Source organism: Stegostoma tigrinum, chromosome 1 (genome assembly GCF_030684315.1).
Source record: "Stegostoma tigrinum isolate sSteTig4 chromosome 1, sSteTig4.hap1, whole genome shotgun sequence".
NCBI lineage: Eukaryota > Metazoa > Chordata > Chondrichthyes > Orectolobiformes > Stegostomatidae > Stegostoma > Stegostoma tigrinum.
Genome location: NC_081354.1, coordinates 62,041,400 through 62,329,757, shown reverse-complemented (window position 1 = coordinate 62,329,757; position 288,358 = coordinate 62,041,400). Strand labels below are relative to the sequence as shown.

Sequence of the window (288,358 nt, the reverse complement as noted above, 5' to 3'; positions counted from 1 at the left end):
ATAATTTTTGCAGGTGACTTTTCTTTCAAGATTTTAACCAATGGGAGATGTTGATTTTATCCAGTGATTGAAAGGTGAGGAACTGTACAGCAACTGTGAATGAGAATGAAATCTCAGGGGAACTGGAGTCTAGATATTTGTTTATGGACATCCTATCCATAGTAAAGAGGTCTCCAAATGATCCCACCCTTTCTCCTCTTAATCCTCTTCTGAAAACATCATGACAGTCACTAAATCTTTATGAAATCCAGGGTGTGCACAAGACAGAAGGCCACCACAAATGTAAGGACATATACCAATGAGTACTGGAGGATTTCCAGGTAGGTATTTAGGCTGTTGTTCAGGACTCCAATGGTTTGCTGTATGATGTTCCTGGTTCTCATTGCTGGGTGCACTGTCACAAGAGTGTAACACTGAGGAGTAAATTCATGAACCAGGTGTCGAGCCAATATCCCTCATTTTCCATAAGCAAGCCTTAGTTCTTCATGCTAGGACAAAGACGACACATAAAACTGACTAGCATAATTTGATTGCTCCAGAATTGCAGTACATCTCATTGTTAACGGGTTTTCTGCAGAACCATGTGATGTACCATTGATTGCACTTTAGTCCATTCAAAATTCCATTCATAGTATACTTGCACATCCTGCTGTTCTTTGATGAGTCAGTTTACAATAAACTCCACTCTTCTGTACAATATCTGTTACCTCCCTATTGCAGTGATGGAGGGTGAACTATAAAGATGTTGCTGATGTCAGCTGCTTCCCCAGAGTGAGAAATTTAGATCTATGATAATGTGGACAACCACAGAAAGTGCTATTCCCACTCTGCCTTGTGATTGCACCTCGAGTTCAACAAGTGGGAGAGTTCAATCTACATCTCAGTGGCTAAATACAGATGCCTCATGCACTGTGCCTGACTGTTGTGGAGATAGGAGAAGCTGGTCCAATTACTGTTGGTGAATACAGCATTCAACTGAGATCCCTTATCCTATCTCTGCATAAATATTCCTCTCTTTGCTGCCTCTGCTCCATTTCCAAGTCATACTGTGACCCAATGGCAACAACTATTGTCTCTTTTGCTGAAGCAAGCTTTATCTTCACACGCTTTCTAACTCTTTTGCTGTCCTTCTTGAAATCTTAATGCCGGACCCAGGTGACTGGTTTTATTTTCTTTAAATAAAATACGTCATTTCAATTCAGAAAATTTAATTTATTCTCCTTTAGTTTCAAGAACTTGCTTCAATCTGTTGCAGCCACTTTTAGTCATGTTTCTTCATTTTAAAGAAACATTTAACTAAAGCATTTTAGTCCATGAAGGTCTCAGGTGTTAAAATTGGAAAGCACACCTTTGTAAATGTGAAATGTCTGAAAAACTCCTCCAAAAACTCTAAACACAGTCCTCCATTAATTTTAAACAAACCAAAGTTAGTCAGATGCATCTGAAGATTGTATGGTCATGCTTGAAAATTATTTGTAAATTGCATGGTTAACCCGTTAAAAAGTGTAAGTGAAGGAGTTCATTGTGTTAATGATCAAAAAATGGCAGACCAAAATACATAATCATGCACTAAATCAATATTAGATGCTGACTGGCATTGTGATTCGCACAGTCATAGCATGACCACAATACGACTGTTTGGTCAAGGCATGCTGAGTGAGCAACACCAGAAGAGGCCAGGCTAATGTGTTGAGTTTCCAGATTCCAGCACTTCTGCACAGCCGAATGTTAGGATCTTGGTTGTGCTGAACATCTGAATAATTAAGTATTTTATTGAATATTTTTGCAGAAAACATGTTGCCCATAATGTTTATAATCTGTGTCTTCTTACAATCAAATGCAGAGAAGTAAATTGGCTCCCCTCTTTTTAACCGAATCCGCTAAAACCAAGATTTTTAGTTTTTTTTTGGAAAACAAGTATATCGCACTTCAATTAAATGTAGAACTAGTCATAATTAAGGAAACAAATACAAGATTTCTTTGAGTGAAATGTAGAGGATTCCTATCACATACTAACCCCAAGAAAATTAATAAAATGCAACATCCAATGTACAAACACAGCAGAATGATTAAAACAGGAAAAGTATAATAGGAAGATAAGAATATATACTTTAACAAGTTCTTTGTCTCCTTCAGTTATAGTTGATGCTGAGACTGAGTCTTTTGTTGATGTTTTGTGTCCTGAGCAGTACTGAAATTTGTAGAATTCTTAATTCTTGATGAATGGATATTTCTCTGATTGTTTCATTTCTGGTTCTGACTTTCAAAATGATAAGAAGGAAAAGAGTGAGAGAAAATCTTATAGTTTTTGTCATTAACAATCCATTTTCTCTGTCTCTCTGTCTCAATTTCTGTCAAGCAGCTATTGACAGAGGACTCATTTGTGTATTTCTGAGTTTAGCTCCATTGTCTTTCCAAGTGGATAGTTGCAGGCAACCTTTCCTTGTCTGTTATCCAGATCTTACCACACAAGTAAACTAAAGCAAGAGATGTGAGTTTCTTGATGCCTGACTCAGTTGACTGATTTCATTTTCTGTAGATAAAGTGAGTTATTTCAGTTCAGAAAATTACATTTCTTCAACATGGTTTCACAAACTTGCCATAGTCTGAGGTCTAATGATTGTTGCAGGTATTTCAGGTCCATGTTTCTTCCTTACAAAATAAAAAGTCCATGAAGGTCTCAGGTGTTAAAACCATATGATGGGTGAAAATTGATGGCCCATATTTTACCACTGTCATGACAATTTATATTTATTCTCACTTTCTTTCACCAGGCAATGATCCTGTTTTAAGTTGTTAGGTTTGCGAATTATTTATGTTGCCAGCTGCGCAAAAAAAATCAATGTTTATTTCGGTGAAAATTTATGGCTTCATTTTTATTGCCATTGCACTGCATATATTCTAGAATATTCTTTTTTCCATTTTGTAAATGTCATTTTCCCTGCATTTTACAATCTCTCACTATCAGTCATCCCAAATGAAAAATAGACAAAGGAAGCATACAAAATTGTGTAACTTTCCAAATGATCCAGTGATACACCATTCCAAGGATTTGCAGGTGGGGAGTACATATGTCTTGGAAGCATAACAAAAATTCCTTCAGAGTATCATTCTACTATTTCACATATATTTGTATCACAGTTCAGACTGTATTTTAGACAATATATATTAATCTGCATTGGAGATGCAAACTATTAGAATTTGATCTGTACAATGAAAGGTCCAGTTTAGTCATTTTATCATGCAAGTAGTATAGTATGGTATTACTTAGTTATACTTGCATTTGATTGGTTTTATTTACCCACAAAAGCTCTCACGACATTTTGTTTGTGAATAACATGTCACTAAGGCATATTGAAAGCCAACACTTCTTCAGTCCGTCCAATAAACATGAGATTCACAGGGTTCGTGAATAAACTCATTCATTTGGATGCAGCACATTCTCAAGAAGAAGGAAATGTAAGGAAGTGCAGATAACAAAGATACACTAAAGCCAGGCGCACTTGTTGTCATATATTCGACTCAAAGGATACAGCAGTCACAAACAAAATCAAATTTCAGGACTCTCCAATCTGAGGGGAATAATGTTATAAGACCCTTGATTGCAGTATTTTTCTAGTTCCCATTATTGCAAGCAGTTTATGAAGTTGCATATGGGAGTTTGTGGGGAGCTGAACATGGGGTGCAGTAACGATTGACTGACTGCCGAGTTTGGGGTAAAGATCAGCTGATTGAGGGCTGTTTGAAAGGTGAGCTTAGTAGGTTTGGGAGAAATATTCTCACTCCTGCTGGCCCATTCTGCCTTCTGGCTGAGCAATCAATGTACTTCACTCAGCTGTTAGGAAGATTTTCTTTAGCTTCCTCCACAGATCCTTATACCTACTATTTAAAAAATTAACAAATAAAACTGCAATTTACCTACAAGAAGTTTTATTGGTAACAGGTCAGCAAACTACATGAGCAATTAATTTTCGGGTTAGCAACTAAAACGTTTTAAAGGGGATCCATATTTGCATTCTTACTCAGATTTTGTTTTTAGTTTCGACAGCCTGGTTTTCCCAGATCTTGGGAATCCCAATAGAGGAAAGGAGAGTTGGAGAGTCAGATTGCTGAGGTAAGTATACTGATTGTTCAGTCAGAAGTCGGAATGGGCCAGCAGGAGTGAGAGTATTTTATCCTGTCTCACCTTTCAAACAGTTCTCAACCAGCTGAACCTCTCCCCAGCCCCTTCAATCAGTCAACAATTTCACTGTCCCATGTCCATTTCCCCACAAATCTCCGCATGCAGGTTAACAAACTGCTTGCAATAATCGGATATTAAAAAATACTGCAACCAACTTCTTGGCTGCTTCTGCATAAATGATTGGGTTTCTGTTCAAAGTATTGAGTGTTGGAACAGCATTTAAAAAAAACGTTGTCTTACTCTTGGAAAATACAAGGACTTAAACACGCCTTAGAATGGCCGGTGCAGAAAATAGAATGCTCCACAGATAATTCTGGAACATAAACAACATTAAATTTGAATTCCTGGTTGAACTTAAACAGATTAGGGCTCATAGTTTAGCTGTTTGATTGCAGCATTTAAAATATACATCCACAGGCCCAGATTGTACTTGCCCAATATTTCCACATAATTTGGGGTTGAAGTTTACCAGGACATGCAGGATAGAGGGAGGCAGTGTTTGGAGGATGGGGCTAAGAATGTTGACCAATAACCTCATGACTTTCCATCTGTATCTAGTTTCTCCAGATGAAGATTGTTACTGGAGTTACTCCCACGGGTGAAATGCACAGCCAACTAGAACAATGAGAAAACATATAGAAAGCAACAGAACAATTACTTCATTATTCAATCTGTTCATCTACTTGATCCTTGAACAGTTATTGAAATTTAGCCACTAATTAATTTTAACTACAGATATGTATCAAGACCTCTGATCACTCACCTATCAAGTGGGTCAGAATGCCATTATACAGAATAAACTTTGTACCAAAAACATGGAGCATTAGTCTTTTGATTTGAGATCAATTTCAGCATCTTTGGTTAACACAGAGGTTGACCGTCTCTGTGACTTGCTTAAGAAGGTTTGTTTTGGGGAATTATATTTACAGCAGTCTTGTAAGTTATAGCTTTCAAGATAAATTTATGCTAATCAAATTTTAAAGCAACATGCATATTGAAATGATTAAAAATATATACAGAATTATATTTCAGTCTTTTAAGCAAGAGGAACAGTATGTCAGTTTCCACATGTGTTAGTTTAATCAGTGTACACAAAATGCACTGCTTTATGGCTTTCATCCGGTGTTCCCATAAATTTGAATCATTATATATTCTGGAGAATGAGTTAAATACATATATGAAAAAGCTTCATATCAATTCATTAAAAGAATGTTCTGTTTTTGCAACCAAATTTCATGACAACCACAGGTAAATTAGGCAATTTTCTAAAATATTTGCAAGTATATATTACAGAAAGAAATCAGATACAATTTTCTTTGGGTGGTTGGGGAAGCGGGGATCAGTGAAGTTGTTTGTTTCCAGCATGGTAGAATCTTTGAAGCAAGGTCAACTCCCAACAATCTCCAATGCAGACAAAATTATTAACAATCAATTCCTGAATGAAGAAGGAAACTTGCAAATCTCAGCTCCTGTCTAATGAATAATATGAAATGAACAATAGTCAAATGTTCTGAATGTACAGCTATGTGTAAACTAATGAATTGCTTTTCAAACATAAAAACCATAAGAGAGGGGATTTCAGCATCCAAATTTAATCCCTTTTCAATTAATAATATGAACTGCAATCTGTACATCTAGTAAAGATTTCTTACCCTCTTTCATGGTTAGAAACAACAACCAATGAAACAATGCTCAACTTGGGAGTTCTACAGCTCGTGGGTATTTAGTTCTCAATTTCAAGCAGACTCTTAGGGAAACTTCCTTCTTGGAAATTAACTTCCTGGTTGGTATTTTGCAATTACAGTATGTGTTACCTGCCATTCAAGAAATTGAGAGATTAAGTTAAAGAGTATTGTTGCTGGACTGAAAAAAACTTGAAAAGCTCAATTTCAGCAACTGCCAGAAGTCTGCATCAAAAATGTTATTGAACTGCTATTACTGTACCAGTTGATGGGGACAGGGGGATTTTCTACCCCACAGTCTTGAAGGGGGCTGCAGTGTGATATAGTGTAAGTTTTTTACAATTGGTTGACCATGCACAAGCATTGCAATTTCTGACTAATACTACCTCAAAGTATGGTTATCAGTGAGCTGAGGCAACAAGAAATACAATGCTTCCCTCACACTTGTTTAAGATCTGCTACATCTCTAACCTGTATTTTGCATTATTTCATTTTCATTGCTTGCAGGTTCCCTTCTTGTCATATCCAAAGGTTCAAACTCAGTGCCAAGCATCACTATATGAATGCCCCTGGCCAATCTCTCTCCAATAATTCTATTGCATTGTTTGTCACATCCAGCATTTTAACAAAATACTTTATTCTTCCTTACAGCTTTGGAGGATCTCAATCGCGAATCCCAATATCCTTACTTCTCCTTCTTTTCCTTTGCTTTATGCTGATTCTATCTCTCCTTCAAATCACACCACTTCTGCATATTTCCATTACTCCCTCTTACCTTCTCCTCTCCCACTTTAAATGATTTGTCTGCTCGTTAATGTCTCAGCTTCACCCCAACATCTCCACCTCAGTAAAATACAAACGTGGCACTTTGCTATGGTCCATCCCCTGGACAGTGAACCCTTTTTCGCACCTTCATAACTTCCATTCCACCTGGTCCTTTCCCTTTGATTACTTATCCTTTTCTCATACTTCCAATGAGAACAACCAGAACAGTATTTACTATCCAAATTTTCCCATTTTTTTCACTCGCTCAAACCAATGTCCATGTGAGCTCGCAGCTTTCAGATCTAACTTTTGAATTGTCATTAAAACTGCTGATGAACTTATTTCTATGTAGGGAAGACATAACACCAACTCTCTGATGCTTCCTCCTACTTAGAATTAGAATTAGAATTAGCTTTATTATCATACAAGTCCAGCGAAAAGTTTACAAGTTGCCACTTTTGCCATTGTAGGTATTAAGGTACAGAATCTTAAGTGCAAATGCTTAGGAAAAAGAAATTAGAAAGATAATTAAATAAGAAGCCCAGCAATAAATTAGAAAAATGGAGAAATAAAAGTTCACAACAGAAGTCCTTCCAACCGAGATCACGCTGAGCTTCACTTAGAGACCAGGAGTCCAAGCCCACTCTGAGGACAGGGGACTGCATTGGCTTTCATCCTGGTCATCGCCAATGCTGCCCAAGGACAGAAGGTAAAAAGAAAATGAAAAGAAAAATGCAAAAAGAGAGAGAAAGGAAAGAAACAGACAGAGTGGACGTGTTCTGGCTCCACCACCATCTTGGAAATACTTCTCCCTGGTGCTGACCAACGACCCACGAAGGAACATTAGCCATTGTTTTCAACAAGTCACGATCCTCAACTCCTCTAGGAAGTCTTAGATAACAAAGTGTGAAGCTGGATGAACACAGCAGGCCCAGCAGCATCTCAGGAGCGCAAAAGCTGACGTTTCGGGCCTAGACCCTTCATCAGAGAGGGGGATGGGGAGAGGGTTCTGGAATAAATAGGGAGAGAGGGGGAGGCGGACCAAAGATGGAGAGAAAAGAAGATAGGTGGAGAGGAGAGTATAGGTGGGGAGGTAGGGAGGGGATAGGTCAGTCCAGGGAAAACGGACAGGTCAAGGAGGCAGGATGAGGTTAGTAGGTAGGAAATAGAGGTGCGACTTGAGGTGGGAGGAAGGGATGGGTAAGAGGAAGAACAGGTTAGGGAGGCGGGGACAGGCTGGGCTGGTTTTGGGACGCAGTGGGGGGAAGAGGACGAGCTGGGCTGGTTTTGGGATGCAGTGGGGGAAGGGGAGATTTTGAAGCTTGTGAAGTCCACATTGATACCATTGGGATGTAGGGTTCCCAAGCGGAATATGAGTTGCTGTTCCTGCAACCTTCGGGTGGCATCATTGTGGCACTAAAGGAGGCCCATGATGGACATGTCGTCTGAGGAATGCGAGGGGGAGTTAAAATGGTTCGCGACTGGGAGGTGCGAACCAAGCGGAGATGTTCTGCAAAGCGGTCCAAAAGCCTCCGCTTGGTTTCCTCAATGTAGAGGAAGCCACACCGGGTGCAGTGGTTACAGTATACCTCATTAGCAGATGTGCAGGTGAACATCTGCTTAATATGGAAAGTCATCTTGGGGCCTGGGATGGGGGTGAGGGAGGAGGTGTGGGGGCAAGTGTAGCACTTCCTGCGGTTGCAGGGGAAGGTGCCGGGTGTGGTGGGGTTGGAGGGCAGTGTGGAGCGAACAAGGGAGTCACGGAGAGAGTGGTCTCTCCGGAAAGCAGACAGGGGTAGGGATGGAAAAATGTCTTGGGTGGTGGGGTCAGATTGTAGATGGCGGAAGTGTCGGAGGATGATGCGTTGTATCCGGAGGTTGGTGGGGTGGTATGTAAGAACGAGGGGGATCCGCTTGGGGCGGTTTTGGCAGGGGCAGGGTGTGAGGGATGTTCCTCTTTGACCTCCAATCACTTGCTTCTTTTCTAAGATCCACAGACAGATCTAGAAAACACATAATTTATTGCTCCAGAAATTATTTCTTCTTATCTGGTCTCTTTTTCAAATCCATTGTTGCATATATGGGTTATATAGAACAAATTTCTGTGTAACAGTCCTCTTCCTCACTTAAACTGCCAGCAGACTGATGATTAGATAGGTAATGTTCCTGCTCTTACCCAACATTAAAATGTTTCATCAACTTTGCCTCCAGTTTTCATCCCTGCCTTGTTGTCATATTATTCACCACTGAATACTTCCTTCTCTGTCTCAATTTCTGGAGATTGACTAACACTGATAGTTACTCTCACCAAACCTCCTCCCACCCTGCTTCCTGTGTAGACTCTAGTCTATGTTACTTCCTCCCTCTCCATCACAACTGATGATGCAAACTACTAAACAACTCTTTCTAGAATGTCTTCATTTGTCCCAATTTTGCCTTTCCACCACTGTCGGTGGGTCCCTCAACTTTGTCTGTGCACATTTCTCATACTTCACCTTTCCCTTTCCTTCCATGGTCACAATAGAAATCCCTTTGCTCTCACCCTGAGAGCCTGAGAGCCATCAGCTACCATCTTTTCAGAGATCTCCAGCATCATCCAGTACTAATCATGTATATTCCTCTCCTTTCAGCATTCCACAATGACCATTCCCTCTGCAATACTCTTTACACCTTTCATTCAGCCTCAACATTTCTTATCCTTCTAAAGACACATTCTCATGCAAACACGGGATTTGTAAAACTATCCATTCTCCTGGGCCTCTTCCCATCATATAGGGCCAGGAACACGTAATGCAGGTGAAAGTGATTTACTTGTCCTATGGACGTCTGGTCCCTATATACCTGCATTTCCCATGCAGATGGCCTAAAGGCCCTCCGCTTCTTCCTGTCCTGCAGGCCTGACCAGTCCCCCTCCACTGACACCCTCATCCACTTAGCCGATCCCGTCCTCACCCTCAACAACTTCTCTTTCAATTCCCCCACTTCCTACAGATAAAGAGGGTGGCCATGGGTACCTGCATGGGCCCAAGCAATGCCTGCCTCTTTGTAGGACAAGTGGAACAATCCCTCTTCTGTACCTATGCTGGCCCTATCCCCCACCTCTTCCTCTGTTACACTGATGACTGTATTGGCGCCGCCTCATGCTCCCATGAGGAGTTCAAACAGTTCATCCACTTTGCTAACACCTTCCATCCCAACCTTAAGTTCACCTGGACCATCTCTGATACCTCTCTCTCCTTCCTGGACCTCTCTGTCTCCATCTCTGGCATCCACCTGGAAACCAATATCTATTTCAAACCTACGGACTCCCACAACTGCCTAGAATACACCTCCTCTTACATACCTTCTTGCAAAAAGGCCATCCCTATTCCCAATTCCTTCGCCTCCGCCGCATCTGCTCCCAAGATGAGATATTCCATTCCCAAACATCCCAGATGTCCACTTTTTTCAAGGATTGCAACTTCCCCTCCACAGTGGTCAAAATTGCCCTCAATTGTGTCTGCCGCATTTCCCACAACTCATCCCTCACACCCCTCCCCGCAGTAACAACCAAAACAGAGGCCCCCTCATCCTCACATATCATCCCACCAACCTCTGAATCAAACGCATCATCCTCCGACATTTCCGCCACGTACAATCCGACCCCACCACCAAAGACATTTTTCCCTCCCTACCCTTATCTGTTTCCCGGAGGTACCACTCTCTACGTGACTCCCACTCTCCACACTCCCCTCCAGCCCCACAAAACCCCTGGCACTTTTCCCTGCAATCGAAGAAAGTGCTACACCTGTCCCTCCACCTCCCCCTTCACCCCTATCGCAGGCCCTAAGAAGACCTACCACATCAAACAGACGTTCACCTGCACATCTGCTAATGTGGTTTCCTGTATCTGCTGTTCTCGTTGTGGCCTCCTCTACAGCTACAAGCACATTTTTGCTGCAGGTGATGGCTCATACTTCCTTATGGATGCACAGTCTTGAATTGTTAGATGAGTTCAAAGTATGTCTCATTTAGTGTAGAGATGGTACCACACAACATGATGGAGAGTATCCTCAACATGATGACAGAACATCATCTCCACAAGGACTCTGCGGTGGTCACTCTTACAATAGTGTCATCAGCAAATGCAGCTGTTACAGACAGTTTGGTGATGATGAGGTTAAGAATTTTTTTTTTGTCTTGTTGTTTTCCTCACCACCTGCTGCAGACCCAGTCTAGCAGCCATTTCTTTCAGTACTCAACCAGCTGGGTCAGTTGAGGTAATGCTGAGCCAATCTTCATAGTGGACATTGAAATCCACAACCCAATGTACATTCAATGTACAGCCTTAGTGCTTCTCCAAGTGGTTTTTAACATGGAGGAAGACTGATTGATCAGCTCATTTGTGTGTGTATGGTGGGGGGGAGGCGGAGCGGTGCAGAACATGTTAAACAGCAGGAACATGTACAGATATTGCTGGAAAATCATGGGAGGTCTGGCAGCATTTGTGGAGAGAAAGCAGAGTTAATGTTTAAGGTCCAGTGACCCTGATTTCCACCATACACAGCTTCTTGGTTTTTTCTGTAAACAGCAGGATGCTTCATTGCGAATGTTTATCTACTAGCCCCCTAATGATGGTAAAGCCAATTTTACAGGGGCAACAGGACTATTTTGCCATTGTTTCCAATGCCTCGGTTAATGCCAGGTAGCCCCTCTGGTTTCATCCCTTTTTTGAGGCAGTTTATTGGTTGGTAAATCTAAATGCCTGTCAGAGTTTGTAGTTTTACAAGGGTATTTGCATGGGTATTTCAGAGCAAGAAAATATCATGTTGTATGGTACCATCACTGTGCTAAATGAGATAGACTTTAAACCAATTTGGAAACTTAAGAGTGGGCATACATGACGAAGTGAAAATCATAAACAGCAGCAAAATTGTTTTCAAAAACAATGTAGAACTTCATGACCCAACATATCCCCCACTTGACCATTATCATCAAGCCAGGAGATTGACCTGAAGGGTGCAAGATCACACGCTAGGAGCAGCACTTAGCATACTAAACATGAGATGTCAGCTTGATGAAGTTACAGCACAAACACCATAACGGTAGAGACATGGCTGACTAATCTCATTACCAAGGGGTCATATATTAGATTTCTGTTGAGTGCTTACTCAGGGTAAACCTAATTTTAAAATTCTATTCCCCCTTTTTGTTAAATGTAACACAAGAGCTGAAACTCAACAACGTGGGTTCATGTGAAGACGGCTTTGTAATGAAAGCTTGGGGGTAGATGCACATTGCCCAATTGGTTTAGAATTTGTGTGCCAGATTGCTCCACCGCTTCAGATTATGTTATTTTAATTAATGTGTTCAGACATGTTATGGCAGACATCCAAAGCAGATGAATTTTGAACCCAGACTTTCCGACCCAGAAGTAAGCACACCACCACTGCACCTGAAGACCCTCAGTACTTTGGATTAACTAAGTACAGCTGAAATAATCAACCTGGCCCTTGCTGTGTCAGCTAAATAAGCAGTTACACGTGCTTTCAGCATATCACGCTTCCTCTCCTTCACAGATGGAGAGTGATCATCATCTTCTAGCTCCCGTAGTTCCAATGCTTTCTGCTCTACTGCTAAAATTTGGAAACTCTAGCTGATTCAATCTTAAGAGTGTTCACAGATATGTTCAGGAACCGGAATTGCATCTTCTGCATGTTTAATGATCACTTACACAGTGATTTTGTTTGTAAATTTCCTGGCATTATTGATGGGGCTCCTAAAAGAGTCAAAGACATAGCCTTAGAGAATAGCCCTTCTCTACAAGGAACACTCCAGTGACTGGTTGGTGGTGCAAAATCCAAAAGATACTTGGCAGGTGCAGGAGGAAAACATCATGGCAGATGGTCTTTTTGTGGTAATGTACAAATTTATCATTAATGGAGCATAAAATATTTTGATTGACGAACACTCCTAAGTGATCTGAAGGTACAGTGGTTGCCCTGCGTAATCTAATACACTCTGTGCCCTAGCTAAACAACAAAACCAGGGGCCCTTTCACTCTGATTGGCTTTATCAGCAGTGAAGTGGATTCAAGTTGTGGCCCTGGCAGACAACAGCAGAAGTCAACTCAGAGATGAGCTTCGATGCAGCAAATTGTGAGACTGTATAAATGTGAATAATAAAATCCCTGGAAAGAGCTGGGCAAAAAATGGCATAACAGTCATTGGGAATGTGTACTCAACCGTTCTACTTGGCAGGAGGTCAGTAACTAACAAACACTGTGCCTCCTGAGGTGTTGTTGTGCAGTCATGTGCAGAAGGCTGATCCTCTATCTGAATACTGTGTTGGGGGCATTGCCTCCTGCAGGATAAAAGTTTCACCCCCCTGTCCTGTGGAGGCAACGGAGAAGGCTGCCCCTATTCCTACTATAGCTGCTGCTCTTAGTCCTCACCAGAGCTCCAAAGTAGAGATTTATAATTGGTTCCCATTGCAGCAACAAAGTTGATAGCAGGAATGCAGTAAAAGGCAAAAACGTTGTAAGGTGGCAGAAATAACTGCCATAGTACAACAGCAAAGCATTGAAATACACACAGCAAAAGCACTTTGAGCAAACATATTTCACCCAGGAAAAGCAGCAAGTCATGCTTTAATATTTAATAAATAATTTTCAGTCATATTAACCCCTGCAGTCCTTTCATTTTGTTTAAACTAGTGGGTTCCAGGAAGCCTGAGAAAGCCATTCATTGAGTTAAAAACAAAGTTCAGGCTTAAAACAGCACTTAATTGCTTTTTTAACATATTCACATGTCAGACTGGTCTATTCCACAGCAGTTCCAGTACACGAATGAACGTGCTCAAGTTAAATGTGGAAGCTGGCAGCTTCCTACTAGTTTTCCATCTCACTGATATTTTGTGTTCTTTTAATCTGTGCCTACTCACAGATACCAGCCAACTCTGTAAGGTTAAACATCCCTTCTCATTCACTGCCCCTAGGTAGACCAGATTTCCCTGACACAACAGAAATTGCTGTCTCCTGGGTTCCAGTTCCTCCAGAGAATTTGTAGCCTTAGGACACCCATGGATCCTAGTTCCCTAGTGTAACTAGAACACTTCCTTTGGCACCAGACTGAAAATGCTGTAAATACTCAGCAGGTCAGGCAGCATCTGTGGAAAGATAAACAAGCGTTAATGTTTCAGGTCAATGACCTTTCATCAGAATGGTGAAAATTTAGAGATGTGATAGATTTTAACAAATGGAAAGGGGGCTGGTGTGTTGGAGGGTGAGAAAAAGAACAACTGTTACATGTTCTTTGCTAGTTAAGAGTAAGCCTGCCTAACTCACAATAAAAATATAATTTATCTTAATGAAGACCCTTTCCAGATTTCTTAAACTCTGGATGTAGCTCAGCAAAAATAAGCCTCTCATCCATATAAAGTGGACGTTTCTGCTCAAAATAGGATTATGCTTGATTGAAGCTTGGCTTCCTATGGTTTCCTGTGTGATTGAACTTTTTTCATCTAAGTGGTTTGTTATGCAGCATTGGACATTTTTCACACCATGTTGACACTCTACCTGTGGGAGATCTGTTGAAATGTCTATTTCTGCTAGATACATTTGCCTGCAATCTTGGGGTTGACTGTTTTTGTTCTTTAAGTAATTAGAAAAAGAACGGTGAATCTGCTAGGGGCACTAAAGTTTCATCCACTTCAAGTTGTGTTCAAGACCCTCAGGACCAGTTATCAAAGCCCCATTATGTAGATCATATTAGTCTTTCGTACCAGTGTCCACAGAAATCTGTTTTCAGCATCTCCTCTTCAGCAAAGTAATTTAGTAAGCTCGTGATCATTAGCCACCTCCAGAAAAGATATGGGAAAGTGGAAATGAGTTTAAATGTTTAATAAAGAATGCTTCCAGATCCTGCAAGGTCATAAATCAATGTGTAGGATACAGTTTGATGCATAAAGCAAATGACATGTCATATTTATCAGGGCATGCACCTTCACAAAGTTTTGATGGAAGATGAAAAAAGGGGGAGTTTCTACTTTCTTGCTGGCCTAGAGTTTATATTTGAAAAAGATTTCACAGCTGCCTCCCAAAAGGACTGATGTTATTTAGTTTTCTGATAAAAAAAATCCCTAGCAGGCAAGAAGTATAGAAATAAAAACGCCATAGGAACTCTTTATGATCTGACTTTTACCGCAAAACTGGCTTTGAATTCTGCTCTTATCCAAACTCCAATAGTCCCACAAGTCTTCCAGCTCCTTACACTTTAAATAAAAACTCATGATCAAGGCTTTGAGGTTTTGGTTATGCATCCCTGAAAAAATGTTGGTTTGTCATAAAGTTTTAATCTCTAGTTCTCAAGTACTGCCCAAACTTAATTTCATCTTAAAGTTTACCACACTAAATTCTTGTCTATCTATATTAGCTATTTGCTCTTCTGATCCCTCCCAAAACAACATCTTCACTGCCAGCGTTGATATCAGGCTGTTACTCATCAACTGGCTTCTGCCTTCAATACCATAATTCCTACCAGCCTAATCTCAAAACTCCGAGATTTATGTCTCAGCTCCACCCTCTGCAACTGAATCCTCGGTTTTCTGACCCACAGACCGCTGTCAGTGACGACAGACAATACTACCAGGTCCATGATAATCCTCAATACTGGTGCCCCGCAAAGATGCATTCTCAGCACACTACTGTACTCCCTGTACACTCAAGATCGTGTAGCCAAATTCCGCACAAACTCCAACAACAAGTTTGTTCACGACACCACCAAGACAGATTTCAAACAAAGATGAGGCAGAGTACAAGAAGAAGATAGAGTGCGTGATGACATGCTGCAATGATAACAGCCTCTCTCTCAATCTCGGCAAAATGAAAGGATTGATCATTGACTTTAGAAAGAAAGGAAAACATGTCCCCGCCAACATCAATGGAGCAGAGGTAAGGAGGATCAAGAGTATCAATTTTTCTAGGAGTGACAATAACTGACAATCTGTCCCGGCCCTCTCACATTCATAGACGTGACAGTCAAGAAGGCACAACGATGCCTCTTCTTTCTCAAGTAGCTTAGGAAATTCGGCATGTTGATATGGATCCTCACCAACTTTTACACATGCACCAGAGAAAGTGTCCTATCTGAGTGCATAATGGTCTGGTATGGCAACCATAAGAAATTACAGAAAGTTCTGTGCCGAGCCTAGACCATCATGGAATCCAACTTCCCATCCATGGACTCCATTTACTCTTCCCATTGCCACGGAAAAGCTGCCAACATCATTAAAGACCCCACCATTCTGGGTAATGCTCTCTTCCAATCTCTTCCATCTGATAGAAGATATGGAAACTTAAACACACTCACCAACAAGTTCAAGAACAACTTCCTGCCTGCTGTTATTTGACTGCTGAACCTCTCTAACTTCAAATAATGTTGATCTTGCTAATGCTGATCTTGCTATGCATACTTCCTGTACAGTTGTAACCTGTATGCCTCTCTCTGTCTAAGCATCCTTTGATCTGTATGTCCTTGTTTGCGATGATCTGCCTGTACTGCTCGCAGACCAATGCTTTTCACTTAGGTACACGTGACTACAATAAATCAAATCAAATAAAGTCTCAATGTCAGATTTTGACATAGGGCAAACCCAGATCTGGTAGCAGGGAAAAGAGGTGTCAGAGAGCAGGGTTCCAAAATTACAACTTGATTCCTACTGGTCACAATTTTGAGCAAATTGATGTGTACAAAAACTGACATCAGGACATTTGGATTTTGTGAAGTGTGAAACTTTCAGCGAAGTAAGTGGGTTAAGAAGCCTGTATGAACTAAAACAGAGCTGATTATCACATACCTCCAATAGTATATTTTCAGCAGGGGAGGCATGTAAACCTGGAGGTGTGCCCAGTCTGCCAGCTTCCCACCCCACATCCCATAATGCAGAGGGTGGACAGGCATCAAAATTGGCAGCCTTTGCACAAAACGTAAAAAAAAATCCACTTTAACAAACTCAATTGACTCTCACATAAGCTGCCAGTTGGATAGGAATGGACAGGTTAATTTTCAACTCCAAGATGAACAAAAACAAAAAGGAAGATGTCACAACATTTGGGATGTACCCTGCATACATTAGCAGTACACCGCCCCAAAATGCCAAACTACTCTTCTGTCTGTCCTATCTGTCTCCCCAACCGCCCCCCCTACCCCCGCCAAGCCCCTCTCTCCACTCCCTGGATTCTGGGACCCCTCCCGACCAGGAAATCTCTGGACATACCTTCACGGCAGCCATGTTTTTCTTTGATATCCTTTCTGCAGTACTGGCAGTGCCCACTATTGAGCTTTAACTTCTTGAATGATTGTGTCCTTATTTTTGCAGCTTTATGAGTACCTAAGGATGTTGCGGTCATTTTCAGCACCAATATTTTTAAAGAGAAATTAAAGTACCCAAAATAAACTGACAAAGCTGACTGACAACATTTCATTTTTAATGAAAATACACTTTGTTACATGTAAGAATTAAATGAAGCAGGTATTCTAAGCACTATAGTTTGTAATACTTACATCATGAACTCTTTTCTATTTTTTATTTCCTCCCAAACCCCAAAAATTCCCTTATACATTGCAACAAGCTTGGAGTTTGATTAACCACTTTAGGCATCAACCCACAAGGTATACCACTACCCTCCAGAATTCACTTTAATTACCCCCAGTTTTTCAGTTATTCGCTGAGATAAGATTTTTTGAAAATGTTTCCATTAGTTTTCTGGTTAAATGACCCTCCAACTTTCACTTAATACCCTACAGACTCTCACAGCTTCTAAACTAACTCAGCTGACTGCTTTCTGTCACAAGTGTCTTTTATTACTATTATAGAATGCATTAGTTGTCTATAAGTTCAGGAAATATTTCAGTTGCTTTTTCCCAAAGAAATCCACTCCGAGTTTGAATACCACCCATGATGTCCATGGTGAATGATAAAGTTAGTGTTTTCTCTGCTTGAAGTGCAGGTCTGAATAATAATCAATTCCTGTTGACATTCTCAATCCAAAAAGATACAGTCTGTGCCAAAGCAGATCTGCAACTGCCCTCTGTGAAACATCCGACTAAATTAAACAGAAGACTCTTCTACCCTGACAGCTAATCTTTATTTAGCATGACTGCACTGGGACAGTCTCAAACAGAAATATAAACTAATCATTTACCTTTTGACATAACCTTTTTGAGTTATGTCATTTTTTCTTTCATTTCTCAGTTCATTCATGGAATGTGGGCATCGTTGACTGGCCAGCATGTATTACCCATCTCTAGATGTCCTTGAGAAGGTGGCAGCAAGGAGTTCAAAGGGCTTAAATCAGTCAAGATTATGTTTTTAATTCTGATTACCCCCTCCAGAATGCCTGGGTTCATGCAGAAACTCCCACTTTTTTTTTCACCTGGGAACAAACATAAATAATTTCCAATTTTTCTTGAAGGATAAACCTTTTGGCTTCAAACCTTCAAGTGATAGGTCATTCATTGTTATAGTTTTTCATGATCAACCATGCAAGATAAACATAGGTTAACTAAACCCAGAATAAAACAAATAACTGCAGATGCTAGAAATCTGAAACAAAAACAGACAATGCCAGAGAAACTCAGCAGGTCTGACAGCATTTGAAGAAGGGTCACCGGACCGAAAGCATTAATTAACTGAGCAAACAGTAGCCTTTTATAAGGTTCAAGTCAATAAGGTGACTGAAGAAGCAAATGAATATAAAGAGTTATGTTCTAAAACAGATGGAAAAGTATAGAATTTGAGTGGAAAATGTGAGTTTCTGAAGACTAGAGCATTAATACTGTAGGCCCATGAATGAGTGGACCATAGACTGTGTCAGAGAACAATCTGACACAACAGTAAGCATTTGGTAAGCAATGATCAAAGTTATGGGAGAAGACCAGGGGGTCTCCAGAAAGAGTGATGGCTTAGAGTACAGATGTAGCAACGGAAGATGGTCTCATGTTGCTCCTTTGCATCAAACCAAATAGGGAACCCAGTCAGCAGGTTGGGGACAACCACCAATTGTCAATCAGTAAATACAGCTATATACCAGTAATCAGTTGAAGAAACATAGGTAGGGATATTAAATGTAGGGATATTGTAATCTCTCTCTAGCAGAGTAAGAATCCCCAAGATATACATCAAAAGGATGATGATGAGCAAAATACGGCAGCGCTAGTTTTCTCTCCAACGATGCTGCCAGACTTGCTGATTTTCTCCAGCAATTTCTGTTTTTGATTTTGACTTGATTTGTTTTGATTTATTATTGTCACAAGTACATACAGGCAGTGAAAAGTTTTGTTCTGCATGCAGTACAGGCAGATCATACCATACAAAGTGCATAAGGGTAATGGAATAGAGCGAGGAATACAACGTCACGGCTACAGAGGAGGTGCACAAAAGAAGATATTAACATTAGCTTAAAATTAGCGAGGTCCATTCAGAAGCCTAATAACAGTGGAGAAGATGCTGTTGATGAATCTGTTGTTACATGAGTTTAAGCTTTTGAATCTTCTGCCTGATGGAAAAGGTTGGAAGACATTACACCTGGAGTGGGACAGGTCTTTGATTATGGTGCTTGCCTTTCCGAGGAAGTGAGAAGTATAGATAGAGTCAATGAACGGAAGGTTGGCTTGCTTGATGGGCTGGGCTGTGATCACAACTTCTGCAGTTTCTAACAGTCCTGGATAGAGTAGCTGCCATACTAAACTGTGATTAATCCAGATAGAATGCCTTTTATGGTGCCACACTAAACTGTGATTAATCCAGATAGAATGCCTTTTATGGTGCATCTATAAAAATTGATAGGAGTCTTTAGTGACATGCCAAATTTTCTTAGCCTCCTGGGGAAGTAGTGGCACTGTTGTGCCTTCTTGGCCATTGCATAAGCATGGGTGGACCAGGACAGATTGTTGCTGATCATCACTCCCAGAAACTTGACACTCTTGATCATCTCCACTTCAGTACCATTGATGTAGATAGGGTTGTTAAGTAAACCTAGGCTTACTTTGTTTACTTTTGCATTAGTGTTATTTATCAGTTTATAAACCAGAAAACTCTACTTATTTAGTTAAAGCGTACCAAAACAATTTGAGGAATCTAGGAGAAGAAATAATCTCTAAGAGGCAATAGTCAATAAACTCTTGAAGGAATTGGAAAAGCTTAAGTCGGGAAAGGTTAAAATAGGAACAAACTGAGCAAACAGTAGCCTTTTACAAGGTTCAAGTAAATAACGCAACTGAAGAAGCAAATGAATATTAGATTAGTTTCCCTACAGTGTGGAGACAGGCCCTTCGGCCCAACACGTCCACACCACCCCTTGAAGCATCCCACCCAAACCCATCCCCCCATAACCCACACACCCCTGAACACTATGGGCAATTTAGCATGGCCGATCCACCTAGCCTGCACATCTTTGGACTGTGGGAGGAAACCGGAGCACCCAGAGGAATGCAAACACGGGGAGAATGTGCAAACTCTGCACAGTTACCTGAGGCTGGGATTGAACCTGGGTCCCTGGTGCTGTGAGGCTGCACTGCTAACCACTGAGCCACCGTTATGTTCAAAGAGTTATGTTCTAAAACAGATGGAAAAGTATAGAATTTGAGTGGAAAATGTGAGTTTCTGAAGACTGCAGCATTAATACTGCAGGCCCATGAATGGGTGGACCATAGACTGTGTCAGAGAACAATTTTGACACAACGGTAACCATTTGGCAAGCAGTTATCAAAGTTATGGGAGAAGACCAGGGAGACTCCAGAAAGAGTGATGGCTTAGGGTACGGTTGTAGCAATGGAAGATGGTCTTGTGTCGCTCCTTTGCATCAAACCAAACAGGGAACCCAGTCAGCAGGTTGAGGACAACCACCAATTGTCAATCAGTAAATACAGCTATATACCAGTAATCAGTTGAAGAACCATATGTGGGGATATTAAATGTAGGGATATTGTAACCTCTCTCATGCAGAGTAAGAATCTCCAAGATATACGTCGATAGAATGATGATGAGAAAAATATGGCAGCCCTAATCCTGTATGGAGGCCTGGCATTAACAGCCAAGATGGGTCAAGGAAGCTGGGATAATTATACTTTAAGGACAGCCCTTGGGTAAGGATATGCAAAAGCTATCTAAGATAACACAAGATACAAAGCAAGGCTTTCAGGAAGTGGTGGACAGTTATGCTGAAATAAAATGGGAGAACTTTTCCCATGCCATGGGGGGAGGTTGATTGAAAATAACAAACGGAAACAAGATCTAGTGCAGCTGAGGATCCTAAATTGATGAATGTGGCACAGAATATCAAATAAGAAAGAAAGTTAGTACAAGTTTGGTGATCCCCCACGACAGAAATTCAAGTAGTTAGGAAATCCACACCAGCGCACCAAAATCTCCCAACAGTTGTGGATCCCGTGCTTCCACCCATCAAAATGACTTTGACTTTGCCCAGTCTGGTGTTATCCTAGGCACTTTCCAGTTATAGTTAGTGTCTCGTGAACAGCAAGTGATGGCAGCGAAAGCAGCTCAACGTGGACTCCCACAGCATCAAGCTCCTCCTGGTCACCAGGACCTCACCTCAAGTCTCCAGTCTCCTCTCACCTTGCGCCACCAACAATCCGTTTCCACCCATTTCTCCATGTGGAAACACACCACATTGAACTTTGACTCCAACTTTCCTCTTTGCACCAAGCCCTGACACTAAAATTTATTCCTGCCCACTGTGGTCCAATACATTCCTCATGTAGAAGCCTCAGCAGTTCTCATTGCCATTAACAGCACCACACCACCCCCCCAACTACTATGCCATCTGATGCTGTACCACAAACTCACCTTATACTTTGACACTTTACACCCACATATTTATCCTTATCCAACTTCAACACATGCCTCTGCTTTAACACCCTAATCAGAATCGCCATATCATTTTTAGAATGAGTCCCTATTTTCTTCTATTGCCCATCTTGCACTGTAGAGAGAAAACTGGGAATGATAAACCAGTGAGTCTAACATCAGTAGTGGGAAAAATTCTTGAATCCATTGTCAAGAGTTTTACAGCAGAGCATTTAGAAAGCAGTGGCAGGATCAGACAGAGTCAGCATGGATTTATGAAGGGGAAATCATGCTTGACTGCTAAATTGGCAATGATTCCCTTCTCATTATACAGCACCCAGTCTAAGATGGCCTGCTGTCTAGTTGGTTCCTCCACATATTGGTCACAAAAACCATTCCCATTTCCACTCCAAGAATTCCTGTGGCTAATTTGATTTACCCAATCTATGTGCAGATTAAAATCACCCCTAATCACCAATGTTTCCTTGTCACTTGCATGCCTAATTTCATGTTTAATGTCATTCTCAACATCAGCACTGCAGTTTGGGTGGCTACATATGACACCTACCAATGTATTTTGCCCCTTGGTATTTCTCAACTCTACCCATACAGGCTCCACATTGTCAGAGCTAATATCCTTTCTCACTATTGTGTTAATTTCATCTTTAACCAGCAATGCTGCTCCACCACCTTTTCTTTTTTGCCTGTCCTTCTTAAGTGCTGAATAGCCTGGGGCTTTCAGTTCCCTTTCCTGGTCACCCTGCAGCCATGTCTCTGTAATCTCAATTATGTTGTACCCGTTTACATATATCTGCGTGATTAGTTCATCCACTTTATTGCAGATGTTCCGTGCATTAAGGCACACAGCTTTTAAGCTTGTCCTTTTAACAATGTTTGTCTCCTTCTTATTTTTCTCAATATCCCAGTTTGAATCCTGTCCTTGGTTTCTCAGCCTATCACTTTTCTTATTCCCTTTTCTAGCTTTTGTTTTTTTGTCCTTGCTGTCTTCCTCTCTGATTCTTTACATAGGTTCCCATTCCCCCTGGCATATTAGTTTAAACGCATCCCAATTGTTCTAGCAAACACTCCCCCTCGAACATCAGTCCTAGTCCAGCCCTGACATAAACCATCCAACTTGTACAGGTCACACATCCCCCCAGAACCAGTCCCATTGCCCTAGGAATCTGAAACCCTCCCCCGACACCATCTTTGCAGCCACGTATTCATCCAGTATATCCTGTCATTTCTCCTCTAACTAGCACATGGCACCAATAGTAACCCTGAGATCTCTACCTTTGAGGTCCGATCTCTTAACTTTCTTCCTGGCTCCCTGTATTCTGCCTTGAGGACCACATCCTTTTTTTTTCATCTATGTCATTTGCACCAAAGTGTACCACAACCTCTGGCTGTTCATCCTCCCGCTTCAGAATGCCCTGCACCCATTCCAAGACATCCTTGACTCTAGCACCAGGGAGGCAACATACCATCCTGGAGTCTCATTTGCAACCACAGAAACACCTGTCTATTCCCCTTACAATTGAGCCCCCTATGACTAATGCCCTGGCATATGCTTTACCCCATCCTTTCACAGCAAAACCAAGCTTGGTGCCACTGTCGCCACCACCTAAAAACTCATTCCCCTCAACAGTATAGCTGTTCCTGGACAATACTTTGTCCTCAAGCCCCTGTTTGGTATTGGTGACTGTGCTGAAGCAAATCTTTGCCCTAATTGCCAATCAGTGTCATCATCACCCTCTGCTAAGGACTCATCTTCACTTTAACTTGGACAGTCTTTTGCTGAGGCCCTCCTTCTGCTGGTGGTGACTGTGCCAATGCAAGTCTTCTCTTCAACCGCTAATTAGCGTCATCACCGCCCTAAGCAGCTGATGTCTCTGTTATCAAAGTACCATTGTTCAAATCTTCGATGACATTTCTCCAGTGATCATATATACTCGTCACTTGTCATTCTTTATAGCCAGACACTTGTGTACAAAATGACTCAGCTTCTTGCAGTGCGAACAGTACCTTCCACATGCTGGACATGCCTTCTTCCTTGTATAATGTCATCTGCAGTATCCGTATCCTGCCCTTTATTCATGATTGTTCTATGCTTTGGGGTTAGATTTTCTTTGCATGAAACAAAGTTTGGTCTTTTGTGCCACGAATATACTTCTTTTGCAACCTCTGCACTTCGGCACATATCAATTACAGAATGGAGGGTAAGTTGCTCCTCTCTCAGTAAACCTGTTTTCTCTCTGGGGTCTTGTATTTAATCTAGTTTTTAATTTAGTCAACTTTAAGTTGCAAAAATTCATTCAGTTCTGTGACATGAGGTAATGAAGCTACATTTTCATCAATGAGCTCTTTTTCACCTTGGACTCTAATAGTGAATGTATACCATTTAGAAGTTACAGTTACTTGGAGCTCAAAGTGTGCTCTCAAGACTTACAAAATCTCTAATATTTCTCTCTTCTTCAGAGAGATTCAGGGCGGAATTCAAACTCTTAAAACAGTCTCTTTCCAACAGTGATAAGAGTATAGCTAATTTTGATACTCTAATTTGTTAAACAGATCTCTTTGTTTCATAATGTTACCAGGCTGAATGGAACAACTGCCTGTTTGGTTCATACTATCTTTCATTTCAATCAGGGCTGAGAAAGGAAAAGTTGCTGCCTTTGAGTCTTGGCCAGAGTTTAAGCAGTGGCCTGTTTCCTTGTTTTTTTTTAAGTTTCTTCTTTCAGTTGCTTGCAGCAGCTTTTACATTTCTAAACATTCCAATTTCTCTCTGTCAATATCTGTGCTTTCTTAGAGATCTTCAACATTCATTTGCAGATTTCCTTTGAACACCATGTGCTATTTTTGTCAAGTTTCAAAGAACAGTTTCCTCTGCAAGACCAAAGAGATTTTCACTACCATCCCAAACTCATTTTATTAACTAGATGCCATGATCCAATAGCATCCTGTTCATCCAATGCAAGGCCAGTTCTTCCATTCACCGTTGGCAGTACTCACCATGACTGGAATAGCTCAGGATCCTTGAGGTCAGCATCACCTTTAAAAGGTTTTTGTGCACCGAGCCAAGGGCTGGCAGCTCACAGCAGGACTGCATGGCTTCAGACATGGTTTAAGAACCAAAAGAACTGCAAATGCTGTAAATCAGTAACAAAAACAAAGTTGCTGGAAAAGCTCAGCAGGTCTGGCAGCATCTGTGCAGGAGAAAACAGAGTTAATGTTTCCGCTCCAGCGAACCGAAGGGTCCGGTTCTGAGGGAAGGTCACCGGACCTGAAACGTTAACTCTGTTTTCTCCTCCACAGAGGAGACCTGCTGAGCTTTTTCAGCAACTTTGTTTTTGTTGTTGTTGAGTCATGGTTAGTTGACTCTAGAAAATTGGCCAAGTGTTTTGTGAACAGGGGCCTGAAGATCCTGGTGGGTAGGGTGGCACAGAGGATGGCCTTCTTTTCTCGCAGGACTAGCAGAAGAGGCTACGACACCAAACCCTGCTAACTGGGCAGAGGTCACATCCATGTCAGTGCAGTGTTGGAAAAATGCCCTACAATGTTGCAAGAGAATCAAGGACTTTCTCCAAACCACCAGGGTAAGTGCCACCACTTTGCCTCAGCAACTTCACACTCACTATACTTCTCCTGCCATACCTACCTCTCAAAACTCATGATCTATATTCCAGGCACCGTCATTCCTCACTCTCACCTACCGAAACGCCAGCAAGCTACAAACCCAGTATGGTCTCTGCACTGCCCACTCGCACACTCAGGATACCTCATCACTTTATCTCCTCCTGTACTAGTGCTAACATCACTGCCAACACAGAATAAAACACCCACCCCACTCACTCCATGCGTAGTCATAACCATTTTCATCTCCATTGTGCACACTTATTAATTAAAGCGTGATGGAAGAAAACAGAGGTTGTTCCTCAGTCAGCAAGTTTCAGGGTCAGCTTCCTGCTACTGGTGAGCCCACAAGGCAAACATTCCCTTAGCCCTTCCTGTCAACCCCATAGGCTTTGAACTTCCCCAATTGCCCACCCACCCATCTATCTAAATCTTCATTTGCCCACTTCATCCCTGCCCTAGGCATATCAGGCAAACAGTATAAAATATAAAGAAAAAATATCAGCGAAACTAAGTAGATCTGGGTTGTCATGTACCTCAGAGCACTCCAAAGGGCAGCTATTCCTTATCCACACTGCCAGTGCCTTCAGTGAATGGAGGCAAAGCAAGCAAAGCAGTTCAAAGAAATAATCTATCCATTGAATGTAATAAATTAAATATGATATGCAAGTTTGGCGAATGTACAGGAACCCCATATCATGCCATGCCAGGAGCAACCAGAGGATAGTTGCAAAGGTCATCACAGGCAATAAAGTATTGTGCCGAGCAGCCTGCCTCCAGTTCAACTGCTGATGTTAAGAGTCACAGCATTCTTAGTGATCATATGCATACATTAAGATCTTGCTTTGTCATAAAGGTGGTGCTGGTGTTTAATCAGTACAATCAATTTGATTATATGGTGAAGTGTCTTGTTCACTTTATTCACTAGTGCTGAATATTTCTTTTGATGGGACTTGGTTAGCTAAGCAAAGGCTTACATCACAAACGTAAATCAAATATGTGTGAAGGGGAATTTAATGGCATGGCAGGGATGGACAGCATGTCTGTGTTCATTGCTGGTTGAATGCTCTTAATTTATTTTTGATTTCTTCTTTCAGTCCCATTACAGTCTACCCTCAGAACCTGGGATCTGCAAAGTGGAGTTGCTATAGCACCACAACTGACAAGAAGGTGCAAATGCAGTGTGACAAGTTTACAAAGGCACATCCCATTACAAGTTTGAAAAACATAATACGGAAAAGTTAAGCTTATGACAAAAATACGACAATAGAAATTGAGGCATTGTAGTCAGGATGCTCACAGTAGTTAGACATGCATTAAAACACTTATGAATAGAAGATGTCAACTCTCCATATTTAGTGGCGAAGGCTGCATAATATTGAGCTAGACCCACCAGAATATCTCTGATTTGACTCCTGATTCTGCAGTGAAGTCACTGATCTCAACAGTGACATATTAAAAGGGGGGAAAATCACCCAGGATTCCCAATCCTAATTGCTATCTAGTGACCCCTGCTGGGAAAAAGAATGTTCCAATGTTGGGTAATGTATCAACTTTCTGTACTGCCCTTTACAAAGAAATAGCCTACTGCCATTCTGCTACAAGAATGACCATTTGGGCAGCATATCAGAAGGGCTGTAATCAATAAACCAAATATTGTACAAAGAGGAATTTTAACAAAGGGAAAATTTCTGCTGGGATGGAGGGGATGAAAACAAATTTTACAAGAAAACTACATTCAGCTACCTAGCCAATTGGTCATTTAGATCTGCTTTTTTGATATCCACAAACTATGTTCTATATAAACTAGTCTCTGAACCCTTTGTTTGTATTTCAACTTCAACCACAGGCATATTTCTGACTCTAGCTGTTATGACTGGAAAAAGATATAAAACGTAATTTTTGTCTTTGTGAATGGAGATGACCTATTACATCATCAGCTTAGCAACTATACAGACTTCGTTATAACTTAAGATGTGCCTTGTGTGTTGCTAACATAAGCCCACAGTATTTTCATAGTAAACAAAACAGTTCAAAGAAATAATCTATCCATTGAATGTAGTAAATTAGATATGAAATGCAAGTTTGGCGAATGTACTATCAATGTGGAGACTGGAGAAAAAGGCTGACAATAAATAGCTTCTAAAGGGTCCTGTCAAATCTAAATCGTTTGATCATTCTTAATTTGTAACAGATTTAGCTGTCAGTCATCTGCAAGCATCAGTTGATGAATGAAAAGACGCATTTGGACTTGTTCATCCTTGAAAAGGTTAAACATTTTAGAAAAGACTGAGGGGAGTACTGTATTACAATCTTGCTGTAACACTGATTTTACTTGATTAAAGTGAGATGTTACAGTTACAAGAAAATGTTAGAAATTCATTAAGTGGCCCATGTTGTATGCCCTCCAAAGGCTACAGTCATTTTATACTTCATGATGTGGCTAATGTCAGCCTCTTATAACAGATGGCATTTGAAGGCTATCCCTGGCACCTTTCTTCAATAAAATTGTAACAAGGAATTTGATCAAAGCTTCTTCTGAACTGAAATAGCAAAATGAAACAAAACATTAAGTTCATTTTATTTAACATTCTTCAGTAGTGAATGCATTTTCAACATTACTCATGTTGAGCAAAATTGCTTCATACATTGCAATTCATTCTTCCCAGTGGAAAATATCCATCTGGAGTAAAACTCCTTGCAGCAATCCACTGTTTGCATTCCAACTGTGAGGTTGTTGTTACCACACTAGAGCATCTTAATTGGTTTCGTTTGGTTTTACTACACTGCCACAGACATAAATAAATGTACTGCACTGTGTTTCTTACCGCCGGTGCTGACAGCAGTGACAACATTATTATTTGGAATTGGCTAACTGCACCCTTCAGAAGTAGCAATATAATTTCACTATTAGTTATGCTGTAATGTATTAATGTACATGTCAAGCTTCCCCAAGATAATGGGTAAGTGCATCATGAAGTGTAGTACTGAGCCATAAAATAAAATAAAATGGCCTGTGGCACAATTCAAAAGTCTTGTTCAGTTGGTTAATTTCAGTTGGGGCGAAATGGACTAAGATGGGGTAGTGGGTAATCAGCCAAGATTCCTGCTTCTGATTGCTGCTCAGTGGCTCGTCTTAGAAAATGTACTTGACTAAATGTTGATGAGGACAGGATCACAATGCACTGCAATGATCCATGTAGTCAAATAATTTACCAGGCCTACGTTGGGGAAATTGCTAAATAACTTTTATTATCTAGGGATTTGTACCTTAGAAGAAGTCAGCGCTCTTCAGGAGATGAAATAAATAGCACAGACATTCCATCAACACTGATCTTGACTTCTGAAGAAGGGTCACTAGACACAAAACGTTAACTCTGCTCTCTCTCTCCACAGATGCTGCCAGACCTGCTGAGATTTTCCAGCAATATCTATTTTTGTTTATGATGTTGACTGCCATTGGTGCAGCACAGTTATCTCCCAAAGCTTCTATTTATTTTTCTCTCATGTATAGAAATACACTTGTTGTTTGATGCAGTATGATATTTCAGTATAGATGCTACAGATGGGACAAGAAATTATGAATGTTAACAGTACACCACATTATCATTGGAATTCATATTTCAATAGTACATGTAAAATAACTTTCCAGAATAGTTATCAAAATGGTACTTGTATTTCAAATGCTTGATTATTCCTGAAGCTGTGATAATAAAATTTAAGCATTCTAAACTGTCAGATGAACACAGGCATGGCATTACCTTTGTCTAACCTGGCTGGAACACAAACCTTACAGGTGCTGGATAGACTGATGTGAATGTTCAGAAATGTTTTTACAATATGTATCCATATGTAAGTAAAAGTTCCAAGAATATATTCAGAGCTTTAGGAAAGTCACAATTTAGTTTATAAATGTATCGCACTGTTCAAAGTACATAGTTCTAATGTTGATATCTGTGAATGAATTAACCTCCTGCTAGCAATTAAAGGATGAAAAGCTTTCAAGTTATTTTTCCAGAAATACATATTCCGTATAATCTCTTAGTTAATATATTGCAGTCAGACTGTGAAGTAGGGTGCCAAATAGGTCATGATATCAAAATCCTGGTATGTTGCCAATAAAAATTAAGAATGTATAGAATAGAAACAAGATTCAAAAGGGAATAGCACCACTTGGGAGAAAGCATTTTAATGCAAGTTCTATTTACATGTTAATTGCTGAGAAAAACTGCCCTTCCGAGCTCAGGTTTTATCCTCTATAATTACATAGAATATTGACATTACAGAAATCAATTTCATTTCTGAACAAGAATGATAGTAGTGGACTAGACCATATCATTAGAACTTATTTTCAAAGTTGATGGCAAATGGATGGTTTTAGTGATTCCTTTCCGTTAAATTGTCTTTAAGTCACTGAATATAATTCTGTCAATGCAAATTATATTTTATAAATATACTGTACATTTTTCAGCACAGGGATGACAACATTCTAGCTTGTCATATTATCCGTCTGACAAACTGATGGATTAATTATCATAGAATATACCCTATAAAATTGTGCAGAATCAAATAATGTTTCCATGGTATCTCTCTGGAGTTTTTGAATTACAAAGCAAATAAAACTTCAAACCCCTAACTTTCCAAGTTCATTGTTGATTATATCACTGTAGTAAACCAGAATAGTGTGGTTTCCTTTTTTGTATGTCTCACGATGTTAACCTTGGTGTACATGTGTATATAGGTATAATCCTGTGCTTACTGCCTACAATAGTATGTCAGTCACTTTGTTCAGTTTGCAGCACCATGGCCTGAAAGGATTAAAAAAGGTACCGTCTGGCATTTAAAAAAGGTTCACAAACTGCTGCAATATTGTCAAAAATCCTGCCTTTATGTGTGAATTGAATCAGGGTGTTTATTATTTTTAATTGTACCAAAACCTGGGGTTTGCATGTGTTTTTTGTTTCCATTGTGTTAAAGCATATGGAAACAGAAGGAAATTAAACAGTACATAGGTATAGTTTCCGAAATTAGTGCTGGTTAATTTCCATAGGATTTCTCCAATCACTGGCAGTCATTTAAATGGAAGAACATCAAAAATGCCGGAGGAAGGACGCAGACAACATTTATGCCATCTTTATGACATTTTTGTGGCACACACACCAAGTTATGCCAAGCAGGTTGGAGAATCACAGCAGAAACGCACACCCAATCTTTCCGCTGTGGATGATTTGGATTGCACAAAGGAGAGTAGCTATGTACTTCACTCATGGAAAGAAAACAAAACTGACAAATGAAATCAAAAGACCCCACATGCAAAAGCACCCCTGTTAGCATTGCCTAAAAATAACTTGTGCAAACCATAGACATTTTTACTGTATTTCAGTTGCTTTTTTAATGCATATAACACAATAAAGACAAGAAAGCAGGGCTCCTGAGTCAGACCTTTTTTGAGGAGGGGTCTTCATCATGACCTGAACTAATGTAAAAGAACAAGTGGTAATGGCTAATAAAAAGATTTACTTGCTATAATGTATAAAGTACAGGTTTACTGGAAGTCTGGCAACGAATGTCTGCCGGTAATCCCTGAGGTCAACTTTTGAAAAACATTGACCTTTACAGCAACTAAACCCATTGGTGAGATTAGTTCTAAGTCCCCTTTATACCACAGGGTTGCCTCTAATGGCAAGAGCACTGCCAGTAACAACTTTGTATCATAAATGGACTGACACTCTTACTCTCGGAGGCAGTGAAACTTTCATGGAATGCAGTTTTCACTGCTGCCTGCAAATGAAACAAACTCCAACAGCAAATATAAACAGCATGTGCAGGCAGCATGTACCGTTTGCCTGTGGGTGGGCTTATCTGTTAGCTCACCTGTACAGACCAATTTGCAGGACAGAAGTTGCATTTGTGAATTTGCACAAGGACCAACCTGGTATACATACTGTTGCCTTGTCATTAACAAACTGATGCACAGTATAAACAAGTTAATTTTGACAGAACAGAAACTATTAAAGATTATGTGGCCATTATCTCATCACTATTTGTGGAACCCTGCTGGGTAAACTGACCATTTTTCCATTAAACTGTAAAAGTACTTCTGCCTATAAAATACTTGAGGATGTCCTGAGGTAATATTTGAAAGCAAGTCCTTTTTTTATAGATTCAGCAAAACTACTGAGCTACTTTTAATGCTAAAAATAACTAGCACCATTGATAAAGATGTTAAATGAAGTTCAGACAAGGGCAGGTTGTCTTGTGGCTGCCAACCTGTCCCATGGATGAATCCTCCACAGAGACAATAACGATGAACAGGATATGTGTACCAAAATGCACAAGTGGTGTAAGTAATTTCCAACAACATAGTCTTAGAGCATACTGAATGAATAATTTAGTTCACGTCAAAATTTGGGGATACTTAAACCTGACTTCAATCACGTCAGTAAGACTTAAGTGCAATGTGAAATATTGTGCATTATCACAGTTGATGGATGTCAAGCTAATATAATACAAATAATTATTCTAGATAACCTCACTACCATATATGCTGCGACAGAATTGTGTATATTGGAGTCACTGAGTTTGTGTACAATATCTTCTCAGGGAACTTTATAAAATCTTTGCATGGGTGGGAAGCTTCACTAGCTAAGAAAACAAGCTCATATATCATCTCTTTCAGTAGATTTACATGTTTGGGTGCCATTATTTCTTGTCAACCAAGCATATTCGAGCTTAACTGTTTCCAAATGAGTCTTCTGCCAAGCATCCCTTCAGAAATTTGTATAACACATGCTAAGCGTTTTTTGCATAATCATACTTCCACAGCACCAATTCTTTAGGTGTCTTTCTTAACACATTGTTTATAATTTAAAAAATCAGGCCAAGCCATCAGATTGGTAAACCTGACACTACAATCCTTCCAACATCTATCTATTTGTCTATAGCACAGAAATCAAACATTACTACTATTCAGTAAATCTACTGCCAGAGCTAAACTTCTCTTGGATGTATTCATTCCCAATGGTGGATCTAAAGGTTAACATGGTATCCACACTTGCTCATGCCAAAGGAACATATCAAGTTGTTTAACTAACTTATTGACTAGCACATCCCATGAATCAGGCCAGAAACAAACAAGAATGTATAAAATCCTTTCTCTACCCACCCACCAATGCGGTAACATAACCCTCTCCCTCATAAGCTATGCTGGCCTCCACTCTGGGGACCAGTACACACTACTGGTAAACAACACTGGTCTGGCAGGGTTCAGAGAAAACAGAGCCAAAGATACCAAGTGCAGTATTTAATATGGAAGCAGCTGGGAAAACAGTCAGAATTAAAACTGAACTCATTATGGGCAACAGAACATCTTGAAAGCCAAAGCATTTATGTGTTTGCTTAGAAAATCTGGGTTTGTAGAAACAACACACTATTGACAAAATATTTATCCCTTCCTGTCATATTAAGTTAACTTCACATACTTAAAAATACTGAGGTCTATTACGTCACCGGAAATGTTTCACTTTGGAAAACTCCAACAGTAAATGACCTAAAATAAGGAAGGATACCCCTTACCAATCAGCATGTAATAAATCTTCAAACAAAATCGAAAGTTTGTCGATTGCAATTCAAAACCAATTTTTCCAAATAGCCTATAAAGAGACATGGTACTGTTTTGCACTGGAATTAAATGATGTGCTGTGTATGCCAAATTATGACAATTAGCTTCATTTCCTGCAAACTACTTTTGGTAACAAGTTGCAGCTTGTGTCAGCCATGGGCACTGCTTTAAAAGACCAACAATGGTAAAGAAATATGCATTAAGTCGTGGCACAGAAATACATATTACATCTCTTAGATGACAAGTCCTTAGGGAGAGATTTAAGGAAAAGATCAAAGGCAGTCTTTCCATTTCAAATTATTCCAGTATTGCTGAATGTGACATAATTACAAAAGATATTAGACATGCATCTCATCAGGATTATCTAACACTCATCTTTGTTGAAAAAGTCTTCCCAGCTGTTGCTTTGCCAGAACAAATGCAACAAGACTGAATAACACAAAAGTACTTATAAGTGACCACAGCTAAGGGTCTTGTCTAAGATTAGTAGACCTGCAATCGATCGTTGTTATGGAAGGCAGCTACACACACAGACTTCAGACCTATCAAAGTACTCTCCAGCTGTTTCTAACTATATTGGTCAAAGTAAATTGTCAAGGCATAGACTAAGAAAAAAAGTATGACAGACATCTGCAATCGCTAAAATCTTGTTTCACAGCATATAACTAGTGTCAATAATCAATGAATTTCAGATGAAACTTTCAGTCATGTTTTTTTAAAATGGCACAATTTACACTTGTTTGTGAAAAACATTAGGCAGAAAAAAAAAGGGTCTGTTCTGGGCGACAAAGACCCAACTAGCAGAAATTCGGAAGTTCAAAAAAAAACCTTTTTTATTTCCTCCCTTTCATAGATTTCATTCTCTTCATCCATTATTAATGAAGTTAAACTTCTGCTAACATGCCAAATGTGCTGCACTGGAGATTTGTGCTTAATCCAGCACAAAACAGGCCCAGTCACATAATGATGAAAAAAAGAACAAATGTCAACAGTTTCACACTGAGACTGGATTAGGCATACCATACTTAGTTACTTCTTACACAGGGATTATCTCACTTTTAGTGTCATTGAGGCAGATCAAACTCTTTTTCTCATTTTTGAAAAATCTTTTTAAGACCTAAGTAGTAGCCAAGAAAGTCTAGGGCAATAAAATCAGGAGGTAACATCATGAACAGCAAGGTTCTTCCAGTTACCAGTATTTCAAGATTACCTCATTAGTCTGACCTATAACAAGTCAATGAAGACTGGAAATTCATCAATACAACAAGTAACATTGGTAAATTTGCAAATTTCGATCAGACTTATACATTTAGTTCAAAACAGAAGGTGGCAATGTAATTATTTAGTGATAGATTTACAGAATTTAATTAACATATCATTGAACAGATCAGTCATTTCATTCAATGGTCACGAGAAAAGCATTGTGAAATATGTATCAACATGAGTTTTAAGACAAAAGCTAAAAAGGATCAAGCACTTTAGGCACATATTTCAAGAGTAATGCAATTAGACAAAACTGCTTCTGTTTCAACAACAAAACAGGCATAGTTTTAATTGTGAGCTAGAATTACTCAATCAGGACAAAATTAGCTCCAAATAAGGTGAATGCATTCCATCAATTTATTTTCAACTTGGGAGACTACTTCTGGCTCAATAACCTAGCTGTAAATTCCCAAAGGGTTCTCCCAATCCTCCATGGTAACCAGTGGCTGATTGTAGAACCTCTGAAACAAAGCATACATGATACTCTTGCTATTTCTCCAGGGTTCCAGCAATTCCCAAGTTATGGCAGGAGATTGGAAGAATGCTGGTAGAAATCCAAGAATCTTGAAAGCAGAAAGAAATGACCGATAAATCATCCCACAGATAATCTAAATGTTATTTATTATGAAATGTGAAACTTATTGCATTATTTATTTTCATTGATCAAATCCAAACTAATATATACTTTTGGAGGATGTTGGAAAAATTGCTTCCTTAGCATCTTGACCCTCATTACAATATCGCTAGAACAGAGTGACACAATACTGAGCTTTATATGAAAATGAATACACCTAAGGTAGTTCTCAACAGCAGTTCTAAAATATTCAGTACAATATTAAAAAATCATTGATGGCATTAATAACAGTACAGCTCTAACATCTTTATAATGTTTAGGATAATTGTACATTTCAATAGAATTCACTCTTTAAATCTGCTTGATTTACATAAAAAAATCACAATTGCAAAATGATTAAAAAAAGAAACGTCTTAACATTTTGTGTGCTTTCTGTTTCTAATTTCTCAATTGAATTGGGCATGTTGAATTCAAAGACAAACAAATGAAACATGATGCATGACATAAATGGAAAGGAACATAGTGTGGGGAATATAATAGGAGATCAACCAATTACTGCTGGCAGAAATCTACAAGTCGGTGCTTAAAGCAGCCGAAACTATTCATTTTGAGCAAAGAGAACTCCTGCTCTTTACATTTGACAAAAAAAGTCTTGAAATGTTCTGCCTTTTTTTCCTGATTGTAATGCCATGTCACATGGCTGGATCATTTGCATGGCAAGCCCTGAATGGGTGACTCTTACAAACTAAATTAGGGTTGGAACAATGTCAAAAAGGCCGTGATTGCCTGAGAAAGATACCTATACTATTTTCCAGGTGCACAGTGACAGGCTCCCAAGAAAGTACAGGTAGGTTGATCATCAGTGTTAACTGGGTGGAAGGGCATATCTTATTGCAGTGATGCTAATGTTCCATAATGAAAATCTGCTCCAACTGAATCAACAATTTAGATTATTTTCAACTGCCATATTTTTTCTACAATTAAGTAATAGATACTGAAAATAATATCTCAAGAACCATGATTCCATCAATAATCCCATTTTATGGACCCCATTTTATTAAATGTACTTATATCACACTCAAAATACATGCAACAAGAAGTCTGCCTCCTGTAGAACTACCCTTTTGCTTGGCTCTTGGGGTTTGGTACTCAATTTTCTGGTGCACTGGTCAAATTCTGGCTGGATTTTATGGGCCACTGTCTTGCCTGACTGAAAGCTTGATCAAAATCTCACTCAGAAAGAACTGGGTGCCTTGTAAGTATTCTACATTTGATTGGTTCAGAGTAAGAACACTGCTCTTACATCAAGAGGAAATTCTCCCATCAAGAGCTGCTGGCCAATCAAAATCAGCATCAGATTCAAACAAAGATACAAGCTGGGAGCAAAACAAAACATTCAGGCTCCCAGCCTGCTTCCCGGCTCGGTAAACTTATGACATGGCTGATTTGCTTGTAACACAAATCCATGTTCCCATCTACCCCTGCTACAGGGCTAAGGCTAAATTTTGCCCCTCTGCTTAGCAAGAATTTACTTCTGCCTTCAAAATATTCAATGATTCTGTTTTGACCACTTTTTCAGGAAGAGAATTCCAAAGATTCATGACCTTCTGGGAGAAACAATTTTGCATTATCTCTGTTTTAAATGACCAATCCTGATATTGAGCAGTGACCTCTTGTTCAAACTGCTTCAATAAAAAGAAACGTCTTTTCCATATTTATCCTGTTAAGATCCCTCAGGAACTAATTTATGGAATCATATTGACCGTTACTTTTCTAAACTCCAGCAGATAAAAGAGTAGACTGAGCAAACATTCCCCCTAAGGCAATCCACCCATTTGAGGTAGCCAAGTTCAAGAAGTGGCCACTGCTAGGATTGCCACCAGTCCCCAAAAAAGAGCCGGGTAAAGAAGCTGAATTTCAGTGGGATTCAGGGTGTTGTGGGATTTGCCTGACAGATCCAACTCAGAGAATTTGGGAGAGGAATAGCTCTAATGGACACAAGGACCCAAAGGAGAACCTCATCCCTCACTCTCTTAACATCATTTTGCCCAGTTTAAACCTGTCAGGATATATATTTCATAGCCCAGATTCCAGCCCCATGCTGTGGACAAAAACAAAACAGGACCAGATAAGGCACTCAGTGGCTGTACCATTGTATGGTATGTGAAACAGACACGACCTCAGTATTTGCTTGGCTCTTATGACAAATTTCAAAAGCAAATTAATAAAATGCATCAAACATTTGTGACTACCCAATAAGAATGCTGGAATGGAACAAAGAGGAGGTCCTGAAGCAGTTCAATGCATCAGGAGTCAGGCGATCTTCAGCATCTTGATGAGCTGGTAGGGCACCGTTTTCAATTTCTTCTAGGATAGACTAACAACTGCTGCAACAGTTCACAAATATTTCCGGAAAATGGCTGTCCTAGCAGAAGTCAGTTTTTTTTCCATGTCCGGCCTTGGTCCAAGAATTCTCCCAGAATTTCACTAGTTCTAGTTCCTGGATTCATTCTATTTTCCTTATCCATTGAAAATAGATAAATAAACATCAGTTACAGAAAAGAAATTTCTGGCAAGTCAGTTATTCCCCGTTCATCTGTTTACAGTATGGCTTTGGTCAACAAAGGCCAAGAAATATACTAAAAGTTATCTTTCTTACTTTTGTGTTTCTTCCCCTGCCAATTCCTTCGCAACTGGACTCTGAATACTTAAAGACCAGCTTTTGTAAAATATTTTATTGAGTAAAATATGAAGATTCTACTCCACAGCTCTGCATTGTCTAAACTGTCACCAAAAAGATGATGTAAATAATCACTTGGATAAAATACGCATTTATTTTCTCCAAATTATTGAATAGTTAACACCTTATATGGCTTCTGGTGTTTCATACAAATAAAAAAAAACTCCCAATTACAATATCATCTTAATATAATTTCCAGACATATTCTGTGTCTCCATAACGTTCCAATTGAACGTGCTGGCACATTTTGTGAATTGTTGATCTTCTGCCAATCAGAAATTTCATCAATTATAAATACAAAAGCACATGGCTTCTGTAACAATTCAGAATAATAGCCTTAAAGTCATGGCAAAGGGTTTTAACAGTAGAGTCATATATTATAAAGCAGAAATATCACACAGTACTTTTTTGAACCAAATATCTCCCATAAATTTCTCTTCTGGGCACTCCAATAATGCTCACCCATTCATCTCCACCTCGCCTGTGATCCCCAAACCTGTAGAGGTTGCAGCCAAGAGGGGTTAGCCTGCATCTGAACTGAATACTCTCAGCACACCTATGCTCATGCCCCCTTGCCCCACCAGCCTCATAGTCACAATTCCGCTGGAGCTGTTCTCCCAAATCTGCCAGGTCGTCAACACCCACTACAGAATAGTTTCTCTCCACCATGGCTGCAGACCTAGAGCCTGCACCTAGGCATAATGGAAGGGAAAGGAAATAAAATGCACTGAGTGTATGCAGGAAGCGTGGCTTAGGCATCATTATAACTGTACTTTCAAATCTATAATTGTATATACTCTTTTCTTTGTCAGGTATCTGATTGGCTACCATTTTAACTGTTGGATCTAGTTACATGGCTGTCTCGTCTGAGCTGAGCAACCTCTTCATACATCCCAGACATGATACAATTTATACTGGTGAGGTGGAAGTAAAAACATCTCTGGAGTGACCTATAGGGAAACTTATGGGGGATCTCTGTTTACATAACTTCCTTCATCTGGTTGCCTACCGGCACCACCATGTCTCCTTGAGAAGAAGTGACACTTTTGGTGAGCTTGAGGTCTCTCATCTCTGTCTTGCCTTGCTACTGATGTTAAGCAGCAATGACAAAAGCATGCATTCTGATACTCATAGACTGTTTTGCTGGACCTGGCTTTCCATTACAGCTACCAACCAGTCCATGGAGAAAACCAGATGACCAAATGCTGGTACCACGGTGGAATTGCAAACATTGGTAGATTCCTCCAATCTTTGATCTTATTTACTGACCATCTCTGACAAACTCACCTGGCTCTTCCTCTGCCTGCCTGTTCACTATGACAATGTCACTAATGACCAAGAACACTGGGTTATCTTCTGCCTAGACATGTGCAAGTACCTGGTCCCCAGCAGTCTTCTGAGTGCCACCGAGCTGGAGCATTTCTTCCTTGGCCAGCTGTGCAGACATGCCAGTGATGTGCTCACCAGATTGTGCTCCTGAGTCGAAAACAAGAAAGGAACCAAACCAGGTGGAAGTCTGTGAACTCATGAATAGTGCTGTCGCAGCCACTGAAGAATCAGTGAATTATTTCTCACAGGTGGGGGAGGAGCGGATGGGTTGAGCAACTGGCCTTTTCAAAGAAGTAGATGTGCAGGTGCCACTGATCGCTACATAAGAGAGACCATCAGTTGTACAGCAGTGGTAGGCATTTGTTGCATCTTAAGAAAGACAGTGGTGGTAATGGAAAAGCAGCACAGCATAACAATTCCTTAACATGAACTTTTGACATTCCCACATGAGCGGTCTCTATCGTCAACAATCACCTTGAAAATCTTCTTATACACAGCAAGAAGTTGAATGTAAGCCACCTCACCACCCATCTTGGCCCTCTCTACCCTGTTATGAGACATTTTCACCTGAAGGAGTGAGTGTGATTAAAATGGATGGAAAACTATTAGTGGTACTACTGGATGAGCAGAGGTGGTAAGGTGTCCTAAGTGAGTATGAAGCACAGAGGGCAGAAAGGATTGTTTGTTCAGGAGGATGAGATGAGTTGAGTGCCTTTCAGCAGACATGCTACATGCAATGGTAGACAATCAGCCTCGACGATTTACGGTAGAACGCCAAAGTTAGAGATTGTGTGAAAGCAGAGTGAAGATGGTAGTACTTAACCTTGTGGAGCACGGAACATCATTAACCTTCTTTCAGATCTGCTGAGCACTTTGTTTGGCCCATGAAACAGCACCTCTGCAGGCCATTCTCTGGGTCCAGGGAGGCTGGGAATGATAGTGTGAATCCTTTGACAGGCCAGAGGAAAGAGGATGGTCCTCCACTTCAGGAATTAATAGTCTAATGATGATTATCAAACAGTTGTTGATTGTTGGAAAAACCCCATCTGGTTCACTAGAGTCCTTTAGAGAAGAAGATTGTTGTCCTTATCTGGTCTGGCCTACATGCGACTCCAGATCCGCAGCAATGTGGCTGACCATTGACTGCCTTCTGGGCAATAAAGGAATGGGACAATAAAAGCTGGCCTAGCCAGCAATACCCTCATTCCACGAATGAAAATTTTCTAAAAACCCAGTCGACAGCTTCTCCAGGTCACTTTTAGATTTTGCCCAAAATGGTAATGAAATTGAATGATGGGTAATTCCTGGGTTGCAGTGGCTGAAGTTGTGCACAACTAGAGCTTAAATATGGCATCAGTAATGTGAACAGCACAAAGTCCAGCAGCAGTGAACACTCCTCCCTGTGCTTCTACATGATAGTACAGGAAGGGTACTGTAGAGTCTGGTAGTTTTTTTAATGAAATGAACAGTGGAAGGCTGCATGAGAAAACTCATTATGGATCATCACTTGAAGCTGTTCATGAAGCTATACAAAAATAACAGCCGAAAACAGGGAAAATTCAGCCCAGGGAGTCTCAATTTAGAATTCATCCAAATTACAACACCTCTGACAGTAAGAAACTCCTTAATAATTATAATGAAGGTTAGAATTTGCATAACATTTACGACTGAAAAATATTTTCTTCATCTTTTGTTATGAGCTATATAAAAGCAACCAGAGAAGTAAATCTTCCAAGAAGATAAACTAATTATTACTCCCTGACTAATCAAAAGGTAATCAATTAAAATTCATTCTTAATTTAACATTATAATCTTCATTATTTATTATTCAATCTTAATCAGTTGGATTCCACAGATGATATTTTTAACAAGCCAGGCACTGTAGGGGACTAAAATATTCAGAGTGTTTAATAATGTGTATCTGCTTGGATTCAGAAAATTTTTTAGTCCTGTTCTTAACCAGATGTTCATCCCATTAAAACTGATTGGCATGACATTTGCTGCTTTTGATGACATCTGTTCCACATAACTATAACTCTGATAGAGAAAAGAAGAAATGTCTATAGTCTCACTTGAGGCTTGTCAATATTATTATACTCATAATTATAATCCATCTAGCTTAAGAGGTTGATCATTGTGAAGCCCCTTAGCTCCATTTTGTGTCCAATGCAATGTTTAATGCTATGCCAATACATGAAACTGCTGTTTATACCACTAATTCCAAAAGTTTATTCCTAATACATCCTGCATTAGTACAAAATTGAAGATTATCCTTTAACATCTTCTTATCCTATTTTTAACCTTTCATATTTACAGGTGAATCTCCAATGGCGTTGTATATGTCTACTGAAGCACTTGCTGGATTCATACTTATATTCACAGACATAACTGAAGACTATAGTGACATGGCTGCAGAGAAAGACAGACAAAGACAGCTAAATGAGGTATTACATAGTGGACAAAGGAAAGAAATAAATGTGATAACCTGTGTTTGCATTTTGCGATGCTGCACAACTGGGAGACTAGCTCTGAACTTTAGTGATACTGAACAGAATTCCAGCAATACATGAGAATGCACTATAGCAACAACAAAATTCTATTGTTGTTGGCTTGTCAGGTAGCCAGTTCAGGTGATACCACACACAGCAAGACAGCAAGGACCAAAGCTGCACAAGAGTATCCTCGAAGGCCAGCAGCTGTTTATTAAATTGAATATCAGCAACTTTCATCAGCTATATTGTTGTACAGAGTGGTGGCTGCATGCACTACTAACTACAACAGTTAATTAAGTTGATAACCGACAGCTTAATAGGAAAAGGAATGTGCTGGTTTCCTCCTCCTATTCCTCTTTTTTGGCTCCTTGTCAAGACCTGGTAGTAAGGTCTATGACCTTCACGATGACAAGTTTATGCAGGGTACACAGACCAATGATGAGAGCAGTACTACTCAGACAGTAGTAAGGGAATGGAGCACTTTGCCTGAAACGGTAGTAGATTCGCCAACTTTAGGTACATTTAAGTCGTCATTGGATAAGCATATGGATGTACATGGAATAGTGTAAGTTAGATGGGCTTCAGATCGGCATAACAGGTCGGTACAACATTGAGGGCCGAAGGGTCTGTACTGTGCTGTAATGTTCTATGTTCTATGTTCTATGACACACACAGTATAGCAGTCCTGTCAGCCAAAGTACAGATAAAGAGGGGGTATGAAATAGCATTGGGCAGTAAGGTTACGAATAATCCAAAGAGATTCTACAAATACATTAAGAGCAAGAGGTTAACTAGAGAGAGAGGGTTGGGCCTCTTAAAGATCAAGGAGGTCATTTTTGTTTTGAACCCCAGGAGATGGGAGAGATATTAAATGAATACTTCATGGTCAGTTTTTACTGTTGAGAAAGAAATGGAGTCTAGAGAATGCAGAGAAATTAACTTTGATGTTTTAAAAGCAGTTCATATGACAGAAGAGGAAATTCGAGAGGTCTTAGAAAATATAAATGTGGATAAATCCCTGGGACCTGACCAAATATATCCCAGAATGTTGTGGGAAATAAGGGAGGAAATTACGAGGCCCCTAATGCAGAAATATTTGTGTCATCTATAACTATGGGTGAATCACTGATGACTGGAGGATGGCTAATGTTGTACCTTTGTTTAAGAAAGGTTGTAAGGAGAAACCAGAGAACTATAGACCTGTAAGTCTGACTTTGGTTGTGGATAAATTGTTGGTGCTGATTGTAAAAGGTAGGATTTGTGGACATTTAGAGACACAAACATTGATTAAGGATAGTCAGCAGGGTTTTGGGCGAGGAAAATCGAGTGACAAACTTGATTGAGTTTTTTGATGAAGTTACTAAAAAGGTTTATGATGCCAGAGCAGTAGACATTGTTTATTTGGATTTTAGTGAAACCTTTGACAAGGTTCCGCAAGGACTAATTAGTAAAGTGGGTCACATGGGATTCAGGATGAGCTTGTCACTTGGATACGTAATTGTCTTCATGGCAGGAGACAGAGAGTAATGGTAGAGGATTAGTTTACAGGTCTGTGACTAGCAGAGTTCCACAGAGATCAGTTCTGGGTCTTCTTCTGTTTGTCATTTATATAAATGATTTGCTTGAGAATGTTGAAGGCATGGAAAGTAAGTTTGCGGATGATACCAAAATTGGTGGCATTGTAGACAGCGAAGAAGGTTTTCTAAGATTACAAAGGGATCTTTATCAAATGGCTCAGTGGGCTGAAAATATGGCAGATGGAGTTCAATCTGGATAAATGCAAGGTATTGCAGTAGTAGACTTGCCAACTTTAAGGGCATTTAAATGGTCATTAGATAAACATATGGATGATAATGGAATAGTGTAAGTTAGATGGGCTTCAGATTGGTTTCACAGGTCAGCGCAACATCGAGGGCCGAAGGGCCTGTACTGCACTGTAATGTTCTATGTTCTATGTTCTAAATACCCTGGCCATCTATTCAATTATTTTTCATGTGTTGCAGCATAATTCTAGCTGTATACATGCTCCCCATTAATGCACAGGTTGTGCACTAGAGTCACGAGCCAGCAGATAATCTTCGTCAGTCTCCTGTGGCAGTGCAAATTCCAACATTACAGTAGACAGATACAAGGAAAAGGCATCATGATAGCTACCAAGATACCGGACACTAGCCTTCAAGCTGGCTTCTATCAGCTTGAGGATAGAGCTGTGTGAGACTGGGGTGTTGATGGAGCTGAGAAAGCTGGTGGGTGAATCAGTGACAGCAAGATGGGAGAGAGGGCTGCGGGAAGCAAAAGACTATTACAGATGACAGATTGAGGAGTTGGGGGGATGCTGCACCTGTGGAAGCAGGGTTAGAACTATGACATAAAGCACAAGGTTTGCAGAACAAACACCAATATTTTCCCCACCTACGATTTCCTAGGCTCTGTTGAGGGCAGTGATTGGATCTCAGAGTTAATTTCACAAGGCCAAACTAAGGCAAGAAAAAAATTATGTATAAAGTGCCTCAGCACCAATCCTAAGACTGCCCCAAACAAGTCCTTATTCCAATCACTAGTGCTACCTTAGAGGAGAGGGAGCTTGTAACCCCATTTGTTCCTCTTGCAACATCAACAATTCACACCAATGTGGTTGACACTCAACTGCCCTCTGAAATGGCCTAGCAAGCCACTCAGTTGTACCAATTGCCACAAAGTCTCATGAAAGAAACAAAACCAGATGAACCTTTAATTGCCTGTGGCTATTCTCCTGCAAAATAGAGAAACTATCTTGGATACTGTTGAGGGGAATGGCCCTTCAGGGGATAACAGCAGCAGCCAAATACATAGCACCATGGTTGTCTCTGCCGCAGAGAGAGGGAGAAATAAACATGAAAATGCTCTTGTTATAGGGGATTCGATCATAAAGGGTATAGATAGGCATTTCTGTGGCCGCAAAGTAGAGTCCAGGATGATGTGTTGCCTCCCCAGTGCTAGGTTCCTGGATGTCTTGGAGCAGTCATAGGACATTCTGGAGGGGGAGGGTAAAGCCAGTGGTCCTGGCTCATGTCGGAAGTCCAACAAGCAGAATATAGAGATCTAGGAAGAAAGTTGAATTGCAGGATCTCAAAGGTAATTATCTCAGGACTACAACCAATGCCACAAGCTGGTCAGAGTAGAAACAGCAGAACATATAGGATGAACGCTTGGATGGAAAGATGGTGTGACGGAGAGGGCTTCAGATTTGTAGTGCATTGGGACCAGTTCTGGGGGAGGTGGGATCTGTACAAATTGGACAGGTTACACATGGGCAGGGCTGGGACTATGTCCTTGTGGAGTTACTTGTCAGAGTGGTTGGGAAAGGTTTAAACTAGTGTAATCGGGGATGGGAACCAGACAAGCAGGGCAGCAGCTGCAGATATTAAGGGAGAAGTAGAAATTAAGGCAAACAAGATTAAGAAAAAGAACAGGCATGGAATTGCTGCTGAAAAGAGAAGGGGAGGTGATCTGTTTCAGTTTGAGAAGTATAATAGGTAAGGTAGATGAACGTAGAGCTTTGGTTAGTACTTCCAACTATGACTTGATTAAGATTACAGAGACTTGGCTGAAAAAAGGACAGGCAGCTGAATGTTCCAGAGTTTAGATATTTCAGGTGTGATAGAAGGGGATGTAAAATGAGTGGATGAGTTGCATTACTTGTTAACGGAGTATCCCACAGCTGTCCTGATGGAGGATACATCACAGGACTCATGCAGTGAGGCAGTATGGGTAGAATTTAGGAATAGGAAAGGTGAAATCACAATGCTAGGGGGATACTACAGGCCTCCCAAAAGGCAGCGGTAGACAGAGGAGAGAATATGTAAACAGATTTTGGAAAAATGTAAAAACAGCAGAATTGTTGTGGGGGGTAATTTTAACTTATCTGAGATTGACTGGATTTCACTTTGTGCTAAAGGCTTGGATGGGGCAGAATTTATAACGACCATTCAAGAGGGTTTCTTGACACAGTATACAAACAATCCAACCAGGGAACGAGTTATACTGGGCCTGGTTTGTGAAATAAGCCCAGCCAGCTGAGTGAAATTTCAGTGGGGGAGCATTTTATGAATAGTGACCATAATACCATGAGTTTTCAGATACTCATCGATAGGGATAACAGCAGTCTTCAGACGAGGGTGTTAAATTGGGGGAAGGCAAGCTACAACAATATTAGGCAAGAAATGGACAAGTTTGATTGGAGGCTGTAGTTTGAGGGTAAATCTACGCTGGGCATGTCGGAGTATCTCAAACAGCAGTTGATAAGAGATCAGGAGCAGCACATTTGAGAATGAAAGACAGATATAGCAGGTTACATGAACCGTGGATGACCAGGGATGTTATGACCATGGTCAAAAAGAAATAGGAAGCATACATAAGGTCTAGGAGGATGGGAACTGACGAAGGCCTTGAAGTATTTAAGTAGAAAAGAACTTAAACAAGGAATTAGAAGGGCTAAAAGGGGTCATGAAAAGTTGTTAGCCAACAAGATTAAGGAGAATCCCAAGGCTTTTTATATGTATTTAAAAAGCAAGAGGATAGCCAGAGAAAGGGTTAGCCCACTCAAGGAAAAAGGAGGGAATCTATGTGTGGAGCCAGATGAGGTAGGTGAGGTTCTAAATGAATACTTTGCATCAGTGTTCACCAAAGAGAAGGAATGGTGGAAGATGATCTCAGAGAAGGAGTGTTGAATATCTAAACCAAGTTGCTATTAAAAAGGGAGAGGTTTTGTGCGTCTTAAAAAGCATTAAAATGGATAAGTCCCTGAATCCTGATGGGATCCACCCCAAAAAGTTGAGGCAGGTAAGTGAACAAAATGCTGGAGCATTGACAGACATCTTTGTATCCTCTTTGATCACAGGTGAGGTCCCAAAGGACTGGAAAATAGCCAATATTGTCCCATTGTTTAAGAAGGGTAGCGAGGATAATCCAGGTCAAAATCACATGACACCAGGATATAGTCCAACAGGTTTATTTCAATACACAAACTTTCAGAGCATTGCCCCTTCCTCAGGTGATTGGTGGCTGATTTTTGACCTTGTCCAACCCAGCCCAACACCCGCACCTCCACATCAGGGATAATCCAGGAAATTACAGGCTTGTGAGCCTCATATCAGCGGTAGAAAAATTATTAGAAAAGATTCTCAGGGATAAGATCCTTAAGCATTTAGAAGCAAATGGACTTATTTGTGATAGACAACATGGTTTTGTGTGGGGAAGGTCATGCCTCACTAACTTGATTGAGTTTATTAAGGAGGCGATGAAGATGACTGATCGGAGAAAAGCAGTTAATGTTATCTACATGGACTTCAATCCCTCATGGTAGACTGGTACAAAAGGTGAAGTCACATGGTATTAGGGGTGAGCTGGCAAGGGGGATACAAAACTGGCTTAGTCAAAGGAGACACATGATAGTGGAGGAAGGATGCTTTTCAGAATGGAGGGTTGTGACTAGTCGTGTTCCACAGCAATCAGTGCAGGCACCTCTGCTACTCATGGTATGCACAAATGATTTGGAAGAAAATGTGGCTGGTTTAATTATTAGTTTCCAGATGATACAAAGTTTGTTGGAGTTGCAGACAGTGAGGAGGATTGTCAGAGGATACAGCAGGATATCAATCAGCTGGAGGCATGGGCTGAAAAGTGGCAGGTGGAGTTTAATCTGGGCAAATATGATCTGATGCATTTGGAAGGTCAAAAGTACAGGTAGAATTAATTAGGAGAATTAATATGTAGAGCAATCTGGGTGTGCAGGTTCACAGATCACTGAAGGTGGTAGTGCAGGTAGATAAGGTAGTGAAAAAGGCCTATAGCTTACTTGCCTTCATCTGAAGAGGCACTGAGCATAAGGATAGACAAATTATGTTGCAGCTTTATAGAACTTTAGTTAGGCCATGCTTGGAATATTACATACAGTTCTGGTCACCGCACTACCAGATGGACGTGGATGCTTTGCAGAGGACGCAGAAAAGGTTTAACAGGATGTTGTCTGGTATGGGGGATTTTAGCTATGAAGAAAGGGTGGACAGGCTAGGTTTGTTTTCACTGAAACGCAGGAGGTTGAGGGGCAACCTGATAGAAGTTTATAAGATTGAGAATTGCATACATACAGTGGAAACTATGAGGCTTTTTTCCCCAGGGTGAAGGGAGCATTACGAGGGCACACAGATTCAAGCTGCAGGGGGTGAGGGGGGCGGCGGGGGGGGGGGGGGGGGGGGGGCGTTGAAAGAAATGCGCGAAGCATGTTTTTCACAGAAAGGGTGGTGAGTGACTGGAACACACTTCCAGAGGAGGTTGCGGAAGCAGACACAAGAGCAGCATTGAAGAAGTACCTGGACGAGTCCACGAATAGGAGGGGAATAGAGGGATACCGACCTTGTAAGTGACAACAGTTTTGGTATGGAAGGACAAAATGTGTCGGTGCAGGCTTGGAGGGCCAAAGACCCTGTTTCTGTGCTATATTATTCTTTGTTCTTTGGTTCACCTGGCATCAGTCTTGGCACCAGAAAAGACAATGGCAGAAAAAGCCCTGTTATTCCTGTTACACCCTCCTTACTAACATCTGAGGTTTAGTGTCAAAATTGGGAAAGCTATCTGACAGATTAGTCAAACAATAACAGTTTGAAAATGCCATACTCACAGAATCATACCTTATGTCCCAGGCATCACCATCACTGTCCCTGGATAAGTCCTGTCCCACCAGCAGCATGAACCCAACAGGTGGTGGCTCTGTGAAGGGAGGGAGTTACCCTGGGAGTCCTCAACATTCACTGTAGACCTCGTGAAGTCTCATGGCTTCAGGTTAAACATGGGCATGGAAGCCTCCAGCTAGTTACCATGTACCATCCTCCCTCAGTTGTTGAATTAGAACTCCTCCATGTGGATCAACACTTGGAGCAACACTGAGGGTGGCAAGGGCGCAAAACGTACTCTGGGTGAGCGATATAAGTGTCCATCACCAACAGCATCAGCACTACTGCTCGAGCTGGTCAGGTCCTAATGGAAACAGCTGCTAAACTGGGTCTGTGGCGGGTGGTGAGGGAACTAACAAGAGAGAGAAACATACTTGACCTCATCTTTACTAATATGCCAACTGCAGATGCACCTGTCCATGATGTTCAAAGGTAAAACCTTACAGTCCTTCTGGAGATGTTCAGCACAGTTCATGGCTCCTCAGACCCTGAAGCAGTCTATCTTCAAATGTAACCCGATATGGACAATATCCAGGCTTGGGGTGACCAATGGCAAGTAACATTCTTGTCACACAAATGCCAGGCAATGACCATCACCAATAAAAGACAATCTATCTACCGCCTCTTGTCATTCAATACAATCACTGAATTCTCCACTCTCAACGTCCTTGGGGTTACCATTGTCAAGAAACTCATCATACAAACATAGTGGCTTCAAGGCTGGGAATACCTTGGCAAATAACTCATCTTCTGGCCCCCCCAAAGCCTATCCATCATCTAAAAGGTACAATCAGCAGTGTGATGGAATACTCCCCACTTGCCGAGAAGAATGCAGCTCCAACAACACTCAAGAAGCTTGACAGCATCCAGGTCAAAGCAGCCTGTTTGACTGCTGCCACAGCCTCCATTACGGATGCTCTTTAGCAGCAGTGTGTACTATTTACAAGAACTACTGCAGAAATTCACCTAAGATCCTAAGATAGCATATTCCAAACCCATGATCAATTCCTTCAAGAAGGACAAGGGCAGCAGGAACACTACCACTTGCTAGTTCCCCTCCAAACCAATCACTGTGCTGATTTGAAAATATATCACTGTTCCTTCAGTGTCACTGGGTCGAAATCCTGGATATCCCTCCCAAAAGGCACTTTGGCTCAACCCACAGCATGTGGACTACAGTGGTTTAAGAAGGCAGCCCACTATCACCTTCTCAAAGGCAATTAGGAATGGGCAATAAATGCTCGTTGAGACAGTGACACCCACAAATGGATAAAAAAAGAGATCATGAACCATACTTTCAAAACAGGATGAGGAAGAAGAATCAAGGGTCCTGCTGCTTTTCCTGTTTCCACGTTCCTTAACACTGCCTCAAATTTTAATTTTTGACAACTTCTACAGTGTGCTTTCAAGGTGCGCTACAGAATAGAATAGTGCAGCATGGAAAGACGACATACAGCTCATTTAGTTTGCACCTGTTTTGTCCAGTCCATCCTCCCTCCATCAGATGATCTTACCATATTTTTTCTGTAATTTTTCTTGAAATATTAATTTGAATTTGTATGTCCCCAGCCCCCGCCCGACAGCATCATCACAAAGGGTGTGCATTATAAATTTTAATCACTTCATGTAAACATTTTTTCTCATGTTCTCTCTGGTTCTCTTGTCAACCAACTTATAGAATTAAATTTGAGCAATCTGATTATTGATGCTTCAACAATTGGAAACAGTTTCTATTTATTCTATCTAAAACCTACTTAATTTCGTAGACCTCTCATCAAATCGTCTCAGGCTTCTTGGCTCTAAGAACAACTCCAACTTCTCCATAATGCCTCATCCCTGGAGCCATTCTGATAATTTTCTTCTCAAAGTCTCTATAAAGCCTTCATTTTCCTCTGGTGTCCAAAATTTGAAACCATAGTCACAATGGGGTGAATTTTTTTTATGTAGGTTCAGCAAAAATTCAACACTTTTGTACTTTATGCCTCTATTCGTAAAGTCCATTGAAATCTCAGTTTTCAGTATAATACACTTTACAACATGTCTTTGTCATATAATAGCATATAACCTAACTGTTCATATTATGTACACAGCTCCATTTCTTTGAACCTGGCCTTGTATCAAAATAGCTTTGTTCAACGGTAGCCCTTAGTATTTTCTCAAGGGCTACCTTCTTAAAGATTTACAGGGGTTATCTTTCCTTCTCACTAACTCATTTATTTTGTGTTGCCCTCCTATATATCTTCTGTATTTCCATTCACAAAAGACAAACTTAGACTCACACAGAAGTAGAATTAGAAGAATTTATCAATTTCCTCAATTATCAACCCTCCATTAAACTTCAAGCCACAAGACACAAGAAAAGCATCAATTTATGAAACACCACAATATTTAAACTGGTACAAATCTACCGACATAAATAAGCAACAAAAAGGTGGGCTTTTTTTCAAAATAACTAAGAGGCAGTTTTACACAAAAATAATTGCCTAAAAGCACCTTCTGCAAACTCGTAAGGTCACAAGTGATTCAATGTTGTATGCATGAAGCTGGAACAGTTTAAACAGACAGTTGTGACCCTATTTACAGCACCTCAGATCTCTATCTGAAATTTAACAACTGACACATCATTCATTTTGATACTGTCCATTACACATTGTTTTCTTATAGTAGCTTTTAAATATTGCAGCCTAAAGCTAAATATTTTACACAACTTATATGAAGTCACTGCAGTAATGAATTACAAATTTTCCTGTCTTCCAGTTAGTTGAGTATATTTTTTTGACAGGTACAAAATGGTTTTCTCTCCTTTGCAGTCTCCCACTTTTTCCTTGTAGCCTGTTTCTCCTCCCCCAACTCCACCCTCTCCCCACAGTCTCATTCAATTGCCCGTGCGGCTTCCTCCTTCCCACTGCTCCAATTTGCAGCCTCATCCTTCTCCCTGCAACAGGATCCGTGTTTCCACAACCCCCTTTGTGGCCTCCGACTTTCCATTCCCACCTCAGTAGCCTTCTTTCAGTGCCCACCCTCACTGCTACCTCCTTTCTATCCCAATCATGTAGCCTTCACTCCCTTCTACCTCCACTCTGGACAGCAGGTGGCATGGCCCAGCTGCAACTGTAAGCAATTTGGTTCCTGGTAACCTCTGAGTTCTAGCCCTGGCAATTGTGAAGGCATGGGTCTGGAAATTCACAACCCCTCCCCCACCCCACCTGTCACATCCCCAGCCAGCTCTAGTAGCCAGAAATCTTCCAGTGGCAACCCCGAAGACCTGGGCCTGGCTCCTGGTAGCAATCATAAAAGCCTGGGTCCAGTCCCCAGCCAAAATGCCCGAGCCCAGCTGAGCCCAGTTCCCAACAAAAATCCCAAAGGCCCGCTGGATTCAGCTCCCAGTGGCAATCCCGAGTTCTGGGTTGGGGTGATAGCAACCCTGGGTTGGGGTGAATCGCTCACAACAGCCACCTGCCTTTCCAGCTGATCCTACAATCGGGAGGAGCAAGACAAATGCAATATTTTGTTTGGAATTTGTTTCATGATCCCTTTATACCTGGGGGAGACAGAATCATTTTCACTACTGAATGCATGTTCAGCAGTGTGAAGTTTAGAAAGTGCACTGGCTGAAACATCCAGGCCAAAAAACACTGTCATGAAATCTCTGTTAAACGCTAACTGACTTCATAATCTGCCTACTCTGCATATATCCTCTTCAGGATCCAAATGGTCAGCCTTGGGACGCCATGGTACCATACCAAATATGGTACGGTACTACCTGTACCAGATATGTGGGGGAAGAACACACATCATTTTATCATCAAAATACAATGACAGTGACAATGCAACTGATTTTTATGGCCTTAAACTCTCTTGCATAATCACAAAGTACCACTGCAGAAACTCAGCACAAACAAACAAAAATAAATGAAATGGATTGAAGGCAACTGCCCTTATAGCATGGTATTTTATTGAAACCAGATTACGGACTCACGATGACATTGATTAATTAATCTAAGTACTATCCTTTAATATATGCTGCTATCTGAACCAAATGACGAGTTACTGATTTAATGCAGTCTCTATTATCCCTATTCTAAAATTATTGTGAGTCCCTATTAGTACAATAGCATTGAGTAAACTTACATCTTTATCTTCACCTTCACTAATAAGGCAGCCACCAAAATCAAAACTACAATATATTTTCTATATTGTAAATAATTTTAAATTCAATTCTTAAAATTATTTTCATGTTCACACAGAGTTAAATCTTTAGAATTGGTTTATTAAAGACTCATTTTGGGACTCACAAAAATAAGATGAAGAAAATCATTGCATAATCAACAAAAATTGATTGACAGCATTTGTAGCCACTACCACAGTGCAGTATAATTGCACACAAAACTTCTCTGCTAAAATTTACAAAACATTCACTTCTAATCCTGTTAGTCTATCAAAAAAGCATTGTCTTGCGAACAGCAAGATAAATTGTTCTGAGAAAAGAACAATAAAAATGTAACAGGGATCCTATAGTTAGTTCACAAGTACAGCTTTGGGTAGTGGTAATAGCAGAAGCAATTAAGAAGCAAATCCTTAGCCTTGCAAACAGGGGAGTGGCAAATATGGTGCAGAGGGCTTTTAAGAGCTACTCAATTTATGACACTGCTTTGCTGGTTCTGGTTAAAAAAAAATCAATATCACACTGATTTATGATTCCTAATAAGAGATTAGAGTTACAAATATCAGTGTTTTGAGACATGTAACTGATCCATAACAAAACACTTTGTCACTTCGATGTTTGAATTTTTTTTACAGTTGTCTGGCTATATTTGCTTAAGCTAGAAGAGCAGGTTTGCGGTGAGAGCAAAGATTTCTACAGTTTGTATTCAAAGCAAAATGCACTCAGCAAAACAATTCCTATGTCATTTATTTTAATGACTTTCAGCAAATCTGGCACATTTTCTGCATAAAAAACTGATAAGTAACTCACCTGTATGTAAAGATTTTATAACACCGAATAAACATTTAAATAATTCTGAGTTACATTATTTCATAATATTAGATTTATCTTGCAAATCTAAAGTAAACTCTTCTGATTTTTAACTGCAATATAGCAAAGCCCATTTATCTTTAAGTTGTAGTTAATGTTTACATGTAAAAGTTAAAGTAATTTTCTGAAAATCAAATATGGCCTCCACTTAAATTTAAATTTGACATACGTAATGCAGAGATCTACTATTATCAAGTAGGCATTTTATCTGTCAATTTCACTAGAATTGAACATGCCATATTTCATAGTCTCCAACACAACAGAAGTACCTTTTGCCATAAGCTAACTATAAATATATTTTGATCCATTAGGATTAAATTAAACACAGGTTAGAGACAATAAAGTATCAAGTTTATATTATGACAATTCAAATGAAATACTCGTCTCATGATTAGTGAGAAGTGCAGAAATGATTACACAGAGTTCATGGATTTAAAACAGTGCAAAAGATTGTTTCTAAGACAAATGATGGATTCTGTGGTCAATAACTCCATGTTTGCATATGTGCACTGAATTCTTGTTATCTACCCGAACTGTTTTCCAAGCATTTGAACAGGATATGTCACACACATGTTATTACATCAGTTTCGTTCCTGGATGATTGCCCTTTGGCGTGTTAGTGACAGTTTTCCATTGATTGTTCATTCATTCTATTGATTAACACCTGCTGGACCTATTTATTAGTCCCTGTGAATCCATTTTAAAATTTAGGTTGTTAGTAATGGATAAAGACAGAAGCTATTGGCGAATATATTGGAAAAGCTGTACATTTATGCATGTGCATTAATCATTGTGATTTTCCCAGAGATTATTATTCAACAGAGCATTGAACTTCTATATAAATGTCAACACATAGTACTAAATAATCCCAGTAACACCCACATAGAAGCAGCTAGCTTTCTCTTGCCTCCTTTTCATGGCACAATGTGCCACTTTGAATGCTTACAAAACAGTTGTTGGGGGCCAATATCAAAATGGAAAACAGCATTTCCCAAGAAGAAACCCCAAACAACAAAACAGGTGATAATACAAAAGAACTGGCCATAATAAGAAACCTGAGGATAGTATTTTTGAGAATAAGCATTGTGCAGCCACACGACATAGACACCATTAGTTCAAAAAGTACGTGGCTCATGCCAACTTTCTCAAGGCTCATTAACAACGAGCAACAAATGCCACTGATGCTTTCATCCAGAAAACAAAGAAAGTACGTTGTTTCGTGATTTATAAAAATGATGCCAGAACTGAAGAAAGATTAGATCAGGTGGAGCCATTTCTCTCCAGAAATGAGAAGGCCAAGGATTGAGTTTACAGAGATCTTACAGATTACAAAATAATTTATAATGCAGAAGTATTGAGGAGACATTTCCACTTTTGCAGTTTCCAAAATTGTTGCCAAAAATACAAGATAGCAACTAATAAATTCAATAAGGAATTCAGGAGAAACTTTATTATACAGAGTCATGAGAATTGGACATACTACTACTTGTAATAGTTAATGTGAATAGCACAGGTGCATTTGAGGCGTAAGTTAAACGGGTAGAATCATATAGCGGAGAAGAGGCTCTTCAATCCATTATGTCTGCACCTACAGAACCTATTCTAAATCTACATTTGTCCTACTTACAGCACTTGGTGTATAGTCTTGAATGTAATGATATTTCCAGTGCCCATCCAAGTATGTTTTAAAGATTGCAAGATTTGCCAGCTTAACTATTCTCATTGACAGTGCATTCCAGATTCCTACCACGCTCTGGATGAAAACATATATCCTCAAAAGCTATCTAATCCTCCTGCTTTTCACTTTAAAATTATGCCTTGTATTGATTTTACAACTCAGGGGAATAGCTGCTTTCTGTCCAGTCTATCCACATTCCTCAATCTTACACACATCAATAAGGTCCCCCTCAGTCTTTTTTGTTCTTAAAAAAAACTAAGCTTGTCCAGCCTCTCATTATAGCTATACTGCTCCATCCTAGGCAGCATCTCCTCTGCACTCCTTCCAGTGTAATCACAGCCTTCCTATAGTGTGGTGAACAGAACTGCACACAGAATTCTAGCGGTGGCCTAAACTTTTACAGCTCCGTTATAACTTTCTCTTATAATCTATGCTATGACTGATGAAGGCAAGTTATACATATGCCTTTTTAACTACCTTTTTAACCTGCCTTTCCACTTTCAGGGGTCTGTGAACAAGCACCCCAAGATTTCTCTGTTCCTCTGAGCTTCTTAGTGCCCTGCCATTCAGTGAGTACTCCCTCACCTTATTCCCTCTTCCAAAGTACATCATCTCACACTTTCATAGTTAATCTCCATCCGCTGCTGATCTGCCCATCTGACCAATCCGTCAACATTCTCCCGTATCCTTAAACTATTTTTCTCACTTCTAAAATCTGACCAATCTTCATCTCATCCACAAGCTTGTTTGTAATCCCCCACATTTTATTCAATATCATTTATGTGCATCACAAACATTAACAGGTCCAGCACTGATCCCTACGGTATGCCACTGGACTCCAGCCTCCCATCAGACAATCAGCCTTCTACCATTGCCCTCCAGCTCCTACCACTAAGCCCATTTTGGATTCATCTTGTCTATTTACCAGGGACCTATGTGCTTTCATCTTCTATCTTCAGTTTCCCATGTGAGACCTCATCAAAGGCTTTGCTACAACCTGAACAAATTATATCAATTGCACTATCCTTATCTACAAACACAGTCACCTACTCAAAAAATCCATTCAAATTTGTTACACATGAACTCCCTCTTACAAACTATACCGACCATCCCTGATCAAACACTGCCTCTCCAAGGGAGATTACTTCTCTGCTTCAGAATTTTGTCAAATAGATTCCCTACCACTCAGCTCACCGGTCTGTAATTTCCTGGTTTATCTCTTCCACACTTCTTGAACAGTGGAACTACATTAACTGTCCTCCAGCTCCCTGGTACTTCCCTTGTGGCCAGGGAGGAATTCAAAATTTAGGTCAGAGCCCCTGTAATTTCCTCCCTCATCTCCCAGAGAAGTCTGGGATATAACTCATCTGGACCTGGGGATTTGCCCACTTTAAAGCTCACCAAAATCTCTGATACTTCTTCATTGTGTCAAACTACTCAAGAATCTCACAATCCCTCTTCCCCAATGTGAAGACAGATGTGAAGCACTTGTTTACCAATCTACCAATTTCCTTCAGCTCCACAGACAAATTGCCCACTTAGTCCCTTAATGGACTCCACCATTTCTCTGGTTATCCTATTCCCATTATAAACTTATTGAATATCTTAAGATTCTCCTTAATCTTACCAGCTAGTGTTTTTTCATGGCCTTCCATTTACTCTCTGAATTGCCTTAAGTCTCCCTTCCATACTCCACTAGGGCCTCCAATGATTTTCTCCCTTTGTACCTGTTAACCTCTTTTCCTTCTTATGCAGTTCTGAACATTCCAAGACATCCCACATTCTCTGCGCTAACTGCTTCTTTATTTTAGCCTACAAGGAACATGGTGGACCTGTATTATTGCCAATTCCAGTTTCAAAACCCTCCCACCTCACTGCCTGCTGTAGAATTACCCAAAGGTATCTTCTCCCAGTCTAATTTGGACAGAACCTGCCTTATTTTAATAAAATCTGCCTTTTTCTGCCAATCCAAAACATTTTCTTGCAGACCATCTTTATCCTTTTCCTTAACAAACTTGAACTGTACAGTGTAGTGGTCATTACATCCCCCAGACTGTACTGTCCCTTGCTGGACCTTCTAAATGTTGAAATTCTGAAAAAGCTCTTCTGAATATATTTCAAGAAATCCACTGGTGGCTATGCCAATTAACGGGTGAAGAAGTTGAAATTATCTAACAAGTTACACTAATATTGTTTTTATATACCTCAGTGATTTGTCTACATGTCTATGCTCCATTGCCTGCTGACTGTTTGAGGGTCTATAATACGCTCACAGCAGTGTGACTGCCCCTTCGTTCCTAAGCTCTTCTCACAATACCTCATCTGAAGACCCTTCCAAGACATTGTCCCTCCTTACTGCAGTAACTGACTCCTTAAGTGCGTGAGGATGGGATGTACGGAATAAGATAGGAGGTGACTTTTGTGCAGCATAATCATGTTGGGCAAAATGGCAAGAAATATTGGGCTACTAACTCTGAACCAAAAATTAATCTGCAGGTGCATGTAGGTAAGAAATGATAGAAATGTGGAAATGATAGTGTCTCAGAAGTTGGTTTCAATCACTGACTTCCCAATTTTCCTCAACAGCAGAATCCAGGCAATTTTGTATTCTCAAACAAAATAACCTAAACATTTACAACATGAGATAACAAGGTGTAGAGCTGGGTGAACACACAGGCCAAACAACATCAGAGGAGCAGGAAACCTGACATTTCAGGTCTGGGCCCTTCTTTTCTGAAGAAGAGTCCAGACCCGAAACATCAGCTTTCCTGTTCCTCTGATTCTGCTTGGCCTGCCGTGTTCACCCAGCTCCACACTTTGTTATCTCAGATTCTCCAGCATTGGCAGTTCCTACAATCTCTAAACATTTACAAGTTGTTCACCTTATGAATTACTATTTAAACACCCTCCCAGAATAATACTTATTTTACTTAATTCCAATGTCAATAGCAACATATAAGAAAAAACTAAGGCAAAGTGAAGACAGGTCATGTAATATAGACTTCAGTACTGGTCAGATGGACATGGCAACAAACCACTCAAGTGATAAGGAGAAAGATGTGTATGAAAATGTTGTAAAGAGAGTGGAGCAGTTTCAGGACTCAATAGCTAGCTCAATAATTTTAGGGCCTGAGCACATTTTCCATGCCCTTTCCCTAACCCCACACACTAGACTTTGTCATCAAAATGTGAGGCTGGATGAACACAGCAGGCCAAGCAGCATCTCAGGAGCAAAAAGCTGATGTTTCGGGCCTAGATGGGAACTGCATCCCTAAACCAGCCCAGTTCGTCCCCTCCCCCCACTGCACCACACAACCAGCCCAGCTCTTCCACTCCACCCACTGCATCCCAAAACCAGTCCAACCTGTCTCCGCCTCCCTAACCTGTTCTCCCTCTCACCCATCCCTTCCTCCCACCCCCAGCCGCACCCCCATCTACCTACTAACCTCATCCCACCTCCTTGACCTGTCCGTCTTCCCTGGACTGACCTATCCCCTCCCTATCTCCCCACCTATACTCTCTCCACCTATCTTCTTTTCTCTCCATCTTCGGTCCGCCTCCCCCTCTCTCCCTATTTATTCCAGATCCCTCACCCCATCCCCCTCTCTGATGAAGGGTCTAGGCCCGAAACATCAGCTTTTGCGCTCCTGAGATGCTGCTTGGCCTGCTGTGTTCATCCAGCCTCACATTTTGTTGTCTTGGATTCTCCAGCATCTGCAGTTCCCATTATCTCTGAGGCTTTGTCATCACATGGGCTACTTTTAGTACAACCAACTCATTTCCACCCAATAATGGTCCCCATGAGTAGCTTTTCTTTCTCCCTGGCTCACCATTATCCACTTCTTTGTGTATCCAACTGCTGCTTCCTTTGTCTTTGCTCCATCAAATATATTGTTGACTCCTTCCCCTCCTCCAAATCCCATCTTCAGCATACATACCAAACTTTACCAAGCTACAATCAGTTCTGAAGAATGGTCACTGGACCCAAAATGTCAAATGATTTCTCTCAACAAATGCTACCAGATCTGCTGAGTTTCTCTAGATATTTCTCTTTTTGTTTCAGGTTTCTAGAATTTGCAGTTCTTTGCTTTTTGCTTAGTGCATTCACCTACTTTGTGAAAATTGAGAGAATATCTCCAACAATGTTAGACAGAATATTTGCTTGAGACAGGAAATCAAACAAAAGGAGATCACGATAAACTCCCAATGAATCAAATTCTTTTGACAGTACAAAATGAAAATCAGAAATTAATTAAAAGTCATAACAAAACTGAAAGCTTGCCAGAAATACAGAAGTGGCCAGTAGAGAAAAGTGAAACAAGGTCTTTCATGAAGTCAAATCAATCTGTGGTCCAGCACCAATCAATAACTCGGCTGTTAATCAAACTTACCTGAACTTTAGGTTTGACAGTTGGAGATGTTCAAAGAAGAGAATGTAACAGAGGTGAATAGAAATGGTAACAGGAGATATCTGAACTCAAAAAGAAAAAAGCTAGATAGGATCATTCAAAGTATGTAGGAAGGCAAAAGGAAGAAATTGTTTCTTTCATCACTTTTGTTAAAAAATGATAGTTTTGTTAAATGCATATTGGTGTTAAGGGAAAACACATTTCACACATAAAATTACTCTGGAAAGCTTTGATCAGATTTTGTCTGGCTTCTCAGGCTCAACAGCGCATTGCTCTATCAAGCTTTCTTGGATGTCCCTCTCAGTCATGTCCTGATTCCCATCATCATCCTCAACAACAAGATTGTTGTTGTTGTTGTTCTCCCTTTTCCTCCATACCCAGGACTCCCCCACAACACCCTTTCTCAGTTCCAGTGTGAAGGATGCAGCATACCACAACAAAACACGGCATCTTTTCTGAGCTTTACTGGAATTCCCCACAGTGGTGGGGAATTGACACTACATCATAAGGAGGCCAATGATATGTTCCACTGAGACCGTAACATAAGTCCAGGCAGCATTGTATTTTATTCTGCATCAGTCTAAGTGTTTCACAGAAGTTTTATCAACCATATTTAGAGGAGGTACCCCTCATTTCTCGGCAGCTGACACTGTATGGCCCAAGGACCTTGGAAGGATGCAGGATGCAAGAAACTAATCATGGCAGCTCCCAGGATAACTACCAGACATCCAAAATCTGGCAAAATCTTTTCTACCTTACTTCAATTATTAATCTGTAACTGAATGTTAAAATCCCGACGGCCAGGCAGGTTCTTGGTGGGAGCAGGTGGAATGTAAGCTATGATGGATGGCTAGCTTATCACTTAGCTGTCCACTCAGAACCCATGACACATTGTGTATTCTCGCTCTATCAGTGGACATCCTTTATCCCACCTGCCATTAGTCTCTTATGGTCCTTAGTCGTCAATTAAGGGACAACTGAGAGTCTCACACTACTACCATAATATAGTTGGCAGTGGAACACAGATGAGTGGGGTGGGGGGGCACACTGTTTTGTCTCCAACACTGAAAAAGTGGAAAGGAAAAAGATACCTCTTTTTAGGGCATCCTTCTCCACATCAGAAGCACTCCACTAAGATTAAACCCTCTTTCTGCCTTCTGTAATTCCATCAAAACCTAAATCCTTCTATTTACATTCCTCCTCCTTCCTGCCCAAAATTCCTGGACTAACCTGAGGCTGGATATCTATGCTGTCTTCTTTGTGGGGCAGGTTGCATTCCCAACAGCATTCACTATTGAGCTTAAGTGCTGCTGGGACTCCAAAGCTGTTGGCAGTTCTCAAACAGGGGACTTCTTTCCAGTAAGATGTGAAAATCCTTACCAGATTGTTAAGGCCTCACAGAGGAATATCTGTGTTAGACACTCACACCTAAAATCCAACCTTGCTTCACGCACCAGCTCTAGGAGCACAATGCCATGCTCTTGATTCTAACCTCCTCTGCAACCTACAAATACATCCTCTTGGTCACAGCAGTGGTCTTTCTCATACCTCATTCAGGCAGAAAGCACCAGTAAAACAACACAGTCTTTACTAGTCTAGGTTCCAATCTGAAATAACTAGTTTCCAACAGCCAACTCAAAATGCTTCAACTTACACTTTAAATGCTGAAGTAGAGATAATGTCATGTACTCGTCACTGTCACCAATTGTTATTTTATTTCTAGATTTCCTGTGCAATGAAATAATAACAGTTAATAAAGACACCAATGGATGTGTTACACACACTTGCAGGTTTTTCTCGCCCAATTGGACCGACAACCTCCACACATGGTTGCTCATCTTATGTTAACAACGGAACCTTCTCAAGCCTGTATTTAGATTCTATGGGTGAAATTTTCCCATTTCTTGACCAAGTTTGAAGACAAGAGAGCGTATAGGAGACAAACAACTCTCCCACAAAAAAGGCAGAGGTTAGGATTGCTGCTGGGACAACACTTGCAAAGTGCAGATTGAACTTTCCAACCCAGAACTTAAATCAGGGAAGAATGGGAAAGTGGTAGGGTTCTGGTCTGCCACAATTCTGCCTAAGTACACTTTGCATTTCCAAGTACACTGTTTTTAGGGCCACAAGATTCCATGCTATTATTCTATGTAAAATGGCAACTAGGCACTCAAGTTATTTCATGGTTTCAGAGCCTGTTCATATCCTACAAGGATAGTTAGCCCAGACCCATATAACACTGAATTCATAAGGATTTTCATAATGGATAGTTTACACCAATGATGAAAGTGGGGAAGAATATCCAGACCCTATGATACTGCTTACATCAAGTAACAAATGTATGCATCTTAATACTATTCATATTGATTTCCTTCTTAAATGGAATGATTATACAAAGATATTTAATTCTGTAGACGTGTCTCAATATTTAACAGCATTCTTTTTCATTTTGATAAATTTATTAGTATATCAGTATGAATATGGGGCTCTATTTGAATCCTGACGAATTACAGACGTTCCAGGCAGGATGGGGATGGTGTTAAACCATCAGAATAAGGTAAATTGTCCATAACTCATGCCACTTCTACCACTTAAAATTCTAAATGTACGAGTCAGGCAAGAGGCAAAGCTTCCACAAAAGACAGACTAAGTGTAAGTTATGCACCAATGGCAGTTCCTAGTAGTGTACAAGAGGAAACCATGCTGATGCCATTGGGTAAGTGGCTATTTCAGTGCCACTTGTAGGATAGGAATAAGTGTGCTTACTCCAGGTCCATTAATAACAGGGCATGCAAGGCCCACCTCCCCACTACCATCACATCGCCCCTAGCCCTGACAGTTATCAGCTTTCCCCAGGCCTTTTATTTCTCTCCCCCTTGCTCAACCACCTAACTCACACATCTCCATTTTCCTGATTACTGACCAAAGTTCCTTCCCAGTGTTGGCTAGCACTTTCAGTGGTTGTTGACTATGGGCACCTGCGTCTTTCCCACCTGTCAGCCAGTTCTCAATGTCTGGGTAGCCATAAAGGGGGAGAGAATGTTCCAATTTGTTAATAAGCCCCTGCCTTTTGGAAGGGACTCCACATTCCCAACCATGTCCATGCGCTCAATATCAACTCCCATGCACAATCCATCCCTTTTCATTGATGTCTGAGCCTAAATATCATTGCAGACCAATGCTAACAACCCAATCAATAAATGAAACAACATATCCACTTTCCTGAGTTTCTATTTTTGAATGGGATAGCTTTTAAATAACTGCATTGATAGATTTCTATGATAGCTTATACAGATCAATGAGAAAACTGCCATTTAAAGTAAGATCCTGGATAAAATCCAGCTTGATGAATACTTGGCCCAGTTTATTTTAACTTACTCCAAATGATAAATAGCGGAAGAAATTACAGAGCTTCTATTAATTTTAAGATACATTTAGTTGTAGCAGAATAATTAAAGGTCAACCTTTTAGTTAAATGTCCACACATGACAATAACATTGTTCAAAGTCTATTATGCATTTTTAATTAGGAAATGTGTTGTGCATCTACGTACTGACTCAAATACACAATGTTTTTCATACTTATGTTTTAAAAATGTATGTATTCTAAATCATGTCAAAAATAAAGAAAATACTTCCAGAATGTTGGGGTAGAATTTCCTGTGCATTTAAACATAAAAACACACATAATTGGGTGTAAAAAGATCAAATAAACTCAGGTGCAGTTGTGGTATTCACACAATTATGTTGTGCTCCAAATCTCTTGATTATGTGTCTGGCACCCCACTTGACTTTTTTTTAAAGTTATTTTTGATTCTCAGAGTCTTGCATTGTAATTTATTTCTTCAAATGTGTTTTGCAGCATCTGTATGAGTCACATTAAAAATGGAAAGTTTCCACAACTGCACGCTCTTCAAGCATGCTGTGTCTAATATGCATCAAAGTAAACTTGCATCTTCAATTTTCATATTTAAATTCTGAATATATGGTGAGAGTTCCATGCTTTGCTCAGGAACAAATCGTTTACACTGATTTCTGTTTATTTACATCAAATTTTACTTCCCAGAATACACAAATGAGACTGGAATGAAATTTAAGCACAAGTTGACTTTGGCAAGTTTTGCTCATTATCAGACAAAAGTTAAACTCAACCAACAATTATGAGCCTAAAGGAAATTCCATCCTAATGTATATTTTTTAATTTAAAACTGTTTCATCTTCCACTTCACATTTTTTAAAGTAATGCGTTAATATAGAAACAATGCCACAATCAGAAACATACACTTTTTCACAACTCAGGAATTCTTTTTATTGCAAGTAATAGTGCAGCATTTTAAATGTCAAATATGCCATGTAATAGTCTAAACCAGCAATAATTTGCAAGAAAAATCAGCGTTTAAAACATCTCAAGCAGGACCTCATTGGGGTCTGAGCAGCATTGGGTATGGTGCACTTTCTGGCAGTATTCAACAAGGCCAATCTCAATTTCTGGAGCATCTTGCTGTATCTTTTTGGTGCACACAAATGCCGTGGTGAGTTTCTTGCAAGGCAGAGGTGCGCTGCAAATAATAGAGTATTAATGCTAATTAAATCCCTAATTGATGGCCCACCTAGTCTCATTAGTATTCAGTTTTCTAGCTTAACAAAAATCACCAAACAATCCAGAAACATGGAAACTAGGGCCAGTAGCTGACAGATTCAGCTCAATGTTTACTCCAAAGACCTCCATATTGGACATGGGGCACCAACATATCAGGGCATGTTGCTATAGACACTGACCACACATGCCCCACTTCCAGACATTGGTATCCGATATATTTAACTCCAAGAACTCCCACGGCCTTTCTCCAAATCAGGATGATTTCCCAGTTCAATGCTGTATCCTGTGTTGCATTGGCAACTACCATTGTAATGCTGCAGCAAGGACACTGTGTGATCAGGAACATAATCCCTATAAAGAACTATGTCAAGCTGCAATTCCAGGCTCTTCACTCACTGTCATTATTGATGTTCATGTATCGTGATGGCTAGCTTTCTACCTGTTTGTCCAATGTAGTGTTTGTCACAGTTCTTGCAAGGTATTTGGTAAATGACGTTTGTTTTGCTTGTTGTCTGTATAAGGTCTTTTAAGTTCATTAGCTGCTGTTTTAATGTGTTGGTGGGTTTGTGGGCTTCCATGATGCCAAGAGGTCTGAGTAGTCTGGCAGTCATTTCCGAGATGTAGCCCACAAACCCACCAACACACTAAAACAGCAGCTAACGAACCTAAAAGACCCAATACAGACAACAAGCAAAACAAACACTACATTAGACAAACAGGCAGAAAGCTAGCCACCAGGATACATGAACATCAACTAGCCACAAAAAGACATGATCCACTATCACTAGTATCCTTACATAAAGATGAGGAAGGACACCACTTTGGTTGGGACAACACATCCATCCATGGACAAGCCAAACAGAGACACGCACGAGAATTCCTAGAAGCATGGCATTCCAACCGGAACTCCATCAACAAACACATTGATTTGGAGCCCATCTATCGCCCTCTGAGAGAAAAAACAGGAAATGACATCAACACAGGAAATGACATCACCAACCCAAGGAAACCTAAACACATAAATAGAAGGCAGGACATAGCACCAGCGCTTTACCAGAGGCTCACTGATGATGTTACCTAGAATGGTGATGAAACATCTGGGAACAAACCTTCAAGCTCAGGGAACCAGCTTACATCTGGAACAAAATAAAGACACACTCTCTTGTGGACCGAGAGGAGAAGAGTGCTGTCTTGGAGGTGAAAGGAGGACGTCGGGTTGGCTGTGCACCCTTGCGATCAGTGGATCTTAATGCTGGCTTCGGCCTAATGCTGGTTCAGGGGAGCAGCCAACCTGCAACGATGGCTGCGGCAAGTGCTCGTGCCCCAGGTCAGGGGGTCCGGAACACCATCCGTGTTTCTGTAAAGAAGGTGGATGAAGGTGCACCTGTGGACCGCACCTTCTTCGTGAAGAGGGTCCTGTTGGACTGTTGTGGGTTCGCTGCTGCGGACATTTACTGCCTGCAGGATTTCCCAGGAGAAGGTTTTTACGACGTGACCTTCAGGAGTGCCAAGCGTTGCGAGCACTTCCTGGAGGTTTTCAAGGAGAAAGGAGGTGAGGGCCCCCTCTCTGTATTGACTGCTGTCCCGCTGTTTGTGATGCCAGCGCAGAGGAGCCGTATGGTGACTGTACACATGTACAACCCGCATGTGCCAGCAGTTGATGTCCTGACCTTCCTCGCAAGGTATGTGAAGGTGGAAGGGGACCTAACTGACATCGTGGACCCCTTTGGCATCTGGACGAGTAAGAGGCAGGTCAAGGTGACGCTGAGGATGGGCGCGGACGGGGATGTCGTACACCCACCGTCCAGCTTCGCGATCGGCGGGAGCAGGGGCTACCTGACCTATGCAGGGCAACCTAAAGTCTGCCATGCCTGTGGTAGGTCAGGTCACGTGGCGGCCGACTGCAAAGCCACCATCTGCAGGAACTGCAGGGAGGAGGGACACCTTGCAAAGGATTGCCCACGAGAGAAAAGCTGCAACCTTTGCGGGGAAGCCTCTATAGGGCATGCCCGCGGCGGGCGTCCACCTACGCCCAGGTCGCCGGCAGGGGCAGTGCGGGGCCAGCCCCCCCGGAGGAGAAGAAGGCACCAGGGCCCAGCAACGACCCCACTAATGTGCAGGAGGGCCAGGCCGTGCAGGAGGGCCCAGCCCCGCAGGATGGGCCCGAGGCCAGCAAAGCACCCCAGCAGGCTCCGATCCCCCCCGACAACCCGGAGTCGATGGATGCGGTGACAGGTGACCCAGGGGAGTGGACAACAGTCCGGAAAGCGAGGAGGAAGGTGCGTCGACGGGCCCAGGAACCGCAACCATCAGGCGGGAAGAGGCAGCTACAGAGGGGCTATAAGAGCTCCTCTGGCGAGGGGGATTCGGAGAGGGCCCACCCGAAGCAGAAGTTAAAGATCTCGAGGGGGAAGGAAAGCAGCACCCCGCTTCCAGGTGACGGGAGGCGTCCTGAGGCTCCCTCCGAGACCCAGTCAAGTGCCGCTGGAGCACTGGAGGGCCCCCCGGAACTTCCAGGTGGGAAGGAGGAAACAGCACGTCCACAGCCTGACCCGGAGCCAGACCCTCCTGCTTCCGCACCGCTGAGGAGGGGATGCCACCCGGAAGGCAGCACGGACGGTTTCCTGAGCCCAGAGAGCATCCAGCAGTTGGCCCGGGCAATGGGCATGAAGGGACAGGTGGAGGGGCTGGACCTTGGACTTGGGGAGGGTACTGCGGTCACTGCCCACAATGGGGGAACGAGTTGCAAGCATTAATGTGCGCAGCGTCAAGTCAACCGCAAGATGTGTGTCTACGTTGGCCTACCTGACCACCATCAAGGCGGACCTCCTGTTTCTGCAGGAGTGCGGGATACCGCACCTCGGCAGGTACGGGAAATGGTCCGGCAGCTGGACCTGTGGGCCTTCGATCTGATCGGGGGGTAACGACTGTCGCTCCTCGGGCCTGGCTATTCCGCTGCGGGGGCGCAACTTCACCATCTCTCAAGTTCAGGAGGTGGTGGGGGGGGCGCCTCCTAGTGGCTGACATCACCTATAGGAATGCTCCCCTGAGGCTGATCAACGTGTACGCCCCAGCGGTACGGAGTGAGCGGTTGGCCGTCCTGCAGCGGCTTCCACTCCTGCTGGCTACGTCCAGGTCGGTCATCCTAGGCGGAGACTTCAACTGCATCATTGATGCAGATGGAAGATCCGGTGTGGGGACAGCGGGTGGGGGGAGTCAACTGGATGTCACGTCCAGATTCCTGATGGGCACGGTGAAGGACGCCAAGCTGCTCGACGTCTTCAGCACCCCTGCAGATGGAGCACAGCAGAGGTACACCTGGTCATGGCCAGACGGGTCTATCCGCTCAAGGATAGACTTCCTGTTTGTGTCACGGATGTTCTCTGTCAGGTCCACCGGTGTCGAGCCGGTGTTCTTCTCTGACCACTGCCTCCTGCTGGCAGACTGTCACTTACAGGACGACCAGCCGGCCGGCAAGGGGACGTGGAAGCTCAAGACGACTCTGTTGACTCCAGAGAACGTCAAGGAGCTTAAGAGGGAGTACGCCGGTTGGAGAACCGTGAAACCCCTCTTTGAGTCTCCAGGCGATAGATGGGAGACGGTGAAGGAGAACATCAAGAGGTTCTTTGTCCACAAGGGTGTTCAGAAGGCAAGAGAGAGGCGGGGAAAGCTATTGCAACTCCAGAAAAGGGTGCAGAACCTGCTCCTTCTGCAGTTGATGGGGGTCGATGTCACGGAGGACCTCCGCGAGGTGAGGGGCCAGCAAGCCTCGCCTCCCGGATAATCTTCCAGTCCAGGGTCCACTCCGTGGAGCAGGATGAGACGTGCTCGCGTTTCTTCTTTCAGAAGGTGCACAAAGAGAGCTCTGTGCTTAGCCGGCTGAAGGAGGACGACGGCTCGGTGACGTCGTCTCAGCCCGACATTTTGAGGATCAGCAGATCCTTCTATGCCAGACTGTACGAGACGAAGCCCACGGACAGCACGGCCTCCGAGTCATTCCTGTCATCTATCACGGAGGTCTTAGACGACGGCACGAGGGAGTGGCTGGGCCGGCCGATATCCCTGGATGAGCTGACCAGAGCCCTCAAGTCCTTGGAGAGGAATAGGACTCCCGGAAGCGACGGCTTACCGGTCGAGCTGTATTCTGCTCTGTGGGGCCTGGTCGGCCAGGAACTGCTGGAGGTGTATGATAGTGCACTTCGGGCAGGGGAAATGTGCAAGTCCATGAGGAAGGGCATCATCACCCTCATTTACAAGAGGAAGGGGGAGAGGGGAGAAATTAAGAATTGGCGTCCCATTTCACTTTTGAATGTGGACTACAAAATCCTGGCCAAGGTCATAGCCAACCGGGTCAGGTCTGTCCTGGAGTCAGTGATTCACCCTGACCAAACCTGTGCTGTGCCGGGCAGGAAGATCGCTGACAGCCTCGCGCTCATCAGGGATACGATCGCCTACGTACAGGACAGGCGGGTGGACACCTGCCTCGTCAGCCTGGACCAGGAGAAGGCCTTTGACAGGGTTTCTCATGCTTACATGAGGGACGTCCTCTCCAAATTGGGGTTCAGGGAGGGCATCCGCAATTGGATCCGGCTGCTCTACGCCAACATCGTGAGCGCAGTCTCGATCAACGGGTGGGAATCAGAAAGTTTTCCTGTTAGATCTGGAGTCAGGCAGGGCTGCCCGCACTCTCCTGCCTTGTTCGTGTGCTGTGTGGAGCCCTTCGCCGCCTCCATCAGGAAGGACGTGAGCCTGAAGGGCGTGACTATCCCAGGCAGCGAAGGCCTTCAGGTCGAGACCTCCCTGTACATGGACGATGTCGCCGTCTTCTGCACCGATCATCAGTCGGTGAGTAGGCTGTTGGACATCTGCAGCCAGTTTGAACTGGCCTCGGGTGCCAAAGTCAATAGGGGTAGGAGCGAGGCCATGTTCTTTGGGAACTGGGACGACCACTCCTTCATCCCCTTCACCGTCAGGACAGAGTACCTGAAGGTGCTGTGTGTTTGGTTCGGTGGAGCTGGGGCGTGCACTAAGACTTGGGAGGAGCGTATCACCAAACTGAAGCTGAAGCTGGGCAGGTGGACGCTCCCGGTCCCTCTCCATCGCGGGTAAGAACCTGGTTGTCAGGTGCAAGGGGCTTTCGGTACTGTTGTATGTGGCGCAGGCCTGGCCTATTCCCTGGACCTGCGCTTCTGCGGTCACCCGGCCATCTTCCACTTCATTTGGGGCTCAAGGATGGACCAGGTCCGCAGGGACACCACGTACAAAGACCTGGAAAATGGGGGAAAGGGCGTACCGAATGCCACCCTCGCCCTGATGGCTACCTTTGTGTGCGGCTGCATCAAGCTGTGTGTAGATCCTCAGTACGCAAACACCAAGTGTCACTACTTACTGAGGTTCTACCTGTCCCCGGTGCTGCAAAGGATGGGCCTGGCCTCATTGCTGTGGAACGCTCCGAGTAGTTGGACCGTCCCGTACCACCTGTCCTTCGTGGCGAAATTTTTGAAGGGAAACACCTTTGACCACAAGGCCGTCAGGCAGTGGTCAGCACGTAGTATCCTTGAGACCCTTCGGGAAAAGGAGAGGGTGGATCCCGTCGTGTGGTTCCCCACGCAGACTGCCAAAGTTGTTTGGCAAAATGCCTCATCGCCAGAACTTTCAAACAAGCACAAGGACATTGCTTGGCTGGCGGTGAGAGGGGCTCTGCCAGTGAGATCCTTTATGCAGGCCTGGAATCTCTGCGCCACTGTACGCTGCCCTCGAGGTGGCTGCGGGGGGGACGAGACTGTCGATCACCTCCTTCTGGAGTGTGCCTATGCGCAGGAGGTCTGGAGGGGGATGCAGTGGTATTTGTCGAGGTTCGTCCCGAGCAGCTCCGTGACGCGGGACTCCGTGCTCTACGGGCTGTTTCCCGGGACACACATCGAGACCAACATCAACTGCGCCTGGAGGACCATCAATGCGCTGAAAGACGCTCTTTGGTCTGCCCGCAACTTGTTGGTCTGCCAGCTGAAAGAACTGACCCCGACCGAGTGTTGCAGACTGGCGCACTCCAAGGTCCAGGACTATGTGCTGAAGGACGCGCTGAAGCTTGGGGCAGCTGCCGCCAAGGCGCGGTGGGGAAAGACCACCGTATGAAACCCCTCGTCCAGAATAGGCAAAAAGGGCCCTATCTGGTAACTGGGCCCAGCTGGCGCCTTCCCCAACTGGGTAGGGCGCCAACGGGGACTGTGTGGGGAGACGACTGCCAGGGTATTTTCTTTGCTTTCTTTTTTCTTCTTTGTTTTTTTTTCCTTTAGTTGGTGTACGTTCCCCTGGGTAACCCGGAGTGGTTTGCATGACTGGGTAGGTGTATAAATATGTTTTATTTTTTGTACATCTTATGAATAAAGTATATTTTTTCAAATAAAAAAAAGGTGACGAAACGTCTGAAAACGAACCTTCAAGCTCAGCGAGCAAACTCACATCCAGAACCTCAACCTGAGCTACAAAACTCGCAAGGCTCTTGACTATCTCAACCACCACTGATTTCAGGACTGGGGTGTAATCTAAAAATGAAAGACAAATGCTTTGGGTGAAAGATTTTTAGTCAGAGTTTTGTCCAACCAACCACACACCATAAAACCCTCCAACATTCTTGCTGACTCCTCACTATGAAATATTAGTGCTATTTTGCTAAACAAAACAAATTATTCAAATTAAATAAAAATTAAACCACCTTGTAAAGGGCACTGCCGTTGAAAAGAGCACTAGGGAATCAAATTAAAATGTTATTGGTGGGGAAGATAATGCACCATGACCCCTCAGATGCCAAATGGTATACAGTTTAATACAATGAACTAAGTTGTTCGCTAAACATGTTCACCTTGATACCTTTAATTTCAAGGTACTTAGCATTCTGTAAACAGAATTAATAATTCTTCTCCTTTACTGAACCAAGACAATTCATAAGAAAGTAATAAAATGGTATGTTATATATTATATATTGTTTAAGAAATACTATATTCTTAATCACCTTGAAAAAAACTAAGATTATAACATGGATACATACTTGTTTTCATAATTCACTATATAACACAAGACCCCTTGTTGGAGGATATGCAATAATTTTTTCAATAAGCACTTAATTTTGTAAAGTAATACAATAGTTGATTATCTGTGTCAACTCATTTTATGTTTGAAATTTTCTTTACCAATATCATCTCTTTTATTCATGAGATCAATTCTCAATCTCTTTCCACAACAATCTTCATTGAATCCTGTCTTTTGACTTCTCAAAGGCTTTGCTTTTTCGTTGTTGCAGAATTGTCATTTTTGTGAGGGTCTGGCCCAATTTATAAAAACCATATCAACATCCTCTGAGTAAGACAGTGATTCAGAGATATCACCAACTTAGTCTGTCTAATATCCAATCCTATATATTTAAAAGCTCCTGAAACCTGACTTCCAATTTTAGAGATAATGGGAACTGCAGCTGCTGGAGAATTCCAAGATAATAAAATGTGAGGCTGGATGAACACAGCAGGCCAAGCAGCATCTCAGGAGCACAAAAGCTGACGTTTCGGGCCTAGACCCTTCATCAGAGAGGGGGATGGGGAGAGGGAACTGGAATAAATAGGGAGAGAGGGGGAGGCGGACCGAAGATGGAGAGTAAAGAAGGTAGGTGGAGAGAGTGTAGGTGGGGAGGTAGGGAGGGGATAGGTCAGTCCAGGGAAGACGGACAGGTCAAGGAGGTGGGATGAGGTTAGTAGGTAGCTGGGGGTGCGGCTTGGGGTGGGAGGAAGGGATGGGTGAGAGGAAGAACAGGTTAGGGAGGCAGAGACAGGTTGGACTGGTTTTGGGATGCAGTGGGTGGGGGGGGGGGGAAGAGCTGGGCTGGTTGTGTGGTGCAGTGGGGGGAGGGGACGAACTGGGCTGGTGGTCTCTGCCTCCGTAACCGGTTCTTCCTCTCACCCATCCCTTCCTCCCACCCCCAGCCGCACCCCCATCTACCTGCTAACCTCATCCCACCTCCTTGACCTGTCCGTCTTCCCTGGACTGACCTATCCCCTCCCTACCTCCCCACCTATACTCTCTCCACCTATCTTCTTTACTCTCCATCTTCGGTCCGCCTCCCCCTCTCTCCCTATTTATTCCAGTTCCCTCTCCCCATCTCCCTCTCTGATGAAGGGTCTAGGCCCGAAACGTCAGCTTCTGTGCTCCTGAGATGCTGCTTGGCCTGCTGTGTTCATCCAGCCTCACATCTTATTATCTTAGTTTGGGATTATGTTTGGCATGCACCGGTTGGACTGTAGAGTATTTTTACGCACTGTATAACTCTATGACTCTATCTAAGTGCATCAGAAAGATGCCTCAAAGTTTCCACCCATTGCACCATTTAAAAAAATGGTAGAGTCTGCTTTCAACTGGTAACAACCCAATTTCAATAGGATGGACCTTACTGAGCAGTACCAAACTCCAGATGGATATTTAGGCCATTTACAGATTAGGTTAACTACCCAGGGCAAAGAACAGTTCCCTTTTGAGCTGATCAGCCTGCAAATAATGCAGCTTTAATATCAATTGATATACATTCCCAAGTATTTGATGTTAACGTAGCCTGCTATGATTGAATCTACTGTCATAATCATCAGACAAACTGTCCAGTTTGAGCCTACTGGATGTGCAACATTTAGGTATGAGAGGTGCCTGCTTCCACTTCACTTTCTGTAACTCTGTTAGAATCCAAAAATTTGTAATCCATACTGAACAATGTCAAGCGTGTATATGAACAGCCTGGTTCCCATTTGCATGATTACTAATTTTCTGTCTCTGCCAGTATGCTTTCCCTGGTGTCTGCACACATTAAACACCACTCTCTTATAATAGACCACATTGCCACAATTAAAATTGGTTTCCAATAACCCTGTATTACATCTTAAGGCTCGGTGAATTCTTTGGAACCTTGGTTTTAATGAAAGCCTTTCTACCTAAATGCTCTGAAAACAAAGAACTAATTGCAGTGTCTTCCTAAGCTGACATGATCACTTGTGATTGAAAGAATTTTTCTGATTTCTACCAAAAGCCAACTGATATGACTACATCTTCCAACCATCTGCAGCAAATGTTTTGCAGACAGCCTAGCCTGGCTACAGTTAGTCAATTATCAAAATTTTGTGAACCATTTTGTCTATTACTGCATGATTACTTTCACACATCCATTGCACCACCCCTTGCATACATCATCTCTGAGGAAGTGAGTGCAGGTGCCTCAGATAAAGCTGCGACAAGGCTGCCTACTGCACCCTCCACCAACTCAGGTGCTGTCATCTCAGTGCAGGAATGCAGCAACTCTATGGAGAAAGATAATGGGAACTGCAGATGCTGGAGAATCTGTTGCCTCAGGCATACCATGGTCAGAGCACTAAGTAGAGGGGTTGGGATGTCATGTTCTGGCTGTACCAGACACTGGTAAGGCCACATTTGGAGTACTTCATACAATTCCGGTCACCTTGCTTTAGGAAGGATGTTATTAAATTGGAAAAGCGTGCAAAAAACACTTACAAGGATGTTACCGAAATTGAGGGGTGAGAGTTATAAGGTGAGGCTGGATAGTCTGGGACTTTTTTCCCCTTGAAGCATAACAAGCTGATGATGACCTTATAGGTGTTTGTAAAATCATGAAGGGCATAGATGAGGTGAAAAGCCAAGGTCTTTTCCCCAGGGCAGGTGTTTTCAAAACCAGAGGGCATGGGTTAAGGTGACATGGGAAAGATTTAAAAGAGACCTGGGGGGCAATGTTTTTCCACTGAGGGTGGTGCATATATGGAGTGAGCTGCCAGATGAGGTGGTTGAAGCATGTATAAGTACAACATGCAAAAACTATTTGAACAGATACATGGAAAAGAAAGGTTGAGAGGGATATGGGCCATATGTAGGCAAATGGGACCAGTTCAGATTAAGAATCCTGGTCAGCATGGACATGTTGGTCCAAAGAGTCTGTTTCCATGTTCTTTGACTCTATGACTCTATGAGATAGGTGGTACCAGTAGGCATGCAAACAGAACTGAAACCACATACAGACTCAGCTCCCCTGGCCTCCTGCCCCAACCAATGCCTCCTGCCAGGGCACATCTGAGGTGACCAGGTCTTCCATCTCCATCCTCAGTAATGTTTGTGCAGTCGACTTTTGATCCCAAATGGCAAGATTCCAACTTTGTGTTCTTCTGCATGTATTCCAGATTCCCTGTTGATCCCCTCATATCCTTCACATTCCCCCTTGTGTCATTATTCCTGTGGCCCCAATGATCTGTCAGCCTCCTGTTGTTTCTATTGAAAACCTTTACATAAATATCAATGTTCCCATATCATGCATGGTCCCCATGTATTTGAGAATTGCCATGGTTCTGCTGCACTATATTCCACCTACATGAAGGCCGACTTGTGACAACCTTGAACTGATGACTGTACAGTACCCCAAATGACCTACCTATATTCCCTGGAGTGGAATGGAACTGACCTTACTGTGGCCCAGTTTGCAAGGACACTAATCCCCAAATTCTGAAGGACCAAGCACCTGATCTGCAATCGGTGTATTCCTTGACTAAGTGAGAAAGACCCTTTGACTAACTGTAGTCCCCTTTGACCCCTTTAAGTACTGCTCCCTTTTCAGACAAGGGATTTGATTGAATCACTTGAAATGAGTTTGCCACACAAGCCTTTGGCACATGCTGTAGGTCTGAAGTTGATGTAACCTAATGCTGTACAGCGACATGTCCACCTCCTTAACTGTTTAGATCACTCCATAATGACAATTTGGCTGCCTCACCCCATGCACTGAAAAGAAATCTATGCCACAGAGGCAGGCATCTAGTAATTGAGCACTCAACAGCCTAGGTGCTACAAGGCTACAGACTCTAACAGATTCTGAATAAGTGAAAAGTGAACGAGCACTTTGCAAGCAAGACAAGATCCATAAGTTGCAGCCTGCAAAATGCATTAGGTGAGCATGTGCCCTTGCACATCAAATCATAGGGCAGAAGAATGCAAGTCATATACGTCCCTTAGCTAAAAAGTTAAAGGTTAAAATGGTGTGAGAGTTGGTCCAAAAGCAGTCATGGGATGTGGTGAGGCTGGTAGTTTGTCAAGGCAAAGTTGCATGGACCAAGGGGTGGGGAGGATTGTGGCCACCATGCAGCATGAAGGGACATTATCAATGATGGACAGGACAAGCATTCAGCTGCAGCCACCAGGCTCTGAATTTGATGTCAGGAATTTGCGCAGTCTAGCTGCTCAGGGGAAGGCAAAGAGAATTGGAAGTGGAAGTAAGTTAGTTGCCACTCAAAGGTGAAATTCTGAAGTCGCCATTTAAATTTAAAAGGAAAATCACAAATTTTTCTTGAGATTCAGGTTTTTAAAATTCTCCTCCCATTTCTCTTACATTCTTGCTACTTGGCTAATGCCCAAATAAAATAATGTGTCATATTAAAATACTTATTTCTAGCACAACAAATCGGCCTCCAACAAATTAAAATTAAATTTTAATGCAAAGGCTCCTAAAACTTAAAAAAAAACATTGATCATAAATTGCGTCGAATTCCAAACTGTAAAAAATACTGAAATATGGTATAAACAGACACAGATGAAAAAGTCAAATAAAGACAAAATAAACTTAATATCTGAAAAAGAATGAAACTAAATCTATTTTAGTTTAGCAAAATTAATAAATATGCAAAACAGAGGATGGAAAAGGTAAAATAGGAAAAATGAAAAGGGTTCAAAAAACATTTATCGACAATTTAATGTACAATTTCCGTGCCACACAAGTCACATTATCCCAGATACCAAAGTGTAGAGGTGGATGAACACAGCAGGCCAAGCAGCATCCTCTACATCGGCGAAACCAAACGGAGGCTTGGGGACCACTTTGCAGAACACCTACACTCGGTTCGCAACAAACAACTGCACGTCCCAGTCGCAAACCATTTCAACTCCTCCTCCCACTCCTCAGACATGTCTGTCCTGGACCTCCTGCAGTGCCACAACAATGCCACCCAAAGGTTGCAGGTACAGCACCTCATATTTCGCCTGAGAACCCTGCAGCCCAATGGTATCAATGTGGACTTCACAATCTTCAAAGTCTCCCCAACACCGATCACATCCCAAAACCAGCCCAGCTTGTCCCTGCCTCCCTAACCTGTCCTCCCTCCCAACTATCCATTCCTCCCACCTAAAGCCCCACCCCTATCTTCTACCTACCAGCCTCAACCCACCCCCTTGACTTGTCCATCCTCCCTGGACTGACCTAAACCCCCTAGCTCCACACCTGCACTCAACTTTACTGGTTCTACTCCCACCTCTTTGACCTGTCTGTCTCCTCTTCATCTACCTTCTCCTTTATCCATCTTCTATCCGCCTCCCCATCTCTCCCTATTTATTACAGAATCCCCTTACCCTCCTCCATTTCTGAAGAAGGGTCTAGACCCGAAAGGTCAGCTTTCCTACTCCTCTGCTGCTGCTTTTATCTCAGATTCTTCAGCATCTGCAGTTCCTGCTATCTCAGTCATATTATTCCTTTCAATACTAACTGGGTTACTAAACCTTGGTCAAACTCATTGACTCGGCTATTGCTTCACAAAATTGATCAATGATGTCCCTTTAATTGTTGCCAATGTTGTAGCTATTGGTAGGCTTTTATTACTTACTTTTGACTACAGGATTTTAGTATAGAATAAATTTGCCTATGAATCAGTTCTGTTTTGACGTGTTCTGAGTAACTAGTAGTACTAAAAGTGCATTAGCATAAATACAAAGAGTATAGTTGTGACACACAGGAGGCACATTTTGTTTTGATCAGGTACAATTACAAACTTTGTCTACGAGATGAATGGTTTCTTACATGTTAATATCTGTAAATGGCTTGTATTTGGTAGAGACAGCCGCACAGCTGAAATAAAAACTAACCCTTAAAAAAACTACTCCTTAACATTACCCTTCAATAAATCTTTGAAATAGGCTAGGTTTATTAAGAAACAGGGAGCAAAAATGTATATTGTTGAAATCTAAACTAAACGCAAAAAACACTCGAAGTGCAAGATGATCAAGATCTGAAAGCTAAGACTGGTTTAATACTTCAAGTGGCATGCAGTGAGACTGTTCAGAAGAAGGGTTACTTGCAGTCCTGCATATGAATAAATTTTTGATGTTGATAATTTCTGTGTGTTTTTCACTTGATATATGTGCACTTTATTATTATTGATATTTATTACTAATTATGCATTATAAACACAGAGAGGAAGACATACAAAAGTGACTGATTAAATACAAATTAAACTGAACACAATATTTCTTAAATCAAGCAGACACAAAAACACACTGCTTATTTTTATGGTCATATCATTTGCAAAAGAGCTCCAGTCTAAAGGCCGTAAAAGCCAGTCAACAAAACAAAAACTCTGCTTATTTTGAATGACACAGCCTAATGAAAAGTGTTTGATGCACAGTTTGTTGTACATTACGCCAGAGTGTATCATCACTGCGGCTGCACAGAATTTATGCAGTTGAATACAACCTATCAAATTCATCAATATCATGGAAAATTACTGTTAAATAGAATCCACAAAGGAAACTTTGCCACAAGAAGTGATTTAAGATTATAACCTAAGGCCGATATTATCTTCAATTTAAAAGCTTGTAATTGCTTTAGCTTCTCACTCGCGTGCATTTAATCACTGGCAATGCTGTTTGCTGTGGATCTTTTCAGACTCTATGACCAGGTTATTGAAAAAGTGCTTGTTGATCATACAGTGGGACTAGCTTACTAATCATTAAAAAAATCCTTTTGCTTTCAAGGCAAAATCCATTGTTTAATTATATTTACATTTTGCTGCCAATCTAGCTCATGAGACTTTATAAAACACTCAGTCAGAAAAGAATCAGAAAAGAAGAAGGAGAAAAGAAACATTTTTTTAAAAATAGGGTGTTTTGAGAAAAAAGCCTCAACAATTTATTCGTCACCTGGGGAGTGGCGCTTACAAGAAACATATGCTTTCGTCAAAACAGCTAGGAAGTAGGAATTCAACGGAAAAAATACTTTGAAATACCATTTTTAAGAAAGCACATAAGACTTGACTCTTGGCTTTTCTGTACTCGAGGATCGTGAGATTTGCACTGGATAGTCACTGGTTAAATAGAGTTTTCTGGCTCTTGTCTTCCTCCACATACGCCCCACACCCTGTATCTTCCATTGCCTTCCCTACCCCAAAGGGCATGCCAAATAACTTTTAATGAAGAAAAAACCTCTTAAAGTGACAGGCAGCATAGGTGAAAATAATGCTTAATAAAACTTCGATTATCCTAGTCTTTATTAATACAGGAATAAAGTAAAAGAGCAAGGAGGTTATGCTAAACTTGTATAAGAGACTAGTCGGACCTCAGCTAGAGTATTTTTAAAAGTCATGGCTGTCACATTTTTGGGGAGAACATGAATACATTTGGCAGAATGCAGAACACATTTACAGAAATATTCCAGGGATGAGAAACCTCAATTATAAAGACAGATGGGAGAGATTGAGGGCCATTTTTGATGGAGAGAACAGGCTTCAAAGAGACATGAAGGAAGTTTTCAAAATCATGAGATCTGGATGGAGTAGGCAGGCAGAAACTGTTTTTGCTCATACAAGGATCAAGAACAGAAAAGCACAAACGTGAAGTGATTTTCAAAAGACCTAAATGCAATTTCATGCATAGGCGATTTGGATTTGGAATGCACTGCCTGGACATATGGTGGGGACACTTTCAATTGAGGCATTCAAGATGGCTCCAAATATGACAGGTTACAGGGAAAATGTGGGAGAATAGCACTAGGCTGTGATGCTCACTGGAGATGCAGTGCGAACAAAATGGGACAAATGGTCTCCCTGTGACCCAAAGCAATTCTGTCATTCTGAAAGTTCCAGTCTCTGAACGCCAAGGTAAGGATAAGCTAGTCGGTGGTAGGAGTCAGCAACAGAAACAGTAATGCCGGTTAAGTATTAGCACAGGAGAATGCCTTTGTTGTATTACCATTTTGAGAATAACTGGTAATTACTGAAAATATGTGAAATGTACTATAACTGTTCATTTACCTTTTTCAGAATCAATAAGTTTGTCTGTTGGTTTGTAGTCTGAGCCACAAGCTGACAAAAGGACTTATATTTGTCTAGCTTCTTTCAAGATCTCTACTCAGTCAAAACACTCTACAGCCAATGAAGTATTTTATATGTTTAGTTACGGTATAGAAAAAATTGCACCCAATTTACACACACGAAATTCTAAAACAACAGTAATATGGTAACAAATAGTTAATCAGTTAATGTAGTGTTGGTCATGTGATAAATATTGACAAGAGCACAAAGGATACTTCTGCTCTTGTTCAAAATACATGATGCCATCACTTTTTTGTCTAGAGGACAGATGAACACTCAGTTTAACATCTCCTCAAAGTGAACGCATCTCCAACAGTGTACTAGCCACTCAGCAGTGTCAGTTTAAATTTTATACACAGATCCCAGAGAAAAATTAAATCCACAACATTATATCTAGGAGGTGAGAGTGCTACCAAATGAGCCACAATATGACTTCCATTCTATTTTGACAAATTAATACATAGAGACATGGTTTAGTTGTTAAAATCCCTAAGTCTTCCTGTGCTTAACTGAATGATTGGACCGAAGAAGGGCTCTGCCTCATAAGTTTTATGAGTTATGTTTATGATAGTCAATGACATTAAACTGAGGGAAAACATCTCGGACAGAAGTATTTTTTAAAATGTTTATGCAAACAACATAAGTGCTTATTTCAAGTCAGTTAAACAAACTGCCACTTTCTGGATATTTCCAGCTTACGTCACTTCCGGTTAGCTCAAAGGACAATAAATTCTTGCCCTTTTATGCATTACTAACCAATGCTTGTTTACAATACCTCCAGTATTCTTATTGAGGTTGCAGGATGATAATGTGAGGTAGAATACTCATTTGGGGAACATGCCCTTGTTCAATGTCCAGTGATCCCTGCAGATAAATACGACAATGTTGTCGAGGAGAATACTGAGATACAGGCTACTAGACTAGGTGGGATTGAGGTTCACAAGCAAGAGGTATTAGAAATCCTACAGAGAGTGAAGATAGATAAGTCCCCTGGGCCGGATGGGATTTATCCTAGGATCCTCTGGGAAGCCAGGGTGGAGATTGCCGAGCCTTTGGCATTGATCTTTAACTCATCATTGTCTACAGGAATAGTGCCAGACGACTGGAGGATAGCAAATGTGGTTCCCTTGGTCAAGAAGGGGAGTAGAGACAACCCTAGTAATTATAGACCAGTGAGCCTTACCTCAGTTGTTGGTAAAGTGTTGGAAAAGGTTATAAGGGATAGGATTTATAATCATCTAGAACAGAATAAATTGATGAGGGATAGTCAGCATGGTTTTGTGAAGGGTAGGTCATGCCTCACAAACCTCATTGAGTTCTTTGAGAAGGTGACCAAACAGGTAGATAAGAGTATCAGAAATAATGGGAACTGCAGATGCTGGAGAATTCCAAGATAATAAAATGTGAGGCTGGAGAAACACAGCAGGCCAAGCAGCATCTCAGGAGCACAAAAGCTGACGTTTCGGGCCTAGACCCTTCATCAGAGCTGAAGAAGGGTCTAGGCCCGAAACGTCAGCTTTTGTGCTCCTGAGATGCTGCTTGGCCTGCTGTGTTCATCCAGCCTCACATTTTATTATCTTAGGTAGATAAGAGTAAACCGGTTGATGTGGTGCATATGGATTTCAGCAATGCATTCGATAAGGTTCCCCACAGTAGGCTATTGTACAAAATGTGGAGGAATGGAATTGTGGGAGATATAGCAGTATGGATCGGAAATTGGATTGCTGAAAGAAGACGGAGAGTGATAGTTGATGGGAAATGTTCATCCTGGAGACCAGTTACTAGTGGTATACCGCAAGGGTCGGTGTTGGGTCCACTGCTGTTTGTCATTTTTATAAATGACCTGGATGAGGGCGTAGAAGGATGGGTTAGTAAATTTGCAGACGACATTAAGGTCGGTGGAGTTGTGGATAGTGACGAAGGATGCTGTAGGTTGCAGAGAGACATAGATAAGCTGCAGAGCTGGGCTGAGAGTTGGCAAATGGAGTTTAATGCAGACAAGTATGAGGTGATGCACTTTGGTAGGAGTAACCGGAAGGCAAAGTACTGGGCTAATGCTAAGATTCTTAGTAATGTAGATGAGCAGAGAGATCTCGGTGTCCATGTACACAGATCCTTGAAAGTTGCCACCCAGGTTGACAGGGCTGTTAAGAAGGCATACAGTGTTTTAGCTTTTATTAATAGAGGGATCGAGTTCCGGAACCAAGAGGTTATGCTGCAGCTGTACAAAACTCTGGTGCAGCCGCACTTGGAGTATTGTGTACAGTTCTGGTCACTGCATTATAAGAAGGATGTGGAAGCTTTGGAAAGGGTGCAGAGGAGATTTACTAGGATGTTGCCTGGTATGGAGGGAAGGTATTACGAGGAAAGGCTGAGGGACTTGAGGCTGTTTGCATTAGAGAGAAGGTGGTTGAGAGGTGACTTAATTGAAACATATAAAATAATCAGAGGGTTAGATCGGGTGGATAGGGAGAGCCTTTTTCCGAGGATGGTGATGGTGAGCATGAGGGGGCATAGCTTTAAATTGAGGGGTGAAAGATATAGGACAGATGTCAGAGGTAGTTTCTTTACTCAGAGTAGTAAGGGAAAGGAACGCTTTGCCTGCAATGGTTGTAGATTCGCCAACTTTAGGTACATTTAAGTCGTCATTGGATAAGCATATGGACGTACATGGAATAGTGTAGGTTAGATGGGCTTCACATCGGTATGACAGGTCAGCACAACAGCGAGGGCCGAAGGGCCTGTACTATGCTGTTATGTTCTATGTTCTATGTTCTATGTTCTATAGTTACACCATCTTACATGTGAAGACTGGCATTTGAATGAAGTGACAGAACATATTCGAGTACATATGCAACCATATTCCAGTATGAGCCAGCTGGTGCCTAAGGGAGAGTTGAGACAACGAAAATAGCAATAACTGTTAACTACACTAGTGACACTCTTGGGATTTAATGAATAAACACAGATGTGTGTTATTGTTAAAGAAGAAACATATATTCTTTACAAAAGGTCCATGATTATATTGCTCAATTCACACAAAAAAATCTTCCCCCACATAACTGAATGTTAGCATTTAACTATCTTCAAGGAATGTCATCCCTCTGTTGAATTCTACTATCGCAGTAGAATAACCATTAAATACATTTCTGAATGAATATAACAAAATCATTGCACTACTGTTTGCACTTTATAATCATTCCTTCAGGCAGTACCAATTGGTCACACGGAAATTAATCCTAGTTGTTTGCAAATGACTAGCCACTAGTCATGCCTGCAAGCTTCAACATATTTAGATTTAATATAAATCAGTTTAAACAATCATGAATTACTAAAGTAAAACTAATTTTAAAGCATACATTTGCATCACCTGAAAATAACTAACTACCTGCACTGAAATTTTCATTAACACTACAACTCAGTTGATCAAGGCCCTGTGGATACAAAATGGAGAGTCCTGTGAAATGTCATGCAAGCAAGTTAAATCATTTTACTTGCAATTAGTAAATATACAATGTTCTCACGTGTTATAAGCAAGCAACCATAAAAATCATTTTGAAAAAAACTCAACCTTGAAATTTAAAGCATTGTCATATAATGATGATTACCAAGGTTATTGTATCATGACAATGGGTCATAACTTTAATGTACCTACCGATATATTGAACTTTTATGTATAAAATGCGTTCTTTAAAAGGTCAGAAAAACCAAAAGATTGTTAGACTGAATATGCATCTGGAAAATTCCAATACAAACCATGGAACATCACACCTGAAGACGTCAAGGGTAATTCAGAAAGCCTCTACTTTGATCTCATAGACATACACCAATAATAATGGGTGATTGTCCCATCTTAGCTGAAAAGCATATCCTAGGAGAAGTATCCAATTACTGTAGACATGATATGAGTTAAAAGAGGGATAGTTCTGAGCAAAAGACATGTTTGCTTCATACCCTTCCAGGAATACACGAGAATGGGGGTTTACAAAACAAATGCAACCCTTGGTCTCTGTGTGTGGAATGCTGCTGTGCTCATTTACTAGTGTGCTTACTTGGGGATTTAGTTCCAATCCACTAATGCGTGCTGTGAAAGGGCCACTGAGAAATTTCATTAGACACCTTTGTGTGTGCAGGTAAGAAAAAGCAAAGTTTCTCAATCTCTCCCATTTCTGAAAACAAGTCAAGTTGGCAAAGTCTCTGTTGAAAGAAACGGGAAAAAAATCCTTTCAGCTAACTGCTGAATCTCAAAACAATTGCTCAATTGCCAAAGTCAGCATTACTGGAATCACCCACCTTAACAGCCACAACATTTCACAATCTATTTGTCACAAACAAGTCAAAGACGGATTTGCATTCTTTTTGGTTTTACTTTATTGACTCATCTCTCATTTCTAATCTATATTTCTATTACATTTTATTATTTTTTTCTTCCAGTCAATAGTTAATCAACTACACTCTTCCTTTAACTCAAGAAAGGTCTGGTTAAATTGGATCCTTTCAAAGCTACTTGAACAATGAAAAGATAGCCACATATAAAGAGATTCTTTTCAAATTAACTTTATTGCAACCAACAAAGGAAAGGGTCAAGTAAATAAAAGGGAGCTACTTCATCCTTTCATACCTGGGAACATGACTATTGAAGAACATCCCATTTTGAATTGTAACAAACTAAGGACTCTCACCTGGGAACCATTTGTAACAACAGAAGTACATGAACAAGACTACAGAAGCCAACAAATTGAAATAAAGTTAACATTAGCACTCTACCACTTATTAATCCAGTTTAAGTTAGCACAGTGAAATGTCTAGAAAATAAATGCAAACAGCAGGAATTAAGAGAAATAAATTGCCTGCAATATGTTTATGATTATCAATGCAGCACAGCATATATTGTGCACATGTAAATGTCTGCTTCCAGTGAAAAAAACCACATCCATTTAACATAATATAGTTGAATCAAACAAATTTCCTTTCACAATTAAATACATATTCACATGTCAAAGTCTGATGACTAATCCTTTATTGTTTGATCCACAAAGTACACAGAATCTTCTCAAAAATCAATGAAAGTGGTGCCACTGGTCATTAAGCATTTATTGGCTTAATATACAGCCTATACACCGGCTACATCTCTAACACATATGTAACATTTGTTCCTGTATAGGCATAGTACTCAATTTTAAGAATCAGAAATCTTCCATAAAAAGAGCAGCAATTCTTTGGTCAAATGCATAGGATCCAGAATATCATTTGGATTAGACAGAATATGACTCATTTTTTCCAATGGATGTCAAAATTATGACAGTTCCAAGTTGGACTGTTTATTCTGACCATACTTCAAATTGTTGCTTTCTCCATTTCATCAAACTATCAAGGACATAAAAAGAAAAATTTCTGCTTACTATGTGTAACATTGTGACTGTCTTCAAAAAACATGTTTACAATTTTATGACACAGAAGAACTGATACAACCTTTCTGCTCTAAGAGCTCAAATCAGCATTTCCAAATCACAAGGTATAATACTTCTACGTACATGTGAAAAAAAATCAAAGCGAAATAGCTTATTTATCAAATAAATTTAAATATTTGTACAAAATACAAACTGCCAAAATAAGGACTGAAACATAATATGCAAACACAAGAGCTGAACACTAACTGTTAATGCCTCCCTTGAATATCCACACTTGAGATATACTCCCAAATGTTAATGGCATTATTGTGCCTTGAAGTTCATTTTGTAACCTCAAGACCTACAGTTCAGTATTTACAGCCTCCAAATGTCAAGTGTAACAATATCAGAATCTTTTTCATTTCTTTTCTCAAAGAAATAGATGTCACTAGGAACTTGTTACCCATTCCTATTTGCCCTTGAACTGAATAACAGGCTAGGTCATTTGAGAAGATGGTTATTGGTCAACAGCATTTACTGTGGGTCTGCAGTCACACATGGGACAGCAGACATTAGTGAAACAGATGGGACACTTTAATGACAACTGATGGTCACCATTATTGATGCAATACATTTCAGGCACATTTTCCTTTCCACAGTTGCTCGTTGTTCCTTGTTCCTCGGCAATGTTGCCGCTCTGTGGCCCCCATTCAGCCACAGAAATGTGAAAGTGTCATGTCAGCATTTTTCACTTTCTGACACGCTGCCATTCTTTGCTTGCATGATTTCTATCCTCTTTCCTCTATTCCTGCTGCACAAATCCTATCCTACATTGCCTCCATCCTCACTGATATGCATTGACACATAACGTTCAACAAAATACTTTAAAAATCCTTGCATTTTCTTTCCATCTGTGCAAATTTATTTACACTCTATCTGTTGAAACTTCTCTCACCTTATACTGCCCTCCTCCACATCTAAACTTCCCTCTTCTAACTCCAGACTTTTCACAACTGCTTCTGCATTACTAATGACAAAGTGTAGTGATTGGAACCAGGTGAACTTCATTAACTATGAGGTTATTGATTGGGGCTATTAACCTGGGCCAATCAGGAAAGCCTTGACAGACCAATCTAACCACAAGATTTGAATCCTCTCAGTTGAGGACTGATTTTGAGCTGGCTGGCCACAGCTAGTGTGTTGTGTAATAATTTAAAAAAAACCAAAAAATTGATTTGGTGATCAGACACTGGTCCCTGAGCAGTTATCTCACAAAGACATCAACAATCATCACCTAAAATTCCTTTCTTAAACTTTCCCCATTTCTTTCCAAGTCACATTTTACCTTCCAAGACTATTGCCAAAATTGATCTTATTTTGCAAGTTTTTAGTTGCCAGATCCAATTCTTCCTATCATTGTTTTCCATATGTCCACCTATAGTGCAGGCTGAGGGGGTGAATGGCCTACTCTTACATCTATTTTCTATGAAGTATCTTAGAACAGCTTTTCTAAAACAATGTAAAAATAACAGGAAAAATTCAAGTTGGTGACCATAAATTTGATAAGCATTCATAGCAAACCAGAGATTCAACGTGGTGCCTTGCAGTCTGGGCAACATAGTGGCACACTTCAAATAGTTCCATTTTTCCTGAAAGTTGCATACCAAGTTAAAATAATAAGAAATATGGCAACCAGTAACATTCAGTGTTAACTATTTTGCGGCATCAATTGTACAGTGGTTCCAGTGATGTCACAGATACAATTTTCATCTTGTAAACCATCTGTTTTCAATTATGACATCATTTTCACGTAATATGAAACATACTTCATGGAGTTGAAATCATGTGTGGTACAAAGCAAAAAAAAAATTTGTTGACTTTTACTTATTATTATGCTATTCAATTCCAAATGTAAAAACAGAATAACAGAGTACAAAATGTTACCCAACACTCAATGTGGAAAAGTCTTGCATGCAACTTTCTTGAGCACTAAACACAAGAATATCATCCATACACATTCATCTGTTTCCTATTCGCACAATAATATGTCCAAACTGATCTTCAAATAGCAAGATATTTAGAACTCAACTGAAGTATTCAAAATTGGATGTACGAGACACAACATATCAAGGAAAGAATTCTAAATCACATGCCAATAAACGTGTTAATGTTTTGACAAACCAGGCAAAACAACTCATTTTAAGTTTACTTTGGCAAATGAATCATGCCTATTCTTTACTTATGGTTATCCTTCAATGCAGAACTTCTATGTAGAAGTCTGAGAATGTTAATGAAATTTAAGGTAACTGGTTTAATTTGCATCTAAAAATAGAGAACTGGAACTCATTTATTATTCTACCAAGATTCCAATTAAATTCTAGAATATTCAGCAAATATGGAAGCATTATAAAGCGAAATAGACTGTAGATATAAAATCATGTGCCAGTCCTTTGTAAAGTTTATCAATGTCTGCATCACTTAGACTCTTGTTGTAATTTATAAAATTGACAAAAAACTGATAGAAGAAATTCAAGTGAGCTTTGAGTACAGCACATATCTGTGCCACACTTTGACATTTCAACATTACTACTATTACACAACCCTTCCCTGAGGCGTTTCCTTCAACAGTTCGTAAGTACAAAGCTACAGAAAGAAACAGAGATAACAAAGTGTGAAGTTGGATGAACACAGCAGGCCAAGCAGCATCTGAGGAGCACAAAAGCTGATGTTTAGGGCCTAGTCCCTTCAGCAGTTCCCATTATCTCTCTCTACTGAAAGGAACAATTTTCTTAACAGTCTCACTGATGAGGCTTCAGATATATCCTCATCCAACAACCTGCTCAGAAGATTCTGCTTATATGTGACAGCGTTGCCAAATCCCACCAGAACAATGGAAAGAATCCACAGCATTCCAAATAAACAACAAATTGTCAGTCTCCCAATTTTAAGGGATCCTTTAAAAAAAATCAGCATTTGGATCTGGATCTGGATCTGCATTCTCACTTAAAAAACAAGTATTTTTCCTTGGCCCATATCCTATCCATGTATCAAGTTCAATTAAATGCTGAACAGAACTTCAAAAGAACCCTAAATATCAAAGAGGATAAATGCATATCAGAAAGTGGGGTGATGATAAGTAAATGCATGGATGACATAAAATAGGCCAATGGTTGGCAGTAAGGGAGAAGGTGTAAAGTTACAGGAGGATATAGACTGATTGGTCAGATGGGCAGATGGAATTTAACCGTGATCTCTGCTAGGTGATCCACTTTGGAAGAAGTACCAAGATAAAGGAGCACACAGTGCAGGACACTAGGAAAATCTGGGGAACAGAGGGATCTTGAGGTGCTTGAACATGCATCCCTGAAGGTGCATGGAAAATTGACAGCGTAGTTAAGAAGACATACAAGATTATTTGCCTTTATTAGTCATGGCATATGTTATAAGTTCAGGGAGTTGTTGGAGCTGTACAAAATTTTAGTTAGGCCACAGTTGGAGTACTGCATGTAATTCTGCTCTCTGTACTATAGGAAGGAAGTAGTTGTTCTGGAGGAGTATAGAGGAGATTACCATAAGGTTGTCTGGGATGGAGAGGTTTACCTATGATGAGCAGCTGGATAAGAGGGCTGAAGGGAGGACCTGATTAGGTGTATAAGATTATGTGGGGAACTGTCAAAGTAAACAGAATGTAGCTGTTCCCATAATTTAAAGGTGAAAGGCAGGAGGATAAGAGGGGATTTGGGGATAAACCTTTTCACTCAGAGGGCGGTGGGAATCTGGGATGCATTACCTGGAAGGCGAGTTGAAGAGGAAACCTCACAATCTTTAAAAAATACTTGGATCAGCACCTGAAATATCAAAACATTCAAGGTTATGGGGCAAGTGCTGAAGCGTGGGACTGGTATAGATTTAGAGTAGTTTTGTCAGTGTAGACCCAATGGGTCTGAGGACCTCGTCTGGGGTCTAACTCAGGTTTATAGTACACATATGTAAATTCATGAATTGTGATAAATAGTTTCAGTGAATTGCAGGTGCAGATGATCACATTACAACATGATGTTGTAATAATAACGGAAACTTAGCTCTAAAAAGGGCAGGGACTGGGTCTTAAATCATCTTGGTTGCCTTGGTACTGCAGCAAGAAAGAGACTAAACAACTCATGCAGTGACAAACCTAACTAAGAAGTGCTCTTGATTTTACATCTACAATTTAAATAATGTGAATATGAGCAGGAGATCTTGTGGTGCGTTGAGTAGCATTCCGAATTCTGAGCCAGAAGCTCTGGGTTACAGTTCCCCTTCAGCACTTAATGTCCACAATGTGGTCAAACAGGTTGATTATCTGCCTGTAAAACTTCCAGATACACCTATGGGAAGAAATAAGAGCATTAGAGTCCTCTGGTGAGCCATGCTAGTTGCAGAGTGGTACCTCTCAAGTATTAGCCTCTGGCAATTACGTGGTGATATGTTCCAAGGGTAAACTAGTTATTGAAACAAACTTAAGGAATGTAGACTGGAATAATAGGAGTGTAAATGAAAGGTGGAGGGAGCATTCCTGAGGTTTATCCAAAATTACAGCAGACTAGGGCTCCTGACCCCAGGGCTCGTCCACTCCATCGGCTTTTCTTTTCTATTTTTCTCCTTGCTCGTTTCTTTTCTTTTTTACTTATCTCTTGCGAAGAGCTTGGTTGTAGCGATGGCATTGATGGCAGTAAGGTGAGCCCAGCATGGTATAGCAGAGGCATCGAAGGAAAGCTTCAGTTCCGGTGGCCTCTGCATCGATGAGCTGGGCCCAGCACCGTATCATGGCTGCTGCGGGTAAGGTGATTTTGGGTTCTCAGTGGCATCTGCATCCAATGCAGCCTCATGGAGAGGGCAGTTCAGGCAGGTTTGGGCCCAGTATGAGACGGGATGTCATTGGCAAGGTAGGTCCAGAGCTAATTCTCTGTGGAGCAGAATCACGTTTGGGCTGGTGCAAGATGTTGCGGCACGAATGGAGGTGTTGGTGGAGGCGAGGAGGCGCCAAAGAGTGGCAACTCTTGTTCCAGCAGCACAGTGAGGGAGCTCACAGCAGGCTCCAGGCCCATGGCTGAGCAACCAACAAGAAGGACTGTAAAGTTGAATTAACTTTATTTTTCTGCCTTTATATTCTATGTTTTGGCATATTTTTCTGTGTTTTAAGATGGTGGTGGAAAATGGGCCATTGACAGTGTGATAAACTGAGCCAAGTGAACCTACAGCAAATAAATGGTTAAGCCCTAAGCTCTGCTGTCCTACAATATCCAGTCATGAAAGGTGGAGGACAAATAAACAACTCACTGGCTGAAAGGGCTCCATAACTATTCCCAATATCAGGATGAAGCAGCACATCAGTGAAAAGGACAAACTGAAGTATTTACAACAACCTTCAGTTAGAATTACAGAGTGGATGATTATCTCTATTCAAGAATTTTAGCATTGCAAATCCCAGTCTTGAGCAAATTTGATTCTTTCCATGTGATACCATGAAATAACTGAAGGGGCTGGATATTGCAAAAGGACCTGGGTTCGATTCCATCCTTGGGCAACTGTCTGTGTGGAGTTTGCACATTCTCCCCGTGTCTGCGTGGGTTTCCCCTGGGTGCTCTGGTTTCCTCCCACCATCCAAAGATGCGCAGGTTAGGTGGATTGGCCATGGTAAATTGCCTGTAGTGTTCAGAACAGATGTAGGTTAGGTGGGTTATGGGGGATGGGTCTGGGTGGGATGTTCTGAGGTTCAGTGTGGGCTTGTTGGGCTGAAAGGCCTGTTTCCACACTGTAGGGATTCTATGATTCTATGTGCCCTGACAATATTCCAGCAATAATACTGAAAACTTAACCTCAAGAACTAGTCATACTCCTAGCAAGCTGTCCTAGTACAGCTACTAAGCTGGCATCTAGCTAGCAATGTAGTAAATTGTTCCACTATTAATTGAAACCTAAGGGATACAAATGTTAGACTACTTCTGCAGCCAGTGGTGAGGTAGGGAAAAACCTATCTAAGCCTACCCTCACTAACCTACTGTCGCAGATGTATCTATCCATAACAGTGTTGCCAGGAGTGATCATTTCGCAGACAAAGTTCTGCTGTCACACTGAGGAAGCCTTCTATCAGAACATATGGCACAACCGCAGTGCTAAATGGGACCAATTTCAAAGAAACCTAGCAATTCAAAATTCAGGATCCATGAGACATTTTGGCCCATCAGAAGCAGCAGAATATTAAGCAACCACTATCTGTAACTCCATGGCCCTACACTTCCCTCACTCTACCATTACCAACAAGCTGGGAGATCAAGATAAAAACAGAATTTGCTGGTGAAACTCAGCATCTGTGGGAAGAAAGCAGAGGTAATGTTTCTAGTCCAGTGACTCTTAGATCATTGCTGGTTCAAAGAAGAACGTTGGCGATCATGCCAGGACCAACACCAGTCATTCCAAAAAGCGAAGTGTCAACTTGCTGAGGCTTGCATGCCAAACAGCAGAAGCAAAACGTGATTGACAGGTAATATCACAACCAACAGACATAAGAAAATTTGGCAAATCTGATCCACAACTGTCTAAGTGGCAGGAAGCAGAGGGTCATGTTTGAAGCTATTTTTTGAACTGGAAATTTGTGCACAGTGGGGTTCCGTAGAAAATCAATGTTATGGCTCTTGCTGTTTGTGATTTATATAAATAATTTAGACTTAAAAGTAGGAAGTTTGATCAGTAGTTTACAAACGATATAAAAATTGGTTGGGTGGTACCTAGTAAGGAGGGTAGTCTCAAGTGACTGAAGTTTATAGACAGGGTGGTCAGATAGCTGATGAATAGCAAATGGAATGCAATCCAGATAAATGTAGGTGATGTACTTGGGTATGACAAACAAGGCAAGGAATACATGATGAATGGTACGACCCTAGGAAGCAGCAAAGATCAGAGGGACCTTAATGTGTACATGCATTGTTCCCTTATGGTATCAGGTCAGATGTATAAAGTCTTAAGAAGGCACATGACATTCTGATCTTTATTATCTAAGACACAGTTTAAGAGCAAGGTGGTTATGCCAGAACTGTATAAAATGGTGGTTAGACCACAGCTAGAGTATTGTAAGCAATTCCGGAATCCACATTATAGGAGAGATATGACAGCACTGGAGAGGGTGCAAAGGACATTTACCAGGATGCTGCCCGGGAAGCAGATTTTCAGTTATGAGGAGAGATCACACATGCTAGAGGCTTTCCTTCCAGCACAGACTGAGAGAGGACATGATTGAGAAAATTATGAGGGACACAGTTTGGTTAGACAGTAAGACACTTTCACTCTTGACAAAGAGATCAATGACAAAGGAATAGGGATTTCAGATAAGGAGCAGAAGGTTTAAAGGAGATGTGAGGAAAAGTTTTTTCACTTCCTGTAGGGAGAGAAACCCTCATAAAATTAAAGAATAATTTACATGTGCTCTTGCAACCTCAAGGCATACAAGGCTATGGGTTGAGAGCTGGAAAATGGGATAAGAATAGTCAGATGTTTATTTTTGACCTACATGGACTTGATGGGACAAAGGGCTTTCTTCTGTGTTGAGAATCTCTATGACTAATGCCACTACCATTGCTGAATTCCCTCTATCATCACCTCGGGGATTATCATTGACCAGAAACTAAACTAGAGGAGCTACATAAATACTATGGCTACAAGAGAGGTGTGAGGCTGGGAATACTGTTGAAATTAACTCACCTCCTGAATCCCCAAAGCTTGTCCACCATCTAGAAGGCACAAATTAGGAGTGTGATGGAATACGCTTCACTTGTCTGAATCAGTACAGCTCCAACAATACTCAAGAGGGTTGACACTATCCAGGACAAAGGAGCCCACTTGGCTGGTACCTTATTCACTATCTTCTATATTGACTCCCTTCACCACCAACTGACAGCAATGTTTACTAACTACAAGGTGCAATGCTAAAACTTACCTAGGCTCCTCAAGCAGCACCTTCTACCTTACAATCTCTAGCATCTAAAGGATTAAGAGTAGCAGTTAATGGGAACACCATCACCTGCAAGATACCTTCCAAGCCACACACCTTCCTGAGAGTGAAATTACATGCAGTTTCTTCACTGTCACAGAGTCAAAGTCCTGAAATGCTCTACCTACTAAGATTGTAGGTGCACCTACACTCCAAGGACTATAGCAGTTCACAATGGCAGTAAACCACTATCTTCTCAAGAGCAATTAGGAATGGGTAATAAATGCTGGCTTAGCCAGTGATGCCCACATTCCCCTGAATGATTAAAAATGAGATCAACTTCTTAGGCTGACTGATGAAATCAGTACTGCTGGAGATGCCACATCCTCTATAGCTGGTGCCAGAATTAAATTAATGTTGTGACAGATGAAATCCATGCCACGGAGCTTCGTCGACAGCTTTCATTGAAATACCGCCACTTTATCGCTAACCGCAAAATTTAGGACAAATTACTCTCATTACAGTATTATATATCACTGCAATATATATTTTACATTTTTATTAATTTGTACAAAATGAATAATAGTAACAATTATATGATTACCAAATTAACATTCTAATATATCTACTGATTATTTCTATCATTAGGATCAAAAGTTGCGTATCAATCAATATTTTCTAATAAGTCTATGTGGCCTTGTTTAGAAAATAGTATGCATAAAAGGCATTAATTATTCCAAATGATAAGCTAAATATGTGCATCTGTTTTTCCTTTACCTGCCAGCCAGAAGAATAATTCAATCTAATCTGCAGAGAACTTGTCAAATGTTTTATCAGAAAATAGTAATATTGCATTGCTAACAATTCACACAGAAAATAAAGACATATGAGCACCCAAACAGATATACAAATACACATCATAATTTTTCCCCATCAGCTGGTGAAACAGTATAAATAGAAAGCAGATATTCACAATTCCTTTAGCCAAGAAGTTGAAAGGATTTTGTGCTATTAAATTGTTTCTATTGCTGTCGGCTAATTGGCATTGCATTGTATACTGTACCGATTGTACCCCAGCAAGCTTCATCAATAAGTAAAAAAAAGTTATTTTGTAATTTTAAAAAAATGAACTGTTTCGAATTTAAATGTTAACTGCTTTTAGATGGAAAGGAAAAGTTCACTCTCCCTTACTTCATGGGAGAAACTCTATTCTTTTTCTTCCCTGAGACAGTATTTCCATGTTAGGTGATAGTTGGCTGGAAAAGGGCTACTTTGTTGACACGTGCAGTGGCTCTGTCCTCAGCCAGCTTCGCCACACTAAACGCTATTGAGTGTCTTTCCAGAGGAGGATAGATACAGATGTAAAATTGCTGCTGTGATCACCTGACCACAAATTGAGGAAATCCAGGGAAACCATGTAGAATTCGCTACAGCACTGAAACTTCAATTTCATCTAAAGACAGTGCAACCAGACAACTGAGACAGTACCAAGAAACGTGCATCCATATTGTAAGATGGAAAGGTTGTCTGCGGAGTATTCAGCTTGGAAAGACAACAGAGCTAGGCTCAGGAAGACACAAATGAGTAAAATTTCAGCAGTTTACTCAACAGAGCAGGGAAAGAAGGAAATATGGATTTATAACAACAAGCCTGAAAATCGTGTTCCCTCTCTCTTCCAGTGTCTCTCAACCTCTTAAGACAGCACCCAATGGAAGAATAATTTGGGAAGCAACTCATTAAAAACCCCAAAATTCCACAAATTTCACCACTGCTGAAGAACAACAAAAAAAAAGAAATCAAGAAAAAAGATGCAAAAGATTCAGTTAAACAGTTGTGAACTTATCTTTCACTCTTGCAACTCCAGGACTACATAGAACACAGAACATTACAGCACAGTACAGGCCCTTTGGCCCTCGATGTTGTGCCAACCTGTCATACCGATCTCAAGCCCATCTAACCTACACTATTCCATGTACGTCCATATGCTTATCCAATGACGACTTAAATGTACCCAAAGTTGGCGAATCTACTACCGTTGCAGGCAAAGCGTTCCATTCCCTTACTACTCTCTGAGTAAAGAAACTACCTCTGAATCTGTCCTATATCTTTCACTCCTCAATTTAAAGCTATGACCCCTCGTGCTCGCTGTCACCATCCTAGGAAAAAGGCTCTCCCTATCCACCCGATCTAACCCTCTGATTATTTTATATGTTTCAATTAAGTCACCTCTCAACCACCTTCTCTCTAATGAAAACAGCCTCAAGTCCCTCAGCCTTTCCTCGTAAGACCTTCCCTCCATACCAGGCAACATCCTAGTAAATCTCCTCTGCACCCTTGCCAAAGCTTCCACATCCTTCTTATAATGCGCTGACCAGAACTGTACACAATACTCCAAGTGCGGCTGCACCAGAGTTTTGTACAGCTTCACCATAACCTCTTGGCTCCGGAACTCGATCCCTCTATTAATAAAAGCTAAAACACTGCATGCCTTCTTAACAGCCCTGTCAACCTGGGTGGCAACTTTCAAGGATCTGTGTACATCGACACCGATATCTCTCTGCTCATCTACACTGCTAAGAATCTTACCATTAGCCCTGTACTTTGCCTTCTGGTTACTCCTACCAAAGTGCATCACCTCACACTTGTCTGCATTAAACTCCATTTGCCACCTCTCAGCCCAGCTCTGCAGCTTATCTATGTAAGACTCTAAGAACTTTAAACTGCATTGCTTTATTTTGCTATTTCCACCAGACACCATGCCCACAGCTGTTCTCTATCATACACAAGATGCTGCTCCTCCTGGTCAATGTTCTCATCTTCCTTCTTGGAAGATTGCTCCCCTTTTCCCACTTCATCAGCAAACCTCATCATCTCTTTGTTGGTCAAAATGATCTCAGTTTGGAATATACTGCCAGACCCCACCAGCGGAATCACATCTTCAACATACTTATTGACTGGTCCACCATGGCCCTGCATGAAGAATGGACTGTATTGTACCTGTGCTCCATCTCAGATAAGGGTGCAAAAGGGAGTCATCAGCCATGTTGGTAATGGGTAGTCCTTGACTCCCAATAGCCATACTTGTGAGGCATCTGGACTCTCAAACGCAACAGGAACACAAGAAATTTCAAAGATATAGACATCATGGTAGCTCACAGGGTACCAGATGCAAAGGTCTAGAAAATGGAACCAATGATCACAGATCACTTGCACATTGGTGGAAAGTAATTCTCTTCGACTGACGAATTCAGCAGGGTTACGATATTGCTCTCACACTGTGATGTGTATTCAGTCTACTTAACCCTGTACCTGGCAAAAGCCAGCAATGACGCCAAATCGTACTGTACAGGCTGCAACACTGAACTACAATGGAGAAACAAGATAAAGCATTGTGATCTGGTACAAATGGCATCAGTTATAATCTTAATGCATTTGTGGGTAGACAATTGAGAGATCCTGATGTGGTGTTAATTGGGTCCTTTGAGGAAACCAATTGTAGAACTTTCAACACAGCTATCAGCTTGATGACAAAGGATAGGATGGTCACCCACGCCTTCAGGTCACCCCTCCAACAGTTGACATGGTTCAGCAAGCACTGTCTGGGACATCACTCATCCAGAGGAAATGGCTTTGAGAACAAAGGACTCTGGCCTCCATTGTCTTCTGTGCATCCTGAGGGGCCCTTCAGTTGCACCCTCTTCATTTGGAGGCTATCTGGCATCCACTAGAGGTTACTGCTGCTTCTGGGCTTGCAAGCCCATTTGTTCTTCATCCATTTCTCTGCAACTTTGTTGCATTACAGTAACAGTAATAGTAACTTTTGTTGTAGCTGGATCCATGAGTCATACTTGCTATGAATCTGATGGAGAACAAAAGAAACTGAAAATGTCTACCCCAGAAGAGGCAGACCCAAAAGAGGGAAGCAGAGTCATGATGCTGACTGGCTGATGTGGGGAAGATTTGCATCAGTGCAGTCAGTGCAGTGCAGAAGTTGGTTTGTGGAGGGGCTATTGTCAAGTGACACTTCAACGCCAAACACTTTCTCAGTGTTTCTCTCCCAACTTCCTCCACTAACCAATTAAAATGTATACAGGCACCACTCTGAGGACCAGAAGCAAGGGAAAGGGAGAGATCCAAACAGCATCCTGGGAAGGTGAGTGAGGGAAGATCTACCTCAGGTATCTGCAGCGTTAAATGAGGTTAAGTGTTTAATAAGTTTCTTTAAACAGCTTAATTGGGGATAGAAATGTTAGTCAGTGGGGTTACGTGCTTCACTTGTGAGATGTGGAAGATACACAATGCTTCTAGCATCTCAGATGACTACATCTGCAGGAAGTGCATCCAACTGCAGCTCCTTACAGACAGCATGGATAGGTTGGAGCGGCAGCCAGATGCACTTAGGAGCATGAGGGTGGTGGAAAGTGTCACAGACAGTAGTTTTAGAGATGTGGTAATACCCAAGGTGCATACTGATAGAGGGTGTCCGCTAGTAGGGGCAGACAGCCAGTGAAGGAATCCCCTGTGGTCAGTCCCCTCTCTAATAAGTATACCATTTTGGATACTGTTGGGGGGGAATGACCTATCGGGGGTAACAGCAACAGCAGCAGCCAAACTGATGGCATCTTGGCTGGCTTTGTTCTTAAGAAGGGAAGGAGAAAGAACACTACAACAGTAGTTATAGGAGGCTCTATAGTTAAGGGTACAGATAGGCACTTCTGTGGACATAAAAGAGACTCCAGGATGGTATGTTGCCACTCTGGTGCCAGGGTCCAGGATGTCTCTAAACAGGCAAAAAGCATTCTGAAGGGAAAGGTGAATAACCAGAGGTCGTGGTACATATTGGTACTAACTACATAAGTAGGATGAGTGGTGAGGTCCTGCAACAGCAGTTCAGGGAGTTAGGTAGAAAGTTAAAAATCAGGATCTCCGAGGACGTAATCTTGAGATTACTCTCTGTGCCATGTGCCAGTAAGGCTATAAATAGGAAGATGGTACAGCTCAACAAATGGCTAAACAGATGGCGTAGGAGAGAGGGTTTCAGATATCTGGACCATTGGGATCTCTTCAGAGGCAGATAGGACATGTACAAGAAGGACAGGTTGCACCTAAACTGGAGGGGCACAAATATTCTGGCTGCAAGGATTGCTGGTGTCACTTGGGAGGATTTAAACTAGCTTGTCGGGGGTTAGGGACCAAATCAAAGGTGAACTGACTGAAAGGAAACTAGAGAACAGGGTCAGTAAGACTAAGAGAAAGAGCAGGCAGGGTGTGGTTGCTGATCCAAGCAGGTCTAGTGGACTGAAGTGCATTTGTTTCACTGCAACATGTGTGACAGGTAAAGCAGATGAACTTACAGCTTGGATCAGTACTTGGAACTATGATGCTGTTGCATCTACAGAAACTTCATTAAGGGAAAGACAGGATTAGCAACTTAACGATCCAAGATATAGCTGTTTCAGGCGGGATATAGGGGGATGTCAAAGAGGTGGGGGAGTTGCTCTACTTGTTAAGGAGGTTTATATAACGGCTATACTATGGGAGGACACCTAGGATGGCTCATAAGGCAAAGCAATATTAGTAGAGCTCAGGAACAGGAAAGGTGCAATCACAGTGCTTGGGGTTTACTATAGGCCTCCCAACAACCAGATGGGAGATAAAGGAACAGATATGTAGGCAGATTTTGGCAAGATGTAAAAGTAGCAGGGTTGTTACAGTGGGTGATTTTAACTTGCCATATATTGACTGGAACTCACTTAGCACTTGGGGCACAGATGGGACACAGTCTTTAAGGAGCATCCAGGAGGGCTTCTTGAAACAGCGTGTAGATAGTCCAACTAGGAAAGGAGCAGTACTGGACCTAGTACTGGGAAATGAGCCTGGCCAGGTGATCAACATCTCAGTAGGGGAGCAGCTCAGGAACAGTGATCACAATTCAGTAAGCTTTAAGGTGCTGACGGATAACGGTGAGGGTAGTTGGAGGTGCTAAATTGGAGGAAGGCTAATTACCATAATATTAGGCAGGAACTGAAGAATGTAGATTGGGGGCAGATGTTTGAGAGTAAATCAACATCTGGTATGTGGGAGGCTTTCAAGTGTAAGTTGCTAGAGACTCAGGAATGCCATGTTCCTGTAAGGATGAAGGATAAGTATGGCAAGTTTAGAGAACCTTTGATAACAAGAGATATCGTGAGCCTAATCAAAAAGAAAAGGGAAGCATTTGGCAAGGCTTGGAAGCTAGGAACACACAAAGCAAGGGTAGGATACAAGGAAAGTTGAAAGAAACTTAATGAATGAGTCAGGAGGGCTAAAAGGAGTCAGGAGAAGTCATTGGCCAAGAGGATTAAAGAAAATCCCAATACTTTTTATACATCTATAAAGACCACGAGGGTAGACAGGGAGAGGGTTGGCCAACTCAAGGACAGGGAAGGGAATTTATGTGTGGATCCAGAAGAGCTGGGTGAGGTCTTAAATCTGTACTTTGTGTCAGTATTCATTGTAGAGAAGAACTTGGTGGATTTTGAGCCTGGGAAAGAGTGTGTAGATGGCATGGGTCATTTTGAGATCAGAAGGAAGGATGTATTGGGAGTCTTTAAAAACATTAAGGCAGACAAGTCCCCAGAGCCTGATGGAATATACCCCTGAATACTGAGAGAGGCAAGGGAGGAAATTGCTGGGACCTTTATAGAAATCCTTGTATCCTCACTCGCTATAGGGGACATCCCAGAGGATTGGAGAGTAACCAATGTTGTACCCTTGTTTAAGAGTGGTGGCAGGGATAATCCAACTAATTACAGGCCGGTGAGCCTTGCATCAGTGGTAGGGAAATTATTGGGAGAGGATTCTTCAAGACAGGATTTACTCCCATCTGGAATCAGTGGGCACATTAGCAAGAGACGATATGGTTTTGTGAAGGGGAGATCGTGATTGAGTTTTTTGAGAAAGTGTTGAAGATGATCAATGCGGGTAGAGCAGTGGGTGTTCTCTAAATGGACATTCACTAAGGCCTTTGAAAAGATCTCTCACGGTAGACTGATGCAGAAGATAAAGTCACACAGGATTAGAGGTGAGCTTGCAAGATGGATTAAAAAATTAGCTCGGTCATTGGAGACAGAGGGTAGCAGTGAAAGGCGCGTTTCTGATTTGATGACTGTGACAAGTGGAGTTTGTCAGGGATCAGGGTTGGGACCTTTGCTATTGTAACATATATAAATGATCTGTAGGAAAACGTAACTGGTTTGATTAGTAAGTTTGTGGATGACGCAGAGGTTGGTAAAATAGTAGATAGTGATGATTAGGTTAGATTACCTACAGTGTGGAAACAGGTCATTCAGCCCAACAAGTCCACACTGCCCCATGAAGCATCCCACCCAGACCCATTCACCTATAATCCACACACCCCTGAACACTACGGGCAATTTAGCATGGCCAAGCCACCTAGCCTGCACATCTTTGGACTGTGGGAGGAAACCAGAGCAAACCCACGCAGACATGAGGAGAACGTGCAAACTCCACACAGACAGTCGCCCAAGGCTGGAATTGAACCTGGGTCCCTGGAGCTGTGAGGCTGCAGTGCTAACCACTGAGCCACCGTGCCGCCCAAGGAACATCAGAGGATACAGCAGGATGTAGATCGGTTAGTGACTTGGGCATAGAGATGACAGATGGAGTTTAATCCAAAAAAATGTGAAGTAATGCATTTCAGAAGGTCTAATTCAGACAGAAAATATACAGTAAATGTCAGAACACTTGAGAGTACTGATGGGCAGAGGAATCTGGGTGTACAGGTACACATCACTGAAAGTGGCAATACAGGTGGAGAAGGTATTCAACAAGGCATATGGCATGCTTGCCTTCATCAGCTGGGGCACTGAGTTTAAAAATTGGCGGAAAATGTTGCAGCTTTATAGAACCTTAGTTTTATTGCATTCGGAATATTTTGTTCAATTCTGGTCACCACACCACCAGAAGGCTTTGGAGAGGGTACAGAAAACATTTAATAGGATGTTGCCTGGTGTGGAGGCAATAAATATGAGGAGAGGTTGGAGAAATTTGAGTTGTTCTCATTGGAACAACAGAGGTTGGCAGGTGACCAGACAGAGGTCTACAAGATTATGAAGGGCATGGATAGAGTGAACAGTCATAAACGTTTTCCCAGGGTGGAAGAGTCAGTTACTAAGAGTCATAGGTTTAAAGTGAAAGCGGCAAGGTTTAAAGGTAATGCACAGGACAGGATTTTTACACAGAGGGTGGTGGGTGCCTAGAACCTGCTGCTGGGGGAAGTAGTGGAAGCAGATATGATCATGACTTTTAAAGGGTGTCTTAAAAAGTACATGAATAGGATGAGAATAGAGGGATACAGACCCCGGAAGGGTAGGAGGTTTTAGTTGTGACAGGCAGCATGTTGGTGCAGGCTTGGAGGGTTGAAGGACCTGTACCTGTGCTGTAATTTTCTTTGTTCTTCGCTTTTCTTCATTCTTCGTCATTATCAATTTGAGCAGTCAGTATTCACTGCTCTTCACTACACTACACAATGACTTTACATATTCCTTTACCTAATGGGTCATGGGCCATTCTGACAAAGAGGATGTATAAACTCAATTTGGTACTTTGACATTGAATCTTATTCCACTAATCATGTAGAAAAAAGTTGTAGGACAGTCCCTGTGTTGCATGAGGACTGAACTTATTTCCAACCAGCTCCATATCACACACAGAAGGTATCATTGCATAGAAGGAAGGCTTATATTTACAGTTAGTTCTATGTCCTGTGCACACTTGAAAGACATGTTCTATAGGTGCCACTTTTAAGGTCACTTCTGAATACTTCTGCTTTACAGATTTTCCTGTCTTCAATTTACAAGAGCCAAATACATGGTTAGCATTGCTTGTGACCAGCATTTACATCCTTCATACATGTACATAGCATGTATTTCTCATGCACAATGATATGATTGCAAACGATTTAAACGGGCATTCTGCAAGTGCAAAATTACCCCTAGAAGAAAACACAGGTCATGCTGGACACAACAGAAAACAAGGCTCAATCTTATCATGAGATTTCCTCCCTCCACAACACATGCCACTTCCCAAACCTCCATGTTCCTTTCTAACCAGCACTCCATGGACAGCCCCCTCCTCTGAACACACAGCATGCTCCCACTCACCATCTCAAACTACAACACCAACTCTCGTCCTTACCTCCTGAGCCCCAAAACTACAATTTGGTCAGCCCTTCTATTGAGCTGCACAGTCACTTATAAAGGCCAACGGTGAGGTTGACCACCATTGTTCCCATCCAGTCCCAGCAGCATTCCACATTGCATCACCAGCTCCCCCCCGCTTGTTTGTCAAATCTCCCTTCATGGTTGTACCCACCACATCCCAAACCACTGCTTACGTTTCTTGTTTGAGTCTCGGCATCTCTCTATTGCAACAACGGCCCCAGATACCCTTCCCTGGCATTCACTCCGCTTAGCTGCAGGCTTGAACTTGCTCTACAGACTTGTACAGATAGCCCCAACTGATGAATAACCAGACCCCTGCCTGATTGCAGTGCATCTCTGAACTGATATGCTGAAGGTGGCCCATTCCCTGGAGTTTAGTGAGGCAGAGCCCTTACTTAGATCACCCTATGGATATCTGACCATGCCCTCCTCCTTGGATTGCTCAAGGATGCCGTCCTTGCACTGTGCCGCCCCTATCTGACAGCAACTCCCCATTGACTTGGCTGGGCTACTGCCTTAAGACATTGAGAAGTGGCCATTTGTTTGATGCAAATGCAGTATGTGCTAATGTATACACTGCCGGCACATGTTGCCTGTGTGAGACTGATACAGCACTGTGCCATTCAGCAACATGTCCACCCTCCTGACAGATGACTGCGGACCAGCGAGAATAAGTTGCCTGCCTTTGTCTCTGCACTAAACAGCAAGGCAAGACAGAAGTCCTGTGAGCTTTTAAACTATGCTGAGGGGACAGATGACAAAAAGACAAGGCAGAGAAGCGGTTAGCATGAGCACCAAGTAAGCAAGCAAGCAGCTCTGAGATGCAGCCTAATTCAATCTGAGATAGCTGCTTGTCCTGACAGACATAGCAACCTTACAGCAACATTCCAATGATAGCAGCAACTATGCTCCAAAGTGTAGCATTAATGTCCAGAAGTGTATTGTAAATGAGACGGAGGTCTGCCTTGATAGTGCAGAGACTGGCATACATTGGATGCCAGCAACCATTGACGTGAGATGCATGTGGTCACTGCCCATGAAGCATTGAGATAGTTGGTGCATTGGCGCCAGGTGTCCAAATGGGAATCTTGGCAAGCTGAAGTCGTCAGGTACCTGCACTGACATTCATGTGGAATTCTCAGCATTTAGTGTTTATCTGGCATGTGGGCAGATAGGTAATTGTGTATTAATTAGGAAAAATTAACGACTAGTGAGGTTGATAGTAAGCGACAATCCCCATGAATGAGTCTCTCACCAGTCCGTAGCGAGATTCTCAATTCAACAATGTTTCTCCCAATGTCAAGAAGGGCCTCAGCCATCTTCGCACCTAATTCTCCCAAATTTCTCATTATAGCCTATGTCATTCAGGATCTGGGAACATTTCATCTGGAGCATTTTGATAGAATTGACGTAGAAATGCTTCCCAGTGTCAAAAGGATCAATAACCAGAGGACATGGATTTAAGGTATTTAGCAAAAAAATCAGGACGACATGAGATAACAAAGTGTGGAGCTGGATGAACACAGCAGGCCAAGCAGCATCTTAGGAGCACAAAGCTGACACTTCGGGCCTAGACACTTCATCAGAAATGGGGGAGGGGGAGAGGGCTCTGAAATAAATAGGGAGAGAGGGGGAGGTGGATCGAGGATGGACAAAGGAGAAGATAGGTGGAGAGGAGACAGACAAGGTAAAGAGGCAGGGATGGAGCCAGTAGAGGTGAATGTAGGTGGGGAGGTAGGGAGGAGATAGGTCAATCCAGGGAGGATGGACAGGTCAAGGGGACGGAATGAGGTTAGTAGGTAGGAAATGGGGGTGCGGCTGAAGGTTGGAGGAGGGGATAGGTGAAAGGAAGAACAGGTTAGGGAGGCGGGGACGTGCTGGACTTGTTTTGGAATGCAGAAGGGGGAGGGGAAATTTTGAAGGTTGTGAAATCCACGTTGATACCATTGGGTTGCAGGGTTCCCAAGCAGAATATGAGTTGCTGTTCCTGCAACCTTCGGGTGGCATTGTTGTGGCACTGCAGGAGGCCCAGGATGGAAATGTCATCTAAGGAATAGGAGGGGGAGTTGAAATGGTTTGCAACTGGGAGGTGCAGTTGTTTATTGCGAACCGAGCAAAATGGTCCCCAAGCCTCCACTTGGTTTCCCCAATGTACAGTAGAGAAGGCCACAGCAGGTACAGCGGATGCAGTAAACCACATTGGCAGATGTGCAGGTGAACATGAGATTATTTTTTTACAGGCAGCAAATTGCTACAATTTGGAATGCAATGCAAAAACTAGACTCAATAACTTATAAAAGTGAAATTAATAAATCTTTGAAGGCAAAAATATTGCAGGGTTATGGGGAAACAGCATGCAAGTTGTATGATTTGAATATCTCTTTCAAAGAACCAACATAGTCACAATGGGTCAAACGGCCTCTATTGGTGATTTACTTTTAACAATTCTACATATTTGTGGAATATCTGAACATCAATTTTGACAGTGTTTATTTGAACATATTTGGAATTTATTTTCAAATAAAATTCTATTTGTGCCAAATTATAATTTATTAACACTTATCCTTTACATAATCAGATGTATTCCACCCATGTTGATGATTCATGTATTATGTATAATAGGAATGTATTTTATTTGTCCTCAATGACATCTGTAAATTACGAATTATTCACAAAATTCATTCTTTGCATTAAAATTCCATGTGGATAATTTGCTAATGAGGTTCACAAGCTTCCATAACCACCTGCCTACCAACACCATCCCCTGAAGCTGTGGACATGATAGGAAAGATGAAAAATAACTTTTATTTGTCTCAAGAAATCTACAAACAATTTAGGATATATACACTTTCACAAAAATAGGTTGGACCAGAGTCTGTGACAAATAGCAAGTGCCATATTGTCATTGAGCCATATGATCAGGTTATTTTAATTAGCATAATTAATGAATTTATTTCTTCACTGAGATAGCAATCATAATTTTAAAAGATTCATAATAATTTAAAGCAAAATGTGGCCATTATCTTTTTTCCATTTGGCTTAATTTGTCCATAAACTTTGATCTTCCCAGCATCCATGTCATCTTTTTACATATCTGTGGGGTACATCTTCAAAACACAATATTTTTACAGTCATTTCAGAAAAATCAAAGCTAAGTTAAAATACAATATGTGCAATTAATAGGTCAGCTCCTCCTCAGATCATTGCCTGTGAAAGTAACCACAAGTCTAACCTCGGTAAGAGGATCTGAGTTTCAACATATACATTGGACATTCTTGTATTACGAAGCATCACAGAGAATCATATGTCCATGCAAATATAAACTTGGATCTTATTTGTAAATGCATTCTTGAACAAATTTACAATAATCTATTTATCAGAACTGGACTACACTGAAGCATAAGTATCATTAACCTGTAGAGATAGTAAGAACTGCCGAGGCTGGATTCTGAGATAACAGTGTGGAGCTGGAGGAACACAGCAGGCTAGGCAGCACCAGAGGAGCAGGAAAGCTGATGTTTTGGGTCGGGACGCTTCTTGACAAAAGGGGGAAGGGAAGGAGGCTCTGAAATAAATAGGGGAGGGGGTGGCAGTAATAGCAGGTAGATAGTGGAGTGGGTAGGTAGGAAAGAAGATGGACAGGTAAAGGAGGCTGGGATGAAGCTAGTAAAGATGAGTGTGGCTGGACAAGTCAATTTTAGTCATAAAAACAGAAATTGCTGGAGAAACTCAGCAGATCTGCGAGCATCTGTGAACAGAAAACAGAGTTAACATTTCAAGTCCAGTTACCTTCCTTTAGTCAATTTTAGTTCTGCCTATAATCCAGTCAAGTAAAATGTTATATGTAAGGAAGACACACTTTACAGAATTTATTAAGGCATTTAGTTCCAACATTTTAACAGTGAGTACTTTTCAAAAACACTTAATTAGATGTTAAGTGTATTGGGATATCCATGGTTCATGAAGAGTATACTATAATTTTATTTAATGTCAAATATTGTGCTGGAAGCATTCTATAGTCAGGCCTATCACTGTGAGACTTGATTATATTTGTGTATTTTTTTTCTTTCCATACAGTAGCTATTCTCTACACACTCAAGATGTCGTACCTTGCATCTTACTCCTAATCTGTCATTGGTCAAAACAAAGTTATTTAGTCAGAGGTCATTAAACCTTTTTTTTAAAAGAGATTTAAGCTCAAATCTAACAGACAACTATTTTAAGAATTTTGTCAAAGTGATTATGAATTAAAAGATCAAAAAAATTCAGTGCCTGATATACATAAAAACTGTTGGCTCTTTCTACAACATTACATCAAAATCTATTTACTCCTTTTCCTGTCCATTTTGCATTTCTTGATTTCAACTGGCACAAGCCTTCCGTACGATAAAATTCTATCAGTTAATTAAATCAATTCATACATAGTTTGCAATTTTTTTATTTAGATTTTTCAGTTTCTTTTAATTTGTTTTACATGGGTTATACTTGACTACAAATTTATCCATTGCTTTATTCAGAATAGTCCTGTTTCTGTTCTTTGTTCCCCACTTATTTGTGTTTTCTATAGATTTTCTTCACAAAAGACCATTCTGCACATTTGCTTTATTCTCATACGTTGTATGTTTCTGCCCTGACGCTAATTTATGATGTTCTCCACCCTTCTGGTTTTATTATTTACTTCCTTCCGCTCTACCTCTGGAATTTAACAAGGGGTGGATGGGAGAAAAGATTAATGCCAAAGGAAGATAACTGAAGAGTTTAAAACTGTGGGACAACTTTGATAGAGGCAAATGCAATTTGAACAAAGAGTTTGGGTCAGGAGAAAAGCAACACAAGTAAAAAGAGCTCGAAATAGTCAAAACCATAGGGGGATACAGTAGCAACAACAACAAAAGAAACATCAAATTATTTGATGAAGCAACAAACCAGATTGGATTTAAATATCAAGGGAAAGCAAGAAAGAGATGGCAAACAAATGTGAACAAGACAAAATTGGAGACAGAAGAGACTTGAAATAGATCATATGTCAGATTTGCAAGAAATTAATACATAGGACTTGTACATGTCACAGAGGTGTAAAATCTGATGCTTCAATTACTTCAACTAATGTATTATTTTACATAAGAATTTTCCATTTCTGAAATACAAGGGAGAAAATGAGAAATTCAGAGCAAAATTAACCAGCACTTCTTTATATTACCTTATTGATGCTAAATTTTCCATACATATATTTAAAACATAAATCATTGACATTACTACACAATATATAACATACAATTACAGTCAGAGTAAACTCTTAAAGATCCTTCAAATAAAAGCAAAATACTGCAGATGCTAGAAATCTGAATTAAAAACAGGAAACGCTGGAGAAACTCACCAGGTACAGCAATGTCCCTGGAAAGAGGGACGGGAAGAAAGAGAGAAAGACAGAGAGAGAGAAGCATGCACAGTTAACATCTCTAGTCCACTACGATGATTCTTCAGAACTGGAACTGAAAACAATTTAACAATATTAATGGAAACTTTTCTTTTAAGCTTTTCTTCACTTGACCCCTCTGAACTTCAATTACTAATATAATTAAAAATCTGCTGCTTCAAACAAAACCTGTTTATGTATACAATCACTGAGGCTGGAGTTAGGTATTAAAAGCTAAATATCCTTAACAACAAATAAGATTGTGCAGGTACTGCAATCTCTAAATAAATAATGCATTTTGTCTGATTGGCACATAACATGTTCATAGAAATTATGGAGTATGTTGCATGTATAAGATTTGCAAAGGTTACTTTACAACATTATTAACTCATGACTGGCTCCACTGAACTAATTTTGCTATTAGATTTCCTGTCCTTATTACTATGGACAATAACTAGTATTCTATAATTTGTAAAACCTCAATAATAAACAGTAAATGCAATTGAATAAAATGTTCAGTTATATTACTATGGCAAAAGTAAGCTGTATAGCAAAGATATGCATACAATCTGTTAAAATGCAGTATTTGAACTCAACTCCACACATACACAAGTTCACTGGTATGTCAGAATGTATTTGGTTGCAGCAGGCCTCAATGTTTCACTGCAACACAGAAATGTCAGCTGTCCAAGGAATATATTACTCATTTGGGAACTGGAAGATTTATAATATTTCCATGTGAATTATACCTTGTAAGAGAAGTACTATTTAATAAAAATGTTAGGGAAAAATTACTAGCTACTGATCACTACTGTGAAACATTAAAATTAGGCAGTCATGAGCATATTCCAATTACAGCAACACACAAGCAACAAATCCATGGCAGGCTGGTTTACCTGAAGAAGTGTGAGACTGTTGCAAAAGAAAAGGGTACACTGACATCTGGATTTTGAAGTTGGTGGCAAAGTAACCAACATCCATTGCTGTGTTTACAGAAAGTGGTATATAAAGATCGAGGGAGCTCCATAGAAGAAATGTCACCTTTCCAAGGGTATGTTTCATTCTTGTGCCTACTATGACAATCTCTGACATCGAGCAATAAGGATATGATCCAGCAAGATAAGCAGCCAACCATACTAAAGAATTCACATAGATGGCAACTGGGAATTAACAAGTAGGCTTTGTCTTTCATGTTTTAAATGTTATTGAAAGCAGAATAAAGATTGAAATGAACATACGCAATTAAACTATAAACTGAAGGATTGTTTTATTAACTGGTGTAATTAATCATGCCTCACTGATGTTTCTTTTTACACAAAGTAAAATTAGGTTTTTAGGGCCAGAAAGGTTGTTCTATAATTATGACGTAGTAAATCAATAAAACACTTAGATACAGTGAGGATAAATATACAAAATGGAAGTTCATTTAAAGTCTGCTTTCTAATTGTCTTCAATCTGTGAGGCCATCACTATCACATAGTGCGAAGCTGCAGGGAATCACAGAAACAGGTGGATGTTGAGTGACAAAGAGAAAATGAGGTTAGAGTTGGGCGGAGTGTGAATATAGTAAAAGAAACTGATTTTGGTTTGACTTTTAAAGTTGAGAAGGCATCAAGTGGATTTGGTTTGAGACAACATTACAATGGTTCAAGAAAAGCGGGTCATAATGGATGAAGATAATAAAATGTGAGGCTGGATGAACACAGCAGGCCAAACAGCATCTCAGGAGCACAAAAGCTGACGTTTCGGGCCTAGACCCTTCATCAAAGAGGGGGATGGGGAGAGGGAACTGGAATAAATAGGGAGAGAGGGGGAGGCGGACCGAAGATGGAGAGTAAAGAAGATAGGTGGAGAGAGTATAGGTGGGGAGGTAGGGAGGGGATAGGTCAGTCCAGGGAAGACGGACAGGTCAAGGAGGTGGGATGAGGTTAGTAGGTAGATGGGGGTGCGGCTTGGGGTGGGAGGAAGGGATGGGTGAGAGGAAGAACCGGTTAGGGAGGCAGAGACAGGTTGGACTGGTTTTGGGATGCAGTGGGTGGGGGGGAAGAGCTGGGCTGGTTGTGTGGTGCAGTGGGGGGAGGGGACGAACTTGGCTGGTTTAGGGATGCAGTAGGGGAAGGGGAGATTTTGAAACTGGTGAAACTTCTCCAGCATCTGCAGTTCCCATTATCTCTCATAATGGATGAAGGTCACTTTATATTGGTGGAATGGAGATGCCAAAACAGATGAATATCTAATGCATTCTAAAGCTGGAGAAATATCTGAGGTTGTAGGGCATTAGACCACAAAGTAGTTAGAACAGATCTAAAAGATGATTAAAAGTATCCTTTATTCTATTTTAATTTACTCACTATCTTGATGGAGGTGGTTCAAGGTGATCAAATGCCAGAGCATTTCTTCACTGCTGGTATTGAAACAAGTTAAAGCTTAAGCACATATGCAGAAAACTCCTAGTTATTGGCACTGTTCTCTGAAGCTGATCACACACACCTGACATAGCACCAAAACCTCAATCTGATTTATGCCGACACTTCTACGTTGATACTCAGCTGAAACTTTTTCACTTCAACGTAAGTATCATAGCACAATAACAACCATAAACCTATTTTTAATGCTCTTCAATGGAAGCTTAAAGCATGCCATCAAGTATGCGGTGGCCGATGTTCTGCAAACTCTGAGAATTCGGTCAAACAATAAAGCAATAAATAAAAGGACCCGCAATAACCTTGTATTTTCCCCCTAAGTTGTCACGCATAGAATTTATGAGGATTTGCTTCCCACAGTCAAGGGTGACACTGGTTCTGTCATTTTCAGGTAGAGTTTGTCAAAAAAAAAAGCCCATTAGGAAAGAGCACACCTGGAAACCGTCGAGAGCAAATTGTTTATCTCGCAAAAAAAAGGAAACGTTGCGTCCCACATTACCTCAACACTCAGAGGAAACACGATCCTTCTTATGGAGACTGCGGGAGGTTGTTCATACAACATAACTTTCACGGGTAGATTTTTGCAGCGACTATGAAGATTTCCGCGACCCGCCTCAGCCAAGACCGACTCGGAAAATGGCGCCAAACTGGGCGCGTGGCTATGGGGATTCGATCTTTCACTTTACTGTAATTCAGAATAAAAACAGAACCAATGTGTGCGGGACTTCATCTCTATGGTCACTGCGTCGTATGATCTTTTGCGCGTATTATTCGACATGAGTTTGCGTTGGGCGAGTCTGAGATGCTGTCCCAGTTGTTTCTCAGCTGAATGCTGACTGATTACTCGCCAAGCTGCAGCCACCCTAAACAGACAGGGGATGCTGTGTTCCAGCGCAATTAAGCAGTGAATGGGAACTTAAACATAGTTTTACAGAGGTAACAAAAATGTTGCAACACTCTTCCATGCCATAACATATGTTATTTTGTTATTCTATAAATGAAACAAAAGTCAAGTATTTCTCAATCTATGGAATGCATGGCCCGTGAAGATATTTAATTCCCAGGTATTTATCAGGTCAATTTGATGTCGCCTTGCTCAAAGGTGGAAACTAACGCCAAAAATCCCCTTTACTGCAGCTATAACGTCGGCGCATATCTCCAAGTGATACTGAAATGTAATACCTGCTACGTTAATCTTAGACACAGTGAAGGAGGAATAAGGACGTGCATTTCTATGGTCCCTCTCACGACCCAGGACATTCCAGAGCTTTACAATCAAGGAACTGCTTACGAAAGTATAGTCACTATTGTGCTGTAGAAAAACACGGCAGACTTGTTTTTATGAGATGGTAGCATTTAATGTTAGCATCCCTGATTGCCCTTGTGAAGGTGGTGGTGAGCTACCCTCTTGAAGAGCTGCGGTCCTTCTGCAGCAAGTAGACGCTCAATGCCCTTAGGGAGGGAGTTCCAAGACTTTGTCCACAAAAAATGTGGTGCAAACATGATGGAATAATGGCCAGATAATCTGTTTTGTGGTAGCAAGAACTGCAGATGCTGGAGTCAGAGATAACACAGTATGAAGCTGAAGGAACAGACCAGGCCAGGCAGCATCAGAGGAGCAGGAAAGTTGACATTTCGGGTCGGGTCATTTCTGAAGAAGGGTCTCGAACCGCAACGTCAACTTTCCTAGTCCTCCGATATTGCATGGCCTGCAGTGTTCCTTCAGGTCCACAATCTGTTTTGTGGAGTTGGTTAATAGCTAAATATTGTCCAGAACACCAGAGTAACTCGCCTATTCTTTAAAATAGTGTTTCGAGATTTTGTTTTAATTAATCTAAGAAAGGAGATGGTTTACAGTCTCATCTGAATTAAAGCATTTCTGATAACACAACATTGCTTCGGCGCTGTACTAGAACTTCAACTTTGTAGTTCGCGTTCAAATCCTAAATGAAACATAACCTACATTGCTTGAGAAACTCAGTGGGTTTGCCAGCATCTATAGTGAGGAAGTAGACTTAACGTTTCGGGTCCAGTAACTTTGCCACTTCCATGAAGAATGGCCACTGGACCCATAACGTTAACTCTGCTGCCAAAGTTGTGATGTCAGATCAAGCAATTTCTGTGATAACAAGGTGTAGAGCTGAATGAACACAGCAGGCCAAGCAGCATCGAAGGAGCAGGAAAGCTGACATTTCAGGCCAAGATTCTTCTTCATTTTCTGAAGAAGGGTCTAGGCCCGAAAAGTCAGCCTTCCTGCTCCTCTGATGCTGCTTGGCCTGCTGTGTTCATCCAGCTCTACACCTTGTAATCTCAGATTCTCCAGCATCTGCAGTCCCTACTATCTCTCAAGCAATTTCTGGTTTTGTTTCAGATTTCCAGCATCTGCAGTTCTTTGTTTTATTTTAGGACTGGAATGACGCGTGAGTCTACACCCTACTGATCCAGAGACAAGAATGCTATCAAATAAGGCAAAGTTAATACTAACAATGTACAATAACATGGCAACTATGAACATACTGAATGAACATAGTGGACTTCCGATGTTTGCCACAAACAAGCTGAAAGGAGAACTTGTTGATACAAGCACTTCTGATATAAATTCTGAGATTAGTTGCATTGAAATGCCCTAAGTAGAACGTTCTCATCGCTGGTAACACGAAATAGACTGTTGTGTGTTTATGAATGATCAGATGAAGAAAGCAAAATATTTTTACAAGTATTCCTCTATGCTGCTAATTTGTTAATTATTTTCTTATTTTTCATCAGATTTGTATTTCTATTGCATCTCATTAATGTTCCAATTCCATAACTACCTAGCTAACGACGCAGAAAACGAATTTGACGTGAATTCTTTTTAGTTTTATGTCTATCATTGAAACCTGTTGATTGTTCCTTCAAAAGTTTAGCAAGATGTATTGCCATAAGGTTGAGAGCCGAGCTAATGTCAAAACTTTGAGATGCTTATGGAATGCGTTTCCGCAATAGTCAAATGGCCATTGTTGATGTCCAGTTCATCAGATGACCTCTTTTTATCTATATGGTAGAAAAGTACTAGAGAACTGAAGTGGACAACGATGCTATTCATCCGTACGCCTCGCAGATGGTGAAGTATAATGTACTTGAGAAGTGGAATGTAAATGCAAATTGTATAGTCTCGAAAATAACACACATGACACAGTGCAACCTATTTCAAAATAATCTTTTCAAATGTATCAATTTACCTGATATTTGCCCAAATATAGAAACCCTCATTCCCCCACCCTCTTCTTTTCGATGTTCGTGTGAATAAAATGACCGCGACGTGCGGGATGTTTGTCTTGCCTAATGAGAGATAAATATGTAAATTTTTTCAGCGACATAATGTATAAAATTTCTCATTCTAACAAGTTGGAGACGTGGTTTATCAGGTAGGATAGCTTTACGTGTTTTCAAATGTCTGGTGGCCAAGCTACAATGTAAACCTGTGTGTAGAGTTGTAAAGGAGGTAGTTATCATCCCATTTTGAGCTATCAGAATTAATATAAAATTATATTCTATTTACTTGGGTATTTTCCAAAATGGTTTTGTATTAAACATTGATCTGACTACGCCAGTCGAAACCACAAGCCTAAAACAATAGCCAATTCCAATGGTGAATCAGCATGGATATTATTCCGAATTAAATATTTAAAGATCAGCATACTATTCTATACGGGAACTGGAACAAATAAGAAATAAAATTTTAGAGTCTTAAATAATTTATTTTGTCAGAAATAAAAGTAAGTTATGGATATTTGCTAACTCCAGCTGATATGATTTATATAAGTATGTATCTTTGTGCTATAAATAAACTAATGCCCAGATCTGAGAAGGGCAAACTATTTCCCGTCATTTTCAGATTTTTTAAAGTTTATCCTTTGGAATACGTTGAAATGATGCTGCAAACGACTTACCCTACACTCCAGATCTATACATATGTTCATTAGGGCGAGTCCAAGGAATTAGACCAAAGTGTTCAATTCCAGGCACCAGGGATTGTTGCTTTGGAACCATTGTGAGAAGCCCCCGACAACGTCGACATCGTTTGGGTTAAATATCTTTCCAACCCGCAGACCAAGAATTCGAAATTACCGAACTGATAGCTGCCTCAGTTTTACTAAATTACATCTCCTCACACTTGCTGAAATAAACATGTCTACGCTCTGCTCAATGCACGCCATATAGTCCTCGCTGTTCCGTTTCTAGAATTATTAAATCAGATGGGTGCCTAACAACATTAGTATCAGTTGCTGAAAGTTTTATTTTCTTTCTACATTTACACTATTTTTTAAACCTTGAACACAATTCGGTGCTGTTTGATTGGAAATGCCCCTTGCTAAAAACAAAACAAAAAAATCAATCTACCTTGGCACGTTCCAAAAAATAATCAATCAAAGATGACAGTAATACTGCTGGAACGGGAACAATATTCTTACTAGTCTATAAAAGTTACTCTGTAGTATTTAAACCAGAGCAGCCTGCTTCATCTGAATTCTCAAGTCTGAAGCGTTTCGGATAGGTTAAGAAACGCACGCTTTGCATCGAAACCCGCAAAGAAAATACACCGATACCTAATATTCTAAACAAAGGACTGACTACAGTACATTGTGTGTCCGTATATGTTTTATTAACTTTTAAAAACTTACAATAAATTAAACGACTCGTGCGATTAAAATATCAGATCTTCGAAGTTCAGGTATAGGGCAATCAAGTGTTCAGCTGAAACTCATGTATTACCCTTTCCTTTGACTACTTCAACTCGGGTAACCTGTTTCAGGCCATTGCATCAATCCATTTATTGGCCTATTATCATTGTAACATGATAATGGGTGTGTCGTCTGCATTGAACAGAGGTACAATATTATATTCCAATGTCCCAATCCTGTTCATTGCAAGCAACGCTGTTTTTTTCATGAAGAAAATATAATTAGATATTCACATTATTTTAATTGCGGCCCAAGCTATGTGAGACAGCCCCACCTTATGTGTTTATCTGTAAAGTACAAAGAACGTTGCTTGTTATTTTACATGGAACAGAAGTAGCTTCAATCAATTCTGGAGGCACAGACTTTCTTAGTCTGTTAGGAAGAGGGTTTACATTCAAATAAAGTAAATCTCTGCTCCACGGCAGGCCGTTCATAACATTTACATGAATTTCCATGAGTTCATGGTCCATCCCGATTAACGTTCTCAGAGAGAACAACAATAGTGTAATTATAGACAGTGGACTGAGCGACAGTGCGCACCCTCTCAGAAGAGTTGCCAGCGTGGTAGCACATAATGTATGTATATCTGCTGAAACTTGTCAAATGCAAAAGAATATAAAGTTTCATTTGAATAAGGGAAAACGGAACATTAATAACTTCCAGCTCCATCCTTGTCAGAAGATACATGTTTTGAGTAGTTGATATGGTAATTAAGAATTTCGTGAGACGCCGGGTCACCTCGTCCCTCGGAGAGTCCTATCAGAAATTCTTTTCAAGTGTCCTTTGCGTCGCCAAAGATGACAACACAGCAAATCGATAACTCCTTCAAATGAAAGGGTTTGATCGCTACCCCTCGAGGCTGCATATCTCACATCCCCAGTCTTTTCTGAAGTTGGCGGATTCCTCTGCACTTTCTCCTTGAGAAAGAATCTCTTCTGAGGTCTCCTGATGAAGGTAAATCCTCAATTTAACAGAAAATGCGGAATATTTGCGGTTCTCCAGAGTTCCTCTTTTTTTTAAATTTTGCAATGCGGCGGCACGCCAATGATACTGAGCATCCTTGTTAGCTGTGGGGGGCAAAAAGATGTTGGGAACAATGTAGATCAATCGGGAGTATTTCGATTTTTAAACATTAATGAATTATGCTGTGTACCGATGGACTTGACAGGCTCAGGTTTCCGTTATGTAAACCGAGGGCGTTCCGGAAGAATAATTTTGAACCTGAGCTTTATTATCCAGTTTGAAATGATTTACTATAAGGCAATAGCAAATGTGTATTTGAAGACCCCTCTCTTGCTCGCTTTCTGTGTTCAGAAAATCAGTGATAAATCTAAAGCAGCATGTTTTTTAGGGCGCTGGAGTTTGATGCGCGGTGATTTATTCAGACAATATTTGCAGGGTTATAGTAGTGCGCCACCGTCTTGGCTACAATGATTATTCTGTTGGATTTTAATGGAATTTGCTTCAGAAGTTGAAATATCCATCAATGTAAAACCGTGAGATCCATGAAAATGCAGGCGGATTTAGCTTCAGAACGGAGCTTAATCCAAGAAAGTTACTATTTTCCGCAATTTGTGCTTAACAATTGGCGAAGCGTCTCTTGGTGAAAACATAACCGTAAATATACGCGTATTTAACTCGGGCGGGGTTTGTGAGGTGGGGAGGGGGGGCGATTGTAGGAGGGAGAACTATAAGGAGCTCAAATGAACAATGCTGCTGGTTTAGTACCATTTTCAGTACGTAGCATGAAGACCTTTTATTTCGGCGACTTCTGGTTTTGTACCTCTAGGAGAAAGGTAGTGGTCCATGTTTGAAAAGGGTGCATAAAGCGTCACAATTTTACTGGCCCTAATTATGTTGGGATGTCTAGCTTTACCAGAAATCCCCTTTCCTCCAGCGGCCTGTCTAATGTTTTATCCTCTGGTGATTAAAGGCATTAATTAGTTGTTTAATGGGGGTATGACTAAAAATGTAAAAGAAGGATTAAGGCAGCGAAACGTATGTATAGCTTCTTCGACACACTCGAGATCCGAATGAGAAGCATTCTGTATCTTATGTTTCTCTGTGGTACATTTGCATTTTACAACAGATGCTCACTTAAGCTGCACGGGCGAATCGAATGAAACCCGTATGGACAGAATGGCGGGATATCTGGTCAGTGAGAAAACAAGAGAAAACAAAAATCACCAAGATTATAAAACTCTGTGGCCGCTGTACATCCCGATCTAACTAAGCAATGGTAATTAAGTTGCTTCAATTAAAGAACTCATTTTTGTTCCTATTTCGGTTTTATCGAAGATGCTTCAACAATATCATTTATTCGCATTTTTTTTGTTGTGAAACATTCCAAACATCCTCGCTATCAATAAGACGCCCTTCATTACCTCTGTGCTGTTCCCGGAACGATGCTATAATTCGGTGTACAGTTCTTTTTTCCACTCTATAGTCCTGGTGGAGAATACTAATAAGAATTAAAACAGTCTGAAATGTTGCTAAAATTCGTTCTTTAGAGAAATCAGGAAAAGTACATTTTCATATGCCACCAACCCCCACCCTTACACACACACACACACACACACACCCATACACACACGTTCCTTTGTAATGTACAGGCGAGTTACAACATTCCACGCTTAGGTCTGGACATTTATAGGAAAGGATCATTCTCAAAGTAATTGTTCTGCCCATCTGCTCCCAGCTGTCGAAAGAAAATCGTACCTGGTCAATTGCATACTTCTTATCCCCAGAATCCTGATGTTGGGATTGTCAATCACTTGTATTTACTGACAGATTAAGTCAATACGCGCAGCATTGAGGTAAAACAAAATCTACGTGGCAGGCGAGGTAACGGCGAACTTTTTCCCGGAGTCTCTACTATTGGTCTTCCAAAAGAACATGCAATGTAATTTATTCCAAACGTTATATTTATTTTAGGTCGTTATCATTCCAACTGCGCACATCGCTACGGACATTGAGTTAAACTGCAATATATGAATTAGATTACACCACGCATTGAGATGTCTGTGTGGTGCTAAACAAATTGGGGGGAGGTGGGGTAGCTCATTTAGAAGCAACCAGAGGCGCCTTTTAAACAAAACCCCAATGTTGTGTTATTTTATGTTCAATTACTATTAAACAAAACGGCTGGATTCCTGTCTCCGCCACTTATGTTCTAAAAGAAACTTTGATGCTCAAACGAATGTCCAGGTACGCTTTGAATGGCCTGCGAATTGTGCGGTGAAAGGGTTTACTGCACCTTTCTTTAAAAAGTGGGATCTAACAAGAGCGAAGCGCTCTGCTGTTTTGAGGATTTAGGTCTAAACTCCCACAGGCTCAGTTTCCCACTCCCTCTCTCTCTCTCTTCCTGCGATATATTGGAATCTTTCCTGACGTCACGTCTTTCCAAAATAGACAGAGAAACAGATCCTAAAGAATCTCGAGAGAGAGAGAGAGAGAGGGAGAGAGAGAAACATAAGCGGATCAAGCGGAAGCGTTAGATGATTTTATTTTGTATAATCTTTCAAGCTTGCATCTGCCGTCTGTAGGGCTGCTACAAAGCAGAGAACCCCACGCACCAAAATCCGAAACTCTCAGCTTCTGTCTGGTAAGTCGAGTCACCCTTCTTCGGATGTGAGATAATGCAAGTCTGAGAATTCGTTCCACTTTGCCGGCGCCCCGTGTGTGTGTGATTTGTAGCTCTGATAACCATTTTACTGCTCTCTACATATCCTCGCACAGTCAAATAAGTAATTAGCTCTACGGGTTCACTTTGCGGCTGCCCCTGCCCTCTGTACAGCTACAGTATGGGACAGGAAGGGGGTGGCGGGGAAAGAAGAGCGTAGTTTTAAGAAAGATGCGTCTTTCTGTTCACAGCTATCCTGTCCCCCAGTGGCTGCTGTCGGTAAGATTCTGCGACTCTTGTTTCTTTTTGTTTCTTTCTCCTGGTCATGTTGTTTTAGTAAAGAAAGTGCGAACTTTGGGAAAATGTCACAGAGCTTCTGTGAACTCACAGACGAGCAACAGCGACAGGAGAGCAGTTGAAGTGGAGAGAAGGGGGGTGTGGTGTGGAATCATGGTAGACAGGCCTGCCTTGTCTTTTTGCAACCAAGTGTAAGGTGGGCCTGGTTATTTCAATACTGTAGTTACTGTACCTCTGAAATCAGGCCTTCTTCAAAGTTGCTTGTGGGTTATGCTTGCTGATCGAAAAACGGTGACTTTGCCAGGTGCATTTTACGCGCTTGTGCACCATTGCTGTGAAATGTACGTTCATAAAGTCAGATCATTTGTCCATTGCAATGATCAAGTCCTAATTTATATTAAAACAGTTTTAATCATTACCATTGATTATTTGTCATTTTGATCTTAAAATGACTTTTTTGGCGGCATGTAATAATTGGTATGACACCCTAACTTTCGCTCTCACCTGATTTCACTTATGCGTTTTAAACCTGACAAATCACTATCTAATAGTGCAACCAAACGCCGAAAAGCCCAATCGGCAGCAATTGGTTGACCTGTCATTTGCAATCACACTTTGCACATAATAGGACACGAGATCTGTATTTGCAACGCGACCAGTTCTCTAGTCTCAGGACCAACAGTGATGCGGATGTTGTTGAATTCAGAAATATGAAAACGCGAAGGAGCGTGAGGGTGATCACATTTTTACAGTTAATGCAAGGAGAAATGTTGGAAGTTAATATATGGCGGATACTGAGGCGACCCTAGCCTTTTCTTTTAAAAACAATGCACTTGACCCATGAGGTGCGCATTTCACCGTGATTAACGAGCGAGAGATAAATGCGGTTATATTAGCGGTTCAGAAGTGCCAGATTTTCAGTCTTAATGGCTGGACCTTACCAAAGTTGAAATAAAAGGAAAGAATACCGTGATGTATCATTTGTTTATAATGGTATTTGGCACAACGCTAGGCTTTTAAGTAATTGGAAAATATGCGGCCTCAGTTACATTTTGTTCCGCCACGTAAAATGTTAGTTTAATAATTATACCTCTTGCCATGACCGTATATCTCAACGTTGTTTACTATTTTATCAAACTGTGTTCGGTGTATAACACAGTTTGCATAGTCAAAGCTAATTTTTCGAGTCTTTCGGGCGCCAAGTGCGACAGTAATTACTAAGCTAGAAATTTAACTTGTTGAAAAGCAAAAGTAATTGCGTGGAAATGCATCGAATTTCACTGAAAATATATAAGACCATGTTACCTTTAATTTTGGTGCTCCTGTCATATTATTTGGCAAATTATTCCTACTCGGCAACGTAGCAAAGCCAGCACTGTTGCAAGGGAGATAGTTTAGATCCAGATAGATTTGAAAAGCAGCAAAAAAAACGATTACCATGATGATGACATGCAAATTTTTAAAGAAATTATCATAAGCAAACATTTGAAGCCATGGACTAATAAAATCCCATCTGTGTTACTTCATATCGAGTTAGTCCACCGCTCTGATAATGAATTTTGTAATATCCCACCGACAGACATCTCAATCAGACACTAATCCTGTGATTTTACTGCGGAATCACTAAATATCCAGCAGGCAAACTGTCGCACTTTGGCACTTGCGGCCGCCGTGCCTGCGCCTATAGTTTAGAAAACAAGAAACAGATTAAATCGTGTGAAATCGCTCGGATTTGGGATGAGATTGATCACGGGACGTCGGCTGCCAGGAATCCGCGTTTCTTGCGGAAAGTGTTATAAAATTGCTGTTCTCTGGTACATTTTAAGTACAGCTCAAGGTTAGAAAAAGATCAGCAAAGCAATTTCATCACGCACAAAGACAGAATTATAGATTCGACTTAAGACCATTTCTTCAATTCGTACACCCTATATATATGAACTAAAACTGTGTTGATTGTTGTCTATTTTTAATGAAATGCACGTTGGAAATATAGAAAACAAATCGAACAAAGGACCCTGTATGTTCACTGCTTGATAGTTTGCAAATTCAAATGACCGCGTTCTTTATGAATCAGTCGCTATTGAAATAGAGAAATAAAAGCACTGTTACCTATCTCGGTCTGGTTCTGAACCTAGGGTGATAATTTCCTTTTTTTTGCCCTGGTTGTCCCTTTCCGTATCCAGATCCTGAATTTTCATATTGCTGAAATTATAACTATTGTAGCAACGTTTGCCTTCGTATCTGACAGAATTACGTTGATTCTGATAGGAATCCTTGTTCAACTCTCTCCAGGTAAACTATTGACCGGCGGCATTATGGATTCCAACTGCCGTAAACACTGCGTCGAATTGTGTGAGTAAAAATATTCTCCTCCTCCTCAAAGATGTAGTCGATTAATATTTTCTTGTCGAAACTTTAAACTATGCATAACTGACACGCAGTGAAATTGAGTTTAGACATAATTCATTCCCGTGTAAGGCACTAGAGCTCATTTCTCCTTGATTCATCGTCTGACACTACCATCCGCAGAAAGTTTTTTTTTTCACTTTGGTTATTGTCGATAAAAATATATATTATGAAGCAAATATCAGCTGTAATCAAGGACGGTCGTGTCCCCGAATCAACATAAATAGTGATGCAATTCTTAATGGAAAGGACAAAAATAAAACCTTGATACAAATACAACATTATAGAAAGTAACAAATGCATACTTTTGCAGTAAATGCCGACAAGATGTTTTAAGGAACATTGATTTAAGAGTTGGGCTTGTGAAATTCTACAAAACGCCAAGATAAAAACTGTTTAGTGGGGACGCCTGCTGATGATGTCATGGCTGACATGAGTGAAGTGGGCAGCGAGGGACAGAGCAGGAGCTGCTTGTGGCAGAACGAAGAGGTTGAGAAGTGAATGAATAGACGTCTCATATTTTTATCCTTCTTATAAGCTTGAAGATTCACTCCTTCTGCGCCCAGCTGGAATTGCGCAATGACTTCAGAAGGAGCAAATGACACGCACACAGGCCAGAATATGTGACATCGCAATTTGTAGAAAAGTGAATGCTCTTTTAAAATCGAATATGTTCACACTTTTTTAACATCATCCCATAAGAATAATTCGACACAAACGTTTGCCTTTAAAAATGCAGTTTCAATAAGTCTATGCAGAAAACATAGCAAAATGAAAGGTTATTATTTAAACTTGCCATTTCTCTATCTCTAAACCTATCAGTGTACTTTCTTAATCTTACATCAGCGCCGCCTGCCCAAACTGTTAGCTATTATCTGAATTATGTAAGAACCTTGCAGCAAATATTAAAAATATGTTTTGCAAGGACTCATTGACGGTGCCCACGCTTTCTGATGGATTTTAAATTGTAAAACATGACGATCTGAGAGACGGCGTTGACGAGACTCAACGGATCTAGACTCGGTAATGTTTGAAATCGTCGAGAACCACAAGGCCTATCAGAACTTTCTTATTGCGTTTATGTACCTATCTGACAATTAACAGATGATGTGAGCTTCGCTTATCTGTTTCCCTCTCAGCCTCGCAGCCCTCTGCTGTGGAATATTTATTTGCGAAAGACACAGAAATGCGAAAGTCTGAATTAAGTTCGGTAACTGAAGCTGGAAACAGTAGAAAAGACAGCAAATTCCTGAGACATCGCCTGGATTCGCATGGTAGGCAAAACAAAACAGTCTACTGTATATTAAAATCTCCGATTCTAAAGTCTTGAAGTATTTTTGTCATCCATCGGATAATGATGTGGCTATTATTGTTCACTGCTTTAAACCTTGCAATAGAATTCCACTACATCCTCTAACCTAGACAGAAGTAATCCTTACAATACATCACTTACCCTAATCTTTGTGTTAGAGCGCCCTCTACTGTACAAAAGGCAAAGTGTATCATTATTGAATAGGTTCAGTTTGCTATGAGAACCCCTCGTTTCCATGTTCCTTACAAGCAACAAATTCAATGCAATTTAAATAAGTCAACTTGAAAATATATTTTTCCTGTTTTTGAATAATTTATATTTGACTCAGCAGTAAATCCGTTCATAAAATAGCAGAAAATCAAATATTGAATATTATTTCTGTTTGGCTCTTTGCTTTTTTAAAAGACAAATTCTTGTACATTTACCTACTTTAAAAGGTGGAAATAATCTACAAACATGCATTTTTATTAGTTAGAGCAGTACACATCCGCATGGGTACAAGCTGGGCTTTACGGAAAAAAATACTTAATTTTTGTATTCATGTTTTGAAACAAAACGCTAGGCTGAAGAAAATTCGTCGACTTTATAAAAGCTTTTTTTTATCACTTAAAATTGCTTTCTTCATCTCACGTTAATAGTTCTTTATGCGCTGCAGTTTACCGGGTGTGGATGTGGCAACAGGGCATTGTCCCATAATCTGCAAAAATACGTTTAACCCGATTTACCTTTTCGGTTTAAGACATAAAGCTGTGCGAGGAAATTCGTTTCTACGCTCTGACTCAAGGTTTTAAATTGAAAGTTTCTTTAGTGTTCAGAACAGTATTTATTTTATTGGCAACTGTTGGAGTATAATACACTATTAGTTACCGTTTGACCTAAGTTTATCAGATTTTATCCAGTTTTCTAATTGCAACCCAACCCTTCATGAGACCCGTGTGCCGATAGATGCCTTTTAAACGCACTCCGTTTCACAAAAATCTATGATGTAAGCGATCAGTCTTTAAGCAAAATGGATCAAATAATAAATGCGATAATAGTGCGCGGCATCCCTTTCAAATGCTGTTAGGGTTGCAAATGCTTTATTCTGTGATTTGCTTTTTTAAATGTGATCAGAAAAGACTTTGAGGGTTTGATTTATTCCACAGTATATTTCTTTGTGTGGTGTTGCCTAAAAGATTTCGACACCCTCCAGATTTCTACTCAGTGTTCTACTGCACAATTTTTAAAAAAGTACTTTAAGTTTTTTTAAAGTAATTTCTTAAAAGTAATAGGAAAATGTTAAACAGATTCATGGCCAAATTTACCATTCAGCTGATTCAACACCATTTAAATGTTCAGGTTACATTGAGGATGCCAAGTAATGTCTGGAAATCTATATGTTATATTCCGTAATACTTATTACATGCAGGCTCGGCGCACAATAATTCTAAATGCAAAATAAATTTCGAGGTGGTTTCTCTATCTAGCGTAGCCCTATGAATTGCGAACACTTTTTATATATTTCGGTTCTTCCTGAAAGCGCAATTTTTGTTGCAATTCCTGTTGGCAGTGTTAAAGATTATTATTTGTTCACTTCGGCAACCCAATGATCGGAATGGAACTAGCCGTATTTTAAGATACAAAATGTTCAATGGGGAAGTGTTTTAACTAGAATTTGGCAGTATGTTTCAGGTGAAGAGTAAAGCGGTTCTTACGCTAGAGAAACGCATTATTGTACTGCTAATCCTCCGTGTGTATGGGTGCCAGGGAGACGGGAAAGAAAAAGAAATTTGTCAAATATCAATGAAAGAAAGTTTATTTCCCTTTAAGATCTGTTTACTGTCTATCTGTTTTGTACAGTCTGTGTAATATATGCAGCAGTTGTTAGATTGACTCCAGGGAAAACTAAATGTATAATGAAAGCTTATTCGTGAGTAGGAATATACTAATGGAACAATTTGATATCTTCTTAATCCTTTGTAAAAAGCTTTGTCGTCTTCCTAATATTGACTGAATGGGTAATTAATGGCTCTTCATCTTGGAGAATACTCAGTAATCCAACATAGGAAAAAGACAACAAACCCAAGGTATAAGAAAACAAAACAAGCACAAATCTGCCCAAACAGCACCAATTTATCCACTTAACAGACTACAAGTTCTGGAAGTAATCTTCTAATGTATATGTGCAAATACAACCAAAACCAGCAACCGTATCACAATCCTTCAAACATCTTAATTCAATAGCTCAAAGCCCTAAAATGAATGTACAGTTGATGGATCAGATGTGCAGTTTAATTTCTTTTTTTTATTCCAGAATTTTGATTTGAGAAGAGTTTTGTGATCCCTTTTATGTATAGGCACAAAGAACAATGCATGTTTTGGATATGTTTTTTTTCAATCATATTTTGTTCATTAAACGCTCAATATTAAAAAAAATCAGCCTAAGACATGCCATTTCTCAACAAAATCCTAGAATGTGTTTTCAGCTCGTAAATACATGCTCAACTACCCCCAATCTCCAGCTTTGATTCCTCACAAACAGATTTCTACCCCTGCCACAGTATCAAAAGAAGTCTTACCAAAATCACAAATAGCTCAACTTTTTAAACTACTCCTTCCTCTCTTACCAAACCCGACTGCAGCCTTCAATATAGTTAATCTCACAATCCTTCTCCAAAGCTTCTGCATTATAATCTAACTGTATGTTACTGCACTTCATTGGTTTCATTCCCAACCATCAAGTCATAGCTAGAGAATCACCTACAATATCTTAGCCACTTTCTATTGCTCACTCACATGTTACTCTTAGCAGCACCCGAACACTTGTCACCCAAATATAGTTTCAGTATCTAAATATAAAACGATGACACCCAACACTGCCTCATTATCACTTATTTCAATCCCTCCAGTGTCTCTCAATTATCAAATTCCTTGTGCACAATGCGGTATTAGGTGAGACGTTTCCTTCAATGAAACATTGACAGAAAGGAAGCCATTGTCTTTGCTTGCCATCACATTATCTAGCTACTAACTCCATTCCTCTCTCCACTAACTGTCTGAGTGTAAACAAGACTGTTCACAACCTTGCTTCTATACCTGATTTGAACATGACATACGCACCAGATGTCAATACCATCACTAAAATTTTAAATGTCCTCCATTATGTCATCAACTGACTCCTGTCCGTTCAGCTGATCCGCTGTTGCTCCTTCACTCATGCTGCTGTTGCAGTGCATTCTTGACTAATACCGTCTTGTACGCTTTGTAACTCGAGGTTATCCTAAGCTCTGCTGCATGTGTTCTTACTTTCACCATCTTGTTAACCTCCCTCACACCTCCCAGCCTCCCCTTACCCACCCTCCATACCTCATGCCCCTTCACCCATCCCATGGTCACTAATCTGCATTGTCTGGTGGTCAAGAATGAATCAGTTCTAAAATGCTCCTTTTTTAAATACTCACCTCAATGGCCTTGCCCTTTCATATTTTCTGTAATATTCCCAAGCCCTAAAGCTGCTCTCATGTGTAATCCTTTATGTCCAGGCACTTATGCATGCATGATTGTATTCACCACCTCATGAGTGAACACGCCTTCAGCAGCCTATACACTAAACACTGTATTTGTCTCCCAAAACTTCCCCACCTCTCTCTTCTCCTTTAAGACACTCCTTGAAAGTTAGCTCTTTTATCGGACATTTGGTCATTGGCTCCATCAACTCCTCACGTGACTTTATGTCAAATTTTGTTTGAAAACCGAAATGTTCTATGTCTGGCTGTGCTTTATTTTGGTAGAGAAACTAAGTAAAATACAAATTATTGCGTTGATGCCTCCCGTCTTTCCTCGAGCTCCCAATTATTTTTTTAAAATTGGAACTACCAAATAATTCAACAGGAAAATGCATACTTTTTCATTTAGTGCCACTTTATAGTAGAGAGCATAAATATGTAAAACTGTCATATCGAGATTCTGGCAACAATAGACACACCATATATTGTTATTCCAGGTGCCAGGATACATTGTGAAAAGAAAACGTTACAACTGACATTTGATTTGGCATGCTTTCAGGTTAGACATCATGGAAAAGATGTGAACTGATTGTTTATATATAGAGAGGGAGTGAATGAAATAATGTGGTGCTTTTCTGAATTGTCACCTGCCAAGTACAATTTTCAAAAGTAATCAGTAGATGTCCTCAAATTGTGGGTTGAAAAAAGAGTCAGAAAATTTTACACATGCCAAAGCAGTCTGCGTTGAATATAGCCATCTTGTGCTGTCAAGGAAATGGACCAGCATAGAATCCAATCTTTGATGCTGGACTCTGTTGTATTCAAAATTTTACAGCTCTAATCCTCATACATGCAAACAGACACACAACAACAACAACAAAAACAATTTTTTTTTGTTTCTGACTATTTATGTGCATTCATGAATCCATTAAGAATTTGAATATTAGTTCCTAAATGTTGCTGTATATTAACAACATGATCGGTAGCGCACAGCGCTATTAATAATTCCGGAATGACAAATTTAAAGACATGGACCATTTTATCAATATTTTGCACGGTTGTTTGAAGACACATTTTTAAACGAAAAACTCTTTGCCTTTATCTTCTTAGCCGTCGAAAATTAATAAGGTTGTTTTGTCAGCTGACAGGCTTTTTAAATATTATTTCACCAGGGAAATCAAAGCTTCAGCTCAGATTATAGGCCGGTCTTTTTTTTGGTTTATGTGATTTACGGTAACCATAGCAACTAATGCTGAAGGTTGGCTCCCCAATTTTCAACCATAAAAAAAGACTCGCAGACCTTTAATCAAATGAACTGGGCGAGTTTTTGCCGTCCATTTTAATAGCATTTGTACAATCCGCGGGGTGTCTCCCTGCTTGTTGGTGAAGGGAGATTGCAAGTGAACAGGTAAACTGGGAAGCAGGTTGCAAAGGAAAATGTTTTCGCAGTTTTCACAAGAAAACCAACGGCCATCAGTCTCCCAAACGCGCCGTTTCCATTCCATCCTTCACCGGGCGAACCTTGCAACCAATCTGCCCAGTCTGGAGGAGAAACCCAATCTTAAAAGTTTGAAACATATACAAATCCTAACAGTCCTTGACAAACAAGCGAGACTCTAATCGGGGTTAAAAGTAGTTACTGTCCTTCAGGCAATAGGGCTTGACCCAGGAAATTATTGCACGAGTCGGAACGGGATTGAGGCGATGCCCTACTGCTGTAAACTTGTTGGGCTCATTCAGCTATGAGCTGGTATGTTCTTAAATTATACCCGAGTCTGAATCAGACTGGTGCTGGATAATGCACACACTTTATGATAGACGTTTCCAACAGCAAATATAAGAAACTCAAACGTTAATATGCGTCTGAAACGTATACTCCTGGAGGGGAAGTTGGGGCCTTGCAAGTGGTTTAAACTAGGCTTTTGAAATCTGTAAAGTTAAGTGGATTCCTATGGCAGTGTAAATGGCTTTCCTGCTTTTAATCCGCGGGTGCCATTGGAATGTCTTAAATTCATCTGTGGGGCTTGGCCGTTCAATGTTATGCTAGGAGTCAACATGACTTCATTCATGTGATGGGGAATAGATTTCATGTATTTCCAAATATGGCTGGGCATCCTCCGCTCAAAAAGTCAATGTCCACATCGCGAATTGTTTTGTTTTCGAGAACAAACCTTCCTTTAAATTTATGTATTAAACCAAACCCTGTTGAATACTCTTCATCCCTCCCTCTAAAGACGCGTTAAGTTTTACGCATAGGCTTTTTTTTTCTGGATCAATCTGTCCACATCGAAGTCCTTTCCCAATGTGTGACGGCATTTCCGCACAGCGGTAAATACTCGGTGAAGCTCCATGATTGAGAAAGAAATGTACTGGTTCCTGTCGTGCCCGTAAAATCATTGCTTAATGCGCCTGGGGGAAAAAAAAACTGGCCCTTTTCTTGGTCCAATGTCGTGATATGCATGAATGCGTGAAGGGAAAACAGGCAAAAACCAAGGCTAGAGCCCATCAAGGAAACGATGAAGGTCAGCCTATCGGAATTAATGTCATCGAAGTGAATTGAAAAGGGGGGTTACGGTGCGTCACTAAGAACGTTAACAAAGTTTCTCAATAATGAAACACAAAACAAAAAAATAAATTGTATCTACATCTTCCTTCTCTCTTACAATATGGAGTAAAGCTGAGAATTTCTCAACCTCCTAAATCAATAACAGCGACCAACTTCAGAAAATTGGCATTAAAGTCTGATCTCCATCATCTTCCGGTCTAGAACTCAGCTCTAATTTTATTATTAATTTTAACAGTCAAAGCCACTTGAATTCAAGGAGGTAATGATAATCCAATGTTAAGTCCCGAGCCAGGTTGTGCTGTTTATTCACAGGTTTTCGGCCTAAGGACTGGTTCATTTCGTTCTCGGTCACACTCAGCGCCCGAGAAAGGAAATATTTACTTTACGTCAGTACTTTATGATCATTTGGGAATTAGAAGAAATTCAATAAGAAAACTGTCAGAACCCGTTTAAAGCCTATTTAAAAGACTTAAGCAAATTAGAGTCTTATCAGATTAAAAACCACTACAAATTTAAGAGCATTCTCTCCATCATAACTCACGCGGTTCTGCGGGGCAGAATCTTTGCCAAATCTCAGGGATAGACATTCTTTAGAAGCAGTTAACGAACAGAATGATGATTAATGATAATCTTTCAGATAGAAAGAGCATCCAAACATTTTTCGCGGAGATTTTTTTTGTAGTTTGTTTTGCAGCTTTCGCGAGATATTGAGCGCGCGAAGTGTCATAGCCCTCGTGTCACTACAAATCCTTCGTTATTAGCCTCATCAGCAGTATTCGGGAGCCAGGTTAATCAAGGAAAGAGCTTTTAGGCTTTAGAGTTAGCAGTTATAAAGCGAATCTGTTTAGTTTATTGAGTCAAACGTGGCTAAGAGTCACCTCTGGACCAAATCTAACAGAACAAGACGCCTCCGAAATTGATGTGTCCTCAGCTCCTGTCATTTCAAATTTCAAATAATTTTAGCAACCAGCACTGTTGAGATCCAAACCTGTTTGATTTATTGACGGAGAACAGCAATCAAAAACCACCAGGCATTTGAAATGTCTCATATTCTAAAACAAAATAAACACATATTCGTCTTTTTCCTGGCTTTCTTTTTAAACAACTTAAAACTCTTACGTTTTAACGTATACAAAATAGTGTATAATTTATTTTAAGTGATTCGCGTGGATGAAAGATTTCACGACTATTTCAGTTTCATTTTCTTTAAGCCTGTTGTCGATGTTATTTGAACATTAGAATGGAAAATTAGAAAATAAATTGCGTACTAGAGATCTGCAATACAAGCAAAAAATGCTGCGAGTATATCACAGGCTGGTTAGCTCTGGATTGAAATAATCTATCAAGAGTTAGACCAGAAACGTTGACCTATCTTTGTCCTTCAGATGCGAACCAATCTGCTGCATGTTTTCAATATCCATCCTACTTATAAACAAAACCTAACAATTTAATCTTATTGTTTATGCGCTAAATTACGCTAGTTATGAAGAAGAGTAGCCCCGCTTGAAGTTCCTCCTTTGAATTGACATTGCCCTTGCATAACAACCCATGCGTGGAATCAACCTTAAAAATTCAATGCAAACTACAATTATTCAATTGTAGATTTGTATTTCGTTTCTTTCTGCCTTCCGGACGATTGCTAACACTGCATCGCAATGAAGATATACCGATGTGACACAGATCTGTAAGTTAGGAAAGGAGCGCAATTACAGCTATAGAAAATATTGTTGTCTTATTAATAAGCTGAATATTCTGGATGTGAGTTTGCTCGCTGAGCTGGAAGGTTAGTTTTCAGACGTTTCGTCACCATTCTAGGTAAATCATCAGTGAGCCTTCGATGAAGCGCTGGTGTTATGTCCCGCTTTCTATTTATCTGGTTAGGTTTCCTTGGGTAAACAGATAAATAGAAAGCGGGACATAACACCAGCGCTTCATCGGAGGCTCACTGATGATGTTAGCTAGAATGGTGACGAAACGTCAGAAAACTAACCTTCCAGCTCAACGAGCAAACTCACATCCAGAACCTCGACCTAAGCTACAAATCTTCTCAAAACTCGCTAGCTGAATATTAACAACGTATGAAGTATATAAATAATGCTGAATGTGTCTTCCAACGAAAAGGCAAATACTACACGTTCGAAAGAGATATGTATTTTCAGTATGGGTGACATGTCACGTTAAACTTTAGATCGTTATTAATGTTACCAATCTATCTTGAGGACGAATTGAAACATTGGAAACACGCTCAAAATGCTCAGCAATAACAGAGTCATAAACGATGCCACCTACCTCTCCCCCACCCTCAACGACTATTGTTATTCGATAAATTTGTCAAAAAGTATGGTGCCCATCAGGGAAAGGGAGTAAATTTAATGATTAAGGAATGGGGAGAATTGGCGCATTTGAATCGAACATCAACTTTCTAAGAAACGCAATAATCTAGCACCAGTTTGATCTGTTACACAGCAAACGAAAAAATTAAGTAATATTGGTGTTTGATCCGTGGAGCTGTCGGCAATTGCCGTAAACTGCTCTTGTTAACTGGTGTGATATTAATTTCCGTATTCTAAATATATTCCGTGCTATTATAAGGTGGTTGTTATTATTAATTAATTAAAAGAACGGGGCGGTACGGACTTTAAGTGACACTGATAACGTGCTATTAGGGCTGTAGGTCCCTGGTGCTACTCTCTCATCTCGCTGGGGCACAGCCGAAGCTCCAGGTGCATTCTGGGCTCCCCCGCCTACCGGACCCCCGCACTGGTGTCGTCACAGACAGGTGGGCGGAGTGCGCTTCGTGCCTCCTCTCTGATTGGTTCAGTGACGTCCAAAGCTTTCGGCGAGACCCCCGCCCACTCGCGCTGTTTACCGGCCGGACAGGGACGTCAATCATTTCGAGTGACATGCCGGAGGCGGAGGCTGGCGGGGAGGAGGAACGCTGGAGGTTATCAGAGGCGGCTCCGCTCTTAAAGCCGCTGGTGGAACAGGGAGCGCGTCTGCGGCAGGAGCAGCGACAGCCAGGGGATCCTTATCTGCAGTCACCCATCCCTATAAGTCGGACACACATACACACAGTGTCAGCCCGGAACCATTCATTCATTGCAACCTCATTCTTCTCCTCTGGTACATTTTGATTTAATGAAGACAGCAGCTCGAAAGCGCAATTTAAAGAAGTGCTGTACAACAATTTATTGAAGGTTTGTGCACAACAGTTCCTGGATCACCACACCCCTTGATCATTCCATTCCCCTTTGGACTTTTTTTTAGTGTGAGGTGGGCTGCAAGGAAATTTAATCCTCTTTGGAAACGTCGCCCGGCTGCTTATATTTGTTTATAGATGAACAGTGCAAAAGATCCGTTGACTTTGGAACACCTTAGAAACAGCAGCAGCGGCAATAAATTGGTGCGGGATCAGACTGCATTAACCATGGCTTCGGGTTTGCAACCGGTACGAACGAGCGAGCCGAAGCACCGGCTCGAGGTTCACACTTTATCGGACACCTCCAGCCCTGACACAGGAGGTAAGGCCTTTTTCACCCACATAACACCTCATCGATTTCATTCCCAGGCCGACATTGTGCCACTTTCTTTTTATGGCATTGCTTTTATTGCGCCTTAGAGAGAAAATAGTATGCAATGCCTTTTAGCATCAGCAATCATTCGCCATTCTGTATGAGATAATATATAAAATGTGCGCATTCTATACTTACAAGTTGGTCTGTTTCTGATTATGTGAATTATTGTTTATATATGTATCAGGCGTACTGAATATTAATTATTCCAATCTAAAGGTGTTCTATTAATATTTTAATGATTATGTACAAGGAAAGATGATTTTCATTTACAACGAAATGAACATTGTTGAAAAACACGACTGTAAATTTAGAAAAGAAAATAAATTGCACATGTAATTTATGTTTCTTCATCAGAGTCGGTGTTTTTAATACTACACATGCCCAAATTAAATGCATGATGCAATGAACACATTACGGTTGTCCTTTAGAAGTGAAGTAGATAGTTAATGTAGCTACCTCATTGTGAGTTGCTGCAATTTAAATTTGCAATGTTTTATGTATTCAAAGGTACTTTCGTAAAGTTGAATACTGTTTCTCCTTAGCGCCTACCTTTCTCAGGTGGGTAAAGTGCTATTTAACTCCCAATGAAACAAGTAGGGAAGTCACTGCCGTTTTGCTTTTGCCCACAGAAAAAGAAAAAAATCAGCAAAGTAAAAATGATGACACGAATACAGACGATCCATCAAAGAAAAAGAGACAAAGGCGCCAGAGGACACATTTTACCAGCCAGCAGCTACAAGAACTGGAGGCAACTTTCCAGAGAAATCGCTACCCAGACATGTCGACCAGGGAAGAGATTGCAGTTTGGACCAATTTAACTGAAGCTAGAGTACGGGTAGGTTAATTTACAGTACGTTCCCATTGTATTCCCTTAGTTATTAACAAACAAATGACTGTATTTTACATCCTCTGTAATTTTTGACGAGGAAATCTGAACCAAACTTGTTGTCACAGTACAATCCTTACTAAAATTGTGTGAACTGATCACTTTCCTTGAATTGTAGACTCCGCAAGAGTTTGTCACAATCAAATCCTTCCGGCGCCCCTTAATAGCATCCATTAAATAGGGAGATAGGCAAATATCTTGCAATATTGCTTAGTATAAAATATCCCATGTCATGTTCTTTCGAAATGAAAGCGCGATGTTTATTTTGCACTAAAATACAATGCCGCTTGCTAATTTGACATTAGTTTGTCGATGTAGAACACCAGTTGTGTAAACAAAGTCGGTTAACAGGCTATTGTGATATCTGTCTGAGTTCACATCCCAATACACAAATGTCTCTGCGGCTGCGGACACTCCATGTGCTGAATGTGGATTCCAAGGACTGTGGAAAAGAAGGAGTTTTCCTTATGTTTGACCTGGTTCATTAGGCTCCAATTAACTCCTTCACGGGGACGGATGCATGGCTAGGTAGATAGATAGACATAAAAAAGTTATTTGTGCAAAGTAGCTCACAATCATTTATGACACACACCTCTGTAGAAATCCGTGAATTTCGCGTGTCAGTGGGGGATCTTTATGAACTAAGTGACGTGGAATTCCTGTCTATGTGACAACGAAACATTGCGCAGTTGGTCATTTGGCTACAGCATATAAAACAAAAACAGACCCCATGTGTCATCTAAGTAGTGTATTGGACTAAGGTCAGTTCCGAATACATTCACAACGATTTTTCTAAGTTCTGTCTTGGAAAGAGCACAGCACTGAAGAGTAATGTGTTTTCCATTTGGCGTATGTTTCCGAGCGCATTAACGCATCATTCGACACAGAGCGAGTGGAATTTTAGCTGTTACTTTCGCACTGTACTTAATGTTCTTGCTACGCTTATGTCTAAATTATTAATCTGCAAGTCCTTTCAAATGACAAACAGTGTGAGAAACAGCAGGCCCTGTGATCACAGCATTCATAATCGATTGTATCGCAATCAAAGAGTTTAAACAGATTCAAACAATTATTTCAGCTCACTATGTTTTGGACTCGTGTATGTCACACTGCTTAGTTTACTCCCACAGCGTGTTCCTCACCAAGGATAAAACACACTAAAGGACCCATTTCACAATACAACGTCTGGTAGCTTTTTTCGCCCCATTTCCTGATCCTGTGTGCTTCCTGCAAGTGGATATTTTGGTAAACCTGACCATACTAACACCGTCTTCTTAATAATCTGCCTGAAATCTCTGATAAATGGTCAGGTGAAGGTGTTACTGAAGAACATCAGACTGAAATCGCTGGTTTATTCATTCGGCGATTAAATACCCCACCATCATTCATGGTGTAGTTTATATTTGCAGAAATTGTGTTTCCCATTAAAGTGCTCAATGGGTTGGTTGTGAGGCGTATTTGCATTAAGTGCCGATTACATTTTTAAATATCCGTTAGACCAAATGTTTGTGACTTCCCTCACTGATTGAGAAACCACAGATCTAGCTGACTGATTTATTAGCCCCCAAAAGGATAAACCATGTTCGCTGCCGAAGTGGAAAAAGTAATTGGACCCAGTTCATGTGCGTTTTACCTTAATATGTAAATGCACACGGCTTATTTAGATCAGTAGTTCCGAATCCTCACTTTCTTTGCAAGTTTCTGAAAGCTTTGCTTGTTGTTTTCTCCTCAGGTTTGGTTTAAAAACCGCAGGGCCAAGTGGAGGAAGAGGGAACGCAACCAACAAGCGGAACTTTGCAAGAGCGGCTTTGGTCCTCAGTTCAATGGCCTGATGCAACCCTACGATGACATGTACACGGGCTACTCCTACAACAACTGGGCCGCCAAAGGCTTGACATCGGCTTCGCTCTCCACCAAGAGCTTTCCTTTCTTCAACTCAATGAACGTGAATCCTCTCTCCTCTCAGGCCATGTTCTCCTCTCCCAATTCCATCTCCTCCATGAGCATGTCATCTAGCATGGTCCCTTCTGCAGTGACCGGGGTCCCAGGCTCCGGCCTCAACAGTCTCAATAACTTGAACAACCTAAGCAGCCCGTCCCTGAACTCCGCCGTCCCATCAGCAACCTGTCCCTATGCTCCGCCAACCCCGCCCTACGTCTATAGAGACACTTGCAATTCCAGCTTGGCCAGCCTTAGACTCAAAGCCAAGCAGCATTCAAGTTTCGGATACGCCAGTGTTCAGAACCCAGCGTCTAACTTGAGCGCCTGCCAGTATGCTGTAGACAGGCCCGTGTGAGGAATCAGATGCAACTTCTCAGACTGATGAACTCCAAGAAATAATTTAAAATAGAATGGGCACTACCGACGAAACCACTGAACCTGTGTAGCTAACCCCACAGAGCCGCCTTTCCCATTTAAGGGAATAGCGCAAGCATTATTTCCTCCCTTGACACCCTGTTTGCAAATATTTTTCATCAGATAAAGGGACGCTTGACCGTTAAAAGAAATATTCTCGACTATTTGACTGGATATCACCTTTATTAATACACTATATAAGCTTGTTATTTTTAAGTTCAGCATTGTGATAAAAAAAAGGAAACGTTTGGCGGAACGGATGTGTATATATCGAAATGTCAAATTAATTTTATAAAAGCAATTGTTAGTAATATCACGCCAGTGTTTTTGGAGTTACATAAAAAACAGCATGTCACGCGGAAGCTTGAAGGATTTTTCCGCTTAAAAGCGAGGGAATGTATATACTAACTGCAACCCTTGTATGTTTCTAACACTGTCTATTATTAATTAATATTATTATTAAAAGTCTGTGTGGATATCAGTTTTGGGACTAGTAACTCTGGTTGTAAGATTCAGTAATGTTCCTAAAAAAATCATGTACAACTTCTCCTGTGTATACAATGGGAAATGGCATTGTGTTTCTTTTGCAGCTAAAAAGAAATGAAGCATTGTGCTCACCCAGAATGAAAAATATACCGTAAAACCATTTTGTCTAATTGGATTGTTTTTATGTTGACGTGTTTAATCCAAATAAGTACAACTTTGGGGTGAGGGGTGTGGACACACAAAAAACGTTGTCTGTCACTACCCTCTATTCTTTGCAATGCTGACACAGAAATCAAATCTTGATTTAACATTTGTAACACACTCATCACTAACACCAGTCCATTGCCATCGCTGACGTGTTAACCGCCGGCTGCAAGCAATATGCTGATTCCAAGGAGCCCCCATACTGTTTATCAAGTCGGGTTATCTGGTCAATGCGCTGCCAGGGAATATTTTAGGAATGAATACATTACCGAACAAATGAAATAAACGAATACACCCCCAAAATATCGCTGACATAAAATTATAATGAAGACGATCAGCGCGATGAAGTTAGTTCGCTGAAAGATTGTGATGACATCACTGAAATTTGCAGAAGTGAACCAGAATAATTGCTGTCCAAAAATCTTATTTTAGAGAAGTACACAACGTTTGCAGGTCATAACCAACATCAGGTCGGGATTGTGTTTGTTTTTGTTTTTTTTTTGAAATACGTTATCAGCAGAATACATTTTCAAAATCACGGGTTCAAAGGTCAGATTGCATTTTCGATGACTTTATTAGGCTTATGTTACCTTATTAAAGGTCAGACAGTTTGTGTTTGGTTATTAATAATGTTGATCTAGCATTCTCATGTGCGAGGCCTGTTTGCACATTAAATCGTACAGGATTATGTCGTGTAGAGTCTATAATGAGAGTGCAAATGAAGATAAATTATACAGTAGTATACCCATCAGATGATTTGATTCGGATGGGGGTGCGCTACATGAAACATGAAAAGACAATGCGTGTTTTTGTTAAATAAAAGAACAGGCATAAAGATCGGTAAAGGAAGTGTTTTTTTATTGGACTTATGCAAGAAAATATGTTCTGCAAAATCAAATAAGTTTTTTAAAAACGAAAAACCTGCCTTTAAAGTTTGCATTAAAATAGCAACCTCCCCTGGTAGACGTGTGAACTTTATGACACCACTTAAAACTGAGATCAAAGATGATTTAACATTTTATGAGACACGGTATATGAAAACTCTCCAAAGCAGCATGACATTCATGGGAGCAAAGACAAAGAGACGAGTACACCTTCCAGCTCAGTTTTCATCAGCACTGACGCAGACAGTTTTGTGGATTGGGAGATCTTTGCCATTCAAAGCCCTGGGGATGATTAATGCAATGCCAATTTACTGAAGTGCTCCAAAAATATCAACATGCGCTTTTCATGAGGTGCCTTTGGACACATCACAAACTATTGAGACCGAGATGCGAACCAAAAGCCCGATTGCAGGTTTGTCTACCTCAGTTTGGGTCATTTCGTAAGTGTTTATATCTTACACACACACACACACACACACACACAGTGTGTACATATAAAATTGAAGTCAGTAACAGATTAAAATGGCAGTCAGACTGAAGCGTTAACTTCAATCTGGATGTTCAAAGTCTGTGAGCAGAATTAATTTCTTTTTAAAATGTGACAAAACCTAGCAGAAATTCCACAGGGAAAACAGGAATGAAAAAACAAATCAACGAGATGGATGAAATAGAAGTTTAAAGCGAAATCTGGGAAGTTTAGAAAATCGTTTCTATTTTTGGCGCCACGTCGCCCAGGCCACTTTACGTCGAAAACAGAAACGTGTGCATTCAAGTCGAACGGAGCTCGCTTTGGCGCTTTGAGTGTACATTCAACTACGTTTCTCAAATTATGTCTATCACGAGCGATTTGGACGTTTTCCTGAATAGCCTATGTGATTCAGACACGGTTTTCTTGCCAACGGCTTGTCCTTCCGTGGGTGAGAGAAATGTAAATTCCTGTGGAAATATGTCGGGTGAGATCGGCAGTCTTTTTTTTGAACGCGGTAACAATGCGGGCACCTTCCCCACTCATTCTGAAGCGAATAAAAATTAGCGATTATTTTCTGTGCGGATGATCAAAAATGTATTGATTATAACAATCGCAGAGCAATATAAACCGATTTTGCTAAACAACGATTTTGAACTGATCCCTTTTTTATCCAAATCATACACATGTTGCAAATAGCTGTGTCTTCATATAGCACTTTTCCATTTATCTCGTTTACCGCCCGCTTGCAATTCGTACCCGTTTGGTCAGGTTTCCAACTGCAAGAATGTAGACAACACTAATTTGGTCTTTCCCCCCCCCTTTCCCGCTGCTATCCAGTCCTATATGTACAGCTTGTTACTTCGCCATTCTCTCTTGTTCGGTTGTTCCTGTTTGGGATCACCAAGTGAATTCTTCCTTCTGTCGGTAACTGAGGGGGCGCGATTGAAACGCCAGTTGAAGGTCTCAGTGGGGAACGAACAATGGTGTCTGGCTTTTCGGGACACCCAATACACATCCCAATCCACATCGAGACGAGCCTGTGTCTGATTGAGCACGCTGCCGTCAATCTGCTTAGCAAACGAGACTCAGAGAGTTTACAGGCAGAAGTTAAGTGTCCTCGACCTGGATTCTTTTTGCTTTTGATCCGACTCCTGCCTATCGACGATTTTAAGGTAGTGTGAGCGAAGCTGTCGGTTTTGTGGTTTTGTTCACTCTCGTTTCCGCTGGGCGGGTGTGGGGGGGTGATGCTTTTGGTTTACGATTAGCTGCGGGAACATAGCAACTCGTCCACCTGTAAGAAAATATTCTAGAATGGGAGTGCTATCATTTGCGTTCTACATCAGCCTGGATAGGGGGTAGGTCAAATTTGCGTTGTGTCTGTATGTATGAGTGTGTCTGTGTTGTTATTACAACGGTTCATTTTGTTTAATGAAATTCATGGCTTCGCCGTGGCGTGTAAATCCAGTTTCTCCCAATCAATGTTACATCTTCCTGGAAAAGCCAAACGAGAACGAGGGCTCGCTTTTATGTGGAGCAGGCCCTTTATGTAATCTTGCAGAAATTACTATTTGTTTCCTGCTGTCACTGTGGCCACCGCATCAACTCCAGCATAGCCTTCTTTTAAAATGAACTGTAATAGTCTCCCGAGAAAACAGTCCAGAACAATTCTAGACCGCTGTTGATTTCTTTCTATTCTGCTAATCAAAAAACGTGTGAGCGCGGTCCGAAGCCCATTTCCCAGCTTTGTTCTGTTTAGATCTAATTAATAAGAATGAAGATTTGAAAGGTTTAGTTTTAGGTGGGTGGGGTGGGGTATAAATATATATCTTTAACAAAAGGTTAACTTTGTTCTTCACTTCAAGCTCAGTCAGTGAGCCGCCTCTTCCCCCACCAAACCGCAGGCCGCCGAGGAATTTGCCAAATGTGATTTGATTAGGAAAATGTGATTAAACGGGTTTAATTTCAGGGTGCTCTTCCTGCAATTCATGGAAACTGGACTGTTAGGCAGCGGCTCGCTCCAGGGTTAAAACCGTTTTCCTAATCTGGTCTACACCCGGACCCACTGTAAAAAAATCCAGAAAGGGCGAGTAAAATGAAAGCGGCGGAATACAATTGCCTGTCGATTGTAATCCTTTACGGAGGTGAGAGTGAGAACACGCACATAATAAGTCAGCAAAAGCACCCACTGGACATAGTCAGGAATCCTTTTATTAAGTGGCATATATGTTTTTTTGATCTACATCAGAAATATGTAGATATTGTTTGAGCGCGGCTTCTTCCATTTGGTTTTGAATTGATAGAAACACGTTGAGCGATTTGCGAGGTATGACGTTCTTCACGGCCTTTGGTTTAATTCGACTTTTAAGTGCTTCAGTTTCTGTGAGGGAGCCTAAAACCCTGCCTTTTGATTGCTGCAAAAGTGACCTTACAGTCGGCATGCTTCGGATTTGAGTGTATCGTCTTGAAGAACACGTGTCTGTCTGCTCGGGACTTCAGTGCAGGGTCTTTGCATGTTACATTACACTCCGATGCGGCAGTGTTCTAGAGTTGCCTTTTCGCCAGGACCACTTTCCCATCTCTCGCTTATTGATTGTGTGCCTCATAATTTAAAGCCGAGGTAGGTTAAGAGGCTACAGCTTGCTAATTACAGCGGGCCGAACCAGAGCAAGTTCCGGGCGGAGTAGGGGGGCGGGGGCTTGGGGAGGTCTCGCCAAACTGTACAAACCCAGGGACAAACTTTCGGCAAGCGGTTCTGTTCTGGGTACTTTAATGTCATAGCCCCTTATTTAGTATTCACAAGTATATGCTTACCCGCTGTTTGCAGAAATAAGCGAGCGATATTCATCCTGGTGTTCTTCCCTTTGTTAACACATCTATGTGTTTGTATTGCAGGGCCCCGTCAGTCATGGAGCGAATGTCGCGTTGATACAGTAATACCCTTGATGCTGTCAGCTCGCAAACAGTACTTGTGAAGTTTATATTAATGGCACAGTCAGATAAATATTGACAGCGTGCAGTGTGTGTTTTTTTAAATAAATAGACTTACAAGGACTTTAGCAGTTTGGAGGCTGAATACTTTCGCTTTGAAATGCACAATAGTATTGGAAATTTTGAAGAAGACTGAAAATTGGGCTCCATTTAAAAAAGAATAACACTGATTTGCCGTCGAGATCGTGGTCTGGTCAATTTTGAATGAATGCAGTTGTTTTCTGAACTGGTGATTTTTTATATGCACTGATGGTCCTTTATCAGATCGAAACAACTGTTTTTTCCATAGAAGTTCTTAAATAGCATTTTGGGAAACTTGGGACAGGCAGAGTGTCAGATAAGCCCAAAGAAGATAGTTTTTTTCGTTTTCTAAAATCAAGTGCTTGAGGATTTGCTAGGAGATAGGCGATTGAGCCCTTATTGAGTCCCATTCCCTTTAAGCCAGTGTACCGCCGTTATTCTTGGTTCTAACGTGGTTTTGGAAGGAATTCCATCCTTACTTTCTCCTTTCCTGTTGTGTGACCAACATTCGGACAGACGCTACCCGAGAGAGAGTTGACCTCTGTGTAAACGGGTCGGTGGTTCGCAACGCAAAGGGACCCTTGGCTGTTTATTAGTACTAGCGGAGGCTCCAGACCTCAACCGCAAAGTCGACGAGCGCCGTTGTTACTTGAGGTTACCATTGTAACCTTCAGTGAAAGAAAGAAGGAGTCGGGTTACACACTCCAGCCTCGGTGCTTGAAGTCGCTGAAGCTCTCGAACGTCTGTCCGCGTTGCTTTGATGAGCTGTGGCCCTCTCCCCCTTGCCTGCTGCCTTTTACCCTTTCTCAGGTTGGCTACCCTGAAATACAGGGCAACAAAATTCCTGATCGGAAAACGCACCATAATTCAAATTGGCGTGATAATGTCTTCCTAATAGATTGCCAGTTTGGCGAATCACCTTCACAGGAAATATGAAAGCCCGAAGAGGAAATAGGTGAGAGTTTAGAGTCGCTGTGTTCTGCTGGAACCCACTGGCGCAGGTTATATGAAATGACCGCAATATCAGATGGGTGGAGTCACATAACAGATAAGGGCGAACCTTCAATGTGGAAGGGTGAACAGTCCTCGCACACTCTCACAGGTAGGAAACCACTGAGCTCATGCCCACTGGGTGTTCTCATCTCAAACTATTCATTTGATGATCTGCACCTTCCACGCTTAATTGCTTTCAGGGAAACACAGTTCATCAGCAAGTTAATTTTGTTTAGGAAATTAATTTACCTTATTTTTATGGCAGAACGCCCCTGAGGCACGCAGTAGACATAAGTAAATAAACTTCAATCTTTCTGCATTCGTCTGATTCACCCATTCACGAAACATAGGAAAAGCAAAACAGTGGTTGGGTTTGTTGTTGGAAGCAAGCATTTTCTGCGCATAAAACATTTCAGAAGTGGCTTCTTTCCTCGCTCTATAGTCGAAGGAGGGATCACACGAAAATAAAGTTGCTGTATTATGATTTACGAAAGCGTAACCACTAATTGTGTTTTTTTTAATTGCTGAGTCACTGATATCAAAAATTTGAGCAAAACAATTCTCCAGCATCTGCAGTTCGTACTATCCCGGGTACACGCTCCTGATGACCATGTTTCTAACCATTGCTGATCCAAAACACTAATTGCACTTTGGTACAAGTTAAAGTGGGTTTTGCCGTAATGTTCGGGCAAATTTTTCGTGAGTGAGCGAGTTTAGAGAATAAAATAAACACGCGTATTGCTCCATTTTGTCTAACTCTTCAGTAGATACAAAATAGTCGACTGGCGGCGCCTTTATGTCGCTGCGTAAGCCAGCTTTGCGGAAACCGACCGATCTCAGAGTTCGCAAGGACCTACACAATAATAAACACTACTTCGAAGTGGGCGAACAATTATTTTAATTGCTAAGAACCGGTTGCGCTTACAGTACAAGTAACACCAAAAAGACGGTTATCATAACAGGGCTACTAATGATTCTTGAGCAATTTTGTCGTTTTCAGTAAGCTGTCTGTTTCTTTGCATTGTGCACACACATGAAATTCGAACGTTCTTATTGAAAGGTTCAATTATTACTGATACAAATCAGTTAGCAATGCTCATGGATGTCTTAAAAAGGATAAAGCTGGCACACAATTGAAAAATTCTCCCTAGCAAGAAATTGATCCCTTTAAAAGTTCCTGGAAAGTATGCCATTTTCATTTGGTGACTTCAGTTAAAACTGGAATCCCATGGTGGAGAATATTCAAATCTCCAGAATTTGTGAAATTGAAGATCTTCCTGTCTTACCTTTTCCATGCTTGCTGAAAATGTGAGTGAACAGGCGGTAACAGTCGGAATGAACATTGGCTGAAATCGAAACTCCCATCAGAACTTGTAGACTATCTTCTGAGTCTTTACACGTTAAAAATGATCTAGCGATTGCTGCCAATGTTTGCAATATTCGATCTACAGCAAAAACGTGGCAAGTTGATGCAAGATTGATGTAATTGTCCTTAACTGAGTCATAAAGGTACTGTATATATTTCATTAACTTTTCTTTTCATAAATACAGCACTTTATGACTCATCTTTCATAAAAATAGGTTTTTATTTGAAAAATAATGTGCTTGCATATGTTTATGGTACAGTACAGTGGTGTTAATTTATTGAAACACTTCAAGCTTGCCCACATATATTGTTTCCATTTGTAAATCTAAAGAAAAGGCAGGTCAAACAATCTAGGAGAAAGATATTACATATTGTACATCCTCAGTAATGGTAACTTAGAACATTGCCTTGATTTGTATCAATTATTGTCAACTTGTGGCCATATAAAGTTTATCCCAATGATGTGTCGTAAAACAAGAATGATTTTGAGGAAGGGTCACCGGACCTGAAATGTTAAACTGATTTTTCTTCACAGATGCTGCCAGACCTGTTGACCTTTTCCAACAACTTCTGGTTTTGTTCCTGAAAAATGGTACTTAAACCTTGTGCAATGTTCTTGCTAACTTCTGAGGATCAATAATTCTCAACACTTTATCCTATAAGTTTTTTGCAGTAGATCCTATATAAGTTTAAGTTCTGCACCTAACGTGCTGTAATTAATGAGGTACAAGTTTACACTGCTGTAGACCTATAAGATCATATACAGAGCCAGACATTCATAGAGATAAAGCATTAAATGCCTATATTGTTACTTACAGGGATAAGTGGTATTTAAGTTCTTTCTCTCAAGCATCCAAAGATTCTGCTGCAAGCACGTGTATCAAGTTCATAACCAATGGTAACTTCACATGTAGCAATGAGTTACATTGAATTGATATTCTAGCTTTTGTCATAGTCCTCACTGGAATCACATCTGTATACATTTGATAGTTTGCATAGTCTATTGGAAAGTAATTTGAACTCTGTAGAATCTGGCACAGTATTTCAATTCCCTCTTTAATGACTTTGATACTGTTATGAGTCCAGTCAGCCACAGTCCAGGAATATTGTAAGAAAACAAAACAGCTATGAAGAAGTGTCATGGAAGGCGCTCTGTATTTATCTTCATAGATGTTGCCAGACTTGTTGAGTGTTTCCAACAGTTTCTATATTTCATAGAATCCCTACAGTGTGGAAACAGGCCATTCAGCCCAACAAGTCCACACTGCTCCTCCAGAGCATCCCACCCAGACTCATTCCCCTACCCCTGCATTTCCCATGTATAACACACCTAACTTAAACATCCCTGGACACTGGGCAGTTTAGCATTGCCAATCCACCTACCCTGCACATCTTTGGACTATGGGAGGTAACTGGAGCACCCAGAGGAAACCCGCGCAGACACGTGGAGAATGTGCAAACTCCACACAGATAGTCGCCCGAGGCTGGAATCAAACCTGGGTCCCTGGCGCTTTGGGGCAGCAGTACTAACCACTGAGCCAACATGCCACCCTGCCAATTTATGTATTGTAGATCTTCAACGTCCTCATTATTTTGTTTTTAAATTATTTCAGTTATACTGTATGTAGAAGGGCACATGATTCTGAATCTAACCAAACCACAATCTGTGCTATACACTGTAGTTTATTTTAAATTTTTAAAAATGGAATTACCATAAGATCTAGGTGACCAAAATCAACATTTCAATTATAGATCAAGATTGCTGAATGGCAGCAGGATCTTCTTTCTTTTATTTATTGTACTAGTAGTATTTGTCCCCATATAACTGGCTATGGCAGTGTAGAACAGCCAGTTCATTACTGTGAATCCTCCCTATGCACTCTAATGACCAGATTAAAGGTTTGCATTCTATGGTGATGTCAAAGAAGCAGACCTATCAGCTAGATGTGGAATAGACTGTACAAGGGTCAATTCATCTAATTTTATGTGATGCACTGAATCTACTATATAAATTGTTTAGATATGTTCAGTTTCAGTTGAGCTATTGATTTATATTGTTGGCTTTTGACTACATGATTTTAATATGTGTCTAAATGTGTGCATGCATAGATGTGTGATATGTGCCTACTTAAGTGTAGTCTTAAACTGACAGATGTTGCAAGCATGCAAAATCAAATGTTGAGCTAATGTATCCACAGCCACAGATTAAACATTTTGTATCACAATGGGTGGCTCAGAGTTAATGTGGGAATAAATGCAGCAAGAAGTTAGACTACTCTATTACCAAAGATAAAACAATTTAATCTAAATTGGTCCTGGTATGAAACTAAAGTTAGAAGTGTTAAATTTATGCCATCTAAACAAGAATTTAAGAGGCTGAGTTTGTTTTCTGATTGTTCATCTTTGGAGTTATGGAAACCCATGCAATCTGTAATAGTCATTTTATTTTATGTTTTTGTAGGTCACCTCTTGCAACAAATTAATCTTTTCCCCAAATTTCTTTCACCTTGTAAAGTTTCAGTACTTTCAGTGATATGTACATCTCAAGCTAATTAGCATTTTTTTCTGTTTTCTTAGGCCTGGGGCAGCCAGGAAATCATTACAAAAATGATTTCGTGACTTTCAAACAAAAATATGAACAACCTTTATTCATTCATTTTGTCCCTTTTTCCTTCAACAATTTTGATTTAGCATCTATGATCCATTCCATGGTCCCAAATTGAATCTTCACAGATGTTTTTCTCCAGATCTTTATCTCCAGTGTTATTACAAACCATTAATATTTGGAGGCTATTTGACTGCAGAAAGCATCATTACCAAAGCAAATTCTGTCTTCAACTGACATTTATATCTCCACAGGGACGAATGGGTACTAACCATAACAGGGGATCTTGGATATAACTGTTTTTTTTTCATTTGTACTGATCTTATTGTCTTATCTGCCACTCCTCTGAATTTAGTGAAGACATGATTCAAAAACCAGGTATTTCAGATTCAAACACTTCAGTTTCAAATGCATTTAATCTACCTTCTAATATATGTATCCATTAGTTAGCCTTTTGTCTGAAGCCATATTTAGTACTGTAGTTTATTTGCATATTGAGAGCCGATTTCAAAGGATATTTTCAATGAAGTGAGTGGTTATCACAGTTATGAGATTAGTGAAAATCATTTACCCAGTTTATTGTTGGTAGTATAGATATGCATTGATGGAGATGATAATTAATCTCTGCTTGTAACAGGATATTGGAGGAGTGTGGCACATACTACAAATATTGTTTCTGTTAGTTATTAAGGTCTGGATATTGCTCGAGATTAAAGACATTATGTTTTGCATATTGCTTCTGTATAGTTGTAAGTACTCAAGAACATGATAATGAGTTTGCAAAAGGTGTATGTAATTTCTAAATGTTTCCCTGTTTGTTAAATTCAATGAAATTCAGCATATAGGATTCACTTGTGTCTACAAATTTATATTGACAACATTCATGGGTGAGTGTTTAATGAAAATGTACAAGACTCACATGCAATTATAATGGAGGCATCAAACTATCTATAACAGAATAAAAAATGAAAGAACTGTGGATGCAGTAAATCAGGAACAAAAGCAGAAGTTACTGGAGAAGCTCAGCAGGTCTGGCAGCATCTGTGAAGAAAACAAAATCAGGCCCAATGATCCTTCCTCAGAACTCAGAGTTTTGAGGAAGGATCACCAGATCTGAAATGTTAACTGATTTTTTCTTCGCAGATGCTGCCAAATCTGCTGAGCTTTCCCAGTAATTTCTGATCTTGCATTTAAAATAGAATTGTGCATTACTAAAATAGAGAACAGAGAAATGCCATACCGTTACATTGGATATTAATGTGGTAACATCAAAAGCAATAATTCTAAGTTTGTATAAAAACAGAATTTTGTAAGACTTTTATTGAATGATTAAGATGGCATCAAAAGCATACACGAGTGAAGCTGGAACCAATTTATCAACAGTTAGATTATAAGAGAAGTAAAATAATTTAATCAAATATTTCAATGAGTAAGGCTCAATTCATATGACAAATGTTCAAGTCATGATTTGGCTTTCAATTTTCCATTCAATACTCATTCTAGAAAGAAAGAAGTTGTATTGAAATAGTGCCTTCCAAGTCCTCATGACAATATTTTGTTTTCAATCGTCATCCTTTTCAATTCTCAGCTCCTTCTCTTTTATCATTCAAATGCTTCCCGTTTACTGGTATTATGCAAAGCCACATCATCTTGTTCCCACATGTAGAATGACCTACAATGATCTCTACCAGTCCATAACTCTCAATGCTACCAGTTTTTATGGATGTCATACTGTTTAAATAACAATCAACTGAACTGACATTTTGCCCAACTAAATGATCAAGATGCATGGATTTGCATTGATTCTTTTACCCTCTCTAACTGATATTTCAGGTTAATGACATGTTTTGCAATCTCAAAACATTGTATTCATCCCCATGCTGAACATCAACCTTATATCACCATGAAACAAACTACCAACTTGCGATTCAAATACTCCAAACATTTTCTGATGAAGTTGCCACCATTTTCCATCATTTACAATCTCTTCAAGTACAGTCAAGTTTGGTTGATGTCTCATCATCAATCCTCAGTCAACTGTAACTGACAAATAACCCTGCTGTCCCTTTCATCTCTTACATGGTCATCTCTAACCTCACAGATCTATATTGCTTCTTGGACCATGTTGCTGGAAGGATAAAATTATTATCTTCGGGCTTAACTCTATTCACGGCCTTATTGCTTTCTTTACCTGTAATGCCCTACCATTCTACAACTTCTCTCCTCTTTCAACTCACAGAATCGTCCAAATCTATTATCTCATGCATTCCTCTTTTGCTTTATCTCACTGTTAGTGGCTTAGGTTCACATTCTGAAGTTCCCATTGAATGGCATGGAGTTGCCACATTAGAGCTTTGGGTATAAATTCAATTTACTACAGAAAACAAAGTCAAGTTGTTGCATGCCTAAGTACCATTTTGATGATGTGATCCATGTTAATTACTGATAATCAATTTCTCTGCCACCAAGAATTAACTTTTACAAATATGGCATATTACTCCATTAAGCTTTAATTACTGAACATTTTAAAAATGCAAAGTTTAAAATTAAAAACTTCATTTTTAATTTTTTTATCCTTCCCACATTTTTGTCCAAACTTTATTTACTGCTCTTAATTTTTCTTTTTTATCTGATTTGAAATTCATTTAATCTATTTAAATTCTCAATTATTTCTTGGTGCTGGCCTATTACTTCCATAAGCCTTCAGTTTGACTGGTAAAGGAGAGGTACGGCAGGCCATCCTGTTTATGCACATCTCCATTGTTCAATCTCCCTTACAGTGGTGTTATCAGCTTGCACTTTCAGGCACTGACTGTGCAATAGAATTAAAAACCAAACATGTAAAGGCAAGTTTATCTAATGACAGGTGGTCTTAGATGACCCATCACAGCAAACTGTGGCCCATATTTAGTGTTCTAACACATTTTGTCTTTGTTTTGATTTAAAGAAGGAGTCATGGCTAGCAATTTCCATTTAGTCAGAGAAGACTGGGCAATGTCATATTGGTTATACAAATGAGGCTCTCTAGGATCATCTTTGTTTCTTAATTATATAGATAGGTTAGAAGAAAAATATATCTGTCTACACTTGTCATATAAATATGAAACTTGGAAGTTTGCAATATAGAAAGACTAGGAACATCTGTTATAAGTGATAATAGTACTTAGCATTTCAAGGCTGGATGAGATATGGGTTTGTGATAATTATTCTCCTTTTGGCTTTTACCCAAGTTTGCAGGCTGAACCATAATCCAAGAGCAATACTATTGCTGTAGAAAGCTACATAATCTTTCTCTACTTAAAGGTGAGGGGTCATATTCTTAAAAAGAGAAAAAAATGGATTCTGCATTCCTTCACTTTTTTCTCTTATCAACTTTGTTGCACTTGTAATGAATTTAACAATCAGGTTCTTACTGGTTGTGGAGTAGCTCAGATGTACAGACAGACATCATGTAATTGCTTTCCATGGATATCTAGATACATACAAGGCCATGAACGATAAGCAAGAAACCTTCCCTGTGAATCAAGCTTTATCTTGGACCAGGAGCAACTGATGTGCTGGAGCATAATTTAGAAAATGGAAGGACATGAGATTATGATGTGGCTTAAATATAAGAATGGGAGTTTTGGATTTGAGGCATTGGACAACTGGAAATTACCATAGTGCAAGGAAGGCAGGGATAATGAACAAGTGAGATCTAGTGTGTAACAGGATATGGATAGCAGTGAACAAAAGCAGAAGTTGCTGGAAAAGCTCAGCAAGTTGGGCAATTTTTTTGAGGCAGGAGCAGGCTGAAACAATGGATCTCACTGGGCAGAACACCTCTTTGCAGAACACCTCCGCTCAGTTCGCAACAAACAACTGCACCTCCCAGTCGCAAACCATTTCCACTCCCCCTCCCATTCTCTTGATGACATGTCCATCATGGGCCTCCTGCACTGCCACAATGATGCCACCCGAAGGTTGCAGGAACAGCAACTCATATTCCGCCTGGGAACCCTGCAGCCATATGGTATCAATGTGGACTTCACCAGTTTCAAAATCTCGCCTTCCCCCACTGCATCCCTAAACCAGCCCAGTTCATCCCCTCCCCCCACTGCACCACACAACCAGCCCAGCTCTTCCCCCCCACCCACTGCATCCCAAAACCAGTCCAACCTGTCTCTGCCTCCCTAACCGGTTCTTCCTCTCACCCATCCCTTCCTCCCACCCCAAGCCGCACCCCCAGCTACCTACTAACCTCATCCCACCTCCTTGACCTGTCCGTCTTCCCTGGACTGACCTATCCCCTCCCTACCTCCCCACCTACACCTTCTCCACCTATCTTCTTTACTCTCCATCTTCGGTCCGCCTCCCCCTCTCTCCCTATTTATTCCAGTTCCCTCCCCCCATCCCCCTCTCTGATGAAGGGTCTAGGCCCGAAACGTCAGCTTTTGTGCTCCTGGGATGCTGCTTGGCCTGCTGTGTTCATCCAGCCTCACATTTTATTATCTTGGAATCTCCAGCATCTGCAGTTCCCATTATCTCTGATCTCACTGGGCAGTCGTGTTTGGATTTGTGGAAGGAGGTTGAAGTGAGCTGTGTGGGTCTGAGGAGCTATCAGCTTAGAAGCAGTTGGGGGAAGGCAGGTGGTCATCAGATGAAATGGCACCAGTTACTGTAGTAGATGCAATGGCCTGATGAGTAATGGTGGGGTCATGGTCCAGGGGAAGATAGGAAGAGGTATTTGAGAGCTGGTGCTCAGCCTTTGCAAGGTAGAAGTCAGTATGCTAGACTACAACGGCACCACCCTTATCAGCAGGCTTATTAACAAAGTCAGGGTTAGATTTAAGAGCACAGAGTGCAGTCAGTTTGGAGGGAGATAGGTTGGATTTGGTGAGGGGGAGCAGAGAAATTGAGGCGACTAATATCACGTTGACAGTTCTCAATGAACAGATCGAGTGCAGGTGAAAGGCAAGAGGGAGGGGTCCAGGTGGAGGGGCAGAGTTGAAACTGGGCAAAGGCATCTGTGAGACAGGGAGAGGGCTCTTGTCCAAAGAAATGGGCGTGGAGGCGAATACAGTTGAAGAAGAGTTTGACATCATGTTGTGCCCGAAATTTGAGTTTCAGATCAAGTTTCCAGCTCTTTCTAAACTCACCTCTCCCTGGTACAAACTGAGTGATGCATCACAATTGAATCAAGTTGGCTTCAAAGTCAATACAATAACATTTTTGTTCACATCTCTTTAATCCATAAACCACAGGAACATGTCCCTTGTGCAAACATTTTGAATTTTATTATGAAAAATTACCATTTCAAAGAACATCTTTTATGTAATGCAAACAATGGCATCTATCACTTTGGTCGTGTAAACCAGAGAGATTTCAGCATTTTGTATTGGAAACATTCCTGATAATAGCTATGGTGCACAAGCACAGAAGATGTTAATTTTGACACCCCCCAGAATAGTAAACATGATTTTTAAAGCTGTTGCTTGCAAAAAAATGCAAAGTCATCAAATTGTAATTGTTATTAAACAGAGACAGTATGTCAACATATTTTTAATGAAATCTATATGGTTTGCTAAAATTGCTCTCATTATTATTCGAGTTATCAAATGAAAAGGCTTCCAGCACTGAAACATCAGCAATCGTGATCTGTGCCGATTGGAATTATATTTGTAATAAAATCATTGTGTGACATCTGTTATGAAACAGGATACTTTAAAAGCAAAAGATGATATTAGTCTGGATGTAAGACATGGTTGAGAGTTGCTAACAATCAATATGTTTTCAATTTGATAATCGTAATGACAACTACATTTTCTAAAGTTGCACAGTTGTCAATACTGTCATCTGATGAACTAAGGAGCTGGATGATACTTGGAGCTGCTACTGGCTTGTTCTATTTCTTAGCTTGCATTAGTTGGCAAAGTTGCAGTGATTATACACTTTCACCTTCATTAACTGCATATTCACCTGGAATTTTTTCTTGCATTCACATGTCCCTTGCCCCTTATTCATTCATGTTAAACCCTGTGTTATTATCAGAGTGATTCTGATGATCCCTGTTTCAGACCTTTGATTAAAGTGGAGTCCTGATTCACTTTTGTCCTGTTGGTCATGAGATCTGTGCATTCTGGCCTGATAGATTTTGGACACCAATTTGTTGCTGGTCAATTGAAACGGTAAAATAAATAGCATAGGGTTACTGGTGATCACAAAGTACATGTTGAGTCAAGGAAATGTGAACATGTCATGAGATAATTAGAAATATAGTCATGTGTATCAGTGCAAACATGATTGGGTAATCGTGTATTAACTTGGAATTTGAACAATGTGAACAAAATTGTGTAGAAATAGTGGTGAGAAAATTGTAACCTTTGGATTGGAAATTATTATTTGTAGAAATAGTTGATTGGAAGTTTTTAATCTGTAAAAATAGTATAAAATATTTGTTTTTGTAAAAATTCTTTATGCTCTGTATCATTTTGTTAATGCATGCTTTAATGAAAACTGAATAAAGAAACCAGATCCTCATCTGCTGTAAGAGAAAATAAAGGGTTAAATTCACTTGTTCACTCATCCTTTCTTTGGGCAAACATTTCCAAGGCGTGTTCTCTGACATACTTTAATTCAAATAGAAAATTTGTAAAAACTCTAGAGAGGTGGAGGAAATTATCTGGACAAGTAATAGTGTGAGACCAGTGAACCACCCATCCATATTCAAGTATTCTACTACATGAGCTCCATTTCAAGAAGGATATTACTGGTTTGGATTAAATAAACTAATTCAGCATTGGCACCTGCTTTCTCACCATGTCTGAGAAAACCACATTTTCAAAGAATGGTCAACAGTGACTGCATTATTCTTCATAGCACAATACCACATTCAAATTCAATTGATATTCCCCTAAAAAAGCTAACAAAAACAATCAGCATGCCAATACAGTAACTTTACCAAAGATGGTCATCAGAATAAAAGGATTCAAATTCACATTGGCATTTTTACTGGCCTAAGATTTGTAGAATGCTAAGAGTGTGAAGCTGGAATTTTTCCCAGAAGTTTATGCAGAAAAATATCTTGATCATAAACCCATTAGACAATAATCCACACATGGAAAAAGAAGATGGTGGGTCACGTTAGAGACTCCCTGAGCAGATTGTCAAAGTCATTTAGGAAAATGCCTCATCAGAATTTTCAGACAAAACCAATACGTAGTAGTGAGAAAGAGCCTTTCTGTCAGATCATTCTTGTACAGCAGGGATCTTACCCTTGGCATGCTGCCTTCAAAGCTGCAGCAATAGGAAAGGGACAGTTGTCTACCTCCTCCTGGAACTTGAAGAAGGTTTAGTAAGAGACGCTGACTAGTTTTTTGTCAAATTTCATTCCAAACAGGTCTATAAAGCAGGATTGTGTGCTGCAGAGGTGCCTCGAAGGGATACATTCTGAGACAAGTGTCACCTGCCGTTGCAGAACTCACAACTTGATGAATAACATTTTTTGTCAGTAACTGAGTATTGCAGACTGACACATTTTAAAGTCCAGGACTATGCACTGTGGGAAGAATTAAAGCTTGGGCCAATTGCTGCAAAGGTTTTAATGGGGAAAGAGCACTGTCCAATGTCTGTCTGCCATAACATGCATAAGGATTGGAAACTATGTGAAACCCTTTGGCCAATATCATTGCTGTAGACTGTACATTTAAAATGTCATATTTAATTGTAAGTTTATTGAGATGCCTCAAAGTGCTACATGCTATATGGAATTAAATTGAATTGTTTTGCATTTTCATTAATGTCTAATTCGAACTGTAATTCAATTGTAATTACAAAGGTAATTTCACAATAGTTTTAATGAAAAAGAATGTTTTGAGGGAAAAAAATTGAGCCCACAGGCCCGAAGTTCAGCCAACGATGGACTTAAGCCTCCAGCAATGTATTGTCTATGAGTTCCAGCCAAAGAGACACGTGAGGAAGCTCAAGAATTTACTGAGGGCATTGTTGAGCTCGCTACTTCTGCGAGCATCCTTGAACGGGTTTCGGAAGAAACACATCAGGATGTATGCAGGGAGTTAGTTAGAAGAGTTGTTGGGTAGAGAGGAAATATAGAGAAGGAGACCGAAAGCAGCCTTAACATCTGCTGTGAAACTAACAGGAAAGCTCTTGAAGCTCCCAGCTATAAATTCAGGCATGCATTTTTGAAAGTTTTATCTTTTTATGGAGGCTTCCATTGACGCCTTTAAAGATTGCTCATTATGTCACACTGAATCATGATTATCGTTGCCTTATGCTAACCCAGAGCCAGTGATGGCAAGGTTTCCCAATTTTGTGAAAAGGGCCGTATCAGACCCATGTTTATATGAACATCCTAACACATGTTTCTAGCTTCATCTGGATATCTTTTGGTGTTCTTATCAATGTGATGAATAGTACTGTTCTCGTGGGGAAATGTATGCAACTGTTATCAGCAATATCAGACAGATAGTCGCTTGTCTCATATCTGCAAAATGAGGACGTCGTTGTGTTCACCGTTGGACAATTCCAGATGCAGCCCCTGATTACAGATGTTTTCTTCTGTTTTCCCAAACTGACTCAGTGTCAATGACACAATTTGCTTCAATTCCTGGAGAAGCCAAGGATATACTTACAGAACTCTCAGATTAAGTATATTTTATGATGCTTGTGCAATGTGCTGTGCAGGTAGTGCTGTGCCGTAGATAGGTTTAACGAACGATGAACAGCTAAGGATCCTGGGATTGTACTCATTAGAGTTTAGAAGGTTGAGGGGAGATCTAATAGAAACTTGCAAGATAATGTATGGTTTAGAAGGGGTGGACGCTAGGAAGTTGTTTCCGTTAGGCAGGGAGACTAGGACCCGTGCGCACAGCCTTAAAATTAGAGGGGGTCAATTTAAAATGGAAATGAGATGACATTTCTTCAACCAGAGAGTGGTGGGCTTGTGGAATTCATTGCCACAGAGTGCAGTGGAGGCCGGAACGTTAGATGCCTTCAAGGCAGAGATCGACAAATTCTTGATCTCACAAGGAATCAAGGGCTACAGGGAGAGTGCAGGGAAGTGGAGTTGAAATGCCCATCAGCCATGATTTAAATGGCGAAGTGGACTTGATGGGCCGAATGGCCTTACTTCCACTCCTGTGTCTTAAGGTCTTATGCAAACCCCTTGCTCCCCAGTACAGCAACAATGCAAGACCCACATTGGCCCAAAGTCTGCATAAGGATAAAATTCCAGAATTCCCACTCCCTCTGTAATACCTTAACACTTTTGTCACAATTTCAGGCCGTGTTTTCCAAACAGGACTGCATTGAAGGACAGATCCTGCTGGGGACAGTTATCCAGCAGGCACTGAAATGATCTTGGCTCTATTCAATTGCCACAGCACTCACACTGACTAGAATAACACACCTCATTAACTTAGCACTATTTTCCTCCCTTAGTTTGAACATATTAAACAGCTGGTAGTGTAATATGGTAGGATAAAACCACAAATGTTTGAAACTAGTCATGAACTAATTAAGACATCTTTTTCTTAGGTTAAGCCACGAAGCAGATGTGAAGAAAGGATACTGAGGGAATATTACAGCTCTGGGGGAAGAACAAAAATGGACACATGCAAACATACAATAAATATTCCTACTCATCTGTTATTTTCTGTGAAATCAAAATAACACTAAGGTGTAGGGTTAAGCGTTGATTAAATATGAATTCTTCCTAATTCTTCACAGAATTCCAGAATTGTTATGATGCAGAAGGAAGCCAGTTGGTCTATTATGTCTGCACTGGCTCTCCGAGGATTTTGGCTTCCTGCCAGCTCCTGCTTTTTCCCTGTAACCCTGCATATTGTTTCCATTTAGATAATCATCATTTACTCTCATGGATGCTTCAATTGAACCTGCATTTGCCACAGTCTCAGACAGTGCTTTCCAGATCCTATTGACTCATTGTGCGATGAAGTTTTTACTCATCTCCTACTTGATTCTTTTGCCAAGCACTATACGTCTGTGCTCTCTGGTGTATAATCCACCCTAGGGTGGAAACAGTTTTTCTCTACCTACTCAGTCCAAAACCCTCCTTGATTTCAAAAACTTCAATCAGATCTCCTCTTGAGCCTTCTTTCCAACGTCTCTAAACTATCCGCATTTCTGAAGTTAACTGACTGCACGGTGACTGAGTGGTTAGCAAACCTGGACCCAGGTTTGATTCTTCTTATGGGCAACTGCTTGTCTGGAGTTTGTTCATTCTCCCTGTGTCTGCATGGATTGCCTCCAGATGCTCCGGTTTCTTTCCACTGTCCAAAGATGTGCAGGTTAGGTAGATTGGCCATGCCAAAATGCCCATAGTGTCTAGGGATGGGCAGACTAAGCGGATCAGTCATGGGGAATGCAAGGTTATAAAGGATAGTGTCGAGGTGTGGGTCAGGTGGGATACTCTCCGGAGTGTTGGTATAGATTCAGTGGGCTGAATGGCCTACATCCACACTCTGTGGACTCTTATGATTCTAAATTTCCCATTTTTGGGACCATTTCCGTAAACCTCTCCTATGCTAGTTCCAATATGCTCACATCCTTCCTTAAATGTGGCATGCAGAACTGTCCACAATACCACGGACAAGGAATACCATTCATAGGTTCATCATAACTCATTTGCTCTTGCACTCTTATCCTTCTTTGAATGAAACGTAGACTACAGAACACTTAAATAACCACACCCTCTACCTGTATTGCCATCTTTAATTACCAATGCACCTATGCACTAGATCTCTCAACATCTGAGCACATTTTAGAAAGGTATCCTTTACAATGTGCTATCTTTCTGTGTTATGTGTACCAAAACTTATCAGCTCACATTGCTCCAGCATGTTAGTTAAACATGATTTTCTCATAATGAATACATACTGACTCTTCCAAATTAACTCATATTTTATCACATGTTGATTAATCCTAATCCAAATAATTTTTGTGGTGGTTTTCCCATCACTGAAGTTGAGCCGACTGGTTTGTAAATTCTGGGTTTATCCTCACAGCCTACTTTGAACAAATACATAATGTTTCCAATTCTCCAGTTCCCTCCAGCATCAGGGGGTGGTGATGGCCTAGTGGTATTATTTCTGGATTGTTAATCCAGAGACCCAGATAATGTTCTGATGACAGAGGTTCGAATCCTACCACGGCAGATGGTGGAATTTGAATTAAACAAATATCTGGAATTAAGAATCTAATGATGACTGTGAGTCTAATGTCAATTATTGGGTGGAAAACCCATCTCGTTCACTAATGTCCTTTACAGAGAAAACTGCCATCCTTGCCTGGTCTGACCTACGTGTGACCCCAGGTCCACAGCAATGTGGTTGACTCTTAACTGCCCTCTGGGCAATTAAGGACAGGCAATGTTGCCTGACCAGTGACACCCTCATCCCATGAATGAATAAAGAAAACAAAAATACTGAGTGTAATGATCCCAGCTAATGTTATTACTGGACGAGTCAGATCCCAGACTGAACTCTGCCTGCATTAATTCATAGTTTCAAAAATTTAATATGGTAGTCTTTCACTGAAATATATGTTTGCAATGCTGCAGATTTAACACTGAAATAGAAGTTTACTACACCAAAGAAATGAAGATAAAATGAAACAAACCAAACTATTTACAGAGAACACAATCTAAAAGATTTCAAACCATAAGGTAAAATGAAATACTGACTATTCGCATGCCATCAAATTACAGTAATGAGAGTTCCCTTATCTGTCACTCTTTTGTTGTCTTTATTGAAGATTTGACTTCCTTGTTTCTTTCAATTCCCACTCATGAAAGTTTAATAGCCTTTTCCTTTGATCAGTCACACAACAGAGCTAAAATTTTCTAAGCTTCAAATAACACATTCATGTTTCTAATCAATCATATCTAGTCTGGAATGTTCAAACTATAGGAATGTTACAATGATATAACATTTCCTAACTGTTCTGAAATAGCTTCTTTTTGCAGAAGCAAACTGTCCTTACATCTAACTTAAGCCAGGTCTCCCACTCATCTGCCTTCTATCCTCTATAGCTGGGACACACACTGTCCAGATACTTGGCTCATGTTGCCCCATTTTGAGGAGCCATTGCCTTTGCCAAAATACAAACTGGAAAACTGTTGGGTGACAGGACTTTTGGGGATTGCTGCACTACCTGCTTCCTTATCTTCGGCTGCCCAGTGGGCACCTATGGCCTACCCCCCTACTAACATCTAACACCTTTCAGAACATGCTATCGACATGGTCCTCTACTTCATGTGCTTCAGTGACTGCAGCCACCGCACGAGTTCTAAAATCTTTATTTCAAGCTTGCCTAGCCAGTGACCCTCCCTGCTATGAAAACAACAAATGCTAGAAATCACAACAGGTCAGATAGCATCCATGGAGAGGGAGAGAGCAAGCTAATGTTTTGAGTCTCGATGACTCTTCACCAGAGCTCCTAAACTCCGAGTCATCTTGACTCAAACCATTAGCTTGCTCTCTCTCCTTGGAAGCTGTCTGGCTGGTTGTGATCTCAAGCATTTGTTGTTTTCAGTACAGATTCCGGCATCTGCTGTAATTTACTCCTACCCTTCATGCTATGGTAGGACAACTGATACTTCAAGTGTTATACTGACAGTACTTACCATGGCATGAGGATAATCCTGGAGGTTTTGTGGGAAAGTGAGAGAGTCAACCTTCCTTTCTACAGTACCTTTAATATTTCTTCAAGGTATTTGTGGGAGTGTTATAAAAATGAATTGATATCTATCTTCATAATTGGACAAATGATGAAAAACATAGACAACAGGGTAGTTTTTAAAAACTTCAATTGAAGAGAGAGTTGGACGTATATATTTATGGGTACAATTCAGGTGGGAACAGCTTGTATTGATAATGTCACTAGGGTAATATTCCACAGGCAATGGCTAATGTTCAATTCCCACTATGGAAGCTACAAATGACTCAATTAATATATCCGGAATTTAAAACCAGCCTAGTGGTGACCATGTAATCATTGTTAATTGTTGTTATCTGTACCTCGTCTGATCAAGTATAACTGGAGATCCATAAGAATGTGTTTGATTCTTAACTGCCTCTGAAATAGTCTAATAAAGTGTCTAGTTCAAGGGCTATTTGGGGCAGTGAATAAGTGCTGACCTTGCTGGTCATCTTGAAACAATAAAGGGGAGATAAAGCACAATTGCCAGTCTGTCAAAACTTATTTAAAAACTGTTAAATTCAACAGGGATCCAGACTGCTTACCATCCATTGCCATCCCAACCATCCTGAAGAGTCTGTGAACTGTCTGCTTTGGGAGCCCCATTCTTGGTCATCAACTGACTTTACTGTGCAAGGGTTGGGCAGTCATAACTGGTTTGACTAAGTTTTAATGTCTTAAAATTAAGATACACGGTATTACAGGTGATGTATTGGCATGGACAGAGGATTGGTTGACTAGTAGAAAGCAAAGAGTAGGGGTAAATAGGTGTTTTTCTGGTTGGTGGTCTGTGGCTAGTGGTGTGCCTCAGGGATCAGTGTTGGCACCTCAATTGTTTACAATTTATGTAGATGGCTTGGAGTTGGTGACTAGGTGTGGTGTGTCAAAATTTGCAGATGACACTAAGATGAGTGGTAGAGCAAAGTGTGCAGAAGACTCTGAAAGTCTGCAGAGAGATATAGATAGTCTAAGTGAGTGGGCAAAGGTCTGGCAGATGGAGTACAATGTTGATAAGTGTGAGGTCATCGATTTTGGTAGAAATAACAGCAAAATGGACTATGTTTTAAATGGTAAAAAATTGCAGCACACTGCTGTGCAGGACTTGGGTGTCCTTGTGCATGAATCGCTAAAAGTAGAATTGCAGGTGTAGCCGGTAATTAAAAAGGCAAATGGTTCTTTGTCTGTCATTGCTAGAGGGATGGAGTTTAAAAACAGGGAGGCTATGCTGCAGTTGTATAGGGTCCTGGTGAGGCCACACCTGGAGTACTGTGTGCAGTTTTGGTCTCCTTACTTGAGAAGGGGTATAATAGCACTGGAAGGGGTGCAGAGAAGATTTACTCAGTTGATTCCAGAGTTGAGACGGTTGGATTATGAGAACAGACTGAGTAGTTTGGAATTATATTCATTGGAATTCAGAAGAATCAGGGGAGATCTTATAAAAACATATAAGATTATGAAGGAAATAGATAAGGTGGAGGCAAGGAGGTTGTTTCCACTAGCAGGTGAAACTAGGACTAGGGGGCATAGCCTCAAAATAAAGGAAAGCAGATGTAGGACTGAGGTCAGGAGGAAATTCTTCACCCAAAGGGTTGTGAATCTGTGGAATTCCCTGCCCAGTGAAGTGGTTGAAGCTAACTCACCGAATGTGTTTAAGGCAAGGCCAGAAAAATTTTTGAACAGTAAAGGAATTAAGGGTTATGGTGAGTGGGCAGGTAAGTAGAGCTGAGTCTGAAACAAATCTACCATGAACTTATTGAATGACGGGGCGGGCTCAAGGGGCAGAATGGCCTACACCTGCACCTCGTTCTTATGTTCTTATGTCTTAATTTCACAAATAGAGGCTGCATCTTCGACAAAAACTGTGTTCTTTTAAGTGGAATTTCCAGAGAGCAGCACTGTGTTTGCATGGTTTGGCTGATATCAGTGCAATGCTGAGATTGTGCATTACAGGAGCTGCTATCTTTCAGATGTGATCTATAGCCAAGGCTTTGATTGACTGTTCAGGGTGGCAGCAGTTGACGAAGAGCAAGAAGTGCCCCTGGAGCCTCTGCTTTTTTTTGTATCAAATACCACCATCAAAATCAAGCTCAAGGAACATTCAGTCACTACTTATTTCTGTGATTTCCTGATTTTACTTGGTTTTTCTACTCTTATACACCCTACCACTTTCATTGCTCCAAGCTGTTGTTCTTTCTGTTAAGCTTTACATTGCGCTCTCCTATGAGCTGTCGCTATCCCTCCCTTGGCACTGCATTGAAAACGTACTCCATTACATTCCTTATTTAATTCATTTGCTTCATTTTCATTAATCATTCCTTTCTCTTGCAATCTTTTGAAACTCAAAGTTTGGTTTCACTGAAAATACTACTTTATAAGTTAGGCCAGCTATTTCTCAATTATTAGTATGAATGCTCAACTTTACTTCCGTTTGTTCTTCACCTAGTTTTCTTAACTTTTTATTTCTTCCCTGATCTACATTGGGGGCATTACAATTGCTTGCTTACAATTAACCACACATTTTAATATTAAATTATACAGCACAGATAAAAGCAATTCAGCGCATTGTGCCTGTGCCACAGCTTTTTGATGGACTTATCCAATGAATCTTAATCCTCCTTCTGATTTTTTTTTCTCCATCGCATCAAATGCATGATTGATGTTTATATAAAATGTACGAAGGGGATCTTGTGGTGCAATGATAATGTCTCTCCATCTGGGCCAGGATATCCCTGTACAAGTTTTACTTGCTCCAGACATGTGTAACAGTGTCTTTGAATAGACTGCTTAGAAAATATCTATATAAAACATGAGAATGTGTTAAGTGTGTCTGTACAGCACAATTGACATTTCATGGTTCAAGCATCACCAGCAGTCAAAAAAATTAGCAAACGTTTTAAGTGACAATTTTGGTTTCAACTACCCAGATGTTTGAAGATGTAGATGGATCTGAACCTCTCCTTTAATTCTCACCCACCATAGTTTCTTCTCATCCCAGCTCTCAATCTGTTTGTTGTGCTCTGTAGTCCCATGTTGGAAGATTGCATTCTGGAATGGGGAAGTGATGGCCTATTGGTATTATTGCTGAAATATTTTAATCCAGAAATTCAGCAAATGCATGGGTTCTGTTCCCTCAATAGCAAAACTTAATTTTTAAAAAATCTAGTGTTAAGAATCTCATGATGACTATGAAACCATTGTCGATTGTCAGAAAAATCCCATCTTCCCTGGTCTAGTCCATATATGACTCCAGACCCACAGCAATATGGTTGACTCTTAACTGCCAAATGGGAAATGAGAGATGAACAATAAATGCTGGTCTAGCCAGTGAAGCCTAATACCTATCAATGAATTTTTAAAAAACCCTCCTCACATTCCAAACACCCAGCCCCATCTATTATATACATCAGATAATTGTGGGTATTTTCCACCTTTTTTCACTCTATCCAATGCTTCCCTGAAAAGCAGTCTTGTTGATTATGACTCCCTGTTTCGCAGTCAAAGAAAAAGTTGCTAGCTTTCTATTAATAGCAGTAGCAACACCTATCTGAAAGCTTCCCTTCAATAGCACTCAGATTGAGTGCAGAATCTTGTTGCAATTTGAATGATGTGGCTGTGATGAGATATGTGAGCAAATTGAATGGGAAATCCAGTGAGGCCCAGATTGACGTTGGGAACATCTTGTACCAATGGATATGCTTTCCACAAGCAACATGGCATGCTTCTTGGTGGGCAACTGTGAGTTGCCATTGAAGGGGGATTACTGTTTGTTAAATGCCTTGATGGCAGGTCCAGGCTGAGGCCGGAAGTGATTGGATGAGGAGCACTTACTGTTGCCTTCCATTGTTCTGGAAACTGAAAATGACTATGGGCGGGGTAAGCAACTGAACCTGTGAGTGGGGGTCTTGCAGGACCCACTGATGATTGACTTATAAAGGGAAAGAGCATTCACACTGACCCATGTGTTTTGCATAGTAGTGACCAGCAGAGTCCTTATTCCTTGGCCATTCTTACGTGTTCACCCACTCTGCATACACCTTCCAGTCACAGGTATCGATGAACAACTCATTGACACAGGGGTCTCAGATGAATAGGGTTAATGTACAAGGAGGTCCAAAGGTGCCAACTGTACTCTTGTTCCTCTTGCTTCCAGATGATGCAGCAGTCTTTCACCACAGACGCCCATCGAAAGAACCACCATAGAGTCTATGAAGTGACATGGTGTGGGTGTCTAAGTCTAAGTGATGTGTCTAAGTCAGTGGGCTGTACACAGAGACAATAACAGCCAGGTGTAAGGGTTAATCTGTGACATTTGTACAGAAGTGAAAAATCAACTGTGCTCCAGCACCCTCAATAAGATTTGCTCTCCTCTCCCTCTCACAATGTACTTTTGAGTGGAAGGAGCCTGCTGGGATGTGGAGCCTGGCAGCCCTGGAGGTGTGGCAAGGCAACCCTGCAGTGTTTGTGTCTGAATGGGGCAGACATGCTGAGGGTCTTCTGGCAAGTTGACCCTCCTCACTGTGAACATCCAGAGGTCAGAGGGAGGCAGATAAGGCGTGTACCTCTGCTGTGTACTGAGTGGAGGCTTCAGAGGGGGTTGCATGTGATTCCCCTTCTGGCCTGTGGGCACTGCCTGCTACCTTATGGGGATTGGGCACCAGGTCCTCTGCTCCCTGTAGCCATTCCTGTGACTAACGGCTGAGACACTGTAGTGCACCTGCGTTCCCTTCGCCAGCAGACTTTGAGGATGCTGGGCCTAGCTCTCCCTGGCAAACACCAACCTGTCCATGGTGGCTGTCACAGGACATACTGCTCTGCTGCAGCTTCTAGATAACGAGATCCCAAATATCTGTCTACCGCAGCCGCTTCACCCTGTGTTTGTGAATGAAGCCTGTGACTGTTGACACCACAGGGTCTACTTCTACCTGGGGCTGAGCAGGAACCTGGTCTCCTGCATTCCTCCAAGAACCAGAGGCCTAGGCCCATTCTATCTCAGCCAGCTGTGGAGCTGTCACTGTGAGGTGCTCACCAAATTGTGCTCCCACATTGTCTGGACATAACCTTCCCACCAAGGTATCAGTGTCTGAACTGGTGATGCTTTGCTGATGCTGCCTCTGTGGCCTTGATACTCTTACCCTCAGAGGTTGAGGAGGCTGGCTTGGGGGAGCAGGAAACTTTGTTGTGAATTGGTATCTGCGAGACAAAAAGAAAGAGATGGAACAGTGGCCAGTGGCTAGAAGTGGTGTGCAACGAATGAGACTGCCAGTGTTAGAGTCACAGTGGTACTTGAAGAGTGCTACTTATTCAGTAGGCTGGACATGAATATCTTTGCATCCACACAGAAGCAGTCCCGGCCTTCTCCTGCAAGGGACAGGATTCTCACTCCACAGAATGAGGAGCCGAATGTTGGGCACCCTTCATGCGTACAGACTCTCTCTGCCTTGGTTTTGGACTGTCTTCTGCAGTAATGAGAGCAAGGAAGGAATGTGAGGTAGAAGTGGGTGTGAGTGCTGGTGCAGGCGGTAGGAAGTTGGTGAGATCTCTAGTGTAAGTGAGGAGACAGCACAGAGGCTGTGCTTGGTTAGGAGCCTGGAGTGTTGTAAGGTGTCAGAATGGGTGAATAGTAAGAAAGGCAGAGCATGAGCCTTATAGAAGATGTTTGCAGTTACAGAGACAGAGTGAGTGTGAAATGGCAAAGACAAGTGTGCCACACATCCTGGGAAAGCAGAAAATTTCATTAATCTTCGTCTGTGACTGCTCATTGTTCCTCTGCATTGATGGGTTGACACTTGCCTGGAGGTAACCTCAGGCCAGGTGGGCAGAGCCTGGTGGTGTGACTTTCCCTGCGAGTTCTCCAGGAAGAGAACTGCCTTCTTTAGCATTACACCCTCAATCAGGATCTCCAGTCCCTGCCAGAGGGTCACAGTGGCATCTTCCCCTTCTCAAACATCTTCAGAAAACATCCTTGATTGAGCAAGGCAACATTGGAATGCCAGCGCTGGCCCAGTGCAAAGTGGCCACATAAAGATGGTACGGGAATGAGGGATGCCAGTGATTCAACAGATACCTGCTGAGTGGGACTTGGTCTGGGAATGGTTAAATTCAGCCAAATCAGAAACAGGTTGGGGTGTGGATAGTCAATGTGGAAATTTGCTAAAATGCAGCAAGAAAACTCTTTCAGCCTCAGAGCAAAAAGCCCTCTAAAAAATTACACAACTCAGCCTTAGCCAAAAAGGTATATGATTCAGCCGGTTTTTCTTTTATGTCTTTGCACCGTGTTTATTGTGGTATGTGAATATTTTGATCTATGCCACACTCTCACATAATCTGCTTCACATGCACATATGTACTGTATATGAATTTTAAGTGCATTTTTTTAATCTTCAGCACATGGTTAAAATGATTGCGACAGCGTCCTGGAATAATCATCTGAAAGTATTTGCTGCATTTCATAAAGTGTTAGCTTGATTTTTTTTCTTTGCAAATTAATCTTTTTGCTCTGCAGTTAATCTCATTCAAGGCACAGAACAGTTGATAATACAGGACTGAGCACTAAGTAAATGCTGCTTGATGTTGGCCTATACTTAACTTGTACGTACATGACACTTGTATGTCTGTACATATCACCAGACCAGAAAGAACTTGGATACCATCACACTATAATAATACTCTAACAACAGAGATCAAACATAATGTGGAGCAGCCACAGAAAGCACCTACACAGTGACTGACATTAGTAAAAATGAATTTATATTTATGAATAATATGGTCTGTTTTGAATCAATTATGTATTATCCTATTTCTTCAATTGAATGTTTTCAACTTTCACTCCCTTCCAGATGTTCCAGATCTCTCAATTTGCCCTTCAGGACATTGAAATAACCCATTATTAATATGTAATGGTTTTCTGCAGGCTCTTCCCTTTCTTAAAGAGCTCACTGTTTACCTATTAGCTTTGTGCTGGAATAGATAACTCTACGAACAATTATGTTGTTATATTTGACATTATTAATTTGTGCCAAAGCTTTGTGCATTTTATCTTTGTGCTTATTTCTCTTTCTGTCCTCTGAAATGATAACATTAGAGATCATTGAAGCTTAGTATTAAAACACAATTGCTGCATAAGTATATGCTTGTTCCAATGTTTCTTTTGATTCATTGAAACGAGTCTCTAGGTTTGAGCAGCTAAAATTGCTTTTGGGGATAGAGAGGTTTTAAAGTGCAATTATTACATGGTAAAGTTAGGTACATGTGTTGGGTGTTGTTCTTGTGCTGTTGCATCTCTGAGAAAAGTTGCCGTTGGCATAGAATCAAATTGCATTTGACTGCTGTTGTTACTTGTTCGATTTGCTCTGGGTATCAATTTACCATAACATTTTTATGACAACTGATGGAACTCCTAGACTGGAAGCCTAAGGGCTGATGGATGGTCACGTTGGAATTAGCCACGTAAATCCTATCCTTTGACAGTTGGGCAGTGTAAGGAACCAGTGAATTAAAGACAGGGTGCCACATAGTTAAAGCACATAGGATCCATTCTTCCAATCTGTGGAGTCTCTGCTCTCACAGCCATACTGCAGTGATCATCTAGATGGTATATGAGGAATAGAGGACAGGAAGAGAAACATGGTATTGAAGAGAACTTTAATTCTCAGGCAGGCCTTAACAGCTGAGTACCAAAAATATTTTCTAATGAATCTGTTCAGAGATCTTATTACCCAACTCTGGAGCACTAGAGGGTTGGACCTTAGCTTCTTGGTCTCAAGTAGGGACACTACCATTGCACCACAAAAGCCTCTCACAAACACTTCTGGGACAAAGTGGTGAAATGGGTGCATGTGGATAGTATCAAACCACCAGCTTTTCAATTAACAGCTGTATGCACTGTCTGATACAGTTGTGTGATAAAATGCCTCAGCTTAGGACAGCAATCTGACCATCAGTGTTCATGCAACATCGTAGAGCTAGAAATGGACATTCAAAAGCGACATTAAGATAATTCCTATCCTTTGCTTTCTAATTAATCCACCTAAATTATGATTTATTTCTTAACACTAAAGATACACACCTGAGATTTGAATAGATCCAATGTTCATACCATGGAAGTATGTTGTACATTTTTTTTGAAGCTAATTGTCAATATATTGCTTTTCCACTCACTTACTACAATTCTACTCCAAACTGAGCAAAAATATTTGATGACAAAATAATTGAAGGCATAATTAAATTTCCCAACTCCATCCCAATGGTTATGTATGTATATGCTTATCTACAAAAAATGTATATCACTATGTCTGGTGTTAGGATTCATTTGTTCTTCACTTATCTACCTAATAGTAGCTTTCATATGCATAGGACTAAAACCTACAAGTCATGAATGGGATTATATTATGAGGTCTTAAGAATTACCTTATAATTGTGTTGTTAATTAGAAAATACAATTCAGAAGCAAAAACAGCAGCATGTGGCTCAGTGGTTAGCAGAGCTGCTTCACAGTACCTGTGACCCAGGTTCAATTTCACCCTTGGGTGACTGTCTGTGTGGAGTTTTCATGTTCTCCCAGTGTCTGTGTGGGCCTCTGCTGGGTGCTCAGATTTCCTCCCACAAAGATGGTCAAATTAGCTGGATTGGCAATGCTAAATTGCCCATAGTATTCAGGGATGTGTGGGTTAGGTGCATTAGCCATCGGAAATGCAAAGTTAGAGGGAGAGGGTAAGGGATGGATCTGGGTGGAATGTGCTTTGGAGGATTTGTGTGGACTTGTTGGGCTGAATGGCCTGTTTCTACACTGTAGAGATTAAAAGCAAAAACAGGCTATTTGGTTCAACTCATCTGTGTTGGTGTACACATTCCACCAAGGCTCTAGCCTTCTCAGCCTTTTATCACATATATTCAACATGGAAAACATCTAAACAATTTGTCTCATCCACTTGCTGTGAGAGGATCGTCCACTCTGTGAAGAAATTTCTCCTGACTAACATATTGGATTTATTAGTAATTCTCTTGTATTTATGTTCCAAAGTTTGGATTCCCTCACAGTGCAAACATTGGGTGGAATTTAACTGGTCCCCATGAATTGGTTTGTGGCTTGGCAGGAGGTGGGGGACAGAGAAGTTATTTAATTACCCAGGTGATGTTCTCACCCAGCTCTAGTCTGTCTCAACCGGTCCTCAAGTTTACTGAAAGGTGGGTGAGGGCTAGGACAACCCGTCTACTCTCACCCCAGTGGAAACGAGTTGATTCTGCTTCAGTTGCTCAAAGGGAAGGGGTTAGGGACAGTAAGGAAGCACAGTTGGTTGCCTACAAAGTACTCCACTGTCACAGCGATCAAGACAGCCCTCTTGTGGTGTCGTGGCAGTATCCCTACCCCTGGACTGGGAGTCCCAGGCTCATGTTCCAGCAGTGTGTAATGACATCTTTGAACAGGTTGATTAGGCAAATAGATCAATTAACATTTATACGCATTCTCAAATGAATTGCTTAGATTACTGTTTAAAACATTTACGTTATTTTCTCTTATGTCTTCCACCCACCCTAAAGTCTTTAACATGATTCATCTGTGTTGATAGGAGCATCGGAAAGTCAATGACAGAAACATTTCTGGTAAAAGTGGATAGTTTTCTTTGTCTCTGTTAGCTTCTGTTAGTTATAGGTTTCACAGATTTGGTGACTTGAAAACACTTACTGAATGGTAAGTACTTGCTGAGGGTCTAGTATTGATGCAATGCAGGAATTTAAGAGAGTTTGGTAGTTTCTATTTCTCAGTCAATAGCATCTAGATTGGATGATGGTGTTATTTCTCTGAGAAAGGATTGATATTGTTCATCTAGGGGTAGTTGTTTCTCAATGTAAGTGTCCCATTGCAGCATTGACCTGTGCTTCAAAGTTCTGTTCCAAGTATAAATCTACAAGTCAGATTGGAGTCAATTTGATTTAATAATTGGTGGGTTTGTTAGATTGCAGCACTTCTTTGACAGGGGAGCTTTTTTTTAACAATAAATATATTATTGGAATATGATTTTACTTTGCTGATGTGGACTTGTGGAACCACTCCTGTGCCAGCATTAGGTTGTTTAAGATTTTGTGTTGAGGTTGCCACATGTGGTATGTTGTTCAGATGAGAAGTCTGCTTCCTCTCATTGAATGCTCCAGAGTAGCCAAGTCAGGGCAAATAGTCAATACACTTCGTGGAATGTTCTGGAATTCTGAAACATATTGCGCACAATCTTCTCAAATCTGTATCCGCAGCTACATTGACTGCTCATTCTAGAGTTGGATCCTCTTTGGATTGAAGAGTTCAGTAACTGATTTATCTAAAACACCAATGATGATTCCTTCATAAATGAAGTCTCATCATAATTTTTTTGAATTACATAACCCAGAGAGTTCTTGATTAAGTTATATACAGACACTTCTGAGAAAGTGGATCTGCTATTGAAGCATATTCACGCCAATATCTGATTTGTTCTTGAAATTAAATATTGATCAAAAACTATTATACATTGTCAAACATAATGGTTTTCTCATCAATCTGTTGTGTGTCCAACACATGATCTGATGTTCTTCTCATGTAGCAGACAATTATGCTAATTTGTTCTGTGGCTGACTTGGTTTCCAAAGTTGAGGCTGTTTGAAATCTTAGGAATGTGTTTTCCATACTTGCTAATTTGCTGAGTTATTAATTGCATTTGATAGCTTGAATTACACTGGTGAAAATGTGGATACTGGTAAATTTTGTTACTTTGACTGATTGTTGATATGTACTTGACGTTGTTGATTATTTCTTGGCTTGGGTTATGACTGGCATTGCTCTCCTATGGTTAGCTTAGTTGGATGGATAGCTTCTTTTTAATTTAAAGAGATGCCAACAGTGTGAGTTCAAATCCCATACCGTGGAAGTCTCTCCCTTTAACCTCTCCCCTCACTTGAGGTGTGGTGAACCCCTATTTATGCCTCTCTAACAAGAAAGTAGACCAATGGTCTGGTATGACTATGGAAACTTTTCCTTTGACCACAATAATCTTGTTATTTTCTTGTGTTCTTTGTTGATTAAAGTTGTTGAATCTTTGGTGTTGTAAAGATTGTCATTACAGTCCTAAAATTGAAAGCTATTAAAGTTTCTGCTGTTTTAAATGCTTTTCACAATGTAAAGTTCAGTTTTCCATTTCCAAATGTTATCTTCATTGACATAATCAAAGATATTCCTTTTCTATGATAGGTAAGGGATTTCTAAGTGATCTATGGGTGGAGGCATTCTCAAAGTGGCATCAACCAATAAGATGTAATTTTTAGATTTGTGTCAAAGATGGCTTTTGTGACATCATTTGCGTGATGTTTTTCTGAGTCAGTGGTATTTTTCCACCAAATTCAAGTTCACTTGTTCAGATTCACATATTTTTTCTTCATTTTCTCATGCTTTATTTTCTCAAATTAAAATAGATCAAACTGCTTATACTGAATTAAGCTTTTTTGCTCAATCAAATCATTAAATGAAAAATATTTCACCAATTTCACTGTTAGGACTCCGAAATTTAAAATCTCACAAAACTATTCTAATTCTTGATTTTTGACTTGATGTTCCTTATGCCCACAAGCATTTACCTCCAATTTTGCTATGTGTATTTCCAATAGGGCCACTATTCCATATCTCTCAGTGGCTATCTCTTTTTTATAGTATGGCCTGAGCAAGTTCCAAATCTAACACAACTTCTCTGCTTTTGTTTACTATGTGTTTTATTATAATTTCAATAACTTTGGTATTTTTGCAATGCTGCTTTTAATAATTTAACTACCTCCATTGCCAGATGCCTTTGCTTTCCTGCTCCATTCTGTTTTTAAACTTTTTAGAGTGTAGACGATTTTCCATTTCCTACTAAAATGCATTATCTCCCTTTCAGCAATATTAAAATCAATTTTCCATTTAACTGACCAGTTCGGAAATTTCATAATGCCATTTGTAACATTTTACATTCTTCCTCAGTGTTAGCTATTGTCCCAAAAGAACAGTCATCTCAATGTTAGTATTCTGGTATGCTGAATTATCTCTTCCTCCAATGTGAATCACTAACCTTCACTTCCCATTTCTATTTTTCTAACCAACTGGCTACCCATTCAGCTTTTCGTCCCTGGCTACAGCTGTCCAGGTGTTCCCATTTATCTATCTCATTATATCTTATTGAAGATGTTTTGCAAATCCAAGATTATGATATTCATTTTGTTAGACCTGTCCACGCTATCTCAAGAATTCTACCAGGTGATAGGGAGAACACCAGCTGTTTTCCTCTTCTCTGAAATATTGACACTTAATTTAATATCTTGACATATATTTGCGTGTGCAAGGGAACATGCAGGATCTACTGATATATCCTCTTTTAGATCTGCCCATGTGCCAAGTGGCATCACTGTTCTTTTTTTATCATTAGTGGGATGTAGGCATCACTAGCTGGCCAGTAGTTATTGCCTGTCCTTAGTTACCCTTGAAGAGACTTTATAGAGATTGGTACAACTGAATGGCTAACTAGGCCATTCCAGAAGGCATTTGAGAGTCACACTTGGGCTGGACTAGGAGAGGATGGCAGATTTTCTTCCCTGAAGGACATTAGTGAGCCAGATCAATTTTTCTGACAATCAGCAATTGTTTCATGGTTAACAATAAAATTCTAGATATTTTTTATTGAATTCAAAATTCCACCATCTTCCATGGTGGGCTTTGAACCCAGCACCCCATAACATTAGCTGAATTTCTGGATTAATAAGTCTTTTTTGAGTTTATCCTCTAATAAAGTGTTGTTTTGTAAGCTTCTTTATAAAAACAAATGTGGTAAAATAATCCAATATTTCAATGTTAAATATTTTGTCTGATGTATTACAGGTCACAAAATGTTTTACGTACTGCTACATTTTCCGTTGGCTTTGTGGTTTAGGTCGTGTCATATTTTAGGCTCTTGTACATTGCACAGTTTATATCATGATACATTTTAGTTTCTGTTGCGTTTCTTGTTGCTTCGTATTTATATCACAATGGCATAAATTTTCCTCAAGACAGATAGTCGTTAATCCAGTGTTCATGACAGTTGATGTGCAGTGCAGTAAGATCAAGGTTACCCAAGCGTCCAGAAGCCCTTCTGTAACAGCACTTATTGTGCATTGAAAGTAGTTGGGTTGGTGCACGAGTCTTTGTAGTTCCAGTACACTGCATCTCTTGATGCCACATGCTGCACAAAATTGAGTGAAAGCAAAGAATTTCCTTGGTGCATGCAGGAGACTACACTTTACATGTGCCTTGCTATGTTTCAATGGTCTAGTGATTCTAGTCATCTGTTGAGTTTTTCATGGGATGTAGGTGTTGCAGGTTAGACCAAAATTTGTTGCCCATGTACCCCAGACCAGGTAAGGATGGCAGATTTCCTTCATTAAAGGACATTAATGAACCACATGGGTTTTTATGACACAGTCCCTTTTTAACATTTGAGAAAATAAATTGCCAAGGAACTTTGCAAACAGAACAAGATGCTTGCATGAGGTGAGACTGATGTGCCTTGCAGAGAGAGGCGATTTAGTTCATTGGCAGCATGCAAAAGTCACACCTCACCAAAACAGAAGAACAAACATGTGAATCATCATTTTAAAGTGTCTTTGGCGTGGTGAGAACAAGCCTCACAAAAGGTGTTGTCCAGCAGGGGGAGCACAGTGCCATAGCTCTGAAGCGCAGGTCATTTTTAAAGCAGTCTGTTATATTCAAAAAAACAATGGGAAAACAAAGGGGTGAAGCCCTGAAAGCAATAGCATGTTTAAGATGTTGAAAATTTGCAAGATCAGGAAGAAATATTTTTGGTAGAAATCAATGATTAGGTAATCAAATATTGGAGGGTCAAACTGGAAGTAAGTAGGCACCCAACAGAATTTAAACATGATACAGGGCCTCATATTTTGATATTACTGAATCAAGTTAATTGGCATAATAAAATTAATTTACAATATCATCCATAAGGTTACAATGTGTAGGAGGAACGTTGTTAAACACAAAATGCCAACTCATGAAGAAGCTCAGAGATCAGAGAAAATAAATAATGGAATCTCTTTATATTATTTACAATCAAATGTATTACATGTTAAGCAAAAAGGCATAATTAAAGAAGAAATTAACCTGTAATATAAGTGAGATTGCAGCAAACATTCAGCTCCTGTTTTCTTTAGTTCAAACATGGATTTGAATCAGGTCCCTGGCACTGTCAGGCATCAGAGCTGACTTCTGAGCTATTGTGGTTAATGCTTCAACTTGTTTTGGGTCATGTTGCAAAACTTTGAATTTTCGTTCATGCCACATTTCCCATTGTGTTGTGCTTTGGATTATGTCACATTGTTTAGACCAATTAGAGTTGTCAGATGAATCTTTAGTCATATTTTAGGATATGCTACATTCCTGCCATATCATATTATATGTTGTACTACATTTTACTTCATGTCACATTTTGGACTGTGATGCACTTAGGTCACTCACTTTTTGTTTCTTATTCCATCTAGTTTTAGGTTCTTTCCTATATCCTATATTTTGTCATGGTTTACAAAACCTTTTTAACTTAAATTATATTTCCCATCAAATCTTAGCTCTGTTGACTTTAGGGTCATGTAACATTTCTTATCATGTGATGTTCTAGGTAGCAATATATTTGAGATAACATCATGTTTCTTGATGCATTGTGTTTTTGATTGCATCACATTTTATTGTATATTTTAGGTTGTGATGCAGTTTTGTTCATGCCATCTTTGAGGTGCATTGCATTTCAGGTTGTGTCACATTTCCTGGCAGGTTGCCTTTTAGTCTGTGATGCATTCTCTATCATATTTTAGGCAAGTTTAATTTATTTAACACACTTGTCCTATTTTGGTCATGCCACATTTTTAATTGTGTTTCAATCCCAAAAGAAAGAACAAACATGAGAAAGAAATCATCACTCTGATGGAGCATAACATGCAACTGATGCAAAGAACAGAAGCATTTAAAAAGTAATTCTGAACCTGGATCCATGAAATAATCCAGATATTTGGTGGTAGTCCTGGAATTTTTTTTCATGAATATTTGAATTGTGGAGACTTGGTGTAATTTGGTTGTTTTATCACTGTGTGGCAGTAGAGGACAAATCTACTTCACTACACTCCGTATATTTTAACCTGTGTACGCCATCTATCAATGCTCATTTTGTTCCTGTTTCTGCAGTGGTCTGAATTAAATCATAAGTCTGCAAAACATACAGTGTGAAGGGTACTTGAAGAATTTGTTTGCAATATGATATTAATTTGCAAACAGATTTAGGTGATTATGAATTCCATACTTCTTGCTCCGTCATAGTTGAGTTTCAGTCAGTAACTCATTGCAGCAATTGATTACATATGCAAAACACATGAGCAATGTTTAACAGAAAGAGGTCTCAGGTAGAATAAAAAAGAAATCCATAAACAATATGGAAGTAGTTTGCAAGACCATAGTAATCTTGTAATACATTAGGACAAAATTGCTCTCAGTACAATTAATCAACAACAGTAAACTACTATTTAGTGAAATAGTATATGTGTAATGTTGTACACAAGCTAAAATCATGGAAGTTTTGTCACCAACTAATGAAATTTTCTGCCAAGTATAGACACTACTGGGAATCTAATAGGGTTTATTAGACTTTTCCTGCACTCTGCACCTCAAAACATTTTTGCATACGATTTTGCGGAAAGTGGGAACTGATAAAAACAGGGAGGAGAAATGGGCCAGAGATAGTAGGAACTACCGATGCTGGAGAATCTGAGATAACATGATGTGAAGCTGGGTGAACGCAGCAGGCCAAGCTGCATCAGAGGAGCAGGAAAGTTGACATTTTGGGTCGAGAGTCTTCTTCAGAAAGGAGAATTTTATAGGAGAAATGGGCCATTTGGAATCTGAGTGAGGTGTGCAAACAGCAGTGTGTAGAATTAACCAATCACATTGAAGGATTGCAGAATGAACACTGTAACATTTGATATTGAATCTTTGACACTCCTGTGTTTAGCTGTCAGCCAGGGCTCTTTGATTGGACCGGGTTAACAGCCACTTTCAGGGAACTCATATTCCTTGAGGTCCGTCTGGCTGACCTCATTACAATGACCATAGCAATGTTTTGTTTTCTTGACACTTACATAGGTAACGACCTTTGGATATTCACATGTAATGACATACCTGTCCCTTGCCTTAAGTTTCTATACCATTTACACTTAAATAACAGGGAACCCCGTTAATCTCATTGTTACTGACATCAGAAAATTCCAATATCTTGCTTATTTTATGAGAGACTATCCTTTTATTAAACAACAAATAGCAGAATGTCATACAAAGGCATTGAACGTTTGTTCAATGGAATTGACAATAATCATTTACAGGCTGTAAAATAACCTCAAAATAAAAAAAGATACAGTAAGCATCAAAATTAAAGCCAGGATTGTGGAAAAAGGACTTAATTGTTTTGATTTTTTTTTCTCTTTTAGCCTGAACTGTTCCTCATTCTGTTCCCCCTTTGATTGAAATTTTCCTTTTGTTAACAATCCTGCTATAAGGACTGATCTGTTTTATTGCCCCATACAACTGTGCGTGACTATAACTGACAGAGTTCTAAATCTCGCTCACAAAAAGGAAATAGGATGAAATATTTTACCCATATAAAAATTAACTCCATATTCAGGCTGCTCAGATGACAGAATATCTTTTTATTATTTGAAAGGAAATATTCGGTTTCAGTCCTTTTCATCATCAACAGTGAGGGCAGCATTGAAGCAGGCACGGACTGTGCTGTCCATGTGCACAGCTCAGATGATTAAACTGTGCACGATGACTCTTGTTCTCTGAATGCCTTATTCAAAAAATTGCAAAATAGAACCATTTGGCACAGTCAACATGACCATGTAACAAGGTGAACAACATCAATCTGACTAAATCAGGAGCTGAATCTGAAACGCTGCCAGTTGTGGGCCTTTTTGAAAGGGGATGCTAAATGCCTTTTCATTTTATTTTGTAAAGTGTGCCTAACCCTGACAGGAAGGCATTTGGAGGTAAAAATAAAAATTGTCGAAAAGGCATAGGAGATTGACCAACATTTGGCAGAAGCAAAGTTTTAGGTGAAATCCATTAAAATTGTTTGTTGGCTTAATTTTAACCACAGTGATAAAGAAAATCACATGCAATTTACAAGGAACAATTGATTCACCAGATTTTTCTCAGTGTTGGAGGGGACACTACTTTTACCCAGAGCTAAAAGATAAAGCAGTCTGATGTATGTTTTCAGTACTTTTGTTCATATTTCAATACCCTAGCATTTTGCAATCTTAATTCATTTTTAATTTAGTATAAGCCTTTCAAATCAGAATTTGTTTGACCCTGTTGTATTCAAACAAGATTAATTTGCATTTGTGTTGCAAGATGGGGCCCAACATTGCTAAATAACACAAAAATGATGCTAGTCAGCAGCAAAGTGACCCAAGATTTTGTTGTTTCATATTTATTATGTAAAATTAACCCAATAAATTCTTGGAACTCCAGTGATATTAAATTCAGTTGCTAAAAGAACAATATATTCATATCAGATTTTAAACAAATGGCATGCAAGTTTTGGTCCGTTTGTGTGAGGCGGTTTGATGAGGGGTTTCATCAGAGAAGAAGAGATTGAGAAGTGACATTATTGAGACTTAGATAAGGTAGTCAGGAAGCTTTACCCCTTTGTAGAGGGATCAATAATCTGGGCATAGATTTAAGATAAGGGGAAGGTGGTTTAAAAAGAATGTGAGGAAAACTCTTTTCACACACAGGGTGGTGGGAATCTGGGAATCGTTGTCTTTATGGGTAGCTGAGGCAGAAACCCTAATAACATTTAGATGTGCACTTGCAATCCTAGTTCTGACAAGGTTATGGGCCAAGTGCTGGAAAATGGAATTAGGATAGGTCGGAAGTTGTTTTTGATTGTCATGGAAGCAATGACCCAAATTGTCATTTTCCATTGCTGTAGTTCTCTATGGCTAACACGTCAATATTTTTGGGGCCATTTTAACAAGAACAGTATGGGAGAAGTGTGCTAATAGGAATTTGTTTGCTTTGGGAAAGTTTTATGAATAGACTGAATAAACACTGAAGAGCTTTAGTTTGTTTCCATTTAGAAGGATCAGGAATTCATTTTCTGCTTAGGGGAAACAGCCTTAGCTTGGAAAGCTGTGGGATAATTTGCATATGTCCCAGTTGAAGTTGGATGTCCGAAATAGTTTCTCTGAGTGAAAGGAGTTATTTCAGAAGAGCTAGTAATTAAGTCACATTAGTGTTTGAACATTCCAGATCAGAAGTGTTTAGTTAGAGCACTGAAAGGATCATTCAAAACTGAGAAAATCAAGGGATTATCCAAAATGGAGAAATTCAGTTCTGTGAATACTCAAGGAAGAGGCTATCAAACTCATAAGACCAGGAATTGAAAGCAACACTTAAGTCAAACCTACAGATGTAGTTGAGAAGGGAAATCTCTGGTGGCTGAGTTTTGAAAAAGTATGCTGCTTGCATAGATGAATATTATATTTGTGCCATGTGTTTTGCAATCTCTCAAATTGTGTTGTATGTAAGCAGCTTGCTCTTTTCTAGTTTATTTTCTTAATTTGCAATATAAACTTATGTTTTATTGTTAAGACCAAATTGCAGCATTGTATGCTTGTGATTCAGTGAAAGGCTGCCTCATTAAAAACTTAAAGGTAGATTGTAATCTGGGATCTGACTTGTCCATGGAAGCATGATAGAAGTGAGAAATAAAGCAACAAAGAACCAATTGACTACCAATCAGTGTTTTGATTTTATGCAGCTGAACACAAAACTATCACATAAACCATGATTTAAAATTTACCTTATGTCTTTTTGACTTCAGATTAATAAAAGTTGCAAAACAAATTCTGACATGCACTCTCCATACGTTACTAGGAGGAGATGGTGGTGTAGTGGTCAAGCAATCTAGTACTATAGACTAATGTTCTGGGGACATGGGTTCAAACCCCACTAGGGCAGATAGTAAAATCTGGAGTATCATGGTAGCCATGTAAACATTGGTTTTAAATAGCAAAAATCTGCTTCACTAATGCCCTTTAGGAAAGGAAATCTGCTTTCCTTACCTAGTCTGGCTGATATGCAACTTCAGATAAGTACCAATAGGTGTTAACTGCCCTCTGGGTTTTAGGGAAGGGCAATACATTCTGGCCTGGTCAGCAGTACTCACATCCTGTGCACTAGTGAAAAATAACTTTCCATTTAAATGATCTCTTCAGTCAGAGGTCTCTATTGCCATATTTGCAAAGTAATTGCATGGCAGTAAGAGAAAAGAAGAAAGATAAGTATTTACATGCAGTCTGTCAAGACAACCAGATGGTACTCAGCAGCCAATGAAAACCTATTTTTTCAAGTGCATCACTGTATTAATGTAAGAACCAAGACAACCAATTTTCACACAACAAGCTAATCTAATTTGTTTTGTGTCCATGTACACAGATCCTTGAAAGTTGCCACCCAGGTTGACAGGGCTGTGAAGAAGGCATACAGTGTTTTAGCTTTTATTAATAGAGGGATCGAGTTCCGGAACCAAGAGGTTATGGTGAAGCTGTACAAAACTCTGGTGCAGCCGCACTTGGAGTATTGTGTACAGTTCTGGTCAGCGCATTATAAGAAGGATGTGGAAGCTTTGGCAAGGGTGCAGAGGAGGTTTACTAGGATGTTGCCTGGTATGGAGGGAAGGTCTTACGAGGAAAGGCTGAGGGACTTGAGGCTGTTTTCATTAGAGAGAAGAAGGTTGAGAGGTGATTTAATTGAAACATATAAAATAATCAGAGGGTTAGATCGGGTGGATAGGGAGAGCCTTTTTCCTAGGATGGTGACGGCGAGCACGAGGGGGCATAGCTTTAAATTGAGGGGTGAAAGATATAGGACAGATGTCAGAGGTAGTTTCTTTACTCAGAGAGTAGTAAGGGAATGGAACGCTTTGCCTACAACGGTAGTAGATTCGCCAACTTTAGGTACATTTAAGTTGTCATTGGACAAGCATATGGACGTACATGGAATAGTGTAGGTTAGATGGGCTTGAGATCGGTATGACAGATCAGCACAACATCGAGGACCAAAGGGCCTGTACTGTGCTGTAATGTTCTATGTTCTATGTTCTATGTTAACTGAGGGAGAAGTATTGACAAGGACACCCAGGGATAATTCCTTGCTTTTCTTTGACATAGTGCCGTGGAATGTTTTGCATTGATGTGAGTGGGCAGATACAGCCAGGTTTAACATCACATCTGAAAGATATCACCTCCAACAGTCCAGAACTCCCACTGTCATGCACTGGGGTGTCAGCCTAGAATTTGTGCTCAAGTTCTGCAGTGGGACTTGACTCCATAACATTTTGAATTAGTGGGGTGTGTGCCAGCAAGTAAACCAAGTGAGCCACAACTGGCATAGCAAAAAAAAGACTTAGGACTTTAGGCTTGGTGAGGATGCGCATTGAGAAAGGGGAATGAATATGTTTGTTGACGTGGAAGAAATTAAATGTGGTTGTTACATTACCACAGTATCTTCACTAGGAGTTTGAAGTTCTGCAATTCAGTTCTGCTGCTAGATCTCCAGAGGAGCAAAAATATAGTCTATTGTTTTAATTAAGGGGCTGACAGAGCAAAGTTTACAGAGTCAGGGTGAGTGCACATAATTTTAATGAGTCATAGAGCTGTACAGCATGAAAACAGACCCTCCAATCCAACTTGTCCATGCCGACCTAAATTTATCTATTCCCATTTGCCAACACTTGGCTCACATTCTTCTAAATGTGTGTTGTGCCAGCCTCTCCAATCTGCTGGTTTGGAGACAGTGTCAACTCTTAGCAGGGGTTGGGTATTTGCAGATATTGATGGAGTTGAAGTAATAGTGTAAGCTTGAATCTTTGCCTTGTGTTTGTCATTAAAACTTCCCAAACAGTTTGTCTATCCTGCTGTATTTCACATTTTTTATTAATCTAATAAGTGTTTTATCATGTGTTATTTGTGTGTGTGCAGACCAACATTTGGCAGTGCAGCATCTGGCCAGTTCTCCATATGCCAATAGTATGCAGATGCATGGCTTTCACTTCTGGAGGCTGCTGCCGCACAGAGACCCTAGATTTCCATGCAGCAGCAAGAGAAAGTAGAATAAACATTGCTGCAGACTCTTGTGACTGTTGCATAATAGGCATCTAAACTTTAAAAAAAAGTTGGAGTCTATCAAATCACGCTGCCTGCCTGTCCAGTATTAAATGCGCAAAAATCATAAAGGTTACAAGCACCCAAGGATTGAGGATGAATTTTCTAGGTAATGTTCCTGTGTTCTCCAAAACATTGTGCCTAAGGCAGAGATAACTTGTTGCTGTTTCTTCAAAATCTGAGCTTGAATAAAGAATAATTTTCTAGCCTTTGCCCAGGAAAACCATTCCATATTCGTGATCCTGGGGAGTCTTGTACTCCACAATGAAACATGCCTCTTTTCCAATCAGTTTCTTCCTGAGAAACTCTCGTGCCTGCCAAGCCAAAGGCTCATTGGGAGTTTAAGGAGAAGTAGTTAAGTTTGGGTTACATCATGGACACGCTTTAGACAGTTTCTGTGAAGTTCAAAAATTGTGAAAATGTTGAACATACTTGTAGAGAATAGGACCCTCAGTTCAAATGTACGTCACTTCTCGCAAACCTGTATGAGCCTTATTATGAGTTCAACTTCACCGTGAATTGAGTGTAATTATTAACACTGTCATAATTATTCAGCAGTGCTGCCCAATCATAGAATCACATCCAAATATAGACTAATTGTTTTGGGTTTTGTGAACACAGGGTGGGTGAATATAGCCTGTACATTGCCCCTTACAACCAATGCAAGGAATTTTCAGTTCTATTTGATCTGCTATTTTCTGGATATACAGTTTATGTACGTGGTATTGCACTGGCAGTGAAAATCATACAGAATTTTTACAATTTTGTGGCAGACAAAATGTCATTTTACACTGACAGCAGCATCCTGTTAATGGAACATGCCAGTCGCCTAACCACTGCACAGTAACAGTGTGAAATGGCTTGTTTCATCTATTTAATATTTTGAGATACTTTAAATTTCTAAGGTAATTTGTACATTCCAGATCCAAAAATGGCTGCCTTTACTCCATTTGCGAATTTGCATGACACAGAATGAACAGATAGCTATTGCCCTGCAGAATATCCTGATAAGAATTGTTCTCAGTGAGAGGATAAATATGTTAAAGCCTTATGATTTTTTTGAATTACCCAGGTACTTGGAGCATTCATAGATAGTTTTTTCAATGGCATCTCCTAAACTAATCAGAGTTAACAGACCTACAAGTCAGCACCATTATCTCCTGTGGTATAAATTGTTGTGAACGTTTCAATTTTGGCATTCTTGCATTTGTCCTGATGAGTGCCAAATGAAAGCTTCTGTAATGTGATTTTCTTTTCACTAATATTCAAGATCTGTGTAGTTAGGCAACTGCTAGTAATCTAAAACCTTTTCATTTTTGATGTAACTGAATAACCTTTGGGCACAAAATACTTGAGTCTCTGATGTTCAGACTTCGATTTTGAATTTTTTTTAAACTACAGCTACTGTTCAGATCTCACTAAACAACTAGAGACCCTTTAACTTTTGAGGAGTACTGACCACAGACTGTAAGGTATTTGATGCAGAAATTCTGTTCTGAAGAGCCCAGCAACATCGCAATAAGAAAACTAAACATTTTAGCTAACAATTGGTGAGAAGAACATCAAAAACATTGCCAGACAGCTGAATTATAATGAAATGAGAAATCTAGAGTTCAGGTTAGGGTTGTCAAATTATGAGATGCATGCTGTTTACAGTGCATTTTGCAGTATTGCTTGATCCATTTATCATGCAGTGCACGGATTTTCAAAGATAATTCAGTCTTGTTTCAGGTTAAGGAAAGTAACATTGTTTGTGTTATGTAATACGGTTGCATAAATGTATATCATATGTTACCATAATGTAATGTGATGAGGGTAACATATTCCACTGATGTAAGCCTGTGTGTTTCATGCCTATTAAATAAATGCTTTCACTGTCAACACAAAGCTTTATTCAGTGGTTTGCAACGTTTTTGTTGCTCTTTGAATCATATAAGGGGTTTCTCTTCAAATATGTTTAAAGTTTTTCCCAATTTATGTCTTTCCATGTGGAATATTTGAACAGTTTCTGAATTCCTGCATTCTTTTCATCCTTTCAGTAAAGTGACACACTCTATTGGTCTGTTCTTACTGTCAAATGTTACATTTGCTACTTCACGCATGGCCTTCCAGTACACTAACTGTAAAAGATATAGTTTTCTAATTACAACCAGGGTGATCAACTTTCATCTGAATCATGCTTCCATGGTTAAATGGTGCAATAACTTCAATGTTTTCTCATACAAATGAGAAGAATAGGTTGCTTATGCCTATTCATTTCAGATTTGTTTTTATTCGCAAAGCATAATGACCACCTTCCCCAGGCTGTCCTGATTCCAGATGGAATACCTCAACTCATGAAGCTCCTGGGTGAGAAGAGGATCTTGCTCCCCTGCCTTACTCACTGTCCCTACCCATCCCCACCCCATCCCTTGGTTGTACTGGGTCTCTATGGTCCGGAGCTGGAGAACCACAGCAGGTCGGGCAGCGTCAGAGGAGCAGGAAACTCAGTTTCCACCCTTCATCAGGGCTAGGGAGGGGGAAAGCTACCCAGAAATGAATTGAGGGAGGAGGGGTGGGGCTGGCAGAAGGTAAGTGTGATGGTGGTAGGTGGGTGCAGGTAGGGGTGATGGGGATTAGTCAGTGGGAAGAGTGCGGCTGATAGGTCAGAAGGAAGACGGACAGGTTGTTTCAGATCAAGGAGGCAGCGTTGAGATGGAGTGTTGGGTAGGGGAGAATTTGAAGCTGGTGAATTCTATGTTAAGGCCATTGGGCTGCAGGCTCATGAGCAGAATATGAGATGCTGCTCCTCCAGTTTGCATGTGGCATCATTGTGACACTGGAGGAGGCCCAGATTGGATATGTCAGCCAGGGAATGGGAGGTGGAGTTAAAATGGTTGGCAACCAGTAGATATTGCTGATTATAGTGTACAGAGCGCAGATGCTCCTTGAATCAGTCACCGAGTCTGTGCTTGGTCTCATCAATGTAGAGGAGACCACATTGGGAGCAGCGAATGCAATAGACCAGGTTGGAGGATGTGCAGGTGAATCCCAGTCAGGTGTGGGAAGTTTGTGTTGCGTCTTGGGTAGAGGTGGGGGGGGGGGTGGTGTAGGGGCATTTGTAGCACTTCCTGCGGTTGCAGGGAAAGGTGCCAGGTGTGGTGGGGTTAGAGGGGATTGTGTACTAGACGAGGGACTTACAGAGTGAGTGGTCCCTATGAAAGGGGTGGGTAAGGAAATGTCACTTTGGTGATGGGGCAGGACTTTAGGTGTCGGAAGTGACGGTGAATGATATGTTGGATACGGACATTGTTGGGGTGGTATGTGAGGACCAATGGGACTCTGTCTTTATTTTTGTTGGGGGAGGGTGTTTGAGGGCAGAAGTGCGGGAAATGCAAGAGATGCAGTTGAGGACATTATGGATTAATGGAGAGGGAAGTTGCAGTTCTCGAAGTAGGAGGGCATCTGGGATGTTCAGGAGTGGAACACTCCATCTTGGAGCAGACGAGGTGGAGGCTGAGGAATTGCGATTAGGGGATGACATTCTTGCAGAAGGGTGAGTGAGAGGAGGTGTAGTCCAGGTAGCTATGGGAGTTGGTAGGTTTTGAAAAAGTGTTGGTGTTGAGGCAGTACAGGGAAATCCCAAACCCTGCGAGGTATTCACCATCCTCCAACCCCCAGATTTCCTGCTCACTGAGGGTGAATGGTCAGTCCTCAGCTTCATTCCCTTGTATCCACATGTAAACTAATTCCACACATGTCATGATGTCAAGCTGTTTTTCCATTGCCTTTGCCTCCACATCTACTTCTTTCACCAGGAGTCACACAACTCCCCCTCTCCACCTTCAGACCCCTTCTCCTGCCTCTGACACACCCCATCCTCCTGGACACCATTCCAAGGCCTCCTACCTTCCCTCGATCTCTTCATCTCCAACTGTTGTCTTAACATCAATCGCCTCAACCTCTCCACCCCTCTCATCCACTCCAAACTCTCCCATACAGAACATGAAGCCTTCCGCTCCCTTCACTCCAAACCTAACCTCACCATGAAACCTGCAGATAAAGGGGCCATGGTAGTGGTATGGAGCACTGACCTCTACATCGTCGAACCCAGGCACCAACTCTCTGACACCTTCTCCTACCGCCCCCTCAATCATAACCCCACCCCTGACCATCAAAACATCATCTCCGAGACCTTATTACCTCAGGTGACCTCCCACTTGCAGCCCCAACCTCCACACTCCCCAAGTCCACACCACCCATTTCCATTTCCTTCCTAAAATCTGCGACCCTGACTTGGTTGACCCATTGTCTCTGCACCACTGAACTCATCTCCAATTACCTTGACTCTGTATAGGGAAATCCCTGGAAATTACAGACCAGTCAGTCTTATGTCTGTGGTCAGCAAGGTTTTGGAAAGAATTCTGAGGGATAGGATTTATGACTATTTGGAAAAGCATAGTGCGATTAAAGGGAGTCAGCATGGCTTTGTGAGGGGCAGGTCATGCCTTACAAATCTTATTGAGTTCTTTGAGGAAGTCACGAGACAGTTTGACGAGGGTCGAGCAGTGGATGTGGTGTACATGGACTTCAGCAAGGCATTTGATAAGGTTCCCCACAGCAGGCGCATTCATAAAGTCAGGAGGTATGGGATACAGGGTGATTTGGCTGTCTGGATTCAGAATTGGTTGGCTGACAGGAGGCAGAGAGTGGTTGTAGATGGTAAGTATTCTGCCTGGAGGTCAGTGCTGAGTGGTGTCCCACAGGGTTCTGTTCTTGGGCCTCTGCTGTTTGTAGTTTTTATAAATGACTTGGATGAGGAGGTTGAGGGATGGGTTAGTATGTTTGCTGATGACACAAAGGTTGGAGGGGCTGTTGATAATATTGAGGGCTATTGCAGGCTTCAGCGAGACATTGACAGAATGCAGAGCTGGGCTGAGAAATGGCAGATGGAGTTCAACCTGGATAAATGCAAAGTGATGCATTTTGGAAGGTCGACCTTAAATGCTGAATATAGGATTAAAGGCAGGATTCTCAGCAGTGTGGAGGAACAGTGGGACCTTGGTGTTCAAATGCATAGCTCCCTTAAAGTTGCCACCCAAGTGGATAAGGTTGTTAAGAAAGCATATAGTGTTTTGGCTTTCATTAACAGGGTGATCGAGTTTAAGAGCCGCGAGGTTATGCTGCAGCTGTACAAAACCCTGGTGAGACCACACTTGGAATATTGTGTCCAGTTCTGGTCGCACTATTATAGGAAAGATGTGGAGGCTTTGGAGAGGGTGCAAAGGAGGTTTACCAGGATGCTGCCTGGACTGGAGGGCTTGTCTTACGAGGAATGGTTGACTGAGCTTGGACTTTTCTCTCTGGAGAGAAGGAGGAAGAGAGGTGACCTGATCGAGGTGTACCAGGTAATGAGAGGCATGGATAGAGTCGATAGCCAGAGACTTTTCCCCAGGGCAGGATTGACTGCCACGAGGGTTCATAGTTATAAGGTGTTAAGAGGAAGGCAGAGAGGAGACGTCAGAGGGTGCTTCTTCACCCAGAGAATTGTGAGCGCATGGAATACTTTGCCAGTGGTAGTCGTGGAAGCGGAGTTATTAGTGACCTTTAAGTGACTGCTGGACATGCACATGGACAGCAGCGAATTGAGGGGAATGTAGGTCAGGTTATTTTATTTTTGGATTAGGATTATTCCACGGTACAACATCGTGGGCCGAAGGGCCTGTACTGCGCTGTACTTTTCTATGTTCTATGTTCTATGTTCTATGTATTTTCCTCCCTGGTCCAGGAGCTCCCCACCCACATTCGGGACACTACCCATGCCCCTCCATCTCCTCCAAGGGTTTCAATTCCCCAGCCCCAAAACCTTAACTTCACCATGGTCATCCAATACCTATACACATGTATCCCCCACGCAAATGGCCTGAAAGCCCTGTGCTTCTTTCTCTCCTGCAGACCTAACTAGTCCCTCTCCACTGACACCATCATCTGCTTAATGGAACTTGGCCTTACTCTCAACAACTTTTCTCCAACTCCTCCCTCTTCCTTCAAACTAAAGGGGTCGCTATGGGGACCTGTTATGGGCCCAAGCTATGCCTGGCTCTTCATAGGATAATTGGAAGAGTCCCTCTTCCTCAGCTACACTGGTACGATCCCCCACCTCTTCCTCTGCTACATCGATGACTGTATTGGCGCTGCCTCATGCTCCCACAAGGAGCTTGAACAGTTCATCAACTTACTAACACCTTTCCCCCCAACCTCAAGTTCACCTGAACCATCTACAATACCTTGCTTCCCATCCTGGACCACTCTGTCTCCATCTCCAGTAATTGTCTCAGCTTTGACATCAATTTCAAGCCCATCGACTCCTGTAGCTATCTTGACTACACCTCCTCTCACCCACCCTCCTGCAGAAATCCTATCCCTTATACCCAATTCCTCCACCCATCTGCTCCCAAGATGGAGCATTCCACTCCTGGACACCCCAGATGTCCTCCTACTTAAAGGATTGCAACCTCTTCGCTCCATTGATCCACAATGTCTTCAATCGTATCTCTTGCATTTCCTGCATTTCTGCCCTCAAACCCCCTCCCCCCAGCATAGATAAGGACGGAGTCCCCCTGCTTTCACATACCGCCCCACCAACCACCGCATCTAGCACATCGTCCTCTGCCACTTCCATCACCTACAATCCGACCCCACCACTGAAGAGTCATTTCTCTCCCCACACCTACCTGCCTTCCTTTGGGACCGCTCACTCTGCAACTCCCTCAACATGGAATTCACCAGTTTTAAAATCTCCCCACCCGTGGCCTCATCCTATGTCCAACCCTCCCTCTCATCCCTGCCTCCTTGACCTGACACAAACTGGCCATCTTCTTTCTCACCCATCAGCCCCACCCATTGAACTGGCTGATCCCGACTACCACTACCTGCTTCCATCGATCACCATCCCACCTGCCTTTCCCCAACCCCACCCCTCCTTCATTTATTTCCCAGCTCCCTTCCCCCTCCTCAGTTCTGATGAAGGGTCCCGACCCAAAACGTAGACTCTCTTGCTCCGCTGATGCTGCCTGACCTGTTGTTCCTTCAGCTCCACACTGTGCTGCCTCTGAGTCTGGCATCTGCAGTTGTTGATGGGCAGACTATACCAGGTGAAGAATTGGGTCAATTCATGTTTTTATTTTAGCAGATACAGTTTTTATGGAAACGGCCTCTGCACAAATGGGTGGCCATGTCCGTAATGATATGCCTGTGTACCCATTTTGTTTGGGCAGATGACCCACACTAGCCACTAAATACTTGTTGAATGGTTCCCTAAAAGCTAGCATGGAAGTAGGTCTGATTGCAGGTTTGGAATGGCATGGCCGGGTTCTCCTTGTGGATCTGTGGCCCGTAAAAAGGCTGGCTGATTCTATCTCAGGTTTTGCCTACATTGACATACCCAGCCATTGGAATCTCATGACCCAGCCTCAACGTTTCTCTGTGGTACCCTAGCTGTCCCACTATCTGATGGGTCATTGCCCACTCTTCATTTACAAGCCTGTGAGTTTGGGTTGGTCTCCACTTCCTCAACAGTGCCCCCTATTTAATGTGCAGCATTCAGCGACTGCTTCTAGCTTAGCTTCAGTATGAAGAGTGTGAGCTAGCAGTGGGTCAGCTTGTTGGGCTGCTAAGAAGGAAGTTCTATTTTCTATCTCTTTGGAGTTTTCTGGACTCCCCAAAACAAGAGTTTTTCAATAACTAGACCGACGCCCTTCTGTTTTCAATGCCAATCCAGCTTTCATTTGAGCTTGTCTGACCATTGAACAGTCAGGGAAAATCCCAGGTATTTTCTCTTGATGCTGTTCAGTCTCTGTGACTTCAGTGGGTTTCTTGGAGACCACTGAGATGCGATTTGATCCCGCTAAGGAGCAGCTTGATCCTGGCCCCAGGCAAAGTGGAGGCAGGACCATGATTACGTCAGTGAATAAGGCACTAAAGGAAATCTTTTCTACACAAGGAAGGCAGATCCAGAATTTTAATCCAGTGACAGTGAAGAATTGATGATATATTTCCAAGCCAGGACAGTGTATAGCTTGTGGTCCCATGTATCTGTGGCTGTTGTGATTAGTGGGACCAATTGAAAGGAAAAAGGGTTAAATCTAAATTTTCCATACAAAGAATACATGTAATATCTGATTTTGCAGAACTATACCCCATCTAATACCTTAGTTTCAATGATTTTGCAATCCCTCTCATCGATTGCTGTGGCAAACCAGTAGGTGGCACACAAGACATAGTTCTGGACATGTGGAGAGTTTCTGAAAATAAAACAACAAATATAAGTTCAGCATTTAATCTGTAACATGCAACATTTTACACTGAAACCTCCAGTGACTTATAAAAACAAAGCCGTATGTAGTATGTTTAACTGATGCTCTCCTTAAATGTTAGGACGCTGGCTAAACTACTGAAATGAGGAATCCAGCAACATTCTTACAGGGTGAGGTCTCAGTGAGAGATACCTCCGCTAAACAGGAACAAAAAGCAGGTGACACATTAGACATGACTTAGCTCTGGATCAGCCAGAGGCAGCCTGTAACTCTTGGCCAGCAACTATTCTTTCATTTAGAATCCTGCACAATAATCTCAACTACCAAGATTCAGATACTTTGGAATTAGTCTCCTGAGTGATTTTAGTTACCTACATGTCTATGACCACTGTGCTTCACTCTTTTTGTTGATACAGTTTCCTTGTGCTTTAATTGCCTTACAGCCTTGTCTTGTGGGGAGAGCAAAGCAGTAATGAGTTTAACTTCATAATGGAAAAGCTACCACTTTCTTCCCACTTTGTCTGATTTTGTAGCTACCCTTGAAACGAGACCAAAGGTTCTGTCAGAAGTAAATGGGAGTCTTATTACATGAAGCAGGATTGCATGACATAAGGCATGGCTGTGATTTTGATCAGAAAGTGCCCAGGCCATGTACACTACAATATCGAGGAACGTGGCTAAATCAGCATCTCCCGAAGAGACCACTAGAGGCCAAAAAGAAATTGGGTACAGCAGATTGGTTTTCCTGCATTGACACGAATTTGTTTCCCTTATTTATTTGCAAATTGCCAATTTGTTTCAGCGTATAGGCTGCTTGAGGTTTTTCCACCTGCACCAAAATTAGAAAGGCACAGGATCATACTGAGCACTTTAAAGCAGGCCCAATCATCACCATGGTGTGAGTGTTATATTATTGACATGAAGTGGCATACTAATCACTGCAGCCAATGTACTGAGTATGTCAAGATTCCTGCAGATGCATCAGTCTAGCATATTTGGGTTTAGTATGATTGATGATGGTTCAATATAACAGCTTGAACTGTTCTCAAATGTTCAATCTTTTATATTGCTGGAGCAAATAAAGCAAAGCCACTGAGCCTTGCAGGCTCTGCTCTGAAGTAAACTGCTCCTATACATCCCTTGTTTATTCTGGCCAATTTGTTCATGACTTAAATTGTCAGCACTGGTATAGCCATTTCTATTTAAGAGACCACTTATGGGACTTGGCCTATTGAAATCATACGATAGCCTACATCATGAGATGCTTAAATCCTTGGCTTAGCTCCCACTGCTGTCAAGGAATTGTCCTTACAACTCCTTCTCTCCTTATCCAGCAAGTATGAAATGTATGAATTACATTTCTATCTTGTTCTTTCCTCCAGCATTCCACCCACTCCCTCTTTCCCTTTTTAGCTTCACTTAAATTTTCTAAATATTCCAGTTTGAGGTGCTCACTCATTAATCTTGCACTTTGCACATTCCTGTCTGATGAGGTGCTAATTTAGAATGAGGTTGACCTGAATACCTAGATTCACTACGGATTGTGATCCTGGACTGGGTGGATATTATTTTGAAAGATTCTGTTGGCACTAATATTTGTGGTTGAGGCTAAGATGTTGATAATTATTTTACAGTAGGCCTCTGTGGAAGAATACTAATGATTGACACATTGTTAAATCCTTAGGGGTGTCAAGGGTGCTCTAAATCTGGAGATGTTGCTGTTTTGCTTTCAATAGATAGGTAGTTTCATCTATACTTTTAAAGGCCCACCATTAATTTTTGTTGATAAATGAAGCAACTGAAATGTTAATGACACCCAACATTGAGGTAAAAAAAATTGAAATAAGCCCTCTCACCAAATCTAAACTGAGACTAAGATAAAGGTAAATCAATCAACAAGGCCTTGGCACTGCAGTGGTCAGGCTGTTTGCACAAACAGAGCAAGTAGAATAAAAGACTTGCATCTGAGCGATGCCTTGAAACATTTTACATTTTACATTAAATACCCGGATATCCTTCGACATAGGAAATGTTAGTGGTATGCATGCTGGGATGCAACAGGCATCAGGTCTGTGGGCAAATAAAACAGCTTCATTGAAAAGAAAAGCAGGGGAGGTCATCACTAACTGTTTGAAACAGTTGGAGAGATAAATGTTCTATTATCTTCAGTTCCACGCTAGAGAGAATGCAGTCATTGATGAAGCTCTGGACACCTTAGAAAACCTGTTTTCCATGGCAGAGTTGGACTTCAGCACACAATGGAGGAGCTTGGCAAAGTACTGTTCTGCTGGCCATGGGTAAAGTTATAGGCATTGATTCTGTACCAACTAAATTCAGCAAGCACAGGAAACAGGAAGTGGTTACATGGTGAAAAAAAAATCAATCTAGAGGTAATGAATTTAAAGGCCTATTCAAATTCAATGAATAAATCTGCAATATGAATCTAATTTTAGGGCCTGTGCCTGTGACAACTATCATCAGCTGTTGTAATTCCTTATCTATCCTTCATGAAAAGATGCCTGCCATGCTTACCCACCTTGGCTATGTATACGACTCCAGACCTCAGTAGTGTATTATCTGAAATGGCCTAAGAAGTCACTTAGGTCAAAGGCCGTTGGGGATGGGCAACAAATGTTGGCCTTGCCGATGGACTACACATCCCGTGAAAGAATAAAGAAATAAAATGGCTGTTGTGCAACATTTGCAAGAATTTCCCTGACTTCTGGAGGGAGAGGGCAGTGCACTTGGTTATGAGTTATGCAAAGATTATGACCAGATACAAAATGAGGTAAAGTGCTATGAATGTGACCACCATTAGGCATCACCCTGCTGGGAATCATGGGAAAAATTGCCTCTGTTGCCATGTAAGAATGCAGATCTTGCTTAAATACATCTATCCCAAATTGTGGTTTCAGAACTGAAAAATTTGTGAAAATGGTTGAGGACAAACGATTGATAAACTCCACTTTTGAACAAGATCACAGCTCATCTGTTTGCGTTTAGAATTCCACATTCCCATTCACCCCTGATAGCCCTTGATTTTTCTGCTTAGCAAGAGTCTATCTATCTATCCCTGACTTAAAAATATTAATTACCCATCTCCATTGCCTTCAGAGAGGTCCAAAGCCGCACAGCCTTCTGAGAGAAAATGTTTCTCCTCATGTCTCTCCTGAAAGAGATCCCTGAATTTCAAAATAGTGTCCTCCAGTTCTGGAGGCTCACAAAAGGAAACATTCACAAAGCTGTGCAGTGTGGAAACGGACCCTTTGATCCAACTCATCCGTGCTTTTGATTGACTGGAAGAGAGAATGTTTGCGGGAAACTGAGCAAAGTTCCCTGCGCTTGTTCAATTATTAAATATTGGTAAATAATGAACACGAGGCTTACTGGGAAGCTTGGGGGCTAAGTATTATCCTGATACCATATACAACAGAACTGGATGGTCTCAGCTTTATCTCCTCATCTGGTGCTGTATCAGTCAAGCTGAGGTGAGGTAGCTGTTGCACCAGTATAATGGGTAGGTGATCCACTTATGATCAATAACCATGCACACAGCATGCTGGATGCTCACATGTGTGGATTGAAAATTAGGGTGGGTTTAGGCTCAGTATAGTTACACACTTGACAGTGACATAATACTTCAGTAATTGCTGTATGTAATGAATAGCCAATTGAATGATATGCTTGATACAGTAGATCCCTTGATCATTATAAATCATTAACTACTTCAGGGAGGAATCGAAAACACTGAGGGAAAAAAGATATTAAGCCAAATCACATTAACATTTCTTCATGAAGGAACAGAATAATTTATATTAACACGCTGTTCAATGTAGTTAAGTACAGTTCTTCTGACATTTACTTCACAGACTGTCATATGTTTCTGTTCAGGCTGGATATAAATTCTCAGTTAAAAAATGTAACAAAGTAAGGTAAAGTTACAGTTATAATATTATTGTACTAATTTTATTCTGTGTGAGAAACATTATACCCTTGTGCGTTTGACCAGTTGCTGAGTTTTGTACTCTTACCATAAACAATTCCAGATGGTTGATCAGTTCCACATGTGCAATGACAGAGTAAGCAAAATAAACTTGTCTAAACTGAAAGGGCACTTAACATTTTGACCAAATATTGATTTTGTCAAGATGGATGCTTCGTGAACCCACCCAACGTCCTTTAAGCGAGGCATCCCCCTCTGCGTTTCTTTGTTGACAGGTGATGAAGTAACTAGGAGCAGGCATTTCATGTTGCAGTCACATCCCATGGTCGTGCATATTGAAGCCTGCGACAGCAATAGCCTCTTTTCAAAATACATTTCCATTTACTTGTACATTCAAAGCTCTTTTTAAATGCCCTATATTATTGAACCAGTCTCTCACAACAGTTTTGGGCAAAAACATACTGTTTTCGTTTTTGGATCACATCTAGGGAGAGATGGGGAGATGCTGTGGGGGTGGGAAAATGGCCAGTTCAGTCAGGGTGGGGTCTGAACCACTCTTTCAGATCAAACGCGCATGAGTACAAGGAAAGCATCCGAATCCATGGCCAGTTTGGTCAAGAAATGGCAAGTGACATGCTAGTGAGGGCTGGCTGTTTAAAGTGGTGTCCTCTAGTCCTCCTCCTGCACGTGCATTAGGTTACTCTCCCACGTAGGAGGGATAAACAACTTCTCGGTTCTCTCCCAAATGTTCCAAATTCTATTTCTTACTTTTACGATGTGACTGCAGATATCCGATGTTACAAATGTGATAATATACCTCAGGAGTCATGTTTCACCCTGATTACCGAGCAATTTACTAAGCAACTAGGAAAGGATAAAATCAGATTTCCCCCTATGTTAACCTATTATACTACTGCAATTCATAACCAGGCTGTCATTCAGGTCTGGGTCAGACATTAAAAACATGGGGACCTCAAAATCAGTTGTGAGGATAATGATGCAGGATTATCACAGGCTCATTCAAAAGTAGCTTATAAATTTCATGTTCCCTGACAATTGTAATGATGGTGGCATGGTGCCCAATGCCAGGAGGCCTACTGATTTGCTGCATGTGTTAGCATGGGTCCAAGATTTCTAGGTGAACACCATTTTAAGCTATCCTGCACAGCCCATCCCCATCTCCTACCTCCTAACCTCATTCTGCCACCCCGACCTGTCCGTCCTCCCTGGACTGACCTATCTCCTCCCTACTTCCCCACCTACACTCAGCATTACTGGCTCTATTCCGGCCTCTTTGACCTGTCTGTCTCCTCTCCACCCATCTTCTCCTCTATCAATCTTTTATCCACGTCCCTCTCTCTCCCTATTTATTTCAGAGCCCCCTTCCCCTCCCCCATTTTTGAAGAAGGGCCTCTGCCTGAAATGTCAGTCTTCCTGCTCCTCTGATGCTGCTTGGCCTGCTGTGTTCACCCAGCTCTATACATTGTTATCTCAGATTCTCCAGTATCTGCAATTCCTACGATCTCTGCTTAAGACCAAATTGCATTTCTCAAGTGTGAGGTAATTTCACCTGGAACAGCAGTTTAATCTACTGGCTGAAGAATGGAAGACTAGGCAGAGGCAACAGATATGGTCCAGCATTATAAACAATGTAAACGGTGCAAACAAGGTCTTTGTGCCAAAGATAAATGGGGTCCATTCAGTTATTGGGTCCTCCTCCCCCATTCTGGTATCTCAAATATATGTAAATATAATCCTGTACAAGTATAAAATAGCTTGTGTTTGTTTGCTGGACAGAGTCACACTCCAATGTTTGTTTGTTTCTTCATACGCCACTGTAGAGAGCCAAACTGTTTTAGTGAATATGCATCTAAAGATATTACCATGAATAAAGTGCATTTTTGGAAAAGAAAGTGTAAACAATATGTACTAAAGACATGAGGTATGGGGGAGATAGCCAATAAGGGAGTGTCTAGTGGTGAATTGTTGACTTTTGAATAGGATATTGTTTTTTTGAAGAGAAAGTTGCTTATAACTTGAGATTTGTGGCGAAGAGGCGTTAGTCAGTGGTAAGGTGTTTGATTGTTGTAGAATGGGGATTTTAGGTTATCTTTAAAGAAGCCATAGTCAAATGATCACTGACAGTCCTGCCAGAAAGTGTAATGTGGGCTGCATTCTAGCTTCTCTTTTGACTCCTCCCACTTCCTACAGACTAAGGGGGTGGCCATGGGCACCCGCATGGGCCCCAGCTATGCCTGCCTCTTTGTAGGTTACGTGGAACAGTCCATCTTCCGCACCTACACAGGCCCCAAACCCCACCTCTTCCTCCGGTACATTGATGACTGTATCGGCGCCGCCTCTTGCTCCCCAGAGGAGCTCGAACAGTTCATCCACTTCACCAACACCTTCCACCCCAACCTTCAGTTCACCTGGGCCATCTCCAGCACATCCCTCACCTTCCTGGACCTCTCAGTCTCCATCTCGGGCAACCAGCTTGTAACTGATGTCCATTTCAAGCCCACCGACTCCCACAGCTACCTAGAATACACCTCCTCCCACCCACCCTCCTGCAAAAATTCCATCCCCTATTCCCAATTCCTCCGCCTCCGCCGCATCTGCTCCAACGATAAGACATTCCACTCCCGCACATCCCAGATGTCCAAGTTCTTTAAGGACCGCAACTTCCCCCCCACGGTGATTGAGAACGCCCTTGACCGCGTCTCCCGCATTTCCCGCGACACATCCCTCACACCCCGCCCCCGCCACAACCGCCCCAAGAGGATCCCCCTCGTTCTCACACACCACCCTACCAACCTCCGGATACAACGCATTATCCTCCGACACTTCCGCCATTTACAATCCGACCCCACCACCCAAGACATTTTTCCATCCCCACCCCTGTCTGCTTTCCGGAGAGACCACTCTCTCCGTGACTCCCTTGTTCGCTCCACACTGCCCTCCAACCCCACCACACCCGGCACCTTCCCCTGCAACCGCAGGAAATGCTACACTTGTCCCCACACCTCCTCCCTCACCCCCATCCCAGGCCCCAAGATGACATTCCACATTAAGCAGAGGTTCACCTGCACATCTGCCAATGTGGTATACTGCATCCACTGTACCCGGTGCGGCTTTCTCTACATTGGGGAAACCAAGCGGAGGCTTGGGGACCGCTTTGCAGAACACCTCCGCTCAGTTCGCAACAAACAACTGCACCTCCCAGTCGCGAACCATTTCCACTCCCCCTCCCATTCTCTTGATGACATGTCCATCATGGGCCTCCTGCACTGCCACAATGATGCCACCCGAAGGTTGCAGGAACAGCAACTCATATTCCGCCTGGGAACCCTGCAGCCATATGGTATCAATGTGGACTTCACCAGTTTCAAAATCTCCCCTTCCCCTACTGCATCCCTAAACCAGCCCAGTTCATCCCCTCCCCCCACTGCACCACACAACCAGCCCAGCTCTTCCCCCCCACCCACTGCATCCCAAAACCAGTCCAACCTGTCTCTGCCTCCCTAACCGGTTCTTCCTCTCACCCATCCCTTCCTCCCACCCCAAGCCGCACCCCCAGCTACCTACTAACCTCATCCCACCTCCTTGACCTGTCCGTCTTCCCTGGACTGACCTATCCCCTCCCTACCTCCCCACCTACACCCTCTCCACCTATCTTCTTTACTCTCCATCTTCGGTCCGCCTCCCCCTCTCTCCCTATTTATTCCAGTTCCCTCCCCCCATCCCCCTCTCTGATGAAGGGTCTAGGCCCGAAACGTCAGCTTTTGTGCTCCTGAGATGCTGCTTGGCCTGCTGTGTTCATCCAGCCTCACATTTTATTATCTTGGAATCTCCAGCATCTGCAGTTCCCATTATCTCTGCATTCTAGCTTCTTCCTGTTCTTCTTCCTTTCAACCCTCCTCTTCTTGCTCCTCAGCTGCTCAGCATATCTCTGCAACTGTTTACATTTGCTCACATATATTTTACTACAACTGTTTCCATCATCACATTGCATTCATTCCTGTCACATTTATTTTTATATTCAATTTGTTATGACCCTATTAGCAGGATGAGACTCCTTGTTCCACTCCTTCATTTGCCACAACCATTTTAATTTTACAGGGAAGGACACACTGCCAACCAGCAATCAGATGATGCATAGTTCAGCAACAGAAATGAGTCAACCAGATTCCTGATGTTAACAAATAAGAACTAATTTTTTGAAAGCAAAATTTATACAAGCAAAAGAGCAAAGATTGTTAACAAAAGGTTGAAAATGTCCAACAACAGAACTTGCAGAACATTAGATTACAATTTAGCTAAGTAATAGGTAAATTTGGAATAATGAAAAATTATTCATAGTTTGTCCAAATGCAACACTGCACCAAAGCCACTTTCCCCACAAACTACAAATGCTGAGATATCTTCTTGGATCATGGTTATGAGTAGTTGATTTCTTGTTTGCTGAAGACGGTTGTGTCTCCTTTTGGAATCTTTCACTTACGGTGATGAGGTCTTCCAGCAGTACTTCGCATGATCCCCACTTTGATGAGAAGTGTTTCAGAGAAAGAGTGAGATGGAAAGGATTGCCCTATGGCAATTTTTCTCACTGGACTGCGTGTTTTCAAAAACAATAAATTTTATACCCAGAAACTGGGTCACCTGGCCTCTTTGTGGTAATTTGTCATTAGTCTTTTTTATCTATTTATTCCAATTTAATCTATCACAATATGTTTAATGCTCTGTTTCATTTTGCTACTGTCGCATATATTTTAAATTCCTTTCAGTTCTTATTTGTTTTTAATGAGAATTTGTTAATCTTTTTGGACACTTGGGCATTGTCTTCTGACTATTTTGGCACTAAGAAAAGTAAAAAGGGGTAGCACAGCACTTGATACCTCTGACGAGCTTATCTATAACCATTCTTCTATTTTTCAGCCATTTGAGTACTCTTGATCAACCATGCAACTTCCCCGCTTCGCACACTATTCTTCTGATTTCCTACATAAACTGACCACATGCACATTTCAGGAACTGGAGGGATATTTCTCAGATCTCTCAACTTTAGAATATCGAGAGCTATGCATTTGTTCAAGAATTAAATTGAAACATATGTTGTAAATGAAATGTAACATGCCCAGTATCATTAAATTATAAATCTTTTTCCTCACGAGGACTAACTTCTCCTCATTGCTGCTGAGTTATCCAGCCAGCCCTACTTGTAGAGACATTCATCTTACCGCATTGGCTAAATATATTCAGTAAATGTAAGCAGTTTTTAGTCAACATACTTATACTTTTCACTTTGATTTTGTGCTGTTTGTTTGATTTTATTCATTCAAGAGATGTTGGGGTTGTCTAGTCTCTCCTTAAAACAATTTAGACAACTCTGACCAGAATGTTATGAATGAATTTGCCCAGGTGTCCCATAATGCCAAAGCAGTCAAATCAATACAAACACAAGCTGGTACCAATGCAAAACAGTCCTAACTTTATTGGGAACAAACTTACAATAACCTTTAATACTAAGCATGCTATCTCTAATCCTATTTGGCTCTTCAAGGTTATAATACTTCCCAAGTCCCTTGACTTGGTCAATGCACCCAGCATCCCTTGCTGTTTGGCTAAGTTAGCAATCCATCGGGTTTTAGCAGCCGGGAGGCTGCTACATTAGCATGACTGAAAAAAGCGAGTATTTATTTCACATCCTTATTTGACTTTGAGACGGTGACGGTGAGCTGCCACCATGTGACAAAGGCAGTCCCGCTATGCTACTTTAAGAGTTCCACAAATTTGTTCCGATGTTCCTGAAAAAAAGGCGACATATTTCCAGGTGAGGGCAACGTGCAAACTGCAGTTGGAGGTATTTCCATGTGTCCACTGCCCCTTGCATTCTAAATGGTTGATAGTGCCATTTCGGAAAGTGTTGTTGCCAAAACCTTGGCAAATTGCTGCAGTGTATTCTGTAGATGGTACTCACTGGTGCTACTGCATGTTAGTCGTGAAGAGAATGAAGTGCTTAGGTGGTGGATGGGATGTCAATCAAGGGGTCTGCATAGGTATAGTTGGTTTAGAGCTTCTTAAAAGGGCTTTTGGAGCTGTACTCATCCTAGAAATTGACGACCTTTCAACATTCCTCACTTGTGCCTTTTAGACTGTGTCTACATGGCTTTGGAAAGTGAGGAGTGAATTAATAGTCACAGAATCCTTATTTGTAAAAAGTTTTATCAAATCAGTATTTACAAATTTAATCCAGTACATTTCCTAGTCTGGTTGTTGATGCCAAGTAATTTGTTTATGTGACTCATTGCTCTTTCACTGAAGATGGCCATTGGCTGGCACTTGTATATGGGTGTGAATTTTACTTGTATATAGGTGTGAATTTTACTTGCTCTTACCAGCTCAAGCCTGAATGTTATCCAGGTCTTGCAGCGTGTGGGCGTGGCCTTCTTCATTATCTCAAGATTAGTGAATAGAATTGAACACAATGCAATCTTGTGTGAACACGTCTATGATTGCTGAAGCAACCAGAATGATTGGGACTAGGATATTTGTCCTGAGGAATTCCTGTGGTGATTGTTCTGAGATGATTGGCCTCCAAAATCTACAACCATCTCCAAATGTTGCCTTGACATCAAGGGTAGACATTCACCTGACCTCTGCATTTCAGCTCTTTGATTCATTTTGGCCCTGGCTGTATGGCTGCAATAAGATTCAGAGTGAGATGGTCACAACAAAATCCAAACTGACTGTAGTTTCAGTGATAGTTCTGTTTAATAGCATGGACAATGACACCCTCTCCCATTTCATCGATAATTGGGAGTAGGCAATTGGCCAGATTGGATTGTCTGTAGGGTGACAGGTTGTGGTAGAATATAATTATGCTGCTGCTGATAGTAAGACCATAAGGCCATAAGACATAGGAGTGGAAGTAGGGCCATTCGGCCCATCAAGTCCACTCTGCCATTTAATCATGGCTGATGGGCATTTCAACTCCACTTCCCGGCACTCTCCCCGTAGCCCTTAATTCCTTGTGAGATCAAGAATTTATCAATCTCCACCTTGAAGACATTTAACGTCCCAGACTCCACTGTGCTCCATGGCAATGAATTACACAAGCCCACCACCCTCTGGCTGAAGAAATGTCTCCTCATTTCCGTTTTAAACTTACCCCCTCTAATTTTAAGGCTGTGCCCACGAGTCCTAGTCTCCCTGCCTAACGGAAACAACTTCCCAGCGTCCACCCTTTCTAAGCCATACATTATCTTGTAAGTTTCTATTAGATCTCCCCTCAACCTTCTAAACTCTAATGAATACAATCCTAGCATCCTCAGCCGTTCATCGTACGTTAGACCTACCATTCCAGGGATCATCTGTGTGAATCTCCGCTGGACATTCTCCAGGGCCAGTATGTCCTTCCTGAGGTGTGGGGCCCAAAATTGGACACAGTATTCTAAATGGGGCCTAACTAGAGCTTTATAAAGTCTCATAAGCACATCTCTGCTTTTATATTACAACCCTCTTGAGATAAACGACAACATTACATTCGCATTCTTAATCACAGACTCTACCTGCAAGTTAACTTTTAGAGAATCCTGGACCAACACTCCCAGATCCCTTTGTACTTCTGCTTTACGAATTTTCTCACCGTTTAGAAAATAGTCCATGCCTGTATTCTTTTTTCCAAAGTGCAAGACCCCACATTTGCTCACATTGAATTTCATCAGCCATTTCCTGGACCACTCTCCTAAAATGTCTAAATCTTTCTGCGGCCTCCCACCTCCTCAGTACTACCTGCCTGTAACTTTGTATCATAGGCAAACTTTGCCAGAATGCCCCCAGTCCCTTCATCCAGATCAATAATATATAAAGTGAACAGCTGCTACCCCAACACTGAACCCTGCGGGACACCACTTGTCATTGGTTGCCACTCCGAATTGTACATGCGAGGTACGACGATATCAGGCTGCTGCTAGTAAATGGGACAGCTACCCTAATTTGGAAAGATCCCTTACATATTAGTGAGGACTGCTGGGCTCAATAGACTGTACAGGCCTGGTCATATTCAATGCCTTGATTGATGTTGGGTGATCGCTCTTGTTTCAACTTTATTAGAGCTTATTGTAGTGGTTTGATAAAACTGGGTGGCTGGCTAAACCATTTCAAAGGGCAATTAAGAGTCACCTATAAACCCTACAGATGTAACCTCTATTGTTTCACACCCATTGGTGATGTCAAACACTCTCAGGTCAGAAAATTGCCGGCTGAATCCATGTTTTCTGGTGGAAATGTGAAATAATGTTAATATTACAGAATATTATAAATACTGAACAACCATCATATGTAGTAATTATAGAGCTGGACTAACCACTGAGCAATTTCCCGACCTGGGCATGAATGTAATTAGCAATGGACGTAAAGACCAGACAATGCTTTGGCTTCAATTCCGAGCTTTGACTGTGCATGTTTAGAAACAAAGTCCAGTTTGCAGTGACACACTTGCACCTTCTTCTGATGGAGAAAAAGATCCTTTTAAACTGAAACAGTTAAACTCAGGTAAAGTTGTGATTTTTAAAAAAACTATATACGTATTAGGCAGGATTTTGCTGTTAGTGGCAAATGCATGGTGTCAGCAGTTCATTACACCCATGCTTTTTGCATTAACGAGTCAAAATTATGTAGTGCTTCAAAGTACAAAGGAATGTTATATCTGATGCAGGAGAAGACAAGTTATAGCAGTCATTCGGTAATACCGCGTTTGAGTATTACTGAGAAAGACACATGTTGTTGAAGGTTTTCATTTTGTACTCATTTGGATGATTTGCGAGAAATACCACATTAAAAAGAGAGCATGCATTTGTTTTTCTTGTGACTTGTCCTGATGCTTGCAAGACAGAAAGTTTCACCAAAATATGTCCTTTCTCAGCAGTAAGTTATAACAGTTAATTCAACCACATATAAAAGCATGTATCATGTATAAAATAAAATGAAAAATCAAGAAAACAGAGGAAAATGGCATTAAGATCAAAAAAAAGGAAAGGCAACATAAATAACATTTCAATTATTTTATTTTTAAGTTAGAAATCTCTGACAATAATCGTGTTCTGAATGATTTACCTCGCAGACTTGTGATGGTTATCTTTTAATACCTGAATGATTGTTTGATTGTAATGTATCATACCATGACAATTTTACTTTCGTTAGAATGGAGACATGCAAAATTCATAGTTTTATAAGTTTGAAGGAAATCGATCGCACAAGCACAGCATCATCATTCAGTCTGCTAGTAAGGCACCCGAATAAACAATACTTCTAAAGCAGGGCAACCTGCAACTTCTTGATTTCAATGTGTAATTGTGTATGTGCAGTTGATGGAAGTTGCTGTCTGATTTGCTCCTTAGTAATGAGGAGTGTTGATGCCCTCACCATTATTTTTATTTCTAAATCTAGGTCCATTTCCTTACTGCTATGTAAACCTTTCATTCAAAGCAGAGGAAGTTTGCAGAAGATCCTTTCCAATAAAACGGTAAACAGGTCAGCAGAGATTAACAAGGTGTAGAGCTGGATGAACACAGCAGGCCAAGCAACATCAGAGAAGCAGGAAGGCTGAAAAGTTCTGAAGAAGGGTCTAGGCCCGAAACATCAGCCTTTCTGCTCCTCTGATGCTGCTTGGCCTGATGTGTTCATCCAGCTCTACACCTTATTATCACGGATTCTCCATCATCTGCAGTTCTTGCTATCTCTGAAACAGGTCACCATTCAACTTCTTGAATGAGCGCATTGTAGAAAGAGGGATATGGAAGAGAATAAATGATCAAATGCTTTAGAGATCGTTAGCATTCATAGTGGGAATAGAAGAAAAATTATGCTTAGCTGAGAATGAGTGTGCATTCTCTTTAAACTTTTGAAAGCCATTTTTATGAAAGAAACCAGTAACATTCATATCCAGAAATTTTTAAAAAATACTGTACTAATATTAGCCAAACCGATTGGCTTAAATATTTGACTTCCAAGCAAATTATAGACAATTTTTTTTAAACTCAGGGCTTCTTGTATTTTAGTGAACCAAATTTTTGAAAAATGTTCTGTTAAACCAGTATGTATCTTTTCAAAAACACTAGTAGTGGCCTGTGGGCATTGCCAGGTAGCCAACATTTAATATCCATTCCCAATTGCCCTGGAAAAGGTGAAATTGAGGCACCCTCTGGAAATGTTGCCATGCTTGAGGTGTAGGTACGGTTGCAGTCCTGGTGTGAAGGATGTTCCAGTATTTTGACCCAGCAAAGGTGAAGAAACAACAATGTAGTTTCAACTCAGGATGGTGAGTGGTTTAGTGGAGAATGTGCAGGTGGTGGTGTTCCTATGTATCTGATGCCATTGTCCTTCTGATGGAAGATGTTGAGGATTTGAGGTTGTTTTTTGGTGAGTTTTTGCAGGGCACCATGTAGACAGTATGCTGCTGTCACTGTGCATCAGTGTGGAGGGAGTTTATTGAAGGCGTTAGATGGGGTGCCAATCAAATGGATAGCTTTGTTTTCTTTAAGCTAAGTATAACTCCAAACAGTAGAGAGTTTTCCCAATTCACTTCGATTTCAGTTTTGCTAGGAGTCTGTGATTCTACACTTGGTTACATGGTGCCTTGATTTTAATTGGCAGTTATCCTTACTTTCTCTCTTAAGCTCAGTGCTTTAGACTTTATTCTTATCACTTCTGCTGTCACACGTACATATACCCATGGTAGTATCAGTAGGAGTGATCACTGCACAGTCCTCCAGGACACCAAGTTCCATCTCCACACGAAGGACATCCTCCAGCATGTTGTGTGGTACCAGCACTCTGCTGAATGGGATAGATTTCATACAGAGACTTTACACATCTGGGGGCACTGTGGGTGATCAGAAAAAGCAAAACTTATTTTCAAACCCAATCTGTAAACACATGTCCCGATGAGTGCAGGAAGGCAATGTTTGACAAAACATGTCTTTTTTCAGCAAAATCAAGTTTTGTATTGTCAACAGACTCAGTTTTTTTATTTACTCACCCGTTTACTGCCCAACCTGAGTTGCTTTTGACAGGTGGTGGTGGGCTGTCTTCTTGAACCACTGCAGTCCATGTGCTGTATGTTGACCCACAATGCTGTGAAGGGAGGAAGTTCCAAGATTTTGTCCCTGCAATGCTGCAGAAACTGCATTATATTTCCAGCTCAGGATGGAGGGGAACTTGCAGGAGTGCTGATCCTATATATCTGCTGCCCTTGTGTTAATAGATATAAGTGGTTGTGGGTTTGGAATGTGTTGTCTGGGTGAATTTCTGAAGTCCGTCTTATAGATGGTACACATTGCTACTGCTGGAGGGAGTGGATGTTTGTGGATGTGATGCCAATCAATATGTTGCTTTGTTCAGGATGGTGTCAAGTTTCTTGAGTGTTGTTAGAGCTGCACTCATTTAGGCAGGTGGGGAGTATTCCAAGAACATAGAATATAGAAAAGTACAGCACGGTACAGGCCCTTCGGCCCACGATGTTGTGCCGTGGAATATTCCTACTCCAAAAATAAAATAACCTAACCCACATTCCCCTCAATTCACTGCTGTCCATGTGCATGTCCAGCAGTCGCTTAAATGTCACTAATGACTCCGCTTCCATGACTACCACTGGTAAACTAATCCATGCGCTCACAACTCTCTGCGTGAAGAACCTCCCTCTGACGTCTCCTCTATACCTTCCTCTTAACACCTTAAAACTATGAACCCTCGTGGCAGTCAATCCTGCCCTGGGGAAAAGTCTCTGGCTATCGACTCTATCTATGCCTCTCATTACCTTGTACACCTCGATCAGGTCACCTCTCTTCCTCCTTCTCTCCAGAGAGAAAAGTCCAAGCTCAGTCAACCTCTCCTCGTAAGACAAACCCTCCAGTCCAGGCAGCATCCTGGTAAACCTCCTTTGCACCCTCTCCAAAGCCTCCACATCTTTCCTATAATAGTGCGACCAGAACTGGACACAATATTCCAAGTGTGGTCTCACCAGGGTTTTGTACAGCTGCAGCATAACCTCGCGGCTCTTAAACTCGATCCCTCTGTTAATGAAAGCCAAAACACCATATGCTTTCTTAACAACCTTATCCACTTGGGTGGCAACTTTGAGGGAGCTATGCATTTGAACACCAAGATCCCGCTGTTCCTCCACACTGCCGAGAACCCTGCCTTTAATCCTATATTCAGCATTTAAGTTCGACCTTCCAAAATGCATCATTTCGCATTTATCCAGGTTGAACTTCATCTGCCATTTCTCAGCCCAGCTCTGCATACTGTCAATGTCTCGCTGAAGCCTGCAATAGCCCTCAATATTATCAACAGCCCCTCCAACCTTTGTGTCATCAGCAAACATACTAACCCACCCCTCAACCTCCTCATCCAAGTCATTTATAAAAACTACAAACAGCAGAGGCCCAAGAACAGAGCCCTGCGGGACACCACTCAGCACTGACCTTCAGGCAGAATACTTACCATCTACAACCACTCTCTGCCTCCTGTCAGCCAACCAATTCTGAATCCAGACAGCCAAATCACCCTGTATCCCATACCTCCTGACTTTATGAATGCGCCTGCCGTGGGGAACCTTATCAAATGCCTTGCTGAAGTCTATATACACCACATCCACTGCTCGACCCTCGTCAACCTGTCTCGTGACTTCCTCAAAGAACTCAATAAGATTTTTGAGGCATGACCTGCCCCTCACAAAGCCATGCTGACTCCCTTTAATCACACTATGCTTTTCCCAATAGTCATAAATCCTATCCCTCGGAATTCTTTCCAAAACCTTGCTGACCACAGACATAAGACTGACTGGTCTGTAATTTCCAGGGATTTCCCTATTCCCTTTATTGAAAAGAGGAACAACATTTGCCTCCCTCCAATCTTCTGGTATGACTCCCGTGGAGAGTGAGGAAGTAAAGATCTTTGCCAGTGGCTTAGCAACCTCCTTTCTCGCTTCCTGGAGCAACCTAGGATAAATCTGTTCTGGCCCTGGGGACTTATCAATCTTAATGTTTGCCAAAATTTCCAGCACATCAACTTCCTCAATCTTGATCTATTCAAGCCTGCTTTTCTGCTCCTCAAAGTTCTCATTCACAACAAGGTCCCTTTCCTTAGTGAAAACTGAAGCAAAAAACTCATTTAGGGCTTACCCTATCTGCTCAGATTCCACATACAAGTTCCCTACGCTATCCCTGAACGGCCCTACCTTCTCCCTGATCATTCTCTTATTCCTCACGTATGCGTAAAATGCCTTCGGGTTCTCCCTAATCCTTCCTGCCAAGCCTTTTTCGTGACCCCTCCTGGCCCTCCTCAGTCCACTTTTGAGTCCTTCTGAGCAAGCCTGTAATACTCTAAAGCTGTGCTAGACCCTTGCTTCCTCCACCTTACGTACGCTGCCTTTTTCTTTTTGACAAGAAGCACCTCTGTTCCCGTCAACCAAGGCTCCTGAATCTTACCCCTTCTTACCTGTCTCAGAGGAACAAATTTATACATCACTCGCATCAACTGCTCCTTAAACAGCCTCCATATGTTTCTTGTGCCCTTTCTGTGGAACAATTGCTCCCAATCTGTACTTCCCAATTCCTGTCTGATAGCATCATAGTTTCCTTTACCCCAGTTTAATATCTTCCCCTGGTAACTGCTCCTTTCCCTTTCCATGGCTGTTGTAAATGTGAGGCTGTTGTGGTCACTGTCACCAAAGTGTTCTCCCATCATGGGATCTGACACCTGTCTTGGCTCATTGCCGAGCACCAAATCCAAAATGGCCTCCCCCCCTCGTCGGCCTGTCCACATACTGAGTAAGGAAACCCTCCTGAACAGATCTGACAAAAAAAGGCTCCATCCAAACCATCTGCACTAAGGAGATTCCAATCTATATTGGGAAAGTTGAAGTCACCCATAACAACAACCCTGCTACGTTTGCACTTTTCAACAATCTGCCAGCCAATGAGTTCTTTGATCTCCCTACTGCTATTTGGGGGTCTGTAGAAAACCCCCAATGAGGTGACTGCTCCCTTGCTGTTCCTCACTTCCACCCATACTGACTCAGTCGACAGACCTTCCTCGGCAACCTCAGCCCATACCACCTCAGTAGACGAGTCCTCAAAGGTTCTTTCAGCCGCTGTTATACTGTCCTTGACCAACAAAGCCACACCTCCCCCTCTTTTGCCACCTTCCCTGATCTTACTGAAATATCTAAACCCCAGAACCTGCAACAACCATTCCTGACCCTGCTTTATCCATGTCTCTGAAATGGCCACAACATTGAAGTCCCAGGTATCTATCCAAGTTGCAAGCTCACCTACCTTATTCAGGATACTCCTGGCATTAAAGTAGACACACTTCAATCCAGCTTGCTGTCTGCCAGCACACTCCTGTGACAGTGAGGTTCTGATCATGTCCTCCCTACGCTCATCCTCCTGTGTACTAGGACTACACCCCAGTTTCCCATCCCCCTTCTGAGCGAGTTTAAATCCACCCAAGTAGCACTAGCGAATTTCCCACCCAGGATATTAGTGCCCCTCTGGTTCAAGTGAAGACCGTCCTGTTTGTAGAGGTCCCACCTTCCCCAGAGTGAGCCTAAGAAGCTCCAAACTTTTTCCTTGTGTAGGGTGCATAGGCTTTGGGAATCAGGGCATCAGTTACTCATTGCCGTAATCCTGGTCTTTGACAGGCTCTAGTAGTCATTGTATTTATATGACAAGTCCAGTTGAGTTTTTGGTCAATGGTAAACCCCAGGGTGTTGATAGTAGGGAATTAAGTGATGGTAATGCAATTGAACATTTAAGGATGATGGTTAGGTTGTCTCTTGTTGGAGAAGATCATTGCCTGCCAAAAAATGATCATTTTTTGGTTCACTTTATTTCACTCCTTGTAGTCTGAGGAGAATCCAGAGCAAAATGAACAACTAACTCTTTGTGGAAACTCACGTGATATGAGGAAAGAAAAGAATGGAGAATGTCCTCACTGGCTTCAGTACCACCTCAACCATTAACATGAAACCATCACAAATAGGGATTGAGTCGGCTATTTGGCTCCTCGAGCCTGCTCCGCCATTCAATAAGATCATGGCTGATCCAACACTCCTCACACCCACCTTCCTGACTTTACCACATAACTTTTCATTCCTCTATTGATCAAAAATCTATCCCAGTCTTAAATATGCACAAAGACTCTGCCTGCACAGCTCTTTGTGGCAAGGAATTCCTAAAACTCATAAACGTTTGAGAGAAGGACTTCTTCCTCATCTCAGTCCTAACTCAGTACCCCTTAATTCAGAGACATGCTGTCTGGTCTGGGCCTCTCCCATGAGGAGAAATTACCTCTCAGTTTTTTCTCTGTCAAGCCTCTTATGACCTTTTATGTTTCAATGAGATCATCTCTCATTCTTCTAAACCCTAGTAAGTCCCAAACTGTTTAACCTTTATACATAAGACAATTAGTCCGTATTGGGGGTCACCCTAGTGAACCTTGTCTGAACTGCCTCCAATGAAATAAAATCTTTCCTTAAACAAGGGGACCAGAACAGCTCATAATACTCTACCATGCATCTACTGTACTCTGAACTGTGGTTTACCAGCACCTTGTACAGTTGCAGTAAGACTTCCCTACTCTTATACTCCAACCCACTTGAAATAACTGCCGACATTCCAGTCACCTTCCTGATTACCTGCTGCATATATGTGGTACCTTTCTGTGTTTTGTGCACTAGTACCCCAGTCTATTTAAATTGCAGCTTTCTGCAATTTCTATTTAAATAATATTTTGTTCTGTTGTTCTCCCTTCCAAAATGAACAACTTACTTAAGTTATGAGATGGATCACCTTGTGAGCATTGGGTGGGAAGGTGTTGACCAAACAATGGTGATCAAATCAACACCCTTTTCTCATTTTGAAGCATTTTCAAAGGAAGTATTGTCTACAAAAACATCTTGAGATAAATATACTGAGCTATAGAACTGCATTGCGGAAGCAGGAGAATACTATCTCGGGACTTATATCAACTCACATCAAGGTTTCAAGGCATGTCTTGGTGATTGCAGCCAAGATTTGGTTCTGTTCTATCCCTATCTTATAAATTTTTGAGTAAAATAAAAAAATGTCAGGGAAAGCATGATATATATTATTCATTCCCTTGAATGCTACTTAAATATCAATATTTAAGCATTTAAAATCCTTCAAGCCTGAAAGAACATCACAATTCTAAATACTTCACTGATCAAAATGTTGCTGTGATGAAGAAGTGCAGGGTCCTGCCTACAGCTTGAGTTGAGGTAGTAGATTTGTGAACTGGGGAGAAGGCTCAAAGATCCAAAGGGCATACCCAGTTCCTATTTTGGCTCTTTTCAATGCTTAAAAAATGTATAAAATACAGAAGCATGGCTTTTCTCATTCTGTAAGTTTTAAAGTAAACATTCACAAAGCTGCTTCAAATTGAAATAGATATCAAAATAGCATATAATTTTAGTACAGCACTAAGCAATCTTTCTCAAATATTCTCACACAAGAGAAAGAATATTTTGTGTACCATGAACATATTCATGTTACTATTTATGCATTTCTTTTAAAATTTGCAATATGTAATGGTTTGATTCAAAACAGAATGTTTTGGATATGTTATGGATCCTTAAGTGTTAGTTTACAGAAATTATATAAATATTAGAAACATGAATTTATATTGTATATCCATGTGCTCTGGCTTAGACTTGGTTCTGAGAATCTCAAGTATATAATTACACAGACCTATAGCATGGAAGCTGGTCATTTGGGCCCTCTCTATTGCTGCAAAGGACAACTGGGTGATGTGCACAGGCAGGTAATTGACTACCATCGGTTTCCTATCCTTGTATATTGTTTGGATCATACTTAAGATTTCAGTTCAGAGCTCTCACTCCAATAATATTTTCTTGACCATAGGCCCCAAACTTATCTTAAGCGGCATACTGCTTAAAGTAAAATATTTTCTAAGCTGAATAAACAACTGCAAATAGAGATAAATGAGCAAAAAAGAACTTGCCATTGATTAGGATAACCACTAAGTACTGCTGCTTACTGGCATAATCTTTGAGAAGTCAATAATCAAAAACAGAAACTCGTACGGCACTTGTCTGAAGTATTGCATTCAAAATTCCATTTCCATTTTCTTTCAAACTCTTTTGGAAAAGGTAATCACTTTCAAATCCTCACAGAATTGGGAAAGCATATCCTCCTATTCTCTACTTTTTATGAATGCATTGATTTTGTTGTCAAATGCTTAAAACTGCACATGTTTGGAATACATAAAGGTAATTGTATATGGTGAGGCCTGGGTGCCAAATTACAGTGTCAAACAATGTCAAAATTTAGGCATAGGTCACTTAAGACTTATTTTTAAACACCATTTTCAAATTTTCTCAATCTTACATAACAACTGCACAAAAGCTCCATCAAAATTCTCCACTCTTCATTAAACTATTCTGTCTCGCATAAAGCGTACCTCTTGAATTTGACACACAAATGGCTTTAAACTACCATTTTATTGCATTAATGCTCAATGTCATATTTCATCTTTTTCTTTTACGATCTTCCAAATTTTTCACGGGATATGGGCATTGTTGACCTGGCCAGCATTTGTTGCTCATCCCTAGTTGCGTTTAAACTGAGTTGTTTGCTAACCCATTTCAGGGGGTCAACCACATTACTGTGGATCTCCAAACAAAATTGGCAAAACAAGTTGCAGTTTTCCTTCCCTAAAGGGCATTAGTGAATCAGTTGGGGTTTTTAAATTTTTGAAAACATAAATACATTTTTGGGAAGACAGTTGAAGATTTCTACATCATGATATCACCACTTAATGATCAATACTTAATTTGAAAGTTAGGTCCCTTTGTTCCACACTCCCCCACTTGAAATCATTTTTCTACATCTATCTCATTAACTCCTTTTGTCATTTCAAACACCTCTGCTGAGTTGCGCATTAATTTTCTATATTCAGCAGAATACAAGTCGAACCTATGCAACCAGTCTTCTTATTTATAGTGCCATTAAGTCAATCCAGCTCATTCATGTTGGCCAGACATCCCAATCTGACCTAGTCCTGTTTGCCGGCAACTGGCCCATACCCCTCTAAACCCTTTTTATTCATTTACCCACCCAGACGCCTTTTATATGTTACAATTGCATTTCTTTCACAACTGAGAGAAAGCTGGAGAAACTCAGCAGGTCTGGCAGCATCTGCGAACTGAGCAACAGAGTTAACATTTTGTGTCTGCGATGAATCAAGATACTGAAGATCTGCTGAGTTTCTGTAACATTCTCTGTGTTTATTTCAAATTTCCAATATCCAGAGTAGTTTATTTTCATATTTAGTTTGTCTTGTAACAATCTGGTACTGATCCAGAATCAATTGTTCTCTGGGACTGAAATTCCAGAAGATGCTGCGCAACTTCCACAGCACAGTGTTATGATTTAGTTATATAAAATCTTTGACATTTTTCAGGATTACCAACACTAGCAAAGTATGTTGGTGACAGAGAGATGGTTAGACAAAGCCAAAGGCAGGGGCTCCTGAACTAGATTGTCATGCTGTTCAGGATGGCTGATACGGCAAGCACTCTAGATCAGTGTATAATTTAAGATCAGATTTTTTTTAAAAATTGGCAGGTTGGCTATCGTTCTTTACTTCCCTTTATTCTTTTACACAATACTGATATGATCATAATTTATTCTCTATCCTAACAGCCCTTGAACTGAATGCCTTGCTACGCTATTTCAGATGTATTTAACAGTCAACCACATTGTTATGGATCTCCAGTTACATGTAAACCAGACCAGGTAAAGATGGCAGGTTTCCTTTCCTTAAGGGTATTAGTGAATCAAATGGGTTTGATCAACATTCAACAGAAGTCTCATAGTCACTAATACTGATGCCAGCTTAATATTCTAGATTTTTTCTGATTTTTTGATTATTATTTGAGTTTTTTTAAATTCATTTAAATTAGACTGGGTCTCTTAAATTTGACTGGATAGACAGTTTCCTCCCATCTCCTTATAGAAACCTATATTTTTGGAAACTTTGAATGCCTCATTATAACATTGGAACAACTTGAACTAATAATTGGAAAAATTTCCACAGTTGCATTTCCTTAAGTATGCTACATTCATTATGCTACATTCATTAACCTGTGCACATTGACTGCTGTGCAACTTTGTGCTAAAATCATGAATGGTTTACTCAGTGCTGGCCTGTGATGGTTAAAGGAGAAGAGTACTGTACTGAAGTTGGTGCTAGGGATTGAAGGAAATCTAATTTGGAAATGAATGGTACAATAGAAGAAAGAGCAGGCCCCAAGAATTTTGGCCATGATACTGTACTGGAGAGCATGGTGCAGAAGGAGGAGAGATGTATTTAACAATGTGGGCAAGGTGACACACACTCAGAAGTGGATAAAACTTCAACCCTAGGGTTCCATACGAGGAGTCAGACCCTGAGCACCTGGATACAGTGCAGCAAAACATTCACATAGGTACTCCAAGTCAGTGAATAGGTCTTCAAATGTCATCTCCTGCTTATTGAACCACTGATTTCAGACTCTAATGAAATCTCCATAGCCACATCACACAGCTTTTCATGCCAAACAGGCTTCATAACAAACATGCATAGTTTCACATCAGCCTCTTTCATGGTAGAGATGGCAAAGGCTGGCATTAACAGGACAGATATCACTGAGAGCAGAGTTTAGGCTGAACCCAGAAAAGATTGTAGACTCCATCCTTTCCAGCTTGTAAGATTTTTTGACCTAACTCCAGATGGTAACAAGTTTTAATGATTGACTTCATTCTCACAACACATCAAAGTGACGCATCTGATAGCTGTTAGCTCATCTTTCACTCCAGCACAAGTAGCAGTCATTTGACTGCATCTGCAGCAGAAGATCAAATTGCTTTCGTGCAAACATAGGTTGCTGGCATGCAGGCTCAGACTACTGCCATCACTGTGACTGCAGTGCTCAAAGAGGGTATAACTGCAGCCCGGCACTCCTCCTCCAGTAGGATTTCTGAGGCAATACTTGGGTGAATGGCATTGGCTGCATGTGAACCACTAACCTTCCTTAGGAAGTCTAAATTTACCCTCTCACCTTGCTACATGCAAGAACCCTTGCTGTACGTATCAGCAACCCATGCTTTTACACACGTAGCTGTTTGAGGTTGTTCTCCAAGGTCATATGCAGCATCCACCACTGGCTTTCAACAGCCTTCCACCAGCCATACTGCAGTTGGTGGGACCAGCACAAATACTGGGACAGGGAAAGGCACTCTGAGATTAGGCACAAAGGAAATAAGCAAGATGTGCAAGTTGAGTTTAGATTGTTAGCTAATGGAATCACATTAACTGAGTTCTTTACTGACACTTCAACATAAGGGGGATACTTAGGTTTGGGTCCTGTTTTAATGGTCTGTAAAAAGAAGTCTGGCAGGTATTGATTTCAAGTCAGAAATAATTGAAGGACAAGGGGGAAATGAGATGTGAAAAGGAAGATTAAGCATAAGGATACCAACTAAAGCCTTACCAGTGGTCATACATTCAATCATGGTACTTCTGAAAATTACCAGAACCTTCAGTTCCATGGAAATCTGAAGATGCAAGCTGCCTGTCCCCTCCAGTTAGCTCCTACTCTGTTGCTTGTGACTCAACTTATCCCGCAAGAAAGGAAAATGTCTGTCAATGAGTGACAGACACTTTGCCTGGATGATGTAACTGCCAAGGTTGAAATGCTTGCTGTGGAACAGGAGATGAGGTTGTGGGTTTCTTTTTAAATTCACTAGTGGGACGTGGGCATTGCGGGCTAGGCCAGCATTTATAGCTTATCTCCCGTTGCCCTCAATGCAGTGGTCATGAGGTGCCTTCTTGAATCTCTGCAATCCACGTGCTGTAGGTCGACCCACAAAGTCATTAGGGAGGGAATGCAAGGATTTCGACCCAGCGACAGTAAAGGAATAGTGACGTATTTCCAAATCAGGATGGTGAGTGCACAGAGGGGAACTTGCAGATCGTGGTGCTCCCATATGTCTGCTGTTCTTGCCCCTCTAGATCGAAGTGGTAGCAATATAATGAAGCATACAGAGACCAAGTACGAGCCCTGATTGATAGAGCTTGTTGGCAGGCGTGTGGTGGGAGTGTTGGCTAATTCAATGGTGACTGGGGTTGGTGGTGCAGCTGGTAGGTCATGACATGCAAAGATGCATTAGCTGACCCTGGCCACTTATTTGACATCACTGAATTTCTAATGGTATTGCACCCAGGCCCTTAGGGCTTGACTTTTGACATTGACATCCAAGGTCATTGCTTCCACTACTTTCTGTCCTCATGTTGCTCTCCCTTCTGTTGTTGAGACTAGCCATAACTAATGTCCCAATTTTCTGTTCCATGTACGTAGATAGAGTGGAATTTTCAAAGCTCTGGGTCATGACAGGCCCATTTTACTCTGCAGTCAAACTGTAAAATTAGTCCCAAAGCGGTCATGAATGTTATATTTAAACAAAAAACAGCCTACTAATACAGAGATTTAAATTTTTAAAAAATCTACAATCAAGGTCAATATAAAATCTTCACAATTCATTTATTTAAAACTCACCTTTACAACAGTAGTTTTCTTCCTTTGTTGTACATGTTGCAAAGATGGCAATGCATGGCTTATTCCAGTTAAGTTACATGACCTGTAAACACTCATTATAAAGCAAGACAAGGAAAAAAAAATGGCACCTGAATTCTTTCACAAACTATATGGGCAACACAGACCGCAATCAAAACAATAAAAAGACGTACATTAGAAAAAGTGAAGAAATGTCATTCTTTTCCATACATTAAATTTTCAAGCACAATAGTAAAAATACAATTGACATTGTTTCTTAAAGCCAACATGAAAGTTGTTGGTATAAATTTATAGTGTTTACACAGAGGGTACAGTGCTCCCGATATTACACATTGCTCTGCAGCCATTGATCTATCTCAGCCTTGTTGTTTTTTAGCCAGTCTATATTTGTCTGCACCGTTTCAATGGCTTGTTTACGAGGCATCTCTCCTGCTCCAGCATTTGGATATTTTGCAAAGAAATCTTCCATCTTAAAATGAAAAAAAGCATAAATGTGGATATAAACTGAAATGAGAGAATTTGTTAACCAAAGCGATAAACTTTCCCAGCACCATCCACACAATAGAGATTCCCAATCCTCACTTTCTACCCCCATAATATCACACTCCAAAAGAAAAGTGGTAGAGAACGTGACAAATTGATTTTATCTCAGGCCTTTAGTTCTTTTTTTTGGTCCTTCATTACTGGTCTCTATACTGGTTAAGACGTGTTACCATCTGTAGCTTTTCCTCATTCCCAAAGGTCAAACTGGAACATTAATTATGGACAGAATACCATGAGGGTGAATCAGCAAGGATTTGCAGATAGTGAGCATCCTGCCGATTTTAACCATGCACCCTCTATTATGAACGTGGGTGGGTAGTTGGTGTACTAGCCGCCTGAACTACATATCATTGACCCTGTACCCAACAAAAACCACACGAGGAAACAGCATATAAGGCCCAGCCCGTGTTTCACTCTCCACTGATGCTGCCAAACCTGCCAAGTATTTCCAGTATTTTCTGCCTATAGTTCAGATTTCCAGCATCTGCAGTGTCAACTTTGTCGGAAATAAATGGTTTTCCACACAAGCATTCATAGTTCTTCCTGTGACTGGTGAAAACATGTCGACCTCAACTATTTTGTGCTCCACATATTCATATGTATCATCTGCCAGTTGAAACAGGTTGTAAAATAACTGAAGGACCCAAGTACCCAGTCTGCATTGTCAGTGGGTTTGATTTTATCAAGTTGATCGCAAAATAACTGAGGCAAGACTGCAAGTTGCAGACAACCCACCATCCTCCCTTTTGACCAACCTTCCGAGCCTCCCAGCTTCCATGTCTCACTTTCCATATCTGTTCTGATCCTACGTTCTTATCTACCCTCTGCCATTCATTTGATGACACATTCCAAAAATTACGATGACTCATGCCTATGAGTAGCGAGTACATAACAATCTATTAATGATATTTCTCTGATCGCATCTCGATGTGTTTTGATCTTGTTTCATATTTATCATGTGTTATGATTTGTAAACCTTGATGCAAAAATCAGAACAAAGTTAAAACAGCCTTCCTGCAGCTCACCTGCCACAAACTGAGCTCGGTGTTAAATGAACTGGTTATTCTTGAAACTAGACGTCCGAGATTTCTATCCGTAATTGTGTATCTGAAATTTGAACAAAATTTATGTTAAATTTAAGTTAAGGGAGCTCAGAAATCTCCAATTTTTCCCTCAACTGAGGATCTGACACCAACATAATTGACAGGGCCTTTAGAAGTGTCTGACCTATTTCCCATACTTCTGCCCTCACCCTTTCACTTCCCTCCTACAATACCAGTAGGTTTCCCCGGTCCTCACTATCCACCCCACTGGCATCTGCATGCAAAGGGACTCTTTCTGTCACCTCCAGTGTGATGCCACGAGTAGACATATATTTCCCTTCCCTCCCTTGTCAGCATTCCACACAAACTGTTTCCTCCAGGACCCCCTGATCCACTCCCAACACTTCCCCACACTCCCATGGCATATTCCCATGTAATTGCAGAAGGTGCCATTTACCTCCTCCCTCCTCACTATCCAAGGCTTCAGGTACACCATCCAGCAGCACTTTACCTGCACTTCACTCAATGTAACCTACTGTATTCATTGCTCACCATGTGGTCTCATTTACATTGGAGAGATGAAATGCAAATTGTGCGATTGCTTGGCAAAACACCTACGTTCTGTCCACAATAATGACCCTGATAGTTTGGTCACTTGCCTCTTCAACAGACCAGTGTTTCCTGGTCAACATCTCTATCTCAGGCTTGCTGTAGTCCTCCAGCGAAACTCAGCACAAGCTGGAAGAAGAGCATTTTATCTTACACTTGGAGACCCTGCAGCCTTTAGAACTCAATACTGAGTTCAAAATTTTAGAATCCAATACACCTTCTTTGATGTCCTTTGCCCAACGCAATGCCCAGGCCCTGTCATAACATGGGCTGATTTTAGCACAGTCAACACATTCTCACCTACTTATTGTGCCTCATGTTAGATTAGGTTTAGGTTTAGATTAGGTTTAGGTTCCCTACAGTGTGGAAACAGGCCCTTCGGCCCAACAAGTCCACACCGCCCCTTAGACCATCCCACCCAGACCTATCCCCCTATAACCCACACACCGCTGAACACTACGGGTGATTCTAGCATGGCCAATTCACCTAGTCTGCACATCTTTGGACTGTGGGAGGAAACCGGAGAACTCGGACGAAACCCATGCAGACACTGAGAGAATGTGCAAACTCCACACAGACAATCGCCCAAGGTGGGAATCGAACCCAGGTCCCTGGTGCTGTGAGGCTGCAGTGCTAATCACTGAGCCACCGTGCCACCCCACCACTGAGCCACCGTGCCGCCCCACCACTGAGCCACCGTGCCGGATATTCCATCTGCCAAGTTTTTGTCCACCTGTCTCCTTGAGTAGAGTTTTTTTGTTGCTTTCATCAGTTGTTGTTAGCTTCTCCTTTTTCCTGCCTTAATACCATTCAATCCTTTGCCTGCCTAATGTTGTTCTCTCTCTCTCCCTCTCTCTCTTAGCTCCATTGCCATCTATACACTCACTCCTTTTCTACACCACTGCTCCCACCTGTTGCAGCCCCCACCTGTTGCAACCCCTTCCCTAGCTACTATCAGTTCTGAAGAAGGGTCAGTGCACTCAAAATATTAACTCTGCTTTCTCTCCACAGATACTGCTAGACCTGCTGTGTTTCTCCAGCAATTTCTGTTTTTGTTTAAGTTAACCAACTTTTATTTTAAAACAGTTTTGAATAAACAAAATTATGAAAGCACAATGCACAAGATTTGTTGAGGTAGATTGAGCGAACACATTGAAAACCATTATTGTACATAGGCAATGTATAAAGAACATGATATACAGCAACGATACATTCCCTTAAGATGCAGAAACTCAAGAAAGGTCAGTCAACCTTGGTTCACAAAGGAAGCTCAGGATTGTATAAGATTGAAAGATAAGGCCTATATTGCCAGTAAATCAGTAGACTGCAATTTTTTAAAGAATATAACCAAAGAGAAAAAGAAACTGAGAAGGAAAAGCAGGATAGAATACAAACTAAATCTGACGAAAAACAAAAACCATTTGTGAAAGCTCCTATAGGCACATAAAAAGAGAATAACTGTCTAAAATGAATGGATCCATTATAAGCAAAGTCAGGAGAATTTGTAATGAGGAATAAAGAAATAGCAGAGAAGCTACACCATTACTTTGTCTTCATTTAGGAAAAAAAACAACGAATCTGCTAGAATTTAATAATCCAAGTGGCTGTGGAGAATGAGGAGTTGAAGGAAATTTACTTCATAAGAAGATTGTACTGGAGAAAATAATAAGGCCACAGGCTGATTAATCCCAGGATTGGATGATCTACGTCCCACAGTGCTGAAGGAGGTAGCTCAATCAGAGCCGGTGGTGATTCCATTAGTGATGATCTTCCGAAATATAGAATGACTCCTGTGGATTGTAAGTGATCAAATGTCACCTCACTATTTAAGAAGGGAGAGACAGGGGAAAAGAAAATAGGAAATTACAAACCTGTTAGCCTTACATCAGGAATTGGCAAAATGCTAGGGTCTTTTATAATGTATGGAATAAATAGTCACTTGGATGACAATTATGTGATTGGGCATAGTCAGCATTGATTTACAGATTTGAGTTTTTTTTTAAGATTCTGAACTTTCAAAATGGATAAAATGAGAACTGCTGGATAGGTATATATGGATTTTCAGAATGCTCCTCCACAAAATTAAAGCACTTGGGACTGGAGTTAAATGTACTGGCATGGCATGGCTAATAGACAGGGAACAGAAGACATAAGTGGGCCATTCTCTTACTAGAAAGTGGGGAACCATAGGATCAGTACTTGTGTTCCAGCTGTTCACGTTAGTAACGTACTGATGATTTTGACATCTGGGCCAAATATTATATTTCCAAATTTGTGGACAATATGAAGCTAAGTGGAAATGGATTTTGTGAGGGTGATGTAAAGTGGCTTCAGTATGATTCGTGTTGGCTTAGTGAATGGGCATGAACATAACAGACATAACATAATGGAGAAATTATTAAGGCCAAAGGTTGATTAATCCTAGGATTGGATGATCTATGTCCCAGAGCTCTGAAGGAGGTAGCTAGATCAGAGCTGGTGGTGATTCCATTAGAGATGATCTTCCAAAATATAGAATGATTCCTGTGGATTGTAAGTGATCAAATGTCACCTCACTATTTAAGAAGGGAGAGACAGGGGAAAAAAACAATAGGAAATTACAGATCTGTTAGCCTTACATCAGGAATTGGCAAAATGCTAGGATTTTGCACTCGAATTGGATGTAAATACAGAATGTAAAACTTACAATTAATAGTTGGCAAAAAACATAAATTTGAATTGAAAACTGAATCTTTTTGGCATGACTCTTGGTGTAAGATATTACAAAATTGTTGTCATATCTTTAAAAGTCCATTTACTGACAATCAGATTTACACCGATATGTGAAAACATTGATCCTACCTTTCCACTAAATACTCCCAGTTGAGTCGCGTCCAATCCCAGGCCATAGTTTTCCCATACTTGTTGTACGAAATGTACCGGAGAACAGTGAACACGTCCTGACTCTTAATGAGACTTTCACTTTTAATATATTTCAAGAATCTGCATTATGAAGCAAAAAATGACATTTGAATATTGATCAACTATTTTAACACAATTTGAAATTATTGAATAAGAAAGACTCTCAGGACTGTTACAATGCACAAACAGACTCTCCAAGTGAACATTTCGCCTCAAGCCATTTTCTGGCTTTCTCCCCACAATTGTGCATATTATTCTTATTCTAATAACTATCTAATTGTCTCGTAAAATGTCTTGATTTATCCTGATTCCACCACATTCTCAGGCTGTGCCTTCCAGACTCAAAACACTCTGCTTGAAATAGCTTTTCCTATATCTTTGTTTATTATTTTAGGTCTGTTCCGACATGTTCTTGATCCTTTCACAAGTTGGGATGTTTTCTTCTTATTTACTGTGTTCCTTATGATTTTGAATATTTTATGTAGATTGTCTTTCAGCTTTCTCCTCTCCAACAAGAACATCCCCAGATTCTGCAATCTATCTTCATCTCTGTAATAATTCTCCAATGCCTTGATATCCTTCTCAAAGTGCATGTCCAGAACTGTACTCAATACTCCAAGGAGGCTGAACTTGAGCCTTATACAAACTAAACGTATCCTCCTTGCCCTTATACTCTATGCCCTTTTAATAAAATCTCAGATACTGAATGCTATTAACTACTCTCCCAACCTGCCCTGCCACCTTTCATGAGGTATGTACCCATAAGTCCAAGTCTCTCTACTCCTGAACCTCCTTTAGCGTTGTACTCTTATTTTATATTGCCTGTCTTATTTTTCCTACCAAAGGTGCATCACCTCTCATTTCTCTGGATTCGAACATCATCTGCAACTACCCACTCTTTCCGCAAAATTATTCATGTCCATCTGAAGTTCTACAAGTTCTAGATTATTAACATCCAATCTCTAAAACCAAGTGTCCAAACACTAACCCACTGTGGATCTTCCTCCAGTATGAACAAAATATCCATTAGCCACTCCTCTTTGTTCCCTATCACTTAGTCAACTTGTATCCATGTGGTTGTTGACTTGCTTGCCGAGCTGCTAAGTTTGTTTGCCGATGTTTTGTCACCATACTAGGCAACAGCATCAGCATGGCTCCAGTGAAGCATCGGTGTTCTGTCCCGCTTGCTATTTACGTGTCTTCGTTTGCTGGAGTGTCTTTGCTTGGCTTGTCCTAGCCAAAAAAAAAGACAAAGACACGTACAAGAATTCCTGGAGGCTTGGCACTCAAACTGGAACTCCATTAACAAACATGTAGAGCTGGACCCCATATATCAACTTCTAGGAAACAATTCCAGAAGTGATGCCACCCACCCCACCAAGACACATAAATAGCAAGCGAGACGGAACACTGATGCTTCACTGGAGGCGCACTAATGCTGTTACCTAGTATGGTGGCAAAACGTCTGCAAACAAACTTACCCACTTGGCAAGCAAGTCAACAACTGCATCAACAACGCTACAAATCTTCTCAAAAACCTTGAACTTGTATCCATGCTGCTATTACCAAATTTGTTCCCCAATTTCTAATTACAGGTCTGTTTTGTGGCACTGTATTAGATGTCTATTGGAAGTCCATCATGCACATCACAGCAACAGCATTTCCCTGAGCAAGCCTCCATTACCTCAAAAAAGCTCCAATAAATTTAGTTAAACATAATTTTCTTTTACGATATCCATGTTGACTCTCTAAACCATATTTGTCCATGTCACTATTAATTTTGCCTAAATTACAGTTAATACAAGTTTTCAAACCACAGATATTAAAAGTTTAGCCTGAAGCTGATAAGCCTATCTTTACAAATTTTTGAACAAGGATGTTACATTTGAAATTCTCCAGATCTTCAGTACCACCCTAAGTCTAAGGGAAGCTGAAAAACTATTGCCAGTGCCTCTGCAGTTTCTATTCTCACTCCCATATGTATTCCTGGATATATCACATCCAGTTCCGATGGCCTGTTGACTTAGGTACGGACAGTTTCCAAGGACTCCTCATCAAGTTTAAACTCTTCCACTGACTGAATCTTCTGTGGTTTCACCTTGCCCTGGAAGCATCTTCTACCTCGGTAAAGACAGTTGTAAATTGCCAGTTTAACATTTCACTGATGCCCTCTGCCTCCACGTGCAAATTCCATTTTTGGTCCTTCATTGGCATCACTCCTCCTTTGATCACACCCACTTACTACTACCAGTACATACTGAAGTCTCCAGAATCGTCTTTGCTTTTTTCAGTGAGGGAATGAGGCTTTTGCTGGTTGGGCCAGCTTTAATTGCCCATCCCTAAAAGCACTCCAGAAGGTGGTGTTATGCATCATTTTGAGCAGATGCAGTCCAGTTAGTGTACGTAGTCGCACAATGCAGTTACGGAGGGATTGCCAGGATTTTGATTCAGCAATAGTAACACATGGTGATATATTTCCAAGTGACGAAGGCAACTGGCTTGGAGAAAAACTTCCAATTGTCAGTCTTCCAATGTCATTCTAGTTGGTAGTGGAAGAGACTTGGTGAATTTCTGCAGTGCATCTTGTATATAGTTCACACCACTGATATTAAGTGCCGGTGGAGAATAGCGTGGATGTGGTGCCAATCTAGCAGGCTGTTTTGACCTAGATGATGTCAAGCTTCTTAACTGTTGTTGGAACAGTGCCTATCCAGGCAATGGGCTGTATTCCATTACACTCTTGACTTATGCATTATAAATAGTAACAGGTTATGAGGAAATAGGAAGGGAGTTACTCGTTGCGACATTCATAGTCTTTGACCTGCTCTTGAACCTACAATATTTGTATGGCTAGTCCAGTTTCTGGTTAATGGTCACCCAAAGGATATTGAGAGTGTGGGATTTAGCAACAGTAATGCCATTGAGTGTCAAGGGATAGTGATGGTGAGATTCTCTCTTGGTGCAGATCACCATTGCCTGGTATTTGTTTTACTTGCCACTTTTATGTCCAAGTTGGCAAGCATGTTAGCTACCAGTCTATTTTTAAACTCCTTTGCTTTTTACCACCCCTCTGAACCTAAGCCTGTTTTAATTGTATTTTGTACTCAATATTCGTCATAAGCAGTTTTTCCTTTAGCATAATCTCTACCTTTTGTCATTCAGGGAACTCAGGATGTGTATGTTCTACTTTTTCTGCTTGAAGGAATATAACCTTGATTGTGCCTGAACCATTTGTTCCTTGTAGGTAGTCCATTGTCCTTCCAACACTTTTCCTGCCAATCTTTGACTCCAAATAGCCAAACCAATCAACTTTTACTCCCTTGAAGTTGGATTTCTCCCAATTAATTATTTTTTTTTGGATTGATTATTGCCCTTGTCCATGGTTACTCTCATCCTTCTAGCATAGCGATCATTGTCACCCACAAGTTCTACTGAACACCTACTTGGCCTACCTCATTTCCAAGAAACAGGTTTAGCAGCACTTGCTTTGCTTATAATGCATGCTTACTTGTTATACAGCTGTACAAAAATTCTTCTGAATATACCTTAGGAACATTTGCCACTCTCTGACCTATACTCAACTACTACCCCTGCCTACATTTAGATAATTAAAATCCCCCATTAAAACTACTCAATAATTTTGCCACTTCCCAATCATCAAGAATTTGTTCCTCTCCATCCTTTCTGCTATTTAAGACTTAATCAAGCAATGTAACTATACCAATTTTTTTTTCTTAGCTCCAGCTAAATTTATTCTCCCCTTGAAACTTCCGCTTTCATCATCACTGCACCGTTAGGCTTAATCAGCCCTGCCACCATCCTCACTTTCATCCTTTACCGCTTTTCCTAAACACTTTGTATCCAGGGATATTTAACAACTTGTGCTACCCTTCTTGAGCCTGATCTGTTATAGCCACAGCACCATATTTACACTTTGCAAACTCTACCTGCATAAATGTTATTTACCATAATCCATCACATTTAGACTTTATTACTTTCTCCCTTTCACTGACCCCGCCGATTAACTTGCTACTCTATTCTAGTGCTACCTACCTCTCCCTCTACACTTTGGTATTGCTCTGATATTCTGTCATGGTTTTCAAACCCCTGCCAAGTTTTTTATAGCCTCCCAACAGCACTAGCAAAACACCCTCCAAGAAACTCTGTCCTGGTTGTGTTCAACTGCAAACAATTAGACCAGTACAGGTCCCATTTTTCCCCTGAGTAGGTCCTAGAGCCATAAGAATCGTAAGCACTTCCTCCTGTACCAACTTTCCAGCCAAGTATTCATCTGTTTTACCATATATTCACTTGCATGTGGCACTGAGAGTAATAAGGAGATTACTACTTTTGAGATCTTGCTTGCTAATTTCCTAACTTGTCCCTCAATTCTGAATACAGGACCATATCATTTTCTATCATATTGTTGGTTCCAAAAAATGTTGGCTGTGCACTCTTTCATCAACACCCCAACTCTTTCCTCCAAGGTCTCTGCAACTACTCAGTGTCATCCTCAACCCTGGCGTCAGTAAAGCAATATGCCACTCTGGATTCATATCTGCAGCTGCAGAAATGTCTCTCAGTTCCCCTATCAAACTACTTATCATTATGGTTCTTTCAGTATTCCTTGTATCCTGCTTTGAAGTTGAACGACCTGTAGTGCCATTCACTTTGCAATGGCTGCAATCCAGAGATGAATCATCACTGTCATCAGTTTTCAGAACTGATTACTTCTTGGAGAGTGGAATGCACTCACACGGCTTCTCTATTACTTTTTCTGTTTCTTTTTGGACTTCCTCGTGGTCAGCTATTCCCTCTCTCCTAGAGGGGAGTGACTACATGTACAAACATGCTATCCATGTAGTTCTCAGCCTCAGGTACGCAGTGTGGTGACACCACCTACTGCTCATATTTTGAAACCCTGAACACAAGTTGCTGCAAGTTGCAACACTTCCTGCACAAATGTCCCACAGTACCCCCAAAGAACAGGATGTGCAATTCTTGAGATTGAGGTAACCTTGCCATTCCTTTATTTATAAAATAACCTCATTATTGCTACAAATAAAACCTTAACTAACCATGTAACCTTACAACTAATAAGATCTTACCAGTACTCACAATTCAACTATTATTAATGTGCTTCACTAGTTTCTGTAAACCTTAGTTAAAGTCCCTGCATTCCCTTCCACCACCCTTCCTCCCCACCTCCCCAAATCCCCACATGAACCAAATTTGTTACTTGGTCTACATCTGAGTCAGGTATAGTCTTCTGATCCCATGCCCCTGTAGACACTTTTATTTGAAAACACTGCTCTATTGTAGAGACCTCTGACTTACTAACTAGCTTAGTTTTCTACTACAGTAACTAAACAAACTACGTTTAGCCAATTGACAAATTGTTGGCATTACCAGGTTCCTATATTTAATAAAGATAACTTAAATAACTTGAAGGTGGTCAGAATCTGACTCTATACCTACAGAATCTATATTTAAACTTAAGACACCATGTGATCCAGATTCACTACTACATTGTGTCTTCGTTCTATTAATCTAACTGAAATCACAGGTACAGCATGCAAGAATCTTATTTTATAGAATTTAGGAAATATCTTTAATTAATTAAGTAAATCCTTTTACCTGTTCATAAACCACTGTGATAATGTAAGTCAATAAATGCCTTGTGACAGATGCAAGTGGATTGAATATTGTGTCTACCTGTCCAAAAGCCAAACATCCTCCACTGAAGCCAATCCATACAGAAGCTTGTCCTTCTCCTGAGCAAGGGTCGTTTCCTGGTACTTCTTAAACATAATTTCCCATGAAGTTGAATTCCCTGACTTTTGCATCCCATAACGGTATACAATCATACGCAGATTTGGTGGTATACTAGTTATTAAAAAAAATCAAGTTATTATTGACACACTTCATTTTCCTTTTCATTTATATTGCACTTCATAGTTAGCATTTGTTTGCAAATAAGTGTGGAAGAGGCTATGTTAACATTCCTAATGGAAGGGTCAGGGAATTGGGGGTTAAAATTAGTAAATGATGTAACATGACCACAACCCACTAAAACGAGCTCGTGGACTATCCATGTCTTGGCCTTCAGAGATGCGGTGTTTCACTACAATATTTAAGTCAGGTTCCAGCAGGTAGCTGGGAACCCAATTTAACTTTACCACCAGCTCTTGGGATTGCTGGGCTTCGAAACACGGCAGCTAAATGGAGTGAGCTGCTTCATTTGGCTGCTTTCCAGTGCTTTTTCTAGCATGGCTTGTCAGTCAACAGCAACAAGACAGCTTCCCGTGGATCCTCAAGCAAATCTACTACGATCTTTATTGAATTTGATTAGTTTAATTGTGAAAACTGGTCAGCATGGACAAGTTGGGCTGAAGGGTCTGTTTCCATGCTGTAAACCTTTATGACCCTATGAATACAAAGGATGGTCCTGGTCTTCCATTTAAGGTTTCCCAACCAGCAGTGTGCTAAACTATGAAGCAGTCCAGTTCCATAGCCAGAAACAAAGCATTGAGAAAAAAACAAATTAGGTCTAGTTATTAAATTCATGATGACCTCTACCTGCCTGGGATTCCCATGTTAACTGTTATCCCCACTCCCCCCATGATCCCTAATCCATTCCTGCCACCTGATAAATGTCAGTGCCAGTATACTCACTGTCCTCCTGCCAACCATGTGTTAAATAGTTTAGATGCATTTGCTAATGCTTCTTCATCTCCCATCCGGCATGCAAGCGCCAAAACATCTTCCCTCAATAACCTGGCCATACACCAAATATATTTTTGAGTTAATTTATACAATTCAATAAATGTGCAATTCTTAATTTTTTTTCAAGTAAAAACTGCAAACCTGTTCAAATGGCTGCCTTCGTCTTTCCAACCGAGTTCGTCTGTAATGGGTTTAACTTGCTTCCTCCAATAGTCCTGTAACAGCGAAAATGTCAATTTTTCTTCATTGTCCAGTCTTTCAAGTATTTCAGACATTTATTTTTACATGTTCAAGGTATTCATTTCAGCTCACCTGAAACTTTGAGTAAAGAATTTCATCACCTTCCAGCATGTCTCGAATATATGCACTGGATGAAATCGCTTTCGACCAAGGCAAATATTCTAATTCTTTTTCCAAATATTTTGTCATATTTAAGGCTACAGAATAGTTTAATAGGGTCGCTCTGTAACAAGCAAGTAACAATTATAGTTCAGGATTCCAATATATTTTATTCATGACCAGTACAAAAGTAAACTTTATGTGTCTGTAGCAGCTCTATAGAGATAACATAATAGATATGCCGTTCATCATAATAGCATACACTAACTTTCTCATTAAAGTTTTGATTTCAGATTAGTGGCATGTGGGTGTTGGTTTATTTTGTGGAAGGTTTAAAAATTAACTCTGTCTTTCTGGAACTATGATTTTAGATTTGTGTGTTCCTCCTGCTGTGTTCATGAAGATTTATTGAAATTGTGGGAGTTAATGACAAGAGAGAGAAAGCATTGAAAGGCATTAGCCTACTTCTGGACTTAGGATATTTTGGATTAATTTTAGCTTAGGAAAACTGAGAAAATGGAAAGCTTTTGGTTGGCTTGAAGGAGATCTGATTGGGGTCAGATGCAAGTATAGTTTCTTCTAGAAATAAGGTTGTTCACAGCAGTTAAGAAAATATGTTCTCACAGTGAAAGATAGCCTTTTGCGAACTGTGGAACATCAGGATCCCTGCAGATTATGAACATGATCTAGACAATGTCTAAGCCCTCAGTTATGTGCAGACTCAAGGAAGAATTGTTCACAGCTCAAAGATTAAAATCCAAGAAGAAGCAAATAAGGGAGGCCTTCAGATTTTCTAGAATGAGGGCAATTTCTGTTTTTTGAGTCGCTATAAAGTGACAGCTTTAGGAAGTAGAAAGAATTTTGTTTTGCCATTGTTTTAAAATCTTTCAAATTATAACGTTAGGCAGTCTTGGTTTTTTTACAGTTTTCTTTATTTCTTGTTTGCAAACATTTTATGTTTTGTTAAAACCAAACCTGAAGTCTTTTTTATTTCCATTTCAATGAAGGACCCAAGCTCTGTGGTTATCAGTTTGGCTTGGATTTCCATCAACATCCTCGGACAACAATCAACAGTAAGAGAACCCAGCCTTACTAAGTTTCCCTCTTCAGCAACTTTCCAAATTCAAAGATTAAGGGATTCAAACAATTACCTTCCAAGTGAAAATGTGTCATCAATTAATCCCGTACGATCAGCAACTGAAAAGACCTACAAAGAGGTGCAGAAGTTATGCAGCATTTAGTTACCACAGATTTTTCCTTTAATTAAACTGTACAATTATTTAGCTCTTATACTTCAGTCCAAAAATTAAATGAAGAACATTTTAACTTACATTATGGTCTGCTATCAGCTTATTGATGATTTCATCCCAGGTTGATGCTTCATACTGCACACGATAGAATCCAACATGATCTGTGTTTATTTTCAGTAATCCATCAGCTGGGTCATAGTTCAAATTAATACCTAAATGTTCATCAAATAACAACAGTAAATAAACTATTTTTGTCTGTATTTTTAAAAATCCCAATAAATAGACCAATGTCATGTGCAAAAAACTTTTAAAGGTAGAAAGTCCTCATTTCCATATTCGGTATAATTTTATCAGCAAGATCTGCTCTTTTCTAACTTTAACCTTGTGCTCTAATTTCTCAATTCATCAACACAGATTAATATCTCCTGCAGATTTTATTTCTCTTGTTCTTTGGCCCTCTTTCTCACTGTTCCTGATAAAGATTTGCTCTCCATCCTTCTGAAACCATTGTACTATGAAAGTGGGTTCCTATTTCAGATCTGATGAAAGTCAAGAGATCTAAAATATTAACTGTGTCTGTTCCACCAGATGCTGCCTGAAGTGTTGGGTATTCCAAGCTGTTTTTTGATGTAGCAACTAAAAGATTTACATTTCACTCAAAAGTGCAATCTTCCTTTATAGCATAGTGTGGCATGGGGTGGAAGAACCACATATTGCTGTCATGGGCATGATGGAGCAAACGGTCTCTTATTGTGCATGTAGCTATGATTTACGGGCCCAGTGTGTCACTACAGAGTAAGCTGGCCAAGTCCGAAAGAACATCACTGATAGATGGGGTCTGCTGCAAGTAATGAGGGAAACTACATGGAAAAATTGTCCTTTATCAATCTACCTGTTGGAAATGCATCCATCCATGGTAGTATCAGGGTAGGAGTGATCACTGAACAGTCCCTGTGGAGACAAAGTCCTGTCATCATACTGAAGACATCTTCCATAATGTTGTGTAGCAATGCCACGGTGCACTTCAACCAGGTGTAGCAATGCAAAACTGGGCATCCATAAGATGCTGTGGGCTATCAGCAGCAGAATTGTTTATAACCATGATGTAGCCTCTCAGCCCTGCATAATCCCAACTACCATTATCACCAAGACAGCATCAGCCCCGGTTCAATGGAGAGTGCAGAAGGGCATGTCTGAAAATCAGGTGTCAGTTTGGTGAAGCTGGAACACAGGACTACTTGCATGTCAAACAGCAGATGCAACACAATAGATAGGGCAAAGCAATCCCACAATGAATGGATCAGATCAAAACTCTGCAGTCCTGCCACATCTAGTCATAAATGGTGGTGACCACCTAAACAATAAACAGAAGATGGAGGCTCCACAAATATCCACAATGATGGGGAAGCCCAGCACATCAGTGCAAAGTTAAGGCTCTTCAATGATTAACCCCCAATCATAACATCAAAAATGGGGATATTCTGAGATTACTGCACAATGTTCAGTGCAATACATGATTTCTCACATCCTGAAGCTGTCTATGCCACATGCAGCAAGACCCGGATAATATCCAGTCTTTTGTAGGTAAGTGGCAAGTAACACTTACACCACACATACACCAGTCAATGACAATCTCCGGTTGGAGAGTAACCTTGCCCCTTGACATTCAATGATGTTATCATTGCTGACTGCTTCACTATAAACATCTGGGGTTTACCATTGACCAGAAACTGAAGTGAACAAGCACATAAATACCATGGCTGCAAGAGCAGATCAGAGACTAGGAATTCTGTGGTAAGTAACTCACATCGTGACTCCCTATATCCTGACCATCTATAAGGGACGAGTCAGAAGTGTGATGGAATACTCTTCATTTAACCTAGATGTGTACATTTTCCAACAGGACTCAAAGAGTGGCACCATCCACGACAAAATAGCCCATATCATTGACACAACTTCGACGTTCATTCCCTTCAACCCCAAAGCACAGCACCAGCAGTGTGGACCATTTACAAGGCATAGTGCAGTAACTTACCCATCCAAACTTACGATCTTCTGTCACAAAGATAGACAAGGATAGCAGATGCATGGGAATGCTATCATCTGCAAGTTTCCTTAAAAACTGGAAATATACCACTGTGCCTTCACTTTGCAGGGTCAAATAGCTGGAACACCCCAACAGCACTGTGGTTGTCGCCACATTGCGAAGGCTGCAGTGGTTCAAGAAGGCAACTCACTACCATTTGCTTAAGTGCAATTAGGGGTGGTCAATAAGCACTAGCCCAGTCAGTAATATCCACACCTCATGTAAAATAAAAATTGATCTTCCACGAGTCAACCTTATATTTAAAAAGGCTTAGAGAAATAAAAGTAGTTTTGATGGCGATGGTCCAGCCTAACACTTTCAGGCTCAATGTCTAAGCTTGCACTCCCAGTAGGGAGCATCAACTGGTGGGGGCTTAGCTAATGTGGGCTTACTGAATTGCAGGACTTTCAGGACTAGAGCTCCAATGTCCCACTGAGGTGTTTGGCCCCCATTATAAAATCTGCCCAACTATCATTTCCACGACCTGTAAAGCGCTTTCAGCATTTTCTGCTTTGCTTTCAAATTTTGACCGTGTGCAATTTTTAGATCCACCGAAAGCCTATATTTTCAAGTCTCAACCTTCTTTTATCTCATACGTACTGTTTGAAGTGGAGTTAAAAAATGTTTCATTTTGTTCATCCTTTGTGTGCCACTTTATGGGGATATGCCATCGATAACTGAAATAGAAAAATGAAGGTTTCAATAATTTTCAATTGCTTATTGTATATTTTCACCATTGTATCGGGGCTATGGCCATATCTTCTGAGCTATATCACACCATCAGACTCCACATTTTCACTGTGTATGGCGAAAGATCAAAATCTGGATATTCTGAACAAGGAAAATTTAACTGGAAATGGAAGCAATATAGCCATAATAAAGATGTGCCAATAACTGATAGGAAATGACCAACTAGTCCATCAAACAAGTAATGTTTGGGCCAATAGGCTGTGGCAGGTCATCTGAAATTTGATAAACTTTACAGTCTACTATAAAGGATGTAATAGCAGTGCATTCAAAAGTACATAAGCAGAGTTAGCACTCCTTCATGGAGAACATATCAGGACTGACAAATTTATTGACTTCTTTGATGAGGTAATAGCAGTATAGATAAAAAGGAACAGTAGATGCATGACATTAGCATTCCTAAAAGGCATTTCATAAGACATTTTTATTACCTTGAAGGAAGAGAAACTGTGCAGTGGTTTTTTTGATGGAAGATGGGTTTGGACACTATCAGGAGGTGTCTTTGGAAAAACAGAACAAGTAACTGCCCGGCAACAGGGTTTGGATTGATTTAAAGTAGCAGTTTGACACTGAATTGGGGGCACAGAAAACAGTTAGGACACAGACATCCAAAAGTCTATCCACAAGCTAGATCCCTCGGTCTACCCTAACATGCGAAGACTTTGCAAAAAGAAATAAAACTTCAAATTAAAGCCAAGATCCAAGTCCATCTGCCTGCTACCAGATTGAAGATCTCTGCAGTCAACAGCAATGGGTATCAAACCCAAGATGAAAACTGTGAGCAAAGTCATCTCATTCCATCCCATTAGTTTTGACTTTGATCCACAAACATTGTCTCTCTTTGGCTTTAGTTTCCATCCATGATATTTCTAGAAGTGTGTGTGTGTGTTGAGCGAGAATGTGCATCAAGCTTTAAAAGGAATATAATTTAAGTTTGCATCAGTAACTGTTGTTTGCCAGGTTAGATGATAAGTTTGCGACAACAAAAACATTTATGTTTATTCTTCATTGACAAAGCTTGGTGAGAGAATTTCTTTTATTTTAGATAATGGTCACAATCAGCCATTAACTATTCTGAAGATTAAATGAATCATTTTTCACACTTTTGATGATTTATGGAAAATGTGGCTTGATTTCCAATTTATTATTCCCACCACGATTGTGCCAATGCAAAGCAAACTGGTTATCCACTGAACAGCATGCCTTACTTTAGAGGTGAAGGAGGCTGAGTTGCATTTGCTCCAGGGTCTAACAGGAAGCGTTTCTGTGAGAGTTTGGAGGCTGATTCAACATTTAGTACAGGAAAACCCATTTGCCGTGTCCACGTATCCATCACTTCCTTTACGGGATAACCACTGACCTACAGAAGAAATTAATTCAATGCTAAGAAGCGTGGAAAATAAGAACTGGCCAAAGCAGTAAACACTCATTTTACAAAGATTACAACTTAAACTAGTCTTTACTTGAGTGAGGGCTTGCCAGAAGTCATCAGTCTTTGCATTTTTAAAGTGATGATCCTGGAGGTATTTCTGAAAATAGAATGCAGCATTTTAAAAAAATATTTCCTCAGTTATTGTGAACAAAATATTTAATTTCAGTACGGCAGGCATTGTTTTGCTTCTTGGATCCTCAGCATTCTGTGTCATCCACAGACAAGATGTATGCATGGAATTAGATATCAACAAGTGCCATTCTTCTCCATCTCTGTTAGGAACCACTTAGTTTCCAGTAATGCCCTCACGACAGAAGGACTGAGAATGGGATCTCATCAGTACAGGAGTAAGAGGACAGATAACAACTTAAAAACTATGTGCTGAAGCCATGATGAATTTCTACATCAACTGATCAAGAGAAAAAAAGCTAAAGAATTTTGTACCTGGCAACCCTTCTGAAATTTCTCTGGAGTAATCCAATTACGCAGCATACGGAGAATTGATGCACCCTGCAAACATGAACAAACAGAAACACACAATAATCCATAAAAATGTGATCTGCAACTACGACACACAAATATGCCCTTAAAACAAGAGAGAGAAAACTGTATTTTTTAAACTGGCAAATCATCAGATCTGTTGAGCAGTCTACTGGTGCAGTGGTGGAACAAGAAACTGAAATGGATTTCAAAGAATTACTCAGGGTTTGGTTAACAAAGATAGATTGGGGGCTACTAGAAAACAGCTAAGAAATTTCATATAAGTGGGCTAAGAAATTGAAGTTTCTGGTTCCCCCGGTCTGAAACGTACACTGTGTTAACTGTGTGAACACAAATTAAAACACAGAAGAACATTCAACCGATTAATGACTACTTAAGGACCTTAATATGCTGGGCAGTTGAAGTAAGGCAAGGGTGTAACGGGCAATTATTGTTGAAAATAATATCCTCCCCAAACTCTGTCATGGCCTGGTCTTCAAAACCTGCATCTATACCATCCCCTTTAAGTGCATTATCCCACTCTGTCAAAAAATGTCCAGGGTTTCTCATGTCTGGTATCCATCACGCTTCTCGTGAGCCTGCTGACAGTCGCAGGAATGTGTTCTGGTGATACCTGGACTGCAAGAGCAGCCGGCCTAACTTATGAAGAAAATTGCCGCTTTGTTGTCAATGGCTAGCTTAAAGGATTCATTATTGTTAAATTATGTGCATTTGCACAAGGCATCTAAGCAAATGATAGCCATATAATTAGCTTCATACTGATTTATGGTTCAAATCACTGACAATTATAATATATTTCTGTTGGGGGAGCAACAATTATGGAGACACATAGAGAACAAAATATTTGAACAATTCATTTCACGGTATGCACATAATATTGCAGTAAACAAACAGATTTTAAATTAAAAAGGTAAATAATGGCCTCGGATAAACACTGCAACAGATTCTCATTATGTTCCCTAACTGGACGCTGTTTGTATTCAAACATAATTTGCAACGAAGGTACTGTTTACAACATTACTTTATTTACAATCAATTCAATTTATCTTTCATTTTACCAACAGCACCAAGTATCTTACTATTAACAGATGTCTGCAATTCAATAAGAGTGATAAGTTTTAATTGCTACCAGTGAATGTCTGTCAGTTATAATGGCCCCTACATACACTGTCTGATTTTAGGGCCCACTGTGAGGTTGAAATTTTGAAGTACATGTTATTGAGAAACGTATTAATTCCTCCCCTTGATTTTAATAGAGGCTTTTAAAATAAAATGAATTTCAAACAAATGTGTTTGTATATTTCTTATTAATATCTCTCAGCACTAAATTAACATGTAGGAAGGAATCTTCCATTATGCCAATTTCGGTATGACTTGGCAGTCACTTCCACTAGGGGGCAAGTTGTGTGAGCACACAGTTCTCAGCTCACTGCATCTGCATGTGTTTGAGAACAATTTTTTCCATTCATTAACAGGATGAGGGTGTCACTGGCAAGACAACATTTATTGTCCATCCCTAGTTGCCCAGAGGGCAGTTAAGAGTCAACCACATTGCTGTGGGTCTGGAGTCACATGTAGGCCAGACCAGGTAAGGATGGCAGTTTTCTTCCCTAAACGGCACAAGTGAATCAGATGGGTTTTCTGACAATTGACAATGGATTCACGGTTAGCATTAGACTCTTAATTCATTTTTAAAAATTGAATTCAGATTCCACCAGCTGCCTGAGTGTGATTCAGACTCAGGTCCACTGAACATTATCTGTGTCTCTGGCTTAACAGTTCAATAATAATACCACTAGGCCATCACCTTCATGGTAAATGCTAAAGGGGAAGGAGTGGGAGCAGCAAATTCTTGTCCCTGCAAATTCTCCCTCTTGAGGTCAAAGATTTTGGCACCATGGGCAGAGGTTACCCACAGAGGCATGTTCTTACAACAAGCAGGGGCAACAGTGTTTCTACACTCAGATAGATGTCACAGCATGACAAGAAGTGGCCCCATGGCTCAGTAATGCCTTGCTGCACACAGCTGCCAGAGGGGTTCTTTTGTTCCCTCCTCATCGTGATAGATAGGACCAAATGGTGGGGATTAATCTGTTCAGAATTTTCTTTGCAGCTCTAGTCCTGTCCTAGCCTCGGACAAAATCAGATGTTCTTCACCTCAAATGTCACTGAAGCTCCCAACCTTGCTGAGATCTTGAGACTCCTGACTCACAGAGCAGAAGTGTTATTCTGTGGGCTTCTCGCTAGAAAAGAGGACACACCTGAAGATGGTGTTCATGCAACTTTCTTCATTTCACACTTGGAATGGCATGTTTAGTGTACATCAACATATGCCTTCAACGTCTGTGTAATTCTTGTGACCTCAGGAGGCCATGCATAGGTGAAATGGCATGGAAATGGATGGTGGTGACAGACGGGGTAGAGTGCATGATGGACAGATGGCATCATATGGCACATGGACATCCACTGGGAGGTGAATGGTTCTTGTGCAGTGGCAGCTTGAGGAGTCTCAGCTGAACTTACAGTGGATTTCCCTGCACAAGTCAATGGCTGTTGCCATCAGTCTCTCTTATGTATGGCCTCCATCTGCCAACTGCATTTCTACTATCCCTTTATCTTTCTCATTTCTTGCACTGGTGAGAGTAGGCAAGCCCTCTGACACATTGAATCTGTCCACAAAGGCTCTCGAGTCCGCTGACCAAATGAACTCTATGACTAATTCCCGAAAGAAGGAAACATGGCAGTTACCCAGGAACCTCTCACACATTTGCTGCAGTTGTACACCATTTTCACATTGAGGGAGTGGACACTCTGCCTATTTAAAAAAGCATATGTCCATTTTGAAGGAGGATTATGGCCACCTGTATGGAATTTTATGGACTTGTCGGAATCCCGCCATAGCACTGAAGCTGATGGTCATCTTGGCTTAGCTTAAATTCCATTATAAACCCACAGCCTTATGTTATACACTGCCCTCACAAGCGAGGAATCCGTCCTTTTCTTATTATACAAAGATGGGCCATAGATGTGAGATCCCAGAAACACCCCAGCCAATCCTTGAAACAATTCTCCAGTGAAATTTCACATCTCCACTCAGGGGCGGCAGTTCCAACTCCATCCCATTCATCTCATCTCCTCCTCTGGCATGCCACATATGCCAGAGCCAGTCTTTATAAATAGACTCTTCAGAGACACTAAGATAATGAAATGTGAGGCTGGATGAACACAGCAGGCCCAGCAGCATCTCAGGAGCACAAAAGCTGACGTTTCAGGCCTAGACCCTTCATCAGAGAGGGGGAGGGGGTGAGGGTTCTGGAATAAATAGGGAGAGAGGGGGAGGCGGACCGAAGATGGAGAGAAAAGAAGATAGGTGGAGAGGAGAGTATAGGTGGGGAGGTAGGGAGAGGATAGGTCAGTCCAGGGAAGACGGACAGGTCAAAGAGGTGGGATGAGGTTAGTAGGTAGGAGATGGAGGTGCGGCTTGGGGTGGGAGGAAGGGATGAGTGAGAGGAAGAACAGGTTAGGGAGGCAGAGACAGGTTGGAGTGGTTTTGGGATGCAGTGGGTGGAGGGGAAGAGCTGGGCTGGTTGTGTGGTGCAGTGGGGGGAGGGGACGAACTGGGCTGGTTTTGGGATGCGGTGGGGGAAGGCGAGATTTTGAAGCTGGTGAAGCCCACATTGATACCATTGGGCTGCAGGTTTCCCAAGCGGAATACGAGTTGCTGTTCCTGCAACCTTCGGGTGGCATCATTGTGGCACTGCAGGAGGCCCATGATGGACATGTCATCTAAAGAATGGGAGGGGGAGTGGAAATGGTTTGCGACTGGGAGGTGCAGTTGTTTATTGCGAACCGAGCGGAGGTGTTCTGCAAAGCGGTCCCCAAGCCTCCGCTTGGTTTCCCCAATGTAGAGGGAGCCACACCAGGTACAGTGGATGCAGTATACCACATTGGCAGATGTGCAGGTGAACCTCTGCTTAATGTGGAAAGTCATCTTGGGGCCTGGGATCGGGGTGGGGGAGGAGCTGTGGGGGCAAGCATAGCATTTCCTGCGGTTGCAGGGGAAGGTGCCAGGTGTGGTGGGGTTGGAGGGCAGTGTGGAGCGAACAAGGGAGTCACGGAGAGAGTGGTCTCTCCAGAAAGCAGACAGGGGTGGGGATGGAAAAATGTCTTGGGTGGTGGGGTCGGATTGTAGATGGCGGAAGTGTCGGAGGATGATGCGCTGTATCCGGAGGTTGGTGGGGTGGTGTGTGAGAACGAGGGGGATCTTCTTTGGGCGGTTGTGGCAGGGGGCGGGGTGTGAGGGATGTGTTGCGGGAAATGCGGGAGACGCGGTCAAGGGCATTCTCGACCACTGTGGGGTGAAAGTTGCGGTCCTTGAAGAACTTGGACATCTGGGATGTGCGGGAGTGGAATGCCTCATCGTGGGAGCAGATGCAGCGGAGGCGGAGGAATTGGGAATAGGGGATGGAATTTTTGCAGGAGGGTGGGTGGGAGGAGGTGTATTCTAGGTAGCTGTGGGAGTCGGTGGGCTTGAAATGGACATCAGTTACAAGCTGGTTGCCTGAGATGGAGATTGAGAGATCCAGGATGGTGAGGGATGTGCTGGAGATGGCCCAGGTGAACTGAAGGTTGGAGTGGAAGGTGTTGGTGAAGTGGATGAACTGTTCGAGCTCCTCTGGGGAGCAAGAGGCGGCGCCGATACAGTCATCAATGTAATGGAGGAAGATTTGGGGTTTGGGGCCTGTGTAGGTGCGGAAGAGGGACTGTTCCACGTAACCTACAAAGAGGCAGGCATAGCTGGGGCCCATGCGGGTGCCCATGGCCACCCCCTTAGTCTGTAGGAAGTGGGAGGAATCGAAAGAGAAGTTATTGAGGGTGAGGACGAGTTCGGCTAGGCGGATGAGGGTGTCGGTGGAGGGGGACTGGTCGGGCCTGCGGGACAGGAAGAAGCGGAGGACCTTGAGGCCATCTGCATGCGGAATACAGGTGTATAGGGACTGGACGTCCATGGTGAAAATGAGGTATTGGGGACCAGGGAATTGGAAGTCCTGGAGGAGGTGGAGGGCGTGGGTGGTGTCACAGACGTAGGTAGGGAGTTCCTGGACCAAAGGGGAGAAAATGGAGTCCAGATAAGTGGAGATGAGTTTGGTGGGGCAGGAGCAGGCTGAGACGATGGGTCGACCAGGACAGGCAGGTTGGTGGATTTTGGGATGGAGATAGAAACGGGCCGTGCGGGGTTGGGGAACAACGAGGTTGGAGGCTGTGGGTGGGAGGTCCCCTGAGGTGATGATGTCATGAATGGTGTTGGAGATGATGGTTTGGTGCTCGGGTGTAGGGTCATGATTGAGTGGGCGGTAGGAGGTGGTGTCGGAGAGTTGGCGTTTGGCCTCGGCGATGTAGAGGTCAGTGCGCCATACTACCACTGCGCCACCCTTGTCTGCGGGTTTGATGGTGAGGTTGGGGTTGGAGCGGAGGGCTGCCCGTTCTGCGGGGGAGAGGTGGGAATGGGTGAGAGGGTTGGAGAGGTTGAGGCGGTTAATGTAGTTAACCGTTCATCCACTTCACCAACACCTTCCACCCCAACCTTCAGTTCACCTGGGCCATCTCCAGCACATCCCTCACCGTCCTGGATCTCTCAGTCTCCATCTCAGGCAACCAGCTTGTAACTGATGTCCATTTCAAGCCCACCGACTCCCACAGCTACCTAGAATACACCTCCTCCCACCCACCCTCCTGCAAAAATTCCATCCCCTATTCCCAATTCCTCCGCCTCCGCCGCATCTGCTCCCACGATGAGGCATTCCACTCCCGCACATCCCAGATGTCCAAGTTCTTCAAGGACCGCAACTTTCACCCCACAGTGGTCGAGAATGCCCTTGACCGCGTCTCCCGCATTTCCCACAACACATCCCTCACACCCCGCCCCTGCCACAACCGCCCAAAGAGGATCCCCCTCGTTCTCACACACCACCCCACCAACCTCCGGATACAACGCATCATCCTCCGACACTTCTGCCATCTACAATCCGACCCCACCACCCAAGCTATTTTTCCATCCCCACCCCTGTCTGCTTTCCGGAGAGACCACTCTCTCCGTGACTCCCTTGTTCGCTCCACACTGCCCTCCAACCCCACCACATCCGGCACCTTCTCCTGCAACCGCAGGAAATGCTACAATTGCCCACACACCTCCTCCCTCACCCCCATCCCAGGCCCCAAGATGACTTTCCTAATTAAGGAGAGGTTCACCTGCACATCTGCCAATGTGGTATACTGCATCCACTGTACCTGGTGTGGCTTCCTCTGCATTGGGGAAACCAAGCGGAGGCTTGGGGACCGCTTTGCAGAATACCTCCGCTCGGTTCGCAATAAACAACTGCACCTCCCAGTCACAAACCATTTCCACTCCCCCTCCCATTCTTTCGATGACATGTCCATCATGGGCCTCCTGCAGTGCCACAATGATGCCACCTGAAGGTTGCAGGAACAGCAACTCATATTCCGCTTGGGAACCCTGCAGCCCAAAGGTATCAATGTGGGCTTCACCAACTTCAAAATCTCGCCTTCCCCCACTGCACCACACAACCAGCCCAGCTCTTCCCCCCACCCACTGCATCCCAAAACCACTCCAACCTGTCTCTGCCTCCCTAACCTGTTCTTCCTCTCACCCATCCCTTCCTCCCACCCCAAGCCGCACCTCCATCTCCTACCTACTAACCTCATCCCACCTCCTTGACCTGTCCGTCTTCCCTGGACTGACCTATCCTCTCCCTACCTCCCCACCTATACTCTCCTCTCCACCTATCTTCTTTTCTCTCCATCTTCGGTCCGCCTCCCCCTCTCTCCCTATTTATTCCAGTTCCCTCTCCCCATCCCCCTCTCTGATGAAGGGTCTAAGCCCGAAACGTCAGCTTTTGTGCTCCTGAGATGCTGCTGGGCCTGCTGTGTTCATCTAGCCTCACATTTCATTATCTTGGATTCTCAAGCATCTGCAGTTCCCATTATCACATCTTCAGAGACACTGTTGCAAAGCGTCCATAACATTAAGCTGGTGCCTGCCCTACTGCCCCCATGAGCTTCGCTAGCATTACATCACATCATTGGTGCTTCTTCAGCCATTGCAGCCCTTTTGATGTGGCCGCCGAAGCTTTCTCTCACTCTTCTCCTGATTGAAACAGTGATCTGAGCATGCTCCTCTTCCTTTGCTGCCTTCAGCCCTTAATGGGCAACAGCCTTTGCCTTCTTGGCTTTCTAAACTTCCAGTTACTTGCCTTCTTCCATACATATGGACTCAAGGCAAAACAGGGTAGGACACATACACTTAATGGTATGGTCCTGGGAGTGTTGCTGAACAAAGAGGCCTCGGAGTGTAAGTTGATAATTCCTCGAGAGTGGTGCCGTAGGTAGATAGGATAGTAAAGAAGGCATTTGGTATGCTTGCCTTTATGGGTCAGTACATTGAGTACAGGAGTTGGGAGGTCATGTTATGGCTGTACAGGTCATTGGTTAGGCCACTTTTGGAATACTGTGAAATTCTGGTCTCCCTGGAAGAATATTGTGAAACTTGAAAGGGTTTAGGGAAGATTTACAAGGATGCTGTCAGGGTTGGAGGGTTTGAGCTATAGGGAGAGGCTGAATAGGCTGGGGCTGTTCTCCCTGGAGTGACGGAGGCTGAGGGGTGCCCTTATAGAGGTCTATAAAGTCATGAGGGGGGTGGATAGGGTAAATAGACAAGGTCTTTTCCCTGAGATGGGGTGGGGGGAGTCCAAAACTAGAGGGCATAGGTTTAATGTGAGAGGGGAAAGATTTAAAAGGGACCTAAGGGACAACTTTTTCACACAGAGGGTGGTGCGTGTATGGAATGAGCTGCCAGGGAAGTGGTTGATGCTTCTACAGTTACAACATTTAAAAGGCATCTAGATGGGTATATGAACAGGAAGGGTTTTGAAGTGTATGGGCCTCATGCTGGCAAATGGGACTACATTTATCTGGTCGCATGGACGGGTTGGACTGAAGGGTCTGTTTCAATGCTGAATAGCCCCACAACTTTGTTACGAGAGTAATTTCACTAAAATTGGTGCTTTAAGTGGTTGTCTTACAATTGATTGTCACATAAACAAATGTATCTGGGCTGCAGTGGTACAAGAAGGCAGTTCATCACCATCTTGACAAGGCCAACTAAAGACAGGCAATAGATGCTGGCCAACCAGTGCCACCCACAGTGAATTAAAATTTACCACCAATAAATTCTAATAAGTAGCAATCTCTCTGTTAAACCGCATTCCCTTTCAATGGCATCTGTGTGCCTTCCCCCTTGGGAACTCAGTATACTTTATTTCCCATTGTGGAATTTAGAATATAGAAGGAGGCCGTTCAATCCATTGTGTCTATACCAGCTCCTGAGAGCAGTAACCAGCTGGTCCCATTCTCCAGCCCTTTTCCGTAGCCCTCTAAATTCCTCAATTTCAGTTACATATCCCATCAGTTACACAAAACAGTCCCACTCTTGCTGTGTTCTCTCCATTTTGTAGTTGGGGCCAGTGCATCTTCCATAAAATTTAAAAGAAGTATGAAAGTGACAATAAAAGAAATCTTCAGTGGCTTCAAATTGAGACCCAGGCCTAGTCTATGGCAGGAAATTCAGCTACTGCCAGGAAGGCATTGGAGAACAATTCTAATGTATTTTTGGACAAAATTCAGCCCATTCAGTATGCATGAGCCTTTGCAAAATATCACAACACACTTACAGTGCAACTAAGAAAGTCCAAAAGTATAGCTTATTTATAATAACTTCACAGTTCTTACCTTACTATATGATATGCCATCAAACACAGAAGTAATTTCTGCTGGTGTTGATACATTAACAATGATTGGATGAGATGATAACAAAGCATCATCAGCCATTACACTCAAAACATCAGATGCAAGAATCTGATCCATCTGGGAAAGATATCATCAGAGATTAGTGGCTAATCCAATCATGAATTATACTACTGTAAGTCTCTACGTGGCAGAACTAGGTGATGCATTTGTTACAGAGACAGTAGGAACTGCCGATGCTAGAGAATCTGCGATAATACAATGTGAAACTGGATGAACACAGCAGGCAAAGCAGCATCAGAGGAGCAGGAAAGTTTGATGTTTTGGGTCGAGACCCTTCTTCAGAAAGGGTCTTGACCCGAAATGTCAAACTTTCCTGCTCCTCTGATGCTGCTTGGCCTGCTGTGTTCATCTAGCTTCACACCATGTTACCTATAGGCGATGCATTTACCTGCCAAAGCACGATAAAAAAAAATTATGAGCACTTAGAAAATAAGAGACAATATCGCTACTTTTATTGAAAAGATAATGAAAAATTCCTAATTTACATCATTTACGCCTGACTTATGAACACACATACTTACAAACTCGATCTCATACAGAGGTATAATTTTAAAGACCTGAGATATGACCATTCCCTGTACTTACAAACGGCTCCTTTATATCGCCTTGCATTGTGTCTTGGTTTGTGAACGGAGACCAGAACTGAACCCGTTCGCAAGCTGGGGATTGCCTGTAGGTCAACAATAACAGCAGGAAAGGGAATCTCTAAAGAACAGCCCCATATTTGTAGATATTTTCAATTAACCTGTTCAGACATGTTATGACATATTTGCAGCAGGTTGGATGTGAACCCAAGCTTTTCAGCTCAGAGACAGGGTCACTACCAGTGCATCACAAGAGGCCTATTTTTCAGCATTTGTATGCTGGTATCAAGGATATACTTTCAGGACCAGGTTCAATTTTTGTTGAGGGGTCCATTTGATATTTTTCAAGGATCACTTTTTACATTTCAGGGCTTCTTGACAATCTCATATAGTTCCGTCATCAGGTGAGACAGTCACCTTCCATATTTATGTTGACATACAATGGCTTTAGATTCATGGCAGCAAAATCAGAAAAATCTCTAATAATCTTCACAATTTCATTAAACTTAAAGCTGCAACAAAGAATGTATTGATGTCCTGGATACCGCAGTGTTCAAATTGGCAAAAATACTTCTGTATATAACAGGAAAGTTGATCCACTTCTATACACAAAAAACATCATCCCAAACTGGTGAGGTTACAGCTAAACATTTGTGAGTTTGTCTAACACAATCAAATAAGCAAATGGAACTCAAATCATTCTACATGAGTCACTTCAAGATGTGGCAGCACAAATGCAAATCTTTTAAGAATATCTTTGGTCAATATGAGGTTAGACATGGTGGTTATTACAATTTTATCCATTGTATTTCCCCTTCCACCCGCAACCACAATCCTTACAACAGTTCCCAAACTCCACATTAATTTGCAAGGAATTTACTATCTTAGTCTTCCTGCTCCAAGTTTAGGTGAGCATTTCTTACATTGACATGAGAGTTTAAAATGTTTTCTTCCTTTTGCACCTTCTAGTCCCCACTTCAGACCTTTCCAGCCATTTGCTGACCTTCTGTCCCATTTCAGCTCCTCACTCCCCTATGGTAGTCCCCCTTTTCTAAATCCTCACCTCCCCCATCAAAAAAATCTCCTCTCTCCCACTCGAATATCCACTTGCTCTTCAGCTCTCAGACTTGCCCACCAGGCCCACAGCCCTACTTCTCCATCTTGACCTCCAATCTGCTCTGCCATCTGTCATGCTCGGTTCCTGTTCCCATCCCTACTTCCATTGTCCTTGGTAAATGCTGCCATGCACAATATTCATCCAATCACTAGCTGGTTCTCTCCCACACTTGATGCCAATAAGGTCACCACAAACTTACCATTTCTTTTGATTCTATCTATGGGTGTGATTTTTTTTGCCTTGGTCACTCATATTAGTGGATAGTCCTGGGTTGATTTCAGCACTTTCGTTGCCATATTCATCTGTCAATCCTATATATTTTGAGGTATGTTCACAACCAGTGTGGAAGATTTACTTACCATGAACCAATCAGGTTCAGTAGCATTTACCCCAATGTTTTCAAAGAAACTGGCAAATCCTTCATTCAGCCACAAGTCGTCCCACCAATCCATGGTCACAATATTTCCAAACCACTACAAGTAGAAACAATGTTCATTGTACACTAAACAGCTCAGTACCTTTTATTTTAATGCACTTGACATCAATTAAAAAGCTAACCAAGTCAAACATCTGGAAACAAACCTCCTGAGTGTTTTCCCAACTACTATTTGAATCTTACCTTTCTAAATCTGATGATTTTAATGATTTTTCACATGGAGAACTATGGCCTGCAGTTAAAGTTCAACTTGGAATTCATATCTAACGTTCCCAATCTACAATTAAATGGGTTTACTTTGTCCCTCTTATTCATCCCCATTGCTGTTGGAAGTAGTGAAAATCTGCAACATAATCCTGACAGAAACCAGGTGTAAGTGCATATTCTAAACATCCACAAGATTTTAGATTTACCGATGTTAGCAGATGGCCTTCAGATTAGGACAGTACAAAATTTTAAAAGGCTCCTTTGCTGCTTGAGATAGCTTACATTTTGTTAACGCAGAAACACGCATCCACAATTCAACTTCAAGGAATGTGGACACAAAAGAAAATATTTGTGGCAGGCATGGTGGCACAGTGGTTAGCACTGCTGCCTCACAATATCAGGGGCATGGGTGCCCCTTAGCCAACCGCTAGTTTGGAGTTTGTGGTTCTCCCTATGTCTGTGTGGGTTTTTTTCCCCAACAGTCCAAAGATGTGTAGGTTAATTAGACTGGCCATGCCAAATTGTCCCACAGTGTCCAGGGATGTACAGGCTCAGTGGAGTAGCCATGAGAAATGGAGGGTCATGGTGACAAGGTGGGTAAGGTGAGATGCGCTTTGGAAGGTTGGTGCAGACTTGATAGGCCAAATGGGATTTTATCACGATATTGTCTTAGCAGCATATATTGCAGCAGTAAGAATGTAAATAAGGTATGAGACATGCTGACATCAGAACCTAAATGCCTCGTATTGGTTCCTGTTACGCAAAAGGTTACCTTTACCAAAAGAACAATAGAATGAAATCACACCAGTGTCAAAAGTTAGAAAAAAAAGATAATTGTCCTGAATAAATGAAATTGATCACTTAAAGAAGTAGTTTTTGAGCAAAGACAATTATATTTATTATTAAAAATGTGAACACGTACACAAAGTACAATGGAATTAAGAACAAACTTTCACAAATAGTGCAGTGCTGGATGAAAACAAGAAATCTGTCGCATATTTGTTAAGCAAATAAGCTATTCAAGCCCTGCAATTGGTAAATAGAAAATGTTTTCTAAATTCTTTCTGCCATGTTATGTTATTGATTGGAATGTTTTTATTTCCCAGTTGTTCCGCATTTTCCACCACTTTTAAACCATGGTGAAACAAAGAATGAACACAAATCAAGAAGTCTTCAGGTGAACAAATCTTTAAATACAAAAACGTTCAAGATGTTCCCAAGAAGAAATAAAGTATGAACAAGTACTTTCAGCCCATTTAAAAGATCTCATTTAGGCTAAATTCAGGATTTTACAGAACACTTTTGCTTCCCCTACTCCACTGATTATTTTGGGGTTAATTCAGCATTCTTGATTTCTAGTTGAATTAGGAATCTTTCAGTGTACTTTAATGTCTCACAACAATGAATGTTTACCAAATGTTTTGGAGGTTTCTCAATAAATAAGTAATTCTAAATGCTGATTTGTTCTCTTGAAAATCTAAGTAAAATAGGGCATTTTGTCAATCCAATCATGGCCTGGACTTTATCTTACTACCTTATAGACCTTGATTCCTTTGTAGATGAAATGTCTGCCAACAATTTGTTTATGGTTTTCTCATCCTATTCTCAGATAGCTTCTGCCATGTATTACAAACACAAAGATTGAATTATATTTTTCTTTACAGACTGGATACTGGTGGTCAGCAGTCTGCTACAAGGACTGATGCTGGGTCTGCTTTTTTTTCATTTATACAAATGATTTGGATGTGAACTTAGGAGGTATGGTTGGTAAATCTACAGATGACACCAAAATTGGCAGTGTAGTGAGCAGCAAAGAGGATTACATTAGAGTACTACAGGACCTTGATCAGATGGGCCTATGGGCTGAGAAGTGGCAGATGGAGTTTAATTTAGATAAATGTGAGGTGCTGCATTTTGGAAAGGCAAATCAGTGGAGGACTTATACACTTAATGTGTGGGCGGCATGGTGGCTCAGTGTTAGCACTGTTGCCTCACAGCACCAGGAACCCAGGTTCAATTCCACCCTTTGGTGACTGTCTGTGTGGATTTTGCACGTTCTCCCTGTGTGTGCGTGGGTTTCTTTCGGGTGCTCTGGCTTCCTCCCACAGTCCACATATGTGTAGGTTAGGTGGATTAGCCATGCTAAATTGCCAGTAGTGTTTAGGGATGTGTAGATTAGGTGGGTTATGGGGGATAGATCTGGGTGGGATGTACGGATGGTCAGTGCGGACTTGATGGGCCGAAGGGCTTGTTTCCACACTGTAGTGATTCTATGAAATCTATGAAATTAATGATAAGGACCTGGGGAGTATTGCTGAACAAGGAGACTTTAGAGTGCAGGTTTATAGTTCCTTGAAAGTGAAGTAGCAGATAGGCAGACTACTGAAAAAGGCGTTGGTATGCTTGCCTTTATTGGACAGTGCATCGAGTATAGGAGTCGGGAGGTATTATTGTGGCTTCTTTTGGAATACTGTGTTCAATTCTGATCTCCCTGCTACAGAAAAGATGTTGAAAAACTTGAAAAGATTCAGAAAAGATTTACAAGGATGTTGTCAGAGCTGGAGAGTTTGAGCTACAGAGATAGGCTGAATAGGCTGGGGCTGTTTTCCCTGGAGCGTCAGAGGCAGAGGGCTGACCTTAAAGAAGTTTATAAAATCATGATGGGTAAGGATAGGGTGAATAGACAAGGTCTTCTCCCCAGCGTGAGGGAGTCTAAACTAATGGGCATAGGTTTAAGGTGAAAGGGGAGAAATTTAAAAGGGGATAAATGGGCAACTTTTTCACGCAGAGGGTGGTGTGTGAATGGAATGACCTGCCAGGGGAAGTGGTGGAGGCTGGTAAAATTACAACATTTAAAAGGCAGCTGGGTGGATACATGAATCGGAAGGGTTTAGAGGGAAATGCACCAAATGGGACTAGGCTAGTTTAGGATATCTGGTCGGCAAGGACCAGTCGGTCAAAAGGGTCTGTTTCCCTGATGTATAGCTCTATGATTCTATGATATATTTTATACAAAGAGTATTGATTTAGGTAGATCCCTCTATCTTTTTCATGCTTTTCATAATCTCAAATAAAATCTCGTCAATGTCACTATTTCTAACCATTTAAATTTTGTTTAGTTAAAACACAGCAACTCCTGATTCACCACTGAGAAAAAAGGGGATAAAAATGTCTTTAGGAAGCTAGACAAGACATTTAAGATTGAGTAGAAGTCTCGTTATCTGCAGCTCAAGCTAAAATCAATAATAATGTACAAATTGGCATTACTGAACACTGAATATTGCATTCTTTCAGTACCTGGTGAACAAGTTCATGGGCAACAACTGAAGCCACCCGTTGCTGATTGTATGAGGAGGATTCATTTTTATCAAACAGCAAGTTAGTCTCTCTGTAGGTGATCAGTCCCCAGTTTTCCATAGCACCGGTACCAAAGTCTGGGATGGCAATCATATCTGCAATGTAGGCAACAGGATCAATAAGATTCATCTGACAGAAATACAGACAGTGTGTTCACATTAATCATTTAAATTTGCTGAGTAAACTACCATAAGACCACATGAAATTGACTGCTCCGGTATTCTTTCATCATTTGCAGGTTGTCATATGCTATACTTGGCATTTAATGATTAGATGGTAGATATTTACTATCATATTAATATTCAATGCTATTTTTAATGACTGTGTCTTGCTGATGAGAATCTGATTAATGTACTGATCCCTTTATACTTCAAAGCTTTTCTCGATGTTGAAACACTGAGATAGAGGAAACAACACATTTATTCTACAAGTCAAGGATACTTAATTATTTCGAGCTCAGCAGTAGCATTCAGTTCCACTGGTTCTCATGTGCACTCACAACTTTTATACATTTTTGTCCCTGCTTTGTAAGGTTACACAATTTGCTAGGTGCTTGAGATAGCAGTGTTTGGATATGAACATATTCAAAGATGTTAGTGGAGTAAGCAGCATGCACAATATATCAATTACATGTGTCCTGTGACCTGGTTAGGAATGAGTCATCAAGGACTGCTCACGTAGACCATCCGTTAACTATTTTGAATTAAAATGGTTCATAAAAAGTAGATCACTAATATTAAATTGGTAATGTGGAATGTGCTTTATTTTATAAGTTCACCTTGTTCTTGCTACTGCCATCTTGCAAATCCCTGTAACAAGATTTTCAAAGCCCATTATGAGGCAGAAATACAAAAATATTGGAGAAATTCAGGAAGTCTACAGAATCTGCGGTGAGACAAACAGAAGCGATGTTTGAGTAAAATATGACTGAGCTTCTCCAGCATTCGCTGTTTGTATTTCAGATCTCCAGCATCTGCAGTATGAGTTGTTATCCCAAATTCAAGCACTCTATGGCAACGGCTGGCCTTTACCTGTGACCTGGACAATTAGATGTAGATTTTCTAGTTTTGGTGTGGTTTGTAATGGTGGCAGACCAAACACAGTCCTTAACAAACCAACTCCATTCTACTTGCTCCTTTAAATGATCTGGCACTGCTCGCTGGCTGCACACATTATCAACAGCAAACATCTAGCACTCCTTAAAATCACCCTGAACTACTCAAAAACAACTAGACCTCTCTAAAAGCAAAAGGCATTGTGATTAGAAGAGGTGCTGAAAGTCAAGGTCAAAGAAAAACAGACTCAGAAGAGAATGAAAAACGGAGAAACGAGAGAGAGCAGTGTCCAATTTTACAAATGCTCCACTGGAGATCTTCGCGGAGGAGGTGGAATTCGGACATAATGTGTGTCCTGTTACAATTTGTGTAGGGTTATTTTTAATCCTTACTGTTGCCACATAATTGCATTCAGCAGCTGTCAAGTAAAGAGAGACAATCAAGAGTGGACACTGGTTGTAACACAAATGGCACTGCTTGTGTGAAATCAACAACATGAACTGCCTGGTCTGTAAGCATATGGCAAACCTGTGCTATCAGTACCAGTCCCTGGGCCAATAAGCCATGTGGCATATTTTGTCCCCTAAGTCTGTGCAGGCCTGGACGCTATTTTGGAGCTCTATACGAATTTATGAGCCCAATTACTCACTTGTTAAGTTTTAAATAGTTCAGACATTAACTTAACCCGCAGAAACCTTTTGGAAGATTGGAGTTGGTAGGAACTAAAATTAACGTAATTAGATGTCCTGCTCACTTGAATATCAAAAAATTAACACCCTGTACCAAAATGCATATTTAAATTCTGCCTTACTTGTTGGAGATGAATATTTTCAACACTGTCTCATGAAGCAAACCAAATTCACATCTATTCCTTTATTAGCTAACAATGATGAAAGCCACTGCAATAGAGGACAAGATAATAAAATGTGAGGCTGGATGAACACAGCAGGCCAAGCAGCATCTCAGGAGCACAAAAGCTGACGTTTCGGGCCTAGACCCTTCATCAGAGAGGGGGATGGGGGGAGGGAACTGGAATAAATAGGGAGAGAGGGGGAGGCGGACCGAAGATGGAGAGTAAAGAAGATAGGTGGAGAGGGTGTAGGTGGGGAGGTAGGGAGGGGATAGGTCAGTCCAGGGAAGACGGACAGGTCAAGGAGGTGGGATGAGGTTAGTAGGTAGCTGGGGGTGCGGCTTGGGGTGGGAGGAAGGGATGGGTGAGAGGAAGAACCGGTTAGGGAGGCAGAGACAGGTTGGACTGGTTTTGGGATGCAGTGGGTGGGGGGGAAGAGCTGGGCTGGTTGTGTGGTGCAGTGGGGGGAGGGGATGAACTGGGCTGGTTGAGGGATGCAGTGGGGGAAGGGGAGATTTTGAAACTGGTGAAGTCCACATTGATACCATATGGCTGCAGGGTTCCCAGGCGGAATATGAGTTGCTGTTCCTGCAACCTTCGGGTGGCATCATTGTGGCAGTGCAGGAGGCCCATGATGGACATGTCATCAAGAGAATGGGAGGGGGAGTGGAGATGGTTTGCGACTGGGAGGTGCAGTTGTTTGTTGCGAACTGAGCGGAGGTGTTCTGCAAAGCGGTCCCCAAGCCTCCGCTTGGTTTCCCCAATGTAGAGAAAGCCGCACCGGGTACAATAGAGGACAATCTGTGTTTGAGTGTCTGTGTGGCATGCACCTGTGGTGAGTGTCATATAATTTGGTTGTTACTCAATATACATTTGCGATACTTGATTAGTTATAAAACTGAAAGCAATTTTTTTTAAAAAGACTATGAATAATTAAAAGTCTGCACAGATCATAAGTTTTCCAATACAGTGCAAAGAGCCAAGTATTAAAATAAGTCAAAGAAATCCTACCGTGAGGAAGCAAGCCGAGTCCACACCATCCCTCCGAAGAGCATCACAGCCAGAACCCACTCCCCCATAATCCTATGTTTCCCATGGCTAATCCACCTAGCCTGCACATCCTGGACACTTGGAGCAATTGAGCATGGTCAATCTATCCAACCTGCATATCTTTGGACGGTGGGAGGAAACCAGAACACCCGGCCTGAAATCCATGCAGACACAGGGAGAATGCACAAACACCACACAGGTAGTCACCTGAGGCTGGAATCAAACCCAGGTCCCTGGCACTGTGAGGCAGCAGTACTAACGACTGTGTCACCCCAACTGATGAAGGTTACATTTCCTACACATTTTCTGGGTAAATATAACTTTAAATACTGAGCATGCCAAGACTCAATTGAACTCAATATATTTGTAACTAATGGTGCCAAGTCATTTGCAACAAAAGATTATTGTCAAGTCTAAGAAATTTATAGACACTAAGGCACTTTCTGCTGAGAGACAATGGACAGTGATTAGCAACTCTGATTGATTAATTACCATTTACCCAGTGATTCGTGGTTGGTTGTAGCATTTTAAATGCTTTTCCAGATAAATTCAGTTACATCATCCAGACTGTGGGTTAATATTACCCAAATTAAACTGGAGACAACAAAGGTGAGGTAGGAGACAGGTAAAATAAGAAGGAACTGCAACACCCAGGTCTCCAGGCAGTGGGGAGGAAGCGGACAGGGATTGCAAGGCCATTGGGCCACAATGACCGGGAGACAGGATGAGGGTGTGGTGCACCAGCTGGCTATCGAACTGGGGATGCCAGCCCATGCCAGTGGGTTGGCTGGTCAGGCTGAGGAAGTTATGGGCAAGAGTAGTTGGTCCTTGAAAATGCCCCAAAAGCAGGATCTCAGACCTCAACCAAACCAGATTATGCTTAGCGTTTGGAAGATTTCTTTGGTGGTCTCCCTATAGGATGGCATTCAACCTCACTTTTGTCCTCACTCAGACTGAGGCAATGTGCCTGCAAAGTCAACTGGCTACACAAGTGGTTCAATTAGACTTCTAGTGGGTTGCCAGCAGTGACAAAGTAGTATCACAAGAGTTGTTCTGGTCCAGGAGGAGGCCATTTGGCCCATCATACCTGCACCAATTATTTTACCAGTGCCCATTTCCGGCTTTTTCCCACAGCCTTGCACACGATTACTATCCAAATAATCATCCAATGCACTCTTGAATGCCTCAATTGAACCAGTGTCCCTTACATTTCCAGGCAGCACATTCCACACCATGACTACTCACTGTGTGAAAAATGCTTTTTCTCACATCACCCATGTTTATTTGCGCGTCATTTTATATCTATGGCCTGTTGTATTTTTTTTCTTTTATGAGCAAGAATAGCTTCTCCCTTCTGTCCAGCCCACTCCTGATTTTGAAAAGCTCTGTTAAAATCTCATCTCAGCCTTCTTCCCGACACGGATAACAGTGCCAAACTTTTTCAATCTATCCTCATAACTAAAAATCTTCGTTCCTTGATGCACGTTACCATTTTCTTCATGAGTAGTATTGATGGCTAAAGCAATTGAAACTTAATTAACCTGAGAATCCTCCTCAGACCACTTCCCTCCACTGTCAAGAGGAAACATATAAGTGTATAATTAAATAAAAACAGTTATATAGGGATGCATGGAAAGACAATTCAAATTACTGACTGAAACAATGAATGAATCATTACATTTTCTGTTGTTTTATCATGTTGCAATATGATAACCATTTGTAATTATAAGAAAGAAACTTTTTGGAACAGTACCTAATTTAGAAAGTGAGTAATTCATGTTAAAATATTGTTCAAAGTAGTCAAATATAGTTTTCATTGTATCTGCTGCATAAACTGCTGTCTTATTCTGTTCAGGCTGGACATAAATTCTCAGCTGAAAGGCAAACATACAAAAAAGTAGATTTAAACAAAATATACAGTGTTCCTCAATTCAGTTGATTCTCTAAGAAAACCTTTGTGCCCTTAAGTATTTCACCATCGACATGTTCCCTTCCCTCAAAACAATCCAATCTCAGGCATGCAATGCACTCCATTATGTTTTGTTAAGATCTCACTTTTTGCCTTCCTCTCCTGAAGTTTATTTCTTGAACCAAGGCTTCCCAGGTGCCACTTGGCCACTCCTCAGAGAAACTGATAAACGAGTGTGTGAAAAAGATTGACTATAGGAACATCCCAGCTGAACCTGATATGGTCACTTTGAAACATACAAGCTCCTGTAATTTCCCCCAACTTTGAATAGTAACCAGAAGCAGCAAGCTTGGCTGGTGTGCAAACACTAATGTCAGTATCCCAGCTGCTAAGGCCAGCTAACTCAGAATTGTTAAAAGCTTGATCCACATTCTTTGCTGTTACGTCTGGCTGAGTGCTGTACATTATTAAAATTGCTAGGTAGAATCATAAAGTTAAGACCTATGTTGGTGTCTCAGTGCGAGTTCTGTTAAAACATCACAGATTTATGGCACTGAACCGATTGGTGATTCTGACCAAGCAACTCAGTGGGCACTGTTTTGCCCAGCTGCACTGTTGTCCAGTTCACATTATTGCATAAAGTCAAAGTTACCTCCACTGTCATTGCAATTCGTTTCTGCCAGATGCATTATCAATTACTCATTCTTCTTTTAAATACTTTGCAATGAGTGCCACATGAAACAAACATATCTTGGGAGCATGAGGTAATTTTGTGGTTTTGCAACATCAAAACACTCAAACTTACTTCAGCATTAAAATGCTAGCTTGTTCTCAAGACAATAAACAACTCACTGGGACTCCTCTTGATGATATCCTTTCCTCGTGCACAAACTGATGAACAGCAAAACAGACCAAATAGGTACTCATTGGAACAGATTTTTCAAATGTAGTTTTTTTCTGATCAGCATCCACGGTTTCCACTTTCTGGAAGTTAAAGAAACTCAGTAAGTTGACTCTCATGTACCATAACATACTTGCACTTTGGTTTGTTTCAGTGCCTTTACATCTGTCATTGTACTAATACAATATATCCATACTTCTCTCAATATATAACAGATGTCACAGTTTAATGTGTGAAAAGTATAAAAGAGTGCGATAAAACTAATTATTTCTGACTGATCAACACCAGAATTTTTAAAGGTCCCTTCCCCCATCCCAAGGACAGAATCTAAGGATTTACAATGTACTACCACTTTACAGAAACTTTCCATTTTCGTCACTTCCCAATAGATAGTATTTTAATAGTAGGCTTAAAAGAATCGGCTACATTAAATACAAAACCATTTCAGCAAAGGGAGGCTGCAGATTCTAGATTACGTATAAACAGAAGCCAAGGAGAGCAGTGGAAAAAGAAAAGTACAGATGAAACATGCTTTCAATTTTCCTATAAACTTATTTGTTCAAATAGTTCATCAATTGCTACATCAATTTAATTTTTTAAGTGTCTCTGGTAAGCGAATTACCTCAACTGGCATGTTTGAAAGTGCTTGATACATCTTATTATGTATTAAAGAGATGGTGTATGTCGCTTTCTTGTTAGGTTCGTCAAAACATGGGAAAGATTTTCGTGCATCTGTTGGTTCGTGGTCTGTAGCTGCAATGCTCCTGTTAGAATAACAAGAATTTAAATGGATACATGGATAAATGGATAAAAATCCGAAAAATTGAAAGCAAAACCACTCAGATAAATACTTTCTGAAAATATTTTCCAATCAGGTGAACAATAAAATACAAGTAATGGGGCAAATAAAGAAGCAGCATGCAGTAAAAGGCAAAACCCTCCTATTATGAAATTTATCAGTTTTTAAAGGAAATGACTCTATTTTTGACAAACTACCCACCAAGTACATGTACATGGACAGAATTTTATATGCAATATCTGTCATCAAATAGCACAAGTGCATGATTTCTTGTTATTCATAGTTTAATTGACATATTTGATGATCCAACCGTAAACGTCAGCAAGAAGATAAGGTACCTGCGATGACCAAAATAAAGTCCATGTGAATCACTAATCTCCCTGTGGAGCTCGAGGAGAATGAGTTCTCTTGGTAATAGGTAATGGCACGACTAGAACTCATCACCTGCACCCTTTATAAAGCAGAGTCAGTTTTTAGTCATTTGAAAAATCTTTTGCTATGTTCTTGGCTGCACTTTAGCCCTACTTTGGGTGTCTGGTGCAGACGGGTGTAGTCAGATCAATAGAAATCTCCTTTTGAAGTCTGGCCAGGTTGGCTATAAACAGGTCCAAGCAGCAGGCTGTGGAGGGTGTCGTCTCTGTCAACTGTCTACCCCTCTTCCAAGGTTACATATGTGCCTGGAGGTCCTTGGAGAGAGAGCACTTGGTGTCCCTCAATGCTCTCACTGCCTTTAAAGAGAGGTGGGCACCACAGGAAATACAGTGCTTTATTCCCTTCTCCAATGTCATTTTGATTTAGTCCCTTCCTGCTCTCCCTGCATCCCCCTTCATTTTTGATGGACCACATGCCTATAATGGACTTTGCTTGTAAATATCTAATTGGCCACATGGGTGTTTTGCTGGTGGCAGTTAGCGTTTAAAAAATAAAATTTAAAAAGAGGATCACGGTGATTTTGGTGGTGAGAAAGTCACCTAGTTGCTGTATGAGTAATTTTGGGTAGATGAGAGACCCTGGATGATGCCAATGCTAAGTTGGTTAAAGTAAATAGGAAATTGTAGCTTCAAATTCCAATGGTGCCTTTGCTTCACTTTAGGAAAGGCTCTTGTGGTGTGGTTGTGGTGCCCGTGCCTCTAAGCCAGGAGACCCAGGTTCAAGTAACAGCTACTCTAGAGATGTGTAATAATATCTCTAAATGAGTTGATTAGAAAATATGAAAAAGCAGATCCAGGAAGGGCTTAGGTGCAGTGGCAGTGTCCCTACTTCTGCACCACAAGGCCCGGGTTCAAGATCCATCTGATCCAGATGTGTGTAATAGCATCTTTGAACAGGTTAATCAACGGGAAAAAAAAATTAAGTAGACTCAGAGGGCTCTTGTGGTGAAGGGGCAATGTCCCTAATTATATGCCAGGAGGTCAAGGTTCAAGTCCTACCTGGTCCCAAGGTGTGTAGTAACATCTCCAAACAGGTTGATCATGAATAATTAGTATGAGTCCTAGCCTGGGACTAGCTATGTACACCACAAATAGAGGCACTATTTTGGTGTTCAGAAACAAGTACTGTTCCTATTCAAGATAATAAAGTGTGATGCTGGATGAACACAGCAGGCCAAGCAGCACATCAAGAGCACAAAAGCTGACGTTTCGGGCCTAGACGCTTCATCAGAGATCCATCAGAGGCCCATCTGATGAAGGGTCTAGGCCCGAAACATCAGCTTTTGTGCTCCTGAGATGCTGCTTGGCCTGCTGTGTTCATTCAGCTTCACACTTTATTATCTTGGATTCTCCAGCATCTGCAGTTCCCATTATCTCTGATACACTGTTCCTAATCAGTCGGGTTCCCTGAGTTATCCTGGAGCCAAACTTCAGCATGAATTTTGTAACTTAAAGAGCATTAATGCAAATGTTTTTGCTGATAATAATATTAAACCAGGAAACCTGGTTTCAAGTCCCACCCACCCGCTCCAGAGGTGTGTAATAACATCTTTGAACATTGATTAGGAAAATATAGAATGCCAACTGATGAGGAAATTCCTCCTTTTGACTGACAATATTTGACAATATTTTTGTGCAGGAGTTTAACAGGAAAGCTTTCCATATCTCTCACTTCTCTCACAGCGAATGATGAGTGAATATATTTTTCACTGAATTTGTTTACTTTGAAGGAGTACTTGTTTGTTTAAATTTTAAAACTCAAATTCTAAATTAAACCTGAAAAAGCAATCACTACTGTAGACAGTCTTTTTTCAAAAGTCCAGTTGACCAATTACCCTGGTGCCAAACACTGCACAATAATTAACGTGCCTGAAAATGCTGCAGTCATTTTCTTATACCTGGTTGTTCAGAAGCAATAACAAACGGTAAATAGGATACTATCATTGCAAGCAATCACTTTATTTGGCAGGAAACAACATTGCAGGCATGTATTTTGCTTGTTTCATTAATAATTCATAGTCCCTAAATCAGAGGAGACCATGCAAAACTTGTTCCACAAGCCAATTTCTGCTCTGTTTCCAGTGCCCCCCAAAGAGTTCACCTTTTTATTGTCAGCACCTATTACAGAAATTTCCAATTATTTTCTCTTCTGTCAGTCACTCCTGTGAGGAGTCTGTTATCTTTCTCTTGTCTGGCTTGACTCATACTATCTGATATCAACTTACATAATTAGACAAGATGGTGGTGTAATGATCATTCCCTTTGCAACCAAAACTGGACCCATGGTTTATGCATGGAAACTCCTTCAGAAACTCCAGAAGACAGACCAAGAGTACGTGTGATGAAATTAGGTTTAACATGAATTGTCGAGCTGTTTTATTGTACAGCATGTTAATATGAATAGGAACATCATAGCCAGGTTCACTTTTCCGTTATTGGTGCTCCCATCTGATACAAAAGCAGTTTGTGCAAGATAATGATTGAAAATTCAGACAATAGATTCTACTGCAGTCTCCCTGCCCAAAGAACTGTCTCACTCGCTTACCCCACCAGAACTACCTCTGGTCAGTTCTCTTTCATTATTAATTGCTAATGATGACAGAGGTTGTTGATGGAGTTTTCTTGTGTCAACCCCGTTGCTGCTACTTCCGAGGACCTTTGCGGATGGCCTGGTATGACCCAGGATGAGACTGTAATGGCCCAGAAATTATTCCACAGGGGCAGAGGGCTTTGTAGAGATAACTTCTCTTCATTTCCCACCCCTCACCTGCTCAGACTTCAGTCTTGACTGAACTACTCAGTGGCAATGAGGCATTTTTCCAATTGTTAGTAAGAATTTGATATTTAACCACCAATACCACTTGTTCTGATACCCTGCCATTCCTTCCCTTTGGTGATGGCAGAGTCACTCTTTGTGACAGCAATCAGTTTGCTGCCTTCATCTCCTGGAAAAAGCTGCTTTCCTTGTAGTCATTCAATTTGACTCTTATGTCAGCTTCAAGTCAGACTGGCTACACATTTTGCACTGCCTCATCATCTACTGCACAAGAACTAAATCCACAAAACTAGTTTGGAATATAGGCTGACATTTCAAAGCTGCAAAATAAAAACCGAACAAACTGTGAATGCTGTAAATCAGGAATAAAAATAAAGTTGCTGGAAAAACTCAGCAGGTCTGGGAGCATCTGTGCAGAAAAATCAGCGTTAACGTTTCAGGTCTGGTGAACAGAGGAAGGGTCACCGATCCTAAAACGTTAACTCTGATTTTTTCTTCACAGATGCTGCAAGGCCGGCTGAGCTTTTCCATCAATTTTGATTTTACTTCAAAATTACAGTTGAGTTGGTGGTTACTACAGAAGAGTATCAGCAATCACTGAAATGTTATACTGCTTTTCATTGTTGATACCATATTGTTCCAAATAATCTGTCTGAATCCAAATCTAAACTACCCACCATACAGGTAGTGCGAATGTAACACTTCAGAGTCTAGATTAATTTTAGAACAATATTTGTAAAACATACATGCCAAGATGACCTCAGAGAGAGTCAAGTATGAATCTGCAATCCAAATACATTTGCAAAAGTTACGTAAAAAGATTTATTTGCAGCAAGAACAAATCAATTGTCATTTTCTTTTATTGCATGTTTAAATTGTTTTAAAACTGTCTGCTCTTCATTTACTGCTTGTAAGTCTCCCATGTTGCATTCTGTCACTAACCTACTGTTGCCATGGAAAGAAATACAGAAGGAAGAGACAGAAAAAAGAAACCTATCCATAACGTTTACTTTGTAAAGATGAAAGATGTTATTGTGCAACAAAGTGTGGAGCTGGATGAATACAGCAGGCCAAGCAGCATCTCAGGAGCACAGATGCTGCTTGGCCTGTTGTGTTCATCCAGCTCCACACTTTGTTGTCTTGGTTGTTGTCTTTGGGAACTCCAGCATCTGCAGTTCCCATTATCTCCGATGTTATTATGCATTCTGCTTGGAATTATTGTGCAAACGCTTGCGTGATTTTGAAAGGCTACCATCATTTTGAAGCTCCATTAGAACAAATTATATCAAAACTCAGTCTCATTGAGGTATCTAATGGATAAGAAAATGGGTAATAAACATACAATGTTTTGAAAACTAATCCTTTAGACGAGTTGACTATTTAGAAATACTGCTGGTAATAATAAAGATGTGCTTTTATAGAAAATGGTTTCATATTTTAATCTCTATTTAAGTAGAAAATATCAACATTGAATCAGAATCCCTACAGTGTAGAAAGAGGCCATTGGCCGATCGAGTCTGCGCTTACCCTCCGAACAGCACCCAACTTAAACCCTACCCTATCTCCATAACCACGCATTAACCCACATTGCCTGCACATCCATGAAGATTACAGGGCAATTTAGCATGTCCAATCCATCTAACCTTCACATCTTTGGAATGTGGGAGGAAACACACACAGACACAGGGAGAATGTGCAAACTCCAATTAGACCGTCGCCCAAGGCTGGAATTGAACCCAGGTCCATGGCGTTGAGAGGCAGCAGTGCTAAACACTGATATCATATTGCCAATGTAAGAAGGATAGGTTGCACCTGAATTGGAAAGGGACCAATATCGTGCTGGCAAGATTTGCTAGTGCTACTCAGGAGAATTTAAACCAGTGGTGGGGGTGGCTAAAGGGATAGTGAGAAAAGAGGTAAGTCTGAGGGTGGTCAGGTGCTTTAGAGGACCAGTTCAAATAGTTACGGCAGGCAAAAGCAAGGCAGGGAGCTAGGTAAGATTGACAAATTGAGCTGCATCATTTCAATGAAAGAGGTCTGACAGGTAAGGCAGATGTACTCAGGGCATAGTCGAGAACACAGGACTAGGATATCGTAGCTATTACAGAAACATGGCTCAGGAATGGGCAGGACTGGCAGTTAATGTTCCAGGGCTGAGATGCAAAAGTAAGGATAAAAAGAGAGGCAAGAAAGGAAGGGGAGTTGTGTTTTTGGTTACAGATAAATTTATGGCTGTACTCGGGGAGGATATTCCTGGAGGACATCCAGTAAAGTTATATGGTTGGAATTGAGAAATAAGAAAGAGTTGATATATATTGGGATTGCACTATTGGCCCCTCAATAGCCAGCAGGGAATAGAGAAGCAAATATATAAGGAGATCTCAGATACCTGTAAGAATAATATGGTTGCAAAGATAAGGGAATTTAACTTTCCAAACACAGACTGGGACTACCATAGTATTAACAGCTTGGATGGAGGGGAATTTGTTAAGTGTGTACAAGAAAATTTTCTTATTCAATATGTGGATGTACCTACTAGAGAAAGAGTAAAACGTGACCTTATTTCTTGGGAAATAAGACAGGGCAGTGTCAGTGGGGGAGCATGTTGCGGCCATGGCCAGTGATCATAATTCTATTAGTTTTAAAATGGTTATGGAAAAGGATAGACCTGATCTAAAAGTTGTGATTTAATGGGCACCCAATTTTGATGGTATTAGGCAAGAACTTTCAAAAGTTGATTGAGAGAGAGTGTTTGCAGGGAAAGGGACCTGATCAGGTGTGTCCCAGAACTTTATGGGAGCTAAGCAAGAGATTGTTGGGCCCCTTACTGAGGCATCAATGATAACCACAGGTGAGGTGCTGGACGGCTGGAGCTTGGCTAATGTGGTGCCATTATCTAAGGAAGGTGGTAAGGAAAAACCAGGGAACAATAGACCAGTGAGCCATCAGTAGTAACATCAGTGGTAAGTAAGTTGTTGGAAGGGATTCTGAGGAACAAGATTTACATGTATTTGAAAAGGCAAGGACTGATTAGGGGTAGATGACATTGCTTTGTGAATGGGAAATCAAGCCTCACTAACTTGATTGGATTTTTTGAAGTGCGAAAGAAGATTGATGAGGGCAGAACAGTAGGCATGGTGTATGTGGACTTCGGCAAAGCGTTTGACAAAGTTCCATGTGGTAGACTGGTTGGCAAGGTTAGATCACATGCTATCCAGGGGGAGCTAGCCAATTGGATACAAAACTGGCTCAAATGTAGGAGATACCAGTAGAGCATCATTTTTCAGACTAGAGCCCGTGACAAGTAATGAATCATAGATTCATAGAATCTCCATAGTGTGAAAACAGGCTATTCAGCCCAACAAGTCCACACCAACTCTCTGAAGAGCATCCCACCCAGACTTGTCCCCCTACCCTACTCTACATTTCCTATGACTAATGCACCAAACCTACACATCGCTGAACACCATGGCAAGGATCGGCTGCTTTTCATCATTTATATAAATTGCTTGGGTGTGAGTATAAGATTTACAGTTAGTAAGTTTATAGATGACACCAAAATTGATTGGGTAGGGGACTGTGAAGAAAGTTATCTCAGAGTACAACTGGACCTTGACCGGATGGGCCAAAGGGCTGAGGAGTGTCAGATGGAGTTTAATTTAGATAGATGTGAAGCGGTTGCAGTTTGATAAGGCAAATCATGGCAGGACTTCGGGAGTGTTACTGAACAAAGAGACCTAGGGGCGCGGGTGCACAATTCCTTGAAGGCGGAATTGAAGGTATTCAGGGTGGTGAAGAAGGTCTTTGGTATGCTTGCCTTCATTGGTCAGTGAATTGAATATAAGAGTTGGGATGTCATGTTGTGGCTGTACAGGACATTGGTGAGGCCACTTTTAGAACACCATGTTCAATTCTCGTCTCCCTGCTATAAGAAAGATGTTGTGAAACTTGAAAGGGTTCAGAAAACATTTCCAAGGATGTTGCCATGACTGGAGGATTTGAACTATAGGGGCAGGCTGAATAGGCTGGGGCGATTTTACCCCAGAGCGTCAGAGGCTGAGGGGTGACCTTACAGAGGTTTGTAAAATTGTGAGGTGCATGGATAGGGTGAATATACAAGGTCTTTTCCCCAGGGTGGGGGAACCCAAAATTAGAGGGCACAGGTTTGAGGTGAGAGGGGAAAGATTTAAAAGGTACCTAAGGGGCAACTTTTTCATGCAGAGGGTGGGTGCATGTATGGAATGAGCTACCAGAGGAAGTGATGGAGGCTGGTACAATTATAACATTTAAAAGGCTTCTGGGTGGGTACACAAATAGGAAGGGTTTACAGGGATATGGGCCAAATATTGGCAAATGGGATTAGATCAGCTTAGGATCTCTGGTCAGCATGTAAAAGTTGGACAGAAGGATCGGTTTCTGTGCTGTACAACTCTATGGCTATGTGAATTCGTAGATTTATATACATGTCTAATAAAACTCAATACAAATGGAAACAAACTTCATGATGACAAAGATAGTAGGAACGGCTGATGCTGGAGAATCTGAGATAACACGGCGTGAAGCCGGATGAACACAGCAGGCCAAGTGGCTTCAGAGGAGCAGGAAAGCTTGACGTTTCGGATCTGGACCCTTCTTCAGAAAAAGGGTCCCAACCTGAAACATCAAGCTTTCATGCTGTTCCACCTGCTGTATTAGATTAGATTAGATTCCCTATGGTGTGGAAACAGGCCCTTTGGCCCAACAAGTCCACACCATCCCTTGAAGCATCCCACCCAGACCCATCCCCCTATAACCCACACATCCCTGAACACTATGGGCAATTTAGCATGGCCAATCCACCTAACCTGCACATCTTTGGACTGTGGGAGGAAACCCACGTAGACTCAGGGAGAATGTGTAAACTCCACACAGATAGTCACCCAAGGCGGGAATTGAACGTGGGTCCCTGGTGCTGTGAGGCTGCAGTGCTAATACTGAGCCACACTGCCCCCCTATTCATCCAGCTACACACCGTGTTATTTCATAATAACAATCCAAGTACCAACTAAATTCACTTTTATACCTCCCTGAATCCCTTATAGTCAACGTCTACATGTCTGCATCGAAACCTTATATCAATAGAACATATTAAAGATTGGATTCAGCAGCAGGCAAGCTGAGAAAGGGGCGAGATCATGCAGGTAGAAATAGGCACAAATATGCTTTTGGGAGCTTCTCAAAATCAAATTAAGACATCAAGTCTGCAAACAGACCAGATCAATCAAAGACTGTGCCCAAGGAAAGGTGCTTCAAACAATTAGATTAAGTGCTAATATTTGGAAATGCAGACGTGTACAATAATGGCACTGCTTATTGTATAACATCAGTGAAATGCTACAGAAAGGCACTTCACACTTCTGTGAAAAAACGGTCATGGAGGATTGAGTTTGGGCTTAAAATCATGTTATTCTAAATAATAAAAATAACATATTTGGGTCAATAATGGTTTCCAATTTCTTCTGCAGGGACAGGTTGATTAAACATTCTATTTGTTTGTTTCAGAATTGACCCAAAATAAGTCGATATATCCAGCTGCTATAATGCTCCAGGAACAATGATGGGAAATAACTTATTGAGAAGACTTGTTTAACAGAGTCCCCTCCCTGTCGAAACAATTATCACCAATGTTTACATTTTATACTTTCAATGTGGCTTTTAAGAGGTAGACAAAATTGATTTAAAAATTCTATTAAAATAAAGCAAACAAACAATTTCAATAACCAAATTCTACAGGAGTTGAAATGAGACATAGCAATGTAGTTCTGTATTTCTTATCTGATCCCAATAAGATCCCAACAAATATTAAAATATGTGTTTTTGGAAAAAGCTATGAAAATTGATAAGAAAATAGTGAATAAAACCTGTTGCCTCATAATGAAAGTAGTTAGAGCAGTAATGCATAAGTGAACAGAAGAGGTTGATTCAAAAAGTGTTTTCTTATTTCTACATCACTACCATACCAAATGATTAAATAACATTTATTTATTTAAATTTTCAGTTATGCCTGTCGTCAAGAACTAGGTGTCTCCTGTCCCCTTTTGACTCTATTAACTCTAGTGAAGAAACAGACAGACAACCTTGATTTTGGTTCCATCATAAGATTGTTGTCGTTAATAAGGCCTATTGGTATAGGCAGCCCTAAGTTGCTAATACAAACATAACTGAAAAGAGCTAAAGATAATGGTGTGCATTCTTACATAACATCAGGACATTGCAAAATATTTCCAGGTCATTGAATTCAGTGATTTCAATATTTAAGTGCAGTGATCGTTGTAATGCAAATAAAAGTTGTGGTTTCCGCATGAGGTCCCAAAAACAGCAGAGAGAAGTGACCAATTAATCCGTAAGTGATTTGGGTAGGGGACACATTTCAGCCAGAGCAACACCATGGTAGGACAGATAACAAGCAATGATGAGTCAGAATACAGGAAGGACTTAGAGGGCTTGGCATCATGATGCAATGATAACAACCTTTCTCTCAATGTCAGCAAAACATTGACTTCAGGAAGAAAGGAAGAGGACATACCGCTTTCTACATCAATGGAGCTGAGATGGAGAGGGTCAAGAGTATGAAGGTCTTTGAGAGTGATGATAATGACAATCTGTCCTGGACTTGCCACGTAGTTGCGATGGTCAAGAAGGCACATGAATGCTTCTTCTTCCTCAGATGGCTCAGAAAATTCGGCATGTCTATAAGGATCCTCCCCAACTTTTACAGATGCACCATTGAAAGCATACTGCCTGGGTGCAAACCTGGTACAGCAACTGCTCTGCCCAGGGCCATACGAAAGTACAGAAGGTTGTGTGCACAGCACAGACCATCACAGAAGCTACCCTTCCATCCATGGGTTCCATTTATACTTCTTGTTGCTCTGGAAAGGCTGCTAATATCATCAAAGGCCCCTCCCGACCCAGTAATGCTCTCTCCCATCAGGGAGAAGATATAGATGCTTAAACACACACACCAACAGGTTCAAGAACAGTCTCCTCCCTGCCGTTAATAGACTGCTGAATGGACTCTTTAACTTCAAATAATGATGACCTTGCTAATGTTGATCTTGCTTTGCCCACCTCCTCTGCAGCTGTAACCTTGTATGCCTCACTCTGCTAAGCACCCTATGATCTGCTTGTCCTTGTTTGCTATGTTCTGCCTGTACTACTTGCAAAACAAAGCTTTTCACTGTACTTAGGTACATGCCACTACAATAAATCAAGTCTAAACTCTGCTGCACTGCTCTGAATAGTGCCATTGAATAGTTTATCCTCACCTAATTGAAAGATTTACCTGCCTTCTTTTATATTTTATCTGAAAGATACCTGAAGTAATGCACCAATATCATTCTGATTACCCATAAAAATCTGCCAATACATTTACTGTATTAAATATTTCTATATATTTGCCTACATTTTTGAATTTAACCCATTTCCTATTTCGAGTCTCTTTTTAAAGGAGGCAAAACTCATTCAGTACATTTCTAACTTGTTTTGAGACATGCATCTCCCAGGAACAATTATGTTAATGGTTAGAGAAGTACTCTTTCACGTAAATCTTCATTATCGTTACTAGGACTCCCTGCTTTACAAATGTTTAACTAACAAATACTGGTATTCAATTAAAAGCAGGGCCTGAGTTAGTCTTCTAGAGCCGAGAGACGTTGAGGATCTGGTAAATAATTCTTTGAAGTGCGCATCACATGTAGACAAGTGGTTAAGAAGGTGTTTAGCACATTTTCCTTTATTGCTCAGAACACTGAGTACAGGAGTTGGGACATCATGTTGAAATTGTACTGGAAGTTGATGAGGCCTTTCTGGAGTACTGTGTGCACTTCTAATCTCTCCATTATAGGAAGGAGATTACTAAACTGAAGAGGGTTCAGAAAAGATTTACTAGGATGTTGCCAGGAATAGAAGGTTTGAGATACAGGAAGGGGCTGAATAGGCTGGGACTTTTATTTATTAGAGTGTAGGAGATTGAGGGGTGACCTTATAGGTGTTTATAAAATCATGAGGAGTACAGATAAGGTGAATAGCAGGTGCCTTTTCCCTATGGTTTGGTTTGGAGTTATGGGTCAGCATGGATTGGTTGAAAAAAAGGGTCTGTGCTGTATGACTCTATGGCAAACAAATGTGATATCAAATAAGAGTGTAATTTTAAAAATTGGACATACAAACATTTCTTGCTCTAGGTGTCCTGAACTGCATTCCAACTTGCAGACAAATCAGCCAAGGAATGGAACCCACCTGCAATCCACAATCTGCCTATATATCAGATGTTATGATATTCTTGACCTCTTGATCTGGCCAAATCTGGCAATGTGACTTGATTTATTAACATCCTGTCTGGTAAAGCTGTTGACCATTACTCTGGACAACACAACAGTCATTATCTACAGATAATAAAATGTGAGGCTGGATGAACACAGCAGGCCAAGCAGCATCTCAGGAGCACAAAAGCTGACGTTTCGGGCCTAGACCCTTCATCAGAGAGGGGGATGGGGGGAGGGAACTGGAATAAATAGGGAGAGAGGGGGAGGCGGACCGAAGATGGAGAGTAAAGAAGATAGGTGGAGAGAGTGTAGGTGGGGAGGTAGGGAGGGGATAGGTCAGTCCAGGGAAGACGGACAGGTCAAGGAGGTGGGATGAGGTTAGTAGGTAGCGGGGGGTGCGGCTTGGGTGGGAGGAAGGGATGGGTGAGAGGAAGAACTGGTTAGGGAGGCAGAGACAGGTTGGACTGGTTTTGGGATGCAGTGGGTGGGGGGGAAGAGCTGGGCTGGTTGTGTGGTGCAGTGGGGGGAGGGGGCGAACTGGGCTGGTTGAGGGATGCAGTAGGGGAAGGGGAGATTTTGAAACATTCCGCATGGAGATGGCCTCAAGGCCCTCCGCTTCTTCCTGTCCCGCAGGCCCGACCAGTCCCCCTCCACCGACACTCTCATCCGCCTAGCTGAACTCGTCCTCACACTCAACAACTTCTCTTTTGACTCCTCCCACTTCCTACAGACTAAGGGGGTGGCCATGGGCACCCGCATGGGCCCCAGCCATGCCTGCCTCTTTGTAGGTTACGTGGAACAGTCCCTCTTCCGCACCTACACAGGCCCCAAACCCCACCTCTTCCTCCGGTACATTGATGACTGTATCGGCGCCGCCTCTTGCTCCCCAGAGGAGCTCGAACAGTTCATCCACTTCACCAACACCTTCCACCCCAACCTTCAGTTCACCTGGGCCATCTCCAGCACATCCCTCACCTTCCTGGACCTCTCAGTCTCCATCTCAGGCAACCAGCTTGCAACTGATGTCCACTTCAAGCCCACCGACTCCCACAGCTACCTAGAATACACCTCCTCCCACCCACCCTCCTGCAAAAATTCCATCCCCTATTCCCAATTCCTCCGCCTCCGCCGCATCTGCTCCCACGACAAGACATTCCACTCCCGCACATCCCAGATGTCCAAGTTCTTTAAGGACCGCAACTTTCCCCCCACGGTGATCGAGAACGCCCTTGACCGCGTCTCCCGCATTTCCCACAACACATCCCTCACACCCCGCCCCCGCCACAACCGCCCCAAGAGGATCCCCCTCGTTCTCACACACCACCCTACCAACCTCCGGATACAACGCATTATCCTCCGACACTTCCGCCATTTACAATCCGACCCCACCACCCAAGACATTTTTCCATCCCCTCCCCTGTCTGCTTTCCGGAGAGACCACTCTCTCCGCGACTCCCTTGTTCGCTCCACACTGCCCTCCAACCCCACCACACCCGGCACCTTCCCCTGCAACCGCAGGAAATGCTACACTTGTCCCCACACCTCCTCCCTCACCCCCATCCCAGGCCCCAAGATGACATTCCACATCAAGCAGAGGTTCACCTGCACATCTGCCAATGTGGTATACTGCATCCACTGTACCCGGTGCGGCTTCCTCTACATTGGGGAAACCAAGCGGAGGCTTGGGGACCGCTTTGCAGAACACCTCCGCTCAGTTCGCAAAAAACAACTGCACCTCCCAGTCGCAAACTATTTCCACTCCCCCTCCCATTCTCTTGATGACATGTCCATCATGGGCCTCCTGCACTGCCACAATGATGCCACCCGAAGGTTGCAGGAACAGCAACTCATATTCCGCCTGGGAACCCTGCAGCCATATGGTATCAATGTGGACTTCACCAGTTTCAAAATCTCCCCTTCCCCTACTGCATCCCTCAACCAGCCCAGTTCGTCCCCTCCCCCCACTGCACCACACAACCAGCCCAGCTCTTCCCCCCCACCCACTGCATCCCAAAACCAGTCCAACCTGTCTCTGCCTCCCTAACCAGTTCTTCCTCTCACCCATCCCTTCCTCCCACCCCAAGCCGCACCCCCCGCTACCTACTAACCTCATCCCACCTCCTTGACCTGTCCGTCTTCCCTGGACTGACCTATCCCCTCCCTACCTCCCCACCTACACTCTCTCCACCTATCTTCTTTACTCTCCATCTTCGGTCCGCCTCCCCCTCTCTCCCTATTTATTCCAGTTCCCTCCCCCCATCCCCCTCTCTGATGAAGGGTCTAGGCCCGAAACGTCAGCTTTTGTGCTCCTGAGATGCTGCTTGGCCTGCTGTGTTCATCCAGCCTCACATTTTATTATCTTGGAATCTCCAGCATCTGCAGTCCCCATTATTTCTGTCATTATCTACAATTTTCCCAATATACTTTGTAGACAAATCTCACAAGATGAAGTTGAAATCTTTGCACTCTTAGAGGCATTCTGTCAACATCCTTCTCATTCTGTTGAGAAATAACAATGTCTTCCATGTTGGCTTTTGTTATCTGAGGCTTAGTTGTTGTGCCTTTACTGCTGTAGCCCCCAGAACATAAATAAATGGATTATTTGAAGAGTCATGAAGTGTGAGACCTCTTCTTGCAAGTGTTTTAAAACTGCATGCAGTCCCTGATCATGGGATTCAACGTGGAATTCCCCACTCTGAAGTTAGTCCATTTTTGGGAATGGTCAATTAGTGATAGAATATCTTCCGTAACAGTGGGTGCTAGTTAGTTGCAGCTTCCTGGAGCGGCGTGATAGCTGATTCCATTCAGGAGATGCAAAAGACAGTTGAACTTTACCACCTCACGTATGATGTTTGGTCTGTTGCCAAAAATGAAAATCTTCCACCAGACTTCCCTGGGTCAGTTGAGAGTCCCCCATGAAATCCAGGCAGACAGTGGGGCTCCTGAATATATGTGCAGCAAGCAGCTCATATCCCAAGGGACTGCCATCGATGATGACCAGTATACAGTCAACTGTGTCAGCACTGCCTTTCCTGTGACAATCTGCCTTTGACAACAGGGGCCTTTGGAAGCCAACAAAAGGCCCTGGTCTATATGACCGATGTGTTGATCACTCTCTTCTACTGCAACAAAACCTGAGCTGTCTACCCCTGTCACGTTAAAATCCATAAAAGCTTCCACAAGCAGTGCCTGCAATGAATCCTGGAGATCCAGTGGAAGGACTACTAGAGCAACATGAATATCCTTCAAAAGGCTTTGCTTACCAGCATCAAAATGCTGTTCCTGATGAGCCAATTCTGCTGGCCAGGCCATTTTGATGCCCAAATATTGCATCCTTTGGCAAACACACTTCTCTCAACTTTCTGTTGGCCACTCTCAAAGGAAAGCCAAAAGGGCTTAACACTTAAGTTTGCACTAAAGCACAAAAACACTGAATGCTAACTGGGAGGAAAAAGCATCTAATCATTTGATTTGGCACCCCCTGATCCATCAAAGCAGAAGCCATTCCAAGAACATAAGACCATAAGACACAGGAGTGGAAGTAAGGCCATTTGGCCCATCAAGTCCACACCGCCATTTAAATCATGGCTGATGGGCATTTCAACACCGCTTCCCTGCACTCTCCCTGTAGCCCTTGATTCCTTCTGAGATCAAGAATTTGTCAAGGTCTGCCTTGAAGGCATCCAATGTCCTGGACTCCACTGCACTCTGCGACAATGAATTCCACAAGCCCACCACTCTCTGGCTGAAGAAATGTCGTCTCATTTCAGTTTTAAATTGACCCTCTCTAATTTTAAGGCTGTGCCCATGGTCCTAGTCTCCCTGCCTAATGGAAAAATTTCCTAGCGTCCACCCCTTCTAAACCATACATTATCTTGTAAGTTTCTATTAGATCTCCCCTCAACCTTCTAAACTCTAATGAGTACAATCCCAGGATCCTTAGCCGTTCATCATACGTTAAACCTAACATTCCAGGGATCATCCGTGTGAATCTCCGCTGGACACGCTCCAGGGCTAGTATGTCCTTCCTGAGGTGTGGGGCCCAAAATTGTACACAGTATTCTAAATGGGGCCTAACTGGAGCCTTATAAAGCCTCAGAAGCACATCGCTGCTTTTATATTCCAACCCTCTTGAGATAAACGACAACATTACATTTGCTTTCTTAATTATAGACTCTACCTGCAAGTTAACCTTTAGAGAATCCTGGACCAACACTCCCAGATCCCTTTGCACTTCTGATTTGAGAATTTTCTCACCGTTTAGAAAAAGTCCATGCCTGTATTCTTTTTTCCAAAGTGCAAAACCTCACATTTACTCACATTGAATTTCAATTAGACTTAGACTTAGAAACGCAACTATGACGTGGAGCAGTGGCAGAGGAAATAAAAAGGAAAGGCAATGCAGGAATGCTGTTTCTACTTCCCGACATAACAGCAATGCCCCATTGCAGGAGGACATGTGTATCCAAAACTGGGCTCCTCAATCTCTAAATATTCAGTTAGCCCGATATACGTCATCTTCAATACTGAGGGACTGCTAATGTTGGCTTCTCTTGAGCCACTGTCTCATAGATCACCATGTTATCATGCATATGATGTAGCAAAGACCATGTAAGATATTTGGTATCATTCCTTATAAAATTCTCTGGGTCAGATGCAATTCCAAACAGTAATCTGTTCAAAGAACTGTTCCAAAAGGAGCTATTAATGTGGTCAGCGATGTCGATTGCTCATTCAATCATATCTGGCAGAATCTGTAATTTTTTTGTTCTTTCAAGTGACTATTAATTTTTACCCTGTACAACTGTTTCTAGATGTTCCCCACCACTAAGGTAAAATTTGCTGGCCAGTAGTTAATGGTTTATCTTTATGCCTTTTTTTGAACAAGTTCATAATATTTAATATTCCACTGATACCACGCTAGAGTCGAAAGATGACAGAAAAATTATATCCAGTGCCTCTATAAAATTCATCCTGACTTCCCTCAGTATCTATGTTATACATCCTATTCAAGTCTGGCACCTTAGTCACTCTAAGGTACAACAGCCTGAACAAAGTTTCTTCCCTACTAATTTTAAGTCCTTAGAGTGTCTGAATTACCTCTCCTTTCACCATAGTATGGACCAGATTACAAACAGATCAAGAAAGATTCAAAATATTCATTTAACATATCAACCACATCCATCTCCATGAGTAAATCCCCCTTTTGACTCTTGATCAGCTCCACTCCATTTTGTGCCCTGTTTTACTCTTTTTTACTCTATAAAAAGAAGACTTATTATACGATCCACCTCTTTTATATGCTGCTTCACTTCCGCATGAAAGTTTCCATTCTCAGCCTGGTTCGCAATCAAGTCAATTTCTCTTCATTTCTATCTCTTTCATTATCCATCGAGGATTAATTTTCCCTTGGTTTACGTTTCAGGAGTATGGCGAAAATGTTACCTGTGGTGAGAAAGAGGGGGCATGAGGATGGTGTTCTATGCCACAGCCCACACTGTTATGTTTAAATGAGCAATATGTAAATCAGTCTGTTCAATATTGGTACAGGGAGGCTTAGTCATTCAGGCACCCAGCAACTCTAAAACTTGTCCCTTCCTGAACAATTTTTTTTTCTAAAGAAAGCCCACTGCTCGGAGAGAAAGTTAGAACAGCCGATGCTGGGGTCAGAGATAACACAGTGTGGAGTTGGAGGAACACAGCAGAACAGGCAGCATCAGAGGAGCAGGAAAGTTCACATTTCGGTTCAGGACCCTTCTTCAGAAATGGGGCCATTGCTTTGATACCCTTTTATACATTAATCTTTGATTTCAACTCCTCTGGGTGAGATCCATTCTCATCCCATTGAAAGTGGCTTTCCCTGGTTAATTATTTTTAAGTGATTGTTCTTTACCCTTTTCCAGAGCCAGCTTGAAACCTATGATACAATGATCACATTCCTCTAAATATTGTTCTACTGACACTTTATCAACCTCATTCCTAAGAATGAGGTCTAGCACTGCCTCCTTTCTCATTGGCCAGAAAACATGTTGCTGTAGATTTCTGTTCCTTTAACAGCGGAGGAACTCTTGCCCACCTTTGCTCCCTACCACTACTATCCCAGTTTATAGTCAGATAATTTAAAGATTCACATTATAAAATGTGATAGTCTATTGTTATTTCATACTCCAGACCTTGAGAACTAGCAGAAGATACAGAAACTTGAACACACATGCCAACAGGTTCCAGAACAGTTTCTTCCCTGCCATCATTAGACTGTTGAATTGACTCTCTAACTTCAAACAATGTTGATCTTGCTTTGCACACTCCTGTGCAGTTATGCCTCATTCTGCCTAAACACCCCATGATCTGTATATCCTCGTTTGCTATGATCAGCCTGTACTTCTCACAAACAAAGCTTTTCACTGTACTTAGGTAGACGAGACCACAATAAATTAAACGAAATATTGTTGAAAAAGGCATTAATGGCTATAAAGGGTGCATTCGCTAAGGTAATACTTCTACAAATCAGAATCTACTTGGCAACCAAGCTGCACTCTCCTCTTTGCAATACCGGGTTTTCTTATGAATTTGTATTTCTTGTGAAGTGTCTTAATGAGTGCTAGATGAAAAGCTTCAACAAAATGTGCTTTTTTCTCAGCAATACCATAATTATTACACCTCTCAGCAATTTCCTTGTAAATTACTTCTACTGCATCTGTCCCACCAGTTGGTGGCCAACAGATGACATTGAACGATGTAACTAACTTTAGTGTTCCTTAGCATTTGTTCAATAAAGGAACACACTTTGTTAGCTTGCAGTGCCATCTATTGTTGAATTTTTAATATATAAAAAGATCGCACAACTCCATTGTTTTAAACTGCCAGTAGATCAGGACCAAACATGTTCCCAAGAGACACATATCATGCAAAAAATCCAGAATGTTACCATAAAAATATTATAGTTTATTATTACCTGACATATGGTGATTCCATTAAAATGTAGCAAATGTTTTATGTCCACAGATAAATGGAGCTGGGGTTAACATAAGGGAGTTTCTGAAACTGCAGACTGTTTTCCTCATTTATTTTTAGACAGGTCATCAAACCAGTTCACCTTCAGGAAGAGGATGCTAACATTTGCCTACTCAACTGGATCTTATTATCTAAAAATGGTAGCAACTGCATGTGCATAATTAAGCCCAGAAATTGCTGTTCAAAAGTGTCCTGCTCAACTACAGAATAAATTCACTGGAAAGTGTTAGATGTTCATTCAATGTGAGTATCTTTTCGAAGGCATTACCACCTTTACTGCCTCTTTAGTTCCAAGAATTAACTTTTACAAATATTATGCATCAGTTCTGCAGGTTTTTTTCATAGTTGCCAGAAGTTCCAAACAAAATTTTTTTTTTTAATTTTTTTTCTTTTCTGTCTCGATTAGTATGTGAAGTACCACATCAAATTGCATGCTTAGTGTATTCTGTGGTAAATCAGGTATCCCATCAGGTAACTTTTCACCAAACGTTTAGAGGAACCTTGAATATCTATTTCAAATGTTCATAATTAACTGTGACCATGTATTCTAACGGGAATAATGAACAGTACGGTACGCTATTGTCTATGCAGTGAAATGTGGAGACGGTCAGGTTCTCAGATGCCTGTTGCCCCTGTTGTGGTACTGCGGGTGCACCACATGGACTGCATCACAGTACCACCTTCACAACTGCAGTGAAGGACAGGCAATAAATCTAAATACTCACATCTTGTTAAATGGAATGATAAAAAGGAAAAACAGAAGTGATCCCATTATCTTTATTTCTCCAAGAACTATCATTGCATACTCCTCTCAAGCCTGAAGAAGGAAAAAACGTTTCACCACTATTCTCCATTTTCCAACCTGGGTGAACAAATGCATTCTTACTGTCCCTTTGAGCCTATGGAGTTTAATTCTGCTAACAAGTCTATTATGTGGTACTTGGTAAAATGTCTTTTGAAACCGATACACAGTGTCAACCAAATGCCATCAATATTCCCAATTTCTTCAAAATTAATACATCAAAATCAAATATAATTTGCCCTTTGCTACTGTATGCCATCATTCACTTACTGGTTTTCTAAAATTATTAAGTTTGCCCCAGATTCGTGCTTCACCATTGATGGTAGGCTGGCAGAATTTAGCTGCCAGATTTATCTCACTCCTGTTTTTGTAAAAAAAACTGCAGTAATTTCTCAAGTTCTTTGGCATTATCCAAGGAAAATTTTCAGACCATGGCCAGAGCGCCACAAAAATCATCCTTTACTTCTTTCAGTAATGTCAGATACAGTCTGCCTAGACTGCATCATTTTTCTACTTTGAGAGCTGCTTATTTTTGATATATCCAGTCCCACTGTTGTCCTTTAGCACACAGACACCAGTTGACAGATAGAACTGGAGCCCATCACACTGAAATGTTAAGAATTTATTTATAAGACAGTTACAAATTTCAAGCACATGCCTCCTAATTACCACTTCAGTCTATGTCCACTCAGAGGCACAAATGAATTCCCAACTACAAATACGAAATTAACTAATTTCCTTTTCTTTCTTTAAATAGAAAAAATGTTTGTTTGCAACAAAATTTCAAAACATATCAGAAACCTCCAAATTTTGTACAAAACATTAGATTGTGAAACACTCTTTCACTAACAATTCACTTATTATGTTGTACATACACTTTTTGTGAAATGGACAGTTAATAACTTGCATCCATCCTTTCTTTTAAGAGATTTCCTTTTGCTCTAACATTTTCTTCAACCAGTAAGATAAATCTGTACCCTTTTGTCAGTTACGTTTGATGGACTGTAGATTATTCCGCAAGAACTACTATTTTCAGCAGCAAAAACAAAGTTGCTGGAAAAACTCGGCTCAACTGAGTTCTGAGGAAGGGTCATTGGACCTGAAACATTAACTCTGTTTCCTCCTCCACAGATGCTGCCAGACCTGCTGAGCTTTTCCAGCAACTTTGTTTTTGTTAGCGAGTTTTGAGAAGATTTGTAGCTCAGGTTGAAGTTCTGGATGTGAGTTTGCTCGCTGAGCAGGAAGGTTAGTTTTCAGACGTTTCGTCACCATTCTAGGTAACATCGTCAGTGAGCCTCTGACGAAGCTTCGTCGGAGGCTCACTGATGATGTTACTTAGAATGGTGACGAAACATCTGAAAACTAACCTTCCAGCTCAGCGAGCAAACTCACATCCAGAACTTTGTTTTTGTTCCTAATTTACAGCATCTGCAGTTCCTTTGGTTCTTATTTACTATTTTCAGTGTCCTCATTGCGCAGAATATCATTTTAAAAATTGAGAAAAAGAATCACATTGTTTCAGCAGCCAAAGTGCTTCAACCAACCCTATTTTCTTAGTTTCTGAAACTCAAGAACATTTTTTCTTCTCATACATCAGAAATATTGTGAAACCAATTGTAGTAGAATATCTAGTTATGAGATTAGTATGTGTAGTGTCAATGAATGAGTTTTATGTTCTTTGGGTCATTTAATGACAAACATGCAAAACATTCTTGAATTTTTATTAAAACAAGGTTTTATTTATGCTTAAAACATTCTCTAATTTAGGAAATCACATTTCCCACCATCGCATTAAAATGATGATCTGTTCTAATCCAAATGCCCAACCAGTTCAATTGACAACAAATTCACAATTCCCCATCTTAAGTTTTCAGTGATAATTTAGAATGTTTCACAGTGATATGAATAAGTCACTAGTAATATTATAAGAAATCAGCAATCTACATCATGACAATGTCTGAAACCTGTCTCTTTCACAGTACTAATAACACTTTAAAGGATCTGTTTTGAATCAAAAACAGTTTATTTTCAGAAAAACACACCTTTTTGAAAAGTATTGAAAGTATTGTTCAAGCCACAGACGTGTTTACGTAAAGTTTCCATTGTTCCTCTCCAACTATTCTTTGTCAGAGCTGTTTCCAAAATATACCTCTGAAAAGAATCGAACGCAGCTTTTGTTTTTGTTGCCTGATATACTCTCAGATGCATGAGCTAAAAATATTGTGAGATTGCTTTTCCAGATAGCATTTGTATCATCCAGCCACTGTTCAAGTTGCCAGGCACCAGCTGCAGGAAATTTTGTAATGCAATTCTATCCAAGTGGTAGCCCTTTTCTGGTACCTCAAAATAAACTGTAAACTCTCCCCAACTACTTAAATCCCTTTATACTGGCTCTGACGAGCTAATCCTCAAATTTATCATTAGCCACCAAAATCAGGAGGGCTTCTGCTTCTTGTTCTTGCAGACACTAACATGGTCATCGTTTCATTGTCTAATCCACACAAATTCTACTTTCATACCTGACAACATAACTATGGGGATATCTCCCTCCAGTGTGTTATCATTTTCTGATGCAAGAATCATTTTAGGATCTGCCATGAGCACCTGCTGTTTAATTTCCTCTTTCTCTGTTCATAGACCTTGCAAATGATCCATTATTCTGAACATGCAACCAATATTTGAACTGACCAGTAGTTTTTTTTCCCTGCACGTCGCATAATTGCAGCATCTCTCTATTCAATAAAATTTTCTTAATATGGGACAGACAAGTAATCAGCCAGGGCAACTGCTTATGTGATAACTCTGGTATTCATGCCATAACAAACAGGTCTTATTGCCACTATGTAACCATGTTCTGCTCTTCAAATGTCATTACAAAGCTATTCATCGGTTGACACACAAGGGGCATAATTTTCTTCTATCAATTGCTCAAGGTCTGAGATTTTGTAATTTGCTCTTGTTAAGAGGAATTAATCCAGTCAACACAGCAATGAAGTTGTTAAGTAGATGCTGTCTTACTATCCCATAACCTTACCAGGATTTTCCATTCCTTACTACCTCTGTTCTAAAACACAAAATTGCTTGAATTAAATTCTGTATTGGATGGCCTGATGTGATACCTCAGCTGTAATAAAACCCAAGCTCCATGGATGTAAAACAATAATGAGAATAAGCTAACTACAGTACCTTTAAGGGTAAGACACTATAAAATACAAGTTTGGATTTCTTTAGATTAGCGAACTGGAACCATCAACACCAAACATCTGAAGTAATTTCTCATGTCAAGGCAGTTGCCCAATTCTAATATGGTTGATCAGCGTTTGGGCAGCATCAATTCATTGATTCCAATGCAACTCCTTTCACACTGTCTTTTAGCTGCACTATTCATGATTTCAGGCAGCTCAGAACTTGTGATTATTGATCAGAAACTTGGCTGGTGTCCAACAAATAATTGCTACCAGTTTTTCTATAGTGTTGTTTATAACAAATTACCTAATTATTCTCATTAAGCATTATTGTAGAAATATTAAATTAATTCACCAGGCACACAGTTTTGGTCCTCCATCAACAGCAGCCATGAATTAAAGTAAGGTAGAGAAAGGGCAGAAGTTATAGATGAGGTAAACACAAAATTGGTAGTAGGCAAAATGCTAGAGTCCATTATAAGAGATTCAATAGCAGTAGCACTTGGAAAACAGTAACAGGACTGGTTGAAGTCAGCATGGATTTACAAAAGGGAAATCATGGTTGATAAATCTACTGGAGATAAGGGGAGGCAGTGGACGAGGTTTACTTCAAGTTTTGGAAGACTTTCAACAGAGATGACAAAAGAAGCAATGACAATGTGGAAACGATTTTTACATAGTACGAATAGTGAGGATCAGGAATACTGCGCCATCATGCATGTGTGTGTAGTGCAGGCTGGTTTAGTCTAGGCAGTCAAGAGGAAATTGGATTGTTATCTGAAAGGAGCAATGTGCAGGTCATTAGGGAGAAAGTTGGGAGTGGAAGCAGGTAAGTTGATCTTAAAAGAGCCACTACAGACATGTTGGGCTGAAGGGTTTCCTACTGTGTTGTAACATTCTGGAATTGTGCAAGAAAATTACAGAAATGTACAAACATTATTATGTAGTTATAATGGGGAATTTTAATTATCCAAATCTACACTGAGATAATGATGGTGTAAAAGGCACATTGAGGCAAATATTCCTAGATTGTGTTCAGGAGAAATTTTCTACAACTGTAGGAGGCACTGTTAGACCTAATTCTTGTGAATGACTTGGTAAAGTAGATAAAGTTTCAATGGCAGAATGTTTTGGGGACAGTAATTGTTGTATTAAAATGTTTAGGATTACATGGAATAGAACATTGAATAATCCAGAGTAAGAATAAATAACTGGGGAGAATTGACTTCAACAATAGGACAAAACTGGAGCAAGGCCAGAAAGACGCAAGTTAAAAGTTAGTGTCAGATAGAAGATACAATTGAGAAGGTTCAGATGGGAGGTAAAATAGCAAATAAGAGAAACAAACAGGGATTCTGAAGAGAGGCTGGCAACTAACATAAAGAAAATCCTGAAGTACTCCATAGGCATATAAATAATGAGGGTGGTAAAGGGAGCAGAGAGGTCAATTAGGGACCAAAACAAGAATTTATATGTGGAAGCAGGGCTAAGGGTGGAAATATTAAATGAATAGTTTGCATCTCTCTTTACCAAGGGAGCTGCTACTACTCAGGCCACGGTGTCATAGAAGAAAATTCAGTCACCCAACATTCAAAATTGATAAGGAGGTCGTACTGGATAGACTATCTGTACTTAAAGTACAATATGCTAGAACCTGGGTAATGTTTAAAAATAAGGAGTCATCCATTTAAGACAAAGATTTTTTTCTCTCAGCATCACAAGTCTCTGGAACAGTGATGGAAGCATAGTCTTCAAAAATTTTTAAAGCAGAGAAATTCTTGATGAGTAAGGGAGTGAAAGGTTACCATTTTTAGGTGGAATTGTGGAGTAATAAGACCTGCTATGATCTTAGTAGCAGAGCAAGCTTCAGAGGCTGAGTGACCAACTCTTGCTCTTAATTTGTACGTTCACGCATCTGATGTTCAATGAAGACTTTGCAGTGATCTTCAGAAAAAGAAATGTGATATGAGCATCACTATCTGGGAGGCAAACCGAAATGTTAGGTGAAACTAATTTAGGATGTTAAGCGGTTTGTTACAAAAGTCTAATTTCATGATTTATATTTTAAGTGTATCGATTAGTTTGGAGATTGAAATTGTTTTATGTAAAATAATGGATAAGCTTGGTTTGAGAAAGCACTAAGCAGACCTGAAGTAATTACAATCCAAAGGGTGGCCTGCGTTAATTTAGACCATAAGACATAGGAGCAGAAATTAGGCCATTCAGCCGATCAAGTCTGCTCTGCCATTCAATCATGGCTGATATGTTCCTCAACCCCATTCTCCCACTTTCTCCCCTTAACCTTTGATCCCCTTGATAATCAAGAACCTTTCTGTCTCAGCACTCAATGACCTGGCCTCCACAGCCTTCTGTGGCAGTGAATTCTACAGATTCACCATTTTCTGGCTGTAGAAGTTTCTCCTTAGCTCCATTATAAACATCTTCCCTTTACCCTAAGGCTGTGCCCTTGGGTCCTCGTCTCTCCTACCCATGGAAGCATCTTCCCAACATCCACTCTGTCCAGGCCATTCAGTATTCTGTAAGTTTCAATTAGATCCTCCCTTCCTCCTTCTAAACGCCACTGAGTATAGTCCCAGAAGACAAGGGAATGTTGCGGAACAGAGACCTTGGATGGCAGGTTCATAGCTCCTTGAAAATGGAGTCGCAAGTAGATAGGATAATGAAGGTGTGCTTGGTGCGCTTACCTTTATTGGTCAGTGCATTGAGTATAGGAGTTGGGAGGTCATGTTGTGGCTGTACAGGACATTGGTTAGGCATGCAATTCTAGTCTCCCTGCTATAGGAACGATGTTGTGAAACTTGAAAGGGTTCTGAAAATTTACAAGGATGTAGCCAGGGTTGGAAGGTTTGAGCTAGGGGGGACAGGATGAATAGACTACTTTCCCTGGAGCATTGGGGACTGAGGGGTGACGTTATAGAGATTTATAATATCATAACGGGCATGGATACAGTAATTAGACAAAGGCTTCTCCCAGAGTCGGGGAGTCCAATACCAGAGGGCATAGGTTTGAGGTGAAAGATTTAAAAGGGACCTAAGGGGCAACTTTTTCACGCAGAGGGTGGTGCATGTATGGAGTGAGCTGCTAGAGGAAGTGGTGGAGGCTGGTAGATTTATAACATTTAGAAATATCAGATGGATATGGACGAGATTTATTTAAGATATCTGGTTGGCAAGGATGAGTTGGACCGAATGTTTCCATGCTGTATATCTCTATGACTCTAAGAGACTAGCACAAAAGATTAAAGTATGTTGGATTACCTTTGGTGTATTGACATGGATAGAGAACTGGTCAGCAGACAAGAAACAGGGAATAGGAATAAATGAGTCATTTTCCTAGTTGCAGCCAATGACTAGTGGGGTACCATTGGGATTAGTGCTTGGACCCAAAGCTATTGATAATGTATATTAATGATTTAGATGAGGGAAGAAAATGTCATACCTCCACATTTGCAGATGACACAAAGCAGGGTGGGAGGATGAACTGTAAGGAGGATGCAAAGATGTTTCAATGTCTCTTAGAGAAACAGAATGAGTGCAGGGATGCTTGGCAGATGAAGTATAATGTGGTTAAATGAGAGTTTAACTATTCTACTAGAAAAATCAAAAAAGCAGATTATGATCCAGAGATAGTAGGAACTGCCGATGCTGGAGAATCTGAGATAACACGGTGTAGAGTTGGATGAACACAGCAGGCCAAGCAGTATCAGAGAAGCAGGAAAGCTGACGAGACCCTTCCTTAGAAACCCATTTCTGAAGAAGGGTCTCGATCCGAAACATCAGCTTTCCTGCTCCTCCGATATTGTTTGGCCTCCTGTGTTCATCCAACTCTACACTGTGTTATTTCAGATTATGATCCAAATGGTTTTAGATTGCATCTTCTCCTTTCCGAATGAGACCTGGGTGTCCTCAAATACTGGTCACTGAAAGCAAGCATGTGGGTGCAGCAGGCGGTCAGTAAGGCAAATAGTGTGTGGACCATTACAGTGAGAGGATTTGAAAATAGGGGAGGATGACTTTCTGCAATTGTACAGGGTTTGGCCAGACCTTTCAAATCACATGCAAAGATGTTTTGCCTATGGAGAAAGTGCTGCGAAGGTTTACCAGACTGATTCTTAGGTTGCTAGCTATGCTGTACAAAGAGGGACTGGATCAGTTAGGTTCCATTCTGAAGAAGAGTCACTGGGCTCAAAATGTTGACACTGTTTTCGTTCCATGGTTGCTTCCAGACTAGCTGAGTTTCTCTCACAATTTGTTTTGTTTCAAATTTCCAGTATCTGCAGTTCTTTGGTTTATTTTACTGGATCAGTTAGGACTACATTTACCACACTTTAGAAGGTTAATGGGGAAATTTCAGAAATGTACAAAACTTTAATAAGTCTGGGCAGCACAAACTCGGCAAGGATGTTCAATGACCATGCAGTCCAGAAAAACGGTCACAGTCAAAGGGATGTAGCTGCAAGGCATTTCAAATCACGTGCAATATCTTCATCCAGAGAGTGGGGAGCTTGTGGAACTTTCTGTCACAGAAAGTGGTTGAGGTTGAAGTATTAGAGATAATGGGATCTGCAGATACTGGAGAATCCAAGATAATAAAGTGTGAAGCTGGATGAACACAGCAGGCCAAGCAGCATCTCAGGAGCACAAAAGCTGATGTTTCGGGCCTAGACCCTTCATCAAAGAGAGGGATGGGGAGAAGGAACTGGAATAAATAGGGAGAGAGGGGGAGGCAGACCGAAGATGGAGAGAAAAGAAGATAGGTGGAGAGGAGAGTATAGGTGGGGAGTTAGGGAGGGGATAGGTCAGTCCAGGGAAGACGGACAGGCCAAGGAGGTGGTATGAGGTTAGTAGGTAGGAAATGGAGATGCGGCTTGAGGTGAGAGGAAGGGATGGGTGAGAGGAAGAACAGGTTAGGGAGGCAGAGACAGGCTGAGCTGGTTTTGGGATGCAGTGGGGGAAGGGGATGAGCTGGGCTGGTTGTGTGATGCAGTGGGGGGAGGGGACGAACTGGGCCGGTTTTGGGATGCAGTGGGGGAAGGGGAGATTTTGAAGCTGGTGAAGTCCACATTGATACCATTGGGCTGCAGGGTTCCCAAGCAGAATATGAGTTGCTGTTCCTGCAGCCTTCGGGTGGCATCCTTGTGGCACTGCAGGAGGTCCATGATGGACATGTCGTCGAAAGAATGGCAGTGGGTGTTGAAATGGTTCGCGTCTGGGAGGTGCAGTTGTTTATTACGAACCGAGCGGAGGTGTTCTGCAAAGCGGTCCCCAAGCCTCCTCTTGGTTTCCCCGATGTGGAGGAAGCCACACCGGGTACAGTGGATGCAGTATACCACATTGGCAGATGTGCAGGTGAACCTCTGCTTAATGTGGAAAGTCATCTTGGGGCCTGGGATGAGGATGAGGGAGGAGGTGTGGGGGCAAGTGTAGCATTTCCTGCGATTGCAGGGGAAGGTGCCGGGTGTGGTGGGGTTGGAGGGGTGTGTGGAGCGAACAAGGGAGTCACAGAGAGAGTGGTCTCTCCAGAAGGTAGACAAGGTTGGGGATGGAAAAATGTCTTGAGTGGTGGGGTTGGATTGTAGATAGCGGAAGTGTCGGAGGATGATGCGTTGTATCCGGAGGTTGGTGGGGTGGTGTGTGAGAACGAGGGGGATCCTCTTGGGGCGGTTGTGGCTGGGGCAGGGTGTGAGGGATGTGTTGCGGGAAATGCGGGAGACGCGGTCAAGGGCAAGGAACTAAGTATATAGTTATTAGGGCTAAAGGTAATCAGAGTTTACTGGAAGGAGGAGGAAACAAAATGCAGAGATGGATTATTAACCATGATCATACCGAGTGACAGAGCAGGCATGAACGGCTGAGTGGCCTATCGCTGCTCCTATTTTCTAAATCTGTGTTCCTATGTGCTATTAGCAGGCTTACAAATGAGACCTGGAGCTTCCTCTGCCACTCAGAATTCACACTCTTCACTAATTTCTGCCAATTTTGTGTTGTGTTGATCACATTTGCACCATCCAGCAGGTTTTTACAAATTTTCCCAAGTATCTGACAAAGTGTCAGTGTAGCTTTAGCTTTAAGACGATTTGTTTTCCTCTAATTTTTAGATCATCTGGGGGAAGGCAATGGTCTAGTGGTATTATCACCAGACTCCTTTTGGATGCAAATCCAGGAGTTTGACCCAATGACCCTGAAGGGACAGTGATATATTTCCAAGGCAGAATGGTGATGAGATTGGATGAGAACTTGCAGGTGTGGTGTTCCATTGTACTTTATTACATGGTCGTAGATTTGGAAGGTGCTGTCCAAAGGAGCCTTGATATATTTCTGCAGTGCATCTTATAGATAGTAAACTTCTGCTCCTTACAGATGGTGGTGGAGGGGATTTATATGGGGAGGTGATGGCCCAGTAGTTTTACAGCTAGACTGTTAATCCATTTACCCAGGAAATGTTGTGGAGACCCAGGTCCAATCCCGAAACATGGCAGTTGGTGGTATTTGAATTCACTAACAACCTGGAATTAAGATCCTAGGTGACGATCATGAAGCCATTGTTGATTTTCAGAAAAAAAAAATCCTTACCTAGTATTGGCTACACATGACACCAAACCCATAAAAATGTGGCTGACTCTTAACTGCCGTCTGGGATGGGCAATAAATGCTGACTTAACCAGAGGCCTTAACCCATGAATGACTAATAAAAATTCAAGCAAGCTGCTTTGTCAAATTTCTGGTGTATTGTTGAAGATGCATTCTTTCAGCAAGTGGGGAGGGTTCTGCCACAACGTGCCTTATTGATGGTGGACTTGCTGTTGGAGTAAGTGAGGTAGTGAGTTACTTGCTCCAGGATTCCAAGCATCTGACCTGCTCTTGGTGCTACTATATCAACATGGCAAGTTCATATCAGTTTCTGGTCAACATTAAATCCCACAAGCCCGCCCAACCAAGCGTGTTGATTGTGGAGGATTCAGTAATAGTATTGCCATTGCAAGACAAGGCTTGCTGGTTAGATTCTCACCTGTTGGAAATGGTCATTGTCTGACATTTGTGTGGCACAAATGTTACTTGCCACATGTCAGCCCATGCCCAAATATTGTCCAGATCTTGCTGCATTTGGGCATGGGGTGCTTCAATATTGGTGTTGTCATGAATGGTGCTGAACATTGTGAGGCTGTGCAATAATCACTGCACAATTACTTTACGATGGAGGAAAGGTCATTGATGACAGTGACCAGCCTAGGACACTACCTGGACGAAGTCAAGGAACTCCAGTACTGCAGTGGTAGTGTCTACACCTCTGAACCAGATCGCCTGGGTTCAAGACTTACCTGCTCCAGAAGAACATACTTGCATCTCTGCACAGATAGGTATTTCCTAAATCAACCTTAAGGAGCTCCTACAGCTGAGGAGATTGGCCAAAAAGCATCATTTTTGTACCAGGTACAACTTCAATCAGCAGGGAATTTCACCCCATGATTTTCATGAACTCCAGTTGTGCTAGATTTTTCACAATGACCACTGGGAAAGTAGCTTCCAGTCCTCTTGTGTCACTTTCAGGCAACACATTTCTGCTATGTAGTAATCTTCAAGGAAGCATGTTGATAAAAGGATAGAATTCCAGGTCATGTTCACACACATTTAGTCATTGGTTCACTTTCTTATCCCTAAAACCTAAAAAATGTCAGCATGTTATTTATTCTATTCAACTCATTTGGATGTGTTGTGTTATGACACAGCAGTTAACATAATGTGTGTCAGTTACACACCTTCTCCCATCTCATCAGCCCATACTGAAAAGATTTGGTTTTAAATACAAATACTGGAGCTGATGATGTCATCAAAACACTTCCATCAAATATGAACCACAGACAAAGGTGTTGGAACCAAATCCCAGAATTGAATAAGTCCAGAGGTAACTCCAACAATTAATCTTTCAGATTCTTTTGTGTGGGGGTCCAGGAATGTTCCTCCAGGCCTCAAGGAAGCCTTGGGTATCCTGCTCATACCAGGAGTTTCCAGCTGCTGTCACCAAACCCTTTCAATGGAACTCTGAACCCCTTCAACAATAAAGAGAGATTAGAGCTCATGCCCAACTAAATTCCAGAGAGAGACCATGCCATTGTGCTCAGTAGGAACAAAATATTTTGCTGGGTTCTCTGTCCTCCCCAGGACCCATTCAGCAACTCTATTCAAATCACCGGCAAAGTCTATTACTAATAATATCTGAATAAGTCTCATAACAATTCATGGATCCATCTCAAAACTAAAACAGTGACAGCAATTTTAACAAGGTGGTTTATAAATGTCTTGGGGTGAAGTTGGATGTAAAACCTGGATTTTCCCCATTTTCTGTGGAGTTCAAAACCCGACCACATACCACTACAGAGTTAGCAATGCTACTTTAGGCTTACACTGCTGTTAGGCAGAATACAAATAACTCAAAGGATTACATATTAAATCCCGGACAAGGGTCAGGGAAGACAGTGTGTGACTTTCAGATCTTCTACTCAAGATAGTCACTTCATCATAAAACAATGTAAATTCTGAAGACTATTCCTGGAAATCAAAATCATTCTAGTATTTAAAAAAATCTAGAGCTTCAGGATTCATTAAATCAAATACTTTAGTCATATCAACGAAGAAATTCTGGTGTTGTCAACTCTGTCCTTGGATTTCTGTGGTAACAAAGACCCCAATGGATGTTCCTCAGAAGATCTAAAGCAACATTGTGTCTCTGGTAGGATTTTCTCAGCCAGAGGAAGTAAGCAATTCAGAAGAATGAATGTTATATTGTTCCTGATATGAAGAAGAGGGAAGCACTTTAATAAGTCATCGTGGAAACTCTCCTTTCTTGAAGCTCGTTACAACTGTTGCCTTCCTGAAGTGCCAATACCAGGGAAATAGCCTGGAGAGTATTGGCCGTTGTGGTCGATTCACAGTTGACACATTGGAAGAAATATTTCTTCCAGCATTGATGGATAGCATTGTCAACCTCAAAAAAAACACCATCCTGCAAGCTAAGGTAAGTCTTTCCATTTGACTTTGGTCAAAAGTGGCTCCGGTGAGTTCAAATCAAAAAGTTATGCATGGGATGATAGCCAACAAATTATTGTATCTCAGGCTCACTTCAGACTAAATGCCTATTACTTGCTAATTAGCATCTTACCAATTGCTCTTTGAAATGCATACGCCAAATACTCATTGACGCTGTGCTTTTTCCTATTAAAATTTAATCAGACATCACCTGATATTTGCAAATCCATACCAATGTTCTTAAAATCAGAGCTTTCTGAAGTTGGATTCAGGACATTAACTGGGCTTCGGGGCTTTGAAGCTGCCTTGGAATTCAGAGTAAGCTATATTTCAGCTCTAACAGGAATGTGCTAACAGCTCTCAGAGGTAGAGACAATTTTCAAGCCTTGAAATGGGGTTGCAGTGGGGAAAAGCTTGGGAAGTACTGCCTTACATGATGCAAGTCTTTCCATGCATGTGTTAACCACATTTCATCATTGCAAATTTCGCGTAAATTCTGCCACATACTCTCCTTGTTTTGGGTCACAAATCACCACAATATGAAGTGATAACTAAAGGCATCTGGCTGGGTATATGAATAGGAAGGGTTTAGAGGATACGTGCCAAATGCTAGCAAATGGAACTGGGTCAGATACGGATATCAGGTTGGTGCGGATGAGTCGCACCGAATGGACTGTTTTCATGCTGTATGACTCTAAATGGGCTGTCACTTGTGTCTTTGATAGTCGAAGCCTCAGGAAGTAGCAGAGGCAGATTGGCAAGGGGCTGAAGACAGCTGCGAACACCTTCTTCGCTTCATTGCACCCATGTCCTGCATGCCACCATCAGACAACATGGGAATAATTCATGGAGCGTTCAACTCCAGCTTGGCTTACTTGTTCTGCAGCCCCTCCCATTCGTGACGAGGAGTGGCAGGATTGCATCGTTTTTCGCCCGATTTAATCCAACCATTCTGCAGTGCAGCCCCTTTTGGAGCGTCATCGGGGAGGGGTACTTCATGGACATTACGGCAGTTGTTGCCCTCCTCACCGAATCAGAGCTGACCATTTGTCATGCTGGGAATGGCAGACGGAGGCATGTACCAACTCTGAACATTTAAAGGCGAGTTCAGCTTAGATTTGCAGCGTCTATGTGCCAGCTCCAAACGATTCAACTGGGAGAGCCTGGCAGCGAAAATAAACTCATGCAGGACCGGCATGTAACCTCGCCCCCACCAACTCCCCCACGCCCCCCATTACAAGGTGCTTGCACCGGCTCCTCAAATTACGGCGCGCACCATCAATCTCACTTAGTTTGACAAGAAAAGGGAGGAATAAAACTAAAGAAGTGACCCCATGTGGTAAAGGAGACGAATCTAAGAGCTACTTCGAGGCAGCCTATTTGCACATCCTTTCCCTCCACAGAGGTGCCCATTTTCACATTGCGTGAAGAATGGTGAAGCTCTCTCTCGCCCTCTCTCCGTACCTCGGTGTTAAGTGACTAACTTTCGTTTCTATACCTCGCGGAAAGTTACCGTGTCAGCAAAATCATTTTAAAAAAGCTGACCATCGTGGTCCCAATTTCCTCAACAACCTCACCGAACAGAGTGGAGACGGCCACACAAAAAAACCACGCGCAGGCAGGCACGCGCGCGCGAGCCCGCCCCACTCGCTCGAAGACCTTTCCAAACAGAATTGCATTGAGCAGAAAGTGAATTAGAACATAACTTACTTGATGACTCCACTTTCCACGTAAGTGGTTTTGTAAAAGCCGACCAGCGAGCCGAGGAGACTGCCCTCGAACTTCAGGGTGAGGTGATAGAGTTGCCCGGTGCCGGTGACGGGCAGCTCCTGCTCGGCTTCGAGCACCAGGTACTCGTGATGCTTGTACTCGAAGCAGCGGCGCAGAGGCAGCGGGCTGAATTCGGACGAGCCGCCCACCAGCTGCAGGCTGGGTGCCTCGGTCACCCGGGACGCCTTAATGTGCAGCCACAGGAAGCGGGTGGCTCTGGTCGTGCGGATGTGGATCACGTTGGTCCCCGTGTAATACCCGCGCTCCAGGTCCGGCTTCAACTCCAGCTCGTAGTGGGTCGGCTCGATGTAGTCGGGGAGGCGAAAGTTATTCCACGGGCCCCACGACTCCGAGCTGAGGGGGCAAGGCCCGGAAGGCGGCGTGGATGGCGATGGGGAGTCCGGGCTGATGGTGGTGCCACCACCCCCGCCCCCACTCCCGCCGTCGCCACCCTCCACTTCACATCCGTCAGACCGGTTGCTGAGACCCACTCCCAGCCCCACAGCCAGCCCCACAGCGACCAGCAACCCAGCCACGATGACCGCCACCCACTTCCAACTCATGTATCTTCTCTTCCTCGCCACCTCGTCGCAATCCATGCTTTGCATTTGGTCCTCCTTTTGTCTGGACGCACCCCCTCCTCAGAAAGAGAAACACACACTGCGATGTGAGGAGAAGACTGTCGAAGTTTCCCCCTTTGAAGAAACTTGGTGTAGCGCACTCTGTCCCCAGGATGGAAACACCCGAGTTAAATATAAATCTGCAGCGTGTTAATAAGCAATGAAAGCTTCGAGAGGTCCTATCAGTGTCTCCCCTAACCAAAAGGGAAGTGCGAAACAGCTTCGAAGATTGGCTTTCAGATATGCTAATACATTTGCTTATTTTGTGTTGTATGTTAGTGATTCACTTCGCCCACACATATTCTAGTTTCTTTATTACAGTTTCAGTTTTTGACCTTAACCCAAACTCAACCCTGGTGGAAGAAAGGGACGTTAAACGAACAATCACTTAAAATCTGGTCTTTGCTTTAAGCTCAGGATCCGTTGATTTCTGAATATAGCGCATTTTTTTGTTAGTGTGCCTGAAACTGAACTAGAACAACGGGCGATCGCACATCAAATCAAGACAACTCGGGGTCCAAGAAGGTTTTAAGTGTACTTTAAGATGCCACTTTAATATGCATTCAACACGCCCTGTTCTAAAATCTTTAACTGGACAGCGTAGTTTTGCAATAATTAAAGTCCGATTTTGCCATTACTTGTTTGGATTTCACTGATTGCTCAATATGGAAGGGAATGTGTCGAACTAAACCAAATTGGGTAATGATTAGTATCCTATCTCACCCGTGCCCGGAGTGTTTTAGACTGATGTTGGATATACGAACCATTTTTGATTTCCAACAAAGCAATGGTTTGTTGCTAATAAAAGACAATCGGAAAGAGGTATCGAGATTGGCACCAAGATCTGTGTAGAATTATTCCAAATTAAGGTGTTTAGTTACTGTACTACATGTAAGGCTGGCAATTAGTGTCATGGTGTAACAAGGTGTAGCGCTGGATGAACACAACAGGCCAAGCAGCATCAGAGGAGCAGGAAAGCTGTCGTTTCGGGCCTAGACCCTTCTTCCGAAATGGGGGAGGGGAAGGGGATTCTGAAACAAATCGGGAGAGAGAAGGAGGCGGATAGAAAACGGATAGAGAAGATAGGTAGAGTGGAGACCGACCGGTCAAAGAGGCGGGGATGCAGCCAGTAAAGGTGAGTATAGGTGGGGACGAAATAGATCAGTCCAGGGAAGACGGACAGGTCAAGGGGTCGGGATGAAGTTAGTAGGTAGGAAATGGAGGTGCGGCTTGAGATGGGAGGAGGGGGCAAGTGGGAGGAAGGACAGGTTAGGGAGGCGGGGACGAGCTGGGCTGGTTTTGAGATGCGGCAGGGGGAGGGGAGAATTTGAAGCTTGTGAAGTCCACATTGGTACCATTGGGCTGTATGGGTCCCAAGCGGAATATGAGTTGATGTTCCTGCAACCTTTGGGTAGCGTCCTTGTGGTTGCTGCTCTTACTGTCTGCAGATCTCAATTGCTATCTCATCTCCACTGTTTGCTGGTCAGTAATGCACGTAAAGAATTGTATAATTGCTGTTCCTATTTTATAACACAAGCCTGAGGATGCTGTTGTGATTAAACGTTTTGACCGGGTTCCTTGCAAGGATCCCACCAACTAATTTTCTTCTCTCATTTTAGCTCCTACAAATGCAATAAAAACTGAAAGAACTGCTGATGCTGGAAATCAGAAGCAAGTTAGAAATTGGTAGAAAAGTTCAGTCAGTCATAAAAGTCATAGAGATAAGAGATTTGGCATGCTCATAAGATCCATCACTAACTTTTGCAGACGCACTATAAAAAGCATGCTATCTGGGTGCATGAAGGCTTCGTACGGCAACTGCTCTGCCCAGCAGTGTAAGAAACTGCAGAAAGTTGCGAACACAGCCCAGTTTATCACGCAAGGCAACCTCCCATCCATTGACTCAATGTACACTTCTCATTGCCTCAGAAAGGCAAGCAACATCTTGAAAGACCCTTCCAACCCCAGTTATGATCTCTTCCAACCTTTTTCGTTAAGAGGCAGAAGATATAAAAAGCTTAAACACACATACCTGCTGTTATTAGACTGCTGAATGGATTTCTCAAATTTCAAATTTAATGTAAATCTTGCTTTTGTGCAGTTCCTTGTCTGCCTCACTTCATTAAGTCCCCAAATAATTTGAATGTCCACGTATGTTATGATCTGCCTGTACTGGACACAAAACAAAACTTTTCACTGTCCCTTAGGTACATGTGGCAACAATAAATCAAATCAAATCAGATCAAATCAAAATACAATGCAAAAACAGACCCTTTGTTCCAACTTATCCATGCCAACCAAATATCCAAAACTTTTGCTGCATTTGGCCCATATCCCTCTAAATCCTTCCTATTCATATACCCATCCAGATGCTCTTTAAATGTCGTAATTGTACCTACCTTCACCACTTTCACTTCTCATGCACCACCCTGTGTGTGAAAAAGTTACTCTTAGGTCCTTTTTTAAATCTTTCTCCTCTCACTTTAAACCTATGTCCTTTAGTTTTGGACTCCCCTACCCTGGGGAAAAAGACCTTGATGATTCACCCTATCCATGCCACTCATGATTTTACAAACCTCTATAAACCTTTATAAACCTCTCAACACTCCCAGTAAAATAGCCCAAGCCTATTCAACTTCTCCCTGTAGCTCAAACCCTGCAACCCCTGCAACATCCTTGTAAATCTTTTTGGAATGCTTTAAAGTTTAGCAAACTCTTTCCTATAGCAGGGATACCAGAATTGCATGCAGTATTCCAAAAGTGGCTTAACAAATATCCTGTACAGCCACAGGTCTGACAACATCTAAGGAGACAAATCAGAGTTAACATTTTGGGT

The 288,358-nt window shown here is 41.3% G+C and overlaps 2 protein-coding genes and 1 long non-coding RNA gene across 8 annotated transcripts; 2 read left to right on the top strand and 1 right to left on the bottom strand.

The window, feature by feature from the left end:
* Positions 1 to 114,759: 114,759 nt before the first annotated feature.
* On the top strand, positions 114,760 to 135,340 carry pitx2 (paired-like homeodomain 2). Of its 4 annotated transcripts, none has more exons than XM_048551576.2 (5): positions 114,760 to 114,815; positions 120,073 to 120,132; positions 121,326 to 121,460; positions 131,754 to 131,959; positions 133,743 to 135,340. In XM_048551576.2, exons 2-5 carry the CDS (start codon positions 120,096 to 120,098, stop codon positions 134,304 to 134,306), a joined length of 942 nt encoding a protein of 313 aa, XP_048407533.1. In that variant the 5' UTR covers positions 114,760 to 114,815; positions 120,073 to 120,095; the 3' UTR covers positions 134,307 to 135,340. The 4 variants fall into 4 exon arrangements, with proteins under 4 accessions (XP_048407533.1, XP_048406672.1, XP_048408424.1 ...); XM_048550715.2 differs by lacking the exon at positions 114,760 to 114,815 and adding an exon at positions 117,232 to 117,465; XM_048552467.2 differs by lacking the exon at positions 114,760 to 114,815 and having other exon boundaries at positions 120,114 to 120,130; positions 133,743 to 135,339.
* Positions 135,341 to 136,096: 756 nt separating this feature from the next.
* Positions 136,097 to 225,601, top strand: LOC125455178 (uncharacterized). Of its 2 annotated transcripts, XR_007248174.2 has the most exons (4): positions 136,097 to 136,351; positions 137,246 to 137,580; positions 139,301 to 140,519; positions 225,417 to 225,601. It is a non-coding gene; the product is annotated as an uncharacterized LOC125455178 (long non-coding RNA). The 2 variants fall into 2 exon arrangements; XR_009445732.1 differs by lacking the exons at positions 136,097 to 136,351; positions 137,246 to 137,580 and adding an exon at positions 137,667 to 137,763.
* enpep (glutamyl aminopeptidase) lies at positions 212,197 to 285,725 on the bottom strand. 2 transcript variants are annotated; one of them, XM_048536883.1, is made up of 20 exons: positions 284,843 to 285,724; positions 251,397 to 251,538; positions 250,726 to 250,857; positions 249,718 to 249,838; positions 244,950 to 245,104; positions 241,369 to 241,482; positions 239,231 to 239,365; positions 230,369 to 230,434; positions 229,956 to 230,021; positions 229,701 to 229,852; positions 228,346 to 228,422; positions 225,741 to 225,871; positions 225,561 to 225,616; positions 224,383 to 224,533; positions 224,212 to 224,285; positions 224,020 to 224,121; positions 223,060 to 223,230; positions 217,285 to 217,425; positions 213,817 to 213,898; positions 212,197 to 212,717 (listed from the first exon to the last, which is right to left on the bottom strand). In XM_048536883.1, the coding sequence occupies exons 1-20, from the start codon at positions 285,508 to 285,510 to the stop codon at positions 212,574 to 212,576; spliced, it is 2,880 nt and encodes a 959-aa protein (XP_048392840.1). In that variant the 5' UTR covers positions 285,511 to 285,724; the 3' UTR covers positions 212,197 to 212,573. The 2 variants fall into 2 exon arrangements, with proteins under 2 accessions (XP_048392840.1, XP_059501821.1); XM_059645838.1 differs by lacking the exon at positions 224,020 to 224,121 and having other exon boundaries at positions 284,843 to 285,725.
* Between the last annotated feature and the right edge of the window lie 2,633 nt (positions 285,726 to 288,358).

Excerpts from the sequence above, each read along its gene's own strand:
- pitx2 (XM_048549878.2), top strand. The coding sequence starts at position 130,887 with ATGAACAGTGCAAAAGATCCGTTGACTTTGGAACACCTTAGAAACAGC. Across the intron at positions 131,071-131,753 it reads CTCCAGCCCTGACACAGGAG|AAAAAGAAAAAAATCAGCAA; the intron begins GTAAGGCCTTTT and ends TTTTGCCCACAG. Across the intron at positions 131,960-133,742 it reads TAACTGAAGCTAGAGTACGG|GTTTGGTTTAAAAACCGCAG; the intron begins GTAGGTTAATTT and ends TTTTCTCCTCAG.
- enpep (XM_048536883.1), bottom strand. The coding sequence starts at position 285,510 with ATGCAAAGCATGGATTGCGACGAGGTGGCGAGGAAGAGAAGATACATG. Across the intron at positions 245,105-249,717 it reads TTACTCACTTTCTAAATTAG|ATATGATTGCCATCCCAGAC; the intron begins GTACTGTTCCAA and ends CCTACATTGCAG. Across the intron at positions 229,853-229,955 it reads TCTGGCAAGCCCTCACTCAA|GTCAGTGGTTATCCCGTAAA; the intron begins GTAAAGACTAGT and ends TTTCTTCTGTAG.